Raw genomic sequence first — 267,371 nt, 5'->3', positions numbered from 1 at the left:
AAATGAGGTACAGAAAACCGTATGACTCCCAGGCTGATCTCACTGGGGGAAAACTGTATGAGTTTATTTGTTTAAGAACTAACAATCAATTGAAAAATATATTCTGGATGTGACACTTACAAGCCGAAATAGCTCTACCCAGCCCCTGAAAGACTGTAAGGGGCTTCATTAACTGACCATTCACGGGGCTTCGAGCTTCATTAACTGACCAATCACAGGAGGGGGCTTCATTAATCCACCATTCACGGCGCTCCAGGATTCATTATCTGACCAATGACGGAAGCTGGGGAAGATCCCGGCTTCTTTAACTGGCCAATGGCATGACTTGACGCAAGTTCACGGCAGCCATCTTGCTTTTAATTTACATGGGCGAGTGGACATTTAATGCAAATAAATTAATTATAGGTCCAGCAAGCAAATCGTGATGGTCTGTTTGTGCTCAATGGGTCACAATAACAATCCGATTTTAGGTGTTGTGTTTTGTATGATATTTTGGCCAGTAGTTTTATATCTATCTCAGCTTTTGCCTGATAGCACAAATGCTAACAATGGCGACCACAACGTTAGCAGCATTTGATGACAGGTTAGTGGTTACCATAGCAACGTACAGTGTGCGCAGACTTAACGTGAGTTGTTTACCACAGAAACACACGATGTAACATTATAAACTCATGTAACCTTGTGTGTCTAGATTGCCCGTTTTTTTATTTGACCAAGGCAGACCATGCTAACGGTGTTAGCGCGTTAGCATCACACAGTTTACAGGCTCAGTGTTGCATTACTAGAATACTTTCAAACATGACAATCCAAACGTTTTTAATGTGAGATGTTCTGGTGAGTTGGTGATCACAGAGGATTCTGTATTATATCAACCTGGGATTTTTATAATAGGCTATAAATTGTGTGCCATCTCTTACAGGCTGTCCATGCTAGACAAATAGCCTATAATAATCAAATCTAGAAGCTTGTAGATTGGCTATTTTCACATAGCAGATTTGGTCTATTAACACGTTATTTTTTTTGTTCCACCCTGCCTGTATAATAGTTCACCCAACACTGTGAGCTTGTAGATCGGTTATTTTCACATAGCTCTGATGTAGGCTATATTTATTTTGGGGACCACTTGGAACTGACTTAAGGACCCCTGGGGGTCCCCTGACCCCAATCAAATTTTCAATGACTCATAGCCATTAATGACAGGTGCATGGGACATTCACCTAGATAATGGCAAACTAGGCAACATTTTATAATGGGTAAAATGAGTTTGATGCTGTATATAGGCCAAATGCTACAACAGTTAGAAATGTATTGCTCCTATGCTCTGTAGAAGATAGGGCAGATCAATTTGGTTCCATTTGTATACTCTTACTTGTATTAATAATAACCTAACATGTTTCATATATTTTATATTGCACAGTATTTTTGCACACTTTGCATGTTTGTACAACAATGCACATTTACTTGTGTTAAACCTGAAAATGTTATTACATCGTTGTGATGAATTTTGTTCCAGGGCTTAGTTATGTATTGGTTAATAAGTAGTGATGCATGCTTTAAACTTGGGTTTTACAAAATGGGACTTAAAAAACGGAAGAAATTATCAAACATTATGTGCTGGAAGGGCTTGTCAGTTCCTTAAAGCAGGAAGCAAGGTGTTTATGCAAAGACAGCAGATACCGCTATAACTATTATGTGAGCATGCTGATTAATATCAACGTTCAGTAAACGCATACTTGACTCCCTGCAGTGAAAAATAATTTGGTTGACTGTAGCAGTTACTCGAAATCACTCTGAATCCAATGCTAAAGGTTTGCCATTCACTGCTGTCATAAGTCTACTCAATACCGTTTTGTTTAAAGCGGGGCTTGAACCGGTGACACTGGGACCCCGAGCTTGGATCCGTACTTCCCCTTCCTAGAAGCTAGTTTTAACATTTCAGTGCTTTTTGAAAATATTCTGATACATTATCGTTTGCAGCAGGATTGTACATGAAGCTGAGTTTAGAATTGCACCCTTTCCCTTTCTTTTTTCTCTCCTTTTCTCTCCTTTTCTCTTCTTTCTTCTCTTTTTCTTCTCCCCCCTTCTTCCCCCTCCATTTTTCTTCTTCCCCCCCTCTTACAGTCTAATGTTCCCCAGCTTTAGCTCAGTTGGTAGAGCATTAGACTGAAGATCTGAAGGTCCCTGGTTCAATCCCGGCTTTCAGGAGTTGAAATGAGGTACAGAAAACCCTATGACTCTTAGGCTGATCTCCCTGGGTGAAAAACTTTATGAGTTTTTTTGTTTAAGAAGTAACAAGTAACAGTCAATGTAAAAAATAAATGCTGGATTTGACACTTGCAAGCCGAAATAGCTCAGTTGGGAGAGCGTTAGACTGAAGATCTAAAAGTCCAGAAGGACAACTTTAAAAACATCCTTGATGTAAGAGTGAGCTAAATATTGTATAAATGTCCGTACTAGTAGGCCTACTTGTGTGCAACAAGCAAGTAGGCACTCGATAGGGTGCAGTTCTAGTTTATTTTGCCATAACACCCACATTTTACTGTGTGGAAACACCGGGGGGGAAATACCCCCCCCGGCCCCACTGTACTGCATCCCAGTAGACCCAGGGTAACAGAGTATTGGCTTCAGTGCTTGGTTACAGCTTGGTCCCCCAGGCTGGCCTTGAACCTGCTTTGGCCATGTACCTCGGTACACAGTCGCATTGGTAGCCACGCTAGAACTCGATCACCTAGAGCACCTCCACCAATTACCCTTGTTTCTTTAGGGCTTTTATGTCGAAAGTGTGCATTGTTTTTTAACCTAAAGAACCTCTATATTCTGAAAGGTGGGTTAAATCAGACATTCTCAACTGCATCAAGTTCGAACCTGCTGAAGATTTAAAGGTCGGTCCCTGTTTCAATCCTGGATTTAGACAGTGTGAATTGTCTGGAGCCAGTGGCTCAGTGTGTTAGAATGCTGCCACATGATCGGGAGATGGTGGGTTCAAAGCCCACTCAGGTACAAAAAAATAAAGTGGCCAATCCCACCCCATTCTTTACTGACACTTTGCATTCCACACTAACATCAACTAGCACAGAAAAGCTGTGTTGTAGTAACCAGCAGTTAGCTCAGTGTGATGAGTAGCTGTGCTTGTGATCCACAGGTCCAGGGTTCGAATCCCACATTAGTCAAGTGGATCTGTGACACTTTGCTATATTTCTAAAACTATGACATGAAATATATGAAATATAGTGCTTTCTGAGTAGTTTCTGAGTTATTTAGTTAGCCTCGATTCTCATCATTTTGGACCATGCTGGAAGTTTTTACTTTGAAATGTTTTGTAGTTTATAGCCGATCGTTTTCTGAATTTTTTGAAAAATTGCGAAATTGCGGAAATTGCGGAAAAAATAATGGGTTATAGCCCATGTTTTTTGAAATTTTGAAAAAAAAAGTTAGCCTCGTTTCTCATCATTTTGGACCATGGGCTATAGCCCATATCGTACGGCATACTATAGCACGCCGTTTTTCATCATTTCGGAGGATTTGAAAAAAATGAAAAAATAAAAAAACGATGGGTTATAGCCCATGTTTTTTGAAATTTTGAAAAAAAAAGTTAGCCTCGTTTCTCATCATTTTGGACCATGGGCTATAGCCCATATCGTACGGCATACTATAGCACGCCATTTTTCATCATTTTGGAGGATTTGAAAAAAATGAAAAAATAAAAAAACGATGGGTAATAGCCCATGTTTTTTGAAATTTTGAAAAAAAAAACTTATCCTCGTTTCTCATCATTTTGGACCATGGGCTATAGCCCATATCGTTCTAGTCAGGGTTCTAGTCTCATGAAGAACATTTTCACTGTCCATCTAAATTCTAAAAGGCTGGTTAAATGAGACATGGGCTATAACCCATCGTTTTTTTCATATTTTCATAATTTTCAAATCCTCAAAAACGATGAAAAGCGGCGTGCTATAGTATGCCGTACGATATGGGCTATAGCCCATGGTCCAAAATGATGAGAAATAAGGATAACTCAAATTGTCGTAGTGTTTAAGATGTTGGCTTTCCACGTGGGAGACCAGGGTTCGATTCCCGGCTGTTACACTATCATACAAAAGAAGACCTCAACAGCGCTAAGAAAGATCTGATTAATATGATGCTGTGTTATTTAAACTTTACTAACTGAAGGCTAACGAACAAAAGATCACTTCAAAATTACCAGGAGACTTTGCCTGAGAGTGTCTGACTGATGGTGCAGTGGTCTAATCATCAGGGTTTCAGTACAGACATTCCATGTTCAAGGCCTGTTCCTCCTACAGCTCAATGCTGCAGTAATTTGAACTTTTCAAGGCTAGAATAAAAAATAAAAACTCAAAAGCACCCGGAGACATCTGCTGAATGCCCAAAGGTGCCGTGGCGTAATGGTGTGGAGCGCTTGGCCCAATGCCTCTGCTACAGTCAGTTGGCCGGTTCAAGTCCCATGTCATGACATCAAGGTGCTGGAGGACCATCGGGAGTTCCTCCTACAGCTCAATGCTGCAGTAATTTGAACTTTTCAAGGCTAGAATAAAAAATAAAAACTCAAAAGCACCCGGAGACATCTGCTGAATGCCCAAAGGTGCCGTGGCGTAATGGTGTGGAGCGCTTGGCCCGATGCCTCTGCTATAGTCAGTTGGCAGGTTCAAGTCCCATGTCATGACATCAAGGTGCTGGAGGACCATCGGGAGTTCCTCCTACAGCTCAATGCTGCAGTAATTTGAACTTTTCAAGGCTAGAATAAAAAATAAAAACTCAAAAGCACCCGGAGACATCTGCTGAATGCCCAAAGGTGCCGTGGCGTAATGGTGTGGAGCGCTTGGCCCGATGCCTCTGCTACAGTCAGTTGGCCGGTTCAAGTCCCATGTCATGACATCAAGGTGCTGGAGGACCATCGGGAGTTCCTCCTACAGCTCAATGCTGCAGTAATTTGAACTTTTCAAGGCTAGAATAAAAAATAAAAACTCAAAAGCACCCGGAGACATCTGCTGAATGCCCAAAGAGTGCCGTGGCGTAATGGTGTGGAGCGCTTGGCCCGTTGCCTCTGCTACAGTCAGTTGGCCGGTTCAAGTCCCATGTCATGACATCAAGGTGCTGGAGGACCATCGGGAGACGGTGCTCTCTCCCCCTGTTTCCTGAGATGTAACGGTTGGGGCTTATATCTGAAAGAACCCTGTCCAGCTAATCTTTTACCATGAAAATGTCCAATTTAACATACTCTTACCACCTCTCAGTGTGCCATTTTCCAACTGGCCTGGAAGCCAGACATAAAAGAGGGACTTTCCAACCAAGTTTTGGGCCACCTCAATTTCCCAAATTTGCAATTTCCGCAATTTGCAATTTCCGCAATTTCCTCAATTTCCGCAATTTGCAATTTCCGCAATTTCCAATTTCCCAAATTTGCAATTTCCGCAATTTTCAATTTCCGCAATTTGCAGTTTTTCATTGTGAAATTCATATAGTCACAGAATATTCTGTCAGATGATGGGCCAAAATGCATTGCTATTTCTTTTTAAAAGTTTGACCTAATTCTTATCTGTAAACTTTAGGTGGACAGGGTTCTTTCAAACAACCCCCAAATGCTACTTTTCAGGAAACAGGGGGAGAGAGCACCGTCTCCCGATGGTCCTCCAGCACCTTGATGTCATGACATGGGACTTGAACCAGCCAACTGACTGTAGCAGAGGCAACGGGCCAAGCGCTCCACATCATTACGCCACGGCACTCTTTGGGCATTCAGCAGATGTCTCCGGGTGCTTTTGAGTTTTTTATTTTTATTCTAGCCTTGAAAAGTTCAAATTACTGCAGCATTGAGCTGTAGGAGGAACTCCCGATGGTCCTCCAGCACCTTGATGTCATGACATGGGACTTGAACCGGCCAACTGACTGTAGCAGAGGCATCGGGGCAAGCGCTCCACACCATTACGCCACGGCACCTTTGGGCATTCAGCAGATGTCTCCGGGTGCTTTTGAGTTTTTATTTTTTATTCTAGCCTTGAAAAGTTCAAATTACTGCAGCATTGAGCTGTAGGAGGAACTCCCGATGGTCCTCCAGCACCTTGATGTCATGACATGGGACTTGAACCTGCCAACTGACTGTAGCAGAGGCATCGGGCCAAGCGCTCCACACCATTACGCCACGGCACCTTTGGGCATTCAGCAGATGTCTCCGGGTGCTTTTGAGTTTTTTTTTATTCTAGCCTTGAAAAGTTCAAATTACTGCAGCATTGAGCTGTAGGAGGAACTCCCGATGGTCCTCCAGCACCTTGATGTCATGACATGGGACTTGAACCGGCCAACTGACTGTAGCAGAGGCATCGGGGCAAGCGCTCCACACCATTACGCCACGGCACCTTTGGGCATTCAGCAGATGTCTCCGGGTGCTTTTGAGTTTTTATTTTTTATTCTAGCCTTGAAAAGTTCAAATTACTGCAGCATTGAGCTGTAGGAGGAACAGGCCTTGAACATGGAATGTCTGTACTGAAACCCTGATGATTAGACCACTGCACCATCAGTCAGACACTCTCAGGCAAAGTCTCCTGGTAATTTTGAAGTGATCTTTTGTTCGTTAGCCTTCAGTTAGTAAAGTTTAAATAACACAGCATCATATTAATCAGATCTTTCTTAGCGCTATTGAGGTCTTCTTTTGTATGATAGTGTAACAGCCGGGAATCGAACCCTGGTCTCCCACGTGGAAAGCCAACATCTTAACCACTACGACAATTTGAGTTATCCTCATTTCTCATCATTTTGGACCATGGGCTATAGCCCATATCGTACGGCATACTATAGCACGCCGCTTTTCATCGTTTTTGAGGATTTGAAAATAATGAAAATATGAAAAAAACGATGGGTTATAGCCCATGTCTCATTTAACCAGCCTTTTAGAATTTAGATGGACAGTGAAAATGTTCTTCATGAGACTAGAACCCTGACTAGAACGATATGGGCTATAGCCCATGGTCCAAAATGATGAGAAACGAGGATAAGTTTTTTTTTTTCAAAGTTTCAAAAAACATGGGCTATAACCCATCGTTTTTTTATTTTTTCATTTTTTTCAAATCCTCCGAAATGATGAAAAACGGCGTGCTATAGTATGCCGTACGATATGGGCAATAGCCCATGGTCCAAAATGATGAGAAACGAGGCTAACTTTTTTTTTCAAAATTTCAAAAAACATGGGCTATAACCCATTATTTTTTCCGCAATTTCCGCAATTTCGCAATTTTTCTAAAAAATTCAAAATTCCGCAATTTCCTATATATATATATATTTCATATATTTCATGTCATAGTTTTAGAAATATAGCAAAGTGTCACAGAGCCACTTGACTAATGTGGGATTCGAACCCTGGACCTGTGGATCACAAGTACAGCTACTCATCACACTGAGCTAGCGCGCAGGGTCCGGCCCATTCCTCTCTGTTATGTCATATGACGAGCATTTAACTTTTAATATCACAATTATTGTAGCTAATCTTTAACTGAATCTGGAAGTATTCCTTTATTAAATGATTCTTCATAGTCTGGAATTGTAACTGATCAATTTTCTTTTGTGACTTTCGCCTTTATTTTATATGGAGGGACAGTCAGTGGTGTAAACTTTATTTATATAGCACATTTCATACATAAAATGCAACTCTGTCACATTCTGTCTCTCCCTCAGTCTCCACACTGGCCTCCCATATCCCATTCCAGCACACCCAGTTCCATTTACACACCTGTCAACTACCTAATCAGCCCAGCAGTGAACACTTCTCCAATCAACCTGCTCACTATAAAACTGGACTCAGTACAAACACTCATTGTCAGTTCATAACCTGTGTCACAGATGTCCTGCCTGTTCATGTGTTGACTTTGATGTCATTCTGATTCATGCCTGATTCCTACCTGCATTCCCCTGTGTAAGATATCTCGTAATTCTTTATTAAATACTTTATTATTATACTCTAGTTTGTTGTGACTTTGCTCCTGGGTTCAACTCTGTCTGCATCCTTGACAACTAAAGTACTTCACATATTAAACTTTATTTATATAGCACATGTCATACATAAAATGCATAAAGTACTTCACATGAAAAAAAAAAAAAAAAAAAACAAGCAGCGGAATGCCAGAAACAAAAAGTAGGTCAATCTACAATTAGCAAATAAAAATAGCAATACAAAACTAAAACATTAAAAATGGTAAGGAAATTTGTATTGGATAATACATTTTAAATTGATATTATTTGATATTCAACTTTATTGACATTTATAATTAAATTGGTGTCTTTACACTGTATAATCCATTGTTGTTTGTTTCTGTTGCTTAACTCTGTTGCTTTAACTACATATAAGTGTCTATTTGTTTGTCTCTAAATGTTTTGATGAATTGAACAATGCCCTTTGTTCAATTCATGCCATACTATAGCACGCTGTTTTTCATCATTTTTGAGGATTTGAAGAAAATTCAAAATTTCAAAAAACATGGGTTATAGCCCATCGTTTTTTGAATTTTTCAAAAAAATGTTATCCTAATTTTTCATCATTTTTGAACATGGGCTATAGCCCCTACCGTACGGCATACTATAGCACGCCGTTTTTCATCATTTTTGAGGATTTGAAGAAAATTCAAAATTTCAAAAAACATGGGTTATAGCCCATAGTTTTTTGAATTTTTGAAAAAAATGTTATCCTTATTTTTCATCATTTTTGAACATGGGCTATAGCCCCTACCGTACGGCATACTATAGCACGCCGTTTTTCATCATTTTTGAGGATTTGAAGAAAATTCCAAATTTCAAAAAACATGGGTTATAGCCCATCGTTTTTTGAATTTTTGAAAAAAATGTTATCCTCATTTTTCATCATTTTTGAACATGGGCTATAGCCCCTACCGTACGGCATACTATAGCACGCCGTTTTTCATCATTTTTGAGGATTTGAAGAAAATTCAAAATTTCAAAAAACATGGGTTATAGCCCATTGTTTTTTGAATTTTTGAAAAAAACGTTATCCTCATTTTTCATCATTTTTGAACATGGGCTATAGCCCCTACCGTACGGCATACTATAGCACGCCGTTTTTCATCATTTTTGAGGATTTGAAGAAAATTCAAAATTTCAAAAAACATGGGTTATAGCCCATCGTTTTTTGAATTTTTGAAAAAAATGTTATCCTCATTTTTGAACATGGGCTATAGCCCCTACCGTACGGCATACTATAGCACGCCGTTTTTCATCATTTTTGAGGATTTGAAGAAAATTCAAAATTTCAAAAAACATGGGTTATAGCCCATCGTTTTTTGTATTTTTGAAAAAAATGTTTTCTCATTTTTCATCATTTTTGAACATGGGCTATAGCCCCTACCGTACGGCATACTATAGCACGCCGTTTTTCATCATTTTTGAGGATTTGAAGAAAATTCAAAATTTCAAAAAACATGGGTTATAGCCCATCGTTTTTTGAATTTTTGAAAAAAATGTTATCCTCATTTTTCATCATTTTTGAACATGGGCTATAGCCCTTACCGTACAGCATACTATAGCACGCCGTTTTTCATCATTTTTGAGGATTTGAAGAAAATTCAAAATTTCAAAAAACATGGGTTATAGCCCATCGTTTTTTTAATTTTTGAAAAAAATGTTATCCTCATTTTTCATCATTTTTGAACATGGGCTATAGCCCCTACCGTACGGCATACTATAGCACGCCGTTTTTCATCATTTTTGAGGATTTGAAGAAAATTCAAAATTTCAAAAAACATGGGTTATAGCCCATTGTTTTTTGAATTTTTGAAAAAAATGTTATCCTCATTTTTCATCATTTTTGAACATGGGCTATAGCCCCTACCGTACGGCATACTATAGCACGCCGTTTTTCATCATTTTTGAGGATTTGAAGAAAATTCAAAATTTCAAAAAACATGGGTTATAGCCCATCGTCTTTTGAATTTTTGAAAAAAATGTTATCCTCATTTTTCATCATTTTTGAACATGGGCTATAGCCCCTACCGTACGGCATACTATAGCACGCCGTTTTTCATCATTTTTGAGGATTTGAAGAAAATTCAAAATTTCAAAAAACATGGGTTATAGCCCATCGTTTTTTGAATTTTTGAAAAAAATGTTATCCTCATTTTTCATCATTTTTGAACATGGGCTATAGCCCCTACCGTACGGCATACTATAGCACGCCGTTTTTCATCATTTTTGAGGATTTGAAGAAAATTCAAAATTTCAAAAAACATGGGTTATAGCCCATCGTTTTTTGAATTTTTGAAAAAAATGTTATCCTCATTTTTCATCATTTTTGAACATGGGCTATAGCCCTTACCGTACGGCATACTATAGCACGCCGTTTTTCATCATTGTTGAGGATTTGAAGAAAATTCAAAATTTCAAAAAACATGGGTTATAGCTCATCGTTTTTTTAATTTTTGAAAAAAATGTTATCCTCATTTTTCATCATTTTTGAACATGGGCTATAGCCCCTACCGTACGGCATACTATAGCACGCCGTTTTTCATCATTTTTGAGGATTTGAAGAAAATTCAAAATTTAAAAAAACATGGGTTATAGCCCATCGTTTTTTGAATTTTTGAAAAAAATGTTATCCTCATTTTTCATCATTTTTGAACATGGGCTATAGCCCCTACCGTACGGCATACTATAGCACACCGTTTTTCATCATTTTTGAGGATTTGAAGAAAATTCAAAATTTCAAAAAACATGGGTTATAGCCCATTGTTTTTTGAATTTTTGAAAAAAATGTTATCCTCATTTTTCATCATTTTTGAACATGGGCTATAGCCCCTACCGTACGGCATACTATAGCACGCCGTTTTTCATCATTTTTGAGGATTTGAAGAAAATTCAAAATTTCAAAAAACATGGGTTATAACCCATCGTTTTTTGATTTTTTGAAAAAAATGTTATCCTCATTTTTCATCATTTTTGAACATGGGCTATAGCCCCTACCGTACGGCATACTATAGCACGCCGTTTTTCATCATTTTTGAGGATTTGAAGAAAATTCAAAATTTCAAAAAACATGGGTTATAGCCCATCGTTTTTTGAATTTTTGAAAAAAATGTTATCCTCATTTTTCATCATTTTTGAACATGGGCTATAGCCCTTACCGTACGGCATACTATAGCACGCCGTTTTTCATCATTGTTGAGGATTTGAAGAAAATTCAAAATTTCAAAAAACATGGGTTATAGCCCATCGTTTTTTTAATTTTTGAAAAAAATGTTATCCTCATTTTTCATCATTTTTGAACATGGGCTATAGCCCCTACCGTACGGCATACTATAGCACGCCGTTTTTCATCATTTTTGAGGATTTGAAGAAAATTCAAAATTTCAAAAAACATGGGTTATAGCCCATCGTTTTTTGAATTTTTGAAAAAAATGTTATCCTCATTTTTCATCATTTTTGAACATGGGCTATAGCCCCTACCGTACGGCATACTATAGCACGCCGTTTTTCATCATTTTTGAGGATTTGAAGAAAATTCAAAATTTCAAAAAACATGGGTTATAGCCCATCGTTTTTTGATTTTTTGAAAAAAATGTTATCCTCATTTTTCATCATTTTTGAACATGGGCTATAGCCCCTACCGTACGGCATACTATAGCACGCCGTTTTTCATCATTTTTGAGGATTTGAAGAAAATTCAAAATTTCAAAAAACATGGGTTATAGCCCATCGTTTTTTTAATTTTTGAAAAAAATGTTATCCTCATTTTTCATCATTTTTGAACATGGGCTATAGCCCCTACCGTACGGCATACTATAGCACGCCGTTTTTCATCATTTTTGAGGATTTGAAGAAAATTCAAAATTTCAAAAAACATGGGTTATAGCCCATCGTTTTTTTAATTTTTGAAAAAAATGTTATCCTCATTTTTCATCATTTTTGAACATGGGCTATAGCCCCTACCGTACGGCATACTATAGCACGCCGTTTTTCATCATTTTTGAGGATTTGAAGAAAATTCAAAATTTCAAAAAACATGGGTTATAGCCCATCGTTTTTTGAATTTTTGAAAAAAATGTTATCCTCATTTTTCATCATTTTTGAACATGGGCTATAGCTCCTACCGTACGGCATACTATAGCACGCCGTTTTTCATCATTTTTGAGGATTTGAAGAAAATTCAAAATTTCAAAAAACATGGGTTATAGCCCATCGTTTTTTGAATTTAAAAAAAAAATGTTATCCTAATTTTTCATCATTTTTGAACATGGGCTATAGCCCCTACCGTACGGCATACTATAGCACGCCGTTTTTCATCATTTTTGAGGATTTGAAGAAAATTCAAAATTTCAAAAAACATGGGTTATAGCCCATCGTTTTTTGAATTTTTGAAAAAAATGTTATCCTCATTTTTCATCATTTTTGAACATGGGCTATAGCCCCTACCGTACGGCATACTATAGCACGCCGTTTTTCATCATTTTTGAGGATTTGAAGAAAATTCAAAATTTCAAAAAACATGGGTTATAGCCCATCGTTTTTTGAATTTTTGAAAAAAATGTTATCCTCATTTTTCATCATTTTTGAACATGGGCTATAGCCCCTACCGTACGGCATACTATAGCACGCCGTTTTTCATCATTTTTGAGGATTTGAAGAAAATTCAAAATTTCAAAAAACATGGGTTATAGCCCATCGTTTTTTGAATTTTTGAAAAAAATGTTATCCTCATTTTTCATCATTTTTGAACATGGGCTATAGCTCATTTTTCATCATTTTTGAACATGGGCTATAGCCCCTACCGTACGGCATACTATAGCACGCCGTTTTTCATCATTTTTGAGGATTTGAAGAAAATTCAAAATTTCAAAAAACATGGGTTATAGCCCATCGTTTTTTGAATTTAAAAAAAAAATGTTATCCTAATTTTTCATCATTTTTGAACATGGGCTATAGCCCCTACCGTACGGCATACTATAGCACGCCGTTTTTCATCATTTTTGAGGATTTGAAGAAAATTCAAAATTTCAAAAAACATGGGTTATAGCCCATCGTTTTTTGAATTTTTGAAAAAAATGTTATCCTCATTTTTCATCATTTTTGAACATGGGCTATAGCCCCTACCGTACGGCATACTATAGCACGCCGTTTTTCATCATTTTTGAGGATTTGAAGAAAATTCAAAATTTCAAAAAACATGGGCTATAGCCCCTACCGTACGGCATATTATAGCACGCCGTTTTTCATCATTTTTGAGGATTTGAAGAAAATTCAAAATTTCAAAAAACATGGGTTATAGCCCATCGTTTTTTGAATTTTTGAAAAAAAAATTATCCTCATTTTTCATCATTTTTGAACATGGGCTATAGCTCCTACCGTACGGCATACTATAGCACGCCGTTTTTCATCATTTTTGAGGATTTGAAGAAAATTCAAAATTTCAAAAAACATGGGTTATAGCCCATCGTTTTTTGAATTTTTGAAAAAAATGTTATCCTCATTTTTCATCATTTTTGAACATGGGCTATAGCCCCTACCGTACGGCATACTATAGCACGCCGTTTTTCATCATTTTTGAGGATTTGAAGAAAATTCAAAATTTCAAAAAACATGGGTTATAGCCCATCGTTTTTTGATTTTTTGAAAAAAATGTTATCCTCATTTTTCATCATTTTTGAACATGGGCTATAGCCCCTACCGTACGGCATACTATAGTACGCCGTTTTTCATCATTTTTGAGGATTTGAAGAAAATTCAAAATTTCAAAAAACATGGGTTATAGCCCATCGTTTTTTGAATTTTTGAAAAAAAAATTATCCTCATTTTTCATCATTTTTGAACATGGGCTATAGCCCCTACCGTACGGCATACTATAGCACGCCGTTTTTCATCATTTTTGAGGATTTGAAGAAAATTCAAAATTTCAAAAAACATAGGTTATAGCCCATCGTTTTTTGAATTTTTGAAAAAAATGTTATCCTTATTTTTCATCATTTTTGAACATGGGCTATAGCCCCTAGCGTACGGCATACTATAGCACGCCGATTTTCATCATTTTTGAGGATTTGAAGAAAATTCAAAATTTCAAAAAACATGGGTTATAGCCCATCGTTTTTTGAATTTTTGAAAAAAATGTTATCCTCATTTTTCATCATTTTTGAACATGGGCTATAGCCCCTACCGTACGGCATACTATAGCACGCCGTTTTTCATCTTTTTTGAGGATTTGAAGAAAATTCAAAATTTCAAAAAACATGGGTTATAGCCCATCGTTTTTTGAATTTTTGAAAAAAAATTATCCTCATTTTTCATCATTTTTGAACATGGGCTATAGCCCCTACCGTACGGCATACTATAGCACGCCGTTTTTCATCATTTTTGAGGATTTGAAGAAAATTCAAAATTTCAAAAAACATGGGTTATAGCCCATCGTTTTTTGAATTTTTGAAAAAAATGTTATCCTAATTTTTCATCATTTTTGAACATGGGCTATAGCCTCTACCGTACGGCATACTATAGCACGCCGTTTTTTATCATTTTTGAGGATTTGAAGAAAATTCAAAATTTCAAAAAACATGGGTTATAGCCCATCGTTTTTTGAATTTTTGAAAAAAATGTTATCCTCATTTTTCATCATTTTTGAACATGGGCTATAGCCCCTACCGTACGGCATACTATAGCACGCCGTTTTTCATCATTTTTGAGGATTTGAAGAAAATTTCAAGAAAATTTCAAAAAACATGGGTTATAGCCCATCGTTTTTTGAATTTTTGAAAAAAATGTTATCCTCATTTTTCATCATTTTTGAACATGGGCTATAGCCCCTACCGTACGGCATACTATAGCACGCCGTTTTTCATCATTTTTGAGGATTTGAAGAAAATTCAAAATTTCAAAAAACATGGGTTATAGCCCATCGTTTTTTGAATTTTTGAAAAAAATGTTATCCTCATTTTTCATCATTTTTGAACATGGGCTATAGCCCCTACCGTACGGCATACTATAGCACGCCGTTTTTCATCATTTTTGAGGATTTGAAGAAAATTCAAAATTTCAAAAAACATGGGTTATAGCCCATCGTTTTTTTAATTTTTGAAAAAAATGTTATCCTCATTTTTCATCATTTTTGAACATGGGCTATAGCCCCTACCGTACGGCATACTATAGCACGCCGTTTTTCATCTTTTTTGAGGATTTGAAGAAAATTCAAAATTTCAAAAAACATGGGTTATAGCCCATCGTTTTTTGAATTTTTGAAAAAAAATTATCCTCATTTTTCATCATTTTTGAACATGGGCTATAGCCCCTACCGTACGGCATACTATAGCACGCCGTTTTTCATCATTTTTGAGGATTTGAAGAAAATTCAAAATTTCAAAAAACATGGGTTATAGCCCATCGTTTTTTGAATTTTTGAAAAAAATGTTATCCTAATTTTTCATCATTTTTGAACATGGGCTATAGCCCCTACCGTACGGCATACTATAGCACGCCGTTTTTCATCATTTTTGAGGATTTGAAGAAAATTCAAAATTTCAAAAAACATGGGTTATAGCCCATCGTTTTTTGAATTTTTGAAAAAAATGTTATCCTCATTTTTCATCATTTTTGAACATGGGCTATAGCCCCTACCGTACGGCATACTATAGCACGCCGTTTTTCATCATTTTTGAGGATTTGAAGAAAATTCAAAATTTCAAAAAACATGGGTTATAGCCCATCGTTTTTTGAATTTTTGAAAAAAATGTTATCCTCATTTTTCATCATTTTTGAACATGGGCTATAGCCCCTACCGTACGGCATACTATAGCACGCCGTTTTTCATCATTTTTGAGGATTTGAAGAAAATTCAAAATTTCAAAAAACATGGGTTATAGCCCATCGTTTTTTGAATTTTTGAAAAAAATGTTATCCTCATTTTTCATCATTTTTGAACATGGGCTATAGCCCCTACCGTACGGCATACTATAGCACGCCGTTTTTCATCATTTTTGAGGATTTGAAGAAAATTCAAAATTTCAAAAAACATGGGTTATAGCCCATCGTTTTTTGAATTTTTGAAAAAAATGTTATCATTTTTCATCATTTTTGAACATGGGCTATAGCCCCTACCGTACGGCATACTATAGCACGCCGTTTTTCATCATTTTTGAGGATTTGAAGAAAATTCAAAATTTCAAAAAACATGGGTTATAGCCCATCGTTTTTTGAATTTTTGAAAAAAATGTTATCCTCATTTTTCATCATTTTTGAACATGGGCTATAGCTCCTACCGTACGGCATACTATAGCACGCCGTTTTTCATCATTTTTGAGGATTTGAAGAAAATTCTAAATTTCAAAAAACATGGGTTATAGCCCATCGTTTTTTGAATTTTTGAAAAAAATGTTATCCTCATTTTTCATCATTTTTGAACATGGGCTATAGCCCCTACCGTACGGCATACTATAGCACGCCGTTTTTCATCTTTTTTGAGGATTTGAAGAAAATTCAAAATTTCAAAAAACATGGGTTATAGCCCATCGTTTTTTGAATTTTTGAAAAAATGTTATCCTCATTTTTCATCATTTTTGAACATGGGCTATAGCCCCTACCGTACGGCATACTATAGCACGCCGTTTTTCATCATTTTTGAGGATTTGAAGAAAATTCAAAATTTCAAAAAACATGGGTTATAGCCCATCGTTTTTTGAATTTTTGAAAAAAATGTTATCCTCATTTTTCATCATTTTTGAACATGGGCTATAGCCCCTACCGTACGGCATACTATAGCACGCCGTTTTTCATCATTTTTGAGGATTTGAAGAAAATTCAAAATTTCAAAAAACATGGGTTATAGCCCATCGTTTTTTTAATTTTTGAAAAAAATGTTATCCTCATTTTTCATCATTTTTGAACATGGGCTATAGCCCCTACCGTACGGCATACTATAGCACGCCGTTTTTCATCATTTTTGAGGATTTGAAGAAAATTCAAAATTTCAAAAAACATGGGTTATAGCCCATCGTTTTTTGAATTTTTGAAAAAAATGTTATCCTCATTTTTCATCATTTTTGAACATGGGCTATAGCCCCTACCGTACGGCATACTATAGCACGCCGTTTTTCATCATTTTTGAGGATTTGAAGAAAATTCAAAATTTCAAAAAACATGGGTTATAGCCCATCGTTTTTTGAATTTTTGAAAAAAATGTTATCCTCATTTTTCATCATTTTTTAACATGGGCTATAGCCCCTACCGTACGGCATACTATAGCACGCCGTTTTTCATCATTTTTGAGGATTTGAAGAAAATTCAAAATTTCAAAAAACATGGGTTATAGCCCATCGTTTTTTGAATTTTTGAAAAAAATGTTATCCTCATTTTTCATCATTTTTGAACATGGGCTATAGCCCCTACCGTACGGCATACTATAGCACGCCGTTTTTCATCATTTTTGAGGATTTGAAGAAAATTCTAAATTTCAAAAAACATGGGTTATAGCCCATCGTTTTTTGAATTTTTGAAAAAAATGTTATCCTCATTTTTCATCATTTTTGAACATGGGCTATAGCCCCTACCGTACGGCATACTATAGCACGCCGTTTTTCATCTTTTTTGAGGATTTGAAGAAAATTCAAAATTTCAAAAAACATGGGTTATAGCCCATCGTTTTTTGAATTTTTGAAAAAATGTTATCCTCATTTTTCATCATTTTTGAACATGGGCTATAGCCCCTACCGTACGGCATACTATAGCACGCCGTTTTTCATCATTTTTGAGGATTTGAAGAAAATTCAAAATTTCAAAAAACATGGGTTATAGCCCATCGTTTTTTGAATTTTTGAAAAAAATGTTATCCTCATTTTTCATCATTTTTGAACATGGGCTATAGCCCCTACCGTACGGCATACTATAGCACGCCGTTTTTCATCATTTTTGAGGATTTGAAGAAAATTCAAAATTTCAAAAAACATGGGTTATAGCCCATCGTTTTTTTAATTTTTGAAAAAAATGTTATCCTCATTTTTCATCATTTTTGAACATGGGCTATAGCCCCTACCGTACGGCATACTATAGCACGCCGTTTTTCATCATTTTTGAGGATTTGAAGAAAATTCAAAATTTCAAAAAACATGGGTTATAGCCCATCGTTTTTTGAATTTTTGAAAAAAATGTTATCCTCATTTTTCATCATTTTTGAACATGGGCTATAGCCCCTACCGTACGGCATACTATAGCACGCCGTTTTTCATCATTTTTGAGGATTTGAAGAAAATTCAAAATTTCAAAAAACATGGGTTATAGCCCATCGTTTTTTGAATTTTTGAAAAAAATGTTATCCTCATTTTTCATCATTTTTTAACATGGGCTATAGCCCCTACCGTACGGCATACTATAGCACGCCGTTTTTCATCATTTTTGAGGATTTGAAGAAAATTCAAAATTTCAAAAAACATGGGTTATAGCCCATCGTTTTTTGAATTTTTGAAAAAAATGTTATCCTCATTTTTCATCATTTTTGAACATGGGCTATAGCCCCTACCGTACGGCATACTATAGCACGCCGTTTTTCATCATTTTTGAGGATTTGAAGAAAATTCAAAATTTCAAAAAACATGGGTTATTGCCCATCGTTTTTTTAATTTTTGAAAAAAATGTTATCCTCATTTTTCATCATTTTTGAACATGGGCTATAGCCCCTACCGTACGGCATACCATAGCACGCCGTTTTTCATCATTTTTGAGGATTTGAAGAAAATTCAAAATTTCAAAAAACATGGGTTATAGCCCATCGTTTTTTGAATTTTTGAAAAAAATGTTATCCTCATTTTTCATCATTTTTGAACATGGGCTATAGCCCCTACCGTACGGCATACCATAGCACGCCGTTTTTCATCATTTTTGAGGATTTGAAGAAAATTCAAAATTTCAAAAAACATGGGTTATAGCCCATCGTTTTTTGAATTTTTGAAAAAAATGTTATCCTCATTTTTCATCATTTTTGAACATGGGCTATAGCCCCTACCGTACGGCATACTATAGCACGCCGTTTTTCATCATTTTTGAGGATTTGAAGAAAATTCAAAATTTCAAAAAACATGGGTTATAGCCCATCGTTTTTTGAATTTTTGAAAAAAATGTTATCCTCATTTTTCATCATTTTTGAACATGGGCTATAGCTCCTACCGTACGGCATACTATAGCACGCCGTTTTTCATCATTTTTGAGGATTTGAAGAAAATTCTAAATTTCAAAAAACATGGGTTATAGCCCATCGTTTTTTGAATTTTTGAAAAAAATGTTATCCTCATTTTTCATCATTTTTGAACATGGGCTATAGCCCCTACCGTACGGCATACTATAGCACGCCGTTTTTCATCTTTTTTGAGGATTTGAAGAAAATTCAAAATTTCAAAAAACATGGGTTATAGCCCATCGTTTTTTGAATTTTTGAAAAAATGTTATCCTCATTTTTCATCATTTTTGAACATGGGCTATAGCCCCTACCGTACGGCATACTATAGCACGCCGTTTTTCATCATTTTTGAGGATTTGAAGAAAATTCAAAATTTCAAAAAACATGGGTTATAGCCCATCGTTTTTTGAATTTTTGAAAAAAATGTTATCCTCATTTTTCATCATTTTTGAACATGGGCTATAGCCCCTACCGTACGGCATACTATAGCACGCCGTTTTTCATCATTTTTGAGGATTTGAAGAAAATTCAAAATTTCAAAAAACATGGGTTATAGTCCATCGTTTTTTGATTTTTTGAAAAAAATGTTATCCTCATTTTTCATCATTTTTGAACATGGGCTATAGCCCCTACCGTACGGCATACTATAGCACGCCGTTTTTCATCATTTTTGAGGATTTGAAGAAAATTCAAAATTTTAAAAAACATGGGTTATAGCCCATCGTTTTTTGAATTTTTGAAAAAAATGTTATCCTCATTTTTCATCATTTTTGAACATGGGCTATAGCCCCTACCGTACGGCATTTGTAAGTGTAAGGCTTAATTGGGTCGTCCACTCACAGTTAACAGTCTTTGTATTGAGTTTGTGCTTGAAATGTAGGCCTACTGTAATTCTGCAAACTGTTAATAAATATTTCAATCAATCAATCAATCAAAATTGACATTTCAACTATTGATCAGACGCTGTGCATTGACGACACCTAGTGGTCATTCATTTTAATTGCATGCATGCAGAGAAATCACAACATTGTGAGACGCACTGGGTCGTTGCCATGTTTTGCCACGGAAACCAGCGACCTGCCTTGTGTAAGTAAGTAAGTACATTTTATTTATAAAGCACCTTTCTTAACAATGTTACAAAGTGCTGTACAGTGACACAATAAAATCAATCATAATTAAAACAGGACAGTACAACAAGCAAATAAGAACAACATAATCAAGTCAAATAAAATCAGAAAAATGTTCCCGAAATAAAAACGTTTTCAGTGGACGAAGCCAGGCTTGATACGAGCAGACGTGGCAACGCGATCGAAACACAGGGGCAATCTCCCGTTGGCCGAGAGGTTGGAACTCACGGGCCAATGGGAGCCTGTGTCGTGTAATTTCTCCCTTTACACTGACTATAATTCTATCTATTTGAGACAGAAACGGCTAAGCAATACGGCAGGCTGTAGGCTGTAGTAAAAAGCACCGGACGAATGAAGGCAGGCAGAGAGTGTTCTGAAGTGTAGTGTAGAGTCGATCATTTTATTGCAACCGAGACCAAGACAGAGAGCTTCGCCATTGTCCCTGAGCCTGGAGCTCAGGGACTCCCTCGTACTGAACCGCTGCCGCGGCCAGTTTAAGACTCCCTAAACCTTGCATTTTACAGGACATATATACAGTGTTTTTGCATAGACACAGATATACGGAGGTGGAGACTGAAACTTTACATACCGGTATTCATCAACATATTGCCACTTGGTAAGCAAAGGTCTCTCCTGGATACAATAGAATGCTAAGTTCCCTATCACACCTGGCCAGGCCAAGCTACTTGACTAAGGCCCACGACACCTTGACTTTAAATATCAAAGACAGGCCTCTGCAGACACAGTGACTGCAGATAGTGACAGTTGACTTATTTAGCATGCCCTTAGCACAGTGACCAAATGTATAAGTCGGACATTTTAACATGGCTTATATATGAATATCATGAAATATAGATACCACACCTGCATGCTTTTGGGCGGCCAATAAGGGCAGGGGTAAAACAGAGAATTGTTCCGGATCCTTAACATCAACTAGCACAGAAAAGCTGTGTTGTAGTAACCAGCAGTTAGCTCAGTGTGATGAGTGTCTGTGTTTGTGATCCACAGGTCCAGGGTTCAAATCCCACATTATTCATGTGTCTCTGTGATGCTTTGCTTTGCACACTGACTTTCAGAAGGACAACTTTAAAGCAGCACAGAAATTCCCAATGATTGTGTGCCTCAGTGGACCAACGGATAAGTCAAATGATATCCGTAGTATACCTAGTAGAAGTGTGCCGGTTCGAACCCCGACATACTCAAATCTTTACTGACACTTTGCATTCCACACTAACATCAACTAGCACAGAAAAGCTGTGTTGTAGTAACCAGCAGTTAGCTCAGTGTGATGAGTGGCTGTACTTAGTTGTGATCCACAGGTCCACGGTTCAAATCCCACATTATTCATGTGTCTCTGTGATGCTTTGCTTTGCACACTGACTTTCTTGAATAAAAAATAAAAACTCAAAAGCACCAGGAGACATCTGCTGAATGCCCCAAGGTGCCTTGGCTCAATGGTGTGGAGCGCTTGACCCAGTTGCCAGCTTCAGACAGTTGGCCGGTTCAAGTCCCATGTCATGACATCAAGGTGCTGGGAAGGACCATCGGGAGACGGTGCTCTCTCCCCCTGTTTCCTGAAAAGTAACGGTTGGGGGTTATGCCGTACGATATAGGCTATAGCCCACCGTCCAAAATGATGAGAAACGAGGATAATTTTTTTTTTCAAAATTTCAAAAAACATGGAAATTGCGGAAATTGCAAAATTGCGGAAATTGTAATTGCGGAAGTTGCGGAAATGGTAATTGCGGAAATTGCGAAATTGCGGAAATGGAAATTGCGGAAATTGCGGAAATGGAAATTGCGGAAATTGTGGAAATTGCGGAATTGCGGAAATTGCGGGAATTGCGGAAATTGCGGAAATGGAAATTGCGGAAATTGCGGAAATGGAAATTGTGGAAATTGCGGAAATGGAAATTGTGGAAATGGAAATTGCGGAAATGGAAATTGTGGAAATGGAAATTGCGGAAATTGCGGAATAAATGAAAAAAACCGATAGGTTATAGCCCATGTTTTTTGAAAATTTGAAAAAAATCATTTTGGACCGTGGGCTATAGCCTATATCGTACGGCATAACCCCCAACCGTTACTTTTCAGGAAACAGGGGGAGAGAGCACCGTCTCCCGATGGTCCTTCCCAGCACCTTGATGTCATGACATGGGACTTGAACCGGCCAACTGTCTGAAGCTGGCAACTGGGTCAAGCGCTCCACACCATTGAGCCAAGGCACCTTGGGGCATTCAGCAGATGTCTCCTGGTGCTTTTGAGTTTTTATTTTTTATTCAAGAAAGTCAGTGTGCAAAGCAAAGCATCACAGAGACACATGAATAATGTGGGATTTGAACCGTGGACCTGTGGATCACAACTAAGTACAGCCACTCATCACACTGAGCTAACTGCTGGTTACTACAACACAGCTTTTCTGTGCTAGTTGATGTTAGTGTGGAATGCTAAGTGTCAGTAAAGATTTGAGTATGTCAGGGTTCGAACCGGCACACTTCTACTAGGTATACTACGGATATCATTTGACTTATCCGTTGGTCCACTGAGGCACACAATCATTGGGAATTTCTGTGCTGCTTTAAAGTTGTCCTTCTGAAAGTCAGTGTGCAAAGCAAAGCATCACAGAGACACATGAATAATGTGGGATTTGAACCCTGGACCTGTGGATCACAAACACAGACACTCATCACACTGAGCTAACTGCTGGTTACTACAACACAGCTTTTCTGTGCTAGTTGATGTTAAGGATCCGGAACAATTCTCTGTTTTACCCCTGCCCTTATTGGCCGCCCAAAAGCATGCAGGTGTGGTATCTATATTTCATGATATTCATATATAAGCCATGTTAAAATGTCCGACTTATACATTTGGTCACTGTGCTAAGGGCATGCTAAATAAGTCAACTGTCACTATCTGCAGTCACTGTGTCTGCAGAGGCCTGTCTTTGATATTTAAAGTCAAGGTGTCGTGGGCCTTAGTCAAGTAGCTTGGCCTGGCCAGGTGTGATAGGGAACTTAGCATTCTATTGTATCCAGGAGAGACCTTTGCTTACCAAGTGGCAATATGTTGATGAATACCGGTATGTAAAGTTTCAGTCTCCACCTCCGTATATCTGTGTCTATGCAAAAACACTGTATATATGTCCTGTAAAATGCAAGGTTTAGGGAGTCTTAAACTGGCCGTGGCAGCGGTTCAGTACGAGGGAGTCCCTGAGCTCCAGGCTCAGGGACAATGGCGAAGCTCTCTGTCTTGGTCTCGGTTGCAATAAAATGATCGACTCTACACTACACTTCAGAACACTCTCTGCCTGCCTTCATTCGTCCGGTGCTTTTGACTACAGCCTACAGCCTGCCATATTGCTTAGCCGTTTCTGTCTCAAATAGATAGAATTATAGTCAGTGTAAAGGGAGAAATTACACGACACAGGCTCCCATTGGCCCGTGAGTTCCAACCTCTCGGCCAACGGGAGATTGCTCCTGTGTTTCGATCGCGTTGCCACGTCTGCTCGTATCAAGCCTGGCTTCGTCCACTGAAAACGTTTTTATTTCGGGAACATTTTTCTGATTTTATTTGACTTGATTATGTTGTTCTTATTTGCTTGTTGTACTGTCCTGTTTTAATTATGATTGATTTTATTGTGTCACTGTACAGCACTTTGTAACATTGTTAAGAAAGGTGCTTTATAAATAAAATGTACTTACTTACTTACACAAGGCAGGTCGCTGGTTTCCGTGGCAAAACATGGCAACGACCCAGTGCGTCTCACAATGTTGTGATTTCTCTGCATGCATGCAATTAAAATGAATGACCACTAGGTGTCGTCAATGCACAGCGTCTGATCAATAGTTGAAATGTCAATTTTGATTGATTGATTGATTGAAATATTTATTAACAGTTTGCAGAATTACAGTAGGCCTACATTTCAAGCACAAACTCAATACAAAGACTGTTAACTGTGAGTGGACGACCCAATTAAGCCTTACACTTACAAATGCCGTACGGTAGGGGCTATAGCCCATGTTCAAAAATGATGAAAAATGAGGATAACATTTTTTTCAAAACATCAAAAAACGATGGGCTATAACCCATGTTTTTTGAAATTTTGAATTTTCTTCAAATCCTCAAAAATGATGAAAAACGGCGTGCTATAGTATGCCGTACGGTAGGGGCTATAGCCCATGTTCAAAAATGATGAAAAATGAGGATAACATTTTTTTTTTAATTCAAAAAACGATGGGCTATAACCCATGTTTTTTGAAATTTTGAATTTTCTTCAAATCCTCAAAAATGATGAAAAACGGCGTGCTATAGTATGCCGTACGGTAGGGGCTATAGCCCATGTTCAAAAATGATGAAAAATGAGGATAACATTTTTTTCAAAAATTCAAAAACAATGGGCTATAACCCATGTTTTTTGAAATTTTGAAATTTCTTCAAATCCTCAAAAATGATGAAAAACGGCGTGCTATAGTATGCCGTACGGTAGGGGCTATAGCCCATGTTCAAAAATGATGAAAAATGAGGATAACATTTTTTTCAAAAATTCAAAAAACGATGGGCTATAACCCATGTTCTTTGAAATTTTGAATTTTCTTCAAATCCTCAAAAATGATGAAAAACGGCGTGCTATAGTATGCCGTACGGTAGGGGCTATAGCCCATGTTCAAAAATGATGAAAAATGAGGATAACATTTTTTTCAAAAATTCAAAAAACGATGGGCTATAACCCATGTTTTTTGAAATTTTGAATTTTCTTCAAATCCTCAAAAATGATGAAAAACGGCGTGCTATAGTATGCCGTACGGTAGGGGCTATAGCCCATGTTCAAAAATGATGAAAAATGAGGATAACATTTTTTTCAAAAATTCAAAAAACGATGGGCTATAACCCATGTTCTTTGAAATTTTGAATTTTCTTCAAATCCTCAAAAATGATGAAAAACGGCGTGCTATAGTATGCCGTACGGTAGGGGCTATAGCCCATGTTCAAAAATGATGAAAAATGAGGATAACATTTTTTTCAAAAATTCAAAAAACGATGGGCTATAACCCATGTTTTTTGAAATTTTGAATTTTCTTCAAATCCTCAAAAATGATGAAAAACGGCGTGCTATAGTATGCCGTACGGTAGGGGCTATAGCCCATGTTCAAAAATGATGAAAAATGAGGATAACATTTTTTTCAAAAATTCAAAAAACGATGGGCTATAACCCATGTTTTTTGAAATTTTGAATTTTCTTCAAATCCTCAAAAATGATGAAAATCGGCGTGCTATAGTATGCCGTACGCTAGGGGCTATAGCCCATGTTCAAAAATGATGAAAAATGAGGATAACATTTTTTTCAAAAATTCAAAAAACGTTGGGCTATAACCTATGTTTTTTGAAAATTTGAATTTTCTTCAAATCCTCAAAAATGATGAAAAACGGCGTGCTATAGTATGCCGTACGGTAGGGGCTATAGCCCATGTTCAAAAATGATGAAAAATGAGGATAACATTTTTTTCAAAAATTCAAAAAACGATGGGCTATAACCCATGTTTTTTGAAATTTTGAATTTTCTTCAAATCCTCAAAAATGATGAAAAACGGCGTACTATAGTATGCCGTACGGTAGGGGCTATAGCCCATGTTCAAAAATGATGAAAAATGAGGATAACATTTTTTTCAAAAAATCAAAAAACGATGGGCTATAACCCATGTTTTTTGAAATTTTGAATTTTCTTCAAATCCTCAAAAATGATGAAAAACGGCGTGCTATAGTATGCCGTACGGTAGGGGCTATAGCCCATGTTCAAAAATGATGAAAAATGAGGATAACATTTTTTTCAAAAATTCAAAAAACGATGGGCTATAACCCATGTTTTTTGAAATTTTGAATTTTCTTCAAATCCTCAAAAATGATGAAAAACGGCGTGCTATAGTATGCCGTACGGTAGGGGCTATAGCCCATGTTCAAAAATGATGAAAAATGAGGATAACATTTTTTTCAAAAATTCAAAAACAATGGGCTATAACCCATGTTTTTTGAAATTTTGAATTTTCTTCAAATCCTCAAAAATGATGAAAAACGGCGTGCTATAGTATGCCGTACGGTAGGGGCTATAGCCCATGTTCAAAAATGATGAAAAATGAGGATAACATTTTTTTCAAAAATTCAAAAAACAATGGGCTATAACCCATGTTTTTTGAAATTTTGAATTTTCTTCAAATCCTCAAAAATGATGAAAAACGGCGTGCTATAGTATGCCGTACGGTAGGGGCTATACCCCATGTTCAAAAATGATGAAAAATGAGGATAACATTTTTTTTTTAATTCAAAAAACGATGGGCTATAACCCATGTTTTTTGAAATTTTGAAATTTCTTCAAATCCTCAAAAATGATGAAAAACGGCGTGCTATAGTATGCCGTACGGTAGGGGCTATAGCCCATGTTCAAAAATGATGAAAAATGAGGATAACATTTTTTTCAAAAATTCAAAAACAATGGGCTAAAACCCATGTTTTTTGAAATTTTGAAATTTCTTCAAATCCTCAAAAATGATGAAAATCGGCGTGCTATAGTATGCCGTACGCTAGGGGCTATAGCCCATGTTCAAAAATGATGAAAAATGAGGATAACATTTTTTTCAAAAATTCAAAAAACGATGGGCTATAACCTATGTTTTTTGAAATTTTGAATTTTCTTCAAATCCTCAAAAATGATGAAAAACGGCGTGCTATAGTATGCCGTACGGTAGGGGCTATAGCCCATGTTCAAAAATGATGAAAAATGAGGATAACATTTTTTTCAAAAATTCAAAAAACGATGGGCTATAACCCATGTTTTTTGAAATTTTGAATTTTCTTCAAATCCTCAAAAATGATGAAAAACGGCGTACTATAGTATGCCGTACGGTAGGGGCTATAGCCCATGTTCAAAAATGATGAAAAATGAGGATAACATTTTTTTCAAAAAATCAAAAAACGATGGGCTATAACCCATGTTTTTTGAAATTTTGAATTTTCTTCAAATCCTCAAAAATGATGAAAAACGGCGTGCTATAGTATGCCGTACGGTAGGGGCTATAGCCCATGTTCAAAAATGATGAAAAATGAGGATAACATTTTTTTCAAAAATTCAAAAAACGATGGGCTATAACCCATGTTTTTTGAAATTTTGAATTTTCTTCAAATCCTCAAAAATGATGAAAAACGGCGTGCTATAGTATGCCGTACGGTAGGGGCTATAGCCCATGTTCAAAAATGATGAAAAATGAGGATAACATTTTTTTCAAAAATTCAAAAACAATGGGCTATAACCCATGTTTTTTGAAATTTTGAATTTTCTTCAAATCCTCAAAAATGATGAAAAACGGCGTGCTATAGTATGCCGTACGGTAGGGGCTATAGCCCATGTTCAAAAATGATGAAAAATGAGGATAACATTTTTTTCAAAAATTCAAAAAACAATGGGCTATAACCCATGTTTTTTGAAATTTTGAATTTTCTTCAAATCCTCAAAAATGATGAAAAACGGCGTGCTATAGTATGCCGTACGGTAGGGGCTATACCCCATGTTCAAAAATGATGAAAAATGAGGATAACATTTTTTTTTTAATTCAAAAAACGATGGGCTATAACCCATGTTTTTTGAAATTTTGAATTTTCTTCAAATCCTCAAAAATGATGAAAAACGGCGTGCTATAGTATGCCGTACGGTAGGGGCTATAGCCCATGTTCAAAAATGATGAAAAATGAGGATAACATTTTTTTCAAAAATTCAAAAACAATGGGCTATAACCCATGTTTTTTGAAATTTTGAAATTTCTTCAAATCCTCAAAAATGATGAAAAACGGCGTGCTATAGTATGCCGTACGGTAGGGGCTATAGCCCATGTTCAAAAATGATGAAAAATGAGGATAACATTTTTTTCAAAAATTCAAAAAACGATGGGCTATAACCCATGTTTTTTGAAATTTTGAATTTTCTTCAAATCCTCAAAAATGATGAAAAACGGCGTGCTATAGTATGCCGTACGGTAGGGGCTATAGCCCATGTTCAAAAATGATGAAAAATGAGGATAACATTTTTTTCAAAAATTCAAAAAACGATGGGCTATAACCCATGTTTTTTGAAATTTTGAATTTTCTTCAAATCCTCAAAAATGATGAAAAACGGCGTGCTATAGTCTGCCGTACGGTAGGGGCTATAGCCCATGTTCAAAAATGATGAAAAATGAGGATAACATTTTTTTCAAAAATTCAAAAAACGATGGGCTATAACCCATGTTTTTTGAAATTTTGAATTTTCTTCAAATCCTCAAAAATGATGAAAAACGGCGTGCTATAGTATGCCGTACGGTAGGGGCTATAGCCCATGTTCAAAAATGATGAAAAATGAGGATAACATTTTTTTCAAAAATTCAAAAAACGATGGGCTATAACCCATGTTTTTTGAAATTTTGAATTTTCTTCAAATCCTCAAAAATGATGAAAAACGGCGTGCTATAGTCTGCCGTACGGTAGGGGCTATAGCCCATGTTCAAAAATGATGAAAAATGAGGATAACATTTTTTTCAAAAATTCAAAAAACGATGGGCTATAACCCATGTTTTTTGAAATTTTGAATTTTCTTCAAATCCTCAAAAATGATGAAAAACGGCGTGCTATAGTATGCCGTACGATAGGGGCTATAGCCCATGTTCAAAAATGATGAAAAATGAGGATAACATTTTTTTCAAAAATTCAAAAAACAATGGGCTATAACCCATGTTTTTTGAAATTTTGAATTTTCTTCAAATCCTCAAAAATGATGAAAAACGGCGTGCTATAGTCTGCCGTACGGTAGGGGCTATAGCCCATGTTCAAAAATGATGAAAAATGAGGATAACATTTTTTTCAAAAATTCAAAAACAATGGGCTATAACCCATGTTTTTTGAAATTTTGAATTTTCTTCAAATCCTCAAAAATGATGAAAAACGGCGTGCTATAGTATGCCGTACGATAGGGGCTATAGCCCATGTTCAAAAATGATGAAAAATGAGGATAACATTTTTTTCAAAAATTCAAAAAACAATGGGCTATAACCCATGTTTTTTGAAATTTTGAATTTTCTTCAAATCCTCAAAAATGATGAAAAACGGCGTGCTATAGTATGCCGTACGGTAGGGGCTATAGCCCATGTTCAAAAATGATGAAAAATGAGGATAACATTTTTTTCAAAAATTCAAAAAACGATGGGCTATAACCCATGTTTTTTGAAATTTTGAATTTTCTTCAAATCCTCAAAAATGATGAAAAACGGCGTGCTATAGTATGCCGTACGGTAGGGGCTATAGCCCATGTTCAAAAATGATGAAAAATGAGGATAACATTTTTTTCAAAAATTAAAAAAACGATGGGCTATAACCTATGTTTTTTGAAATTTTGAATTTTCTTCAAATCCTCAAAAATGATGAAAAACGGCGTGCTATAGTATGCCGTACGGTAGGGGCTATAGCCCATGTTCAAAAATGATGAAAAATGAGGATAACATTTTTTTCAAAAATTCAAAAAACAATGGGCTATAACCCATGTTTTTTGAAATTTTGAATTTTCTTCAAATCCTCAAAAATGATGAAAAACGGCGTGCTATAGTATGCCGTACGGTAGGGGCTATAGCCCATGTTCAAAAATGATGAAAAATGAGGATAACATTTTTTTCAAAAATTCAAAAAACGATGGGCTATAACCCATGTTTTTTGAAATTTTGAATTTTCTTCAAATCCTCAAAAATGATGAAAAACGGCGTGCTATAGTATGCCGTACGGTAGGGGCTATAGCCCATGTTCAAAAATGATGAAAAATGAGGATAACATTTTTTTCAAAAATTAAAAAAACGATGGGCTATAACCCATGTTTTTTGAAATTTTGAATTTTCTTCAAATCCTCAAAAATGATGAAAAACGGCGTGCTATAGTATGCCGTACGGTAGGGGCTATAGCCCATGTTCAAAAATGATGAAAAATGAGGATAACATTTTTTTCAAAAATTCAAAAAACGATGGGCTATAAGCCATGTTTTTTGAAATTTTGAATTTTCTTCAAATCCTCAAAACTGATGAAAAACGGCGTGCTATAGTATGCCGTACGGTAGGGGCTATAGCCCATGTTCAAAAATGATGAAAAATGAGGATAACATTTTTTTCAAAAATTCAAAAAACGATGGGCTATAACCCATGTTTTTTGAAATTTTGAATTTTCTTCAAATCCTCAAAAATGATGAAAAACGGCGTGCTATAGTATGCCGTACGGTAGGGGCTATAGCCCATGTTCAAAAATGATGAAAAATGAGGATAACATTTTTTTCAAAAATTCAAAAAACGATGGGCTATAACCCATGTTTTTTGAAATTTTGAATTTTCTTCAAATCCTCAAAAATGATGAAAAACGGCGTGCTATAGTATGCCGTACGGTAGGGGCTATAGCCCATGTTCAAAAATGATGAAAAATGAGGATAACATTTTTTTCAAAAATTAAAAAAACGATGGGCTATAACCCATGTTTTTTGAAATTTTGAATTTTCTTCAAATCCTCAAAAATGATGAAAAACGGCGTGCTATAGTATGCCGTACGGTAGGGGCTATAGCCCATGTTCAAAAATGATGAAAAATGAGGATAACATTTTTTTCAAAAATTCAAAAAACGATGGGCTATAAGCCATGTTTTTTGAAATTTTGAATTTTCTTCAAATCCTCAAAACTGATGAAAAACGGCGTGCTATAGTATGCCGTACGGTAGGGGCTATAGCCCATGTTCAAAAATGATGAAAAATGAGGATAACATTTTTTTCAAAAATTCAAAAAACGATGGGCTATAACCCATGTTTTTTGAAATTTTGAATTTTCTTCAAATCCTCAAAAATGATGAAAAACGGCGTGCTATAGTATGCCGTACGGTAGGGGCTATAGCCCATGTTCAAAAATGATGAAAAATGAGGATAACATTTTTTTCAAAAATTCAAAAAACGATGGGCTATAACCCATGTTTTTTGAAATTTTGAATTTTCTTCAAATCCTCAAAAATGATGAAAAACGGCGTGCTATAGTATGCCGTACGGTAGGGGCTATAGCCCATGTTCAAAAATGATGAAAAATGAGGATAACATTTTTTTCAAAAATTCAAAAAACGATGGGCTATAACCCATGTTTTTTGAAATTTTGAATTTTCTTCAAATCCTCAAAAATGATGAAAAACGGCGTGCTATAGTATGCCGTACGGTAGGGGCTATAGCCCATGTTCAAAAATGATGAAAAATGAGGATAACATTTTTTTCAAAAATTCAAAAAACGATGGGCTATAACCCATGTTTTTTGAAATTTTGAATTTTCTTCAAATCCTCAAAAATGATGAAAAACGGCGTGCTATAGTATGCCGTACGGTAGGGGCTATAGCCCATGTTAAAAAATGATGAAAAATGAGGATAACATTTTTTTCAAAAATTCAAAAAACGATGGGCTATAACCCATGTTTTTTGAAATTTTGAATTTTCTTCAAATCCTCAAAAATGATGAAAAACGGCGTGCTATAGTATGCCGTACGGTAGGGGCTATAGCCCATGTTCAAAAATGATGAAAAATGAGGATAACATTTTTTTCAAAAATTAAAAAAACGATGGGCTATAACCCATGTTTTTTGAAATTTTGAATTTTCTTCAAATCCTCAAAAATGATGAAAAACGGCGTGCTATAGTATGCCGTACGGTAGGGGCTATAGCCCATGTTCAAAAATGATGAAAAATGAGGATAACATTTTTTTCAAAAATTCAAAAAACGATGGGCTATAACCCATGTTTTTTGAAATTTTGAATTTTCTTCAAATCCTCAAAAATGATGAAAAACGGCGTGCTATAGTATGCCGTACGGTAGGGGCTATAGCCCATGTTCAAAAATGATGAAAAATGAGGATAACATTTTTTTCAAAAATTCAAAAAACGATGGGCTATAACCCATGTTTTTTGAAATTTTGAATTTTCTTCAAATCCTCAAAAATGATGAAAAACGGCGTGCTATAGTATGCCGTACGGTAGGGGCTATAGCCCATGTTCAAAAATGATGAAAAATGAGGATAACATTTTTTTCAAAAATTCAAAAAACGATGGGCTATAACCCATGTTTTTTGAAATTTTGAATTTTCTTCAAATCCTCAAAAATGATGAAAAACGGCGTGCTATAGTATGCCGTATGGTAGGGGCTATAGCCCATGTTCAAAAATGATGAAAAATGAGGATAACATTTTTTTCAAAAATTCAAAAAACGATGGGCTATAACCCATGTTTTTTGAAATTTTGAATTTTCTTCAAATCCTCAAAAATGATGAAAAACGGCGTGCTATAGTATGCCGTACGGTAGGGGCTATAGCCCATGTTCAAAAATGATGAAAAATGAGGATAACATTTTTTTCAAAAATTCAAAAAACGATGGGCTATAACCCATGTTTTTTGAAATTTTGAATTTTCTTCAAATCCTCAAAAATGATGAAAAACAGCGTGCTATAGTATGCCGTACGGTAGGGGCTATAGCCCATGTTCAAAAATGATGAAAAATGAGGATAACATTTTTTTCAAAAATTAAAAAAACGATGGGCTATAACCCATGTTTTTTGAAATTTTGAATTTTCTTCAAATCCTCAAAAATGATGAAAAACGGCGTGCTATAGTATGCCGTACGGTAGGGGCTATAGCCCATGTTCAAAAATGATGAAAAATGAGGATAACATTTTTTTCAAAAATTCAAAAAACGATGGGCTATAACCCATGTTTTTTGAAATTTTGAATTTTCTTCAAATCCTCAAAAATGATGAAAAACGGCGTGCTATAGTATGCCGTACGGTAGGGGCTATAGCCCATGTTCAAAAATGATGAAAAATGAGGTTAACATTTTTTTCAAAAATTAAAAAAACGATGGGCTATAACCCATGTTTTTTGAAATTTTGAATTTTCTTCAAATCCTCAAAAATGATGAAAAACGGCGTGCTATAGTATGCCGTACGCTAGGGGCTATAGCCCATGTTCAAAAATGATGAAAAATGAGGATAACATTTTTTTCAAAAATTAAAAAAACGATGGGCTATAACCCATGTTTTTTGAAATTTTGAATTTTCTTCAAATCCTCAAAAATGATGAAAAACGGCGTGCTATAGTATGCCGTACGCTAGGGGCTATAGCCCATGTTCAAAAATGATGAAAAATGAGGATAACATTTTTTTCAAAAATTCAAAAAACGATGGGCTATAACCCATGTTTTTTGAAATTTTGAATTTTCTTCAAATCCTCAAAAATGATGAAAAACGGCGTGCTATAGTATGCCGTACGGTAGGGGCTATAGCCCATGTTCAAAAATGATGAAAAATGAGGATAACATTTTTTTCAAAAATTCAAAAACAATGGGCTATAACCCATGTTTTTTGAAATTTTGAATTTTCTTCAAATCCTCAAAAATGATGAAAAACGGCGTGCTATAGTATGCCGTACGGTAGGGGCTATAGCCCATGTTCAAAAATGATGAAAAATGAGGATAACATTTTTTTCAAAAATTCAAAAAACGATGGGCTATAACCCATGTTTTTTGAAATTTTGAATTTTCTTCAAATCCTCAAAAATGATGAAAAACGGCGTGCTATAGTATGCCGTACGGTAGGGGCTATAGCCCATGTTCAAAAATGATGAAAAATGAGGATAACATTTTTTTCAAAAATTCAAAAAACGATGGGCTATAACCCATGTTTTTTGAAATTTTGAATTTTCTTCAAATCCTCAAAAATGATGAAAAACGGCGTGCTATAGTATGCCGTACGGTAGGGGCTATAGCCCATGTTAAAAAATGATGAAAAATGAGGATAACATTTTTTTCAAAAATTCAAAAAACGATGGGCTATAACCCATGTTTTTTGAAATTTTGAATTTTCTTCAAATCCTCAAAAATGATGAAAAACGGCGTGCTATAGTATGCCGTACGGTAGGGGCTATAGCCCATGTTCAAAAATGATGAAAAATGAGGATAACATTTTTTTCAAAAATTCAAAAAACGATGGGCTATAACCCATGTTTTTTGAAATTTTGAATTTTCTTCAAATCCTCAAAAATGATGAAAAACGGCATACTATAGTATGCCGTACGGTAGGGGCTATAGCCCATGTTCAAAAATGATGAAAAATGAGGATAACATTTTTTTCAAAAAATCAAAAAACGATGGGCTATAACCCATGTTTTTTGAAATTTTGAATTTTCTTCAAATCCTCAAAAATGATGAAAAACGGCGTGCTATAGTATGCCGTACGGTAGAGGCTATAGCCCATGTTCAAAAATGATGAAAAATGAGGATAACATTTTTTTCAAAAATTCAAAAAACGATGGGCTATAACCCATGTTTTTTGAAATTTTGAATTTTCTTCAAATCCTCAAAAATGATGAAAAACGGCGTGCTATAGTATGCCGTACGGTAGGGGCTATAGCCCATGTTCAAAAATGATGAAAAATGAGGATAACATTTTTTTCAAAAATTCAAAAACAATGGGCTATAACCCATGTTTTTTGAAATTTTGAATTTTCTTCAAATCCTCAAAAATGATGAAAAACGGCGTGCTATAGTATGCCGTACGATAGGGGCTATAGCCCATGTTCAAAAATGATGAAAAATGAGGATAACATTTTTTTCAAAAATTCAAAAAACGATGGGCTATAACCCATGTTTTTTGAAATTTTGAATTTTCTTCAAATCCTCAAAAATAATGAAAAACGGCGTGCTATAGTATGCCGTATGGTAGGGGCTATAGCCCATGTTCAAAAATGATGAAAAATGAGGATAACATTTTTTTCAAAAATTCAAAAAACGATGGGCTATAACCCATGTTTTTTGAAATTTTGAATTTTCTTCAAATCCTCAAAAATGATGAAAAACGGCGTGCTATAGTATGCCGTATGGTAGGGGCTATAGCCCATGTTCAAAAATGATGAAAAATGAGGATAACATTTTTTTCAAAAATTCAAAAAACGATGGGCTATAACCCATGTTTTTTGAAATTTTGAATTTTCTTCAAATCCTCAAAAATGATGAAAAACAGCGTGCTATAGTATGCCGTACGGTAGGGGCTATAGCCCATGTTCAAAAATGATGAAAAATGAGGATAACATTTTTTTCAAAAATTAAAAAAACGATGGGCTATAACCCATGTTTTTGAAATTTTGAATTTTCTTCAAATCCTCAAAAATGATGAAAAACGGCGTGCTATAGTATGCCGTACGGTAGGGGCTATAGCCCATGTTCAAAAATGATGAAAAATGAGGATAACATTTTTTTCAAAAATTCAAAAAACGATGGGCTATAACCCATGTTTTTTGAAATTTTGAATTTTCTTCAAATCCTCAAAAATGATGAAAAACGGCGTGCTATAGTATGCCGTACGGTAGGGGCTATAGCCCATGTTCAAAAATGATGAAAAATGAGGTTAACATTTTTTTCAAAAATTAAAAAAACGATGGGCTATAACCCATGTTTTTTGAAATTTTGAATTTTCTTCAAATCCTCAAAAATGATGAAAAACGGCGTGCTATAGTATGCCGTACGCTAGGGGCTATAGCCCATGTTCAAAAATGATGAAAAATGAGGATAACATTTTTTTCAAAAATTCAAAAAACGATGGGCTATAACCCATGTTTTTTGAAATTTTGAATTTTCTTCAAATCCTCAAAAATGATGAAAAACGGCGTGCTATAGTATGCCGTACGGTAGGGGCTATAGCCCATGTTAAAAAATGATGAAAAATGAGGATAACATTTTTTTCAAAAATTCAAAAAACGATGGGCTATAACCCATGTTTTTTGAAATTTTGAATTTTCTTCAAATCCTCAAAAATGATGAAAAACGGCGTGCTATAGTATGCCGTACGGTAGGGGCTATAGCCCATGTTCAAAAATGATGAAAAATGAGGATAACATTTTTTTCAAAAATTCAAAAAACGATGGGCTATAACCCATGTTTTTTGAAATTTTGAATTTTCTTCAAATCCTCAAAAATGATGAAAAACGGCGTGCTATAGTATGCCGTACGGTAGGGGCTATAGCCCATGTTCAAAAATGATGAAAAATGAGGATAACATTTTTTTCAAAAATTCAAAAAACGATGGGCTATAACCCATGTTTTTTTAAATTTTGAATTTTCTTCAAATCCTCAAAAATGATGAAAAACGGCGTGCTATTTTGCCGTACGGTAGGGGCTATAGCCCATGTTCAAAAATGATGAAAAATGAGGATAACATTTTTTTCAAAAATTCAAAAAACGATGGGCTATAACCCATGTTTTTTGAAATTTTGAATTTTCTTCAAATCCTCAAAAATGATGAAAAACGGCATACTATAGTATGCCGTACGGTAGGGGCTATAGCCCATGTTCAAAAATGATGAAAAATGAGGATAACATTTTTTTCAAAAAATCAAAAAACGATGGGCTATAACCCATGTTTTTTGAAATTTTGAATTTTCTTCAAATCCTCAAAAATGATGAAAAACGGCGTGCTATAGTATGCCGTACGGTAGGGGCTATAGCCCATGTTCAAAAATGATGAAAAATGAGGATAACATTTTTTTCAAAAATTCAAAAAACGATGGGCTATAACCCATGTTTTTTGAAATTTTGAATTTTCTTCAAATCCTCAAAAATGATGAAAAACGGCGTGCTATAGTATGCCGTACGGTAGGGGCTATAGCCCATGTTCAAAAATGATGAAAAATGAGGATAACATTTTTTTCAAAAATTCAAAAACAATGGGCTATAACCCATGTTTTTTGAAATTTTGAATTTTCTTCAAATCCTCAAAAATGATGAAAAACGGCGTGCTATAGTATGCCGTACGATAGGGGCTATAGCCCATGTTCAAAAATGATGAAAAATGAGGATAACATTTTTTTCAAAAATTAAAAAAACGATGGGCTATAACCCATGTTTTTTTAAATTTTGAATTTTCTTCAAATCCTCAAAAATGATGAAAAACGGCGTGCTATAGTATGCCGTACGGTAGGGGCTATAGCCCATGTTCAAAAATGATGAAAAATGAGGTTAACATTTTTTTCAAAAATTAAAAAAACGATGGGCTATAACCCATGTTTTTTGAAATTTTGAATTTTCTTCAAATCCTCAAAAATGATGAAAAACAGCGTGCTATAGTATGCCGTACGCTAGGGGCTATAGCCCATGTTCAAAAATGATGAAAAATGAGGATAACATTTTTTTCAAAAATTAAAAAAACGATGGGCTATAACCCATGTTTTTTGAAATTTTGAATTTTCTTCAAATCCTCAAAAATGATGAAAAACGGCGTGCTATAGTATGCCGTACGCTAGGGGCTATAGCCCATGTTCAAAAATGATGAAAAATGAGGATAACATTTTTTTCAAAAATTCAAAAAACGATGGGCTATAACCCATGTTTTTTGAAATTTTGAATTTTCTTCAAATCCTCAAAAATGATGAAAAACGGCGTGCTATAGTATGCCGTACGGTAGGGGCTATAGCCCATGTTCAAAAATGATGAAAAATGAGGATAACATTTTTTTCAAAAATTCAAAAACAATGGGCTATAACCCATGTTTTTTGAAATTTTGAATTTTCTTCAAATCCTCAAAAATGATGAAAAACGGCGTGCTATAGTATGCCGTACGGTAGGGGCTATAGCCCATGTTCAAAAATGATGAAAAATGAGGATAACATTTTTTTCAAAAATTCAAAAAACGATGGGCTATAACCCATGTTTTTTGAAATTTTGAATTTTCTTCAAATCCTCAAAAATGATGAAAAACGGCGTGCTATAGTATGCCGTACGGTAGGGGCTATAGCCCATGTTCAAAAATGATGAAAAATGAGGATAACATTTTTTTCAAAAATTCAAAAAACGATGGGCTATAACCCATGTTTTTTGAAATTTTGAATTTTCTTCAAATCCTCAAAAATGATGAAAAACGGCGTGCTATAGTATGCCGTACGGTAGGGGCTATAGCCCATGTTAAAAAATGATGAAAAATGAGGATAACATTTTTTTCAAAAATTCAAAAAACGATGGGCTATAACCAGAGTTGGGTGTAACGAGTAACGGAAAATATCGTTACTGTAACGACACTACTTTGGTCGGTAGCGAGTAATATAACGACACTACTCCTCCAAAATTGATAATCACACTACAGTTACTGGTCGCTTTAGCGCTGCCGTTACTCGCTACTTGCATCATGTGGCTGCTTTCAGCAGTGTTGCTTTAGAGAATAATGCACACAACGGAGATGAGTTGAACATGAACACTAATGGTGCGCTGGCAACGCAGTAGGCTACGCAGTACGGACTAGAACATGTCAAACCGGTGTCAGATCATCAGCAGCACAGCATTTTTCGTTACTGTCGTGGACTCGTAGGGTGGCCAGACGTCCGGTTTTAGACCCACCTTTCCTCCTCCCAACTCAACCTCTGGCCGGACACATCATTGTCCGTTTTTTTGTGATATAGCCTACAGTGCTTGTGTCATAACTGTCATTTAAGTCGTCTCTGTATTAAAATCTCCGTAGCACTTTTCCGCTGCACAGAAAGCTCCCAGTCTCCCCACTGTCACAGAGACAGAGCAGGCGTTGGGGTGTTGCCATGTCCGCTTATTACAAGCGACTTTGGGCTTGTTTTATGATAGCCCAGTCAGGCTTCTTTTGGGCTGTTTTCATAGACATGGCTGCTTGTTTCTCTTCTAAAACCTGGCAACACTGCCAATGGGAGGGTCTGTTTGTTTGTTGTAGAACGTGTGCTCTCACAATCACTAGTTAGTTAATGTAGAGATAAATAAACCAAATATGCCGAAATGAAAAACTACATTTAATGAGCAATGTAGCAGGGGACTCCACATCATAAAGAAAGGGATCCTAAAGCACTGTGAACATAATTATAGTCTACTGATTTATCTCAGTCTCATTATTTTATTTGAATATATATTGTTGGGAAAGTTAATATTTGCCTAGTGGTTTGCCAGTGGTTTTCAACCATTTTCATATCAAGGTCCAGTATGTATTCTGCATTTTAGCCATGGACCACCATTTGATGAGATTTGGCCTCACAGACCCCAAACTAAATATTATATTGTTGTGTGGCAGTTCAGTGCAAATTATTTGACAATGCATCTCAGGCGATTTTATGGAGTAACGCAAAAGTAAAAACGATGGGCTATAACCCATGTTTTTTGAAATTTTGAATTTTCTTCAAATCCTCAAAAATGATGAAAAACGGCGTGCTATAGTATGCCGTACGCTAGGGGCTATAGCCCATGTTCAAAAATGATGAAAAATGAGGATAACATTTTTTTCAAAAATTCAAAAAACGATGGGCTATAACCCATGTTTTTTGAAATTTTGAATTTTCTTCAAATCCTCAAAAATGATGAAAAACGGCGTGCTATAATATGCCGTACGGTAGGGGCTATAGCCCATGTTCAAAAATGATGAAAAATGAGGATAACATTTTTTTCAAAAATTCAAAAAACGATGGGCTATAACCCATGTTTTTTTAAATTTTGAATTTTCTTCAAATCCTCAAAAATGATGAAAAACGGCGTGCTATTTTGCCGTACGGTAGGGGCTATAGCCCATGTTCAAAAATGATGAAAAATGAGGATAACATTTTTTTCAAAAATTCAAAAAACGATGGGCTATAACCCATGTTTTTTGAAATTTTGAATTTTCTTCAAATCCTCAAAAATGATGAAAAACGGCATACTATAGTATGCCGTACGGTAGGGGCTATAGCCCATGTTCAAAAATGATGAAAAATGAGGATAACATTTTTTTCAAAAAATCAAAAAACGATGGGCTATAACCCATGTTTTTTGAAATTTTGAAATTTCTTCAAATCCTCAAAAATGATGAAAAACGGCGTGCTATAGTATGCCGTACGGTAGGGGCTATAGCCCATGTTCAAAAATGATGAAAAATGAGGATAACATTTTTTTCAAAAATTCAAAAACAATGGGCTATAACCCATGTTTTTTGAAATTTTGAATTTTCTTCAAATCCTCAAAAATGATGAAAAACGGCGTGCTATAGTATGCCGTACGGTAGGGGCTATAGCCCATGTTCAAAAATGATGAAAAATGAGGTTAACATTTTTTTCAAAAATTAAAAAAACGATGGGCTATAACCCATGTTTTTTGAAATTTTGAATTTTCTTCAAATCCTCAAAAATGATGAAAAACGGCGTGCTATAGTATGCCGTACGCTAGGGGCTATAGCCCATGTTCAAAAATGATGAAAAATGAGGATAACATTTTTTTCAAAAATTCAAAAAACGATGGGCTATAACCCATGTTTTTTGAAATTTTGAATTTTCTTCAAATCCTCAAAAATGATGAAAAACGGCGTGCTATAGTATGCCGTACGGTAGGGGCTATAGCCCATGTTAAAAAATGATGAAAAATGAGGATAACATTTTTTTCAAAAATTCAAAAAACGATGGGCTATAACCCATGTTTTTTGAAATTTTGAATTTTCTTCAAATCCTCAAAAATGATGAAAAACGGCGTGCTATAGTATGCCGTACGGTAGGGGCTATAGCCCATGTTCAAAAATGATGAAAAATGAGGTTAACATTTTTTTCAAAAATTAAAAAAACGATGGGCTATAACCCATGTTTTTTGAAATTTTGAATTTTCTTCAAATCCTCAAAAATGATGAAAAACGGCGTGCTATAGTATGCCGTACGCTAGGGGCTATAGCCCATGTTCAAAAATGATGAAAAATGAGGATAACATTTTTTTCAAAAATTCAAAAAACGATGGGCTATAACCCATGTTTTTTGAAATTTTGAATTTTCTTCAAATCCTCAAAAATGATGAAAAACGGCGTGCTATAGTATGCCGTACGGTAGGGGCTATAGCCCATGTTAAAAAATGATGAAAAATGAGGATAACATTTTTTTCAAAAATTCAAAAAACGATGGGCTATAACCCATGTTTTTTGAAATTTTGAATTTTCTTCAAATCCTCAAAAATGATGAAAAACGGCGTGCTATAGTATGCCGTACGGTAGGGGCTATAGCCCATGTTCAAAAATGATGAAAAATGAGGATAACATTTTTTTCAAAAATTCAAAAACAATGGGCTATAACCCATGTTTTTTGAAATTTTGAATTTTCTTCAAATCCTCAAAAATGATGAAAAACGGCGTGCTATAGTATGCCGTACGATAGGGGCTATAGCCCATGTTCAAAAATGATGAAAAATGAGGATAACATTTTTTTCAAAAATTCAAAAAACGATGGGCTATAACCCATGTTTTTTGAAATTTTGAATTTTCTTCAAATCCTCAAAAATGATGAAAAACGGCGTGCTATAGTATGCCGTATGGTAGGGGCTATAGCCCATGTTCAAAAATGATGAAAAATGAGGATAACATTTTTTTCAAAAATTCAAAAAACGATGGGCTATAACCCATGTTTTTTGAAATTTTGAATTTTCTTCAAATCCTCAAAAATGATGAAAAACGGCGTGCTATAGTATGCCGTATGGTAGGGGCTATAGCCCATGTTCAAAAATGATGAAAAATGAGGATAACATTTTTTTCAAAAATTCAAAAAACGATGGGCTATAACCCATGTTTTTTGAAATTTTGAATTTTCTTCAAATCCTCAAAAATGATGAAAAACAGCGTGCTATAGTATGCCGTACGGTAGGGGCTATAGCCCATGTTCAAAAATGATGAAAAATGAGGATAACATTTTTTTCAAAAATTAAAAAAACGATGGGCTATAACCCATGTTTTTGAAATTTTGAATTTTCTTCAAATCCTCAAAAATGATGAAAAACGGCGTGCTATAGTATGCCGTACGGTAGGGGCTATAGCCCATGTTCAAAAATGATGAAAAATGAGGATAACATTTTTTTCAAAAATTCAAAAAACGATGGGCTATAACCCATGTTTTTTGAAATTTTGAATTTTCTTCAAATCCTCAAAAATGATGAAAAACGGCGTGCTATAGTATGCCGTACGGTAGGGGCTATAGCCCATGTTCAAAAATGATGAAAAATGAGGTTAACATTTTTTTCAAAAATTAAAAAAACGATGGGCTATAACCCATGTTTTTTGAAATTTTGAATTTTCTTCAAATCCTCAAAAATGATGAAAAACGGCGTGCTATAGTATGCCGTACGCTAGGGGCTATAGCCCATGTTCAAAAATGATGAAAAATGAGGATAACATTTTTTTCAAAAATTCAAAAAACGATGGGCTATAACCCATGTTTTTTGAAATTTTGAATTTTCTTCAAATCCTCAAAAATGATGAAAAACGGCGTGCTATAGTATGCCGTACGGTAGGGGCTATAGCCCATGTTAAAAAATGATGAAAAATGAGGATAACATTTTTTTCAAAAATTCAAAAAACGATGGGCTATAACCCATGTTTTTTGAAATTTTGAATTTTCTTCAAATCCTCAAAAATGATGAAAAACGGCGTGCTATAGTATGCCGTACGGTAGGGGCTATAGCCCATGTTCAAAAATGATGAAAAATGAGGATAACATTTTTTTCAAAAATTCAAAAAACGATGGGCTATAACCCATGTTTTTTGAAATTTTGAATTTTCTTCAAATCCTCAAAAATGATGAAAAACGGCGTGCTATAGTATGCCGTACGGTAGGGGCTATAGCCCATGTTCAAAAATGATGAAAAATGAGGATAACATTTTTTTCAAAAATTCAAAAAACGATGGGCTATAACCCATGTTTTTTTAAATTTTGAATTTTCTTCAAATCCTCAAAAATGATGAAAAACGGCGTGCTATTTTGCCGTACGGTAGGGGCTATAGCCCATGTTCAAAAATGATGAAAAATGAGGATAACATTTTTTTCAAAAATTCAAAAAACGATGGGCTATAACCCATGTTTTTTGAAATTTTGAATTTTCTTCAAATCCTCAAAAATGATGAAAAACGGCATACTATAGTATGCCGTACGGTAGGGGCTATAGCCCATGTTCAAAAATGATGAAAAATGAGGATAACATTTTTTTCAAAAAATCAAAAAACGATGGGCTATAACCCATGTTTTTTGAAATTTTGAATTTTCTTCAAATCCTCAAAAATGATGAAAAACGGCGTGCTATAGTATGCCGTACGGTAGGGGCTATAGCCCATGTTCAAAAATGATGAAAAATGAGGATAACATTTTTTTCAAAAATTCAAAAAACGATGGGCTATAACCCATGTTTTTTGAAATTTTGAATTTTCTTCAAATCCTCAAAAATGATGAAAAACGGCGTGCTATAGTATGCCGTACGGTAGGGGCTATAGCCCATGTTCAAAAATGATGAAAAATGAGGATAACATTTTTTTCAAAAATTCAAAAACAATGGGCTATAACCCATGTTTTTTGAAATTTTGAATTTTCTTCAAATCCTCAAAAATGATGAAAAACGGCGTGCTATAGTATGCCGTACGATAGGGGCTATAGCCCATGTTCAAAAATGATGAAAAATGAGGATAACATTTTTTTCAAAAATTAAAAAAACGATGGGCTATAACCCATGTTTTTTTAAATTTTGAATTTTCTTCAAATCCTCAAAAATGATGAAAAACGGCGTGCTATAGTATGCCGTACGGTAGGGGCTATAGCCCATGTTCAAAAATGATGAAAAATGAGGTTAACATTTTTTTCAAAAATTAAAAAAACGATGGGCTATAACCCATGTTTTTTGAAATTTTGAATTTTCTTCAAATCCTCAAAAATGATGAAAAACAGCGTGCTATAGTATGCCGTACGCTAGGGGCTATAGCCCATGTTCAAAAATGATGAAAAATGAGGATAACATTTTTTTCAAAAATTAAAAAAACGATGGGCTATAACCCATGTTTTTTGAAATTTTGAATTTTCTTCAAATCCTCAAAAATGATGAAAAACGGCGTGCTATAGTATGCCGTACGCTAGGGGCTATAGCCCATGTTCAAAAATGATGAAAAATGAGGATAACATTTTTTTCAAAAATTCAAAAAACGATGGGCTATAACCCATGTTTTTTGAAATTTTGAATTTTCTTCAAATCCTCAAAAATGATGAAAAACGGCGTGCTATAGTATGCCGTACGGTAGGGGCTATAGCCCATGTTAAAAAATGATGAAAAATGAGGATAACATTTTTTTCAAAAATTCAAAAAACGATGGGCTATAACCCATGTTTTTTGAAATTTTGAATTTTCTTCAAATCCTCAAAAATGATGAAAAACGGCGTGCTATAGTATGCCGTACGGTAGGGGCTATAGCCCATGTTCAAAAATGATGAAAAATGAGGATAACATTTTTTTCAAAAATTCAAAAACAATGGGCTATAACCCATGTTTTTTGAAATTTTGAATTTTCTTCAAATCCTCAAAAATGATGAAAAACGGCGTGCTATAGTATGCCGTACGATAGGGGCTATAGCCCATGTTCAAAAATGATGAAAAATGAGGATAACATTTTTTTCAAAAATTCAAAAAACGATGGGCTATAACCCATGTTTTTTGAAATTTTGAATTTTCTTCAAATCCTCAAAAATGATGAAAAACGGCGTGCTATAGTATGCCGTATGGTAGGGGCTATAGCCCATGTTCAAAAATGATGAAAAATGAGGATAACATTTTTTTCAAAAATTCAAAAAACGATGGGCTATAACCCATGTTTTTTGAAATTTTGAATTTTCTTCAAATCCTCAAAAATGATGAAAAACGGCGTGCTATAGTATGCCGTATGGTAGGGGCTATAGCCCATGTTCAAAAATGATGAAAAATGAGGATAACATTTTTTTCAAAAATTCAAAAAACGATGGGCTATAACCCATGTTTTTTGAAATTTTGAATTTTCTTCAAATCCTCAAAAATGATGAAAAACAGCGTGCTATAGTATGCCGTACGGTAGGGGCTATAGCCCATGTTCAAAAATGATGAAAAATGAGGATAACATTTTTTTCAAAAATTAAAAAAACGATGGGCTATAACCCATGTTTTTGAAATTTTGAATTTTCTTCAAATCCTCAAAAATGATGAAAAACGGCGTGCTATAGTATGCCGTACGGTAGGGGCTATAGCCCATGTTCAAAAATGATGAAAAATGAGGATAACATTTTTTTCAAAAATTCAAAAAACGATGGGCTATAACCCATGTTTTTTGAAATTTTGAATTTTCTTCAAATCCTCAAAAATGATGAAAAACGGCGTGCTATAGTATGCCGTACGGTAGGGGCTATAGCCCATGTTCAAAAATGATGAAAAATGAGGTTAACATTTTTTTCAAAAATTAAAAAAACGATGGGCTATAACCCATGTTTTTTGAAATTTTGAATTTTCTTCAAATCCTCAAAAATGATGAAAAACGGCGTGCTATAGTATGCCGTACGCTAGGGGCTATAGCCCATGTTCAAAAATGATGAAAAATGAGGATAACATTTTTTTCAAAAATTCAAAAAACGATGGGCTATAACCCATGTTTTTTGAAATTTTGAATTTTCTTCAAATCCTCAAAAATGATGAAAAACGGCGTGCTATAGTATGCCGTACGGTAGGGGCTATAGCCCATGTTAAAAAATGATGAAAAATGAGGATAACATTTTTTTCAAAAATTCAAAAAACGATGGGCTATAACCCATGTTTTTTGAAATTTTGAATTTTCTTCAAATCCTCAAAAATGATGAAAAACGGCGTGCTATAGTATGCCGTACGGTAGGGGCTATAGCCCATGTTCAAAAATGATGAAAAATGAGGATAACATTTTTTTCAAAAATTCAAAAAACGATGGGCTATAACCCATGTTTTTTGAAATTTTGAATTTTCTTCAAATCCTCAAAAATGATGAAAAACGGCGTGCTATAGTATGCCGTACGGTAGGGGCTATAGCCCATGTTCAAAAATGATGAAAAATGAGGATAACATTTTTTTCAAAAATTCAAAAAACGATGGGCTATAACCCATGTTTTTTTAAATTTTGAATTTTCTTCAAATCCTCAAAAATGATGAAAAACGGCGTGCTATTTTGCCGTACGGTAGGGGCTATAGCCCATGTTCAAAAATGATGAAAAATGAGGATAACATTTTTTTCAAAAATTCAAAAAACGATGGGCTATAACCCATGTTTTTTGAAATTTTGAATTTTCTTCAAATCCTCAAAAATGATGAAAAACGGCATACTATAGTATGCCGTACGGTAGGGGCTATAGCCCATGTTCAAAAATGATGAAAAATGAGGATAACATTTTTTTCAAAAAATCAAAAAACGATGGGCTATAACCCATGTTTTTTGAAATTTTGAATTTTCTTCAAATCCTCAAAAATGATGAAAAACGGCGTGCTATAGTATGCCGTACGGTAGGGGCTATAGCCCATGTTCAAAAATGATGAAAAATGAGGATAACATTTTTTTCAAAAATTCAAAAAACGATGGGCTATAACCCATGTTTTTTGAAATTTTGAATTTTCTTCAAATCCTCAAAAATGATGAAAAACGGCGTGCTATAGTATGCCGTACGGTAGGGGCTATAGCCCATGTTCAAAAATGATGAAAAATGAGGATAACATTTTTTTCAAAAATTCAAAAACAATGGGCTATAACCCATGTTTTTTGAAATTTTGAATTTTCTTCAAATCCTCAAAAATGATGAAAAACGGCGTGCTATAGTATGCCGTACGATAGGGGCTATAGCCCATGTTCAAAAATGATGAAAAATGAGGATAACATTTTTTTCAAAAATTAAAAAAACGATGGGCTATAACCCATGTTTTTTTAAATTTTGAATTTTCTTCAAATCCTCAAAAATGATGAAAAACGGCGTGCTATAGTATGCCGTACGGTAGGGGCTATAGCCCATGTTCAAAAATGATGAAAAATGAGGTTAACATTTTTTTCAAAAATTAAAAAAACGATGGGCTATAACCCATGTTTTTTGAAATTTTGAATTTTCTTCAAATCCTCAAAAATGATGAAAAACAGCGTGCTATAGTATGCCGTACGCTAGGGGCTATAGCCCATGTTCAAAAATGATGAAAAATGAGGATAACATTTTTTTCAAAAATTAAAAAAACGATGGGCTATAACCCATGTTTTTTGAAATTTTGAATTTTCTTCAAATCCTCAAAAATGATGAAAAACGGCGTGCTATAGTATGCCGTACGCTAGGGGCTATAGCCCATGTTCAAAAATGATGAAAAATGAGGATAACATTTTTTTCAAAAATTCAAAAAACGATGGGCTATAACCCATGTTTTTTGAAATTTTGAATTTTCTTCAAATCCTCAAAAATGATGAAAAACGGCGTGCTATAGTATGCCGTACGGTAGGGGCTATAGCCCATGTTCAAAAATGATGAAAAATGAGGATAACATTTTTTTCAAAAATTCAAAAACAATGGGCTATAACCCATGTTTTTTGAAATTTTGAATTTTCTTCAAATCCTCAAAAATGATGAAAAACGGCGTGCTATAGTATGCCGTACGGTAGGGGCTATAGCCCATGTTCAAAAATGATGAAAAATGAGGATAACATTTTTTTCAAAAATTCAAAAAACGATGGGCTATAACCCATGTTTTTTGAAATTTTGAATTTTCTTCAAATCCTCAAAAATGATGAAAAACGGCGTGCTATAGTATGCCGTACGGTAGGGGCTATAGCCCATGTTCAAAAATGATGAAAAATGAGGATAACATTTTTTTCAAAAATTCAAAAAACGATGGGCTATAACCCATGTTTTTTGAAATTTTGAATTTTCTTCAAATCCTCAAAAATGATGAAAAACGGCGTGCTATAGTATGCCGTACGGTAGGGGCTATAGCCCATGTTAAAAAATGATGAAAAATGAGGATAACATTTTTTTCAAAAATTCAAAAAACGATGGGCTATAACCAGAGTTGGGTGTAACGAGTAACGGAAAATATCGTTACTGTAACGACACTACTTTGGTCGGTAGCGAGTAATATAACGACACTACTCCTCCAAAATTGATAATCACACTACAGTTACTGGTCGCTTTAGCGCTGCCGTTACTCGCTACTTGCATCATGTGGCTGCTTTCAGCAGTGTTGCTTTAGAGAATAATGCACACAACGGAGATGAGTTGAACATGAACACTAATGGTGCGCTGGCAACGCAGTAGGCTACGCAGTACGGACTAGAACATGTCAAACCGGTGTCAGATCATCAGCAGCACAGCATTTTTCGTTACTGTCGTGGACTCGTAGGGTGGCCAGACGTCCGGTTTTAGACCCACCTTTCCTCCTCCCAACTCAACCTCTGGCCGGACACATCATTGTCCGTTTTTTTGTGATATAGCCTACAGTGCTTGTGTCATAACTGTCATTTAAGTCGTCTCTGTATTAAAATCTCCGTAGCACTTTTCCGCTGCACAGAAAGCTCCCAGTCTCCCCACTGTCACAGAGACAGAGCAGGCGTTGGGGTGTTGCCATGTCCGCTTATTACAAGCGACTTTGGGCTTGTTTTATGATAGCCCAGTCAGGCTTCTTTTGGGCTGTTTTCATAGACATGGCTGCTTGTTTCTCTTCTAAAACCTGGCAACACTGCCAATGGGAGGGTCTGTTTGTTTGTTGTAGAACGTGTGCTCTCACAATCACTAGTTAGTTAATGTAGAGATAAATAAACCAAATATGCCGAAATGAAAAACTACATTTAATGAGCAATGTAGCAGGGGACTCCACATCATAAAGAAAGGGATCCTAAAGCACTGTGAACATAATTATAGTCTACTGATTTATCTCAGTCTCATTATTTTATTTGAATATATATTGTTGGGAAAGTTAATATTTGCCTAGTGGTTTGCCAGTGGTTTTCAACCATTTTCATATCAAGGTCCAGTATGTATTCTGCATTTTAGCCATGGACCACCATTTGATGAGATTTGGCCTCACAGACCCCAAACTAAATATTATATTGTTGTGTGGCAGTTCAGTGCAAATTATTTGACAATGCATCTCAGGCGATTTTATGGAGTAACGCAAAAGTAATATAACGAGTAATGTAACTAGTTACTTTCTCCAGGGAGTAATAAAGTAATGTAAGGCATTACTTTTTTCAAAAGTAATATGTAATATGTAGTGCCTTACTTTTATGAGTAACGGACCCCAACTCTGGCTATAACCCATGTTTTTTGAAATTTTGAATTTTCTTCAAATCCTCAAAAATGATGAAAAACGGCGTGCTATAGTATGCCGTACGGTAGGGGCTATAGCCCATGTTCAAAAATGATGAAAAATGAGGATAACATTTTTTTCAAAAATTCAAAAAACGATGGGCTATAACCCATGTTTTTTGAAATTTTGAATTTTCTTCAAATCCTCAAAAATGATGAAAAACGGCGTGCTATAGTATGCCGTACGGTAGGGGCTATAGCCCATGTTCAAAAATGATGAAAAATGAGGATAACATTTTTTTCAAAAATTCAAAAAACGATGGGCTATAACCCATGTTTTTTTAAATTTTGAATTTTCTTCAAATCCTCAAAAATGATGAAAAATGGCGTGCTATTTTGCCGTACGGTAGGGGCTATAGCCCATGTTCAAAAATGATGAAAAATGAGGATAACATTTTTTTCAAAAATTCAAAAAACGATGGGCTATAACCCATGTTTTTTGAAATTTTGAATTTTCTTCAAATCCTCAAAAATGATGAAAAACGGCATACTATAGTATGCCGTACGGTAGGGGCTATAGCCCATGTTCAAAAATGATGAAAAATGAGGATAACATTTTTTTCAAAAATTAAAAAAACGATGGGCTATAACCCATGTTTTTTGAAATTTTGAATTTTCTTCAAATCCTCAAAAATGATGAAAAACGGCGTGCTATAGTATGCCGTACGGTAGGGGCTATAGCCCATGTTCAAAAATGATGAAAAATGAGGATAACATTTTTTTCAAAAATTCAAAAAACGATGGGCTATAACCCATGTTTTTTTAAATTTTGAATTTTCTTCAAATCCTCAAAAATGATGAAAAACGGCGTGCTATTTTGCCGTACGGTAGGGGCTATAGCCCATGTTCAAAAATTATGAAAAATGAGGATAACATTTTTTTCAAAAATTCAAAAAACGATGGGCTATAACCCATGTTTTTTGAAATTTTGAATTTTCTTCAAATCCTCAAAAATGATGAAAAACGGCATACTATAGTATGCCGTACGGTAGGGGCTATAGCCCATGTTCAAAAATGATGAAAAATGAGGATAACATTTTTTTCAAAAAATCAAAAAACGATGGGCTATAACCCATGTTTTTTGAAATTTTGAATTTTCTTCAAATCCTCAAAAATGATGAAAAACGGCGTGCTATAGTATGCCGTACGGTAGGGGCTATAGCCCATGTTCAAAAATGATGAAAAATGAGGATAACATTTTTTTCAAAAATTCAAAAACAATGGGCTATAACCCATGTTTTTTGAAATTTTGAATTTTCTTCAAATCCTCAAAAATGATGAAAAACGGCGTGCTATAGTATGCCGTACGTTGGGGCTATAGCCCATGTTCAAAAATGATGAAAAATGAGGATAACATTTTTTTCAAAAATTCAAAAAACGATGGGCTATAACCCATGTTTTTTGAAATTTTGAATTTTCTTCAAATCCTCAAAAATGATGAAAAACGGCGTGCTATAGTATGCCGTATGGTAGGGGCTATAGCCCATGTTCAAAAATGATGAAAAATGAGGATAACATTTTTTTCAAAAATTCAAAAAACGATGGGCTATAACCCATGTTTTTTGAAATTTTGAATTTTCTTCAAATCCTCAAAAATGATGAAAAACGGCGTGCTATAGTATGCCGTACGGTAGGGGCTATAGCCCATGTTCAAAAATGATGAAAAATGAGGATAACATTTTTTTCAAAAATTCAAAAAACGATGGGCTATAACCCATGTTTTTTGAAATTTTGAATTTTCTTCAAATCCTCAAAAATGATGAAAAACAGCGTGCTATAGTATGCCGTACGGTAGGGGCTATAGCCCATGTTCAAAAATGATGAAAAATGAGGATAACATTTTTTTCAAAAATAAAAAAAACGATGGGCTATAACCCATGTTTTTTGAAATTTTGAATTTTCTTCAAATCCTCAAAAATGATGAAAAACGGCGTGCTATAGTATGCCGTACGGTAGGGGCTATAGCCCATGTTCAAAAATGATGAAAAATGAGGATAACATTTTTTTCAAAAATTCAAAAAACGATGGGCTATAACCCATGTTTTTTGAAATTTTGAATTTTCTTCAAATCCTCAAAAATGATGAAAAACGGCGTGCTATAGTATGCCGTACGGTAGGGGCTATAGCCCATGTTCAAAAATGATGAAAAATGAGGTTAACAATTTTTTTCAAAAATTAAAAAAACGATGGGCTATAACCCATGTTTTTTGAAATTTTGAATTTTCTTCAAATCCTCAAAAATGATGAAAAACGGCGTGCTATAGTATGCCGTACGCTAGGGGCTATAGCCCATGTTCAAAAATGATGAAAAATGAGGATAACATTTTTTTCAAAAATTCAAAAAACGATGGGCTATAACCCATGTTTTTTGAAATTTTGAATTTTCTTCAAATCCTCAAAAATGATGAAAAACGGCGTGCTATAGTATGCCGTACGGTAGGGGCTATAGCCCATGTTCAAAAATGATGAAAAATGAGGATAACATTTTTTTCAAAAATTCAAAAAACGATGGGCTATAACCCATGTTTTTTTAAATTTTGAATTTTCTTCAAATCCTCAAAAATGATGAAAAACGGCGTGCTATTTTGCCGTACGGTAGGGGCTATAGCCCATGTTCAAAAATGATGAAAAATGAGGATAACATTTTTTTCAAAAATTCAAAAAACGATGGGCTATAACCCATGTTTTTTGAAATTTTGAATTTTCTTCAAATCCTCAAAAATGATGAAAAACGGCATACTATAGTATGCCGTACGGTAGGGGCTATAGCCCATGTTCAAAAATGATGAAAAATGAGGATAACATTTTTTTCAAAAAATCAAAAAACGATGGGCTATAACCCATGTTTTTTGAAATTTTGAAATTTCTTCAAATCCTCAAAAATGATGAAAAACGGCGTGCTATAGTATGCCGTACGGTAGGGGCTATAGCCCATGTTCAAAAATGATGAAAAATGAGGATAACATTTTTTTCAAAAATTCAAAAACAATGGGCTATAACCCATGTTTTTTGAAATTTTGAATTTTCTTCAAATCCTCAAAAATGATGAAAAACGGCGTGCTATAGTATGCCGTACGGTAGGGGCTATAGCCCATGTTCAAAAATGATGAAAAATGAGGATAACATTTTTTTCAAAAATTCAAAAAACGATGGGCTATAACCCATGTTTTTTGAAATTTTGAATTTTCTTCAAATCCTCAAAAATGATGAAAAACGGCGTGCTATAGTATGCCGTACGGTAGGGGCTATAGCCCATGTTCAAAAATGATGAAAAATGAGGATAACATTTTTTTCAAAAATTCAAAAAACGATGGGCTATAACCCATGTTTTTTGAAATTTTGAATTTTCTTCAAATCCTCAAAAATGATGAAAAACGGCGTGCTATAGTATGCCGTACGGTAGGGGCTATAGCCCATGTTCAAAAATGATGAAAAATGAGGATAACATTTTTTTCAAAAATTCAAAAAACGATGGGCTATAACCCATGTTTTTTGAAATTTTGAATTTTCTTCAAATCCTCAAAAATGATGAAAAACGGCGTGCTATAGTATGCCGTACGGTAGGGGCTATAGCCCATGTTCAAAAATGATGAAAAATGAGGATAACATTTTTTTCAAAAATTCAAAAAACGATGGGCTATAACCCATGTTTTTTAAAATTTTGAATTTTCTTCAAATCCTCAAAAATGATGAAAAACGGCGTGCTATAGTATGCCGTACGGTAGGGGCTATAGCCCATGTTCAAAAATGATGAAAAATGAGGATAACATTTTTTTCAAAAATTAAAAAAACGATGGGCTATAACCCATGTTTTTTGAAATTTTGAATTTTCTTCAAATCCTCAAAAATGATGAAAAACGGCGTGCTATAGTATGCCGTACGGTAGGGGCTATAGCCCATGTTCAAAAATGATGAAAAATGAGGATAACATTTTTTTCAAAAATTCAAAAAACGATGGGCTATAACCCATGTTTTTTGAAATTTTGAATTTTCTTCAAATCCTCAAAAATGATGAAAAACGGCGTGCTATAGTATGCCGTACGGTAGGGGCTATAGCCCATGTTCAAAAATGATGAAAAATGAGGATAACATTTTTTTTCAAAAATTCAAAAAACGATGGGCTATAACCCATGTTTTTTGAAATTTTGAATTTTCTTCAAATCCTCAAAAATGATGAAAAACGGCGTGCTATAGTATGCCGTACGGTAGGGGCTATAGCCCATGTTCAAAAATGATGAAAAATGAGGATAACATTTTTTTCAAAAATTCAAAAAACGATGGGCTATAACCCATGTTTTTTGAAATTTAGAATTTTCTTCAAATCCTCAAAAATGATGAAAAACGGCGTGCTATAGTATGCCGTACGGTAGGGGCTATAGCCCATGTTCAAAAATGATGAAAAATGAGGATAACATTTTTTTCAAAAATTCAAAAAACGATGGGCTATAACCCATGTTTTTTGAAATTTTGAATTTTCTTCAAATCCTCAAAAATGATGAAAAACGGCGTGCTATTTTGCCGTACGGTAGGGGCTATAGCCCATGTTCAAAAATGATGAAAAATAAGGATAACATTTTTTTCAAAAATTCAAAAAACGATGGGCTATAACCCATGTTTTTTGAAATTTTGAATTTTCTTCAAATCCTCAAAAATGATGAAAAACGGCGTGCTATAGTATGCCGTACGGTAGGGGCTATAGCCCATGTTCAAAAATGATGAAAAATGAGGATAACATTTTTTTCATAAATTCAAAAAACAATGGGCTATAACCCATGTTTTTTGAAATTTTGAATTTTCTTCAAATCCTCAAAAATGATGAAAAACGGCGTGCTATAGTATGCCGTACGGTAGGGGCTATAGCCCATGTTCAAAAATGATGAAAAATGAGGATAACATTTTTTTCAAAAATTCAAAAAACGATGGGCTATAACCCATGTTTTTTGAAATTTTGAATTTTCTTCAAATCCTCAAAAATGATGAAAAACGGCGTGCTATAGTATGCCGTACGGTAGGGGCTATAGCCCATGTTCAAAAATGATGAAAAATGAGGATAACATTTTTTTCAAAAATTCAAAAAACGATGGGCTATAACCCATGTTTTTTGAAATTTTGAATTTTCTTCAAATCCTCAAAAATGATGAAAAACGGCGTGCTATAGTATGCCGTACGGTAGGGGCTATAGCCCATGTTCAAAAATGATGAAAAATGAGGATAACATTTTTTTCAAAAATTCAAAAAACGATGGGCTATAACCCATGTTTTTTGAAATTTTGAATTTTCTTCAAATCCTCAAAAATGATGAAAAACGGCGTGCTATAGTATGCCGTACGGTAGGGGCTATAGCCCATGTTCAAAAATGATGAAAAATGAGGATAACATTTTTTTCAAAAATTCAAAAAACGATGGGCTATAACCCATGTTTTTTGAAATTTTGAATTTTCTTCAAATCCTCAAAAATGATGAAAAACGGCGTGCTATAGTATGCCGTACGGTAGGGGCTATAGCCCATGTTCAAAAATGATGAAAAATGAGGATAACATTTTTTTCAAAAATTCAAAAAACGATGGGCTATAACCCATGTTTTTTGAAATTTTGAATTTTCTTCAAATCCTCAAAAATGATGAAAAACGGCGTGCTATAGTATGCCGTACGGTAGGGGCTATAGCCCATGTTCAAAAATGATGAAAAATGAGGATAACATTTTTTTTCAAAAATTCAAAAAACGATGGGCTATAACCCATGTTTTTTGAAATTTTGAATTTTCTTCAAATCCTCAAAAATGATGAAAAACGGCGTGCTATTTTGCCGTACGGTAGGGGCTATAGCCCATGTTCAAAAATGATGAAAAATAAGGATAACATTTTTTTCAAAAATTCAAAAAACGATGGGCTATAACCCATGTTTTTTGAAATTTTGAATTTTCTTCAAATCCTCAAAAATGATGAAAAACGGCGTGCTATAGTATGCCGTACGGTAGGGGCTATAGCCCATGTTCAAAAATGATGAAAAATGAGGATAACATTTTTTTCATAAATTCAAAAAACAATGGGCTATAACCCATGTTTTTTGAAATTTTGAATTTTCTTCAAATCCTCAAAAATGATGAAAAACGGCGTGCTATAGTATGCCGTACGGTAGGGGCTATAGCCCATGTTCAAAAATGATGAAAAATGAGGATAACATTTTTTTCAAAAATTCAAAAAACGATGGGCTATAACCCATGTTTTTTGAAATTTTGAATTTTCTTCAAATCCTCAAAAATGATGAAAAACGGCGTGCTATAGTATGCCGTACGGTAGGGGCTATAGCCCATGTTCAAAAATGATGAAAAATGAGGATAACATTTTTTTCAAAAATTCAAAAAACGATGGGCTATAACCCATGTTTTTTGAAATTTTGAATTTTCTTCAAATCCTCAAAAATGATGAAAAACGGCGTGCTATAGTATGCCGTACGGTAGGGGCTATAGCCCATGTTCAAAAATGATGAAAAATGAGGATAACATTTTTTTCAAAAATTCAAAAAACGATGGGCTATAACCCATGTTTTTTTAAATTTTGAATTTTCTTCAAATCCTCAAAAATTATGAAAAACGGCGTGCTATTTTGCCGTACGGTAGGGGCTATAGCCCATGTTCAAAAATGATGAAAAATGAGGATAACATTTTTTTCAAAAATTCAAAAAACGATGGGCTATAACCCATGTTTTTTGAAATTTTGAATTTTCTTCAAATCCTCAAAAATGATGAAAAACGGCGTGCTATAGTATGCCGTACGGTAGGGGCTATAGCCCATGTTCAAAAATGATGAAAAATGAGGATAACATTTTTTTCAAAAATTCAAAAAACGATGGGCTATAACCCATGTTTTTTGAAATTTTGAATTTTCTTCAAATCCTCAAAAATGATGAAAAACGGCGTGCTATAGTATGCCGTATGGTAGGGGCTATAGCCCATGTTCAAAAATGATGAAAAATGAGGATAACATTTTTTTCAAAAATTCAAAAAACGATGGGCTATAACCCATGTTTTTTGAAATTTTGAATTTTCTTCAAATCCTCAAAAATGATGAAAAACGGCGTGCTATAGTATGCCGTACGGTAGGGGCTATAGCCCATGTTCAAAAATGATGAAAAATGAGGATAACATTTTTTTCAAAAATTCAAAAAACGATGGGCTATAACCCATGTTTTTTGAAATTTTGAATTTTCTTCAAATCCTCAAAAATGATGAAAAACGGCGTGCTATAGTATGCCGTACGGTAGGGGCTATAGCCCATGTTCAAAAATGATGAAAAATGAGGATAACATTTTTTTCAAAAATTCAAAAAACGATGGGCTATAACCCATGTTTTTTAAAATTTTGAATTTTCTTCAAATCCTCAAAAATGATGAAAAACGGCGTGCTATAGTATGCCGTACGGTAGGGGCTATAGCCCATGTTCAAAAATGATGAAAAATGAGGATAACATTTTTTTCAAAAATTAAAAAAACGATGGGCTATAACCCATGTTTTTTGAAATTTTGAATTTTCTTCAAATCCTCAAAAATGATGAAAAACGGCGTGCTATAGTATGCCGTACGGTAGGGGCTATAGCCCATGTTCAAAAATGATGAAAAATGAGGATAACATTTTTTTCAAAAATTCAAAAAACGATGGGCTATAACCCATGTTTTTTGAAATTTTGAATTTTCTTCAAATCCTCAAAAATGATGAAAAACGGCGTGCTATAGTATGCCGTACGGTAGGGGCTATAGCCCATGTTCAAAAATGATGAAAAATGAGGATAACATTTTTTTCAAAAATTCAAAAAACGATGGGCTATAACCCATGTTTTTTTAAATTTTGAATTTTCTTCAAATCCTCAAAAATGATGAAAAACGGCGTGCTATTTTGCCGTACGGTAGGGGCTATAGCCCATGTTAAAAAATGATGAAAAATGAGGATAACATTTTTTTCAAAAATTCAAAAAACGATGGGCTATAACCCATGTTTTTTGAAATTTTGAATTTTCTTCAAATCCTCAAAAATGATGAAAAACGGCGTGCTATAGTATGCCGTACGGTAGGGGCTATAGCCCATGTTCAAAAATGATGAAAAATGAGGATAACATTTTTTTCAAAAATTCAAAAAACGATGGGCTATAACCCATGTTTTTTGAAATTTTGAATTTTCTTCAAATCCTCAAAAATGATGAAAAACGGCGTGCTATAGTATGCCGTACGGTAGGGGCTATAGCCCATGTTCAAAAATGATGAAAAATGAGGATAACATTTTTTTCAAAAATTCAAAAAACGATGGGCTATAACCCATGTTTTTTGAAATTTTGAATTTTCTTCAAATCCTCAAAAATGATGAAAAACAGCGTGCTATAGTATGCCGTACGGTAGGGGCTATAGCCCATGTTCAAAAATGATGAAAAATGAGGATAACATTTTTTTCAAAAATTCAAAAAACGATGGGCTATAACCCATGTTTTTTTAAATTTTGAATTTTCTTCAAATCCTCAAAAATGATGAAAAACGGCGTGCTATTTTGCCGTACGGTAGGGGCTATAGCCCATGTTCAAAAATGATGAAAAATGAGGATAACATTTTTTTCAAAAATTCAAAAAACGATGGGCTATAACCCATGTTTTTTGAAATTTTGAATTTTCTTCAAATCCTCAAAAATGATGAAAAACGGCGTGCTATAGTATGCCGTACGGTAGGGGCTATAGCCCATGTTCAAAAATGATGAAAAATGAGGATAACATTTTTTTCAAAAATTCAAAAAACGATGGGCTATAACCCATGTTTTTTTAAATTTTGAATTTTCTTCAAATCCTCAAAAATGATGAAAAACGGCGTGCTATTTTGCCGTACGGTAGGGGCTATAGCCCATGTTCAAAAATGATGAAAAATGAGGATAACATTTTTTTCAAAAATTCAAAAAACGATGGGCTATAACCCATGTTTTTTGAAATTTTGAATTTTCTTCAAATCCTCAAAAATGATGAAAAACGGCGTGCTATAGTATGCCGTACGGTAGGGGCTATAGCCCATGTTCAAAAATGATGAAAAATGAGGATAACATTTTTTTCAAAAATTCAAAAAACGATGGGCTATAACCCATGTTTTTTGAAATTTTGAATTTTCTTCAAATCCTCAAAAATGATGAAAAACGGCGTGCTATAGTATGCCGTACGGTAGGGGCTATAGCCCATGTTCAAAAATGATGAAAAATGAGGATAACATTTTTTTCAAAAATTCAAAAAACGATGGGCTATAACCCATGTTTTTTGAAATTTTGAATTTTCTTCAAATCCTCAAAAATGATGAAAAACGGCGTGCTATAGTATGCCGTACGGTAGGGGCTATAGCCCATGTTCAAAAATGATGAAAAATGAGGATAACATTTTTTTCAAAAATTCAAAAAACGATGGGCTATAACCCATGTTTTTTGAAATTTTGAATTTTCTTCAAATCCTCAAAAATGATGAAAAACGGCGTGCTATAGTATGCCGTATGGTAGGGGCTATAGCCCATGTTCAAAAATGATGAAAAATGAGGATAACATTTTTTTCAAAAATTCAAAAAACGATGGGCTATAACCCATGTTTTTTGAAATTTTGAATTTTCTTCAAATCCTCAAAAATGATGAAAAACGGCGTGCTATAGTATGCCGTACGGTAGGGGCTATAGCCCATGTTCAAAAATGATGAAAAATGAGGATAACATTTTTTTCAAAAATTCAAAAAACGATGGGCTATAACCCATGTTTTTTGAAATTTTGAATTTTCTTCAAATCCTCAAAAATGATGAAAAACGGCGTGCTATAGTATGCCGTACGGTAGGGGCTATAGCCCATGTTCAAAAATGATGAAAAATGAGGATAACATTTTTTTCAAAAATTCAAAAAACGATGGGCTATAACCCATGTTTTTTAAAATTTTGAATTTTCTTCAAATCCTCAAAAATGATGAAAAACGGCGTGCTATAGTATGCCGTACGGTAGGGGCTATAGCCCATGTTCAAAAATGATGAAAAATGAGGATAACATTTTTTTCAAAAATTAAAAAAACGATGGGCTATAACCCATGTTTTTTGAAATTTTGAATTTTCTTCAAATCCTCAAAAATGATGAAAAACGGCGTGCTATAGTATGCCGTACGGTAGGGGCTATAGCCCATGTTCAAAAATGATGAAAAATGAGGATAACATTTTTTTCAAAAATTCAAAAAACGATGGGCTATAACCCATGTTTTTTGAAATTTTGAATTTTCTTCAAATCCTCAAAAATGATGAAAAACGGCGTGCTATAGTATGCCGTACGGTAGGGGCTATAGCCCATGTTCAAAAATGATGAAAAATGAGGATAACATTTTTTTCAAAAATTCAAAAAACGATGGGCTATAACCCATGTTTTTTTAAATTTTGAATTTTCTTCAAATCCTCAAAAATGATGAAAAACGGCGTGCTATTTTGCCGTACGGTAGGGGCTATAGCCCATGTTCAAAAATGATGAAAAATGAGGATAACATTTTTTTCAAAAATTCAAAAAACGATGGGCTATAACCCATGTTTTTTGAAATTTTGAATTTTCTTCAAATCCTCAAAAATGATGAAAAACGGCGTGCTATAGTATGCCGTACGGTAGGGGCTATAGCCCATGTTCAAAAATGATGAAAAATGAGGATAACATTTTTTTCAAAAATTCAAAAAACGATGGGCTATAACCCATGTTTTTTGAAATTTTGAATTTTCTTCAAATCCTCAAAAATGATGAAAAACGGCGTGCTATAGTATGCCGTACGGTAGGGGCTATAGCCCATGTTCAAAAATGATGAAAAATGAGGATAACATTTTTTTCAAAAATTCAAAAAACGATGGGCTATAACCCATGTTTTTTGAAATTTTGAATTTTCTTCAAATCCTCAAAAATGATGAAAAACAGCGTGCTATAGTATGCCGTACGGTAGGGGCTATAGCCCATGTTCAAAAATGATGAAAAATGAGGATAACATTTTTTTCAAAAATTCAAAAAACGATGGGCTATAACCCATGTTTTTTTAAATTTTGAATTTTCTTCAAATCCTCAAAAATGATGAAAAACGGCGTGCTATTTTGCCGTACGGTAGGGGCTATAGCCCATGTTAAAAAATGATGAAAAATGAGGATAACATTTTTTTCAAAAATTCAAAAAACGATGGGCTATAACCCATGTTTTTTGAAATTTTGAATTTTCTTCAAATCCTCAAAAATGATGAAAAACGGCGTGCTATAGTATGCCGTACGGTAGGGGCTATAGCCCATGTTCAAAAATGATGAAAAATGAGGATAACATTTTTTTCAAAAATTCAAAAAACGATGGGCTATAACCCATGTTTTTTTAAATTTTGAATTTTCTTCAAATCCTCAAAAATGATGAAAAACGGCGTGCTATTTTGCCGTACGGTAGGGGCTATAGCCCATGTTCAAAAATGATGAAAAATGAGGATAACATTTTTTTCAAAAATTCAAAAAACGATGGGCTATAACCCATGTTTTTTTAAATTTTGAATTTTCTTCAAATCCTCAAAAATGATGAAAAACGGCGTGCTATAGTATGCCGTACGGTAGGGGCTATAGCCCATGTTCAAAAATGATGAAAAATGAGGATAACATTTTTTTCAAAAATTCAAAAAACGATGGGCTATAACCCATGTTTTTTGAAATTTTGAATTTTCTTCAAATCCTCAAAAATGATGAAAAACAGCGTGCTATAGTATGCCGTACGGTAGGGGCTATAGCCCATGTTCAAAAATGATGAAAAATGAGGATAACATTTTTTTCAAAAATTCAAAAAACGATGGGCTATAACCCATGTTTTTTTAAATTTTGAATTTTCTTCAAATCCTCAAAAATGATGAAAAACGGCGTGCTATTTTGCCGTACGGTAGGGGCTATAGCCCATGTTCAAAAATGATGAAAAATGAGGATAACATTTTTTTCAAAAATTCAAAAAACGATGGGCTATAACCCATGTTTTTTTAAATTTTGAATTTTCTTCAAATCCTCAAAAATGATGAAAAACGGCGTGCTATTTTGCCGTACGGTAGGGGCTATAGCCCATGTTCAAAAATGATGAAAAATGAGGATAACATTTTTTTCAAAAATTCAAAAAACGATGGGCTATAACCCATGTTTTTTGAAATTTTGAATTTTCTTCAAATCCTCAAAAATGATGAAAAACGGCGTGCTATAGTATGCCGTACGGTAGGGGCTATAGCCCATGTTCAAAAATGATGAAAAATGAGGATAACATTTTTTTCAAATATTCAAAAAACGATGGGCTATAACCCATGTTTTTTGAAATTTTGAATTTTCTTCAAATCCTCAAAAATGATGAAAAACGGCGTGCTATAGTATGCCGTACGGTAGGGGCTATAGCCCATGTTCAAAAATGATGAAAAATGAGGATAACATTTTTTTCAAAAATTCAAAAAACGATGGGCTATAACCCATGTTTTTTTAAATTTTGAATTTTCTTCAAATCCTCAAAAATGATGAAAAACAGCGTGCTATAGTATGCCGTACGGTAGGGGCTATAGCCCATGTTCAAAAATGATGAAAAATGAGGATAACATTTTTTTCAAAAATTCAAAAAACGATGGGCTATAACCCATGTTTTTTTAAATTTTGAATTTTCTTCAAATCCTCAAAAATGATGAAAAACGGCGTGCTATTTTGCCGTACGGTAGGGGCTATAGCCCATGTTCAAAAATGATGAAAAATGAGGATAACATTTTTTTCAAAAATTCAAAAAACGATGGGCTATAACCCATGTTTTTTGAAATTTTGAATTTTCTTCAAATCCTCAAAAATGATGAAAAACGGCGTGCTATAGTATGCCGTACGGTAGGGGCTATAGCCCATGTTCAAAAATGATGAAAAATGAGGATAACATTTTTTTCAAAAATTCAAAAAACGATGGGCTATAACCCATGTTTTTTGAAATTTTGAATTTTCTTCAAATCCTCAAAAATGATGAAAAACGGCGTGCTATAGTATGCCGTACGGTAGGGGCTATAGCCCATGTTCAAAAATGATGAAAAATGAGGATAACATTTTTTTCAAAAATTCAAAAAACGATGGGCTATAACCCATGTTTTTTGAAATTTTGAATTTTCTTCAAATCCTCAAAAATGATGAAAAACGGCGTGCTATAGTATGCCGTACGGTAGGGGCTATAGCCCATGTTCAAAAATGATGAAAAATGAGGATAACATTTTTTTCAAAAATTCAAAAAACGATGGGCTATAACCCATGTTTTTTGAAATTTTGAATTTTCTTCAAATCCTCAAAAATGATGAAAAACAGCGTGCTATAGTATGGCATGAATTGAACAAAGGGCATTGTTCAATTCATCAAAACATTTAGAGACAAACAAATAGACACTTATATGTAGTTAAAGCAACAGAGTTAAGCAACAGAAACAAACAACAATGGATTATACAGTGTAAAGACACCAATTTAATTATAAATGTCAATAAAGTTGAATATCAAATAATATCAATTTAAAATGTATTATCCAATACAAATTTCCTTACCATTTTTTATGTTTTAGTTTTGTATTGCTATTTTTATTTGCTAATTGTAGATTGACCTACTTTTTGTTTCTGGCATTCCGCTGCTTGTTATTTTTTATTTTATTTTCATGTGAAGTACTTTATGCATTTTATGTATGACATGTGCTATATAAATAAAGTTTAATATGTGAAGTACTTTAGTTGTCAAGGATGCAGACAGAGTTGAACCCAGGAGCAAAGTCACAACAAACTAGAGTATAATAATAAAGTATTTAATAAAGAATTACGAGATATCTTACACAGGGGAATGCAGGTAGGAATCAGGCATGAATCAGAATGACATCAAAGTCAACACATGAACAGGCAGGACATCTGTGACACAGGTTATGAACTGACAATGAGTGTTTGTACTGAGTCCAGTTTTATAGTGAGCAGGTTGATTGGAGAAGTGTTCACTGCTGGGCTGATTAGGTAGTTGACAGGTGTGTAAATGGAACTGGGTGTGCTGGAATGGGATATGGGAGGCCAGTGTGGAGACTGAGGGAGAGACAGAATGTGACAGAGTTGCATTTTATGTATGAAATGTGCTATATAAATAAAGTTTACACCACTGACTGTCCCTCCATATAAAATAAAGGCGAAAGTCACAAAAGAAAATTGATCAGTTACAATTCCAGACTATGAAGAATCATTTAATAAAGGAATACTTCCAGATTCAGTTAGATTAGCTACAATAATTGTGATATTAAAAGTTAAATGCTCGTCATATGACATAACAGAGAGGGATGGGCCGGACCCTGCGCGCAAGGGGACAATTTACAATTTTACAATTTAGGCATTTAGCAGACGCTCTTAATCCAGAGCGACTTACATTAAGCAAGAACAAAAGCATGGGAATACATCCAGTGGCGGCTCTAGGTGATGTTGGTTGGAGGGGCTGCCTAAGAAATCTTATGCTACGGGGCCAATATACGATAGTATATGCTGATTGATTGATTGATTTATTAACAGTTTGCAGAATTACAGTACAACTCAATACAAAAACATGCTATCCATTGTTCACCCTATACTACAGCATGTTCACAGAATACTGGTCTCTACTCTACAGCAACAACAGCATCAGCATCACATTCCACAACAACCCAGTACCCATGCAGTGCTACTCAGAAAATCTATTACACTATGCTACCCAACTAGTTCAACCTGCAGCAATAGCATCATATTCCAGATATCAAAGTACAGCAATGACACTACTACAGGCCTATACTTTGTTACAGCAAATGCTCCACAACAACAGAAGTGCATCATGCCCACAACAAACACTCCACTGAACATGTATTTGTATGTACAGATAGCTGCTCAGCCTACTGTCATTAATAATAACAGTACACATGCACGCACGCACGCACGCACAAGCACGCGTTGCGCGCCCGCGCGTCGGTGCCGTTTCGAAACAAGCAACTTGCAAGGCACACACATGCACGCTCGTGTGCACGCACACGGCTCCGAAACAACACTAACACAGCCTCTCTCTCTCTCTCTCTTCCCAACTCAATGAGTGCTCGAGTCACTTTCAATGTGATTAAACCAGCGATTATGTTTCTTTAACTTTCTTAACTTTGTGAGATGAATGAAGCAGACCACTCTACCTTTCTGTAGGTCCTTAACTTCATTTTCCCCTCCACGGACACGGGACAAAACGGATTATAAAGTAAATAATACAGGCAGGCAGTCAGACAGCTACTCATAGACAGGCAGACAGACAGCTACTCATGGAGAATTGGACAGGCAGGCAGACAGCTACTCATGGGCAATTGGACAGGCAGGAAGGCAGACAGCTACTCCTAGACAGACAGACAGCTACTCATGGACAATTGGACAGGCAGGAAGGCAGACAGCTACTCATAGACAGGCAGACAGACAGCTACTCATGGACAATTAGGCAGGCAGGCAGACAGCTACTCATAGACAGGCAGACAGACAGCTACTCATGGACAATTAGGCAGGCAGGCAGGCAGACAGACAGCTACTCATAGACAGGCAGGCAGACAGCTACTCATAGACAGGCAGACAGTAAGACAGCTACTCATTGACAGACAGACAAATAACTACTCATGGACAGACAGACAGACAGACAGGCAGGCAGGCAGGCAGGCAAAGAGCTACTCATGTTATGTTATTATGTTATTATAACAGCTACTAATGTTATGTGCAATAATTTGTGCAGTTATGGAAACAGCTCTTTGTGTTTATGCAAGAAAATGTAACACATTTATTTATTTACATATTGTGTGCATGCACATTGTACTTTGATACATTTTGCGAAAATAAAGCAATTGAAAGAGAGAAGTTATCAAGTATCATTAATGTCGTAATTTTATCTACTGGCCCCTGGCCCCTTGCCATTTTTGTAATGTGGCCCACAGGTAAATCTATTTGAGTATCCCTGCAAGTATAGCGCGCCGTTTTTCATCATTTTTGAGGATTTGAAAAAAATGACGAAATGACAAAAACGATGGGTTATAGCCCATGTTTTTTGAAATTTTGGAAAAAAAAGTTAGCCTCGTTTCTCATCATTTTGGAACGTGGGCTATAGCCCATATCGTACGGCATACTATAGCGCGCAGTTTTTCATCATTTTTGAAGATTTGAAAAAAATGGGGGAAAAAATCCGCAATTTCCGGAATTTCCATTTTCGCAATTTCCGCAATTTCCATTTCCGCATTTCCGCAATTTCCGCAATTGCCGCAATTTCCATTTCCACCATTTCCGCAATTACAATTTCCGCAATTTCCGCAATTTCCATTTCCGCAATTTCCGCAATTTCCATTTCCATTTCCAACTATTAATGGCAGCTGGGTTTCATCATTCAAATAAAATAGAATTCTGTCCGTTTAGCTATAAAATTATGTCAGGGAATAGGGATACACAATATATGTCTTTCATTTGCATTGCATCTCCCCCCCCCCCCCCCCCCAAGCTTTTATTTCCGTTCGAGTAATAGTACAACTCTAATAGTATTACTTATAATAATGTAATTAAAGATAACTTCATTCAGATTTTTTTATTTTTTTCTTCTTTTTTTTAGATTTTCATTGGTGGGCCAGTCATAATGGTCCCGCGGGCCTGATGTGGCCCGCGGGCCTGAGGTTGAGTATCACTGGCCTACTCCAACAAGGAATGTCAATATTATGTAGTTGCACACAGACAAACATTTGGTAAAATGTGCTGAGCCTATAGAAATTGCCATGTGCGAAGAACTACTCTCAACCAACCAATAGGTGGTGCAATGGCACAAATATTCCTACTGAGGTTCTGATCGATGCAGTATGCCCTCTAGTGGAAGAGCTGTAGCATTACGAGTGACTAGAAGAAGATAAGAAAAATGCATAGTAAGAACTAATAAGCAACAAAAACTGTAGAGCAAAAATATCCCCCTTACTCTAATCTAGTAGATTACATCATTTATATTGAATAGTAAGTAAGTATTGAGTAGAAAGTATTTAACAATATATTATAGACCCAAGAACAAGACCTGCATATACCATAAGTCATATATTTGTTTATTTTGTGTTCTCAACATCGTCACAGTTGAAGTTTTACAATAACTGGGGTCTTACCGAGTCACTACTCACTGTACAAACAGAATGCACATAGAAAGTATGAGGCCACTCTTGTTCTTTCCCTTTTTTAAATGTGTCTTGCACGCCTGACAGAATATCTTGCAGCAATGATGTGTGCATGTATTGTAAATGTATTCATCTGTGTGCATATAGATGCACTGTGGGTGCTGTGTGTGCGCAGGTGTGTGTGTGTGTGTGTGTGTGTGTGTGTGTGTGTGTGTGTGTGTGTGTGTGCGTGCGTGTGTGTGAGAGAGAGATAGAGAGAGAGGGAGGGAGAGATAGAGATGTTTCTAGTGGATGCAGAATGGCAAAAAAAAGAAAGAAAAAAGTTTCTAACAGTCTGTTTTTGAGATCTATATAGCAAATGACAGTTTCAAGCGATATGTTCATGAACAACCTCTCTGGTCAGGTGTGATGAGTACATCCTGGATATCAGAATAGAGTAGAGATAATATACACATTATATACAACAGCGTTTTTTCCTCTTTGCCAACTTGGTCCCTTTACAACTTCATAATATTTAGATAAACCCCCTCGTTTACAAGTTCTTCAGTTTTTTGCACATCAAACTCCCCCTAGTATTTACACAATGAAAGCCCTCGGCAATCTCACCAGAACTAAGTGCAATGGGTTTTTCCAATGTTTGCTCTCTTTTTTTTCTTCTTTCTTTTTTTTTTGCAAATGTGGATGAAAACGCATGCCAAGCTCCAATAACTATCAGCATCAACATAGAACAGCAAGAGCAAGTCAACATCGGGGAATTCCAAATGAATAAGAAACCAAAAAAGAAAAAGAAAAGAAAAAAATAAACGTATACACTGTAAAATTCATTGTGTTCATTGTAAAAAAAAAAACAGATGTGAACCAAATGGACCCTTACATGGACCCTTAAGGGATTGTGACTCCAATAGTATACAAATGGGTGCAATTTGCTTTGATTTGTACACTCTTGGGAGTTAAATTAAGATGGAGGATTTGACTGTGCAGATGTCAAAACGTTTATCTATAGTCTTTTTTTTCCTTCTCCATTCGGCTCACAGTGAATTTGGATACACGATGCATCAGAATCATGCAGTGCATTGTGGGGGTTATCTCCTCACATTAAGGATGACCGTGGACATTAGAAGCACTACAACACACACCAACATAAGAGATGTCTGTTCTTTTGTTTCTGTTTTTTTTACATCATCCGAGATATCAGATCAGAGTCATAGAAGAAATATATAAATCAATAGAAAGACACATTCAACTGACCATTAATGTCCCACATATAAAGATATGTTTTTAACCTCTGAATTTCTGCTTGTGGGTGTCATAACAGTGAGTATTCACCATTGTTTGAAATATGTGAGTATATACGCTTGACTTATGGTAATGACTTTTCTTCAAGAATGTTAAAATACATTTACAACCTGAATATTGGGACAAACAGTTGACTCTCACTATAATAGACTCTTATTTGTAGAATGTATAAAGTTATTCTTTACATACCATACACACAGTTCCTTTTGCTCTGTTTTGCTTTTCGATGTATTATAACGGCATTTCCTGAAAAAAATGAAAGTGTTCTTTCACGTGTGCTTATCCAGCAAAATATTTCTTTTCAGCCCAAAGGGAAGCATATTCCTTTTATTAAAATATATACACACATTCCTCTTTCCACTGGGATCTCTAGTATTTATATATTCTTGAAATGAAAAAAGATATTTTTTTATTTTTATTTTCACCTGAATCTCTTCCTGGACAACATGATGACAGACTCTCAGTCCAAAGTCTGTTTTCTTTTTTCTTTTTAACATGATTGCACTTAAACTCGCTATGGTAACACTGATTTGTTATACAATGTGCAGAGAGTAGCCTCACATCAATAACATTACATGCAAAAAATCACTTATAAGACATTCCACTGAACTCCAAGACCATACCTCTCAGAGACTTATGAGGACAGTCACAATTAATTTACTCTGAAAAAGACTGACAAGGGGTCCGAAGCTAAATAAATAAATAACACAACGTGAAAACAAACAGACTTGTCTGGAGGGATCGACACCTTTGCTTGTTCTGAATGTACAAAATCAGGACAAAGATATTGCACGTGTAAAAAACTAAACTAAACTAAATTTAAATCCAAAAAAATACTTCACTACATAAGAGCTGATTTTATTCACTCGCCAAATTTGCCTGGTGAATAAAACAATACGTATTTTATCAAGGCAAAAAAAGGAAAATATGGAACTGTTTATTTGTTTTTGTTTTAAGAGTCAGGAAAGCAGCTGTTGCATATTTAACCACTTTAGCCCTATACTATACTAGCAATAATATCCGATCTATAAGCTCAAAAGTTGTGAGCTTGTACATGTAGATCTGCTATTTTCGCTATAAATTGGACATTTTGGAGGGAAAAACCGTCACCAATATTGACATGCCTACAATAGGAACGCCAGGTGGAACATGGCTAAAGACAAGAGACGATGCAACATGTTCTGCAGGGGTCCGTCTGTAATATGAGTACACTCAAACTGTCTGAAAGGTCCGAAGGTGCCGTTCGAACAAAAAAAATATATCCCACCTTTCACTACAAAGCTTCACTAGTTTATATAGCTCTACGCAGCCACAGTATGAGTGGTAAACTGAGATTAAAGGGACCAAACGACCCAGCATATCAACAGGAACCATCTGCTCCGAGCGGACCAGGAAACGCTACAGCTGCCATCCAGAGGCTCTCAAATTGAAAAGGCAAAAAAATACGATTCCATAATCGATTATATTATAGGCCAGACTGACTGGGAGTTCTCTCCTTTTCAGAATTACTGTACGTGTTCTGTTACCATAAGAGCCAGTATAATACTGATAAAATTCATTTCATTGATAATAATAATTGATGTAAGTATAATCTTACAATTTACCTTTACGCACAATATACTGTACATGAAGTCTTGACTAAATAGATTATGCATTAGTAATTGGCACATTTATTTATGAGAGCTAAGAGACAACACATATATGCTGTCGTCTACATTAAATACAGCACTAGAACTACTACGACTGAGACGGTTTACTCAGTTGTTTACCTGTCCGTTGATCAAGGTAGTGTGAAATGATTATATCTATAGCTTTTTCACTACGTATGAGTTCTACAGGAGGCAACAACAAGTAGCGGTTCTTAAATGATAATAGCATCTGCAAACCCAAGAAAGCAGTGTTGAAAGTTAGCTTCTTCAGAAAGACCGTGTACAATATAATATGCCATCGTTGTTTTAGAGAAAGCATTCCCACCGTATTTATCCGTACGAACCTTTAACCAAGGATGCCTTTCTCCTCTTGATTATCTGAAGGGAAGACAGCGCTATCGGAAGGAATGGAGCAATGGCGTGTAGTGGCTTGTTGAGAAAACCAGCGTTCGCATCATCCATCACAGCTGGGTAGCGAGGTGGGAGTTTTATGGAAAATATAAGGCATTTTCCTACACACAACACCCCTGATGAGCTAGCAAAGGCCCATTAGCGGAGGATTTGAGTCCGGTTTCCATCCTGCATATTATTTGGGGAGTTGTAGGGTTACTAGGTGACTGCCTGTGATCCGTCTCCTCCACAGCAGCAGTTAAACACAGTGGACAGGCCGTATGCAGACTTATGCCAGTCAGTCCCTTTGGTGTAAGCAGTTGTCTTCCTTCATCGAGTTCTCTCACTACTTTTTCCTGTGTCTCACTACTTTTTCCCTCCCCCTCTCTTGCGAGGGGAAAACATCACACCACGGTGCTGATGCCACTGTGTTTGGGTTTGGGTCCGCCGGGCGCCGAACCCGGCTGCTGACTGTGGTGGTGAGGGCCGTGCTGGGAGTGCGATGCGTGGTGAGAATGCTGGCTGTGGTGGCTGTGCTGCGGGAGAGGAGGAAGCGCGTGTTGTTGCGCGGTGTGCGTGTAGGCCGGGTGCTGGTGGAACTGCGCGTGTGGCGGGGGGTGGTAGTGGTGGTGGTGGTGGTAGGGCGGGGGGTTCTGTTGGACCTGGCAGTACTGGGAGTGGTGGAGCTGGGCCTGTGGCGTGTGAGTGCTCTGCTGCACCACCTGGGCCGTGTGGTGGAGGTTGGACGGGTGGGGCTTGTGGGATATAAGGGTGGGGTGCTGCTGCGGCGGGGCGGGGTGCTGAGGAATGGGAGGATGGCTCTGAGACGGAGGCTTCCCTCGCTTGCTGCCAAAGAGTGACCCGAGGATGCTCCCGGTCGAGGCTGAGTTGGGGATGGATGAATGGCTGCGGGGTGCGCCCTCACGCGGAGTGGTGGCTCTCCGGCGCGTGTGAGGACTGCTAATGATGGACCCCTGCAGGACAATGGGAGGTACAACAACGTGCCGGTCAGATGTTATGCAAATTCTCCTGCAGCGTTGCTACACTATGGGTGCCTTGCACCTGCCTGAAGGATTCATAGGCATACTTAAGATAAACAATAAGTAGCAAAAAATGTTATTGGGCATGCAAATGACAAACAAAAAATGAGAGAACATGAATGTTTCACCTTTGACAACACTTCATGCCTCTATTGATGGCCAAACATCACAAAAAGGTTTACAGTAAGAGCTTCAGGACTCAAATATATCTAATGACTAATTTATACTTTGACATACGATGGTGCCCTGCGCCTAAAATAGCTATTATTTTCGATGCAGGACACCACCGTACAACTATGCATAAATCAGGCTCATTAAATCCAGACTTAAAAATATATATAATAAGCTAACATAATGACAAAGACGTGAGCAAGAAAATGCCATTTCTCTCTTCACTTGCAGTCGAAACACGTTGGGAACCTGCCAGGAGTCACACATGCACAATGTTAAAACCGATGGAGGCTTAGAAGCCACATGCAGAGGGTGTATAACAGGCAGACTTTCCATCCACACTGGGATAGCATTCAGATAGACAGCAGTAGGCAGTAGGAGGGACAGAGCTCTGGTTGATGCCGTTCCCTTTGGTCTGTGGCTCCAGTTCTACACAAGCCAGAACAATTCTTCGTCTAAAAATAAAATAAGCGATTCCCAACCTGTGGGGCCCGGGGCCGACTGGCGGGCCATCAGGATATTGCAAGTGGGCCCCCAAATAATTTGATAATGATTGATATATTTTTTTATTAATTTGTTTCATTTTAAATCGTGGTATTTCTTTTCTTTAAAAACCTTGAAAAATGTGTTACCGTGATACAGAGAAATAGGAACTTAAGGGTATATTTGTTAGTTCCATTGATCCAAGCCGGAACACAATCGAACAATTGATTGATCATTAAAAATAAACACGCTCTGAAAATACAGATGTGTTTATTTACAGATGTGTGGTCAAGATGGCCCACCCATCTGACCCCTTAACGAGGGCGGTCTCGTTGAGTCATATGGGTGGGCCGGCGAGAGCTTTTTCGACGCTTTCAAGTCGGCTCTGATCCAGAAGAGGTTGGGAACCGCTGTTCTTTTAAGGCCATCCCTTTGTCACATGCTTGCCACTTCGTCTACGACTGAAGAGAAACCGTGGTAGAAAATATAGGGTTTGATCCAGACTCCAACCCAGCACATGGACACATGGAATGAATAAAAAGGTGAATGAATGAAATCCACATCTTAATAAAAACCTGTAAAAGGGCTCTAGTCTACACAGTATATGTTCCTGCCTGGAGACTGGACCTTTTGATAAGAAAGGAAACAGACCTGCAGGCCCTGGGGCTGCAGACAGATTCTAACTAGCACCCCTATAGCCTAGGGGAGGAAGGAACCGAAAGAAAAGTCTGGCTGCTCGACGTGAGTGAATGAAAAGACAGGAAATGATAAGAAAGACAGACAGCCAGGGGGAGGACAGAGGGACTGAAGGAGGGGGAGGGGGGGGGGTGTATGAGGTTAGTAGAGTCATGCTTGTTTCATATTGGCCACATAACTTGACCAAAACAGGAGAACTCCATACAGGGGCAGGATCAGAGGCAGGCAAGCCCAACGCATGCACACTAACCGAGGCAGGCCGGCATTAAAGGCATCCCAGGAATAAAAATAAAAATAAAAATAAATAAATGATCCAAAAACAAAAACAACAACGAATGAACTGTCTATGAAGCAAAGAGGGTGCAAGACCAAAACAATCAAAATAAATGGTGTTTTTCTTTTTTTTTTCTTTTTTTTTTTTTTTACAGTGCACATCATCACATAGAGAGTAGCTTGGATACCAGCTGCTTCCAACTTACTTCCATATTGCTGTCTAGTGATCCTGCACTGCTGCGACGCCCCCGTTTGCCTGCCCGAGACATGCAATACCACAGATTAGAGATGGACAAGTACTCCTGGATCAACTACAGAGGCTCAGGATAGCCATCCGGTCCCATAGGGGAGCAGTGCAGGAGGTTGTAACTGTGCGTATATAACGTAACAAATGTGGGTAGAGAGGGAAATCAATGGGGTGGGGTGGGGTGGGGGGGGGGTTCTGGGAGCATGTGGGGAAACAGGTGGTGAGTATTGTGTCTATCTTTAGGTTGTAGTCCTCTTTCTCCGTTTTAATTCAGTGTTTAACTCGGATTCATTCAATATTTATCTTAAAACATCATTCTGTGTAATTTACCTCTAAACTATAGGCCGAGAGCTCAAATCCAGATGTACCTAAAGTCAACATGACTCCCTGACGGCCGGCCGTGCATGGTCCCTGAGAGACAAGGTGCACTTTTCACCTGACGATGACCTATAGAGTGTCTCGGTGAGTTTATACCCCACACAGTTTGTCCTGATACAATGTGACAACTGGATCTAAAATGTTGTCACAAGATGAGGATTGTCATTAAGGAGGCTTGAGTCCAGCAGTAGTGAGTCACAGAGGAGAAGAGAGACATCAAAAGCAATACAATGGCATGTGGGATGTACGGGCAAACACACGCTCAGCCAATGATACATGACTGATTATTATCACACATAACCAGGACAAAAACCCTGATGTGTATGGAAATAACAATAAGTACGCATGAAATGGAATATGGAAAGAAAGGAGAAATTAAATAATAACATTGGTTACACAACAATGATCCCACTATCATGCCACAATATCCTGCATAGAGAAAGTACTCAACAACAAAAACTAAACAAAACAAAAGATAAAACACATGTGAGAGAAAAGTGTAAGGATCATCACTTCTATTAAGTCATCACCGACTGCACAAGCAATACCGTTTTGTAAATTAAGTGACGGAGGATATGATCTTTACTGCGTCACAGAGAGTGAGACAAGGACCCCTGACGGGATCTCCTTTTGGTATCAAGTTAATCAACCAATAACATAACATTACACAGTAATGAATGAAATGTATGTCGCTTCAGAGACAAGAGGCGCTACTGTATGTGGGGACACCGATATTCATGAATGGAAATGATTGTTAGCACTGAGGCCGAAGGTAAACGTTTTTTTTTAGAACGCCACAGATCACAATTGCATTCTTTGGATTAGTTTCACAAACGTGAGACAAGATGACTGAATGGCCAGGGATTTCTGAATCGGTAACAAATACAGATCAAGCAAAGGGTGGCTTCTCGGGAGGAATGTTTTCAACACAATTTAGGGCAAACATCATGTTTACAACAGGTAAACATCATGTGACATGAAAAACAATATATAAATGGAATCGTTCATAAACAAACCGGTTTCAAATAATGAGGGGGTGACAACTGACAACTGCCCATCAATTTTATTAATCAATAAAAGAATAAATGCATAGAAATTGCCTAATCCTGTATTTCTGAACACTTAAAGTTGTGTTCAGTTGTCAAGTCCATTGTAAAATGCTAGGGCTTGAAGTCACTCTAAACATACTATAGTCTACAGTTAAAGCTACAATCCGGGACTTATTTATTGAATAAACCGGTATATCTATAGTCTTTACATTTCGACCCTGGGGTCAGGTAGTACAGTATTTGAAGCAGCTTGGACTCCTCATGCATAGAAGGAAGCATGAAGTCAGTCTGTTGCTCTCCCCAGGTTGGCAGAGGAAGTGTAGAGCCCAGGATTACATTAGATAATTGACAAAATAATAAAAAATAATAAAAATAAAGTTATTTGAAGCACACGGTGGCTTGGACACTAGGAACTCCTGCCATCTTTGTTGTAGCTCAGACATTGTTGATACGTGCAATTACCTGCGGTTTAATGGTTAAAATCCACACATACGGTTAACGGTACTGCTGAACAACATCTAGCCATTCCTAAACAATGTCCCCTCGCGGCGCAAAGCACACGGCACACAGTAGCATCCTCAGTGTTAGTTTAACTCAAGAAGCGTGTATACAAAATAAACTGACCCAAAACGGACTCTTTGAGGGTCTGTAACTCAGAGAGGGTTACAAATAGAATCAAAGGGTCCATTTAAGGGTCCATTAAGTTCCATTCGTAAACAAAGTTCTAAATGAAACACTGCATGACTGGTTGGTTAAAAAAGCGAGCGGTGGGTACCTGCGTCGGAGAGGTCCCGCAGGGAGCTGCTCAGGGCACTCCTCTTGAGGCCCTCCCCCATGGTGTAGGTGTCGTCCAGGCTCTGGCGGTTCATGCCGCCGTTGCCGCCCTCCTTCTTCAGACCGGAGCTCTGGGACATGCTGGGTCGAACCACCCCCTTTTGCTTCTCCAGCTCCGCTGTAAGGGGGGGGAGGGGGGGGTGGGGGGTGACGTCATTACCCCACAGTACTCCCTTATGTAACGATGACTCATCAATGCCCGGTTCGGTTGTAGCTGCAGAACACTGTCTGCCAGTCCCTGTTTTGTTTCTTTATCTTTCTTTTTTTGCTTGGGTGGGGGGGTGAGGGGTTCAAAGCCAGGACATCCTGTCAGGCATCAAAGCCTACCTGTATGTGGTACACACTTTGGTAAATGGTGCATTTATATAATGCTTTCATCCAAAGCGCTTTAAATCAACTGTGCATTACATTCACACACACACATTCATACACCGATGGCGGAGGAAACCATGCAAGGCACCAACCTGCGTATATGTGTTTCACGTGTTTATGTATATATGTGTTTAATCAACTGTATATTCTAATGCTGACCAACTGAAGTGACAGTGATATCTGACAGAACAAATGATCCATCTCTTTGCTATTGTGCTTGCATATTGTAATACCCTGTTTTTGTGTTTTGTGTTTGTTTGTTTTGTTTTGTTTTGTGTTTTGGTTTTCTCCTTTTTGTGTGTATTGTATTGATTGTAGTTAGGACCCTCGAGATAAACGAGATACCGTATCTCAATGGGGTATTCCTAAATAAAGAATTTCAAACCTGCTCATCGGGAGCAATTACGGGTTCGGAGTCTTGCTCAAGGACACGTTGACACTAACCTTGGAGGAGCCTGTGATCGAACTGGGAACCTTGCGGTTCCATTCCTGACGCTCTACTGGCCACTCTAGCCCTGAGCTATACTGCCATTGCCCTGAGCTAGTGCCACTTGGCCATTGGTGCCTCCTGCCAGTCATTTTTAGAATAGATTTGAAGGTTTTGTTGTTCAACTTTTTAAGCTCTTCGTGGTCTGACACCTCTCTGACCATGCCTGTGGCTCTCTCGCATGTCATGCTGATGATCTATTGATGCCCAAGCATGGATGGAGGGACGCTGGATCTAACATTATGAATTATACTGGGAAATATCAATAATGAAAATCAACAATAATGTGAAAAATAGATTTACTTCCTTCAGCCTCCTGGCAGCAGCATGGATCTGATTGGACTAGTAGTTTGCGAGATTAACGCACGCACACGCACACGCACGTGCACGCTCACACACACACACACACACACACACACACACACACACACACACACACACACACACTATTCTAGATGGCTCCACGGAACCACGCTAGCCACACGAACGCACGCACACACACTATTCAAGATGGCTCGTCCACTAGGTGCAATGCCGTAAAAAAACCCAAACAACATTCTGTTCAGTTTTGACATGACTGAAGAGCCTGTCTGTCTGTCTGTCTGTCTGTCTGTCTGTCTGTCTGTCTGTCTGCAGGGTAAAATGTGGACCCATAAAGGGTTCCATGATGTGTGTACACGCTGTGGGTTTTACAGTGTGTTCGTGCTCACTAACTGCCGTCCCTCTGGGAGGCGTCCTGTGGACTGTGTAAACACTCTGCCACATAAACAGAGCCTGGCCTGGTTCTACTTTACTCTACTTCACACTGCTCCAGGCAGACAGGGGAGACAGGGGAGACAGGGGGAGGGTGGGGGGGGTCCACTCACACTCTATCCTGTATTTCTCCATTTCCTGGACCTCGGCGATGGACTCCCGTAGGTCATCGGTGAACTTCTTGCGGTCCTGGGGGTTGGGCGCGTTAAAGTTGATGAGGACTTTGATGTCTGCACCTGGTATGGCTGATGTAAGCCTGATTCCATTTGGGTAATCTGCACCGGCGGTGGGTAACAGAGAGAGAGAGAGACAGATTAACACATGGATCACATTGATCACGACAAACGTTAAGACACGTCGTGAGAGTCTGTCAGAAGTATTTGGAGTGTAAACAACAGTCACGGTGCATCAGTTTGACTTTCTCATGGCTGTTAAGATGTGTGACGGAGCTAAATCTGAAGCACTGCACAGTTTTTGTGTAAACACACACACACACACACACACACACACACACACAGGAGCACAACGGAACGAGTGAGGAGAAGAGACTTACACTGGTTATCAAACAGAATGACCTGCATCCCGTACAGGGAGAAGCTCTGCCTGAAGCTGTAGGTCACAGAGTTCTTCTTTTTCTGGAAGATCTTGGTTACCTTGATTTTCAGGAAGTCGGTAAGAAAAGACGATCGCATGTGAGAGAGTGACAATGAATGTCAATATCAACACTACACCACTTGAGTAGGAGAGGAGGAGGAGAGGAGGCGAGAGCGGAGAGGAGAGAGAGAGAGAAGGGCAGAGGAGAGGAAAGGAAAGGAGAACACACCACTAGGAGGTCATTGAACAGGAAGATCTCCCGCTGATGCAGTCCCAGTTTCTGGAGCTTGTTGGGGTCTGGTACTTCAAACAGCCGGCAGTAACACACCAGCCTGCGATGGGGCAGTGACAACACCTAGAGGCACGCAGAAACACATGCACACATACATACCAACACCTCAGTCTGCTGTGCAATAATAAGAAACACGCGGCATCCAATGTTTTAAAGCTGCAATCAATCTGGAATTGATTTGAATGAATAAAAATGTTATTTGAACAACCAATCTGTTTGATAGGAGTGTGTCAATATAATATAACTATGACATTTGCAGTGTTTGAGGGTACTACTCTTCCATTGAGACATTTTAGACCCAAGCAGTGCTGCTGCCTGAAGCTCATAAGCACAATGTCTCCCTTTGGGCAAACAAATTCCCTCTCGGAAGAGGGAATCTTCGAGTCCTGGCTAGTGGGTAAGGTACGACATGAAACCCATGGATTGCATCCTTGACCACATAAACCTGCAGCATCTGGAATTGTGGGTAAGCAAACCTTCGCAGAAGAGAAAATAGCCAATCAACAAGATCACAACGCGAGCAAGCTTGTCGATCTGCTAAAGCTTTCCCAACAATAACAGAAAACAGAAACTACACTAGCATAGAGCCCTGAGGGACTCTGCTCAACCATACGTGGTTTAACCAGCAGTGGGTCCATATGGAGACAAAGGATAATATTTGTGTCTCCATAGGAAACCACTGCTGGTCATCAAATTATTGGCTTATAGGAATGCGAGAAAAACAAAAACAAAAAAATATCCATGAATTCAAGTCTCCATGGGGTGAGTAATCGATAGAGAGAAAAAAAAGAGTAATTTTGGCGGTGAACTATCCCTTTAAGGAAGTGTGTTGCATTCTCCATGATGTCCACAGTGGGGAGATCATGTTACAATTACCGTACAATACTAATTCATACTGTCACATTAAAAACGTTTCATTAATGTCCTCTCCGTAGCTATAAAAGTCAGATTGTCGATGCCAAATAGATCATTCACAGTACTTAAACCGTGTTCACATGTGTCATTGTTCGCATAATGAACGAGTTCTAGTGGAAGACGATGTTTTATACATGTGGAGATGTATTCTGTGTGTTCTGGGCTGGCTCTTCATGACTAACAGCCTGTGTTCTGTTCTGTTCTGTTCTGTTGTGTTGTGTTGTGCATGTGACAGACGGCCATCTGCACTGCAGCCTCCTGGCGCTGGAAGGAACACGCCCCAGTGCAGCTCAATGCCACTCAGGAATTTATACGTTGGTGCTGACTCTCTGTCTGCACGTCCAAGTAAAAAGCGCCGTTACTTTATACCCACAAGAGCAGTGGTTCCAAAACCGTTTTGGACCCACGCCCCCCAAAAAATGGTCTAATATTTGTCTGCAGAATGTAAAAAAGTGTCAGGAACCCCCAGAAGCAAAAGATTTGAGTTAAGAATATTAACTTAGATTTGCACAAATTTAAGTTAAAGTGGTTAAAATGATTGTGACGCTATATATTAACAAATTCCTGGCACCCCGCCAAGGACCCCTGGGAGTCCTTGTCGGCATAAGTGACAGCATTGCGCGGTGGACTATAAATCAGTCCTTGCTTGCCTAAGTAATCAAACACTTACGAGAATGTACAGTACACCTACTTACTGTACGAACAGTACCGTACCTACATGTGTACTGTACATAACAGTACCTAAAGTGGAAACTGGATGACTCCAGTGTAAATCAAGTGTGAGCTGTAATTTAGTCTACTTACGCATCCTAGTCCATGATGTAATGATCCAATCTGGGGGAAAAAACAGAAGAAGAGTGGGTTATATATATTTACAGCTGCACACTCAATGCACAATGTCCTCTAATCTATAAGAGTTCTGAAGAATTATGTCAAAACAACACTGACGTTTAAAAATAAATCCCCTGACTTATGGCATAGAACCTAGAACAGTCTAGAAACACCAGATTTAGCAAAGATGCTAATTCTCATCGGCAGTCCCCACACTCCCCACACAAAGCACAATAACAAAACAGGCAGCAACAGTATTTTCAGTGACACCGATTACACTACGAGACAATGCATAAAAACATACATACAAGAAAAAAGTATACTATAAACTATATAAAAAAAAGTGACAAGAAGGGACAAACTAAGAAAATCATCTTGGTTAATTGGAAATCTGAAAAATCACCTTCACAGAGACACTGGCTGAATGAGCTTTCATCATACTGTAGCCTACCCCTGAAAAGATACTGTACAATGTAAGAAGAAGGCCTGCTACTTTTTAAAAGATATGGGGCAGGTTCTTTGAGGTTCTACCTTCAATATCTCCTCTGTGATTTAGTTTTTTTTTATATTGTTATTTTCATGGATTTATCCGAGTTGATGTTGTCAAGAGGTGTTGTGTATATACAGAGTAATGAGAGCTGTGCAGTTTTCCTTTCTGGGGTTGGGGTGGGTGGGGGGGGTTTGTTTTTTACAGTTTTTTGTCTTTTCCTTTTTGAGTTTGTCTTTGTTTAAAAAAATAAAAAAATCATGATTCTGTAATTCATTGTTGTAAATGATTATTATTATGCATTATCAATAAAAAAATCAAAAAAAAAAAAAAAAGAAGGGACAAACTAGCAACTATCCAGAAACAAAAACAAAAACACTGAAGGAGACTCACTGGTTTCTTTCCGACGATGAGCTTCTCCACCTTCTGCACCTGGGAGACGTGGTCCTCGTTGGTCTTCAGCTCGCGCTTACGGATCCTCTCGTAGATGCCGATCAGAGTCTCCCTGGGGATGTCCTCGCCGTCGTCCACACCTTGACAACACAGGGGAGAGTAGCGTGTGCTATGAGCTTGTATAACTGCTATTTCTTCTTGGGTAAAACGATTTTTACCTAATTTAGCCATATTTTAAATACCCCTTGGGCTCCTTGTTCATTAAGGGAAAAAAACCTTCCACAATGAACTGCTGTCACCTTACAGTGGTAAACAAAAACAATACTTTTGGAACTGACAAAAGTATTTTAAGGATTATTTCACCAAAGTAATTCAATCAAATCAATCAATCGGTAGTAAGACAATAGATTTATTATTATAAAACATAGCTGCAGTGTGATGAGTCTCGGACAATAATGGAACAGAACCATCTGTTACTGTAAGTCATGCTCTATCTATAAACAAGAATGACATGTACAAGACTTGAGTTGTGACACACAAGTTACAACCAAGAAGCTCTGTCACCACCACAGACAACACCCTGGTGTCACTGTGGCTTTGCATAACCTCCATGTGAAACATGAATAACATCATGAGGTCCTGAACTCGAAACCACCCCCCACCCCCCAGTTAAGACAAAACCAGGGGGCTTCAGGCCAAGGACCCCTTAGCCGAGAGAGGTGAAGCAGATACACCCACTACATATTGTATGAAATTGTGTTGCAGATTAAACCTTTTCATAGATTTTATCTACAGCTTCAGAGACTTGTTTGACAGCATTATCATTGTGTGTAGCGTTGTGGTACGGATTCATGTTACTGTGTATTTTCAGATGTAGTTAGCCAATTAAACCATCAATACTTAGAACACTTGTACTTGGTCTGCTCTTTTTCCATTCCACCCTACACCAAACCTCTTTGCTGAAAATAGCCGAGCTACAGTACAAGGGCGTTTGTGGGCTTGTAGATCTACTATTCAGAATAGGGATGGTAAGATTTAAGTGGTTAATGTAAACAAAGATTTGGTGTAGTAACTCTGAGGACCCCCCGTTGAAGACCCATGGACTAAACATTGCAAAATAACAACAAATTGTGAGGTGTATAAATGAGGCTTTAGCTCTCGTTACCTCGCAGGTTCTTCACAAAGTCCTCCAGCTTCATCTTCCTCTCGGGCTTGACGTTGGGGCTGTACATGTCCGTGTTGAGGAGGATGATGGCGAAGGCCAGGATGAAGATGGTGTCAGGGTTCCGGAACTGTCGCACCACCGTGGGATTACAGATGCAGTAGCGCTGACTAAAAGATATGATACAAACAGAAAACAATGTTATGTGTCTCATTATGAATCATGTTCATGCTGGCAAAAATGTGGTATTAGCTACTTAAACCCTATATTCTTAGTTGACTGGGGAGTCATCCAACGAGTAATTGCTCAAGACCACTGCCCTAAACATGTAGTTTTGTCGTTAGCAGCAAGGGGCCAGTGAGGCACTCCAACGTTGAAGCGCTGGGCCCTAGTGGTAAGAGGAAGGACTGCAGGCGGACCCGTGGATTCATGACATCACCTCTACTGTACAAGCTCACATCACATCTACACTGCGGCTGTGCGCTTGTAAATCCGCTATTTTTGGACTGTGTGTGAATAGGGCTTAAGTGGTTAAGATCATACAAGTGCAGTGGATATTTCTGCTCTGTCATGGTTTTCATCATAGCGTGAGAACCGGCTACATTTACTCAAGCTACAGTAATGCAACCACTGGCTGCCTCCAAGTATCAATAAATCATTCAGATCCTCCAGTAGTAAACACAGCCACAGTCACTTACTAACCAAGGTATTATATTGAACACACACTAAACTAAATACTAACATTTTAATCAAAGTTTACAACAAGTATGTAAACAATGTATAACAGAAATGTAAGAAAAAAGTCTTTAGCTTTAGTCTATTGATAAAAATCTGTCAATACAGCAAGCATGAAGAAGCATTGGTTCCTACGGTATGTTCATTGAGACATGACTGTTGAGTCAATGTAGTGTTAGGTTATTTTAATATATTGCACTTCCCCGTTTAAAAAAAACGAAATTGTTTAAACTAAATTTAATATTGAAAAATAATGAAAACTAAACTAAAAGCTAAACTTGAAACTAACAAACCAGCTGTGGAATCAAACTGAAACTGAACTGATAACCAAACCACAAATAAAAATGGACCCCATGAGTTACCAATACATTGCTGGGGTCCCCCTGGAAACCCCTGTAACCCCCTCAAGGAAATATCGGAACAGATGGAAAAAAGAATCTTGGATACTGTAAACACATTGATAGAATATCAAAACAGATACACAACAGCCATTAATGTGTACACTCCAATTGCAAAAAGGGGCAAAGTGCATTTGGCTCCCGCAACCGTAGCCTCGTTTTAAGGAGACCCATTGTTTACACACAGATGTTATAGGAATCAGGGACACTTACTTCACTTCATTAACAATGCATGTTTGTTTCAGGAACTCTGCAACCAATAACGAAGGCCATAGGTTAGGCCGGGTATTGATGGGTTTGCGAATCGTATTCCAATGTGTTTTTGTAGAATGTGTACTGTGCAGCCTCATTATCATACTAGCAATTAGCACATCTGAAGTGTCAGTCTCTTGTGTCTCGGCACCACCAGTGACGTAGAGTCTGTGGGGGCCGGGGGGGCCAGGGCCCCCATGAGGATTATACAAACTATTCGTCCCTGCTCGGCAACCACCTATCAATCAATGTGAGCTCCAACCCAGATATTCAGACTTTTTCATTTCAAGGACCCAAGTTTACTCTGCATCAGGGCAGTGGTTCTCAAACTTTTCAGGCCGTGATTCTTCAAAATAATCATATTTGAACTTGGGACCCAATTTTTTTGCCTCTTTCTTAGATATTTTTTGACAATGTTTGACCATTTTTTTGTAGTATAGTTTGTTGATTACTTTTGATGGAGTAGTGGTCTTATTTTTGCAAGGTATTAAAAGGTCTTAACAATTAAATTGTCACTTCACTGGGGGCGTCATCTGGGGACATTACACTTTACAGTCACATTTGGGGACCACCCTGGGGGTCCCGACTCACAGTTTGAGAAATACTGCATTAGGGCCATGGACCCCAAGAATGACCATAAACCCCATAATGGACCCATGAGTTACCAATACATTGCTGGGGTCCCCCTGGAACCTCCTCAAGGACCCCTGGGAGGTCCCCAGACCAGACCCCACCTAAAGAACCCCTGCTCTGACCTGTAGGCTTCGATGAGCCGCTCCACCTTCTGGGCCTCTCCCTGAACACGGATATGGTTCTGGAACTTTCTGAGAGCTTCGTCCAACTCCATTCCCTGGAAGTCCATCTCATCCACCACACAGCTGCAGAGTGCACGCACGCGCACACACACACACACACACACACACACACACACACACACACACACACACACACACACACACACACACACACACACACACACACACACACACACACACACACACACACACACAGGAGGAGATCAAGAGATTAGATAGGGAATAAGTACACAAACACTGGGACCAACAGACAAACAACAGTGCATGGTTTGATCTCTCAGCTTCCTCCTCTGAACCAATTATTTGATCTTGTACAAAAACACAAGAACGACCCATTTGAAAAAGATCAATCCTAGCTGTACGAGATTGTATTTGAGATTACATTGGTGGTGCATGTGAGGTTAACTAGGGACTTCCCGCCATCTTCATACATCCCAGTTACAATTTGCTCTAGGCATCTCAGCAGGGAGTTAAATGTTCCTTTATATTAAGTCTGCTATTCCTCCTTGTCACCTGCAGCATCTTATGAGTTGACTTTGAGGGAGATTCCGCTCTGTGAGTGTGACTCACTCTGCATCTCTAGTTCTATTATTAAATTCTCCTCAATATGACAGTAGGCCACGTTGTCCCGAGGGCACAACATCCGCCCCTAGCAGCCCCGTGGCACAACATCCGCTCGCAGTGCTACCAGACAGCATCACTCTGTCCCTGTCATTTCCCCCACATCTAAATCCATTCAAATATGCCGTATATGATTTTAAGAATTATTTTCCTTCCTGTTTTTTCTTTTTATTGCTTTATTAGACTGGAGAGTGTAGAGACAAAGTCTGACTTGAACCCGGGTCATCATTGCAACTCGCAGGAAGCATGTGGTAAGTGCACTTAACTGGCAGCCCTATTCTGTGCATATTATGGTCAAAAATAAATCAATAGCCAATGTGGAAGCTTACAAGCTTGTAGACCGGCAATTTCCAGTATATATATTATTTTTAAGATTTGTTTTTGGCTTTTCTGCCTTTATTGATAGATACAAGATCGAGGAGAGAGGGAGAGAGAGAGACACTAAGGCCAGCGGGCGCCCCAATTTCCAGTATATATTGGACGATGAAGTATATTGAGCTTTAAGTGGTTCAAATCAAAGACCATACTCACTCCAAGACATCTCTGTTGAACTGCTTCTGTCGGTTGCCGAGGAACTCTCCGATCATCTGTCTACTCAAACCTTTCCTCTGTAGGAGGAAGTGAGCCACGCCCACGGGTGTGTCGGGAACAAACCCTCGCTCCGTCAGGTACTGGACGCCTTTCTCTGGCTTCCTGAGAAAGAAAAACAAAAAAACACAAGCATGATAATCGTTCCTGTCCAAAACTGCGATTTTCAGGAAATGGACAGAAAAACAGAAACCTGTGTTCCATTGGATTCAATGTAGCTATAGTCACAAGCTCTTGTTATTAATACTTTTCAATCGCAGATTAAATATTTACAAAAACCCACTGATAGACTTAACCACTTTAACTTTCACCTTCAAAAACTTTTGGGGAAAAAGCTGATCTACAAGCTCACAATGTGTTGTCTTTCTTTTGCACGACACTCTTGTAAGACATAGTAAGACATTCATTTATGAAAAAAATACCATAAAAAGTACAAGGTGTGCTTATCTTCTTTCACTCTAGATGCACTAGAAGGTCTTTCACACACAATTCAAGTGCAAATTTTAACCAAATAGCATCCTTCATTCATGTAAAATAAAAATGCTTACTGTCTTGTATAACACTGATGTTGTCTGCGTGGTTCTCTGAATGATGTGGAGTGATCTTTGTAAGACGGGATATTTTTCAATGACTTGAAACATGTGAGTACAATTTGTCTGATCCTGAGCAAGACGCTAAACCCAAGACTGCTCTCTGTGCTGTAATGCATAGACGTTGCTGTGTCCAATTGCTGTATTCACACTGGCAGATACAAAAGATACAAAGCTACAGGAATATTCGTATCTTTGTAGCTGAAGTTGAAACAGCTCTACTTTTCTGTCTCTTTGTATCTATTTCACTTATATGCAAATTGCAAAATGCAATTGCACAGTGGCAAATACCCCAACAATAACTAAAGGGTCTAAATTCATTCATTTATTCATTCATTCATTCATTTGTTCGTTCATTCATCTTTTCAGTATTAGCACCCTGATTAAGAACATAAATAAACCACAATGAGGCAGTTTAAACCCAGGCGTCCTTGAGAGTTACAGACTTTTGAGTTAAATTTAATTAACCACTTAATTATCGCCGGGAAGACCTTCGCAGAACATAGCAAATCAACAAGCTAAAGCTTTCCCCACAACAACAGAAAACAGAAAATCCAATAGTACAGATCCCTGAGGGACTCCGGTCCACCATAATAGGTTTTAAGAGGTTATGTTACATTTAAATGAAGTTAATGTAACATGCGTATCAAACTGAGGGTCATTCACACTCAAATCCCCACCGAAGCTCCAGCCTTAAGAGCTCTGAGCACCTACTTGTTGAAGAGGTTCAGGCCGATGCGGTAGTGCCTCTTGCGGATGACGTCGTTGCTGAAGACGGGCGAGTCCCAGCTGTTGCGCGTCTCCTTGTGGTACGTCTGCTTGCTGAGCGTCTGCTCGCGCAGGCTGTCCCGCGACGACGACTCGGAGCTGCAGTTGATGGTGTCGTTGGAGTTGGACGTGCTGTTGACGCTGTCGTTGTCGCCGTCCGAGTAGTCCGACTCCGACTTGCTCTGCCGGTTGGCCGAGCCGTTGATGGCCAGGTGGCTCTCCAGCTGCCGATGGCGGTGGCGCATGGGCGCCTCGTCGTCGCCGCCGCCGCCCCGGGAGGAGGGCGGCGCCGCCCGCAGCGGCGGGCCGTGGGAGATGTGCTTGGGGCTGGCCTGCGACGACGTCACGATGTGGGTGTGAGGCTCGTAGAGCGCCGGCCGCTTGACCGAGCCGCGCTCGGAGCGGTCGCTGAGCTCCGCCGAGCTGTCGCTGGGCGGCTCGATGGTCAGCAGCGGGAGGTGGTCCATGCGGAGGCGCTGCTCCTGGCACTCCAGGGACGGCGTGCTGCGGCAGCTGGTGTCCGTGTCGCGGCCGTCGTCCTTGCCGTCCATGTTGGGCCAGTACTCCTGGGAGGAGTTGGCCGAGCGCAGCCGAATGTCCGACTCCGTGCTGGAGGGCTGGTCCGCCAGCCTCGACAGGGCGATGGCGGGCGCCATGTCCTCCTCGTCGATGAACAGGGTGACGTCGCTGTAGGACGCCAGCATCTCGTCGTGCATGCGCCCGGCCGCCCCGCGGTGGGGCTTGGCCTGGTAGGGAAGCTCCCGCTCCATGTCGTGGCCCCTGAGGGCCTCGGGGTCGGGGCCCTCGTCGCCCTGGAGGCTGCGACAGTTCAGAGCGTCGTCGATGGACTCGGCCAGAGACTTGACCTGTCTGGAGAACGCATCCTCCAGCTCCGTGATGGCGTCCGTCAGGTCCCCCTGGGGGGAAGGTCGTCACAATCAGGACATTTTAGTTACTCATATTTAGTTGTAAATTAAAATAACTATATAAATAATTGTGATTAATGATTTAATTGCATTTGGTGTTAAACAATGGAACACAAAATAAAATGCATTTTAGGCTTTGTAAACAAAAAATGTACAGAGCAGATGTGGCAAATAACTTAACGATACAAATAAATGACTGACTTGACTGTTAATGCACTATGGCTGAAACATCTGTACTTATTTGAATAATTTCAATAGCCGATCTACAAGCTTTTTCAACAGATTAATTTATACCGAAACACTTATGATGATTATGGGAAAAAAACGACCTAGGTGATTATGTAATAATGGTGACAGGCCTGCACAGTAATCACAGTATGAAGGTTTTGTATAATATGTAGGTATACGAGTATTAATGGACTATTGGTGGATTGTGGGATATGGTATATATGGTAGTACTATGCATAGTTTATTATGCATAATAATGGATTTATAATATAGTGTATTATATCATATATGGATCCATGTTTAATATGGATCTACAGTTTATACCGACACGCTTATCGATGGTTGTAGGCTTTTGTGTTTTAGATTTATGTACTTGAATCTGAAACTTGTTTACCGTTGATTTATGTGGATTGCAGCTGCTTTTTGTCAACCATAATGAACAATGTACAAAGGATAGGCATATAAGCTTTTAGCTTCAGCCCGAGTCCATTTCCGATCCCCTTAAACTATGTTACAGTTTAATTATGTTACTGAATGTATATGTTATGGATACTGTTGAAGATGACTAAGACACTGTTTCCCAAACAGTGGGTCGGATCCCACATGTGGGTCGACATATGGAGACATATGGAGACACAGACATATAAAGGTAGATGCCTCTTCCGACACTGAGACATCAAATGTCTCTTTTGGGTCTCGAGCCAAAGCGTTTGGGAACCACTGGTCTAGCGGTGTACCTGCGGTGCCATGTTGGCCTGCGGGTGGCCATCCAGGTCCCCGCAGTCGGACTGGACCAGGGCCAGCGGGGTGCCGTCCTCCGTCATGGACACCTGCCTCCCCTCGAAGTAGGAGCTGTGGACCTTCTCTGGGCCCTCGAAGGACAGCTGCATCCTCATGTTGGACAGCACGATGCGTCGGGACATGCGGTTCTCGGACATGGAGCTCCGCAGCCGCTCAAAGTTCTTGTTCATCTGGTACTGGCGGAAGGCCGTCTGGATGGTGCGCGCCGCATGCCGGGTTATGAAGCGTCCGCCATATTTACGCTCCAGCATTTCCACCTGAGGAACGACATTAATTGGCCCGTTAAAAAAGAGAAAGCACCTGTGTCGTTTTTAGATTTTACATACGTTTTTCAGTTAACTCGCAGCACGTCAAATCGTCAATTCATTTGAGAAATGTTGAATCATTTTGAAATATGTGACACAAATCTCCTCTTCTGAGGGGTCCCTCCTGGCACAAAACATTTTCAGATGGGGGTCCTTGGCACAAAAAGGGTCCATCAGCACAAAATAATGTCAAAGCATCTGTTTGTTTAATATGAACAGACTGAATGAATGATGGAAGGTCGTTAGAGAGTGAGTGTCTTCTGTACACAGTAAAATCCCCAACTATTATATATCGTGTCTCCAAATTGTACAGAATTCAGCCGCTAACATATTCTCAGAATCGGGACCATATCACACCCATCTGTCTCCACTGGTTTCATAATATATTTATTAAGATTTTACTGATGTCTTTTAAAGCTCTGCAGGGACATTTCAGATATGCTTGCCTGGTGCCCTCACCTCATGACCCGGAGAGATCAGGCTTTTGCTGCCCGAGGTCTCCTAAGGCTTTGCAAGGCCCTGTCTGAGGATCTAAGGCAGCTAAGGCTAGCAAAAATCAGTGTCACGTTTCACTTCTGAAAACCAGTCATTGTCTTACGTGTGTTCTTGCGTCCTATATCTATTTAATTAGATTTTTTTATTTCTCTGTTTTATTTAGTCACTGATTTGACTCTGTTTTAACTCTTTATGGTCATCTTGTTGCTCTTTTAACCCCATTCTGACCTGAGATCAGATTCTAAAAATGTCTTCTACATCCTGACAGTTTTCAGAAAAAGCTATGTTTCTATGTCGTTCTTCGATTTTTCAAAAATAGCAGACCTACAAGCTCGTAGCTTGTACATAATGCTAACACCAAAAGGGCTTCCCGACCCAAAATGGGTTAACTTGTAAAGCACTTTAAATACATGTAAAGCATGCAAGTACATGTAAAGCACTTTGTAGCCCTGTTTGTAAAAGTGCTTTATAAAAACATGTCATTATCAGTGTTGTCGTGTTGTGTACGACAGCGCACCTGTTTGTCCTGGAGGTCGGCGGAGAGCTCGTAGCTCTCCGAGAGCGAACGGGACCTCTTGATGGCCTCTTCCTCGGCCTGCTTGCGGAGAATGGACTGCGAGTGCTGCAGCTTGGCCCGACGGGGCCTCTGGGGCGGCCCGGGCTGGATCCCGTGGCCGTACAGCGGCCCGGCGTCGAAGCGGTCGGGGCTGATGGCCGAGCCGTGAGTCACCGGGCCGCGGCCGTAGCTGGCTCCGCCATCCAGGGAAGGGCCACTCTCATTGGGCCGTCCATCCCCCTCCACACTGCACAGACACACAGACAAGGAAAATTAGGCTTATCTTTTATCACCTACACAGAAGATGAGCGACGGGGAAGCTAATGCTGGCAAAGTACAAAGTGATTCAGACATCATTCATCGGGGGAATGTTCCGCTGTCTGTGATCCTTCTTATTAGATTGTGCACTCGGTGCCAAAGGTTGTTAACCCCCGAGAGTCTGCAAATGGTAAAGACTCTCAAAGTTACAAAAAAGATTTGACTGTCACATGAGCTGATGATGAGTGTGTAATACTATGACTCAAGACAGGCACAGTGAACGCCCGTAACACATGCACGCTATGTGGAAACGGTTACCTGGAAACGGCACCATTTGTGCAATTATTACAAAGAAACATCCGCATTATGTGATTCTGAACATGCAAATAGACCTGAAACAGAGCTACGTAGCCGAATGCAAGTCATGCACTTTGAGTTTACCAATGCAACTTTTTCATTGAATTGCTGATTCCACTGCTTCTCAATACATGGCTGACATTTCAGTCAACACTGAATGAATGTTGATTAAAGGAGCTAAGAGTGTCTCCAATAATTACAATTAGAAGAATGTCTGCAAGCGTGTCATGTCATAAATTATACATTCTACTCCGCTGACATCAGACATGTCTATAAATTGAACGAATACCGTAGGTTTGAAAGATTTGACTTGATCTCAGACACTGTCAACAGAGCTATAAGTAATCATTAAACAAACTGAAAGGCTATAGTACTCACTCAATCGTACATTCAGTCGTACTGAACGGTCGTTGCTTTGCGCGCAACGACCACCTCCTGTTTTCTAAAAAATGCCAGCTTTTCCTCCATATCTTGTCTACCATTCTGTCAAGTCCAGAGGGCACCGAGGTGCTTTCTCCTAGGGAACCAAAGTCTATACGCCACTTCAAAGGGGCCAATCAGCAATAACCAAACACAACAGTTACATCATATTTGAAGAAGGGAAGCACGTGGGTGTTACAAAGTCCAGTTTACTGCAGAACGCCAGTAAACACAGCCGGAAACAAGCTCTTAGAAGTATCCCGAAAATGGCTCAATCCATTCTCTTGAGGCGTGAGGCTGCATGTCTGTCATTCATAGTGCAGTGCTTTCACTTTTCACTGCCGCTGGGGTGAAAAGAATTATGCTGTGTTTGAATAGTGAGCTGACACACCCAATCCACTGTACACAAACCACTTCCTTAATTGCAGAGTCTGAAATCAACATTCAACAGACAACGTACTGTACTGTACTGTACTGTACTGTACTGTACTGTACTGTACACACACACTGTACTGTACTGTACTGTACTGTACTGTACTGTACTGTACTGTACTGTACTGTACTGTACTGGAAGCCTGAGTGTTCATTTAACTCTGGATAGAGCTGTTAGGGAGAGCCCATTTTTTAAACACTCTCCGAGTTAAACTAGCACTCGGCTGCAGCTAGTAATGAGTGCAAAGTGGACATGCAACCTGAAGGGAGATACGGGAGATACAGTATTGTGAACTGTATTTATAATATTGTTGCTTCGGGTTCGGGTTCAACCTAAACTGAGTTGGACTGGACTTGACTAGACAAGGACTTTTGAAATGCACAACGGCACCTTATTATACTGTGCCTGTGTACATTTTGAAGGATTGCACAGTATGTGCGTATTACGTATGTACAGTACAGTGCTAATAACTCTCAGATGAATTGCACATCATGTTTCTGTTGAGAAACTGCGGTCTGACTGAGCACACACACACACACACACACACACACACACACACACACACACACACACACACACACACACACACACACACACACACACACACACACACACACACACACACACACACACACACACACACACACACACGTGCGCCACTGACTATACAAACTAAGACTGCACACACAAACAAATGGAGCAGCAGTGGCTCAGGAGGAAAGGTGAAAAACGTTCCCGGTTCGATCCCCGGCTCCCCCTTTGTTAGTGTCCTTTAGCAAGAAACTGAACCCCTGACTGCTGCTGATGAACAGGTTGGTGCCTTGCAATGGCATTAGTGTGAAAGATTTGTGTGAGGGAATTGGGGAATGTAATGCACCTTGTAAAGTGCTTTGGAAAAAGGTATTACATAAGTGCACCATTTAACATACACAGACATAAATAAATGATATGCAAACATATGTGTTTTAGAAGTAGGAGCTATTATATGCACAGGAACGATTCTACAGTATGATTAATGTACAATTACAATTTACAATCCAGGTATTTAGCAGACGCTCTTTATCCAGAGCGACTTACAAGTCCAAAATCTAAATATGCAGAGAAAGCATGAGCCAGTCAATAAACAACAAGGTAATAGTCACAGAATGCAGAGACAACAATGTACAAACAGTATGACTAAAGTACATAGTCAGCCGTTTCTGTTTCTTTTTCTTAATACCATCTTTTGTTGCTGCAACATTGAGGAACCACAACTAAATAATGAAACTTTTTTATGTACTCGCATGCAAGCGATGCGAGATGTAACTCGTCAGGTGAAAACCTTGTGTATTCAAAACAATCTACAACCTCACAAGGCATCACATCGCGATGCGTTGTGTGCTTGTAGATGCTTGTAAAGAAAAGTTAAATATGGAGATTCTTCCCAATAACAATATTCTACAATTGTGCGTGTGACACTACAGTACATCTGAGAAGAGGGATTGTGGATTCAGAACACTGTTGTTTCAGAATAGATGCTGAGCGGAGTAAGTATGCACACACTGCAGATACACACACTGTTGTCTCAACATGGCACTAATCAGAGTAACAGCTAAATAGTTCCATGTACACACACTGCTGACACAAACACTTGAGAATCCAACACAGTATGTAAACACCTGAGTCTAACACTGCCTAAGCACCAGCACACTAAATGATAGCTACAGCAAGGGTAAAGGAACAGTAATCTAGCCCTACCAGCAGTGGTAGAGCTACTTAGGTAACTAAGTACTGTACTTAAGTACAATTTTTGGGTATTACATATTTTTTTCTTTTTTTATATACTTCCCCCCCCCCCCCTCCCATGTGGGGTCCTTGTTCATGTCAACATATACATTTGTAATACATAGATATAGACACCCATCATTTCCCTTCCGTCCACCCACTATACCCACCCACTCTTCCCCAATTAGTCTAGTAGCCAGCCCATAGAGCCCCATTGTTGAACCCGGACATGTTGAGTACACCAACGTTTTATGTTATAAATGTTTAGTATGGGTCTCCAGCATGTAGAAACTGCCGGATGCTACCTTGCATATGTTGAGCAATTTTTGTAATCAGCATAATCTGTGACCATACCATTAACAACCTATAGAAGGCAAAGTATTCCAAATTTCATCATGCTTTATGTAGCATGTGACGTGTCAAACTAGGGGGTTTTCATGATGCTGAATCCATTTCAAGTATGGAAAATCATTGGGCTAAAAACGGCCATGCCCATTTGACATCATCACATTTGTGATGACGGCAATGGCCGTGTATATATATATATGTGTGTGTATATATATATTCTTTTTTAGGGGGGTGCCCACTCTTCCTGTATCCGTAGAGAACCCTGCATGGGAGACTCCAGTCTGCATGGGAGACTCCAGTCAACTAAGTGCATACAGTAGGGTTTAAGTTCAAGTGGATCACAAATCACATTAAGTCAACCCCAACCCCCCACTGTGGCGGAGCTGAGACTGTTAGGTTTAGCTAAGGTTACAAGAACACAGAATACCTTGACAGTAAATGAATGAACGCTACCTGACTCCGTCTGCTCTGAGAGCTGGACGCATGGAGACAGTATGTGTTTTGTTAATATACAGACAGACAGGCAGAGAGCTATACTAGGGCAACACACAGAGACCACTGGTCACGAACGATAATCCAATAAGTCAAGGATCTGAATAAATAGTAAATAAATAACAGCATTTTATAGCAACTTACGCCATTATACTTCCTCGCACGGAAAATAGCAAGAATAGCTGATCTACAAGCTCACAACACATGTTTTACACTTGCTTTGCTATACATAGCAAAGCAGATCACAGCAAATACAACCCTAACCATACTGTATATATATCGGCTTTGTCGGGTGGAAACCTCATTATGTCCTAAACCGTTACTTTGCAGGATTCAACTTATAAAAATGGCAGATCTACAAGATCAAAACGCGCCGCGAACAGATCTGCTACCCTTGAAACTTTTGTGTTACTGTAGTGTGATCAAGTGGGCCAGTAGAGCGTTCATTTACAAAAACAATAACTCAGGAAATATGGAGATATACAGCCCGAAACAGCGATATACATCCTGTGTTCCCTTCATGGTGGTGATGAATCTCTCCCAACCGCCTGACAATGGACGCAAACTGTGACACACTGAAGCTGCACTAGAACCAAGTCACAGCAGCTGGAAACAGATGTCGTCGTTTGCATTGCAGGCAGGGTAGCCTCGATATACCCAGGCTTTCCAGGCTTTCATTTCGTCTGCGCGAAAAATGAAAGCCTGGATTTACGCATGGGTCTGCACTGGCCTAAAAGTGGGAGTCAACCCTTCCGCGTAGGCGTCGCTCCAAATGATGTGACGTCAGGGCTCTGAGCGGTGTGTGCACCCCTCAAAATAACACCGTGAGGAAATCATTACCAGTGGAACTTCAAACGAGGCTATGCGAGGAAAATGAGGAGAATGGCTGAATAACCCACCACACCGTCTAAGAAAAAAACCAACGTGTGCCGACTCTGTGGAAATAACTTTGACAATCCGTTAGAATGGTATACTCCAGCAACCAGTGGTTGCCAGAAAGGTCTAGCGTTAGCTCCGGCTACAGGCAGGGTGACCTTTATTACAGCTTCATCACTGAACAATTCATCTCTCATCAAGACCAGTGCCCTAAATGTGTAGTTGTTGTTGTTGTTGTTGTTGTTAGTAGGAATAAACACAGAAGCACCCGGGAGGAAGTGGACTAAGAAAAGGGGAGGAGTCAAACCGAGATCCTGTTTCTACACAAAAAAGGAGATGGCACCCCCCCCCAGAGGAAATACAAGATTGGTTAAAGCTTCAATATACTGTAGGTCTTATTGTAATTAATACATTTTTATTGTAATCAATCTGTATGGTATATTATAATACAATATAATAACGTAGTACATCTGCAGTGGTTGGAGGAGGTCTCTCTACTCTTCCATTGAGACATTTAGACCCTGGTGCTGGGCAGGACACCTGCTGGTCGACAATGTTAATAAAGTTATTTGAAGCAGGCGGCGCACCGGAATCGGACATAAAATACTGGCACTAAATGTTATACTTTGGACATTGTTGCTATCACGTCTCTCTATCGGCAGAGGAAGACCAAGGACAACTTACAGATTGTATCTTTATAATAACCAAGATGAACAGACACCTAAGGCGAATTCGCAGACAAAGTATGACAAAACTATACTGGAATAAGCACTTGGTTAGCAATTGAGTTTTCTGTCAGAAAACTGGATTACAAACTGCTTTTTATAGCCGCTACAGCTACAGGGAGATCCTCTGGGGGATGCGTCCCCCCCCCCCTTTCCCCCTCATCACCTACAAAAACACTGGGGACAGGAAGTGACCTCATTTTCCTCATGGGGGCAGCTGCAGGCAGCCAACATACATTGTGTTCTTTGTCGTGGTTTTCTCTCAGCCAACAGATATGTGTATATAGTTGCTATGTGCTTTTGTAAAGGAATGGCCTGCTTCATCATACACAAGTGTCACACACTCAGGTAGTGAAATATAGTACGACATGTTGGAAGCTTTTCACTATTTTAAAAATGTTATTTTGGATTCGCAAGGTTTCCACCCGACAGCAACGCTACAGTATGTATATAAAAGACGTGTATGGAGCGGAGCACGCAGTCAAATAGCGCAATTATTATTGTGTATTCCTTATGTATTATTAATTTACAAGTCCTTGTTGTCCTGTGTGCTGCTGCTGCTGCTGCATTTCTTTCACGTTTGAGGGACAATGATGCAGGAGAACAAAATGGAGCGGCAGATGTTCAGTGTTTTTGAGGATTCAGCACAATTATGCTTTTATTCAAATAAGTTGAGCCCATTGTTGGACAGAGGAGAGAGAGAGAGAGAGAGAGAGAGAGAGAGATACTGTCCTTCTCTGAGGTCATCCTGTGGCTGCCAGGTCAGCTGATCGTGTTGGCGGGAAAAGGGGGAAGAAACGTGACTTTTATAAAGCAGCAGATGCTTGAAGATACAATGGAGGAAAATTATTATTAACTATGATTATGTGAGAATCGTCCACACATCGTCCACACATTAACGGTTAACCCATTAAGACCTGATGCCGATTCAACAAAATGTTTTCTGTTACCTTTATCTGTGTTTCTCTCTTTTGCCACAATACACCATCGTACAACAACAACATGTAAAATAGGACACCACCCTCAGCGACCTGTTTACATCCATCAAATATATATGGGCAGAAAAGTGATGAAATATTAACTGTTTATCTGGAGTCATTTCCTACCATTAGTAATTCCCACAATCCTTCTGTAAACACAGTAATGTAAACAATAACAAAGGGAGGCCACATGCTTATCAGCCAATGGTGGACAACGTTCTCAGCCACAGTACTTGAGTCATACAGTATACTTCTGTTCAAAGACAACTCAACGACATATACAGTATATACAGTCTACTCCTGGTCAAAGACTACTCAACTATACAGTCTACTCCTGGTCAAAAACTACTCAACTATACAGTCTACTCCTGGTCAAAGACTACTCAACTATACAGTCTACTCCTGGTCAAAGACTACTCAACTATACAGTCTACTCCTGGTCAAAAACTACTCAACTATACAGTCTACTCCTGGTCAAAGACTACTCAACTATACAGTCTACTCCTGGTCAAAGACTACTCAACTATACAGTCTACTCCTGGTCAAAGACTACTCAACTATACAGTCTACTCCTGGTCAAAGACTACTCAACTATACAGTCTACTCCTGGTCAAAGACTACTCAACTATACAGTCTACTCCTGGTCAAAGACTACTCAACTGCATATATACAGTCTACTCCTGGTCAAAGACTACTCAACTGCATATACAGTCTACTCCTGGTCAAAGACTACTCAACTATACAGTCTACTCCTGGTCAAAGACTACTCAACTACATATATACAGTCTACTCCTGGTCAAAGACTACTCAACTGCATATATACAGTCTACTCCTGGTCAAAGACTACTCAACTGCATATATACAGTCTACTCCTGGTCAAAGACTACTCAACTGCATATATACAGTCTACTCCTGGTCAAAGACTACTCAACTACAAGTGAAAGTTGCTCAGTCAAATTTGTACTTTTGCAAATTTAGACATTTTCAAAAAGAACATTCAAACAGTGAAAATAGCCGATCTCACATGGAAAACAAGTCCCCAGGACCTTTTTTTGGGTCATCCTTTTGGCCTAAATGTCTGACTGTATACCTCGTGTTGTTTGCATCTCTGACTACTAAAGTATTCAATCAGTCAATCAATCAATCAATCAAAAACAACGCATCGCAGCTTCTAGATCTGCCATTTCCACCATTTATTAAAGAGAGCTTAAGGGGTTAATTCATGATGTTCTTTTGTATGTTTGGGTCCCCGGGGCCCCTTCCTAGTTTGTTTTTGAAAAGTAGCGAGTCATACGTTTCCGAAACAACAAACACTCAAGTGATGTACAGATTGAGCACAGATACTCAAATCTGGTTGTCCTCTACCCCTCCTCCTCCTCCGTCTTTATCCAAGCGGGAGCCCTGCTCTGCTGTACTTCTGATCCATGAATGGATAAGAACCAGCTCAAGCTGGCAGTGATTTTCAGCCATACGTTCTAGGGGGGTGGGCTGGTTTTTGGGGGTCCTCCTCCTCCCCTCCTCCTATAGCCCCCTTCTTCTCAACACATCCAGAAGAAGGTCCAGAGCGCGGGGGCCCCCTTCTAGCCCGGGCCTCAACCCCATTCCATCAGCTGGACCTGGGGGAGAAACATTCCTCCATCCCGGAAAAGAGGAGTCACATCTACAGCAGTTCTGGGAATAGAGGGGCTGCTAATGAAGTGCAGGCCAGAGCCAGGCAGAGAGAGAGAGAGAGAGGCAGAGAACTAGCTATAGCCTAAGTACCTCCCAAGTAAACGCACAGAGAACTAGCTAGCCTAAGTACCTCCCAAGTAAACGCACAGAGAACTAGCTAGCCTAAGTACCTCCCAAGTAAACGCACAGAAGAGAAGTTTTACGGCCGTGAGTCTCAGTCGCTTGGACCCACAGTTTGATATGCGGTAGTCCACGGGCACGGACCCCCATTTATTTTCATCTCTGGGACACCAATCTACAGTACAGGTACACTGTAGTTTATTTAACTCTGAGAGTGTACAAATTAAATCAAACAGACCCCTTACGGGTCCATTTGTACACTCTCAGAGTTACAGACCCATATAGGCCCCCTTGGGGGTCCACAGAACCGACGCTTGAGAAACTGCGGTCTTACTGCACACACACACACACACACACACACACACATGCTTTTCTCATCAACTATATAAAAGGACCGCTCAACTTCAAGAATTGTGCTTTGAGTTGTGCGTCATCTTTTTTTTTCTTTGCCCCCCTTTCAAAGGAAACAGAAAGAAAGCAGAACAGAATCATTCATTCATTGGGTGAACTCTGGAAGCCAGTCGCAGCGAGCAGCGCGGTAAACATTTCTAACCGCGTCTTTCAGCAATGAACTGACCTTATCAATCAAACTGCCATGGGGCTGTACCCCCACTTCTCACCCCCAACATGAGCCCACCACGGCACAGCACAGCACCCACACACACACACATGTGCCCCCCCTCATCATGGCAGATGTTTACTGTGTCCTCTGAGAGCGCTCGTAAATACAGAGGCAAGGCGCAGGTCCACAACACAACGACACGCGTGAAGGAATGTCTCCCCGGGGTCAAAGTGGAGGAGAAGACCACACAGTGACGAGACGACCAAGTACGAGTGACCACTAGAAGCACATAAACCTTGATTAATTGAATACATAAGACTACAATGGAAACAAGCCCTCAGGGCTTATTATGTTATCCTTTTAGCATGTGTGTAAATACAGTATAACTGACTGTACAGCTGTGTACCTTTTGCAAACTGTTAATAATGCATTCAATCAATCAAACCCCTAGTGGCCCTATATTTCTGGGCTTCTTAATAGGCAAACGGGGGGGGGGGGGGGGGGGGACGCCGCATTATTAGCTTGTTGTAAGATCGGCTATGTTTGGTGAAGACATTCTGGTCTAGAGCAGGGGTCTTCAACAGGGAGAAGGGGGGGGGGGGATCTTTGTGTGAACTTGTGAAGGGAACTTCTATTGTTTCGTTTCCATTACATGAACTAATACCCTAGCATCCCTATTCTGATGGGAGAATTAGCGGGAGGCGTTGGTTGTGAGCTTGTAGATCGAAACTAAATCCGAAACCAAATTTTATTCAATATGTAGTGGGGGGGGGGGGGGGTGAAGACCCCTGGTGTAGAGGGAAAAGGGTATGGGGACCGAGTATAATGATAAAGTATAAGTGAAAAAAACACATATAACACATATAAACATGCACAATGCACAACGTTGACTAAGGCGGTTTGCATCGTGATCCATACTAATGTGATGTTTTTTTATTATTGAAAGCACAGGACCAGGTTGAACTTTACACAGTGACTCAGCTTGCATGCTGCGCCTGGCCAGTTGGCTGCAGAATTCTTTCCAGCAGACAGTTGACTGTATATATAATCCACAGGATCCTAGACAAGTTGTGACTCCAAACTCCTGAAACGTCTGGTTGGTTGTAAACGTTTTAAACTCAATTTATACTCCATCTGCATCCGGATGCGTCACTTCACTTGCAGACAAGGAAATGATCTTCAAGCTAAGAGCTAAGTGTAATGTGCTCTCTCTCATCCTTTGCAATAGTTAGAGTGGTTACTAACCAACCGAAAGCAAGTACACTACACAGTGCATCCATCTATTCTACACCTTTAACCCATTCTGACCGGGCACCCATTTTGGGGTTAGCATCATGTTATGCTTTACCTATTGAAAAATAGCAGATCTACAAGCTCATAGCGCGCCACCGAGTGGCGCGCTACGAGCTTGTAGGTCTGCTATTTTTTGAAAAATCGAAGAACGACTTGACATTTTTAGAATCTGATCTCAGGTCAGAATGGGTTCATCAGACCAGTGTGTGTCCAGTGGAAACCTCGCATGAATCTGATCTCAGGTCAGAATGGGTTAAAGACAGCCATACTGTGATAGTGTTTACACCGCAAGACTTTAACACCAACTTTAACAAACTAAACATCATTCGTCTTGCAGACAGTTGAATAACTTCCATCTGTTGAGTAAAAAACCTCAAACTTCTGTTAGGGATTGCTACAGTACGCTACAAATGACAGAGTACGCATATGAGGAGGTGTAATTGCTTTGAGTTTGGATTGAAAGCTCCAGTCGGTCACGGCTTACTTGACACTAATTAGTTGCAGAGGAATTTGACTTGATCAATGAACGAGCTTCACGGCACATTGCATGTTACATTAAAACAAGTCATTACATTGCCATACGCCATCAACGAAACCAAACACCTGAGAAATATCACTAATTATGCTTCTGGTCCGTTTCAGTCACCCTCCCCACACGGCGGCAACAAGCCAAACAGAATTGACTGACTGTCATGTTCTCCCCGGTTGTTAATAATTTAATCACACAGCAGATAATTCCGCACCTGCCCTTGGAAGGCCATTAGGAAGCCTTAGCCCACCACCAGCAGCACCGTCACAGCCGCTAAGCAGCACAGAGCCACAGACACAACACGCCACAGCCGCTAAGCAGCACAGAGCCACAGACACAACACGTCACAGCCGCTAAGCAGCACAGAGCCACAGACACAACACGCCACAGCCGCTAAGCAGCACAGAGCCACAGACACAACACGCCGCACAGCCGCTAAGCAGCACAGAGCCACAGACACAACACGCCACAGGAATGCCCTTCAACGCAGAGAGGTGGGGCGGCGGGGTCAATCCAACTCACAGATGGTGTCTGTAGAGCGGAGTGAGTCGTACAGTATACTCGAGACAGACGGAATCCCGTTTTTCTTATACTTTTGCCGTGCGACGGTGTCACGTGCCCCGAAAATAGCTGATCTGCAAGCTCACAATGCGTCGCGTCCGCAACGCACTGTGAGCTTGTAGATCTGCTATTTCCGTGTAGCGGTACAGTGAGAAGTACAGTGACCCACTAGGGGAGACATGATCTGTTTTCCATAGAAGGTGAGTCAACTTTTGAAAGAAAAAAGGCAAGACTGCACGGTTTTCAATTCCCCCGGACTCTCTCGGACAATTACTTTGCACCATTAAGTCTTATTTACATTTAAAGTGGGATGCCGACAGGCTCCAAAAAAGAAGCGTCTCTATACAATTTATGAAACACTTGTTTTGTGATCTTCAAAATCCCCAGTGTCACCTTCATCCAATGACCAAAGTCAAGTCACGCACATGAACACAGACACACACGAACGGCACACACACACACGCACACACACACACACACACACGCACGCACGCGCACACACAGTGCACTATACTCTTACCATCCATCCAGCTCCAGTTCGAGCAGAGACTGGGTCTTCTCAGAGTTACACTGCAAACACCACATGCTGGCCAGCAGTGAGTGAGTCAAGTCAGTCAGTCGGCTGGTCAGTCAGTCAGTCAGTCAGTCAGACTGCATGGGACATTACATTACAAACACTACCAGTCAGTCCTCCCCCATGAACGCCTGCCTGTAGGCTCCTTCAGCAGCAGAGAGGCACAGCGGAGTCTCCCGGCAGCAGCAGCGCACTGTCCGTGTCCGTAGCTCTCTGGGTGTTCGCTGCTGCTGTGCTGCTGCGCTTCCAGCAGACGTTCCCATGGCTCTAGCCTTGAGGCAAGCAAAGCAGCTCCCAGTGGACTGGAGAGGGACTCGCACACTCCAGTCACTGCTGCATTAAAGTGGAGCTCTATAGAGTGTTTGACAGACAAATGGAGGTCTCCCTTTTTTCCTCTCTCTCTCTCTCTCTCTCTCTCTCTCTCTCGTCGGCACGCCCCGGCTGGTAGGAGTGTGAGGGAGGGGTGGCAGGGTGGAAGAGTCTGGGGCTCTTGCCTTGCCAGGTTGCTAGCTAGCAGTATGGAAAAGGGGCGGGGTGCAGAGAGGGGAAGGGGGTGTGGTGGCTCTCTGTAGTGTGTGTGTGTGTGTGTGTGTGTGTGTGTGTGTGTGTGTGTGTGTGTGAGAGAGAGTGCATGCGTGCATGCGTGCGTGCGTGCGTGCGTGCGTGCGTGCATGTGTGTCTGGGGTGCCTTCTGCATGGCGCTGATTGCAGGAGCAGGGAATACAAATGACTCTAGACAGAGGAGGAGGAAATGGAAATCTTTTTTCTTTTCCTTTTTCAGTCATGATATCAGAGAATGGGGGGGGGGGGTGGCGGTGGTGGGGGGGTGGCGGGACTGGAGGGATAGAGGAAGACAGTGAGTGAGAGATGAAAGGGGCCACATGCCCCCCTCCAGAGTTTTGCCCCCCCCCCTGCGGAGCAGAGTTTTAGAGGTTGAGAGAGGAAAGCAGGGAGGTTAACCAGTAGGAGAGAAGAAGAGAGAGAAGATGGACAAGTTGAAAAAGACGAGGGGGGCGGGGGGGGGGGACAGGGACAGACAGAGGAGGTTCCTGGGAGTGTATGAAACAGCCGGAACATAGCAGGGCCACGGCGAAAAGGAGAGCAGGGATGTCAGTGGCAGACAGAGGGAGGGGAGGAGGCTGGCGGAGAGAGAGAGAGAGAATGGGGTTGGGTGTGAGTGATCATCTCTGCTGCTGCTATAGTACCTTTATGCAAGTCTCCCACCTGCACCCGGGAGTAAGCGGGTAGAGAGAGAGAGAGAGAGAGAGAGAGAGAGAGAGAGAGAGAGAGAGAGATGGCAAATGTGATGCTAGCAGCTACAGAAGCATCTCTATTAATAGCTCCTTTCAGGAGGTGTAGAGAGGTCTACATGCTGAGAGGAGGCCTTTCAAACTCTCCTGCAACCTTCGCTTTATTCCACCACAAGACGTTATCTCGTTCGTTATTATTGCCCGTCAACTGTGGTGGAAGAAGTAATGCCACAATATCACAACGACTCACTCTGTAGACATCTTTGAAGCACAGCTCTAGACCTACTACTACACTCTCTAAATTCCTTGTTATTCGTGTCTTCACTGTATACCATTACTGCTATTATTTTAATGTTTTATGCCTTGCTTTTCATATATTCTTTTCTCCATTGCTCTGTAAAGCACTGAGCTGCATTTCATGTCATGAAAGGTGCTAAGCTATACAAATACATTTTTATTATTAAAATTAAAGTAATGCAAAGTAACATGCATTACTTGCACCTTGTGTTTACCTCGCTCTGGATTAAGAGTGTCAACTAAATGCCTTCTCTACAGTAAAAGTACTCCAAACTGCACAGTACTTGAGTAAACTTACTTAGTTATCACCCCCCCTGGTACTGTTACACAGCAACGGCCTCTCATCTGTGGGGTTCCACCGGTTGTTGACATGACCGGTCCAGAGGCTAATCGCTCCTTTGAGAGATGCAGAGATGAGGGGGGAGTGTGTCTGGAGGAGGCTAACTGCCCCCTCGTCAGAGGTATTTTCTGTCTAATGACACCAGGGCACAGGAAACAAGAGGAGAGAATAGTTCCCAGATGGATGTCGTCTTTCTTTTTTAACAGGGACACCAATCACTGACGCACACGTCTCTCAGAAGGGAGGCGCTGATGTTGTCCTAATTACTAGGCATGGACCCTAAAATGATTGCTTCCTCTGGCCATTTTTCTTTTTTTCCTCTTCTCGTCTGGGACTTCAAACGACAGATTTGAGAATGAGGAGCGAGCGAGTGGAAGAAAAAAAATCACTTTAAAGGAGGAAACAAATCGTCTCTATGGGGAAACATCATATATTTACAAAACTGTTACTTTTCAGGTATCCAAAGCAAGCAGATCTACAAGCTCAAAACGTGTCACTTCGCACAACGTTTGGAGCGCGTGGATCTGCTACTTTTGTGTGATGCTGTAGACTGATCAAGTAGGGTGTTAATTTACCAAAAACATGGAGATAAGAGGTTTCTGCCCACCCAGGTGTGTTTAAAAGCAGGTGCGTATAGGCAAAAAACAGTGGACAAAATCAAAAATAAAAGACATACCCACATACTGCCACTTACCCGCTCAAGGGAAGGTATTTAATGTAGGAGCAACGTTTCACAGGCATGTCCATTGTAGTTATTCATTTGTCATATAAGCTCCTGTTAATATTTTTTATTGGCTTCATATTTACGAAACTCACAAGACAAGACTTAATCACTTTCATTTTCCCAAATGTTAATCACGATAAATGATAATAACGATTGTCGTGCCATCCCTATATGCATGACCCGACACTGAAATGCTCTTAGTTGAGCAGACGTCTGTACTGAAACTGACCTACTGGGCTATTTCAGTGTAGTAGAGACCTTGGCTCTATAGCGGCTCCAGTGACTGCAGCTGTTGATGCATTGTGGACAGAGAGAGGCCACAGACACTCCAATCAACTGACAGCCTTCACCTGTCACGCCGCTACTGAAATCCATTTATTCTCAGACTGGCGGTAAACAAAACACTCCAAAGAAACACGGAGCAAAAGAAAACATCTAACACACTTCTAGCAAATTGACATTTAGCCCCGTCTGTAGAAAGCCTGAGAGGACAACAGTCACATACACACACACACACACACGCGCGTGCAACACACATACACACACGCGCGCGCGTAAATGAGTTCAGTATTATTAAATTATCCTTGAGGCGGTGTTTGTTTTGCTGCTGGACAGGGAACGTCTAAATAGAGACTCGGCATGTTTGTGGGAATGAGATATGAAGTAATAAGTATCACAAGTTCCTCATATTCCTCCGGCCCCAGCCAGGCCTGTCCACGGTGGCGCTCCAAACATCCAAAATATGATTGACTAATTATATGAATACCAGGTTAAGCTAGGCAGCAGCCGGATACATTTTCCTTTGCACAAAATTTCATCAACTGCCGTCTCTCTGTCTCTCTCTCTATCTCTGTCTCTCTCTCTCTCTCTCTCTCTCTCTCTCTCTCTCTCTCATTATCTCTATCTTGGGATCTATCTTTATTTTATTCAACCTTTATTTAAGCTCTTTCAACTTGCCATGCCTATTTTGGCCACACTCTTCTGTTCATAACAGACATGTTTCTAAAACATAGAACATACTGTAGCTGATAGAAGCTCACCAGCTATTCATCATTCAACTACGTATAGGACTTACAGTAAGTGGTTAGCTCAAAGGGCCACTCTTACTATTTTCAACATGATCAATATAATATATTGATCACTAAAAATCTGTCAAAACACTGAACATTCTGTCATGTCTCTTCAACGCTGCTAACTTCACCCTCATCACTGGGGTAGAATCTGAGTGTGGAAAAACTACCACCTACTTCCAGGTGTTTTTATCAGATACCCTCGGTGACTGTAAGCCTGTGTCATTGCCCTTTGTTCTCCGTGTTTACAGCAGGACAGTCTAAGACCAACTGGTTGATGCCAAGTGGGAACATCTGGTCTGAAGCATGAAGCCAATGGGCTCTGTGTGTAACTCAAGGCCCCAGTGAGGCTCTCCAACGTTGAAGCACTCGGCCCTAGCGGTAAGAGGAGGGACTGCAGGCGGACCCGTGGAGTTATGACGAGGAAACTTGCAGTGCAGTGCAGCTGGGCTTTAACGTTGAGCAAATCGAAAAAATGCGGAAGTAGACCGTTCTTCCGGGTGCTTCAAAACGCCACTGAGCAACTTCCACTGATATGAATAGCGGGGGGGAATATGAATATATGAGAGTAGAATAGGATAAAAACAAGTTTCTGTTTTGTACAGCATTACTTTTTTATGTTTTGTTTTAAAGTAACCGGACGTTACATCATCACTCCAATATGGCGGAGGCACTGGGCGCTGGTTCTTACTATACTTAATGGGAGTGTCGTCTCTTTATATAGAATCTCTTTGCCTATACCAACCTTCTGGAAAAGGCGGAGCAATGCATCACACCGGCCTCCACCCTCTCAATCCAAATATGTTCACTTCTGGCTGGCTGCAAAGGTCCATGATGGCAGCGTACTACAGGTCAATGTGCCAGACTAAAAGTTTCAAAACGGGAATCCACACAAACCAGTGGCTCCGTCTGTTCTCTTTTACAAGTGCGGCCAAGTGGAAGTGTACCATGGGAACAGTATGAAGACTGAGAAAAGACCAAACAGACAAAGGGATATTTTCTCTGTCAATGTGGATATCATCACAAAGATCACTTGTTTCCCATGAACCTATAATAACCATTAATTGTATGAAATGCACATCAAAAGCGTTCATAGTGTACCTTTGTCTCTCACTCTCATTCTCTCTCTCTCTCTCTCTCTCTCTGGGTTAGGACCAGTCCTGCAGTGCACAGCTCTGTGGAATGATGTCATATCTGGGAATTCCAAGCAGAGAGGCCCCACTCTGGTGCTCATAAACGCAGTTCTCTCTCTCTCTCTCTCTCTCTGACTTCGACTCAGTACATATGGTCTTTCTATGTTTTCAGCTCCTACCTCCAACATTCTCCATGACCTTTTCCCCACCCAGAAACATTAAAGCTGGGTCAAGGCCAAAGAGACATCCATGGGTGGCTTCAAACACGATGCCTTTATCAGGTGCATTTCCAGATCCACTATATCGTATGGGACACTGTCCAATTGTGTTAGTTTAACCACTTGAACTCTATAGACCCCATTTTGGGGGGGGAAACATTTGTCGAAAATAGCTAATCTACAAGCTCATAGCTAGTCGATTGGCTATTTTCAGCAAACATATTAAAACACTTGAACCTAATTTGCATTCCTATTCTGGGGTTGTGTTTCTACTGACAGGCTCATGATGTGTAGATTGGCTATTTTTGGGGAAGAGATTTGGTACAGAGTAAAAAAAAGCAATTAAAGTCCATTTGACTAAGAATAGAGGGTATAAGTGGTTAGAGTAGAGCGGGAGAAAAGGAGGGGTCCCTACTTAGACCCCTGAGGGATTCCAGTCAACTCAGTCAGTACAGTAGAGTATAGGTGGTTCACTCAGAGAGTGTACACATGGAACCAAATGGACCCTTCTGGAGCCACTGATGATTTATTTTCTATTTTTTTAATGTTTTTACCACATAGCAGTAATATTATCAGACTGTTTAAATGTCCTGGGACTCTCTTAGGGCAGACAAAAAAAAAATGAAAGCAGGGATGAGGAACAGAGAGAAAAAGGAATTGGGAGGAACGTGAGCGAGGGTTTCTTCTCTCCTTCCCAGAGCACTTTAGTGTTTGTGTATATATCGTCGCTGTCGACCAGAAACCACTTATCTCCAAATTCTAACTTTTGTTGTGTTTTCTCCTAAATAAATGCCCTATACTTGGTTATACTACAGTGTCACACAACGGCACCACGAGTAGCAGATCTGCAAGCTCGAAATGCGGCGTGACGCGTGTGAGCACGTTAGATCTGCTACTTTCACCGTTTTTACGTTTTATTTTCAATCCTGAAAAGTCACAGTTTTGGACATATGAGGTTTCTTCTACCCAACAGAGAGAGAGAGGCGATACTGCGCGTCCGTGTCTACATGATGTCATGCATCATTTCTCATCATCTTGTGCGACATGTCGCTGGACGCAGCCGAAGCAGCCGCTGAGTGCTGCTGCAAAAAAAGAAATGGACAAATGGAAAAATAAAAACCAAAACTCGGACCTCTCTAGCCCCGGCCGGGTCTGGAAGCAATTAGAATGGAGGGGGTGATGTCATCGTTTGATACTATACGGCGATATTCTGAAAGAGATGTGGAGGGTTGTGTGTGTGTGTGTGGGGGGGGGGAACGACAGCTTGGCTCACACTTTGGAGAAGTTGGAGAGAGAGAGAGAGAGAGAGCGCACGGCCGCACGCACACATGCGCACACACACTCACGTAAGCACACACACACACTCACGCAAAAAATACTATACTTGTGAGGACAATATACTATAGTACACCATCAGAAATCGCCGTAAATCGCTGCTGTGATGCGTTGTGAGGCTATTTTCGGGTTGTGCGATACCAGTGTGCATATGAATGGCCATAATTCCCAACACCAATCTGGGAACATATTCTGTAAAAAGAATCCTCTGTCTTTGCCTCTGTTTTTGCCTGTGTAAAACAGGAACTCGGGTTAGGCTCTTCCCCTTTCTTAGTCCGCTTCCTGCCGGGTGCTTCTGTGTTTATTCCTACTATACTACAACAACAACACTATCTATACATGTTTAAGGCATGCAGTTGGTGCTGACAGATTATGCCTGAGAGATTACCAACAGCTTAATCTAACCTCTGTCTGAATGCCTAATCCTTAAACCCCAACTCTATAGTTCTTCACCCTTTTATTATCATAAAACAACTAGTGAGGACCACGGGAAATTGTCCTCACAATGTACATCTATAGATTATAGAAGTATATATACTTGTGGGGGACATATTGGCCCTCACAAGTACAGTAATACAAGTACACACGCGAGCACGCGCACACACACACACACACACACACACACACACACACACACACACACACACACACACACACACACACACATTTTCCCCGTTAAATGTTTGGGAGTAAAGGATTCCTGTTGATAATAAGAAGTTGGCAGTAAGATGTATAAATAGTGACAGTAATGAAAGGATATGCTGTGTCTGCTCTACACATCCCGGGCTCTCTTGGCTCTCTGGCAGCGCCGCTGCAGCAGATGTGTTGCCTCTGGGATCCTCGGGGAGCGATGATCAAAGCTCATCATGTCTGAAGAGCTGCTCTTAAAACCGGTCCCATTCATCACGCGCTAAAGCACTCGCTTTCTCACTCTCGGAGGAGGGACGTTTTCACGTCAAGGACCACCAAATTGATATGTATTATTTAGCCCGGGCCATTGACCTGCGCCGATTTGAACAGATTTATTTTTTTACCACACCATACGAGAAGATTTGTATTCATAAAGAATTCTATACGTTATTTCAAATTCTCACACCTGTTTTCAAATAGCCGAAGTATAAAACAAGATACTGTATACAATCGGAATCACAATCTACTAACTTAAACCCAGGATAGGACATAAAAGCATGTGGTTCTGGGTTAAAGGGGTTACACAGATTTTGATGCAATATATTAAAGGGATTGTGACATTTAAAGTTACTTATTTTATTTTTATTTGGGTTTTCTGAGCTCAAGTGCACCCAAAAACCTTGAACTTTTAACATTCAGTAGATGTTCTGTGGTCTGTGCTCTGATTTTCCTGTGGGCTGTGAGGTAAGAGTCCACAAATCCCATATGACATAAGGATTTGCCAGCAGATATCACTGTTGAGGGATTGTTCCTGTGTTCGTTGCAGCTCAAAAGGCTTCAGAACACACAGAGAAAACCCCAAACCACAGAAAATCCACTGAATGTTCAAAGTTCAGGTTATGTAATTGAGGTCACCCTGTGGACACCCTCCTGTAAGCCCATCAAGGAACCCCAGACGGTCCCTGGACCCCACTTTGAGCACCACTCAAACCTATGGGACTCATGACCAAAGCTCATGACTCCTGGGGGTCTTTATGTGTGTAATATGTGGTTTTAGATATTGTAGATTTTACCAGTGAGCCCAGTGCCTCTGATGTCAAGGACACTAGGCTCACTTACTTCCTGGACTACAATTCCCATAATGCTTTGGTGCACTGCTCCTCCTTGTGGATAGGGGGAGGGCTGTTTTACTGAGACAACAATGTAGTCCAGGAAACAAGTGTGGCCCAGAGACACTGGGCTCACTGCTAAAATCTACAATATCTAAAACCACATATTACACACATAAAACCCCCAGGAAAGTGTTGTAATTCTTCTAAACGTCATATAACATATCTTTTTTTAATATCTTTAAGAGCTAAAAACACGTCCGTCCGTCCCTCCGTCCGTCCGTCCGTCCGTCCGTCCGTCCGTCCATCCATACATCACAGCAGTAATGCCTGGGCTCATACTATTGGATCATTCTCATTCAGATAGACAGGACTATAAATGTGTCCATGATGAGGTCAAAAAAGTAGAAATTGTTCACAAAAAACACACACTTCAAAGATGGAGATCTGCCTTCAGTAGTTTGACTTGTACAACGGACAGCGATGGAAACACAGCACTGTTTTTAGCATAAATCCCAGGTTTAGTTTTTTTCTTCCCATTATATACAATGTTTCCCATTCAGTTCAGTCCATTTACCATGCAGAGCCCATATTTCAGCGGTAGCTTTTCATGAAGGCTCCTCCCCCCCGCCTGTACAGAAGCACAATGATGTCCTGCTAAAAATAGAGCCATGTGAGGTGACACACTCTGGTAAACACACCGCCAGCCCAGCCAGGGAGACGGATAATACTGTCTGCTACGCACAGGACACGTCTTCACAGGCCCCAACGAACCAACGGGCAGTACGAAACGACTGCGTCAGCCTCAGGAATCCGCAACACCGATTTAATCTCCGGTTGTCTAAAAAAAATAAGCCGTGCAAAAGGGTTTTTCCCCCCAATGACATTGAGAAATGTGGAGGTCAGTCATTGAAGAAAAGAAGAACAAAGGACAAAACCGTGAAAAATATGAATGCTGAGAAGAACTGCAGGCTCCACATGTACGGTATATGGTGGTGTCTCTAGCAGAACGGCTCTGTGCATGGCTCTCTGAAACGTGACAGAAGCCACATGGGGTATAAATACGCACCATGGTCACAAGAGTATGACACTGCAGCCACACAGACAACATTAAGATCTATTACAATATGAATATGCTTCCCATTTGTACACTCTCAGAGTGAAGTAAAACACTGAGGAGTGTATAGTGTAGATTTAATAAAGAATCGTATCAAATGGGGGTGGAGGGTCCGTGGATTAACGTCTATCAAATTGAAATTCAAAAGGTAGAGAATAACTGCTCTATTACATTACACTAGAAGGTCTGAGAGGTCATTTTGACCGTTTTTGTATTATTTTGAAGTTAATTATCTTTGCCCATGAAGCTTTCAGAAGGTTCCCCTTCCATGAGCATCATCATCCATCACCATTCTATCATCTCAGAAAATCTTGACATCTGAAAAAAATTCTAAATGTGAATTTAAGGAAGCACATGCAAATGTAGCTGATTTTATTTCAGACCTTCTAGTGTTAATTAAGGGAACAGAGCAATGCGCCCCAGTGTGCTTTCAGACCGACAGTGCCACCCACTGGTCTTAAGAGACACTGCACGCTCCCTAGCCACACTAGCTTGCTGAGAATGGACTGTGATGTCATCGTGGAGGAGGAGAAGGTCAGACATGGCTGTCATGGCCGGTGGGGTGGGGGGAGTGTATTCAAAGGCTCAGCCATAGAAAAGACAGTTGACCTGCTTTCGCTTGACGAGTCACGCCACGTTCTATTTTGAGGAAGAGGCAGAGACACACCTGTCACAAGCCACAGTGGATAAGTCCAGTGGTCTCACTTCACTCAGGGGTCTGGAGGGGGACAGGGGGGGGGGGGGGGCAGGAGGTTGGACTGTAACAAAGTAGGCTATACATTTTGTAGCTGTCGGGCAGAAACCTCTTATTACCATATTTCAACTTTCTTTTCATAAATTAATGTGACCCTTGATAACACTACAGCGTGGCACAAAAGCATCAAAAGTAGCAGATGTACAAGCTCGAAAAGTGGCACGGAGTGACGCGATTTTAATTTGTTGATCTGTCTAATGGGTGTCTATAAATGTGTGGCATGGCAGGAACAAGTTTGGACATACCCCATGCTGTTGCTGCTCTGCCTTGTGCTCGCTCTGTAACACAGAATGATCCTAAGCAGGAACACATGCTTGCCTCTGTTCAAACAGTCAATGATTACAATGCATTCATTCCCGACGCTGGACCAGCTGCCCACTCCTGCATGGGTCTAACTCTAATGGCCCCACAGTGACTGGGCTATCCATCATCTGAATGATACCATCTTCACTACAGTATGTGTTTGTTTAGCTCACTGATAGAAACTACTGTGCGTGCGTGCGTGCACACGCGTGCACACACACACACACACACACACACACACACACACACACACACACACACACACACACACACACACACACACACACACACACACACACACACACACACACACACACACACACACACACACACACACACACACACACACGCGCGCACACACACACGCACACACACACACACACACACACACACACACACCAAGCTCTTACTTTTGTGCAATGCTCTTGTATGATGAAGTAGGAGAACATCAAAAATGTGATAGTGAGAGATAAATAGAGAGTACTTGTGGAAATGCAATCAAATCAGAGCCGTGAGCTAAATTATGCCATTGAACTGGGCAAATTGACTGGAAGGTTTAGTTACGACAACAAGGGATTGTTGTTTCAATTGGATTTACCACGCCAGTGATTAGATACCAAATTAATGAGCATTTGTTGCTGTGTTGTTTGATCTTTGAACAGATTGAATTAGTGCAGCTCGGCCTCTTCCCAAAAAGCATCAGCGTTTGGAAGTAATCAATCCTAAATTAGTTTGTTGTTGCTGTAGACGGAAACAGCGAGGTTCTCACAAATTATGGAAGAAGTGGCACAATATAAAATAGCACTATATTGTGTGGCTGTAATATGACTTCTCCTTATATTTACAGTTAATAGAGGGCTTGCACAATTGCACATGCATAAAGTCAGTGGCAAATCGAGTGGCAAAGTGAGTTTAACATAGGGCTGTCGAGGCCAGAAAGTAAGTTTTGCCACACAGTAGGCAAAACATCGGGTATGATGATGATGTCACGCGCATACCTTCTATAGTTAGTTTGCGATATAAGTACAGTATTAGTATGTTTATGTATAACTTGGGGATATGAGATGTCATTATGTATATCGTTGCTGTCAGGCAGGAAACCGATTATCTTCACATTTTTACTCTTTGTGTTTTTTCATAAATGAATGCCCTTGAGGGTTGAGGGTTGTTTTTATGAAAAACAACAGAAGTAACACTACTCTGCAGAATATATTATGCAAATTGTCACCTTTTTCAACAACATATTGTTGTAGAGGGAAACAATAAATCCATGCCTCTCCATCTTCCCTAGATCCAGACCCATATGCGTTCCATCAAAAACTCTCTAATCGTGTTTTTCCTTCAGCTCTGGACTAACTAATTACAGTCAGTGCCTCAGTTCCTACTGAGGCTGTGCTCCTGCTGCCCTTCCCTTCCCTTCCCTGGCAGTGCCAACTGTATAGCCTCCAGCATGGCATCCCTGAGCCCCGGCGGGCACAGACACTGGGGCTATTGAGTGGCGAGGAGTACCTCCCAGCCCGGCCGTGTGCTCTCTGGCGCAGCGCGCTGTTTATGTTGGCAGGACGCATAAAGGCTGCCTTTCTGGTGTGACTGTGTTCCATCACACTGAACACTTTCCATCTTTGATTACGAGAACACACGCACGAGCATGCACGCGCACACACACACGCACACACGCACACACGCTAGCGTTGGTGGTGGAAGGAGTACTCCCATTTTGTTCTTTTCACTTTAAGTAAAAGTAGCAACAGCACTCTTATCTCCATACTTTTTACTGGTAATCCAGTCTGGCAGTGTGCAGCGGGTTTACTGTCAGCCTACTGTCTATCCCTCCATAAAAAAATATAAAATAATGTACCATTGAGACGTTCAGTGTTCTGTAACGAATTCCTAATATTTATTACATTTCTGTGGCATAATTGAAACCAACTGACAAGCCACGTTTCATTATAATGGCCCTTTCATTTGGCTGCCAATAGTGGTATACACAAAACATAATGCATTTCTTGTAAGAAGTAGAAGTCACACGTGAGTGGAATAGCTACACAACATACCGTATTAGGAACATACTATAACTGCTTTATTCACCAAGTACAGTAACGACACAATTGATTTCCTGATTTTGGCTTTTCTTTTCTGCCGTAACAGCAACCATTTCTGACCAATAAAGACTCTAGTCTGTAGATAAAACTGCTGTGTCAGATTCTCAAACGTTTGTCAAAGGAAATCCTGCCTCTTTATCCCAAAACTCAGCACATCTAAGCGGAAAACAACAGGCCGGTCCAGGGCAAAGCTCTGCCTCCAAAATTAATGTGACTCACAAAAACTGACTGAGGATCAGTTTACTGGTAATGAGAACACGGTACCGTTATGCTTCTCCTAAAAGCAATGGAAGCTAGATCATTAGTATTTAAATATTAATTGAAAGCCATGGTCGAGAGCATCTTAACAATGATGGGGGAAATTAAAAAACAATTTATTCATGACTGTGTAGCCTCATGATACTGTAGTCATATGCCAAGACTTTGGTTTGCTGTCGACAATGAACATGTAAAGCGTGTAAAGTACACGGCCCCCAGTACCTCCGCTCCATTTTAAAGCAACATTCCTCTCAGAAAACCTCAATGCCTGACAGAGTATCAATCAAGGAACAGTCCCAAGTGTTGAGAGGAAGTCATAATTTTCACTTCGACATTCTTTTTCCTCTGAGAAAACATGCCAAAGGCTATACGTTTTCTGCAGGTCACCCGAGCGCAGAGAGAATGTATTCACGTCGACACATTCCAGCGGAACGAGATATCACTGAGTGTGCAAATTCCATTCATATTTCATTCGCAGCAAGACCTGCAAGGAGTTCCAGTCAGCATATCTTATATATATAACCCATTCTGACCGGGCACCCATTTTGGTGTTGGCATCATGTTATGCTTTAGCTATTGAAAAATAGCAGATCTACAAGCTCATATCGCGCCACCGAGTGGCGCGATACGAGCTTGTAGGTCTGCTATTTTTGAAAAATTCGAAGAACGACTGACATTTTTAGAATCTGATCTCAGGTCAGAATGGGTTAATCAGACCAGTTGTGTGTCCAGTGGAAACCTGGTATGAATCTGATCTCAGGTCAGAATGGGATAAACATAAAAACCCATCGGAGGAGGCGAGGCATGGCATGCCGCTGTCGCTTCCGCACTGATAGAAACGTTTTAAGTAAATCAAGGAGATCTAAAATTCACGACCGGAGCCCCTCGAGAAGGCAGGATATATACACCCCAAATGGATTACACAGCATCATGTTTATTGTCTCAATTCTCTCAATGACTTTCATAAAGCTCCGCTTGAAACAGCGCCCAGGGGCATTTACAAGAAAAAGAGGGGAGCTTTTTATGGTGGTGTATAGAGATCAATTCACATTTCATTTCTTATGACAAACTACCTGACAGAGGCTAACGTCGTTTGCGGTCCATTTAAATCACACGCAACCCGAGGAGGCCCCTGCAGTCTCTCTTGGATCTATTCCAGGACGGACGCATTGGAACTCAATGAGGAAGGCGATGTCTTGAGGGAGACGACTAGGGAAGAAAGAGCTATAAGCTCATCACGCGTCAATATCAACACAAAGCTCCCCCTATATTATACCTAATTAGGGGACTCTCAGAAAAAGGAAGAATGCCATATTACTGAGAAATGGTTTCCCAACAAATGGGAGAGTGGAGCTTGTCTGCTACCGTGGCCACGTCCTCTGAGGTTTTCGACAAAGCTTGCCTCTATATTGATTGGATATATACTATATAGGCCGTGTCTCTGCGGGCTGCAGGACTCATTGATCTGAAGCCCCCTTGAATGACTTATTATCCTCCCCAGCCCAAATCTCCTAGGTACAGGAAAACACATTTCAATAGCACCCCTCGATCACAGGCTAATAGGCTATAGTGTAGCACCATCAGTCTGTTGATCACAATTTATGTACATAATGACTGAACACATGAACCCATGATTCTGTGTGAAATATCCAGTATACAGTTTCCAACTGATCAGATCAGGGGACAGTTTTAGAAATCAATTTAATGTGGGTGCAAGTGTGCAACAGTTAAGTTAAGATACGATAAAAAAAAAGATAATCAATTTGAATACAAAATAATCGATTGGGGGGAGGGGTAAAATGTTTTTATATAGTGAATTGTCGATCTAGAAATCTCACTGTGTGACATTGTTTTATGAAAAGTATAAAATAGGGCTTAGCTGGTAAATCATACTGTACAGTACATACTAGTAATAAAACATCATAGAATTTTTATGGTCTCGATTCGTTGACATAAACTAAAATAAAATCACATCCGTACTGTACATCATCATACATCATCTCATTCCATCCAATCAGAATTTGCGTCCTCACCTTCGTCTTCAACACAAACACGCAAAGCTGGCCATTCATTATCAATGGCATTCGATGTTTGTTTACACACACCCTCAAAGCTGGACATCAAAAATGACCAAATAACATGGCTCCCTCCATTATTGAATTAATCACAAAAGTAAGAGAACAATCAACAGTTATTTACGGCACTAAAGTAGACACTTTCCTTTTTGCTTTTAGCGTGACATCAATTCTGCACCACGTTCCATTCTACAAGGAGGGCTCTGAATGGCAGGGTCTGGGATTAGTGTGTGGAAATACCAGCGTAGTGAGGAGGATTCTCCACCTCATACTCCCTAAGCTGTCAAATCACCAGGGAACGTGCAGGGCCAGGGTGAGGTAAAGACACTAGATTTTTTGTGTCTTTTTTCACTGAACGATGGCCGGCCTCTCTCTGTCATTGTAAGCCACTAAATGTCACAGCCCCGGGTGTCAGTCAAGTTTTTCTAAAAGTGGGGTTCATGGGACCCACATGTCCTTGAGGGGGTCCCCAGCAAAAAGACTGTTTCACACCACCTATTATTATTAAGCTATTCCAAAAAATATAGCGGCCATGTGTTGTTAGCTTGTATACATTACATTTTGAAACATTTGGAATAGTGGAGAAAGAAACAACTGAAAATGTTCTAACACCGTAAATCTTCTCTTAGGAATTGGAGGTTCCGAGCTGAGGGTCGAATGCATAAAATAACACAGAGTTGAGTCAACACTTGACTGGTGTTGAGAAACGCTAGTCAATAGAATGAGGTTGTATCTGCGTATCTGCAAAGAAGGATTCTGCACACCCAGAGAGTAATCTGTGACCGACATAGATCAACAAGGGTCATCCGAGAATGTTTTCTCTGTTGGTGGAGTCGGTTTCCTAATACTGTATCTACAGTATCACACTGTGAGATTATACAAATGTACTTAGCCCGGGGACCCTCTAGTTCTTAGCAAAAAATATAGTTTTTTCTTATCTTAGATTTTAACCACTCTTGATGCGCTGGGTGGACAGGTCTGGGCTGTGTGGGGACTGAGAGATGCCCTTTTTTGTGGAAAGTGGATATTTGGAACTATGGGAAAGGGCGGTCCGAAACGGTTCCACATCTGGTGAGGGCGCACTGTTTTTTTAACTGGTCATGTAAACAGGAAGACTGACTGTGAACGGTGGCCCACAGGTGATTGTACATTACACACCCCCATTGCTTGTGACACAGGGAGGGAATGTGTTACACAAATATATATGGAGAGCCCTGACCCACAAGAACTACACAAATATATATGGAGAGCCCTGACCCACAAGAACTACACAAATATATATGGAGAGCCCTGACCCACAAGAACTACACAAATATATATGGAGAGCCCTGACCCACAAGAACTACACAAATATATATGGAGAGCCCTGACCCACAAGAACTACACAAATATATATGGAGAGCCCTGACCCACAAGAACTACACAAATATATATGGAGAGCCCTGACCCACAAGAACTTCAACACCGACAATTTAGGCATTACATTTGTCAGACGCTCTTATCCAGAGTGACTTACAAATACAGCATTGGGATGAGAAGAGTAAGCATGAATGAACTATAGTCAATAAACAACAAGGTAAAGTAGTCACATAAGTAAGAGTGCAAAGAGCTGTCTGTAGTGCCTCGATGAAACTTAAATACCATGGCAAAGATCAAACCTAACATCCGTCTAAACAACATATTTATTTCTTAAATAACATTCATATCATTTGTGGTGAAGGAAAAACAAAACACGAGGAAAACGTGACCAAGATGCACTATATTCATATCTGCAAGTACACTCTAGCATCAAACAAGGGACATTATATACGCATCAAGCATGAAGGTATATGATCCCTTCTTGATGCTAGTCACGACTAGCATATTGCCGCTGCTGTATATTCAAAATCATTACTTTTAATGAGATGGGGGGGGGGAATTACCTGTGTTCCAATACATCCAATGTAGTTAGTCACAAGCTCTTCCTGATGATACAAGAAACTGTCATATTACATGCTTTCATTTATGAAAAAATAAATATGGAGATACTATGTTTCTGCCCGACAGTGACGACAATATGAGTTTCTGAGGAGGCTAAAAGATGGCCCTCTGTAAGTATGGCTGCTTCACTGTAACAACTACCTACTATCAACAACTGCACAAATATTGATCTGTGCAGCATGAGGGTCGAAGCGTTTTCAGCAGACACTCTGGCCTGGGGGGTTGTGGTTCTCAAATCATTATATGTCAAGGACCCCCAAATTGATATTTGGCCATAGTCTACTCCCATCTGAAAAGGTTTTGTGCCAGGGACCACAAGGATTTTGTATTAAAAAAAATCCCAAACACAAGCTCAGAGTACGAAGTAACACGCTGTGAGCTTGTACATCTGCTATTTTATAAAATAATATGGATAAATGGTTGAAATGATTGTAATGCTGTATTAACAAATTTAGCTGGGGACCCCCTGGAAACCCATTGAGGACCACTGATCTAAGAAGCATGGGGGGGAAGGTCTTGCTCTCCCCGTGTCCCGTGTGAACGGCGAAGATCGAGAAGGATAACAGAATGCTGAACGGCATATCCAGAAAATGTTTCAACAACAACATCTCTGTCTTCATTTAATTTCACGACAAACACGCAGAGGAATTCCAGTGTTTAATGAGAAGCAACTGGGATTCAGAGGTTAATGAAACTAAACAGGGGGGTTGTGTTGTTCAGCTCAGCGACGTTTTAGCACATACAACACAACAACAACAAAACTATTTACATCGATGATATGCAAAGGTATGGCAGCAGAAGAAAGGGAAAAGCGATGGGAAAGTGCGAGGGCCAGAGAGAAAAAGCGTGCAACGGGGAGGAGATTCAAATCAAAGGCAGACACATTAGGCGAACACAAAGCGCTGCGTGTGCATGCATTAGAGCACTGCGTCTCAACGTCGGCTCCAAACAAAACAACCTTCATTCAGTTCCATTTGTCCAATCTTCGAGTCAAATAAGCACTTTGCTGAGGATTTACTGCTTAGATCAGGGGGTTCCAGAGTATAATTTAGTTCAGTTTGAACCGCGAGCTATTTCATTTCAAGAACCGCAGTTTGATATGTTTTACGCCAGACCCCCATTTGATATACCTTTTATATATTATCTGGAACCCCCAATCTACCCCAATCTCAACATGAATCTGCGTATAAATGTAACTCTCACAGTTACACCTCAGTGGCATACAGAACAGTACAGCTCTGTACCGTGTACCTCTCTCATACAGATAGAGTACAGTACAGCTCTGTGCCGTGTGTCCTCCTACATGGCAGATGAGGTCCAGCGAGACCCTTTACTCTCTCTGTGAGTCTAATGGACTCTAACCAGAGTCTTAGCCAAGCCATCCATCCTGTAAACAGCAGGACTAATGAGAGGCAGAGCAGAAAACAACAGGCAGAGAGAGAGAGAGAGAGAGAGAGAGGGGGGGGGGGGTCTGTTTTGCGGGATCCTAGCACCCCCCCCCCCCACCCCCCCCCCCCCTTCAAGACAATTTGGGCGAAATCGATGAGTGAACATTAGAGAGAGAGAGAGAGATATGCTGTGCAGAGCAGAGGCATAATGGAGAAACACGGACAGGTTGGCTACAAGCTTGTCGAACTACCATTTTGAACAACCAAAAACATACATACAGGCACAGCATTGGTTCTCAAACCTTTTCATATCAAGGACCCCCATTTGCAGACCACGGCCATCTTGCCATCAGAGTTTGGAAGCACTCGTTTTCAGTAAAGCAGCGTCCTGCTGCCTCCTGCATTATGTGCAAATTCAAAACAGGTGGTACACGCAGGGCAGTTGAGTGATACCTAACGAGCACTTCCAAACTGCAGCACTTAGAAAAAGAATCACCTGCAAGGACACAAAGTAGCTCGTAACATGTCTGCAGTGGATTTTTATGAAACAAACACTTTGAGGATAGAAAGAGAATAATTCAAGCTTTCCCTACAGCTGCGATGTTGGCGAGTTTGACGTTGTTTAATACAATTAGGTAGGACTTTTCTGTTTGGAAGTTGCACCTAGTTAGCACCTTGCCATTAACTTAGTGTATGGTAAGATGGCCGCGGTCTGCATATGGAGAATAGTATACGTATACTTAGTTGACCCAGCTCAGCTAGTAGGTTGGCCAAAATTGGCCATTTTCTGTGTGGTGTGGAGAGAACGTACTCCACAGTCCACACCACATCTCTTCACTGAAAATGGCCAATCTGCGAGATCTATGGTGTACACTTAATGTACGGCATATACCTCCATATGTACCCAAACCCCCCCAAAAATCATAGCTTTATTTGTAGGCTGATCATGCCTTAATACTGTATGTACACATCATAGCTTTATATCACCTTACATCTCCAAAACTGTTGTTTTTCAGGATTCAAATCCAAAAGTATCAATGTTTCGACCTGGTCGGTGTGCTACTTTTGATGCTTTCATATGACACTGTCGTATGATCAAGTAGGACCGTTCATTTACGAAGAAACACAAAAGTTTTGAATATGGGGGAAATGAGTTGGTTTCTGTCCGACAGCAACGACATGCAGCCATCATACTGTAAGTACAGTACAGTGCACATTGATCATAGTTGTATGAGCCTTGTTATGAAGCCAAGTTATCATACTGTACGTGTATACATCTAGATGGTACAGCAGTTTGATGCAAAGTGAAGAAAGTGAGTCATAAATCCCCCCCTGTCAGCATGATTATGACATCAGACTACAGAGCAGTGGAGCTGGCACCTCACTGTACCAGGCCCACTGCTGACGCACACACACACACACACACACGCACACACTTTCAATGTTTTTCCCTCAATCACGTGCACACACGCACGCATGCACTCACAATACTCGTTTGTGCGCATGACAAGCGACACGCACACGTCGCTCGCACACACCTATACACGAGCGCGACAATGACATACACCAGGTGTCTCCACCACAGTTACAGGAAAAGAGACACACACACACACACACACACACACAGCCACAGGTCAATCCGGCAGCAAGAAAACATGATCCCACCTACCTCTATATGCTCATATATTATGCAGCGTCTGTGCGGTGCAGCAGTACAGGCTGACTGGCTAGAGGAGGAGTGGGTTCAGACTGGGGTAAACAAGCAGGCTGACCGGCTAGAGGAGGTAGGAGTGGGTTCAGACTGGGGTAAACAAGCAGGCAGGCAGGCAGGCAGCGGTATGTCTCCTGTACAGCATGGAGTCCCAGGAAGCACCATCTGACACATTTATTCTATACTCATCAGCACATTCCACCAAACGTCAATGAAAAGGGGAGGCACCCTGCACACCGCTCGCCCTCCCCCTGCGCGCTCGTGCACGCAGGCAGGCACGCACGCGCACGCACACACACACACACACACACACACACACTCAGCTGTTCTCTCTGCATATGCCCTCAAAGCCTCACTCTCTCTCCAATTCTTTCATTAGGCAGATCGCAGACACTCACTCTCTCTCTTCTTCCATCAGCTGTCCCCCCTCTCTCTCTCTCTCTCTCTCTCTCCCTCTCCCTCCCTCTCTCTCCCCCCTCTCTCTCTCTCTCTCCCTCTCTCATGTATTCAGCTGTTTGGACTGATCCGTGGGTCCAGCAGGGCTGTATGGCCGCTTGCAGCATGCAGCTCTGCAAGGTCACCGCCGCCTGTTTCTGTGCTTCTCCTTTAGGACGGAAATCTGAGCCCTCAGTCCATCAACAACCAGAGCACAGCACAGCACAGCACAGCACAGCACAGCACCGGCTTAATAATAATACATGGTATAAAAGGCAGCCGTTCGCCAGCTGTGGGACGATAATATCGTCCCACTTGCAATATTATTATGCAATATTATTGCAAGTGGGCCACCACCTAACTGGCAAAATACTATGGAATTATAATGATAGTATAAGATTAATGATACCGCGATGAACAGGAACTTAACACATTAAAACCAGAAAGATCCGTGAGAACTACTGATTTAGAGGGTATTTGTGGAATCAGCCACAGGTCTTGAGGGGTTAAAGTATATATATACCACATTGATCCAAGCTGGAACACAATCGATAGATTGACGATTCATTCAAATAAACATGAAAATGCACCTCATCAAGTGCCCTGGATCTGATCCAGAGAAGGATGGGAGCCACATGTATAAGGAACCAATTAATGCTCAGGCTTGGCACACAGCAAAAATGCAAGAACGCCCTAAAACACACGCCACTGGGATTCCTAAATGTAACCTCAGTAAACTATGTGCCTTAACCTAACCTTATTCCTAAAAGTAACCTTAGTAAAACTATGCCTAAACCTTACCTTATTCCTAATCCTAATCTTAACTATATATCTACCATCTATGTCTGCATGTGTGGAGGAGCAGTTTGAGGACAGACCTGGTGTGACCGTGGCATCTGAAACGGAAGGAGTTGCAACATCGTGATAGAATGATTTCCAGGAAACCCCAACCTTTCTGTCCTTCGTCCGGTCACATGAACCCCCTCCCTTCTTTCCTCTGGTGACATAACCCCCCCCCCCCCCCCCCCCTTACTGTGTTTATTGTGGTGACATGACCCAAGCAGTAGGTCACTCTAACCAAACCTTTTAGTTCTATAAACTAAAAATTTGACTTCCCTCCTGGAGCCAAAATAGTAATCTACAGCTGATCTACAAAATGGCGTCGCGACCTACATACTCTATGGGAAGTAAACTGGCGTGTCCTTATGGATTGATTGTGCTCTTTCTGTGTTTTTGTCATTTGCAGTACCATTTGTGTTTCATTTGCGTTTAACCTGATGCCCTCATTTCCTCTCTCCCTCTAGTCTCCAGAGGCCTCGCCTTTTGCCAGGACACAACAAAAAAGAACGTGTTCTTAATTTGCCTCGCCTTGTTTGAATGAAGGCTAAAAATAACTAAATAACTAAAAACATCTCTCCGCTGGGAGGAGACAAAAGACATAAAAGTTAGCTTTCAATGAAAACATAGAGCTTTTATTAGGAAAAAACAACAACTAATTGCTGGTCATAAAATCTGATTCTAAACACCGGTTCAGAATAACACAGCTGGGCGTAAGTGGTTAATCAGACTAATCATCAATCAATCAATTATCAATTTCTCATGATGATTTGTTCATATTATTGATTATTGATTATTTGATTAACCTACATGTCTCTGTCGGGGGGAAACCTCATACTGTATGTCTAAAACTCTTAATTGTCACGATTCAAATTCAAAAATAGCAAAAGTATCAGATTATTATTATTTTGATTCCAACTTTTTTGGGGGAGAGACCACGGTACCGCCATACCTTTGGTAAACAGTGATGTATTATTGAGATAACAAAAAACCCATACCGCCCCGCCCCCAGCCCTATGTGACGCACACACACACACACGCACGCACGCACGGACGCGAGCACACGCAAGCACACACACACACACACTTTCCCTCGATCATTTCTCATCCCAACACCAGTGACCTTCCAGAGGCTCACACAGTAGAATTCAGGCAGCATGTGCTTGAAATCCTTCATGGTTCTATTATATGTTATCCCTCTGTCCTTGACTGGAACAACCCAGAATGTGTGTGTTACAGAGGCCAGAGAGCGGATTCTCACGCACGCACGCACACACGCACACACACACACACACACACACACACACACACACACACACACACACACACACACACACACGTGACTGGAGGTACTAGGAGTTCTACATAATCACTCGTATGGACACTAATAAACACAGCAAGGGCAACAACAACATGCATGCAGCAAGAGAGAGATAAACTAATCTAGAGGGTGTTTTCTCTCCCTCCACCGACAGATGGCGCTATCCTACAACGGTCGACATTGCACTGAGAGACCTTTGAAGAGGTGAAAACTGATCAATGAATGTGTTTTTTTTCCCTGTCATGCCACAGCAGCGACTAGGGAGGAGTGTGTGTAAGAGTGAGACAGACGACTACTCATATCTAGAAATGGAGAAGAGGACAGATTAGAAGTAATGATGATAACACTGTACTGATAGTGATAGGCCGTCTGAATTCCCAACGACTATGGATACCGTCTGTATCTGTAATGATAATGCATTGATACTGTATTTCATCGCATGGTCTTATCTTCCATATTTGAACTTTTTGTGTTATTTGTAAATTAACGCCCTACTGTAGGCCTACTTGATCACACTACGGCATCCCACTAAAGCATCAACATTGGCTGATCTACAAGCTCAAAGCGACAAGCTTCAAGCTTGTAGATCTGCTAGTTTTGCTACTTTTGAATTTGAATCCTGAAAAGTACTGTCCTACTGTCTACTGTATTTACATGACAATACTTTATGCGGCAGCTTTTCACATCTTTTATCACTAATTGGTATATTGTTGCTATCCATAGCCGCATCTCCCTTTTTTCTTCCGTATATGCCCTGTTTATTTCTGACGCCTGTCTTTGGCTCCTGCATCTCCCCCCGTAGGATCAATAAAAGGGACTATATCTAATCGTTTGTGTTATTTATAGCCGACAATATAGCTGATCTACCAGCTCCCGAGGGAGAGCTTGTAGATCGGCTATTTCCAGCGAGCGCCGCCGTCACACTGCCAAGTATAGACCAGCCTTTAGATGTGTGAAAAGATGGACGCGGGCCGGAGTTAATTTGTACCCGTCTCCAGGGAGCTAATTTGCAGTGGATAGATAGACTGCCAGCAGGAAGCAGGAGATGTTCTGGTACAAGCACAGCACTCCAGACGAGAACAGACAGAGTCTGATATTCCGAGTGTCATTCACCTAAATGCACCTGTCAATGGCAGACGTGATGGGGACTGGCTATACTGAAGGGAGAGAAAACACCACATCATGTGGTGTGTAGGAGGGAAAAAAGCCCTTGACGGTTGTCACCACCAACCAACACAGCACACATTCACATCCCAACCCACTCCAATGCTCAAATAATCAGGTCCGGATGCGATACAAGAAAAATAACTCGACAGTGCACTTCACCACTGCACGCCGGAATGTCTTCTGCAAAACGACTTTCAGCCTAAAGGGAGGATGAGGAGGCAGGGGATCAATAGCTGTCAACTGTGATCTACACTAAATGAGCGAGCCATGCTGAGATTGTTGAACGATTGTCATTGAGAAAATAAATTCCTCTGTGGCTACTGGCTATTATGGTACTGGTGCTCAACGCATTGTTCTGGGGACCAAATGAACCCCATTTTACGGGGCTGTAACTCTAGGAGCGTACACATGGAACCATATGGACCGTTCCAGGTCTGTAACTCTGAGATCGGTTGAATACTTTATTAACAGTATGCAAAAAGTACAGATGTACAATTATGTAATAATGCTAAAAAGGATAACACTAAAAAGAGGTCTGTTTCTGTTGTGGTCCTGTGTATTCAATTCATCAAGACATAATAAAAGTATACAGAAAAAGAGAGTATACAAAAGAAACCAAAAGGACCCATAAGCACGCTTCTCAAGAGTTACATTATGATTTTTAAGTGTCGATTGTGGTCCCCCGAGATTAAAGGAATGGCATGCATATCAAACAGGGAGGTCTCCAATGCATATCAAAACAGGGAGGTCTCCAATGCGTATCAAAACAGGGAGGTCTCCAATGCATACCGAAACAGGGAGGTCTCCAATGCGTATCAAAACAGGGAGGTCCATGAAATTAAAAAAGTGTTGAGAATCTCTGGGCTCTACGGGACCCTGGCCAGTGGTCACTACACTACACTGCACGTAGATGCTGGTCGTCACGGCAACAGCTGAAAACTACAGTACATGGCTGGCAATGTTAAGACAGTGTGGCCATCGTAGACAGACTGTGTGTGTGTGTGTGTGTGTGTGTGTGTGTGTGTGTGTGTGTGTGTGTGTGTGTGTGCAAACATCCTTATGCACACAGCCCACAGCAGTCAGCACGCGCAGGACAAACATTTAACCCTAATGACTGTTTACCACGCTGTGTTCCCAGCCTCCCCGTGACAGCACGCTAATCTCACCGATAGAGCGGGGACAGGTGTTAATTTGAGCATGCGTTTGTGTGCATGGTGGTCCACACAACTACGCAGCTGCCTTATCTCTTCCCACCACTCTAGGCCTATTATACGTCTGTCAAGGTTATGACATTTTAGTTGATATAAACTGGTGTGTATTGTTGCTGTTGGGCAGAAACCTCATATCTCCATATTTTAAGTAGTTGTTAAACTTTTTAAACTTTAACGACAGCAAGACTGAAGTCATGGTGTTTGGGCTCCAGCAACAATGTGTTTCCTCCCGGTGATTTAGGCCCCCTTGAGCCTTTCTTAAAGCCAACTGCCACCAAGGCGTTAAAATCCACTCTGATCTAAAGATGGACAAACAGGTTAATGAAACGGTCAGAAAGAGCTTCTTCCAGTTTAGGAGGTTGGCAAAGATTAAATCTTGTCTTTCCCGCTCTGTGTTCGAAACTGTTATCCATGCCTTTATGACATCCCTCCCTCGACTACTGTAATGCCCCGTATATTGGAGTCAACCAGGTCTCCATCTCTCACCTACAGTTAGTCCAGAATACCGCCGCACGGTTGCTTACAGGTACACGTAAGCGAGACCATATTAGTCCTCTACTAGCCTCCCTCCACTGGCTTCCTGTGCGACACAGGATTGATTTCAAAGTCTTGCTTTTTGTTTTTGAATGTTTAAATGGTTTGGCAGCCATTTATCTCTCTGAATTGCTGAAACCTTATGTTCCCACAAGGACCCTCAGGTCCTCTGACCAGCTCCTCCAGGTGGTGCCTAAAACCAGGCTGAAGCTCAGAGGGAACCGGGCTTTTGCAGTGGCAGCTCCCAAGCTCTGGAATGAGCTGCCTGCATCTGCACATAAGACAAGCCCCCAACCTTCAGGTGTTGAAATCACGCCTCAAGACGTATGTTTATTCTTTGGCATTTCCAAGCATAGTATGAGCTGTTTTTGATGTTGAAGTTGTGAAGCACAACTTTGTTCTTTTTTAAATTTAAATGTGCTATATAAATAAAGATGGTATGGTATGGTTGTGTTTTTTTCGTAAATAACGTCCTACTTGATCATACTAGTGGGTCACACAAAAGCGTCAAAAGTAGCAGATTTGCAAGCTCTTGAGCTTATAGATCTGCTTCTTTTGCTGCTTTTGAATTTGAATCCTGAAAAGTAGCATTTCCACCCGACAGAAACGCCCATAACGGAGGTGGAGTTGGCGAAAGGGCCTTTCTGTGTGAGTTTGCATGTTCTCCCCGTGTCCCCTAAGGTAGGTACCCTCACAAAAAACATGCAATAATCCTTATTTTTTAAGCAGTATAATGGTCAAAAGTAATCAATGTGGGGATACCCTGTACATACTTATGCTGTATGTTGATTAGTTGTACATTAAGCAAGTCACCCCCCCCCAATAAAAATAAAAATAATTTGGGGGTACCGACCCACAGGTTGAGAACCTACTGCTTTAAGTATTCTATTACAAGAGTTCAGTCCAATCTATCTAATCTAAGTGGATCCATTCTAAAAAGAAAAACACAGGCATACACAAGCATCGTTACAATGCCGATACGGTACACATGCTTCCAGGTCCACTGGCTTTAATCAACGTGGTTATGACATCAGGAGAGGACATAAATGTGTTAGTAATAATGCCAGAATGAGATCAGTGTATACGGGAAATCTCGTAGCCAATGCATTTGTAATGGCTGCTCTTTTACCCTGAGCACTCTTTTATCTATAGCAGTGGTTTATCTTAAGTCTGGAATCACATGTTTCTGGACTCCAAGGACCCATTCTATTTTACCCAGTAAATGCAGGTCATTATCATTATGCCCCGTCTGTCTGTCTGTCTGTCTGTCTGTCTGTCTGTCTCTCCCTCCGTCTCTATCTCTCTATCCCTCCAACCTTTAGGATTTACACGGACAGTCGGACACCCATTTGATACATAATCTCTCTTCTGCTCCAATACGAGGACAATATGATCCCTTTTCCACCGGTTTTAGTCCATGAGCCAGGCCTCCAACATTGGAACGTTGATTATGAATTGAGTGTGCAAAACCATACCTACAGTATATTAAATTGTTATCATATATTCATTGACTTATATTGATCCTATAAACAATTTAATATAGGTATGGTTTTGCCCACTCAATTAATAATGAACGTTCCAATATTGTTGGTCTGGCTCACGGACTAAAAAGTGGTTCTGAACTGAAGCGGTTCCGTACCGGTGGAAAAGGGGCCTAAGAGGAGGACCCCCTTGAACATTATACGATGCACCTCGAGGGGGCTTATTATCCCCCAATTGAAAACATTTCTGGTACAAAGTTATGGAATTCTCAAAGCAAGGGTTTGAAGAGTTGTACAACAATGTTTCAGTTTTAAAAAATGAGGAAAAAAGGAAAAAAGGAAAAGAATTACATGAATGTATTCATGTAAAACCATACAAAAATTGATGAAATGAAATAAAACAAAAATAAACATAATCAGTGTTAACCTAAGTGTGTACACTCTCAGAGTTTTACAGGCCTGTACGCACGCGTGAGTACAGCTATTGAATCTAGATCCATTATGTTCCAATGTTCAAAGCCAAAAACACAATTCAATCGTTAAATCACAATTATTTGTATGACAATTAATCATCAACTTAAGTTTTGAATCGTGACAGCCCTACACACACACACACACACACACACACACACACACACACACACACACACACACACACACACACACACAGTTTGTTGGCTGTCTCATTCTGCCTCTCTGTCACTTCCCCCTGTCCTTCACGGATCAAAAGGCTACCTCGTGTGAAAATTGATTGTCCCCCGTTGTGTCGTGAGGATGACAGATTTACAGTCATCATCAGTGCAGGGCTCTCTCTCTCTCTCTCTCTCTCTCTCTCTGTGAGGCTCGGCCCCTGTGCGGTGTGCACAACGGCCACACGTGCACGCCTGCCTGGGGCGGCAATCTCTTCCAACACACAACCGAACCGAGGATGATGCAAGGAAAAGACAGAGCTGGTTCCCATTATCCCAGTCACAGAGAGGCAGCACGGCATGGGGTCTTTGTTCAAAGAGATGAATGGGACATATGGATCCATAGATGACATGAAACCCTGCAGTGCTGATTCTATAAATCAGAAACAGACTGACCGCCACAGCCTCTGTTATTCCGCGCCGGCGTTGTGCTCAGTATAAATAGCAGATCTACAAGCTCACAATGCGTCACGAATGTGACGCGTTGTGAGCTTGTAGATCTGCTATTTACGGCATGCGCAACACCGGCGTGCAACAAAGTATACATCAGGCTGGATTCTGCAAAGGGACACTATATGCAGTTTCCATAATGCATGTAGTGCATGCATGCCTGTGTCTCCGTGTGCACAATGCACATGTATTCTGTATGCGTCCGACGTCAACGCATCGGCGAGCGTTGCACATGACGTGTGTGGGGGGGGGGCGTGGTGCGCGTGTACTGTGTACGCCTTGACATGCACGTGAACATAGCGTGGAATATCTACGTGGAATATCTACCGAGAACTGCACTGCAGCAGCATGAGCTCATTGCTTCTCTCACCTCTCTCTCTCTCTGATCCCCCCACCACTCCCCTCCTCTCTCATTATTACATAAGTTAATGCAGCTCACGCACGCACTCACACACACACACACACACACACACACACACACACACACACACACACACACACACACACACACACACACACACACACACACAAACATGCGCACGCACACACACATTATTCGCCAGGCAAGGCGCTGTGAGGAGATGCAAAGGAATATGTCATCAAAAGTGTATTAACGCGAGCGGGCCAAAGGGTAACAGTGAAGAGACAGGGAGCTATGGCAGACCCCACCCCACTCTCCTCCCATCACAAAGCTAATAAGAGACGGAGTGAACACAAAAAAAGAGAGAGCTGGAGTCAATTATGTGAACATGGACATTTCTCTGGGATGTTGTAGCACCACTGCACACGCTCACATGCCGGGCAGAAACCCTGTATCTCCATGATTCGCAAATGAACGCCCTATACTTGATCACACTACAGTGTCACGCAAAAGCATCAAAGGTACAGTATCAGATCCGCATTCTGCCGATCTGCTGCTTTTGCCGGTATTGAATTTGAATCGTGAAAAGTAACAGTTTTGGACATATGAGGTTTCCACCTGACAGAGATGATATTATATTTCGTCTCCTCAGATACCATCGCTACCCAGAAGAGAGAGAGAGAGAGAGAGAGAGAAAGAGAGAGAGAGAGAGAGAGAGAGAGAGAGAGAAAAGGCGCTGTTGTACTTTTTGAGCTTGGACATTTAGAAGCAGAGTAAACAAACGGTGCTTCCTAGGGTGATTAGCACTTCAAAGCCAATCAGCTGAACATGCAGAGGCCGGGCGTTGTTGCAGCATGACTGTGTATGTGCACTGCACTGCACTGCACTGCACTGCACTGCACTGCACTGCACTGCACTGCACTGCACTCGACTCAACTCAACTAGGTGTGTAGCTGTGTACCCCCACAGCACTGCAAAAGTGCACAGCGTTGCACTGCACTGCACTTCAGTGAACTTCATCTCAAACCGTTGGGGCTATATGCTACATAACTCCATTTGTTACTGTCTAGAAGAACAGAGGTCTTCAACAGGGGGTCCGGGACCCCTGGGGGGGGCAGCATTCCTTTTCGGGTTTATGATCCGGTCGCAGGAGTGGATGATATCTCATGGTTGTCATCATATTACGGTAAGAAAACGAGTTGTCCTGAACTCTCCTTTAACCACAGGCCTAAAGGGGAATTGCACCATGGCTGGGGGAGATTTAAGCAATATTACACGAGCGTGTGGTTTACGGTCATTAATGCACGCCTGTGATGCTGCAGGAACTTTTCTGAAAGGCAGCGCAGAATGGAAAACCACACCCGCGAGTGTAATATTGCAATTATATAACAGTTACCCTTAAAAATATGATATTCGCTTAAAAAACCCCACAAATGTCCCAAGAAACTCACTAGCCTATAGCAACCCAGTCGGTTGGGAGAACAGAGCAGCTGATTTCTATGTTTTGATTAGGCGTTCCATTATGCTCGTTTGAAGCATGGCTAGATGGCTGTTTCAACCAATCAGATTGCTTCCTCGAAACGACCCGTTGTAAAAATGAATTTGTCTTCAGGCAGAGGCTATGAGCCACTCTGCTATATTTATATATGCATGCATGCATACATGCAGTATGTATGTAGGCCTACTCTATAACACTTGCTATGCATCCCAGCATCCCATGTCTATAATGCATTATAAACATACTCATAAGGCATTATAATCTGCTCATTATAACACCGTATAGTGATAGTTATTTATAAGAACTAATAAATAATCACAATGATATATATAACAACAATCATGACACATTAGGCAGGCATTTTATAATGATTGTATTTGTCAAGTATAATAATTAATTGTGCGTGTGCGTGTGCGTGTGCGTGTGCGTGCGTACAGTATGTATGTATGTCAGGTAGTGTACAAAACCCCCATGCCCTGGGAGAAACCAGCCCTTTACATTATTCAGGAGGATGAGGACTCTGTCTTCAACTTGAATGAACACCACTATAGTACTGCATAGACACCACTAGTAAAACTAGCAGATGTGCGAGCTGGAAGCGCAGCGGAGCATTCCAGGCCTGTAGACCTGCTACTTTTGAATTTGACTTTTTTGGACATACATACGGTATACGTATGAGGTTTACACCCGACAGAGACAATATACACTATACTGTAAAACAGACAGACAGACAGACAGCATGCTTCCATGGAAACTATAGCCAACGGCTGTACAGTATAGAATATAATGTAAATGTGAACCCATTCATTCCCCACTGCAACCCGAGTGCAAATAGTATACATCACACACAGCAGCATGGTTCTGGTTCTGAACAGACTATATGAACAGCTATACTGTACGTTTGGGCCTGGCACCATTCTCGCAGAGCAGTTACTATAGTCTGTATGGTTGAGTCCCTCAGGGCTCTATAGTCTATACTAGTGTATTTTCTATTTTCATGTTGTTGTCCGAGCTTGTCGATCTGCTGTTTTCAGCGAAGGCTTTCCCCACAATGTGGATTAAAGTTAAGCATTCTCAACCTGGCCTCCCCATGTTGGCCATGTCATTTAATAAATGTCAAAACTGTAAAAAAAAATACTAAAAAAACAATCACACTTGTTTGAAGTGAGGAATGTATTCATATGACGTCTTATGTTGTTATTTACTGCCCAAAACAAACAAAAAAATCCCATGGACTTGGCTGCCATATGACGTAATGTTCAAAAGCCCCTAAAAAAACAAATAATTTCAATAATTATAAATATTTCTTCTTTCTAAAATAACGAAAATAGCTACAATCTACAATCTCACAATGCGTAGAGAATCACATTGTATTGTGAGATTGTCTATCGGGCTATTTACTGTATATGTGATATGGCTATGGGGGACTTTTATCAATGGTTCAACACTGAAATGTCAACAGGAACACTCGGATGAACTGTAAACTATTCAACATGGATGCTTAGTGTGCAAGTTCCAACTGTAGATTTCCATTCCACCTCCAGCTCTTGAGAACAACCATAATGGCCTCTTATACCATATCCATCATACTGACACCGCTGACCAGCCGAACCACAGGTCTGTGTCACGGACACGTTGCTGAATAAGCTTTTCCACTTCCCACAGCACTCTGCTTTTTTTATTTTATTCTACTCGCCACAGTGGAACTACTGCACACCCACCTGGCACTGGATTCTGCCCTTCCATTACAAACAGCTCCTCATCCCCCTCCACCCACAAGCCCAGTCTACACATAGAGAGAGAGCCAGCGTATATATACCGGCCAAGGGGTCTCAGCCTTGGCATTCCCCCAGATGCATGTTAACAACCTTACCTGGATGATGGATTCAGACCAGTCCAGCGTAACCTCGCGACCGTGCCTGTATATGCGTCTCACACACATCCAGCAACCGTTCCCGTCACGTCACGTGCTGCTGGTTAGCGGCACTGTGTCATCGAATGCTTTACGCAGCCGCGGATAATAACCGCAGTGGTTACAAAGTACGGGAAGTCTTTAACATTCCGGTGCATTCGAGATGTACATGTAATCCTCCTGCAGGACATGTCAGGCTTGAACCCTGATCCACGGAGGACCGATCCAACAGGCACCACATGACAAGCTCAGGTTAAATAAGTAATGTTCTCTCTCTCTCTCCTGTGTTCTAGGGCACGCCCTGACACACTAACCAGGTACATATCAGATGTCCCGCTGGTTTCTACAGTGTCACTATGCCAGTAAGCATCTTAGTGTGATATACCGTACATGCTTCCTGATATCCTTAAAAAGGTACAACAACTAGAACTCTAGCGTTCCTATCCTGGGGATGGCATAAGGTTTTTTGGGGGTGAAAATAGCACATCTACAACACGACACGCCGTGAGCTTATAGAACCACACTGTAGAAAAAGTCAGCTCAACAAGTGATTATTATTATAGCTTTAAGACTTTTTCAGGCTTACTTTCACGATATTCTGATGAAAATATCGGACTGCATTGGAAATAACTTGAAACAAATGAACTGAAACTTAATAATAAAACAGTTCATATATTTGAGATGATTATTCTCTTTCATGATTGCGAAATTATAACTGTAACTGCCATGACTTCCGGTAGACAGCTGAGTGAGATGGCAGCATAAATCGCAGCTCCCGTGTATTACTGTATGTAAGGTTAACCCCCGAATAATACAAGTATACAACAAATTCAAAGACGCGATAAACGAGATATGAGCGAGAAAATGCAGTCGGAAAAGTCAACAGAACGTGACGATAAGAAGTTGGAAGGAGAGCAGCATGGCGAGGGCAAGATTTTATCGCCATAGAAATGACAGAACTAAAGAAAGAGATTATGGACAATTTTTCAAAATTCAAAGACGAGTTTAAAAGAGACATGCGACAGGAGTTCACAAACTTCAAAGAAGAAATAAATACTAAACTCGAAGCGATCAACAAGCGGAAGTACAAGAACAACAGAAAGGTGAGAGGATTTGGGAGTCTTATTTTAGTTTTTATTGTATGTTTTGTTTTGCAAAGTTGTGATTGACGTATTTGCAGTGCTCAGTGTGAGGGGGGAGGGGAAAGAAAACACAAGATGCAATGTAACGATTAAAGGGTGGCGTCATTAAATATGAATGGGTTAAATAGTCCAATTAAAAGATTTGTAATGATGTATTCACCGAAGATGGGAGAAATGGACTGAGTATAGAAATCAACAGGTCGACACTGATGACAATAATAATGGACATCCATGAATGGGCTGGAATAGGTTGCTTGTTAAAGTACCTTCACAAAAAAAGACGTGTCTATACTACTGGGCCAGGGGTGCACGGCTACACTACAGAGATAACACATACACTCACACGCGTACCTGCATTGAATTCCACCGCAAGGCTAAATTGTATATTAATTCTAATGACACACGTAACACCGGCACAGGTACAACGGAACAGATAAAGCTCAGATAATCCCGTCGGTCTATAAGCTGGTATATGTACTTGGGACTTTTCTTAACATAACAATGATAAGGGTTATCTTTAGGAGCGCAGGCAGTATTTCAGGGAAACATACAAATGGATGATTGAACACTAAGGACTTTGCTGTGTATGTGCTTCTATAAGTAAGACACATTTGTGTGATAATAAGGCTTAAAACCTGATAGAGAAATCACTACTGCTGCACATCATTCTGCATGAATTCATCCCCCAAGCAATGTATGCATGATGTCTGAGAGAGAAGAAAAGGAGAAAAGCAGTTATTCTTCTGAAGGACCTTGAAAACTTTCTGACTGTCCTGCCTTTTTATAAGTGTAGCATGCCAATGATAATATGTCTCCATTGGTTTTGGATAGGAAAGCGAAACAGGCTTTTGGGTAAAATGCACAGGAATGTCATTTGATCAGTCAAAAGAGAGAGCGAGAGAGAGAGATCAAAATATCTCGTCCACATTTCATTTTAGACCTTCTGTTTGGGGCCGGTCTGAAAACAACCAGCACTTAGAGAGTCCAGTCCAACCAACCATCCAACCACCCATAAGTATCTCCTGTACGTACCTTATAGTTCGACTGGATATGCAGTACTTCCACATCACATTCCACACAGCAGTGACATCACTGGAGACATGAGACATGCCCGGGAAAAAAAATAACTGAGCATGGCACGGGGGAGGACGTTTTCAAAATGTCCCAAAACACACACACACACACACACACACACACACACACACACACACACACACGTACACATGAATACACACACAGAAACTGTGGCAACTCCCCTCCTTAAACTGGCAGCTGAAGTACAGTCTGTACTCACTCCTCGCTTGACCACAAAATTATATCCCACATCCTTGACTTTCCATAGAGGAACCCACAGAGAAATGCGTTCTTTTGCCTTGCTGCTAAAGTTATTTGGTCTGTTCCCTTTTAAAGAGCGTCTCGGAGCTGGGATGTTGTTGGACCCTGCGGAAAAGTTGCTGGTGTAGCAAAGCGAAGCCGCCCCGATGATGACCAAGTAAGGTAAAAAGGCCCAGTACGTAACGTAGCGTATAGCCCAGAACAAAAATCAAAGCCACCTTCTTTAACAAAGGGCTCTCCACCCACAAGCCCTTTTCTCCTCCACAGAGACAGACAGACACCCCTTCTCTGTTCTATTGCTGCAGAAAGCGCTCTTTCCCTCATCTGGCAAAGATGTGCTCTCCAATGGTGATGGGCTGGGCCTGCCTGTTTAGGTCTCCTCAATGTGTGTCTGCTTATGTGAGTCAGAGAGAGAGAGAGAGAGAGAGAGAGAGAGAGAGAGAGAGAACGTGAGTCGTTGAGTAAGAAACGAGTCCCAAGGATTTTTTTGTGTTATACTTTTAGCCCAAATGTCTTACTGTACCTCTCTGCCATTTACATTTCTGACTAATAAAGTATTCAACCAATCAATCAAAAGAGTAAACATGAAGACACACACACACACACAGACAGACAAAACATAGACAGAAAGATAGAGAGCACAGCGCGCGCGTGCGCACACACACACACACACACACACACACACACACACACACACACACACACACACACACACACACACACACACACACACACACACACACACACACACACACACACACACACACACACACACACACACACACACACACACACACACACACACACACACGCCTGTATAAGCCCACCTGGGCTCTAGTCCAAGAACTACACTGGTCTCAGTGGGAAGAGGGAGGGGAGGGGGGGGGGGTGAACCCCGGTTCAGCAGCTGGGAGCGGGAGGTAGAGGCTGTTTTGAGTTAGTCCATCAGCCTTCATGCTTTAACAACACACACACACACACACACACACCCCCTCAGTGCTGACCGTGTAACCAGTGTAAGGAGTTACACCCAATATTCCAGTGGTGGTGGATGGAAGTATACTCAGATGTTTTACTCAAGTAAAAGTAACAACATCACAATGCAGTCTATATGTAGAACTAATGTGTTACGAGTAAAAGGCCCTTACATTTGTCAAGTTCCTTAAAAAATAGCTGTTCTTCTTCAAGCTCACAACGAGCTTGAAGACGGAGATGGAGTAAATGTACTTATTGACTTTCCACCGCGGCCTCACTGCTGGAACACTATCTGACCCATGTAACCAGTTTAATGAGTTACACCCAATGACTGCTATATTCCGGTGACTCTGTGGAATTAAACAAACATAATGACCTCTTTTGGGGTGCGGAGGAGACTTGGCCCTTTCAGTTTCTATTTTTATTTTTTTAAGTTTTTACAAGATGGAAAAAGAAATAAACAGTCGTGAAACTTGCGATAAATAATTCCGGCAGGCCGTGTTGTCGTACGACGCAGATAATGAATGTCAGACAGAGAAAGGAGTGGAAAAGAATCATGACGTGAGGCTGAAACGTACTGCTATAAGACATGTTTTATGTGTCTGAACATCAGACAAAACGCACATTGCAATGTTGATGTTGATGACACATTGAAACTGAAACTATGAAGATGGAGATCCAATTCCTATATAATTATGTCCCCTATAGCTCTGGTCCATAGAATTGGGAGTTCTCCTGAACGCGATGTGGCGGTATACACGTGTATTTTCCTCATTTGAAAAATAAAATAAACAACATACTGTTTGCTGTATACTCAGAAACAAAAGACCGGTTTACAGGGTTTTCTGGCCAAAAAGGTGGATTTGACACAAAAGGTGTCGCTCTGAGAGTATATTTCCACCACAAATAGAGAAAGGCTTTCAACACGTACCGTATATAAACCCGGCTTTGTTTCTGTGAGTAGTAGCGAAACATATCGTCTATTTTTACTGAACTGGAGACAAGAACAGTGTACAGTGACTCACAACGCTATGGACCAGAGCCATACTGTACTGTCCCCATACAGGGAAAATGTATCATAGGGTCATAGGACGGAGATAATGAATGTCAGACAGAAAAAGGAGTGGAAAAGAATCACAACGCATGGGAACGGCACTGAAACATCCTGTTAGAAGACATGTTTTATGTGACAAGAAGTTCATTGTAACACTAGAGGTGTTTGGTGAAGAGGCTGCACCTCATAGTGGGGAAGCCCCAGAAATAGAAACTAATAGGGCAGATTGTTTGGGGGGGCCATTGTGCTCCCTGCATCTGTAATGCATTATTAATGCATTAAGGACATGAACTCACCTTCAGAATGCTAATTCAAAATGTCAGATATATGTGTGTGTGTGCGTGTGTGTGCGTGTGCGTGTGCGTGTGCGTGTGTGCGCGTGTGTGTGTGTGTGTGTGTGTGTGTGTGTGTGCGCGTGTGCGTGCGTGTGTGTGTGTGTGTGAGCCACAAGCAAAGCGGACATTGTGGGGTCTGTTTTCCTGGCGTCACAACAGAGACAGTTGTTTTGATAAAGATCTTTGTTAGAGGGACGTTTAGGAAAATTGGTTGGGGTTGGTTATAGGATTAGGATTAGAATTGTATAGTTTGGTTTCAGGGGTTAGGATTGGAGTTATGCACCATACAGTACCAGTGCCCTGCACCAAAAATAGCCGAATCTTCAAGATCAAGCTATTTTCAGCTCCAGGGTTTTGGTTACAAATGACAAACTTGTATAAAATGGCGTTCATAAAATCACCATCCTAAAATGCTGATGTCCTCACAAGTATAGTAATACAAATGTATGTGTGTGTGTGTGTGTGTGTGTGTGTGTGTGTGTGTGTGTGTGTGTGTGTGTGTGTGTGTGTGTCAGAGAGGATACATTAGCATAGCGTCTCTGTCAGGTGGAAACCTCATAATGTCCAAAAGTGAAGTGTTACTTTTCAGGATTCAAATAAAAAAACCAGCTAAAGTATCAGCTAAACCATCAGCTAAAACCAGCTAAAGTATCTAAACTCATGCCGCGTTTCGAACTTGCAGATCTGCTACTTTTGCTACATTCGTGTGACGCTGTTGTATGATTAGGGAACTCATTTACAAAAATCACACCCGTGTGAAGTGAGGGGCGCTAATATATTAAAGTCTAAATCATGTTGATTAGGTGTAACAAACGGTGCCAACACAAGCGCCATTAGCAATAAAGAGACAATTTGACGTAATGAGGGACAATACGACGTAAATTTCCCTTCATTGTCAATGGCGTTTTTTAAAACAAACATTGAACTAAAAACAAGAGTTTATTTTCTGCCCGACAGCAACAACATATATAGACGTGACAGGAGGCTGTGCACCTCTGCGTCTCACGTCCCTGTTCGGTCTCTTCCTGTTTCTCTTCTTTTTTTATTTCTCAGAAAGAAAGACTCCTTCAACATGTGTCTGTGAGTCAGTGGCAAAGCGTGACAAAACCCAGACATAAATAGCTGTTGAGTGCGACTGCAAAAGACTGTAGGGATTACCATGAGGCCGCAACACTCATGAGGACATTATTGATCGCTGTCCCCTCTATTTCAAAGCACATAATATGTTACAAATCAGAGATGTGGGCATGGTTGTTGGATGCGGCCAGCGGCAACTTCTTAAAAGCCCTTTATCGTCGAGGACAATCGATTCTTCTGCTTTGGCTTTTCTCCTTTAAACAGATAATGTGATTTTTTGGCCCGAAAAATCCCAGCTCGGCTGAGGAGCTTGAATTGTGCGCAATGGAATTTGAAGGGACAGATGTGTGTTTGTGTGTTTGTGTGCGTGTGTGTGTGTGTGTTTGTGTGTGTGTGTGTGTGTGTGTGTGTGTGTGTGTGTGTGTGCGTGTGTGTGTGTGTGTGTGTCGTGACACACAGTAAAAAGATATGAGTGGATTTTTATAGGCCAGAAGAGGGATGGGGGGATGGTGTCTATCAGAGAGAGAGAGAGAGAGACAGAGAGAGACTGGGGGGTTGACTTAGGTGAACATACAGGACTTTCCTACTGTCACATATTGAAGGGAACTCCCTAGAGCATTGGTTCTCACGGTGGGGTCCTTGGGGGGGGGGGGGGGTATCAAAAATAGCAGATCTACAAGCTCACAGTGTGTCGTGGATTTGTGCAAAGAGCTACTGCCCTAGACTAATTCTCAACCTTTTTTTTTACATTTCAAGGAGTCCAGTTTGATTGGGTTACAGACCCTTATTTGACACACACACAATATTTGAGGGGCGCTAGCCGATCCTATGCCCATCTTTGTGTCTGTGTGTTTGTACCACTGAAATGATTTGATTGGCTGAGCACGGAATGTGATGTATAATGATGCATGCCGATAAGAGTGCCCCTCACTTCACAGTACCATATTTGAGTTGCACTAGCCTACGTCCAGCTTTGAGGGTGTGTGTGTATGTAAACACAAACATTGTCCTAACACAAACATTGAATGCTATATCGATAATGAATAGCCAGTTTTGAGTGTTTGTCCCAGCGCAAATATGAAATGTCATTGACAACAAATGGCCATTTTGGAGTGTTTGTGTAAACACGAACATTGCGTAAACGCAAACGTTGAAGACGAAGGTGAGGACGCAAATTCTGATTGGCCCCAGATGATGTATGATGATGTATGATGATAAGAGCGCCCCTCACTTCACACGGGTGTGATTTTTTAAATATCTTGGAACCCAATCTAGGTGTTAGTGGATAGACTCCCACGCTCTGGCTGATACCGACAATAAGCCTCTCCGACCTACTTACTTACTTAACTCTGAGAAAGTTATAAATGGAGGGTTTGGTTCCTTTCTATCACTCTCAGTGTTACAGACCTGTAAAGGGCTCTTACTTCCTAATAAGTGACAACATTTAGCTTGATTGTGGGCGGGGAGCGTCCACAGAAAATGAACACACAATCTAGCAGACATTAAACGACAACACAACACAATGATGTTACAGCGGCAATAATCAATAGGCGATAAATCAACAGCTGGTGTCATGTCGAGGTCAGGGATGGACGGACCCCGCAAACAAGACCCCGCAACAAGCACTCGCTCGTAAATGAGTGATTCATTTTCCCCCACACAGCGATGGGAGCCGTGGAACTGGTCTCTGAATAAACCATGCACTACAGATTATGCAGTGGGTGAAAGGTGAAGAGGATGCTGTCCCATGTGGGTAAAGAGCTGAATGAATTCAGGCACAGAGCACGCCAATCTCTCATCTATTCAGCGGTGCCACTGCCAACTCTAAGCAGGCAACACAACAAACATAAACAGGCTCCGTCCAAAGTGCCCCGTTACTTTTAACAAAGAGCGACACACAAATAACATCATTAACCTGCTTCTTCCAGTGGGATAATGATCCCTGGAGTAATGCCTCTCACGCTTAGCGTGTCAACAACACTGTGCCCCAGCCCAGCGAAACTGCAGGCGCAAACAAAACGTTGTTTGTGTACAAAGCTCTAGCTTCTGATTAACACATTCTTGAGACTTAATGCGAACTGATTCGGCCTGATGTTGAGTGCTCTGACACAGTATAGGAAAGAAAAGACGATGGAATTCAGAGCTCTTATTAAATGGCAGAAGATGCGTGTGCATTTTAAGTAGAAGCAAGCTTCACCGTACCTCTTATAAAAGTTGTTGTGAGGATGCAGACAGAGCACGTGCCAGTAATCCATACAGAAGGCTTTGAACTTCCACATTCTCGACTCCGGTGGGCGATCCCTTTCGTATACACGCACAGACGGCAATCAATAGGAGGGCAAAGTATCGAATTCAGAGCTGGAAGGCTTCATGGTGAGAGAGGTATGAGGTTCCTGCTGGGGTATACGTGCAATCCACCATGACCCCAGAAACACTAGTATCCTCCCGGATCGGCCAGGCTCCTCTGGAACACCAGGCTTCTCTTGCCTCAGCTCTCTGAGTGGGTCAGCACCGCGCTGCTCCCACTTGGATTGCTGGACCTGGGAGGTTCTATCTGTCCCGCCCCAGGGCAAATCACATCACTCCTGGAACCAGTCGAGAGAAGCGGGCCCCCGTCCAGAGCTATCCAGAGCAGTATACCGATTAGAGCTATCCAGATGCATCCATATACCGGTCGCGAGACCCGCCGGGACCGAACCGATGTGGTGCGGCAACAGTCGTCGGGATCCAACCTCCACAAAAATAAAGCCCCTGTGACGTGGATCTGGCTGTTTGCAGCTCGGCTGCATGCAGCTCCTAGAGCATATTCAGGTCAGTCCGTCTGTCCTCTGCGGTGCCTGTCCCTCCACCGAGGACGACCAGTCTGGGATCCCAACAGACACCAGCAGCAGCTAACAGTACAGTACCGGCTGCAGCTCAGAACCGCTGCTCCAAAAAAAGAAAACACAGGTAGTGGTGGAATGTAGGTATAGGGGACAGACAGACAGACAGACACAATGCACATCAGTGTCTCAACACAGAGCATCAATGGCCTCCTTCCTTCTTTCCTTCCTCTCCTCCTTCCACCCCCCCCCCCCACCCTCCTTCCCTCTGTCACAAGAGAAAAACTTTCCAATGAGGCAGGAGACCGCAGCTCCCGGTCCTCCCTCTCTTCCTCTGGATTCTGAAGCTTCTAGCTTCTATCTGTCCCTTTCATATGACTCTATCCTTCCTTCTCTCTCTCTCTTTCTCTCTCTCTCTCTCTCTCTCTCCCCCTTCCTCTCCCTCTCTCCCCCCTTCCTCTCTCTCTCTCTCTCTCTCTCTCTCTCTTGTACCACTGCTGCGTGCCTGCCTGCCTGCCTGCCATCCACACAGGACCTCCCAGAAATGTGCCGATTCCAGGTTGCTGGGCAACACTACTACGGTGCTACAGAAGCTTCAAATGGAAGCCTCGCAAGAGGAGAAGGTGATTGGCCCCCGGCCGATTGTGGGGAGGGGAGAGAGCGAGAGAGAGAGAGACTGACTGCAGTGTTGTATGACCACATGCGTTTACACACACGCATGTGTTTAGGATAAACACGGCGTGTTGTGTAAATGTCTCGTCAAATAATGATGACTCGAGGGGAAAATGTGGCGTATATCTGAGCTGTCAAGACGGTCAAGGTCAAGAGAACGTTCGGGAATAATAAACTTTAGTGTTACATCACAGGTTTACAGGTGTGAAGACGTGGGTGAAATCTGTTGTTGTGGGAAGCTCCATCGTTTGCCTTGTTTTCAGGAAGAGAAAATAAGAGAAGCGAGTGTGTGTGTGTGCCTGGGGGGGTTAAAGAAAGACGTATAATAATTTATAAATGTTTTACCCCATTAGTTCTACCAGTAGAGTCGTTAATTAACCCATAAAGACCTGAGGTTGATTTTACAAATGTCTTGTAAATCCTAACAGCACATATGTGGTGCTCAAACTTTTTCATGTCAAGGACCCCCAAAATTATATGAATTTGGCCTCTGGCCCCCCATCTCAAAATACTTAGTTCCAGGGACGCCCAGAAGTAAAGATTTTAGTTCAAAATGTTTGATTTAAAAACTAATATTATATCCAAAGATTTGCACACATTTTCAAAATGGCACATCTACAAGCTGCAAGTGTTTCTTGTACCGGTATATCTAAAATCTGAAATCTAAAATGACACGGGTGCTTTCCCGGTTTTAACGGGTTAATTCCTCCCACTGCTTTGCCGCTGCTATTGTACTCTATACTGGCTCACCTGTCAGTGAGGAGCCCCCAGCGGGAGGACGTAACGCCTCCGTCGTACTCCTCCTGAAGAAGGAACAAAGACTGAACCTTCCCCGCCAAGCTTCCCTCCCCCTGAACACCGAGTGTGTTCGTATAGAAGGTGGGCAGGCCAGTGAGGCCACATGTACTGAACACTGAGTGTGTTCGTATAGATAGAAAGTGGGCAGGCCAGTGAGGCCACATGTACTGAACACTGACTTTGTTCGTATAGATATAAAGTGGGCAGGCCAGTGAGGCCACATGTACTGAACACAGAGTGTGTTCGTATAGATAGAAAGTGGGCAGGCCAGTGAGGCCACATGTACTGAACACATAGTGTGTTCGTATAGATAGAAAGTGGGCAGGCCAGTGAGGCCACATGTACTGAACACTGACTTTGTTCGTATAGATAGAAAGTGGGCAGGCCAGTGAGGCCACATGTACTGCAGTGGATTCTAACCCCTAGACGCTGCCGTGATGGGCAGCAGGTACTTTACCTCATCAGGCTCTGCAACACCCGAGCACCCTGGCCTAGTAATTTATACTTGCTTGCCGTCAAGATGTTTTTGTTAACGACAAGTTGCAATAATGAGCCATTCATATCAAGCAACATAAGTGCAACTCGTTGTTGAAGGGCAGAAACCTCAAAAAAAATCTTAAATTAATGCCCTACTTGATGTTACTACAGTGTCACACAAAAGTATCAAAAGTGTGTTGAGCTTTTAGATCTGCTACTAATTTTGAATTTGAATCCTGAAAAGTAACTGGTTTTGGTCATATCTGCCCTGTGCACCATTTGTTCATGAAGCCTTAAAAGCCAAACAGAAATGTAATTTTTATTCGTAGCGTTCCAACGGTCAACGACAGAAACACAGTTTTTCGCAGTTAATCGTAATTAAGCGACAGTAAAATCGTCAGATAAAATGTAATTATCGTGACAGCCCTATAAACACATGTGCCGTCTTCATTCCATTCGGCGTGATTCCCAAACAGATTGAAACGCTACAGCAGGAAATGGTATAGGAAAGATGAAAGTGAATCTATATTCATGAGATGAGATTTAATGGCTAGATCAAACAGGTGCATATCAAACACATATCAAGGTGACGAGTTCACCTGTCACTTGTCAGGGTTTGGCTCCGCAAGCAACCGAGAAATAAACGGCTCATATTTGCGATGCCTCCGCCGGGGACATGCAGCAATATATATAGGTTGTCATAATGTGTCCATCTGTATACTGTATGTATGCCTGTCACAATTATTACATGATGGTATAATCTAATAGCTGTTATTTTAGATAATCGCAGATATATATTTTTTAATCGTTTCCATGTTGAAAAATGTTTATACATTTTCACATACAAAAAACTAATATGTAAGTAATTTCTTTCTCAGAGCAATTGTTGATTTTTGATACGTTGAATGGAAATGCACATCTCTCTCTCTCTCTCTCTCTCTCTCTCTCTCTCTCGGTTAAACTCTCACTGTCATATATTATAGTTCATTTTGACTGTAAATATGTACTAGACAGTATATAAACAGTATAAATATAAGATATTTGATTAGACTGTACCAAACTCACTCACAATTTTAAACGACACACAACGAAGGTTGAATATGAATTTAAATCCCTGTTCTGCTTTTGCTCCGCGTAATTTTTCTCCATTCCAAGGACATCAGGGCTTACCTGAGTGTGTTTAATGGGTTCTATCTAAAGCCTGACTTAAGCCCCGTCGGTAGAGCGTGACCAATAAAATGAACCGGAAAAAAAAGCTTCAAGGAATATTTCACGTCAAACTATTTAATGTGGTGCTGCGTCATTCATACAGGGTTGATGCATTCATTCGCAGTGGAAGAAAAAACAATCGACCTTGTTTCGAAAAATAATTACCTTGCTTTATCGTGCACGTTATTTTCACGGTCTGTGTGGATGTCCTCGTTACCCAGACATCAGTTTAAATCAAATCATTGGCATGACATAAATGCTCCGTGTGTTAAGAACCTGTACGCCAGGGCAGGGTTCGCAGAGGTACTATAAGCCTGGGCGGCTGCCAAATCTATGTGTGTGATAGGATTTTTTTTCTTCTTTTTTTTTTTTACATTAACCACTTTAACCGCAGAATCCAGATTCTGAGGGGAATTGAAACCAAAAATAGCAGATCTACAAGGTCACAACGCCTCATGGCGCAATGTGCTGGGAGCTTGTTGTAGATCAGCTATATTTGGCAAGGAGAGTGAAAGATCAAGTTTTGACGGTTTAGGTTAAACCGTCTGAAAAACATGAGTTCAACACAATTGTATACAGCATGTATAAAATTCTAAGGGGAATTTGGGATGAAAAACATTGAAGGCCGCTGTACTGTATACAGCACAAACAAATCAGAGTACTAGCTATATGCGTGTGACTTCATCATCATACCCGGAAGTTATGCGGGAACGCCTACTGAGTGGCAACAAACTACTTTCTATGGCCTCGACAGCCCATACATCCAAACAGAAAAGTCCTATTTGATTGCATTAAACAAAGTATGAATTCACTTTGTCAGTCACTTTGCCACTCGATCTGCCATTCACTATATGCATGCGCATACAGTACCCTCTATTTCACAATGTAGAAGAAATACTCCAGTAAAAGTCCTGTATCTAAAATGTTCAGTACTGCACTTGAGTAAATGTACATATAACTGTAGGTACTCCCCCCACTGCCAGACTGTGTTTATCCCCTATACAGTATAGTATATGTTTATGTGGCAATGTTCCGACTCAGCAGCACCACGGAGAGGGACATGAAAACATGCAACAGGCTATACAATACAGTATGTACAGTATCAGTGCTGTCAGGCAGAAACCTCTTCTCTCCATAGTCTAACCCAGGAGTTCTCAACCTGTCAGTGTGTGGTCTTTGAGTCGCCCAACAATTTTGTCCGTTTCCTACATACAAAAAATAGAGTAAAAAAATAAAAAACTATTACCATACATTTAATACAAGTTGAAGCACAAATTGTGCTTAGAGACCCAGAAGGTCTCTATACTCTCGCACCGTGCAGTTACAGCCAGCGTTGCCAGATTGTGTGAGATATAATTAAGAAGCGAGTAGGCCACATAAGCACCCTAAATCTATATCTATAAGTAAGTAAGTCATATCCATATATATATACAGTATATAGGCTATTTTAAAAATCGCGGATCAACAAGCTCAGATGCAATGCTTTGTGAGCTTGTAGCTTGTATTTTTATTTGGAACACAAATCTGGTACGGGGCTCCCTGACACAAAACATTTTCATAAGAGGATTAGGGATAAATGCATATTAATTTGCGGGTCCATGACATGAATATGGAAGCAAGCCCAAAAACTGCAACCCAATTTCTGTTTGTCTTTTAGGCTTCGCGAACAGAAACAGAAACCAAACGGGCAGATCGGACAAACAACTCGAATGTACAAAGAAATGACTGACATACTAATTTGTATGCGGTCAAAAATGTTGTTAAACAGCAGAAATGTCAGCTCTACAATTACAGAGGCTGTACGGAAACATTTTGAACATGTAAATGGTTATGGCGATCAGGCGATTATGTAGTAATTGTGACAAGCCTATACCAAAATCTCATTTACGTAAACGTCATCATACAACAAGCTAACGCAATTCAAGTATCACTTAAAACCCCATAGCATCCGTATTGTGGGTGAACACTTTCGTAAAAAAATAGCACGTCGCTCGCTAATTTCAGTGAAAGCCTTAAAGACACCAGTATAGAGCCCTGAGGGGCTCCGGTCACCCATATGGGGTTTAAGCGTAGAGAAATACAAGGATAGAAGCCGAACCGGAGCGTTAGCCCCGCCCCCCCGCGCTACTCATTTCAATAGAAGTTGCTCAGTGGCGTTTTGAAGCACCCGAAAGAACAATCTACCTCCACATTTGACCACCAAATGTTGGTGGCCGAGTGCTTCAGCGTTGGAGAGCCTCACTGGGGGCGTGGCTTCAAGTGGTTAAGCAACAGGGATGCTCCACATGCTGGGTGCAGCTTTCCTTCTGATGGGGCGGATGCTCTAGGACACAAACACTGCTCTGTGTGTGTGTGTGTGTGTGTGTGTGTGTGTGTGTGTGTGTGTGTGTGTGTGTGTGTGTGTGTGTGTGTGTGTGTGTCTCAGTGCCACCCGGCCCCAGCAGCCATGAGAAATGGAAGCAGAGGGGCCTCTCATCAATATTCAACATCCATCAGGGTGCAAACACACAACAAACAAAACAACAGCACACAAAAAAGACACGCAACACAAATATACAAGAGAAAAAAAGTACACAAATATGACATGCACGCACGCACGCGCTCACACACGCACACGCACACACACACACACACACACACACACACACACACACACACACACACTTTTAAAGTCAAGTCATCAACCTCTTTAGGCTGGCCATTTCCACCATGTTGTACCCATTTTAAACACTAATCCTATAGGTGCGCCGGATATAGCATCTACAACTGCGTGCACCACAACTGGTGTGTCATATAGGCTACAAATAAAGTAGAACAAACTAGAAAGGTATAAATTAAAAGCAACTCAGTCTCAATCTTAATCCAAACCCTAAAAGGAATCTTTTTCTAACGTCTTAACCATAAAAACAACCATTTCTCAAATTCTACTATATCGTCTGTCGGCTGGAAATCACAGCATGTCCAAAACTGTTACTTTTCGGGATTCAAATTCTAAAATAGCGGATCCACAAGATCAAAAACTCATCACATCGTGCCGCATTTCAAACTTGTGGATACTTTAGTGTGATGTTGTGGTATTGATCAAGTGGGACATTAATTTATAAACAAACATTAAAAGTTAAATGGAGATAAGATTCGATCAGAGATTTCTGTCCGACAGCAACGATATTGTGGTAGCAGCATTTAGCCTCGCGCACGCACACACACACACACACACACACACACACACACACACACACACACACACACACACACACACACACACACACACACACACACACACACACACACACACACACACACACACACACACACACACACAGCTAACTTGGCCTACCCTTCATGAACTTTGTCACACAATGTGAGTTTCCTTCGCTTCCCAGGACGGCCTCAACACGACGACACAAAAGCCACACTGGTCTATTGTAAGGAAACCATTGTGAGAGGCGGGGAGCCGGGGACAGTAGAGGAATTAATTAATGGACATCAGCCGCCTGTCACAGAGCCGGGTCTGGGCCGACTTAAACAGACCGTAGAGCACACACTGATGAGGCCTTTGTCTCAACGCTCTTTATCTTAAATTTGCCTGCATGAAAAATGGCTTCCGCCGAACTCTAATTTAACACTTGTCAGCGCTCAACAAGTGTGCTTCTGTCTCTAATGTTTCACCGCTGAACTTACAATGAGGAAACGAAGGAAACCGCAGTGAGGAACTAAGAAATGAGCTGACAGCAGGAGTTAGTATTCAAATGAACATTAAACAAACCCCCCGAAAACTTCCACGGCTCTAAATGTCGATAATGAATGTGTTGAAAACTTCAGCTCTTCAGCAACAGCCTCTCGAGACAAGACTGTGGGCTCACACAAGTTTTCAAATGCTTCTTCTGCCTAAACAGTCTACTGGTGCAATAGAAGCGCTGAAAATTGCAGTCGCAGTAAATAAATCCTAGTGTAAATCAATTTTTGCAAACGGAAATAAATAACAGATGACAGCTTCCGATCGCAGCTTCCATGAAGCATAGTGACTCAACCGGTTTCCAGTTCGAACCCGGGCTCCCCCAGACTTATGTCGAAGTGTCCTTGAGCAAGACTTTGGTGTATGAATGTGTGTGAATGGGTGAATGTAATGCACGATCTATGTAAAGCGCACTATATGAATGCAAATGTGCATTTATAAACTTGTTTTTGGTACCGCCACGGTCTAATCATATCTGGTGCGTTATCCTATAACTGTTAAACAGAAAAACTGTGCGATATAAAAAAAAACATAAAAACAGTGCAACATGAAAAAAAAAACAGTGTTTCATGTTGGAATTGGCAATTAGTAAATGAAGTATCTTTTCTGGTTATCCATTGTTTCATGCGTGCTGCTCATGGCATCGGCCATGCCAAACGGAGGAGCAGCGATTGAATTCCCTCTAATTGAGGTGAATTTGGCCGAGGGTACAGAAAGTAGTGTGTGTGTGGGTTTGTGTGAGAAGAAACACTGCGTGAACATGGAGAGGACGGGGAGGAGGCGGGGGGGGAAAAGCAATTATTTAAGTAATAGCGCACATGAAGCACAGATGGCTCTGATACATACATTATAGGCTGTGTGTTTCCACTGGATAAAGAGCTTGGTACTGTATGATTGCCTGTGGATATTACTTAATGAGTCAAACATGATGTTAAGTGTTATTTGTATTATATGCCATTAAAGATAATGCTACCCTCAGACGATACACTTGAGACAACAAGTGTATATATAACACAAAATGCACCAAAAAGCTGTCACTATAGAGAGAAACACATACAATAATAGCTCCTTTGCCTTGGGTGAACTGCATTCAGTGTCAGATCAGAAATATCCACTTGATTGTCATACGCTGTATTATATGTGGGTGTACCACGGTGCTGCTTGCATTTCTGTCTAATAAAGTATTCAATCAATCAAATTGCTTTATTTAGAAACCGAGATATGGAGATGGACATACAAAGCAGGTCTCCCGTTGCAACTGAACCGGGGACTTACTACTATGATTACAGTGGTTGTTGAGGCACTGTACCTCTGACCAGCAACCGGCCACGCCTCTTGACCGTCAGTCTCGATGGGGTTCCAGCATGCTGCAGGAAACACAGGTCCCACTGCATGACTGTATAAGTTAAGGTCAAATGACCAGTGGTGACAACGAGACGGCTGCGTTAATGTGTGCCCGTGTGTTCCAGGAGGCCTGTTGGGAGTACTGAGACATGGGGGGGAACATCCCCATTACCCTGAATCAATACCAATCTGCAATGTCCTGCAAATGGACCGCCTCTCTAAAAGGGCACACAATGATATCAGCCGAGCCATCAATCAGAATTGACCAGCTCATACAGAGAGGCCCGGTGACAAGCTCGCATGGTCTCTCAGTTCATGCTACGCGAATCGTCCGCCCTCTGATGAAGCGCACATTTTCTGCAGGAAAAAAAAAAGAGGCTGCAAGCCTTGTAGGCTGTACCCCAAAAGTTGAATTTACGACCTGACAAAAGGTTGTGCTAGAAAGATTCCCTGGTCAGCATTGCGAGGAAGGGGCTGGGAGTGCCGGTGTCTAGGATAGCTGGTGGTGGTACTGTACAGAGGCTAACATTTTGTGTAGCATTATACCAGTAAACCATTGGTTCTCAAACATTTCATGTCAAGAACCACCACTTCGATAAGTATTTGACCGCAGATTCCCCTCTGAAAGGTCTTCATGCCAAAGACCCACATTTCTTGCATACGTTTTTTTAAGAAGCTTGTATAGATTAGCTATTTTCATATCGTCATGCTGTATTAAATCATGTTACTGGTGGTGGGGACCCACTGTAACCCCCTAGGAAAGGACCCATTGGCGGTCCCCAGACCTCATTTTGAGAACCACTGCCCTATACAACGTCAAGAAGAGGCGCTGCAGTGTACAGTATGGCATGACACCGAGCAGGGGTGGGAGAGAATCACAGCACTGCAACGGGCGATATACAGGAGAATGACGAGTTAATGTACAGTCTGGTCACAGCCATGTTTGGATATATACAGGGTAAAAAAAGAGAATTTTATCTCTAGGCACGACGCATTTAGACTCACGCTGTATCTGGTTGCTATCGGGTACATATACATATCTACAAGCTCAAAACGGTAACACACCGCTTCTCCTTTCCGTTTCGAGCTTGCAGATCTGCTACTTTTGATGCTTTTGTGTAGTATGATCAAGTAGAAATAAATGGGATCAGAGGTTTCTGCTCGACAGCAACGATATACAATCTCTAATGATGACTTTCATGTTAAGAGGATTTCATCAGCAATACAGGAGAAAGCAGGGGAAAAGCAGATGACAGCCTGTGTGTGTGTGTGTGTGTGTGTGTGTGTGTGTGTGTGTGTGTGTGTGTGTGTGTGTGTGTGTGTGTGTGTGTGTGTGTGTGTGTGTGTGTGTGTGTTTATGTGAGAGAATATCTTAGAATAGTGCACCCCCTGGTGGCAGAGTGGAGACACTCCCATGGTTTCAAAGCACAGACAGAGAGAGAGAGAGAGAGAGAGAGAGAGAGAGAGAGAGAGAGAGAGAGAAGAGAGAGAGATAGAGAGACAGAGAGAGGCACGATAAGAATACTGATGCATTCACAAGCCATCAAACCAAAATCATATACATTTTGCCTTTCCATATCTGTATTAGGGGAGCACCCAAGTCAAATTGAATGGATAAAGAACATAATGTATTATGCTGCATCCCTCATGGACAGGGTAAATCCTTGATAAAAAAAACAATGTCTCACATCTATTCAGTTCCTTCACTATATCTGCATTGCTAAATTGAGACTACTGTGCATGAATACAAAATTCAATAAACGACTGTTACAGTATTGTTTTATAAAAGCAAAGGCTCAAATGTCTGCATATTTGTCTCACTAACACATAGCATGCCAGGCAGGGTCGCCCACTGGCCTAGCGGTCCAGGCGCATGCCACATACAGTAGGCCCTGGCATGACAGCGACGTGTCGTGTGTTCAAGTCCCGTTCATGACGACCTTTGCTGCGTGTCTCTCCCATTCTCTCCCATTCTCTCTTTCCTGTGCATCTTCACTTCAACTATCAATAAAGGCAGAAAAGCCTAAAATGAATCTTTACAATGCCAGGCAATTCAAATCCTGGACAATAATGTCCTGGACAAGAAAAAAAAGGGCGTCATAAGAACACTGAACCAAGAATCATACTATGACTGGAAAACGCTCACGCACAGGCACAGCACCAGTAAGACACATATCTCACAAACATGGCGGTTTACACTGAAGGGCAGATGTGTATCAAAATATAATAGCATACCCTGAAAACGCTGTGGAGAGATAATATTACATGAAGCAGTAGCTCAGATCACAGTACAGATGTTCAGCCCTCTGCCTACAGGCAGCTGTGCAGAAGATAGGTGGAGAAGCAGAGAGACGGGGTACAGAACTGATATAGAGAGAGAGTGATAGTAATCTGAGAGAGAGAGAGAGAGAGAGAGAGAGAGAGAGAGAGAGAGAGAGAGAGAGAGAGAGAGAGAGAGAGACACACACACAGGCAGATATGCTGCTATTTGTGTCAAAACCTCTGCACCAAACTACCCCTGTAGCCTGAAATTCTTCATCAGCCTTTTAATTGTATACAACATTAGTCCGTTTTGACAGTTTTTGGCATTGCAAATGTATGTTTTCTCATGCTAATAAAGCTCCTTTGTGACAGACAGACAGACAGACAGACGGACGAGATCTGAATTCATCTGTGGTGGATGGACGTGGATTCCACACTTCTGTCTGCTATCTTGAAGGCATTTCATATCCTGAGGGCCGGGAGAGTGATGGACAGCACAGAGCGTTCCCGGTCGAAGTGGGCAACACTTAAAGACGCATGTCCACCAGGCACTGCATGCCCAACTACAGTAACACGGCAGGCTGGATTTAATTAAAGATCACACACTACAGTACCACAGGAATGGGCATTAATTATGTCCTCTCTATTTTCGACGTTTATGTTTCTTTTTCAGGGTATGGTATGTTATGTAGTTATGTACAGTATGACAGTATGTGTACTGGCTGGGTCTTGTCAGCACACCATGCCATGCGTAGCACGATGAGTCACCTTCGTAAATCCCTGATAGGATTAGCTTGTTTTCTATCATAATCCTATACGGCAGTCACAGAAATTCCAGTCATGAAAGTGAAGCCAACGTACATGCAGTGCATGACTCAGCGAGTGGGCTCCCTCTGTATAGGACAGAGCCATGAAGCAAGCGCTGCAAAAGTTGAAACGCACCTCGCTTCTTGTGAAGCAGACAGCTGAGAATCACAGGTATATAAATACTGTTTATTTATTTATGCATTTATTTATTTAGCCTGTACTCGAGAACACACATGCCTCACACTGCTACCTTGAAAAGCTTGTTATTATGTAACAGTGTTTCTCAGACATAAACACATATCCTCCTCATAATAACTGTACCTTTATAGCCAAAGGAAGGAACAAAATGTTCCGGAGTAGACGCGTTCCTTTTGTGTGGCGCCCGCAACTCCACAACTGCGCCCTGCTCAGCCATTTTAGTCCGCACACGCTGCCGTTGGCAACGGCCGGGGCCTTATTATGGGCTGATTTGAGCCAAGGATGCATAAACACTAGCTTCTCTGCCCAGCCTGGAGGAAGAGTGCAACTCACTACAGCTCCCAGTGGTCTTGGTAATCCAGCTGCTAGCTCTTCCAGTGCAACCCCTGGCCAGGTTGCGCTGCCTGGAAGAGAGCCAGCGGCGTGCCAGGCAGCGAGTGCCAGCTGCCGAGGCCGCGGTGTGCCAGCACACCGACCTCGCTGCCAGATGAGCTCAGCTTTATAGTCCGTTGTTTTTGTGCTGTTGCACTTGGTGATGCCGTGACACATGCTACCGTTGTTGGAGTCAAGCTACGATAAGCTGGCCTACACAATGCCTGTACCAACACCAATGTCCATCTTGTCTAATCTGTAACGCAATGGTTCTCAATGTGGGGCGGTCCGGGATCCCCCAGGGGTTGATTGAATGTTAAGGGCCGATTCATACTCCTATTTTACCGCTGTTTCGGCGCTGTAGTACCGAAATGATTTTGGCTCGTCAGACATTTTCAGAGCCGACTTTAGGACGGTACCCGCCCCCCCGAACCTCAAATGATGTCACATTGTAGGCTCTACAGTGCCGAACCGACTTTAATTCGGCTCTAAAATAGGAGTATAAATCGGCACTAAGGATTCTGCATTGAATTCATGAATCAGGACAAATGTAACCATTCATGAAGCATTTTGTACAGTCTCAATTAAATTAACACTGAGGATTTTATAACATAATATTGGGGTCAAGAGATTAAAAAAATAAAAATAAAAGGTTTGAGAAACACTGCTTTAGAGCCGAGGTTACCTAGTCCGCTCTACTCTGTGCTGTTCTGCTCAGTCCTGCTAATCAGAAACACGAGAAAGAAGAGTACAGTAGAACTCAAGGGTTTGTGTGAATATTCTGCCACAGGCAGGCATGCTACAGTATAGGAGCAGCATCAAATAATGATCAGTAACGCCACATGGCACTAGCCTAATGAACACACACACGAGTGCTAGCGCGTGTATTCCTGCCTACTGTATGGCGTAGCCCTTCCGTCCTATGCCAGGGCGTAGTGCACCGTAGCTGCAAGCACAGAGAAAGAGCGTCCAGATTGCTGTGAAGACGTACAGGCCTGTGTGTGTCCACTGGTTCTCAACATGGGGTGTTGGGGATACCTACTGGGCCACTGAGGGTGTCCAAGGGGATCCCCAGCTAAATTAGCTAGTAATATATAGGATCACAATTGGTTTAACCACTTTAACCCTGTTCATACTTCAAAAATAGCTGATCTATGAGCCCGAAGAAACTTTTGAATCATTTTGACACAAATCCCATCCGGGGGTCACTGGCACAAACTATTTTATAGTGGGATCTACAGCCTTGCCATGAACATGTTTGAGAACCACTTCGGTAGCTTACATTACAGCATAAGATTTCAGCTTCAGCCAATATGAGGCTATAGCGACTTGTAACATTTCAGCTACAGTACACTTCCCCTTCCCTTCCCAATCCACTGAAGCAATGTGAAATGACAGCATGCTCTGTGGCTGCCCATGCCCCGGCAGGGCCATGTATGCTAACCTGGCAACGCCATGTTATGCTAGAATGTAGTCAGTGTCTCTTATGCAATAGCAGCACGTATCCCACAGTTCCTGGCTAGCAGCCTGTGTGTGGGGCTAACGTATGCCGGCCTATAATACAGTACTAAGCTGGGCAGTATAAGACTTTGAATCAATATCACGATCAAACTTTTGCCTTTGATTGTGATTAAAACATAAAACATAATTGTTAATCTGCCAGGTTATTTATTTATTCATTAATTCTCCGTCCACAGGCAGTGTTCTTCAGTGAAGACCCTTATTTTGAAGGCCCACAGGACCCAAGACGTGAACCGTATGTAAACAAATGCTGTGTGGAGTGATGGACAATCGTCTTTTCTTTCACCCGGAAAATACATTTTAGTTATAGGATGTTGAATATGGCTTGTTTTGACCAAAAACGCAATCTGAGAAAAGTCTGGGAAAAATCTGTTTACATTGAGGCGGATGGAGACAGAGTTTTCACTTTGGACTTTGGTTTTATCCGTCGCCTAGCAACCTGGAACCATTCATACATTGGCAAAGAACGCGACCTATCGTAAACCACTGAAAAGACCATTGAACATCTATAACCGTCTTTGGCAGTTGGATTTGATAGGATGTCTATAGACGTTCTGTGTCAACTCATTCTCTGCTAAAGGCGACATTGGACGACTTTTATTACCGGAAGTTCACCAAATCAGCTGGTGGCTCTTCAGAATAAGGGCTTACGGCTGAAAAGCGTGGCGTGTGAGAGGTAAATTAGACATTAAATATGGCGGGGAAAGAGTGGAAATAGAAGATGTAAAAGCTCACAACATCTCGCACTGCAATGCGTATTATGCGCCGTGAGCTGCTTCTGTGAGAAGCTGCACTTCATACAGCGTTAATCCAACACAAAAAGCCTCATTCATAGTAGTTGTGTGCCTGTGTCATGATCAGTGTGTAGCAGATCTACAAGCATATGTGTCACATTCGTGAGCTTGCATATCTGCTATTTACGGCAGGCAACACCAGTGTACAACCAAGTAAAAATCAGGCTTCATGTGGTCGATTTGTTGATAGATAATTAAAAAAAAATATATATATATATATATTCTATTAGGTTAATTGCTCAGCCCTGCTAGTATGCAATCAGTGTTGACTTATGCAGTAACATAATTTGGCTAGCGGCCTGTGCGAGGGGCTAACGTATGCCGGCCTGTGTAATACAGTAGCCCAGCTCTCCTCTCTCTGTTATGTGTGCGTCTGCTTTGCACACCCAGCACTCTGTGTGCCGTGGAGCGATAGCTGCTCAGACTGCAAGTGCAGGAATTCACTGCCTATACCAGAGGCTCACGGCCGGCTGTACGAGTGACGCACTCTGTTTTTCATCAGCATTGGCGTCACTCAGAATGGGAGGGTTGTGGGGGGGGGGGGGGGGGGGGGAGTTGGCAGGGGCTTTGCGTTGAGAAACGGACAGCTAATAACAGGGAGCGGGCATCCTGGCTTCAATGGCTGCCAGCCGTGCATGCCTGCCTGCCGAGCTTGCAGGGTATTATCTCAATGGCTGGTTGAAATAAATAAATAAATAAATCCCATTGAGATGATTGGGTTTATTATTATTTGTTTTTTCACAGTTAATTTGAGATTTGCTAAATGTTCCAGAACACACAAAATAAATAAATAATACAAGTACGTATTAATCTGAAAATAGATTCCTGGTACAGACAGAATTTTAATTAATTGCCATCGCAAAACCATCACCCTCAAGAGGCTCAATTAATTACCACGTAATAACCATAACAGTTACAGTAAAGGAAGTAAGACATGAACATCAACTCATACACATCTTTCCTGATCTGGATACGATGGATTAAGCACTACTCAATACGTAGAGATGTACCAATACCAATTTCTCCTTACAGATACCCATAACTTATCGATACCCATAACTTATCGATGCATACCGATAATACCAAATAATGAATAATAATCTAGGATAGTGGTTCTCAAAGTGTAGGATATATAGGACCCTCAGGGTTCCTTGAGGGGGTTCTAAATGGACCACTCTGAGAGTGTACAAATGGAACCAAATGGAGCCTTAAGGTTCAGAGTTATGGGGGTCCTTGAAATTAAAACTGATCTAGGAATGAATTAAAAAATATCCATTGTGCAGCTCCAAGTTAGTAAAATAATAATGACAATTTTACAGTATAAGAAAACATAAATTGCACGGTATCGGAATGGCATAGAAAGGCATATTCTGCGATACCATCATTTTTGGCAGTAACAACAGCTTCGACCGATACTGGCATCGTTATCGGAACAGTAAGCAGGACAACAGGGCTGGGCAGCATTACTGGTGCAAAGTATCTACAGAACCTACAACAACATGGGAGGGAGAAACACAAAAGTCAACACCTCTTGGGAGGTTCTCAAACGTTTTCATTTCAAGGAGCCCCCCCCCCCCCCCCATAACTCTTGAGAGTGTACGAATGGAAACTCTCAGAGTTCCAGACCTGTAAAGGTCCAATTGGAACCCCTTCAAGGAACCCTGGGCATCCACTTTGACAATGACAAACCACCGGATTAAGCTAATGACTGCTGTGCCATTATACTACACCGCAATTTGTACACGTTCACATGATACAATACAATTAAAACCGATGACGTTTGCACTGAAATGTCAATACTGTGCTCTGTGGTGTTTGGAGCTCATCTCTCTCTGGTGTGCAGTGTAGTCCTGCTGTACCTCTCTCTGCACCAGTAAGCTGCAAGACAGCCAATTACCTAAACGGCCTGTCAAATGGTCTAATAATATATTACAGTTAGAGTGACACCCCTGGATCAATTACTCTTTAGAAAGAAAGCAGTTGCCTTTCTCATCGGCCTTAGCCAAGCTCACAATGCAAAAGCCTGCTCTTGTCTTTAACTTACAACTAAACGGTGCACACATTTTTGTCCAGCCCCGGGCTCGCCTCTGCAGCACTCCCGGGCGGTGTTTTCAAGTGTAGCGCGCTCGGAGGCCGACAACAAGCATTCGGATTAGGGACTAGGAACGGATATATTTCCATCTCTTCTCTTCCCAGGGCTGTGGGGCAGCAGCAGTAGCAGCATTAGGATTCCGGAGGGGAGATCGGGCCTGCCAGGCGTGATGAAATGACATTTACAACGGGAACAGACTCCGTCCAGCTCCGACTGCTCATTAAAGGTGTATTGGCAAGATGCCCCGGGCCCTCAGCCTGCTTGAAGAGCGAGCGAAGCTGACACATTAGTGTCAATCTGCTCGCCGGTACATCGTCTCCCGCCTGCCGAAGTGAGCGGCAGCTCCACTTCCAGTTCCTACCATGCTGCACCGCTGAGCCCTGACCCATGACCTCTGACACAATGGCCTGCAGGTCACCAAGAGTGGCTGGCATGTCATGTGACTGTCCCTTCCGGCCCCCTCTCTACTATTGCAGGCTGGGGTGGGGTCTGTTGTGAAATGTGTTCGGGCCGCCACGCAGATGGACAGTGAGAACTGCTGACAGATGGCGATGCTCCTCTAGCTCGTTATGCTGACGACAGCGACAGGGTTCTTTGCCATGCTAATATTACAGTGAGAAATGACTGGTTACTGCATGTATGCTGTGGATAAAGGATGCAAATGTAGAGCTCTTATACGCCTGACTTGTACGTCACTGTACAACAGTGTCAGGGGCCTAAAATAGCCAATTGGTGAGCTTGTAGATCGTCTATTTTTGGCATGGGACACCATCGCAGACCGAGTATAGACATACATCAACCAAACTGCCAAGCAATTTCCACCAGACATCGTTCATATAAACAAACACGGTTCTGGGAAATGTAAACATCCACCGGTGGTTTGTATGGACTCAGAGGGTCCATATCATTAGTGTGCATTGTTTTTGTCCATAAACAAGGAGCATAACAACGTCTCGGAGGAACGGCCTAAGCCTCGTTAAACTAGAATGCTTATTCAGCTAAATGCATTTAAGTGTTGTGAGCTAACCCAGAGTAGTGTGTGCCCAGAAAAGTGCCTTTGATTCATGAGATATACAGTGTGTGTGTATATATATATATATATATATATATATATATATATATATATATATATATATATATGTATATATATATACTGTACTGTCCTAATGTGATAAAGACCCTAGTTGTATGTCATGTGATCTCACTATATATACAGTACATTGTGGTGCAGACGCTGGCAGCGATCCAAGAAGCAAGGACCAAAACACACCTCTCCCATCTCTCAGATAAACAGGAGAAGAAACACTTTTTTCCTTAAATCCATAATGGTCTATTACCATCGACATCAAAGACACACTGTACAGGACTCCAAACAACACCTCAAAAATAGCACAAAATAGCACCCCCACACACACACACACACACACACGTCTCACACACACACACACACACACACACACACACACACACAGCGAGGAGGAACACGTGCCGAACTAGAGCTGTCACAGCATCAACCCCAAAATTATTTGTTTTTTGTCTGCCATCAGCGTTTCCAAGAAAAACACAACGTTACCTCACATGACACGGTTTGCAGTCGTTAACAGAGGGGCTAACATTTTGTCTTTTTAAAAAATATATATCACAAAACAGAATTATAAATTGGTCTCAGTCCTTTGTTTTGGGGCCGCACCACAACATTCATACAGAGCAGAGGATGCTGGCAGCCAGTCAGTCCCCTCAGGACTCGGGTTGTTTACTTAGAAAAACAGGCTGAGCCAGACAACAGGAGAGGGCAGAGCAAGGTCTGCAACTCTGCATACCATCGGTGAGTCAGCAAACACACCGCAAGGAACGGACGGCCAACGGACGCTGCCCTTGTGACTGATCAGTTGTCTACCCACGCCGCCGCCACCTCTCATCAATGCGCGCTCTGGGCAGATCCGCCAAAGCTCATCCACCCTTCATTCATCCATTGATTCATTCATTCATCCGCGCTGCTGCTACTCACATATCGTAGAGCCGGTAACCCATGGCAGAGCCCGGTCTCTCGGAAGAAGAGGGGGCGCCGGGGTCCCGCGGGGTCCTCCGGGGGTCCGTGCTGCTCACCACGGCGCGCCACACGCTTGGCTTGTCCATCCTTGGCTGGGAGGGAACGCTGGTCAATGGGAGCTCGACGAGTGGGACGGCGTGGCGTGTGCGCACAACAGCTCACTCACATTCACTCTCGCCCCTTCCAGTCACAAACACACTCACACACAGGCAGGCGGGCGGGCGGCGAGAGCAGTGTGCATGATGTAACAAGAAGCATCCAAGACGCAGGCAGGGGTGCATGTGTGTGTGTGTGTGTGTGTGTGTGTGTTCAAGAGCTAAGGAGCTGCAAGGGATGCCTGTTTACTGGTTGGAGAACAGCCTTTCTTTTTAACAAAACAAGCCTGCAGGGTGCTGCTGTTTATTCCTTTGGACCACGGGAGGCTGGGCTGCACGCTGCCATCTCAAACAGAGGGCAGTGCCCGCTGGAGGGCCATGCTGTTCCTATAATAAACACAATAACACACACCCATCAGCAACCTGCCGTACCGTTATTACCACCTCTCGTTCTCTACCCTCTCATCTGCTTTCAGTAGTACCGTCCACAGCAGGACCACATGATTGGCTCCTCGGTATCCATGGAAACAGGAGGATGTGTTAGAGGTAGGGCTCATTGTCATGCACCCCCCCCCCCCCCCCCATTTCTCTCTCCCTCTCTGTCTTACACACCCTTTCCTCCTGTCTCCCCTTCTCTCTATGTCACACGTCCTCTCTCTCTCTCTCTCTCTCTCTCTCTCTCATCCACTATTCTCTACCGCTTTCCCTTCATACTCCCTCCTGTCCTCGCTCTCTAGTGGAATCAATGCGTTTCTCTGTGCCCGTCTTCAAAACTGATGAGGCTTTCAGCCTAATGAGGGGCTTGTGCAAATAGTTGGTCAGGTAGCAGGCTCTTAATTAGCAAGATGGAGCAACGTCTGGACATATCCCACCACCGCCACGCCGCCGAGCGGAATTAAGCCCGGGGCCGGATAATGAAAGCCAATTAAAAAGAGTAGAGTCGCAATGACTGCGAAGAGAGAGACGACAAAACAAACATTGTCCAAAAGGCGTTCACAAAAACCGACAAGCTAAATGTTCGTTACGCATTATTATAACATACTGTACATAACACTTAATGACAGGGGCAGTGAAGTCGGTGAGATAAAAAAAAACGGCGTGCCTTGCACAGCCATTGCGTCATGTTGTGGAAAGTGCTGAAGAAAAGTTTGAAAAACAAGATTTCAACGTTTATTTTTTATTTAAAATGTTTGTTTTTCTGAACATAGTATAGGGGTGAGACAAGTAATCAACAAATTATCTGAGAATGTTTCTAATAAGTAATAATTATTTCACGGCCCACCCACATCTGACCAATTAATATGAGGTCAGATGGGTGGGCTGTGTGCGTTGTTTTAATGATCGATCAATCAATTGATTGTTTTCCGCCTTGGATCAATGGAACCGATGCATACTTATTACTTATATTAATTATTACTACGTATAGTTTTTATTTATTGGTATCACTAGGATTTTCTTTTTTTGCATAATGTTTTTAATAATTTAATATTATGTGAAAAGTATGTAAAAGTCTGTGTGTAATTATATGGGGGACCACTTGCAATACTCTCACAGGCCACCAGTAGGCCCTGGACCACAGGTTGATAATCAGTGGTTTAACGGAGCAGCTTGATGAATGGAGGCATTAGAAACAGCAGGATGGAGTCAGACTAGTACTTTGCTTTGTGATCAATAAGTCATAACCCATACAATACCACGGCACACTACAGTACTTTGTATAAATTAAAAAGCCTTTAAGAAGAACGAGTTCAGCACCTATACATTATGAGGTTCAACTCATACTTCTGCAGCATTTCTTCTTTTGGATTACAACTTATCGATCGCAACACAATGTATCATTCTAAACCTTTCTTTCTCTCTTGGTCTTATTCCCATCTTTGCTCCGGGGAGCTCCATAATAGTATAAAAGGAAAGTTATGTTTTTGTCTGCTGGGTAAAAAAACATTAGGTAACTTCAAGACGTCTCGGTTCATAAGTGTGACGAATGGGTTATCAACAGAGTCGTTCGTTACAGCCCTACAGGGAAACTCCCCAAAAGGTGACAAATGACAGACTTGAGGCATCATCGTGAAAGCAGATGGTTGCATATTAGTGTCAGTGTGTAGTCTTCCTGTTATCACAATTCACTGGAGAGCTGAAGAAGAGCTTCCATAAGGAGACGGATGCCACTGTTGTTGACATCCATCACCTGGTAACCACATCCCAGCCAGGCAGGAGGTGACCATAGTGATAAGCTCTCAAAACAGGGCCAGAGAAAAGACAGAACATATGTAAATGGTAAATGGTAAATGGTGCATTTATATAGCGCCTTTATCCAAGGCGCTTTACATAGATTGTGCATTACATTCACCCATTCATACACCGATGGCAGCGGAAACCATGCAAGGCACCAACTAGCACATCGGGAGCAATTAGGGGTTCAGTGTCTTGCTCAAGGACACTTCGGCAGTAACTCTGGGGGAGCCCGGGTTCGAACTGGCAACCTTGCGGTTCCCATCCAGGCACTCTACCCCTGAGCCACCGCGGCCCCTATGTAGAACCATAGTTAATTCTCACAACTCAGAACCATAGTCAACACTCACAACTCAGAACCACAGTCAACACTCACAACTCAGAACCATAGTCAACACTCACAACTCAGAACCATAGTCAACACTCACAACTCAGAACCACAGTCAACACTCACAACTCAGAACCATAGTCAACACTCACAACTCAGAACCATAGTCAACACTCACAACTCAGAACCATAGTCAACACTCACAACTCAGAACCACAGTCAACACTCACAACTCAGAACCACAGTCAACACTCACAACCATAGTCAACACTCACAACTCAGAACCATAGTCAACACTCACAACTCAGAACCATAGTCAACACTCACAACTCAGAACCATAGTCAACACTCACAACTCAGAACCACAGTCAACACTCACAACTCAGAAAAATGCAACAGACGCGGGCTCTTGAAACTCCAAGTCTAAGGGGAGTTTGCCCTTATTTTTGGACAAGTGGACAGTCCACCCACCACATATTGAGCCATATCCCCCTAGAGCTGTCAAAACGTAGCGTGAACTGTTGATGAATTGCATTCATTCACTTTTTTCATCGCGTCATAAATTCTACTCTAGACATATATACGTGAATTGAGCCTACCATAGTGCTGCAACCAGCCCCAAAAACACATCAGCAACCCCCACCTCCCCATGCCATCTTCACTCCACTTGCAGCAGACAGGGAGAGTCTCCAGGGGAGGATGTGTTTCATCCACAGCAGACTCTGTGGTACAGACAAAGTGAAAGCCAAGGTGACTTGCTTTGTTTGTATTTCGCTGAACCGGACGATGCCGGTATATGTGGCTACGTCATTCGGTTGCAATATAGCAGTGTTGTTTCTGGCAGCAAATTTAGATTTTAGTTTTAGTCGTAGTCTCTTGAATAGTTTTCATTTAGTTTCAGTCACAATTTTAGTCACCTGGAATGTTTTAGTGTTAGTCTAGTTTTAGTCGACTATATACACGTAGAGTATCATAAGATTGTAGTCGACTAAAGCTACAGTTGATTTAGGGCTGTATTTTGCGTGTCTTAAGTACCAGGTCTTATTCCCTAACTTGAGTAAACTAAAGACCTGGAGGCGTGAGCAATGCCATTTGGCTATTCTGAGTGGCCAAAGAGCATTGATCACGCCTCCAGGTCTTTAGTTTACTCAAGTTAGGTAATAAGACCTGGTACTTAAGACACGCAAAATACAACACTTAGTCGACTAAAATGTATTTTGGTGGGCGTTGATGCCATCATAATCGTTTCACTTGCTGAAAATAGCAGATCTACAAGCTCACAACACGCAGCTATTAGATATGCTTGTTGCCATTAGATATGCTTGTTGAAGGCTGATTGAAGGCCAATTTTATGAATGCTCTTCCTAACCATTTTTTTACAAAATCATGTTGATAATAATGCATACTGACAAATTTTTAAGAAAAAATAAACATATAGGGCGCTGGTCCTTTTATTAAATCCCCACCCACATTAAATTAAATTGTCTGTTAAGTTCTGTTAATGTGTCGATCCCGATTTCAACCACTTTATTCCCGGGCATTTCATTTCATTTATACAAGCTCATCACCGCGTGTCATTCCAGGCCGTGCCGCGAAAGACCTTGAAAAGCGGTGACACGGTAAAGCACATGTTGAGAGCAGAGCAGCAGAGTGCACTGTGGGAGGGGTCTGGGTGGGCTCATAATCACAGTGTTAGCAGTCAGGTCACATGCTAAAGACAGAGAGAGGCCGGAGACATTGACAAATATGTTCACATTCTATACGGATGCGGTTTTCAGCATGAGTGCACACACATTGCATACTGAATACAAAAAAACTCATTGATAAACTCTCTCTCACACACACACACACACACACACACACACACACACACACACACTGTGTGTGCTCAATTTTGGTTTCGGAGCAATTTTGGTGCAAAAATGATTGACTGGTGCTTACACACATCTTGAGTGTTTACGTAACTCAGAGATGGTATTAAAATGGGAACCACAAGGACCTCTAAAGGGTGCACAATGACATCGTCGCTGTCGGGTGGAAACCCTGTATGTGCAAAACTGTTTCAATTTGTTTTTAACCCATTCTGACCTGAGATCAGATTCATACGAGGTTTCCACTGGACACACACTGGTCTGATCAACCCATTCTGACCTGAGATCAGATTCTAAAAATGTCAGTCGTTCTTCGATTTTTTTAAACATAGCAGACCTACAAGCTCGTAGCGCGCCACTCGGTGGCGCGCTATGAGCTTGTAGATCTGCTATTTTTCAATAGCTAAAGCATAACATGATGCTAACACCAAAATGGGTGCCCGGTCAGAATGGGTTAAAGGTTTATATTGTTTATCGGAAATTCTGTCACTTATGGGGCCTGCCTCTCTTGCATTTGCATCCTGTTTCTTTGTTTTCCAACAATGTATATATTGATTTTCCTTTTTCCACACAAATGAAAATACAATACAGAATACAGATACAAATGAAAAACAACAATGAACAGCACTACTCCTCTTCAGCTTCTTCCATTAAATGTGACAAATTATTGTTCTTAATATATCGTATAAAACGACCCCACACCTCCTGAAACATTTCTTGTTTGTCCTTTAAAAATGTATGTAAATCTTTTCCAAAGGTAAACATAAAGACAATTCCCTGAACCACTGTGTAATACTTGGTTTGTCTGGCCTCTTCCAGGTCAATGCTCTCTTAGCTCGTAAAAGTATTTTTAAACGCATCGCGAGGCACTGTGAGCTTAATTCTTATGTAGATTGGCTATTATTTCCAGTACTTTTGTGCAACACTCTTGTATGATAAAGTAGGGCATTGATTTACAACAAAATATGAAGAATGACCCAAGGTTTCTGCCCGACAGCAACAAAGCATGTATATCTTTTAACATGGTCCTGTCCATACGTTAGCATGAGGTTATGCTGTGGCCTTCGGTTTCATGAACACACACACAGTCCCCCAGGTCCTCATCAGACAACCTCTCTCCACACACTCCTCTCCTCTGTCACCATATGTCCCCTCTTAGCCCAGCTGGCCTTGACGTGTGACACTGACCGGACGGTGCAGGGTCTGCACAACTAGTGTCCATTTGAACTCTGGGGAGAGTGTGAAAATGTGGTGCATCTGGGTCCATTTTGGACACGTTAAGGGTCCATTTTGGGGCCCCGTTTTAACGAGGATACTGAGCATTTTCATTCTGAGAAGAGGACCAGCCATGCGCACACACACAGGTTTTTATTACTCATCAACATTTTAAGACGCAATTTAATAAATGGCATTTTCTAACAATTTCTTAACCATAATATAAACCTAAAGCCAAAAAATAGAAGATCCACATAACAAGCTCACAGCGTGTTGCGCCGTGACATGCTGTGAGCTTATGTTCAGCTATTCTTTGATCCAAGAGTTTCAATCGTAAATCTAAAACAAAAGGCCTTTTAAAACCATAAAACAATGAGTTTTTCTTGTGAGGACTGAGAAAATGTGCCTCACAACGTCTATTCCTCAAATTCCACTATACTTTATATTTGGTCCTCACAGGTATAGTAACACACACACACACACACAGTCAACGAGTTGGATCTGGAGGAGCAGCACGACGACCAGAACCAGCAGCCTGGGGACACTCAAACATTTACAGTAGCCAATTATTCTACCAAATTAAGTCGTGAAGGCAGTGATCCTCGGCCGCTTTCAAAGGATCCCCAGTTTAAAACGTTGCTGTTTGTTTCCACCCCGACAGAGACGACAAAGAGGTCACAGACCCAACAGACGCATTGTAGCCGATCTACAATGAGTCGTAAGATTGTAAATCGGCTATTTGTGTGCGATACCAGTAAGTAAGACCTCCTGTAGCGTGAGGCAGCTTGATGTAGTACACCCCCTGGACATGACGCTAGTATATCACAGGGACACAACACAACCCTTGATGCCGAGTGCCAAGCAGGGAGGCATGGGTCCCATTTTCCAGCATCTTTGGTATGACCCGGCCGGGGATCGAACCCCGACCTCCCAGTTTCAAGGCGGACACTCTAACCACAAGGCCACTGAGCTGTGTGACACCACTGCACAAGTATACATCGAGCATAACTCCAACCTCAACCCCTAAACTCATCCTCATCAACGCCAATACCTTTTTCCTAATTGAAAGCTTATAATAATCTATTTAACCATAAGAACAACCATTCTCTTGTGCAGATCATGAAAATGGTACTCACTATGTCCATTTCTCAAATTCTATGTGTGTGGATAATTGGCCCTGACAAGTAGTCACGTGCGCGCGCGCACACACACACACACACACACACACACACACACACACACACACACACATCATTATAAGTTTATCAAACAACGTGAAGATTCACAGCAAAGGCATCCTCCTGTAAAAATGGACACACACACACACACACACACACACACACACACCTTTCCACAGGCTAGAGCCTCTCAGAAATTGCATTTATTCTCCTCAAACAACAATTCCCATCCAAACTTTTCTCGGGGTGTGATTGCATGCTCTGCGAGCGGGCACCCATATAAGTGCATGGCTTTGTGTGTTCCCTCCATACACACAACACTGTATCTACAGTATCTGACTGGAGGAAGCCTTATTGTTATGTCCTCGGCTGAGTTGCACTGCAGGGGTCCTGTATGTCTATCACCAATGGATTTGAAAGAGAGAGAGAGAGAGAGAGAGAGAGAGAGAGAGAGAGAGAGAGAGAGAGAGAGAGAGAGAGGGGACACAAACAGACAGACAGACAGACAGACAGACAGACGATGAGTTAGAAACGGCAAGAGACATACAGACAGAGAGAATGAGGGAGAGAAAGATTGAGAAACAGCGAGAGAGAGAGAGAGCGAGAGAGATAGAGAGAGAGAGAGAGAGAGAGGGAGGGAGATATCACAACAGCACTAAGATTGGTGAACCACCAGATGGCAGTGCATCACCTCTTCCTCATTATTAACATCATGTGCCATTTGGAATAATAATCAATACTACTATTGATTATTATAATGACCTATAGGAGGAAACTACACCAGCTTGGAGGAGCATTCACATTATGTCACTGGAATACCATGGCAAACACAGCTAATAATATTGTTACTGACAGCTAAACACCATATGGCTGTTGTCGGGCAGACACTTCTTATCTCCATATTTTAACTTTGAATGTTTTCGTACATTAATACATGTTGTACAGTACTTGATCATACTTTACAACAGTGTCACACAAAACCATCAAAAGTAGCAGAACCACAAGCTTTTGAGCTTGTAGATCTGCTACCTTTGAATTACAATCCTGAAAAGTGACAGTTTTGGACATAGTGGGCTGGCTGTATTTTGCGTGTCTTAAGTACCAGGTCTTATTACTTAACTTAAGACCTGGAGGCGTGATCAATGCCGTTTGGCTATTCTGAGTGGCCAAAGTTAAGTAATAAGACCTGGTACTTATAGACACGCAAAATACAGCCCAGTATGTCCCCTCCTTAACACCTAGAGTGGTGAATTATTTTACCCCCAGTTTTCTCTCAATTAAGTCATTATGCTAATAATCCTCCCCATTCTGTGTTGCCACTGCTGTTGAACCCGGCTGGCTCACCTGCCAGTGAGCTGCTAATTTTGCCATTTTTTTATTTGAATCCTGAAAAGTAACACTTTTGGACATATGATGTTTCCTCCCGACAGAGACGATTAATAGTACAGTACAGCCGTGGTGATTATTCATATGGACGGCATGATACCATTTCTAATGGTATAAGAAGTGCTCAGAGTGTGTGCTGCTCGGTCAGCACAATTGTATAAGGTAATTCTTCCAAAACAGGATAACGATGGATTACACAAATACATTCAGGTTACAGTGAATCAATCACCAGCAGGGAGTTTTCTTTAAAAAAAACAACACACTCTCTGGCTCTAAATAAATAAATAAGTGACGCTTTTGTTCCACAAACATTTTTCTAAACCACTCCAATTAGTGTCAACAGATGGAAAAACGGAGTTCCCCTGGGCAGTGAACTTTGACCTTTCTCCGGGAAGTGAGAGCTGTAGCATTTAGTTTTCTCTCCCTCATAATAGGTACAGGCTTAATTAGTTTATAATTATTATTTATTTATTATTACTATTATTGGTCCGACAGTCATTAGACCGACAACCTACCTCAAAACCTAACCTAACCATAACTGCAAGCACGGGAGCAGCGCATGTTCGAGCGCTAGTCCGACCGTTGTTCCCGCATGTCGGACTAATGCTCTGTCGGAATGACCATGGGATCCCCCTCATAATACTACAGCAACACACACTTCACCTTCGGATCCCCCTCATAATACTATACAGCGACACACACTTCACCATGGGATCCCCCTCATAATACTACAGCGACACACACTTCACCTTCGGATCCCCCTCATAATACTACAGCGACACACACTTCACCATGGGATCCCCCTCATAATACTACAGCGACACACACTTCACCTTCGGATCCCCCTCATAATACTACAGCGACACACACTTCACCATGGGATCCCCCTCATAATACTACAGCAACACACACTTCACCATCTGATCCCCCTCATAATACTACAGCAACACACACTTCACCTTCGGATCCCCCTCATAATACTACAGCAACACACACTTCACCATCTGATCCCCCTCATAATACTACAGTGACACACACTTCACCTTGGGATCCCCCTCATAATACTACAGTGACACACACTTCACCTTCGGATCCCCCTCATAATACTACAGTGACACACACTTCACCTTGGGATCCCCCTCATAATACTACAGTGACACACACTTCACCTTCGGATCCCCCTCATAATACTACAGCGACACACACTTCACCTTCGGATCCCCCTCATAATACTACAGCAACACACACTTCACCATCTGATCCCCCTCATAATACTACAGTGACACACACTTCACCTTCGGATCCCCCTCATAATACTACAGTGACACACACTTCACCATGGGATCCCCCTCATAATACTATACAGCGACACACACTTCACCTTCGGATCCCCCTCATAATACTACAGCGACACACACTTCACCTTCGGATCCCCCTCATAATACTACAGCGACACACACTTCACCATCTGATCCCCCTCATAATACTACAGCAACACACACTTCACCTTCGGATCCCCCTCATAATACTACAGCAACACACACTTCCAAAATTACCATGGGATCCCCCTCATAATACTACAGCGACACACACTTCCAACATTCTCAGTGTTTACAGTATGTGTCCGTTTGTGCAAAGAGAATGCAAGACAATGCGAATGGACCATTACATGTTCATTTGGTTAAAATGTGTACACTGTCCAAAGTTAAAGCTTGTAATCGGTATGTTTTGTTCAAATAAGTGTAATAAATATAGCTTTACATTCTGACGATTATGGGAGCACAACTGCAACTATACGGAATCCCATATCCTGCATATTAGGGATCACGACCGCACTACAGATCCCAGAGCCCAAGCCTACAGCCTGGGGCGGAAATGCTAATAAACTGCTTACATTTGAGACCTCCCTCCCCATTCCCTGCATACAGTTTGCCAATGGTCAATGTTGTCCATGTGCAAGTTCAGATCTATTGACAGAGTTTTGTACAGTACAGTGTTCATTCTCTTCAGCTCTTATAGTAAACAGAAAATTCATTTTCAGGTTGGAATACCAATGTTGTCTAATCACACACTCAATAGCAATTATTATTACCATCAGAATGGCGCTATTTAACTAATTTGAACAAAAACATTTAACACAGAGGGTATTACTTTAGTGTTTTCACACACACACACACACACACACGCACACGCACACGCACACGCACGCACCCCGTTGCTGTTGCGTTAGCCGTCTGGCAGAGGGCACAGTGCTGTGTAATTCATCCTGGGTTCCTTCCCAGCCTCACTGCCTCAGGGCGTCAGTGAGCTGTTCTCATATGCAGCAGCAGCAGCAGAGCAGAGGCAGCAGTGTGAAGAACACACTCCTGTCCTGTGAAGCCTAAAGAGCAGAGCTGAAGGAGGACGACATCCTCCAGACAGTCACGATGATGACCCTCAGCTCTTATGATACAGAGAAGCGGGGGATTGTCAAAGAAGACCGGCGTCTACAACATGGCAGTAACATATGCAGCACATTGTCAAGAAGACCTGCGTCTACAACTTGGCAGTACATCTGCAGCACATTGTCAAGAAGACCGGCGTCTACAACATGGCAGTACATCTGCAGCACATGCACACGCTGAGAGCTCCTATTCCAGAACTCGTCTGTTGGGTGGATGTCCAAAACTGTTATTTTTAATAATAAAATTATTATGTTTTGCTTTTGTGTGACGCTGTAGTTAGTATGATTATAAATAGCGATGGAGCTCGTACATTTTTATTGATAACGAGCACCTTATCGATCAGGCTTATGGAGCCGGGTTCTTATCGAGCCCACTATCGAGCATTTTCTATTATTTTGTGGAAAGACGGTAGACACCAATACAGTACATTCTGAACAGAACCAGTATGTTTTTTTTTAGGGCCTTCGAATACAGTACTTTTCTAACTGACAGAAGGCAATTGACCTTTTTACCGATAAAAACTGTTAACTGGTTAAATGTTAACTGGTTAAAACTGTTAAATGTGTGCAGTCACTTTAAAAGTGTAATTTTGTTTACCTGGTTGGCAGGTATCAATGCACTTTTAGAGCAACATGGATGATTACATTTATTTCTTGATCGCCTCTTGTCTTTGATTGTTTTATCATGACATCATACAGTAGGCCGCTATGCTCGATAACAGCCTTGATAAGGCCAAAGCTTATTGATAACGGATACTCAATAAGCTCAACACTCAATAAGATTCTTTCGGGTATCGGTTATCGAGCTCCATCCCTAATGATCAAGGGAGGCATTCATTTACAAAAGGTTACAGTAGAATATATATAATAGTTTTCTGCCGGACAGCAACGAACTATGCCATTAGTATGATCTATGAAGTATGAACTATGAAGTATGAACTATGCCATTAGTATGCACAATCACACATACGTGGCAATCCTGTGCTTCTACAGACTGCCGGTCGTGCCTGTTCATACCACTTCATAATGTCACGTGCAAAAAGCTGAATGCATGAAATCGAATCCTTCAGTTGTATGAGAGACAGCGCCGCTCACTAACCCGCGGCCCTTCACCCTAAAACAAATAGATACACACGCACGCACGCACGCACGCACACACACACACACACACACACACACACACACACACACACACACACACACACACACACACACACACACACACACACACACACACACACACACACACACACACACACACACACACACACACACACACACACACACACACACACACACACACACACAGCTGGTAATACCTCCTCACACGTAGATGCTCAAATCCCTCTTCCTCTGTAGTATACAGCTTAAAAAGTATCTGCGAACCAGCCATAATTCTCTCCACCACACAGTCTTATTTCCGCCGCTCAAACACTCCCCGCCACACCCCCTCCCCTCCCATCTCCTCCCCTCCCCTCCCATCTCCTCCCCTCCCCTCCCCTCATCACCACCTCCGTCGGTGTGATGCACAGCTATGGGATTACAAAACGCCTGCTATCAGACCAGGAGGGAGATATATCTGCCCGTCTCTTTTCTGCCTGACATTACGTCGGCGGCGGTTGGAACTGATGAAACGATATGCTACTGTACTGTACGAGTAAGGAGCGCTCCGCAATATCCCACTAATCTCTCCCTATATCGAATTCAGCTGGGGGTAAAAAGTGGGGAATGGCAATGCGCTGAAAACGGAGCATCAACTAGAATACAAGGGTGTCACGCTACAATAGTTTTTTTCCCCTCTCTCTCGGGGTACGTGGTAGTTGTAGTAATTGTAGTTCCACCACCCCCCCCCCCGCTTGAAGCCTTGGGGAGAATCACACATATGATCTAATCTTATAACGTAACACCTGCGTTTTGCTTCCTGCTCAAGGCCTGTGGTTCATGCTGTTTTACACTTGTACAGCTCTGCCTAAAAGGTCAAAAGCTGACCTGAGATCAGATTCTAAAAATGTCTTCTACATCCTGATGTTTTCTGAAAAAGCTATGTTTCTATGTTGCTATGTGGGGGTCCTTGACATGACACAGTTTGAGAACCACTGAGCTAGACATTCTAATTGTAGGGATGTGTGTTTGTGTGTGTGTTATTGTATACGTCAATTAACCGATAACCGATAGCTAACTGCTCCCCAAACTGCTATGGTCCAATCACAGCTAAGCATAACATGGGTTAGACAAACCAACCAAAGTGTGTATGTGTGTGTGTGTGTGTGTGTGTGTGTGTGTGTGTGTGTGTGTGTGTGTGTGTGTGTGTGTGTGTGTGTGTGTGTGTGTGTGTGTGTGTGTGTGTGTACGCGTGCATGCAGCAGGGTGTCTAGTGGGCCCCGTCGTTGCGGCCATGCTCACACTGAAGATGTCATGCTGGGAACGGAGGGAACATGCAAGCAGAAGACCCACTGTGATTAAGGCTGTGCTCCGTCCTGCACTGGGCCTTCAGCATGCACTGGGCCCTGTACAAACCATGCACTGGTCCCTGTACAAACCATGCACTGGGCCCTGTACAAACCATGCACTGGTCCCTGTACAAACCATGCACTGGTCCCTGTACAAACCATGCACTGGTCCCTGTACAAACCATGCACTGGGCCCTGTACAAACCATGCACTGGTCCCTGTACAAACCATGCACTGGTCCCTGTACAAACCATGCACTGGGCCCTGTACAAACCATGCACTGGTCCCTGTACAAACCATGCACTGGTCCCTGTACAAACCATGCACTGGGCCCTGTACAAACCATGCACTGGTCCCTGTACAAACCATGCACTGGGCCCTGTACAAACCATGCACTGGGCCCTGTACAAACCATGCACTGGTCCCTGTACAAACCATGCACTGGTCCCTGTACAAACCATGCACTGGGCCCTGTACAAACCATGCACTGGTCCCTGTACAAACCATGCACTGGTCCCTGTACAAACCATGCACTGGTCCCTGTACAAACCATGCACTGGGCCCTGTACAAACCATGCACTGGGCCCTGTACAAACCATGCACTGGACCTTCAGCATGCACTGGGCCCTGTACAAACCATGCTCAAACAAAATGTGCGATATGCATTACAACACATTATTGGTTCACTGCCCACCACCGCAGAGACTAGGGCTGTGATTCTGAAAGTGGGACTCTAAGGGGGGGTCGGCAGCAAAAAGATAATAATATAGCATCAAAACATTATCCATATACAGTTGTTTGAAATAGCATGTCTATATATGCTACTTAAAAGAAAATACATATGAATTTGTGGGACCTTGACATGAAATAGTTAGAACCACTGGACTTCAATTCGTCCGTGCTGTGGTCTGGCTTGGACGCGTTGTGTCCCTGTTCAGGAAGTCAGGTAGTAAGGGTGACCTCTGTCGCTGCTCCATCAACTATCAACTCCTGCACGGCTGGTCAGGGCAACCATTTAGTAGGGAACAGAACTGAGAGGAATAGAGTTTTCCTCTGCGGGCATTACGTTCCCTGATGAAACTCATTGTCATGTGAATCGGATGAGACACACGCTCGCCTACGCCCTCCTATATTTCACGTCAAGCCTTCTTCAGCGTGTATATGCATGACACCAAAATGCGTGTCTGTCCATGCTGTATGAAGTACCAGAAGGACTACAGAGTGCTGGCTATTTCTTTCTTACTAGGTTTCTGAATTGTCCACAGCCCTCCTTTGAGACACGGAACGAGTAGACAGAAACGTGGTGCTATCTTACGTATAATGAACATTAGTGAGAACCAATATGAAGATAGATTGAAAATGGGTGAAGCGCTTCAATACTTTAAGACAAATGAACCAGCTCATTTGTCTTAAAGGGCCACTTCGCCCATTTCGAGCTGACACACAGGTCTGCACTGACCACCGTACTGACTCACAGTGTACAGAAAGTCATAGTCAGCACTCACCTTATCTAAAGCAAACAAGCATTTAGGCACAAATCGAACAAGTTGCGCTACTGACAGACCTTTGAACACTGCAAACTGTAGAAATAGAAATACGAAGCCTATCTTTTCGATACAGATGCAGGACACTCATCATGTACATTGATTTGTACGTAATTGTACGCGTTAAAACATCCAATTCGTCACTCAGGCAGTTTGTTGGCCGTGAAATGCAGGAACATTGTCAGCCTAGTAGACAGAAAGAGGCCACATTGAAATGCAGAGCGTTAATGTAAACCCTCAAAGTGTAAACATGGGGCCCATGGGCATGTTTGCCGGTCTTTTTCTTTTTTAGACTTTCAGAGTTAAAGCACCTACCGGTATATATATTATAGACTTTACTGTGCGACAATCCTCAGCAACGTTTATCCCTTTAAAACTGTGTGCAAAGGTAACCAAATGGCTTACCGGTCCATTTGGTTACATTTGGCACAAGGTTAAAAGGTTAAATGAACACCGAGGATTTTACAGTGTTCTGTGCTGCGTATTGAGTGTTCTTGTACCATATTGAAGCACTTCCAAACTCTATTGCAGATTACTCTCGCTGGAAAAAACACACGCCTGTCAGGAATGAGGTCAACGGTTGTTCTAACAACCGTTTTGCAATTGTGGGACTTCAAATTAACTTCCAGGCGAGCAGATCCTTTGATGTGTTTTGATGTTGGAAGCGTGACACGTGCGGCACATATGAAACACAGACAATGCCCACACACGACTCTATCAAAACTGTGTATCTGTTAAAAAGCTCTGTGAATCATGTTGAAATGCAACCAAAGCACAGCCTACATCTTAAAACACCGCCAGTCACACATGATCACAAACACAAAGATAGGCATGTGCATATACACGCACACACAATTAACCAGAGAGACTTACAATAAGCAAGGTATACAGGTACTGTACAGTACATCAAACTCAGATAGACAGTGTAAGTGCCTCAGTAAACTAGGAACAGTAAACCAAGACCCACAGTAGTAGCATCAGTCTAAACAATACATCAAAATAATTAGCAGCTGTACAGTACACTGAAACTAGGATGCCAGGTGCGCGCGCACACACACACACACACGCACACGCACACACACACACACACACACACACACACACAATCCTCTCTCTTCCCATTTCTCACAGTATTGGACAGAATATAAATAACAGAACTAACGGCAGTGAAAAGTACAGCACAAAACCCTCACATCCTCTCATGTACAGGCTAATTCATAATTCATCGTATGACAGGTCCCCTGCTGAAAATCAGCTATTCTCTGTGAGCAACACTGTCATATTATGACAAAGTATAAATAAAGCTTTACTCTAGAAACAAGACAGGGTCTAATAAGGGCATAGCTTCCATGTGGATCTGTCATATTGATACCGTGGTGAGGTACGTTTGTTTTAAAAAGTTGTTAAAAAACGTATAAATCAGAAACCATATGGCCCTATTCAGTAACTGTGATAGTACACATGCAGCCAGAAATAGACCCTAGACATGTCTGATTTGGTTCAATTTGTAAAAAGTTGTCAAAAACGGTATTTATTTATTTATTAACTTTCAAACACTAACAAATGAAATAGCATTTAATACCGTTTAGAAAAGCTGTCAAAAACACATTCATATGGATGGTTATTGTATTAAAATAATAGCAGTGAAAGATGATATGAAAAATGTATTTTGTTTAATTGAAAAAAGTTCCATAGTATGACTTAAAATCATTGTTTGGTTGTGACTTACCATCTGGTGGACTGCACAATGGTTTTTATAATAACAGTAGTAAATAATAACAGGAAATGCATCCAACTGTGTGTTTGTTCATTGTTCTGTGGTGACTTCCCATCTGGTGGAATCCACTTTTTTACAGAAAGACTAGTAACTAAAAAACGACCAATAAACAGAACATTCATCCAACTGTCTGTGTTTTATATTGATTGGAAAACACTTTAACTGCTGCATTTATAAATAACAACAGTAACCTCTCCCCACGCTTCACTGAAGAACTGTATACAAGCACACAATAAATGTTTACTATGTCCTTTAACAAGCCGGTCCAAATGACCTTAAATATTATCAAGGGCCCGCCTATACTATCGCCTATATGCCTACTATCACCCCTGTGGTAGTAAGTCATTTGGATGGGATTTATCTCCCCAAAATCAGGTTTTTGCAACAAACTGTAAAATGTTTCGCATTTGTGAGCCCCCTATGGATGAAAATTGAATTGTTGGTTCTGTGTTGATGCCATCACCCTCGACGTGTGATTCCAATTTGGGTTCATGATTTGTGGATTTTTTTTGTAAAATAGGTCCCTTCCACTAACTTCGGAAGCCGATTCGTGTACAGATTTTTTGGGATTTGGACATTTAAAATGGCGGACGATCTATCCCGACGCAAATGGGTGTGGCCTATATGGGGAGTTGACCCAGAATAAATTTAGATTTTACGATCTACGGTTCAAGAGGTATAAGGAGAATCTTAAAATGGGCTGTTATTGTTATAGCGCCACCATGTGGCCGACTGATGTAATTCTTATGAACTTCACCTCAAAGTTTTGTAATTCTCTGAGAAAAATATACTTGAATGTGAGTTTTCACATTTTCCCACTCGAGCCAATGGGAAAAATAAATTCACTAATAAATTAATATCAATGAAACTATACAACATATCTCATATAATATGAAGCCAGCCATATTTGACATATGGCTAAAGTGCGTACCGCCACAACCGTGGGTAAGTAAGTAGCGTGCCAAACTTTGGGGTCACTGTAGAAAAGATTATAGTAATAAAGTGTGACAATTACTATAGCCCTGTCAGGGCAACCACACTAATAATATTTTGTTTGTCATAGACTATGCAATGATGAGTCCTGGGTTATGTTATTGTCCAAGGTCAAGTCTCTGTTTTATCATCATGTGACAAGACAGAATTACTTTCCATTAACTTTCCATTAACGAGAGAGCCAGAAAGGAGGGGGGGGGGGGGGGGGGGGGGGGTATCAGCCTATGGACCTAGAGCCTATAAACAGTTTATTTGCCAGCATGCGGTTATATGTGGAAGGTAATGTCCTACATGTAATGTTGGTTTTAAAAGTGCACTGGTTTTAACCACTTAAACCCTCGATTCCTAGTAAAACAGACCTGAGTTACAACTGTGAGCTTGAAATGCATTGTTTTCCCTGCGACTTGGGGGCTTGTTGGGAGCTTGTAGATCTGCTATTTTTGGCAAACGTTCCCCCCGGAATAGAGATGCTGCGGTTCAAGTGGTTCAGCTGACAGTAATCAAGCATTTTTTGTTTATCATAACGTGCGTTTTGGAGTTTTGGAGTCCACTCCACACACACACACACACACACACACAATCTCTGTACTCTTCATAATAGCATGCACTGAGGCCCATCCTAAATAGCCCGCACTGGGGCCCGCCGAACTACGTTATGCCACAGAACGGAACCGCTTCAATTAAAGCTGTAATTCGTGTGAGAGACCAGGTGAGTCAGTGGGATACAACAGCAGTGACATCACAGATGTTTGTGGGGAGGAATTAAATGGCATGACAACTAAATTGGGAAGGAGGACCATAGAGTTCTAATGGATAGAGGGAGGACCATAGAGTTCTAATGGATAGAGGGAGGACCATAGAGTTCTAATGGATAGAGGGAGGACCATAGAGTTCTAATGGATAGAGGGAGGACCATAGAGTTCTAATGGATAGAGGGAGGACCATAGAGTTCTAATGGATAGAGGGAGGACCGAAGGAGGACCATAGAGTTCTAATGGATAGAGGGAGGACCGAAGGAGGACCATAGAGTTATAATGGATAGAGGGAGGACGATAGAGTTCTAAAGGATAGAGGGAGGACCGAAGGAGGACCATAGAGTTATAATGGATAGAGGGAGGACCATAGAGTTATAATGGATAGAGGGAGGACCATAGAGTTATAATGGATAGAGGGAGGACCGAAGGAGGACCATAGAGTTCTAATGGATAGAGGGAGGACCGAAGGAGGACCATAGAGTTATAATGGATAGAGGGAGGACCATAGAGTTCTAAAGGATAGAGGGAGGACCATAGAGTTATAATGGATAGAGGGAGGACCATAGAGTTATAATGGATAGAGAGAGGACCATAGAGTTCTAATGGATAGAGGGAGGACCATAGAGTTCTAATGGATAGAGGGAGGACCATAGAGTTCTAATGGATAGAGGGAGGACCATAGAGTTCTAATGGATAGAGGGAGGACCGAAGGAGGACCATAGAGTTCTAATGGATAGAGGGAGGACCGAAGGAGGACCATAGAGTTATAATGGATAGAGGGAGGACCATAGAGTTCTAAAGGATAGAGGGAGGACCGAAGGAGGACCATAGAGTTATAATGGATAGAGGGAGGACCATAGAGTTATAATGGATAGAGGGAGGACCATAGAGTTATAATGGATAGAGGGAGGACCGAAGGAGGACCATAGAGTTCTAATGGATAGAGGGAGGACCGAAGGAGGACCATAGAGTTATAATGGATAGAGGGAGGACCATAGAGTTCTAAAGGATAGAGGGAGGACCATAGAGTTATAATGGATAGAGGGAGGACCATAGAGTTATAATGGATAGAGAGAGGACCATAGAGTTCTAATGGATAGAGGGAGGACCATAGAGTTCTAATGGATAGAGGGAGGACCATAGAGTTCTAATGGATAGAGGGAGGACCATAGAGTTCTAATGGATAGAGGGAGGACCATAGAGTTCTAATGGATAGAGGGAGGACCATAGAGTTCTAATGGATAGAGGGAGGACCATAGAGTTCTAATGGATAGAGGGAGGACCATAGAGTTCTAATGGATAGAGGGAGGACCATAGAGTTCTAATGGATAGAGGGAGGACCATAGAGTTCTAATGGATAGAGGGAGGACCATAGAGTTATAATGGATAGAGGGAGGACCATAGAGTTATAATGGATAGAGGGAGGACCATAGAGTTCTAATGGATAGAGGGAGGACCATAGAGTTCTAATGGATAGAGGGAGGACCATAGAGTTCTAATGGATAGAGGGAGGACCATAGAGTTATAATGGATAGAGGGAGGACCATAGAGTTATAATGGATAGAGGGAGGACCATAGAGTTCTAATGGATAGAGGGAGGACCATAGAGTTATAATGGATAGAGGGAGGACCATAGAGTTCTAATGGATAGAGGGAGGACCGAAGGAGGACCATAGAGTTCTAATGGATAGAGGGAGGACCATAGAGTTATAATGGATAGAGGGAGGACCATAGAGTTATAATGGATAGAGGGAGGACCATAGAGTTATAATGGATAGAGGGAGGACCGAAGGAGGACCATAGAGTTCTAATGGATAGAGGGAGGACCATAGAGTTATAATGGATAGAGGGAGGACCGAAGGAGGACCATAGAGTTATAATGGATAGAGGGAGGACCATAGAGTTATAATGGATAGAGGGAGGACCGAAGGAAGACCATAGAGTTATAATGGATAGAGGGAGGACCATAGAGTTATAATGGATAGAGGGAGGACCATAGAGTTATAATGGATAGAGGGAGGACCATAGAGTTCTAATGGATAGAGGGAGGACCATAGAGTTCTAATGGATAGAGGGAGGACCATAGAGTTATAATGGATAGAGGGAGGACCATAGAGTTCTAATGGATAGAGGGAGGACCATAGAGTTATAATGGATAGAGGGAGGACCATAGAGTTCTAATGGATAGAGGGAGGACCATAGAGTTATAATGGATAGAGGGAGGACCGAAGCGACAGCCTGCCCCCCCCCTGCTATTCATTTCAATAGAAGTTGCTCAGTGGCATTTTGACATTTTGAAGCACCCGAAAGACTGCCGGAAGTACCATTATAACTCAATGGCTCGAGCGAGCGTAAGTTAAGCTCCGGACCTGAAACTTTAGGTCCGGGCTGATGCACGTTAACGCACATGCATGACGTCACTGAACATCCGTCCACCTCCATGAACGGGCTGCAGTTCCACTTTTCACCAGTAGGTAGTGGCAGCTTCAACGTTGGATAGCCTTACTGGGGGCTTGGGAAGGACAAGGGGTAAAAAAAACCGAATACAAAACAATTGATTGTGTTTCCGCAGGTTAGATCAAAGGAACTAACGTATATAGTATACTTTAAAGTTCCTATTTGTGTTTTGCCAATTATTTCAGGGCACAATTATTTGTAATACCCTCGTCGCCCACTGGCCCACCTCGTGTACTGTAGATCTGCTATTTTGAAAAGATTTGAAAAACTTCTGCATAACGACTACTTTCTACTTTTGGTATAATTTAAGAACATTTTTATGCCAATACTTTTGTACTTTTACTTAAGTACAATATGTGAGTACTTTTTCCACCACTGGTTACGGAATGCACGTTCACCTCTCGAGAGTGGTGCGTGCGTGCGTGCGTGCGTGCGCGCGTGCATGCATGCGTGTTGCATGCAGCCTTTAGGCAAACATGAAGTGAAGCAGTATAGGCAGCATAATGGCTGTGATTGTGCTGGAAGAAGGAAGGCCATTCCCTGGTAATCAATACAGGCTCTGACTGCAGCACTGGTGTTATTACTAAAAGAGCCTGGAGATAACTATAGGGAGGGATTTTAAAGAGAGAGAGAGAGAAAAACCATTGGCCATAATGAAGATCATAAAGAGGCTGAATTATTAATACAGTGCAATGGAGTGGACTGACGCAGATCTGTTTCCTGTACTCGGATATCATCAAATCAAGAAACCGGAGGAAGAGGAGGAGGCATTGCGGGGAAGCAGCACAAACCCAGGGACCAAACCGACCAACGCCAGACAAGGATTCTCTCAGGCCAGGTTTCAGTGGTATTAGTGCCATCATGGGAGCAGCAGAGAGAGATTTACACTTCACCATGACCCCCCCTCCCTCCCTCACCCCTGACCCCGTGCACCCCCCTGTCCAAACATCCACTCATCAACAGCTGCTGTGATTCGCTGTGATTCACTCATCGGTGCAGACGGAGGAGAGAGAGAGGGAGGGGGGTGGGGCTGACTATAGAGGGTCTGCAGGTGGAGGAGGAGAGGGGAGGGGAGAGAGATAGAGAGACAGAGAGAGAGACAGTGAGAGAGAGAGAGACTAGCTGGGGGAGAATAAGTCTAGAGCCGTGAAGAGACAATAAAAAAGAAGGGAGACTTGGGTGTTTGAACTCAATCAGGCAGCCTTGAGCCTGGTGGTGCAGAGAGGTCGTAACTCTGCTATTGCACTGCTCCAGGACTCTGCCTCGGGAAATACTGCAACTATACGGCATCTACAGGTTGATAGTGTAAATATACTGCAACTACAGGTTAATACTGTAAATGTACTGCAACTACAGGTTAATAGTGGGTTGTCCCGATTGGATCAGGTGATCAGAAATCGGGCGCCGATCACGTCGTTTTCAAATGATCGGAATCGGATCGGGAGCCAAATAACGTGACCGGGACATCCCTAGTTAATACTACAAGTATAGTATACAGATATACGGTTGTCCAGAGCCACAGATCCAACCACTGTGCCCATATTATGGTCATGAAACATACATACATACATAATGTATTGGTCGGACCGGACAGTACTAGTAAGTGTGAGGGCCGCGTACCGGCAGTGGCCCCAAATCCAGTACTGTAAATACACAGCACATAATGGGTTGATATACCGTAAACAAGATCAAAGACTAGTACTAGTAGTGCACAATCCAACCTCTTGAAAGCAGTGAACTGAGATCAAAGATTTTAAAAAAAGTCGACATAACATATATTTACAGTTTAATACCGTAATCCTCAGGGTAGAAGCTCAATACTTGCTCCTTCCGACATAGGGAAAAAAAAACTTTTGGACGAGCTTCTGAACTGTCAGCATATCTGGGGATGCACCAGCATCCGGAAAACCTACCCCTTACGGGTAGAGATGGAAAACCTACCCCTTACGGGTAGAGATGGACGACCCTGAACATTTTGGCAGATATCCAATTATTTCCATCCTTGCTCTCCCTCCGTGCATGACTGAAGCTGAACAGTGATTGAAAATGTTAAAATTGTTGTCACTTTCTGAATCTTTTCCATTCCGTGTTTTCCATTCCGAGCTAATTGAACACAATAGTGTTTTTACACCGATACAATGTGGCTGGCACATAATTAATGAATGCATCATCTTACTGCAGGTGTGACCTATTGGGAATCATTTGTCTAATATAATTAGCCACCTTGTCAAACCCGGAGAGTCGGTAGACTGAGCGTTTACCGCACAACTCAAATGAAGTGCATCTTTTCAGGATTCAAATTAAAAAGCAGCAAAAGTTGCAGATCTACAAGCTCAAATCGAGCTCAGAGATGTAGTACTTTTGATGCGTTCGTGTGACGCTGTCAAGTATGCTGCTAAATGCACGAAGAAAAAAAAGACAAAAAGTTAGAATAATCGAGATAAGAGGTTTCTGCCAGACACCAACAATATGATTGTGCATGCTGTCTTACGGCTCCATAGGGCTCAGGGTTCACACATTCAACACTCAGGAAACAGTACATCCAGTCAGTCAGTGAGTGCAGTGCAGTGCAGTGCAGTGCAGTGCAGTGCAGTGCAGTGCAGTGCAGTGCAGTGCAGTGCATCCAGTCAGTCAGTCAGTCAGTGCAGTACATCCAGTCAGTCAGTCAGTGCAGTACATCCAGTCAGTCAGTCAGTCAGTGCAGTGCATCCAGTCAGTCAGTCAGTCAGTGCAGGGCAAGTCTTCACAGACTCCTTTCGTACTCCTTTCCCAGTTGGCCCACAGACAGCCAGCTGCGCACACGCCTCCTCCTCCGCATCACTTCGCTCCATTCCTCCTCCGCCAGTAAATCGCATCAAGGCAAATTACCCCATGTCACCATATAAGCCACCATCCTGCCTTCCCATTGGCCTGCCATCGCTGCCCCACTTTTCTCGCTCGCTTCGCCACAAGACGCAGTTTTGCACGCACACACACACACACACACACACACACACACACACACGCTACTCACAGCCCCCCCCCCCCCCCCCCAGAAGGAACAGAGCACATTTCACACTAAATGACATGTTTAACAGCGGAACTTCGTCATACAAGAGTGTATGGAAAATAGCAGGCTTTAATTTTTTAGTTTTTAATTTTACCTTTTTTTTTAGGAATGGTTTCATACAACATTTCTGCCCAACAGCAATGATGACTCACTAATCACTTCTGTCTTCAGTGCTGACAGACACTAACAAGAGATATGTCACGAAAAGGGAACAGTTCTTTTTGATGTCCCCCCCAAGATTCCGAAAAACTGCTGCATGGACAGAGAACGGGATTGGCAGGAGATATGACCAGATGATGGCTGGAAGGTGGGAGATAACTGTGTGTAAGATAAATGCATGATTACAACACATGAAGGAGGCAAAAAGAAAGGGAGGAGGGGAGAAGGAAGAGAGACAGAAAGACAGAAAGACAGAGAGCGAGCCAGAGAGACAGACAGATGCAAAGCAGAGAAGTGTGGAGTATGCATGAGACAGACATGGGCGAGGATAGTGAAAGAGAAGAGAAAGAGTGAAAAGAGACAACAAACCTAAATCCCTACAGTGGACTACAGAGTGGGAGAGATAGTGAGGGGATTTATACACATGTCACTCACACGCAATCAAATCCACTGTTGATTTAAAATGGACAAACTTGGCTGACTGTCAAGCTAAATTCCATTGTTCTGATACAATATCGTTATTGTTCTGATTAGGTTTGGGATCCTTTAGGATTTTAACCATTCCGGTTCCTTAACGATTCTCTCTTAACGGTACGATTCCTTAACGGTTCCCTTTAATGATCCCTATATGTAAAAAAGAAAAAAAAAATCTATATAATTTTGACCTTCATTAAATGTTTTAATAAAAAACAACTTCAATCAAACATTTCATACGTATTGCACACATTATTGCAGTGGTTTTCAAAGTGAGGTCCAGGGACGCTCTAGTTTACTCAGGAGGGGGGCAGGGGGGTTCCAAATGGACCCTTACAGGTCTATAACTCTGAGAGTGTACAAATAGAACCAAATGGACTCTTACACCGGGGCTCCACCGGGCGCATCAGCGTCGCGTCTCCGTCACCATCAGGGAATGTTCCCTTTTTAATCAATGAAGGGTGGCTCCACTGCCTCCACTGCGTTGCGTTGCGTGACTGCATTAAAATTGCCCCGGTTCGTTTTTTGACGCACGTGACGGAGACGCAACGTGCCCGGTGGAGCCTCGCCGTTATGGTGGTAGTTTAAATCATAACATTTGAGAACTACTGGTATTGTAATTGTATAGCAGACATGAAGTCCACACCAGCTCTGATAGTGTGATAACCCGGTTCCTTCTAAATGTGATGGAGCACCTGTCAGGCACCTGTCAGTGGCACCTGTCAGCGGGGAGTGTTGGGCAGGAGGAGTAGGAAGGAGCCTCCGCATACTCCCGGTGGGGGCTCCTCACTGGCAGCTGAATCAGCAGGATCCAACTCAGTTGGGTGTTGTATCCTGTGTGTGTGCGCGTGTGTGTGCGTGCGTGCGTGCGTACGTGCGTGTGTGTGTTTGTGCGTGCGTGTGTGTGGGGAATTGATTGGCACAGCGCCTCAAAAGGGGAGAAAAGTCTTCAAACTGCGAAGCGATGATGATGAGGCACTTCGACGTGGTGAAGATTTCTTTTAAGACGGAGCGTGTGTGAAAATGAGTGGGACAGATGGGGATTTTATGGGACACAGTATAACATTCACTGTTAATTTAATTAGGGTGGCCGCAGCTGAGTGGGTAGTGGCTTGAGAGGCCATCTGGGAATCAGAAGGTCAGCGCTGTGCTGTATAAATACTAATACACAAATACCACCAAATCATTAACACTAGGGATTTTACTGTACTTTAGGGGTGCTAAGCGATCTATAAGCGATCTATAAGCGTTGTGAGCTTGTCACGGCTGTGACACCGTTTAAGTGCGGTATCAAATAGGGCTTAAGTGGTTAATCAATTTTGTTGATACAGTAAATCTGTATCTGTCGGGGTGGAGACCTCATGTCCAAAGCTGATACTTTTCAGGATTAAAAAAAGTTCCGAGCTTGTATAATCTGCAACTTTGGATACTCTGGTGCAGGGGTTTTCAAACAGGGACCACCACCCTGACCAAGAATCAACCTGGGGACCACTGTTGTGTTCGTTGGCATGGGATATGGGCTAAGATTACTAGTGCTAGTTCGTAAAACACTTGCTAGCTACTGTATGCAATGCATCCCATGTCTATACATACCACTGTTTCTCAACGGATAGTCCACGGACTACTAGTGGTCCATGGCATAATAGGCATGCAGGTGGTCCCTGGGGAAATGTTTTAAAATATAGATAAAATACCTTTGTTAAATGTATTAAATTATGTTATAAAAAGATTGAAAATCTAAATCATGACCGTTAAGGTCTCGATTTCAGTCATTTCACGATACGTGCAACAAATTATATCAAATTCAGACAATTATAAGAAATGAATTGATTATCCGATTAATCGAAAAAGGCGATATACGGTAGAATGATCGCCAAGAAAATAATGGAGAGTAAGTAGACTATACTTGGTCACAGTGACTGTTGAAGAAGTCAGCAGAAAAACAGTGAGCCGAGCATTCATTCATCTTCATCACGTTGATGAGTGTCTTCCTCCCTCTGTGGAGTCCAGGACCCTCTCTAAATTCAAGGACCACCCAGAGCGCTGCCAGACTTAACCCATTCTGACCTGAGATCAGATTCATACGAGGTTTCCACTGGACACACACTGGTTCTGATTAACCCATTCTGACCTGAGATCAGATTCTAAAAATGTCAGTCGTTCTTCGATTTTTCAAAAAATAGCAGACCTACAAGCTCGTAGCACGCCACTCGGTGGCGCGCTATGAGCTTGTAGATCTGCTATTTTTTCAATAGCTAAAGCATGACATGATGCTAACACAAAAATGGGTTCCCGTTCAGAATGGGTTAATGAGCTCTTGTGCGGGGAGTAAATCTGATATACAAGCAGCCACGCACGCGTGCGCACACAGACACACACACACACACACACACACACCCCTACCTGCCGGCGCTGACTCATCTGTCACCAGTAGCGTCTTGTTAAGGCTTTCAAATAATTCTCAGAGGAAATAGATATTCTTTGAATGATTCTCAACCATTTTTCATTTCAAGGACTCCCAGTTACTATAGTTTGAAATGGATCACATCAGAGGACGCCCATTTGATACAATTCTCCTCTCAGGGACCACGGTCTACCTTGTGAGCTGTGAGTTCCTCCGTTTTCATTTAACTATGAGAGAATACAAATGGAATGATCCAACAAGCAACCGCCACCCCAAATAACAGGTCATAACAGCCTTGTGTAGTAAACCGACCTGGTTGGGATCTGTACTCAGAAGAGCACCCTTTATTTGTAGTTATATCTGCAATTGACACACACACACACACACACACACACACACACACACACACACACACACACACACACACACACACACACACACACACACACACACACACACACACACACACACACACACACACACACACACACACACACACACACACACACACACACACACACACACACACACACACACACACACACACACACACACACACACACACACACTATCCGCAATGTTGCAAGGAGTTGCACTGGTGCGATTGACCTGAAAACTGTTTTGTTGCAAGGAGTTGCGACTAGTTGCATTGGTGCGGTTTGGGCTTTAAAGGGGAACAAGGTATGTTTGCCCTGGCTGTTGTCCTCACCTGTTGTAGAAGGCATATTTTACAATCAAAGGGCAAAGCTGATTTTATTAGGGGGGGGGTGAGTGCATTCCTGCACAGTGACATACTCTGTGTTAACTCTGAATGTAAAGGTTACACCTTAGGCTATGCAAAAGGTTGCAGGCAGCTTATCAAAGGTAACATGGAACATGTCATTTACATTACATTGCAGTCATGTGTCTACTACACATACTGTAGCAGAGAAAAAAGAAAATCCCTCAAATGGAAAGTCTGCATTGAATGATGTTACATTATTTACCTACTTGTAAGTCAGTCGGACACTTCCGTTGAGATAAACCCTTTATTGCAACGGTATTGCATCGGATGTAGCTCTGCTGCTGTGATACTGTATAGATTAATCATGGGCGCAGTTTGAACTTGACCCTCAGGGGGGGGGGGGGGGACAAATCAGGAAGGAATCGCTTCCTGATTTTTATTTTATTATTTTTTACAATGCCCTAACCCCTAAAAATGAGTTATTTATTTAGGTAGTGCAGCAGCAGCAGTCACACACACACACACACACACACACACACACACACACACACACACACACACACACACACACACACACACACACACACACACACACACACACACACACACACACACACACACACACACACACACACACACACACACACACACACACACAGTTATTACACAAACCTGAAAATAACATCTGACCGCTTTATGGGGCATAATAACTTAAAGATCCACAGATATTAAACATGACATATAGTGAAGGCCTAAACGGTACAGTATACTACAGCAGGAGGTTGGGGGAAGTGGATGGAGTTATCAGTTTTATCCTGCAGTAGAGGTGCCGGTGAGCTCAGCTGAGCGTGTAGAGTAGCAGAGAGTGAGGAGGCATTCTGCTTCAAAGGACCACCTACGTAGATGGAACCATTAGGATTTAGGGTGTATACGTGCTACTGTAGATGGGACTATCTGCCTGTCTGGACTATCGTGACGCTTGATGTTTTTAAACTCTCATAGAATTACTTTAACTCTTCAAGCCTAGATCAGACCATATAGTATCCTTGACGAGACTAACCCGTTTTAAGGCAAAATCACCAAGAACAGCCGATCTACAAGCTCACAATGCGCCACGGATGCGTTGCGTTCTGAGATTGTAGCTCAGCTATTTCTGTCATGAGTGACACTGTCGTACGCTGAGAGAAGCATGGCAGCGATCCGACTACAATAACTATACCTTAAGCACCTGCAAAAACCGCAGAGTAAGGCACAGGGTATAAAATACTTATAATTGCTTAATTGCGATCAATCGTGCGATTAAATAGATAAATCATGAGATTAATCACAATTAAAATATTTAATCGTTGGGACAGCACTAATTCTTTTCTATAACAGTTACTTGTCAACTCAAATGTCATGATCGTGAGAGCCAATATTGACTGCCCTTTTCCTCCCAGACAATTACTACACATGTACGAGCCAGCCAAAGCCAAAACAAAGCTAGCCGAAGCAAATCTTGGGAGACGCTATAGTAATATCCCGTCACCACCTCTCTCAACTTACACACCCACCAGCCTACAATATGTGATGAACAAAGTCAAGGACACTGACACTGTGACACATAATGTCGCTCAGGTCGCTTTGCACTTTGCAGAGGCAGTGCAGCCTCTGGAGCTCATAATTATATTTACATTAGATGCTGATAAGCAGAAGTACTCGCATGTTTTACTTAGAACACAGACGTTGAAAATTGTCAAACCATCACTAACGGTGGGTATATTTTACCCGATATAATACATTCCATAAAAAAATATTTCTCATCAAATTGATATTAGAGCGCAACAATGCATGGTGAATTGAGGTACTCTTCTCCTGGTCGCGTCACGTCAAGTTTCGAGCTTGTGGATCTGTTATGTGTTTGTGTGAAGCTGTACTACAGTATGATCAACTATAGGGCATTCATTTACAAAAAATAGAATAATAAAAACACAAAAAGTTAAAATAATAGTATTTCTGCCCGACAGCGACAATAGCACAGTTTTATTTAATCTTGACATGAGTGGAGAATAAACTAGGCATGTCGTGCCTGGTTCAAATCCCAGGTAGGGTAGTTACGGATTGAAGCTTTTTAAATGACTCTACGCTGTGTGCGGCTGGTCTGGTCCTAACAGTGCATCACAGACAACATTTCTCTTCTCGGTGCAGACTGCAGCCTGCAGGCTCCTTTAGGGGCAGCCCATCCGTTGGTCTGCTCCTTGTCTGATAATTAGGCTATAACTCTGAACTGCTTTGGGTGGTGCACAGTGAGCACCATTAATATCGGCAAGACGGTAGACCCATGAGCATGCAGATTTGTACTGTACCGCCGACATCAATTACGCTGCTTTCTGTTCAACTTCATTCTACATAATGCCTTCTAAAGCAGTTCTTCTCAAACTCTTTGGTGCCTTAAGGACAAGCACATTGATATGTATATGCTGTGGACCCCGCATTCTGAAACTGTTTGGTGCCTTAAGGACAACCACATTGATATGTACTGTATATGCTGCGGACCCCGCAGTCTGAAACTGTTTGGTGCCTTAAGGACAACCACATTGATATGTATCTATGCTGTGGACCCCGTAGTCTGAAACTGTTTGGTGCCACTGACCTCAAGAAGAGAAGGTTCCTGTACCGTTAAAAAAAAAAAAGCTAAATTATTCAATTTCAAGATTTTCAAAAATGCAAGATAGTAAATGTACAATTGCATACATGCTATTTGTGAATAGCCAACACTACAATCTAAATTGACACAGATTCCTGGTTTTAACGGGTTAAAGATCTACCCTTAGCAGCAGAATCACTATGACTATAGTGATACAACAATCAGATCCGTTATAAAGCACATGACACTGTAACAAAGTTACAAAGTATGTTTTTAAGCATCCATTTTGGGTACAATAGTACAAATGTATAAATTAATAACACTGGGGAGTTTTACTGTGTACATAACAATGGGAACAGTCACGGAAACACAGCCAAATCAGACACACTCTCTCTTCTCTTGTAGAGCAATAAAGTCGCTAAGGCGTGTTTTCGGCTTGCATTTTATTGCTCTGTAAAAGTGAGAGAGGATGACGATAATGTATAAGCCCAGGTGGAGGAGCAGCACGCCCGAGAGAGTTTGACAGAGCGAGACAGAGATGCACAGACAATGGAAGGAGAGAGAGAGAGAGAGAGAGAGAGAGAGAGAGAGAGTAAGCGGGTAAAGTAACAGATAAAAAGATAGATGAACTGCAGTAACAGTTACTCCCTTCGGGTGTGTTTGTGCTGCTGGCATATTATATCTAGCAGCTGCTCAGTGCTCTGTGTACCGGTCTGCGAGTTGATTGGACGTCCTCGCAGACACATCAAACTCAAATTGCACTTACACGTCGCTGTCGGGGAATATTTCAACTTTTTCTTTTTTTTCCCCTGTAAATGCCCCATGAAAGTAAAAGTGGCTAAGTTTGTATATGTTTCGGGCCGCTATGTTGCCCTCACACCTACAGTATACGCCGTGCTGCCGATACAACCAATATGTCTGAGTCAGAGTGTCGGGGCTTTGCCAGAGTACCCGTCTGTCTTAGTGTCTGTGTCCCTTTTGTGCCCATATATGGAGATCTCTGTATCCGTCAGTCCATGTCCTTTTTATGTATGGAGATCCCAGATGTCTTCAGTATAGGATCATTATATTGGCATATACTGTATAGTGCCCATATATGGAGCTGTCTGATTTGTTTACAGCTGTTGCCATGACTACCCATTGAGGTTTAGGCGACACTGTTAGACAAACAGTTTGGGACATACATGGTTTCCACCAGACACAGCAACGCAGTGAAGCACCTTGACATTCGTTCAGCTTTGATCACAGCAGCACTGTCTGCTCCACTATCGAGTGTCTCACCTGGAGGCTCTGATCTGGAATTGATATGTCAGGAGCATAGCGTTGCTGTCGCGTCAGCAAACCCTGTATGTCCAAAACACTGTTCCGTTTTTTATTATCATTTGAAAAACTATTTTAAAATAGTGGAAAATAGCCAATCTACCAGCTCACAAGCGAGCTTCTAGATATTTTACACTTATTTTGTGTGACACTTACATGTATGATGAATTAGGGTGTTAATTTACTGTACGAAAAAACGTAAAAAGTTGAAACGAGGAGATATGAGGATTCTGCTTTACAGCTAACGATAAACCAGGCTTACGTGCGTGACCTCCGGCAAAAACAACCGGCCTTTCAACTTCCAAAGCACCTCGTTAACCCGTTTCTTCCCGGTCTGCTGCAATTATTGAAAGTTCTAAAGAATGACATCACCCGCCATGATACTTTTAGACACACTGACCGGATTAAAGTGGTTTGAACCAAAGACATCACCACAAAACCAACATTTTATTTGCCCTATTACTAGGGCACTTAAGCAAGGTTATAATAGTTTGGGATTTTTCATTATAGGTTAGTTTTTTATTTGCAAGTCCTTTTCCAAATAGCAATAGTGAAGCACTGATAAAACTGTTGCGCCTTTTCTTCCAAATAGCAATAGACAATCTTTTGTTATATGCTACACTTTAAGTATAAATTAAAAAATAATTGTGTACTTCAGGACGGCCAGTCAGTCATTTTCTATGGGGGACCATCATATTCGGTTAAGACATTTAACTCCGAGAGGCAGGAAGCGAATATTCGCAATGTAACAGGTGCGACTCACTAATTATCATGCTAGTTGTGTGGGCTCCCCCAAGCCCACCGGCTTCCCCGCTCCTCTGGCCGCGACCACGCGACAGACTGTATCAAATATGAATGACTGACTATGTAAACGATACAGAGACACCTCCCCAACAATATGAATGACTGACTATGTAAACGATACAGAGACACCTCCCTGACAATATGAATGACTGACTATGTAAACGATACAGAGACACCTCCCCAACAATATGAATGACTGACTATGTAAACGATACAGAGACACCTCCCTAACAATATGAATGACTGACTATGTAAACGATACAGAGACACCTCCCTGACAATATGAATGACTGACTATGTAAACGATACAGAGACACCTCCCCAACAATATGAATGACTGACTATGTAAACGATACAGAGACACCTCCCTAACAATATGAATGACTGACTATGTAAACGATACAGAGACACCTCCCCAACAATATGAATGACTGACTATGTAAACGATACAGAGACACCTCCCCAACAATATCGCAGAGACAGTTTGTTTATTTTTGGACCACAATTATTTCATGAGACGATTCTAAGATGACCTCATGTTATTCTCCATAGAGAAAAACTTCTGTGAACCAGGGGATGAGAGAGTGACATCAGGTCTTCGGCACTCTATAATAAATACTAATAGTTTAATGCTTTACAAACAGATCAACCAGCATTGCCACTTCAGCATTGCCTGCCATGCAGCAGATTCACTTTCTTCTCTCTCCGCTCGCGCTGTCATCGTAATCGCGTAACAGGTCCCGCGAATGTTTGATCATCAGCAGAGTTTTAATTTCCGTTATTTTTTTTATTGCACCCGAACCGGAGTGTTATGAGTGCGTAGAGCACACAGTTGTAATCAATTTATATTAAAATACAGTAGGCGTCAAAAGGCGATCTCGGCACAGAGGATATTTGGACCAGGAGGCGTCAAAATACCTATACCTTAGAGCTGTTGTGTTAAAAAATCATTAACATGGTGAAGTACAACTTGATGACATCATCAAGATGTACTTCACCATGTTAATGATTTTTTTTCAGACCTCCAGTTCTAGGCAACACAGAATGGGGGGACCTTTTTATTATTTCCAGCTCTAAGGTATATTAATGACATAGTAAAATGTTAAAAATGTGTGGTATTCCCCTTTAACAGTTATGGAGAGACAAGGTTTCTGCCCAACAGCAGCTAAACAGCTTAGTCAGCACCGCAGCACTGGTCGTACAGACAGACAGACAGGCGGACATAATCATCCTTAGGGTCCCTTCACTAGCAGGGCTGAAAAACCGAATCGACTAATTGTTAACGATACATTATTTATGACAGCAAGAGCAACCCCAAAGGACAGCAATAAGTCAGAAACGTTATATATGAGCACGTTCACGGTTACACATTGCACTGTAATGCTGTCAATGGGCTTACACAAATCATCTCTGGAACAAATGTCATGACACAGCATACTGGAAGACATGACACAGCAACTCACAAATGGCATATTAATATGCTCTTTCCTCCCTCCCGCTCTAATATGCCCCCCCCACACACACACACACACACACACACACACACACACACACACACACACACACACACCACTGGGTGCTAGCCTCACACAACAACAGTGGCGTGTCAGAGGAGAATTATTACCCATACGATGTGGATAGTTGCACTCTCCTCTGATATTATGTGGAGGAGAAACCAAACAGAAGCTCCAGTAAAGTCTCATAAAAATCAGTGTTTGTCTCCCCGTCTAACTCATCCACCATCCATTCCAAGGAACATGATGAAAATGCAGAGTATGCCGGTCTATAATCGAAAGAGACAGCAAAGCCAATTCACCACTGTGTGTGTGTGTGTGTGTGTGTGTGTGTGGCATTCATTTTGCTGCCCAACAGCAACAAAATCCTAATTCATACTGAACTAAGCTGAAGAACCAGTATAGAGGGTGTGTGTGTGTGTGTGTGTGTGTGTGTGTGTGTGTGTGTGTGTGTGTGTGTGTGTGTGTGTGTGTGTGTGTGTGTGTGTGTGCGTGCATGTGTGTGCACATATTCTCGGGGCAATGCATTCAAAATTTGTTCCATACAATCAGAAGCCTTCTTCTAAGCAGCACAATGCAGACTTTGCCAAAAGCAACATACTATAATGAGGATAAGGGCAAAATGCAAACTTAACAATGTCCATTATTTTAAGTGTTCTTTTTATACAAAATAATTTGCAATTCAAATAAGCACAGTAAAAGATTTTGGAGAGAGCAAAAAAACAAAACAACCGAGAGGCAATTTTTTTTTTTTTGCAGTCGACTGAAAATAAGCACGTAATTGTCTCAACTTTGTCAGATTTGTCGGGGGTATGCCGAAAGTACTGTGTTGTCGGCTGATTGGTAATTAGGGTTGATTATTATGATAATGCATCCGAGATGACTGAGCATAAACAACAACACCCCGCGGTCGCAGAGCAGCACCGGAAAACAATATTAGCCCTCAATCAATCCCCCCGTGGCTTCCAGTGGAACCATCCATCCAGCCCATTAGCTCCTATGTGTGCTGGAGAATCCATTCCTCACATGGGGGGAGAGACCACTGAGCGCCATTCCGCTTCCGACTGAAATGTTACCCAGACAAACCTTACTATGGAAACATCCAAGGCAAGCACGGCTATTTCTTTTAACCACATGAACCGAATTCTGAGGTGAAACACACAGTGGAAATAGCTGATCTCTACAAACTCACATGGGTGAGGTTGCACTGTATGTAGAGCAACAGTTTTCAGAAGATTTGGAGTAGAAAATCTAGTATTGAGCCCTGAGCAGTCAACTGAATATAGAGTGCAGAAGTCCTGCCGTCACTCCCGAGTCCCTCTACCCTAGGGTAGGGTCACAGATTTAATTTTTACCATAGAAATTCCGCATAGATAAATCTTAAGATTGTGTCATATAAGAAATGTGTTCCAAAAATAAACAAATCACCCCAGTGACAGGTATATGTGACTCTGTGTTTTTCATGATTTGTTACATCGGTGTTTAGAGAAAAAGTTGATGCTTCATATCCATAATGAGTAAAGTGTTTATTTTTGGAACACACTTCTTATAATTATGACACAATGCGGAATTTCTATGGGGAAAATAATCTGTGAGCCAGGGGCACAGCGCCCTCTAGCAGCAGTAATGTCAGACTTCGATGCACTAAAAAGGCTTAAGATTTAAGTGGTTAATTGTGGTACAGTATGTTCCCAGTTTGAAGCTGATTTTTGTGGTGAAGATAATATGCTTATAGCCGGATTTGTATTTAGTAGTAAAAAAAAGTGTCCCGCATCGTACAACAGTAGAGTAGCCTACAGCTCCAGCACAATGGAGGAATGGCAGCTTCATCTCATCAGGGCGACAGGCAGCACTGCGTTCCGTAACTTTTTCTTAACAGTTTTAATGCCGTGATTAAACAATCGTTTTCCCAGATCTCTCTGCCATGCTTTCACTGACCTTTGAAGAGCCACTGCGCCGACCGCCGAGTTGCTTGTCATGAAAATCCACTTTTAAAAACGGTGTAATCGCTTGTCGTAAGTGTTCAACAGACGATGACAGGCGTGATGCCGGTCATCGTAACGCGTCACATATCCCACTCTGTCCCGTGGAAAGCCTGTGTTACTTAAAACGTATTAAAAACGCAGATTAAACAGTGAAAACATAACTCGGGTAACTCACGAACGGGAGGGAATTAAGTGTTCTACAGTCAATTAACTTGTGTAACTCTTGTTCGGGAGTCAAAGTGGTAACTACCTGAGTCTGAGAGATTGTGCCAAAATTCCTGCTGTGCTGAGCAAGGACAGAAAAGGTGTTTATTATTAATACGCAGCAGTGTTGTTTTTGGCAGCATTTTAGTTTTAGTCACTACTCTTGAATAGCTTTCATTTAGTTTCAGTCACATCACTGAGCACCAGCAAAACAACAACAAGTCACAAATGAACTCCTGGGCAATAAAACCTCAGAGCGATACGACGAAAGCCTCAGACACACACACATAACTCCTGGGATTCGAACCTGGGTCCCCTGCATGGAATTCCAACATCTTAACCACTAGCCTAATGGGCCTTGGCCAGGAGAGATATTAGGCTTTCTGTCACCAGGCACTGGCAGAGGCTCTGAGCCACTACTGCTACTGTACATGTGTGCGAGTGCGTGTAAAATGGTGAGAACGTCTTACTGTACCCAGAGGAGGCGGACTTCCACTTGCGGCAGGGAAAGCCTCTCCTGCAGGCCGCGGCAGACACCAGGCTCCCAGGGTTCTCCGGAGGGGTGACTTCGATTGGCAGAGATGCATGTCTCCTGAAAAACAGGAAATCACAATCAGTCACAGGTTTAGTGTTTGTCCGAGAGGATAGAGATAGAGTGAGAAAAGGGGGGGAAAAAAAGATACTGTAGAAACAACATCAATGAAACAAATAAAGATATATACAGGTAATGTAATGGCAGGTATACATGATGTTTAGAACTGAATAGCCAACGCTAAAATCTGAGTTTCCCAGAGACTGAGACTACAACATCTAACTATAAATGCGCCACATGTCTCTCTGTGTGTGTGTGTGTGTGTGTGTGTGTGTGTGTGTGTGTGTGTGTGTGTGTGTGTGTGTGCGGTTGTAATGCACGTAACTTGAGAACCGTTTGCCCCACCGACTCGACACAAACGTTCCACACCACCACAGGGTGCAGTGCCCGGCCTTGAGTCGGTGGCTTACACCATTTGTCCAGAAATACCACAAAAGGCTCTGGTCAGGCTCTGCCAGTGGACCTAATGAGCCAAAGTCCCCTCACCTGTGCAATTCCCAGCCTCTGCTTCAGCCAAATGATTGCCATGGCAACCCCACACCTGCCATTTGTGTCATGGGTGGCAGAATGATAAACCCAAAATGCAGAGTCACAGGAAACAGTGTTGAATTCAAGGTATTTAATAAATGAAATAGGCAAAAGTCTTACACTGAAGTTGATACTCAGCAGGAATCCAGGCAATAATCTCACACATGAGTAGAATGCAGGAACACAGGACAAAAACTCACACTTGAGTAGAAACGCAGTAAACAGGAATAAATCTCATCCTTGAGTAGACATAGGAAACAGGAATATATCTCACTCAGTAGTCAGGAACCAAACAGAAAATGACATGGTAGTCAAACAGGAACATGCACCGACGACATCAAACTATGAACTGACAACAGTGTCTTGCAATGAGCCCAGTTATCTAGTGAGCAGGTAAATTGTCCAAGTGTTCACAGGTGGGCTGACGAGGGAGTTGGAGACAGGTGAGTGCAGGGACTGAGTGAGTGGAAGGGAAAAATGGGAGTGGCCAGGGCTGACATGGTCTGAGGAGGGACAGATCCTAACAATTTGATTACGGTACTTAACCAGTCCACCTCTCAGTTTCACAGGCAGACAGACAGATACACAGATCTCCATGTGGGACACAGACAGACAGTTAGAATGGGTGCTATGACAACGGGTATTGCATACTACAGAGATCTCCATATACAGTATGGGCACAAAAGGGACACAGACAGATACAGTAGCTAAAACGGGTGGTATGACAACGGACCGTACTATTATTAGTACGGGCACGTACAGGTCTAGTGGAACCAAATGCACACATAAGCTTCCATTGGGACCCATCGTGGTCTCTGGCATCAAACAGTGAGAAGTTGAGAACCATGTGAAAATAGCAGCTCATCACATCGACAGCTATTCTCTCCATTCATCATTACTAAACTAAATATATCAGTGGTTTCTTGTATTTCTTCAGTTTGTTTAGTAACTGTCTGTAATATAATCACTGATTATAATACACTACTCGTTTATGGGGAAAGTAATAATATTACAGTAATATATTACTTAATTTTTATGGGACAGACTCACTTCATTAAACTCTTTCATGACAGGGACCTTACCATGTTAAATTCATATTTTATAGCAGAGGCCTAGAGAAAATGAATGTACTTTATTATTCTTCTGAGTCATAACCAAAGGCTTATTTTCAAAGTCCAATGTTTAAACTCATTACATTCACTTTTCAGTGTGCCAACTGAGGAATATCAAATCACATCATACTGTACGCCCATGAACCGCAAATATTTCATAGCTGTTCCCGTAGTGATGTATTCTTTAACGAGACAAGTATATCAAAGGTCAGTGTGTAATACAGTATGCTGTTTAATTTATAAGTGATTTAACACGTTTTAATTTCATTACTTTTCATTACTACTTCAGCAGAGCTCTTATTAATCATACAGATTCCACACTTTTCAACGTTATAATACTGCACCACAACAATACACACTGCAATATACGTTAATAATTAATTAATGAACAAAGCTCATTACAGCATGCCGGCTACAAGATGAAGTCTAGCATCTTCAGTTAAACATGTACTCAATCCATGCAATAGATTTTGGAGCGGTGCCTAACTGCTCCATTACGTAGCAATGTGTGTCTGTCCCTGGGTCTGTATGTATGTCCGAGCACGAAAAGTTGCAACACGGTACTATTTCTCGACCGTTTCGGACGCGGGAAGGCTCGCCGGGACCGGGCCGCCCCCCCTGGGCGCGTTCCTGGGGGGGGGATGTTCCTTGCAAATAACATGATGATGGGGTCTGGGTCATCACTACTGGCCCTACATTTAGGATGGACACTTATTTTAGTTCATACTAACAAAGCAGTTAAATTGTTAATAAAATAGTGCGTTAACATAGCACCTTTATCCACAGTTATTTACAATTTGCATTGCATTCACACATTCGCCCACACATTCACACTTACATTCACACACCGATGGCGGACCAACCTGCTCATTTTCTTTTTTTTCTGGTAAATTTTTCTTTTAGTAAAAAATATATACAACCCCTTTGCCCTGCTTAGTATTGCTACAATATGCACTTATGTACAGTACAACAATGGAAATAAACATTCTTATTGAGTTTTCATCCACGTGATGCTATTACAGTATATGGCTGGATAGTGGCATTGTGCTCTTTTTGTGTGATATCATAAAATAAAACTAATTAATCCGGGAGCAGTTAGGGAATCAGTATCTTGCTCAAGGACACATCGACACCAACACAGGGGGAGCCGGGAGTCGAACCGGGGACCGCCTGATTTCCAAGTGGCCTCCTACCTCCTCCTGAGACACTGCTGCAGCACAGAAACTGTTTCATCGTAGCAAAACTTTTTTATTTTCGCCTACGACATGCCCAAAAATTGGATGCCGGGGTTAAATATGTTATACATACAGTATATGTACATTACTTACTTAAAGTAAAAACACTGCACTATGTAACTTTCCTGTTTTACCACAGATTTGAACACGGTTTCCTGCACAGTTAGTTGCTGCGAGAGTGAGGTCTAACCAACTCGGGATTCCTGGATCGCTGCCCTCCACAATTTCCTATCCAACATCAGGTTCTTGAGCTCTGCAGTGTTGTCAGCCAAGCTTTCGCGCCGCAGAACATCTACATAGGTGGTACGCGTCTTTCCCCTCCTGGCTTTGCCCTGGGTTGGCTCCCATAGGGTCAATTTACTTGCCTCTAGTTCTGGGTGCCTGACGCAGCCTCATCATTCTCTCTCTGACTTTGTCCGTGACCTGTGGTAGGTCTAGGTCCCCATTTCTGATGCGGTCCGTCCATGTGACACCTAGTGCCATTCGTAGCATTCTTGTGTAGACTCCATCCAGGGCTTTTTTCCTGTTGTACTGTGAGGGTCCATGTCTCGGCCCCATACAGCAGTATTGACTCCACAGTAGCTATGACAGCCGCCTCTAAGGTCTTCTCCCATGTCTGATTTCCACACTGTCCTCATCCAGTGCAAGGCTTTCCAGGCATGTGTTTTCCGAACCTTCAGATCCAGTTCAGTTGAGGCCGTCCAGGCCCCGAGGTACTTGAAGTCCTCGACTCGCTCGAGCAGTCTGCACAGTGGCAATGGTTTTGTCCTCGGTGTTGACTGTCATTACCTTTGTTTTCTTGGCATTGAGCTTGAGGCCGATCTCCCTGCACTCCTTTTCTACTGCCAGTAGTAGCTCCCTTCCTTTCTCAACTGTATCCGAGATTAGGGCGATGTCGCCTGCATAGTCGAGGTCAGCGACCATGATGGGGTGTACTCGCCTTGACTTCCTCGGGATCCTGCACAAGTGCTGACATTTTTACCATTGAGATAATAGAGTCCGCTTGCTCGGGGATACATTCAATCTTGACATTCAGATCCTGCATGTGTTTAGGTGTGAGACATGACCTTTGACACAATCCAAATGTCAATAGAAGAGTACAAAGATATTACTGCCGCATGATTTGGGATCACACCCCAAGGCGCTGCCAGAACGTCTCCAATTGGCTGGCTGACACTAAAGATTTACGTTAATAATACACAATAACTGCTGTTGCTGAATTAGTCAATGACATACTATTGTACAGTAAGATACAGCACATACTGTATGAATGTACATTACATACAGTAAGCGCTAAGCACGCTTCCATTGCCAAGTTGAAAAGGAGAATAGATATTTTTTGTACCAGCGCATAGCAGGCAGGCAGACAGAAACGGTAAAGGCTCAGGTCACCTCCCTGGGGGACTCCTCATCTCTCTGCTGTGCTCTCTGCTCAGCGTAAAACTGTCCTCAGAGGAACAGCAAAGCTGGGAGGCCTCATAAATCTCTGCCTGTCATCTTGTGAAAGAACACCTTTTTCAAAGTGAACACCACTTTTCAAGAAAGCAAAAAGGAGCAGTGACATGAAGCAGTTAGTTCTCACATGTTTTCATGTCAAGGACCCTCGGACCCCATCTGAAATTGTTCGCGAGACATGGCAAATGCATTTCCGAGGGTCCCCAGCCAAAAAATCAAATCATGTCGGAGAAAATCTAATCATGTCGGATAAGGTTTGGAATATGCCCTTAATTATATCGTTTTGTGGGTTGTGTGCATGGTGTTTAGCCGCTACGCCCTTCTGTTGTGACTGACTGACAGTTTGACTGCGTTATTGTTGTCCTCGTCTAGTCTTCTTAGTCTTGTCCTGTTTTTCTCTTTCCTTCCTCTTTATTCGGACTGTGCTCCGGTCAGTGTAATAACAGGAGGGGGGGGGGGCACTACAAATAGACTACAAATTGAATCCATCCTGGAAACCTTAACCACATTAACCCTGGAGTCACTATTTTGGGTTTTCCGCTGTTTGCCGTTTGACAAAGTATACAGTATAGGCCGTAAATGATTAATGTACAGTTTTGTAAGTGGTTTACTATAATAGTTCTCAAAGCTGTGTCCACGGACACCCAGGGGTCCTTGAAAGGGTTCCAGGGGGTCCCCCAGCAAACTATGTTAATACTGTATAGTATACTTTGCCTATTCAAAACTAGCCGCTCTACAAGCTTATGTCAGGTTTAATACAAATAAATATATTGAACAAAATAGGACAAATTTCATTTATCATTTAACACAAGTCTATACACAAGTCACAACACAAGTCACACCACAAGTCTATACGCATCTCGAGAACCGTTCGACTTCCATTTTGCCACCCACATCGCAGACGACTAGAGGGAGTGCAGCACTCAGTGTGGCCGGCGTTGAGTCGGTCGGAAATGCGCTTGTCCATTCCAGAACCACCAGAAAAGGCTCTGTCCGTGGCCCTCTTCAGACATTGTCCACAGACGTTAACCACTGCACGAGCACTTTTTCAGGACCGCCGATCCTCCTCTCCATACATGGGCACAAAAGGTACACAGACAGGCCAAGGGGAGGGGAAATAATCACTTCTCCCTTAGATAGGTGATCCCCCCCCCCTTTTTTTTCTCCTTCCACTCCGTACATATAGTTTCCAGCAACGTCTCGTCATAGAGAGCTCCCCTCTCTCTGATCTCCGCCCCCTTGCCCCGTTCTGGGGGAAGCTGAACCATACAGTAGCTGAACGCTGTAGATGTAAACGTACTCACTTGCCTACTAAAGATTAAATGGAAAACGAATGGAAAGACGAGGCTTGCGCTCGACATACGGCATACAATTTCCACAAAATCGGGGACATTATGGACAGATGATTTTGACAGCCCACTTTCACGGCTACAACTGATTCAGCATTGCAGCAGTAGCCTACCTACCGGTACCTTATTGTACTATTAATTGCTTTGCTTCTCTAGCGAAACATCTGCAGAAATCTTTCATGCCCTATGTTTATTTTACATCTGCGGCGGGTGCTCAAAGTGTTGATTAATCTGAAATTAATAAATTAATCAAGAACCTATAGGCTTTCCACCAAAAGTCTGCTGCCTCGCTGGCCAAAGTTTGCATGCTATTCACTTGATGGAGATGCAATAAAATCACAATATATACACCCAATTAAAATAGAAACCTCAGATTATATAAAACTGAATTAAAAAAATCGCTTCAGATTAAATGACGAGTACAATAAAGTCCTTCTGTTATGGCACAAGTATGAACTGAGCAAATCTGCACCATTCAAAGTCAATAAAGTATAGTATGTAATAGCATGGAAAAGTCACTGTTTACAAGTTTACAAGCTAGCAAAGTGATTGATCTGTGTCTGTCTGTCTGTCTATATAGCCCTCACTTGCTCCACAACAGGGCTACGGGTCCCAAATTACTTAATGTTAACGCTCTCCACCCACATTCTGCTGGGCGGGCCTTATAGTGTTTTAGATTTTGTTGTTATCTTTCATGTCATGAATTGTTTATGAATGTTTATGAATTGAATACGTCACCCGAATGGAAACAAAACGGACTTTTTTTGGGTGCTATTTTTTAGATAAAGTGTTTGACTGTACTCTGTTGCTGTTTACATTTCTGTCTAATAAAGTATTCAATCAATTCAATCAATCAGACAGACAGACAGGTACTCTGACAACGGATATAATGGTTCCCTATCGTTCCCTATTTGCATCGTTCCCGAGTAGGCCATTATGTTCAAAACGGTTACTTCTCAGGGCATCCCCCCTCCTCTCTCTCTCATTAGCAGGCAACAGTGCAGCACGTGCAGCACTCTCTCTCTTTCTGTTTCTGGCACAACAGCGCCCCTACTGGTACTAATAGTCATACTGATGCTCATTAACGTGACATACATAGGCGGACACATGGGTGAACCAACACAGACATTGCTGTTCCTTGGAGTGGTTGCACCACTCAAAAACGGCATCTAAAGTAGCAGACCCACACGCTCAAAACGTGTGTTTCGCACCGAGTTTCGAGCCTGCAGATCTGCTACTTTAGATGCTTTTGTGTGACACTGTAGTATGATCAAGTAGGGCATTACATTTGCGAAAATACACAAACAGTTTGGAGAGTATGGAGATAAGAGGTTTCTGCCCCACAGTGACAATATAATAGAAAGGTCTATTCTCCCTGATTGCAGCGGCATCTCATTAGACACTCCTCTCCGTCTCTCGGTCTCTGTTGACTACAGAGGTTTTAGAACATCATTGTCGCTCCGTCTCTCCTCAGCACTCTTCAGGTTGTGTCATCAAACACATCGTCATCGTCTGATGAAACATTTGGTTCTACCACATCGTGGCCCGATGACAAATAACCGCGGATGCCATTCAGAACTCGTCGATGACTCTGTGCCACTGAAGAATGCTCCGACCAGAACCATTTATTTTATATTATAATTTAATTAACATTTGGCCACTAGCCAGGGTTTACAGGATGGATTCAATTAAGGACATAATTCCAAGCGGTGTATTCCACGTGATTAGATTTTGTCTTCAATTCGTTTTTGACAGATAATTTGCTGTTTAAATGAAAGATCCCCATATACTTTACCTTAACCGGCTCTTATATCTTAACCCCAAACGATGGCAAGAGGCCCTTATTAATAGCAATGGGTAATGGGATCATGGCTGCTGCCATTTGCTGCTGTTTCGACATAATGAATAATTAATTTAAAAATGCTAATGTCGCTCTCTGCTGCGCTGCTGCCCGAGCTGGGAGCTGTGAACCATGAATTAAGTGTGAATTCTCTTCCAGTCTTCCATTAGTTAGTCCGACTCACTTCATAAACATGCAGTGCAGTACAACAATGTAGAAGTAACGGGGTCATCCCTAATTGTTCCCCACTTACCTAAGAGTTAAGGCTTAGGTTTAGGGTTAGGTAAGAGGGCATCATAAAAACCGCTCCCGAAAAACTCCCGAAAAGTTTTCAACTTTGTCAATATCATTTGAAAATACCAGATCCACAAGCTCGGAATTCTCTACATGTCGTTAGGCCTTTTTAAAACCTGCCATATCAATTTTCTGCTTTGTTTCAGGGGCTGCACACTTGACACAAGAAGCTATCACAAGTTTGTCATCATATTCACTCGGAGAGGGAGAGTTATCAGAACAGCGTTTGTGTGGGAAAAAAAGAAATGAAATCCAGTTTGGTTGGTGATGTCGGCAACCGGGGCCCACAGGGAACACTCAAGGACAAACACACCGAGTCGGCTCCCCTCCGGCTATCACAGCTGAACATCACTCTCCATAGCAACGGGAGATGGACAGAGTAGGAGAGAGTGGAAGCGACAGGCTCACAGCACCGTCCCAGCGGAGGTGCGCAGGGGCGGGGTGAGAGACAGGGTCTCAGATTGGCCCTGAAACACGGCGCTGTGAAACTCTCCTCCCTGCGGACAGACGCGATGAGCCCGAGCACGCTGACAAACCCCCCCGACACGGCGCTGACAGCCCCCTGACGCCGCACGTCACACAGACCATGCAAGGTGTCAAGTGCAGTGAGCACAGCGCAGCACTGCGCTTAAAACCCTTGTCACTGCTACCAAAATAGTGTTTTCTTTTTAGATTAACCCATTAAAACTCCTTCTAAATCTGTAGTTCTCAAACCATTTTGTGCCAAGGACACCCAAATGATTATTTGGGGGTGTACCGCCCATCAATTGTTTTTGAAAAACCACTGTTCTGAATCCTATGACTTTTCTGAAAAACGTATATACATGTATATGATAATCCCATAGGGCGGCAGTGGCTCAGGGGTAGAGTGGCTGGATGGTAACTGCAAGGTTGCCAGTTCGAACTCGGGCTCCCCCAGAGTTGGTGTCGAAGTGTCCTTGAGCAAGACACTGATCCCCTAGTGTATCAATGTGTGTGTGATTGGGTGAATGTAATGCACATTGCACAATCTATGTAAAGCACAATCTATATAAATGCACCATTTACCAATATCCAATATATGGTTCCATCACGCCTCATGACATCACGCCTCGTGACATCACGTCTCCATATATGGCCTTCTCCATATCTGAAGAGCACGACACTGACCTCATCAAACCCTGGATAGCCATACATGGAGAAGACTGGATCATCAACTAGATCCGCATATATGGAGCCGGCCAGCAAGTATACATCTGACCTCAAACCTCAAACCCTTCGATCTCTATATATGGAGTTCTGACATTCCATATGTTGATCCCACCCCACCCGTCCTTCCTCTTCGATGTCTCCCTTTTGACTGATACCTGTCCATTCAACAGGCCAGAAAATGAAGGCCCGGCCCTACCTGGGCTCTCATCAAACCCTCTACACTCAAGACACTGCCCCCCTTAGATCTCCATATGGAGTTGACCTGTTCTGAGTCGACATTCCATAATGTTGATCTGACCTCATCAAACCCTGTACACTCAAGACACGCTCCAAATATGGCCAATACATAATTAATTCCATACGGTATGTTGATCTGACCCCCCCATGCCAAAGCGCCAGCCCAGCAGTCTGCCGTCAAGCAGGCGGATGCGTGCACGTTCCCACCCTCAGGGCGTCTTACTGGTTATATAGTATAGCTAAAATAAAAAAATACACAGATGCTTTCCCGGTTTTAATGGTTTAACCATGAAAGTTTCTTCTTGCGGTCTGCAAATCTGGTATCTGAAAACCAAAAATCTGGTCTTCAGATAAGCACTCACTGAATATTGGGAACATAAATAAATGAGTTTGACAATAGACAGTGCAGAGTGCAGTGTAAAAGTGGTGTTTAATTTTAAGTTATCACTTAAAAAGTAACAAAGATACAAATTATAACTATCTTTATTAATTAAAACAATGGTATCTGTAGAACAAGGATTGGAGTTAAAATCTTTGAGGTGCATGCACATAGCATTCTCACATAATTGTATCCCTCTGTGTATCTCTCTCTCTTACTCTCTTTCATGCTCAAAATGAGTGTAGTGCCTGTGGAGACACCAAACCCCACACTTAACATTTCAAGCCATAGCCCGCATTATACAGGGAATAACCAACCACAGAAAACTTTTAATTAGTTCAGAATTAGATGCACTGGAGATGTGGTATATATGTGCAGCATCTCGTGAGCGCAGTGCACAATCATTGTGCATTTTAGAAGGCCTATAACGACCTAGCACACCTACTGTACCTACAGTACAGCCTCAAACCCAAGACCTGCTAGTACAGTATAACACCCTGGTCAAGCCGCTTCTACTGTATGGGGCTGAGTACTGGCGAATAACCAAGTCCGACATGAGCAAACTAAGTCAGCTCTTTCCACAATGGCTGCCTGAGGGAGATCTGTTGAATATTCTGGCTTAATAAAATAACCAACAAGGAACTCTACATGGAGACTGTCTGCCGAGATGTGATCAGAAATCAAAGGCCGCCGCCTAAGATGGCTTGGACATTTCAAATGCAAGTGTAACAACATAACGATTGATATGTATGGTTTAATGTTTTAATATATCGTCTCTGTCATGTGGAAACCTCATATATTGCTTCGTGCTGCATTTCGAGCTTGTGGATCTGCTACTTTTGATGTTTTTGCCGTTTTGCGTGATCAAATTCACTTATGAAAACACCTACACCATTTAAGATGAGAGGTTTCTGCCCGACAGCAACTAAATTAAAGTCACACTGTGTAATTTTTCCAATTGAACAAGTTCTTTTTGATTAATGATTACTGCAAAAAGGTGCAATATGTTTTACTTTGGACAGAAATGTGGTCCACCAGTACCGGCTCCTGTCCGTCTATCCATGTGAATGTCACATGACAGATGGTGTTTACATGGTGTGTGGTCACACATCAAAGACAAGCTTAAACACCTGGTACGCACGCATACAGCCACATACTGTACTGTACCAGGTGTATTACTGTCACTGTCGAGCAGAAACCAAAGAAATTACTGACACTTTATTTAATAGTTTCAAATAATGTTGAAATAGTGGAAATAGCTGATCCACAAGCTTGCTAGATTGTACATTTGTAAGCTTGTAGATTTGCTATTTATTTCTACTTATTTGCATGAACATTGTATGGGACATAAATGATTATGATGATTATGCAAAATAATTTAGATTTTTCTCAAATAATTGTGATTAGACGATTATGTAATAATTTGGTGACAGGCCTATTGCCACAGTCCTATGGCGAAGAACAAACCAGGGCTTAAAATAGTTTCGTCTCGTCGCAAATCTTTGATCTGAATCGGGCCTGGACAGTCCGCTAAGGCCCGATTCAGTCTAATGACTCATCAGCTCAGCTGCAATGACGTTTTAACAACGCACACGTTTCAGTCCTAAGTGTTTCTGAGACACATTATCATGTTTTTATTGTATTGGAGCTTCTGAGCGTACGTTTTTCACAAAAGTGAATCTGTAGTCTGAAGTACTGTAGTAAGAACAATTAAGACACGTGATGCCTTTAAAGCTCCTCTGAATTTAATTTATAATCGCAAGAACCAGATCAGCTAATAGAGGGTACGCGCGTGACATCATCATCAAACCCGGAAGTTACGCAGGAACGCCTACCGAGTGGCAAAAAACTACTTTCTGGCCTTGACAGGCCATACATCCAAACATTAAAGTCTTATCGGATTGTATTAAACAATGTTAAACTCACTTTGCCACTCGATTTGCCATTGACTTTATGCATGCGCATACCCTTTATTGATAGCACAGCACGCTATAACAATAAGAAAATCCATGTACAGTACATTACATATTATGTAAACTCATGTGCACAAAATCCAAACTAAAATGCATACAGATATAAATCAATGACAACCATCTGTACAGTATCTATTTACAAAAGCAGTCCATCATTGAAGCCCAGAAGAAACGAAGCATCCAATAGGTCTTTATTTAGCCCATTTTGGTGTTATTATGGTACCCATTATGTTATGCTTTAGCTATTGAAAAATAGCAGATCTACAAGCTCATAGCGCACCACCGAGTGGCACGCTACAAGCTTGTAAGTCTGCTATTTTAGACAAATCGAAGAACGACTGACATAGAAACAGCTTTTTCAGAGAACTGTCAGGATGTAGAAGACATTTTTAGAATCTGATCTCAGGTCAAAATGGGTTAGAGAAGTGTCTCCTTATCTCCTTCCCTCAGTCCTAACAGCCTCCTCAACACCCATGAAGCGTAGCCTCCCAACTCCATGAGCAGGAGAATTAAGGAGTGTGCATACAGGACCTGTCATCCTCATTTCCGATGCTCTCTCATGCTCACTGAAGAATTCTCTTTTCCCTTTTAGTCTTGCCCAAAAAGTAAAAACGTTGGACCCAGGACAATTTCCATCTGAAATAAGAGCTTAAAAATGTGCTTGCATAACAGATGTGTCTTTACCAATCTGTCCCTGAAATGACTTTATCGCTTAGAAGCGATAATGGAAGGTTCCAATTACTAGATGGCATATGCCAATGTGTCTTGACAATACTTATTGTAGTGTACTGTAGTGTAGCTGGCCCGGACGGTTATAGCTCAACAGTCTGGGCACCTACTGTAGGTTGCTGAGCCAGCCTGATGGCGTGCCGCGGGTTCAACTCCCGATCCCAACGGCCTTTGCCGCGTGTCTTCCCCCCATCTCTCTCCCATTTCCTGTCAGTCTACTTTAGTTTCAACCTATCAATAAAGGCAAAAACGGCCAACAGAAATATCGTAAAAAATAAAAAGAAGTAAAAAGTATAGAAGTGTAGCTCAGTCGGTAGAGCACTCTCCTTTCGACCGCAAGGTCATGGGTTCGATCCCGGGCACCAACCCAGTGCATGAGTAGCACAGCTTGACGCCATGTGGTAGTTGTTGCTCTCCACCTCGGCAATACATCTCCCAGGGGTCTAGCACGTTGAAACGGGGATAGACTCCTGCACCATAGCTGATACCGACAATAAGCCTATCTGACTTACTTACTTAGTACGTAGGAGTTAAGACAACAGACTTGTTGTTTAAGAAGAAGAGGATTAGGTGCTAGAAAAGCCATATATCTTTTTCACCAACCCTCACTGACAAACATGCATTTTAAATTCTTTGGTCATAATTTCCTTTCTCATAAACGGACACACACGTCATTATCATGTCACTCAAAATCTTCCTCTGAGCTACAAATGTATTTTTTGCTTAACCGACTATAAAGGCATGCTTCCTTTTCAGGCTATTTCAAGTCTGTTTACTCTCACATCCTTAAAAAAAAAAAGACACCATTGAAACTGTCCTGGTTCGAACTTGTGTATGTGTGTACTGTATGTGGGTTGGACAAAAAGGGAATTGAGAATCCATCATTGAGCAGAAGAGGAGCATTAGAGAAAAAGATGAAAGGTCTCCTCTCCTGTAGCCAGACACTTTGATGTTTCTGGTCATGAGATGCTGGGAAGTAGACTTCTCTAACCCATTAAGACCTGGGGCCCATTCTACCAATGCCTTCTAAAGCAGTAGTTCTCAAACTATTTCATAATTCAAAATTAATCAACTTTTTTCATAGAAAAGTCAACACAAAAATCTAAAAACAGTTTTAATTGGCTAAGCAGAGGCCTATTGGATACTGATCTGTAGACAGAGTATATGCAAGGGGCTTCAATGATGGATTGTTCTTGCATGGATGGCTTTTCATGAATACAGATGGTTATTATCATATATGTAAATGTATACAGTTGGGGTTTCCGTGGACATTCTGCACATACGGGTCACGGGTGCAGGTGGTACAGTGTACTCTCGTCGGTACAAATGGGTGACAAATTTGATACAAACAAAGGGATGAGACCAAGGCAAGGCATGCTACATTTTTTAACTTTATTCTTTCTACAATGTATAGAAACAAGAGACACAGAGTCAACTCCCAGATTGAAAGGTATAACAATGTACAGGTTGAAACGGGTCTAAAAGGGATAATTCAGTTGTGCAAAACAAAAACAGCACGCTTGATCTAATTCCAGTTTGAACTGAACGGGACTGTTTTTACAGCGACTTCCACACATAGCAAATTGACCTCCACAGTCGGAACACGGCCAAGCTTTGTTCTTTTCACTCTTTGTCGTTGCTATAATACTGGGTCTGGTTTTATAATCCCACTCTCTCTCTCTCTCCCTCTCCCGTTCACCATCTCCCTGCGGAGAATTACAGGGAAATAAAGGCTCCACATCCATCCAGCCAGCCTCCAGCCAGCCAGGACAGAATACCGGCTGCACTGAGCTTCCATTGCTGCAGCTCTATATGAACAATCCCCTCACAAAGTCACACCAGACCACAGAAAAAGCACAGCGGTATAACCTATTAAGAGCTGCTGAGGCCCATTCTACAAATGCCTTCTAAAGCAGTAGTTCTCACACACTTTCCAAAACTTCACAAAAAAAATCCAAAATAGAAGATGTACAAGCTTGCCGCGTGGACGAAGTAAAACGCTGTGAGCTTGTACATCTGCTATTTTTGAACAGCATATTATGCTAAAATGACACGAGTGCTTTCCCGGTTTTAATGGGATAAACTGGAGCAGTAAATTGTGCGCTGGCTGCTCAGAAGCGGCCATGACCACACTGTAAATTGTCGCGATGAAATTTTCAATCAGACTCCTCTCCCCGGCCCTCAAAAAAAACACAACGCAGGTAAAGCTCCAACTTCCAGCCATTACCACGTACTGTACAAGAGCTCCCGTAAAAACCTTTACAGCCGGTCTAGTCTCACGTACAGTCAGATGATCAGGAGATCTCCGTCAACTGATAAGTCTGTGTCGACATCTAAATTCAATAAATGGGCTAACTCCATGGATGGAAACTATTTGGACATTTTAAAACATAACAGCTTCACAAGGATTTAGATGCATTCCTTCATGTGGGACGGCGTCTGGAATGGTTTTCAAAGCTGCTGGCGTAGGTTTGTTACTGCTGGGTTTTCTCTCTGATTTCAAGCCCATTTGAATTTAGATTTCCTCAGATGTACGGTATCAGTACAGGCAGAGATCTGTGATCGTCTCTTGGCTATGTAAGACTAGCTACAGTACACCCTAAAGAATGACACCACACAGAAACCCAGTTACCAAAGCTACACAGCAGACCAGTCCTTGAAATGCCAGCCAATGGATCAAACACGAAAGAATGAATCAAAAGTTCATTGTGGACACAGAGACTGGAAATACACCAACATTTCGGACAGACTAGACTGCCTTCTTCAGGTTCCATCACACAGAAACAAACATAGATATAATCGTAGCCAGTGACGTACTGTATGCAGGAATTACATTTTAGGCAGGCGAAAACTTTGCAGACCACCCGTGGGGGGTCCGCGGGGGGGCAAAAAACAACTGAAAAACGTTAATGAAGTATAATCAATGTATGTTTTGTTATTCTAAAAAGAAAACAGAGTAGGCCTATGCAGCATTACAGACGTGATGTCCTGCACAAATTAGTGACTCATTTCAACATTGCATTGGAAGTAATGCCACTTTGCTTAAATAGAGTGGGAACAAAGCGTTGTACTAACTTCATTTGCGTCCCACTTTTCAAATGCATTTAGTGGTTGAACAATCAGAAACACTAACCAGGTTTTCAAAGAGATTGTTCCTGCCAGGAGAGTACAGGTGATGGTCCACGCAGCCCCCCCCCCCCCCCCCCCCCCCCGCGGAACGGGCGAAGAGCCAATCCGCTGCCCACTAATAGTTCTGCCTTAGTGTTTTTCATTTTTCCCCAGGGTGTTTTTCCAAATGGAGTTAGGGAGGCAGCTGTCTGCCTTGCCTCTATGATAAATACACCTCTGATCGTATAAGCATAGCATTCTTCACCCCCCCGACGGTCATCCTCGATATCGGTATGATACAGCACTGTTTTGTGTCCGAGGCAAATCAATGGGCAAGTCAAAATCTCAATGCACACCTGCTTGTTTTCACTATTTATTTATTTAATTTTTTTGTATATTGCAAAAATAATGTGTGGTTGTCACAAAAAAACCAAGACACTCTTGTACTTGTCTCATGGCACAGCAGCGTAACTTTACACCCCGTCATAATGTATCTGTTCCTCTGTGCCAACCTGTGTGCCAGTCTGGGCAGGTGAACTTTACACCCTGTCATAATGTATCTGTTCCTCTGTGCCAACCTGTGTGCCAGTCTGGGCAGGTGAACTTTACACACTGTCATAATGTATCTGTTCCTCTGTGCCAACCTGTGTGCCAGTCTGGGCAGGTGAACTTTACACACCGTCATAATGTGTCTGTTCCTCTGTGCCAACCTGTGTGCCAGTCTGGGCAGGTGAACTTTACACACCGTCATAATGTGTCTGTTCCTCTGTGCCAACCTGTGTGCCAGTCTGGGCAGGTGAACTTTACACACCGTCATAATGTGTCTGTTCCTCTGTGCCAACCTGTGTGCCAGTCTGGGCAGGTGAACGATCAACGATGCTGTGCAGAACCCAGTCCACTCTGCCAGACCAAGGTGCTTCTCACCCATTGAGATGCATGTTAACCCATTTAGGCCTGACCTCGAAATGAAAAAAGAATCTTCTAAATCCTCCAGTTTTCTGAAATAAACATTTTCACGATTTTTCAAAAATAGCAGACCTACAAGCTTGTAGATTTGCTATTTTTCAATTGCTAAATTATAACATAATGTTTAAAACACCAAAAGGGGTTCCCGCCCCAAAATGGGTTTATGGCGGGATTTCTCCATATAAATAATCGATCACTTAGCAAGAGCTTCAAAATGAATTTTCTAAATCTAGTCAACAAGGCCTGCAGTAGGCATGTACTGGAAAAAATGTGCATGACATTATTTCAATAAACTAGAAATAATATGAGGAAATGTTAGAGGGATAAACGGTATACAACTCAATCAACTTTAACGTCCGTCAGGAGTTTTCTCATTAGCCATGATGATGACAGGCCCCCTTTCTCCGTGTGCACACACACACACACTTGCATGGAAGGACGCATGCACAGGTGCCCCGGCTGGCCAGGGGGAGGTAGTTTAGACTCTAAACTTTAGAGACCAGGATTACTGCATGTTTTTCTGAGGGTACCCCCTACCCTAGGGGACACGGGGAGAACATGCAAACTCCACACAGAAAGGCCCTATCAACTTTAACGTCCGTCAGGAGTTTTCGTGTCATTCATGGTAAGACTATGGTGATTAGTATTATTGCCATCACCTGGGTGGGTGAGTTAACTTGTGTAACTTTTCCCCATAGTTAAGCTGTGTACTGTATGTGCCTGTTCAACAACACAGCCATGCATGAAATCTTACTGATAGCTCTGAGCTGAGGTGACGGAAGCTTGCCCAGCTTTGCTTTGAAACGGTTGCTAAACTATTTGAATTGAATCTATTTTTAGGGTGGGGTTTAGGGAAGGGTCCTTTGGAGAACATATTATCACATCATATCAAATTATTGTTGCTGCTGAATTTGAATCCTGAAAAGTAACTGATTTGGACATACACAAGGTTCCCCCCGGCAGGGACGACATACTATGACATAATCAAAGAGGTTGACCCGGGTTCTAATCACGTCGGAATGAAGCCATCCATTGTGATTAGCCACATGCAGGCCAATTAACCACCATGTTGTTATTCCTCTCTCATTAGCCATGGAGTGTGTGTGTGTATGGATCCAATCCCCCTGATGATGACAGGCCCCCTTTCTCCGTGTGTGTGCTGTGCACACACACACTTGCACGCAAGGACACATGCACAGTCGCACACACAGTGAAATGCTGACTTGCACACACAGAGCATTCAGCGTTCATGTAGGCCTACACACACTGGCACACGCACGCACGCACGCACGCACGCACACACGCACGCACACACCAAATAGTTATTTATAGTATACTACGCTAAGATCAGTGGCTTTTCCATTATTAATGATATGGAGAACCATCTAACTATGTAACACACTAAATATTAAAGAGCCCGGGCCTCACTTGCAGCATGTGTGTGACACATTAGCAGTGAGAACGTGTAGGTGACTGTGAGCCTAGAGAGAGTGGAAGTGTTGCATCAGAGCCTGTGCTGCTACAACAAAGGCGCTTTACGCTCCTCTGCTGTTCAGAAACCTCGTACAGGGACATCGCTGTGTGTGGATGCCCCGCCGCTCGCCTCAAATTGGGCTGCTCACTTTGTAAAGAGATGCTACTGAATATGCATGGTGCATGGGATGCTTATTAACAGACCTGAGTGTCCGCCTGTGTGTCTGCCTGGGGAGAGAGCGGCCAGCATCAATGTACTGGCAAATAAGGGCTCTCTGTGGTCAGTGGGAGGGGGTCGTAAGACCAGTGACTCTCAAGCTTTAAAACAGGCTCTTTATATCTCACTGGACATGTGTACCCTAGCTATGCCCCAGACAGGCCACTGAGGTCTGCTGACCAGCAGTCCTGACTCCTGACAACCTGGTGGTTGCCAAAACTAGATTAACAAGCAGGGATGGCCTTTCCTCGTTTGCTGCTGCTACCCATAGGATTTGGAACAACCTAGAAGTGCTCAGTCTATCAAGCTTTACTCAAGACTCACTTCTTTTCATTATTCTAATCACATTTGAGTGTATGTTTTTCATTGCTTATGTTTTATTTATTTATGTATGCCTTGTGACTATGTGGTTGCACATGCAAATCTATTTTGTATGCTGGTGCTCTGCATTTTTATGTACAGCACTTTGGTCAATTAAGATTGTTTTAAAAAGTGTAACACACACACACACACACACACACACACACACACACACACACAAACCACGGAAGGAACACGTTATTCCGACCAGTTCCTTTCCCCTCCATCAGGCTGGCTAGTTTAGAGACCAGGATTACTGCATGTTTTTGTGAGGGTACCTATCCTAGGGGACACGGGGAAAACATGCATACTCCACACAGAAAGGCCCTTTCGCCTAATTTTCCTCATGCACAATCCACCATTTCTCAAATTCTACTATACTTGTGGGGACATTTGGCACAAGACAAACACACAATACACGCACACACGCACACACAATCACTGTGATGAGACAAATCCGAGATCTAAGACATGGACTGGCGCACACCTCCGGGCTACAGGCCTCGTCTTACCACACAACTACTGGGACAGTTGGATCAGAACAGAGGCAGCCTGGGGATGCAGGACACCCGGGAACAACACAACAATATCCACCATCACACACACACACCATTGTCTCTACCTTAGTCTAGACTCGACAAGCTCTGTCGAGTCTAGGCCATGGTAGAGAGAATGATGGAGCATCCATACGGACAGATTGTATACGCATCCTATCTCTACTACAGTATCACTTAATTTCTTTCCGTTTATTCTATCGATTCATCGAATAATCGAGAAGCGTGGTATTATACTGTTTCAACAAATAGATTAACAACTTAAATGCATTGTCGCTCAATAGTGTCATGCAAATAATCTGTGGAAATCGCAGATCTAAAGTTTTTGAAACTTTTTTGCCTATGATTTTAATGAAATAGGGATTGATTATAAGAAAATGATCAATGATTTTATTAAATTATCGATTATCTATTATATATATATTTTTGAATCGATTACATCGATTAATTCGGTTAAGCTATCTAAGCCCCATTAGATAGCACTTCATGTAGACATTTATACAGACTTACAGCATGTTACGTAGACAGCACTAGAATTGCATTTTTATGTAGTCATAGCACTTTATAGAATATATTATATAGATATTCCACTGTTACGTTCTTAGCTTACACATGTTTCATGATAACTACCTTTTATGTATGTGATTGTGATGTATTGCCATGCTTTTTGTTCTTGCTTATTGTAAATCGCTCTGGATTAAGAGCTAAGTGTAAATTAACCCATTCTGACCGGGCACCCATTTTGGTGTTAGCATCATGTTATGCTTTACCTATTGAAAAATAGCAGATCTACAAGCTCATATCGCGCCACCGAGTGGCGCGATACGAGCTTGTAGGTCTGCTATTTTTGAAAAATTCGAAGAACGACTGACATTTTTAGAATCTGATCTCAGGTCAGAATGGGTTCATCAGACCAGTGTGTGTCCAGTGGGAAACCTCGTATGAATCTGATCTCAGGTCAGAATGGGTTAAGTATTGCACCCCTACCATTGAGACCATGTTAGAGAATAATGGAGTTTTACATGCACACGGATTGTCAATCTGCTACTTTTGAATCTGAATCCTGAAAAGTAACAGTTTTGGACACCTGACAGACTTATATAATAATGATCACCTTGAGAAGGAGGACACAGACAGAGATGTTTTTGTGGGAAAAACTGCCTGAGAAAACAGGCCACATTATTTTTTTTTAAGTGGAATGTTTGATATGGTATGTTGCTAGGCAACAGCTGCAACTATACAGATGACTTATGTTCTGGACTAAAACCCAGCACAGAATATCATATACAGTAAGTCCTATATCGTGTTCACATGGAAATGCTATGGGTCGGCACAGTACTCAATTTATTGCCTGGTATACATCAATCAAATAAAAGGCCAGCGTACCTCAACTGAGACATAATTAAAACTGTTATCATCCTGACTACCTGAGAATATGAGATAATCATGAGATCAACCATCATGCTGCATTAATTCTGGCAGATCAAAGAAAAGACAAAGCTAGTGCTACACAGCGCACTTTAGTTGAAACCAGCTTTGTAGCTTTTTTGAGGGGTGCCAGCCCCTCTAGCTTTGAGGGTGTGTGTGTAAACACAAACATTGAATGCCATTGATAATGAATGGCCTAGTTTTGAGCATTTGTCCCAACACAGACATTTATGCCATTGACAATGAAGGACAGTATGACCAAGTAGCGTGTTCATTTACGAAAAAAAACAGAAAGTTTAAATATGGAGATAAGAGGTTTCTGCCCGACAGCGATGATTATGTACTCTTATGGGGAATGTTAAACGGGAGAAGGAGGCGCTGTAGGTCTTTACGGTGGAGCCTCCTCACTGGCAGCTGAGCCAGTACAGTACCACGGAAGTGGCAAACTAATTAATTATTGGCATAATGACTAAATAATTCAGAGGGGAAAAAGGGGAAACGATAATTGAATGTAACCTTTTGTTTAAACAGCATACACGTTTTGACATCACTTACTTTTGTCACGTTGTATTTCGGTTTTTAAATCTCTCCACGTCTTAATTCCGTCAGCAGAGACATTCCTCATAAATCTCTGGCTGCCCACAAAGACCCATTAGCAAACTGACTGAACAGTGGCACATGAGTCACGACCTTGACTTTCAAGCCACACACACAAACTCATCACCAACTCCCAGAAGCAACAGTAGACGCCACAGTAGTCTGACCTGCCGCCCTCATCAGGATCGCAGGTCTGGTCACATTTACTAAACCAGTGGTTCCCAAACTGGGGGGCGAGACACCCAGGGTGGTCCCCAAACTATTTTGTGGTCCCGGATGATTAGCTTAAAACTCTTTCAGCGCCACCTGGTGGTCAGCAGTTTTGGCTTTCGTTGCCAATTAGCCCATTATAAAAAGAAGATAAAAGAAAGAAAATGTAATTATATTATGCATGTAATGCATGTGCATGTCATCGCCTGCACACCAGATTAGAGGAATTTTCAAAATATGGATAAAAAAAAAAAAAAATGCATAATTGGATTCAACTCGTCTTAACGTCTCTGGCACTTAAACTGTTGTGCAACGTTGTGTTCAACTTCTCACTCAACAGTAAACAAATCAACATACAAAAGTGTATACAGGGTATCTCTGCACATTTCTAAAGTTGAAGTTTAATGACTTTTAATACCAAGTGTGAGACGCTGTGAGCTTGTTGCTATTTTCACGATGCTTATCTGTGTAACCGAGTCAAACAAAATCCAATGCCTACAATTCCAAGTGCGTGTCAGGGTCGGGGGTCCCCAGTTAAAATATGGATATTTTTGGGGGCTCGCGCCCTGAAAGGTTTGGGAACCCTTGAAGACAACGTCCAAGCAAAAAAACTAATATTTCGAAGTACAGTCATCCGAAAATCATATTTTCTTTTTTGTTCGGTTAATGTTTCTGAAGCTTACCCGTGAAAATCCTGGTAGCTTCTTGCACTCCTTGCATTATCTACGAAGCATTGATAGTCTGTTGCTTAGACTAGCATTCAGTGACACAGGCGCAGGGAGTTTGCATGGCTGTTTGAGACAGTGATACAAAACAAGGTCCCATCAACAAGGAAGGGAACGACTTGTTATGTTTCAATGTGGTGCAACATGTCATTAGTTAGATCGATTGACCTATACATCTATCTATCTATCTAATATGTATATATGCGGTATATAAACAGAAATGTGATGTCCAAGTGGTTTGTAATGAGCACATAATATATATAAAATTCATGTATACATATAAATTAACATGTATTAAAAAAAAGGATAATAATAATGTTGTACATACCTCACCATTCTGGAGCTGTCACATTCAGACCTGGAAGACAAAAGGAGGACAAAATGTGTTAATGAGGTTTTGTAGTAAATGATGGATTATGCATGCGAGCACTAAACAAAATGTCATTCAGTAATCCAGCAGGCTGACTGAGGCGGAGGCTCTAAAGCAATGTTAATTGAGCCTCATAAAATGGACCAGTGGGCCAGTCTGCAGCTACAGTAAAGCAGTCGTCATGTACAGTATACACTGTACAGTACTACTGCAGGCCCATGTGCTGCAGCATGACGCATTATAGGGCTGGGACAATTATTACATAATCCTCCAATCGGTAAATTATTTCAGATAATCGCAATTATTCAAAATAATTGTTCCCATGCATGCAAATGCATTTTTGAAATGTTTTCAAATGGCAGATCTACAAGCTCACGACTCGTGAGCTTGTAGATCTGATATTTCCACTATATCTTTTGAAAGTACTCTGCAGGGAGTTCGAACTATACTTCCCTCTGGTAGACGGTACAAAGTACCAAAAGATAATCCCAAATGCCATTAAGGCACAAAATGATACCATGTATTTGCCACTGTTGTCTTGCATTTCTTTGCCATGAAAAATAATGGTGTAAGTGTTGTTGCTGTTGTTGTTGTAGCCGTTTGTTTTTTACTGTTGTGAGACCGAAGACAAATTTCCACACGTGGACAATAAATTAAACTAACTAACGTATACAATTATGAAATATACATTTCTTTGTATATACTGTGTATATAGGTTATTTGTCACATCTGCCCTGTGCAACGTAAAATTTATTCATATGTTCCAACGACAAAAAAGCAATTAAACCGTTAATCGCAATTATTTGTGTGACAATGAATCATACAACGTGACAGCCCTAATGACGTATTGTTCATTTGGTGTCCATTAACCCATTCTGGACAGAAACCCCTTTTGGTGTTTGAAGCATTATGTTATACTTTAGCTATTGAAAAATAGCAGATCTACAAGGATTTAGAATCTCAGGTCTAAATGGGTTAAGCTACAAAATCCTTGAACCACATGAACCATTGATTTGAACTAGATCTACAAGCTCGCAATGTGTTGCTTTGGGAGGCTTGTAGATCTGCCGGTTTCAGTGAAGTATAGTATAATAGACTCCTGGTGGACTTCGGTCTAGTACGCATATACAGTAGGCTTTGAGAGATTAAGGACTAGGCTTGTTTATTTATTCCTTTAACGTTCTTTTTTCAGGCTTTTCTTGCCTTTATTGATAGTCCACAGTGTAGTGAGCGAGCGAGAGAGAGAGAGAGAGAGAGAGTGTCGGTGAGTGACATGCAGTAACAGTCTTCTGTTAGGGATTTCTGAAGTTATCATTTAGAGAACTCTTATTTACAGTATGTGCGCTTCTGCAGCGTAGCCAATTTGTAATAAGCTTAATTGTATCTAGTGACCTGTAGCTTCGACCTGTGAGTGTGACCCAGGCAACAACATGTACTACCATGTGTTCTTGTCAGTACAGATAGTGTCAGAGCAGATGGTAGATAGGTTCATGAATAGAAAACAATGTGCTGTTACATGGGGCTCCAGATAGCAGATAGTCTCTGTCGGGCAGAAACCTCCTTACTCCATATTACCTACTTGATCATACTACAGCGTCACACAAACAGCGTCAAAGGTAGCAGATCCACAAGCTCTTAACTTGTAGATCTGCTGCTTTTGCCGTTTTTGACATGAGGTTTCCATCCAACAGACGATATAGCAGGGATGGGTTTTGGTCAGAGTTCTAGGACAGGCAGGAATCACTTGAGGGTCATTTTGTACCAGTGTCTGAAGTCTGTCTTCATTGTTGCAACAATTAAAGATGGAGTGCCGTGATTGTTTTCAACCCTAAAACATGGTCATCGGGTATTATTAAAACTAGAATTTCGGCCCCCTTCGGGGGCCTCATCCCAGTGTCGTTGCAGCGCAATATGGGAAGAAAGAAACACTTCATGTTTCAGCTGTGTTTTTAAACTCAGTAGTGTGCCCTGCACACAGCGCACACTTGCAATTGCAGCTGGAGGGCGACGCGACACACACACACGCCAACACACACACACAGAGCGATGTGTGGATAAATCACTGAGATTTGGGAAATGTGTTCTGAATGGGCCTGAATATATGTGTGTAGGCTGCAACAATGATTTCATAAAGTGTAGTTTAGTTTGAACAGGCAACTAATGTAGTTTTTTGATTGATTGAAATCTTTATTAACAGTTTGCAGAATTACAGTACATTTCAAGCACAAACTCAATACAAAGACTGTTAACTGTGAGTGGACGACCCAATTAAGCCTTACACTTGTTTACAACAGGGTCCACATTGTTCAATTCATCAAAACATTTAGAGACAAACAAATAGACACTTCTATGTAGTTAAGAACAGAACAGGAATTCATCATATAGGAAGCGAAAAGGGAAAAAAATATATATACAGTGAGGGGAACAGGGGGATAAAAGAAAACGAAAGACAGAGTGTAGGGCGCCTGCACACAACACCATGCGTTGATGCCATGTGTGCATATGTGCAGGCACCCAACACCACGTCCATACAAAAACATAGTACAATCCATAGTACAAAGACAGAGTGTAGGGCGCCTGCACACAACACCATGCGTTTATGCCATGTGTGCATATGTGCAGGCACCCAACACCACGTCCATACAAAAACATAGTACAATCCAGATAAAAATTCAGCTTTTACAGAGGCCAGTTTCGAATTGCAGCCATCCGTAGGTGTCCTTTGAGAGCAGTTTTGAAGGAGCCAAGGGATTCACATGTCTTAATGACTGTTGGTAGGGCGTTCCACATTGTGGTCGCATAGGAGCGAAAAGAATTTAGCCCCTTGTTAGTGGCGAATCTGGGTTGTACATGGTTTGTTGCACTCCCTCTGGTGTTGTGGGTGTGGACTTTGTTTACATTAAGGAAGTATAGTGATAGATTAATTGAATGGGCCTGAATAGATAGATAGATAGATTTCTTTATTTTTGTGTCATGCACCAAAGGCGCCCAGCCCACATGGGCTTACAGGACACACCATATCATTGCATTCAATATTGCATTGTGTACAATAAACAGATATGTTTTGTTGATATTCCCTTTTTTTTTTACACAAACAAAAGATTCCACATACTTCACTTGTACATACATACATACATACTTCATTCACACATATATAAATACTTCATTCGCACGTGAAATTCGCACATACATACTTCACGTGCACATACACACACTTCATTCACGTGTGTGTGTGTGTGTGTGTGTGTGTGTGTGTGTGTGTGTGTGTGTGTGCATGCGTGTGTGTGAGAGAGTATGAATGTATATGCACAAAAGTATGTATATAACAGGAAGGCAATTCCTGGAACAGGAAGCTGGCAATATGGTAAATTTTTACCCCTAAAGTGATGCCTGCATGTAACCTGTTAATTAATACTATGGTTTATTAATAATAATAATAATAATAGTAATTATTATTATTGCTAATTGCTATATAGACGTGGTACCTTTTTACCCCTAATGTGATGCCTGGAATCAGCTGCACTATCATGTGACAAAAGCCTTTGAGCCTTACCGACAGGCTCGGGGAGAATAAAAATACCTCAGGACGTTTGTTATGGCACTGGTGTTGTGTTTATGCTACTTTAGTTTGCAAACTCTGGCTTTGTCTTAAGAATTACTACACTTACAATCTGAATCAGTGTTTGAGCTTCTGACAACAATGTCATGGTTTGATAACTGAGCCAATTATATAAAGACGGATATTCTTCATCATCGTCACAGCAGCATTTCTTTTTCAATGGCAATAATAAAGTTACAAATATTTAACGGCTTTAGCCAACGGCTTGAGTGTAGTCATTTAGAAGTGCATGTATGTGCAAGTGAAGTACCAATATATATGTATGTGCAAGAGAAGTATACATGTATGTGCGAGTTGACTATGCATTTATGGCCTAAACGGCTTCCCATAGCGCACACTCGCAATTGCAGCTGGAGGGCGACGCGACGCGACGCGACACACAGACACACACACACACACACACACACACACACAGACACACACACACACACACACACACAGAGCGATGTGTGGATAAATCACTGAGATTTGGGAAATGTGTTCAGAAGTACAACGATTAAGCACGCACAGGCAAATGTCAGAAGCATCTGAAGCACAGAAAGAACAAACGATGCACGGGCGTGCAAATGATTAAGCACGCACAGAAGCACGCATGCAGGCAAATGTTTGGAGAAGCTGAGAAGCACACGCATGCAACATGCTGTGATGACCTGTTTTGGTTTCTTTTGCGTGACTGGCTCGCAAACGTTTGGCGTGTGGCGTGTATTGAGAAAGTGCGGAGCGTTTTCGTCGTGGCATGATGTATTCCAGTCCAGTTGTTGGCGGTGGCAAGCATGAGTCTTGTTTGTTCACTTTGTTGTTGTTTGTAGAGTGGGCGAGTCCGTTTAGTAGTACAGTGGGTCGGTCACACACAGCACAGAGGAGCAGTGAAAGGGGGAGGAGGCTCTGTGCTGGTGGAGAGTTTGGCAAACATGACGATTTTGACGTCACAGAAAGTTGTCCCATGGGATCGTGTGGTGATGTAAAACAATATTTATAGAGTAATTAAGACATTTCTTTCAATTAAATGTAGCCTATATGTATTCTGGGAGTGTGCCGAATTTATTTTGCATATAGAGATGTGTGGTAAAAGTGTGGTTCGGTCGGAGAAAGCTGTTGGATAAACGGCCACTGTGCTTATGTACCCCTGTCTATTAGGGTAGCAGGATATAAGGAGGAAGATTCTTTTCAAAAAAGTGTACAATTACAGCATTTGTTAAAATGTTGTTTTTATGTGGACATGCCAACCAGTTCATTAAGTATGCCTGGTTTGCCTGGTGGGTGATCCACCTAAACTGAAGCCGCACCCACAGCTGTTTTAAATGTTACATTAACATACTGGGTATGATTCCAGCCCTAGAATGGCTTTGATATTATTACATACTGTACTGTACATTTCATGTATTCCATATTAAACACATGCCCTCCAGGCTATCAGGCTCATCACGGCGGAATCAAAAGTCGTATAGTGTACAATTTAAGGACCTTTATGACCTATATTTAATACCAAATTGGCCAAATTAGCAAATATTATGTAAGAAAGAGGCAAACATAGCCGATCGCAGTATAGTTTGGCTATTTTCAAACTAAATATAATGCCTAGCCTACAATTCTAAAAGTGCTTGTCAAGGTGGGAGTAGGGATAGGAGATTGTCGTCCATGTTGAAGCTCGTGGAAAAGTGGAGTTATATTTACCAAACACAATTTATTTATTAATAGCTGACCCCAAGTCACAACATTTACAGTACAACGGGAGCGACACGACTTTAAATGCCGCCGCAATGAGTCTGCTACCTGGGAGGGCATGATGGGTGGCAATCAATAGGTATTAATCCAGATCTCGTACGACAAATAATTACATCCACTGTAAACCTTCAGGATGTGACAATAAAGTTGAGTTGAGTAGGAGATGTATATTGTAGATAGAGATAGTGGATTGCTCTTCAGCTGCTTTGTTTAAGTTGTAAACCGCCTTACGCCCCCAGTTGGAACCATTAGCCTAATGGATGGCTGCCTCCATGCATGGCTATCATGGATTTACAGTCACTCTGCCATGTGATTCCTGAGGAGGTCTTCAACACGGGCTGCAGTAAATTCCACCCCAAGACCAAAAAGAAGCCCACTTTGCAGTATTCTTTGGACCATAAAACTCAGGGGCCACAAAAGACACTGAATGGTTAGGCTACATCACACATGATTTATAGTCCATGTTCGTCACTTCGTTTCATTCTTGTGGTGAGAGGACACAGTACACATGGGGAGAAAAAGAAAAGAGTAATAGTAGTGAATACAAAACCATTACTGTAACTAGGGTTGGGATCCGGAAACCAAAGGAACCGGATCCCAGAGGGTCCCTTGACCTCACTTTGAGAACCACTACAATATAACATACTATTGTATGATTGAATGTGAATGATTTTTGTCCAAAGTAGGACATAGGAATTGTAACAGTGAACCGTTAAGGAATCGGACCATTAAAGGGTGGGAGCAGGAACATTTCCTTTAAAGAAAATAATGATGCATATCTATCAAAGACCCCCTAAGAAAACGATTTAGAAAAAATAAGACTTAAGCAAAGTTGCAGTTATAAGCATAACACCTTCCAAAGTATAGTAGCCACTAGATGGTGCAATTTCACAATTTCGATGACGTCAAGCTGTGAACACAGCTCAGCTTTGCACCTTTGCTATATGGACAATGTTTAGGTCACAGGTCATTGATTGATTGAATGAAAATATTATTCACAGAATGGTATTGGGTACAGTTAGAAGGTACAGGTCAATACAAAAACGAGAAAAAGCACTAAGACTTGGTTTACATCAGGGTCCTCCATTTTCAAACGATGACAGCTCAGCCTCAGTCAATATATTCTGGGTGAGACGGTGTTATTAGGCCCTATGCCTGTGCATTTCCATTTATGCACAGCTCTGCGGGGGTCCGCGATAGTTCCCGTGGCCGTGGCGGGTCCCCACGGAGGACCGTGGCTCAAACTCAAATGTGTTACCCAATCACGGCATGCTCATGTCACGCCACGGCATATGCCACTGCAACACCAGGTCATCTCACTAGTTACACCCAGAGGACACCACTGAGCACTGGGCTGGCTGATCTGCCGCGGGCCGCTGGCTGAAACAGCCTGGAGCAACTCGCTGTGATAGACACGCCCCCCAAGCCAGTACATTCAAGCTCTGTTTCCCTATCGATACGAAACAGATGGCGGGCGGATGATTTACAAAAAATAGCGAGTGTATAGCAGACATGTCGTTGGTGATGTTACTCAATAAAGTTATTTCATTTACTTTATCATAAGGGTAAAATAGTGAAATCCCCAAAGCCTTTTTCAATGCGTTTCTATGGGATGACACAGTGTTTTGGATCGTCCCTCTCCGACACGGTGGGAGGGATTTCTCAGAGTACTGGCCACTAGCCAACAACTACTTCACAAAGCACTGAAGAGCTGTATAGTTGCATTGGCTAATGTTTCCAGAACTTTGTCATAATTAAACTGAGACAAAGTAGATGCCAACGTGATACTCTGCCTTTAATTAAGGCACCAGGATCGTTAGGATACCCAACTCCAACTGTAACTTCAAACATTTTAATAATAATAATTGGCCTGAGGTGATAATGATCATTAAGAAGTTCGCTTCTTGAGGGAAATTTCGACCACTGCGCTTTTTTCCAACATTCTAATGCTTACATTTTTAGAGCAGCCACACCCCTCTAGCCCCGAGCAGGGTAAATGGTAAATGGTGCATTTATATAGCGTCTTTATCCATAGATTGTGCATTACATTCACACATTCACAGACACATTCATACTTGACTCTTGCTCAAGGACACTTTGACACCAACTCTGGGGGAGCCCAGGTTCGTACCCGCAACCTTGCGATTACCATCCAGCCACTCTACTACCCCTGAGCCACCGCCGCCCCAGGGCAAAAGCACACCCCGAATACTAGCTCTGGTACATAGTGTTAGGACTTATGTTGTAGCGCCTTTATCCTCCTCCTCACATCACACTGCCTGCTTTCGGGCGCTTCTCATCCGTCCTTCTCGTTCTTTTAGTTTACGTTCCAGGATATTATGTTTCCACCTCATGCTCTTCTCTCAAGTTCTGTCAACTTGCTTTTAAAGGAAGTCGACAGATCAGCTCAACAGCTGCTCCAGTCCTATAGATACACTGTGTCAGCAAGAAATAATGAAAAAAAGGGGGGGGGGGGGGGGGGGGGAAAGAGCACAAACATACTTGAAACGCCACCATAAACAAAATCCTGCTGTGGATGTTTGAGAGGTTCTTTCATCCTCCGTCACCGATAGCTCTTTCATAAAGCAGAAAGCTGGCAGCGTCTCCTGTAAAACGGGGTCTGGCAGCTGGCATGTGGTGCTGGCATGTGCCAGTGCAGAGCCAGGCTCCACCGTTGGACGCAGAAAATCATTACCAGTCCCCACGGCAGTCCTCCATAACAGAACTCAAGAAAGTAGGGCTGAAACTATTTTCAACACTGATTATTCTATCAATTACTTTTTGATTGATCGAATAATCACGAAGATTTGTGCAGATTTGTGTTTTTACTGCACCGATCTCCGTCAAACTTTGTATACGCACTCCCTAGAGGGGAAGGAAAAACTTTTGCCCTGCATTTACGTATAAGCTTATAAGCTTTTAAGCACCAACTTATGTAACAAAATATATTACTCCTTCAGATTTGATCCATATTTCACCTAAATCTGAAAAGTGAAATATCCCTTTAAGCCTCACTTATACTTGGTACATGCATGTTGCCGTCGTCATGCATCCAAAATAGCCGATCTACAAGCTCAGAATGCGTCGCAGTGTGGCACATTCTGAGCTTGTAGATCGGCTATTGTCGACACACAACTAAGTACAAATCAGCTTTCCGTATGCTGCACTGGTAGCATGAGATCCACTCACTCACAGCACGGCAGCACTACGCCAATGGCAATTACTAAGGTTATTGATCGCCGTACCAATGGCTCTCTGAGAGAACAGGGCTGACCACGCCATAATCCACACATCTATTGTTGACGCAGAAAATGCCAATAACTGAAGCCGCCACCCATCCGATCTATGTGCAGACCAAACGACGCCCTGGAGCTAAAGAGGTCTGAGACCGCAGTCAGGACCCTGGACAGCTCCTCAACACAACTACACAACATCAACACGACCACGAGCACGACGTCAGCTGACAGTGACAAACAGCAGTCAGAACCCTGGACCACTCTCCTGTGTTACAGAGACCCTTAGTGCCCAATAACGCTCACTGTCGTGAACACTTGAGTGGCTCTGGGAAGTCCTTGTGCAGTGGTAATTAGTAAATGCCTGTGGGGAATGTGTGGAGTGTCCCAAGAGTGCAACATGACTGTGAAACGTGGACCGACTTGGTAATCGAATGGCAGGTGTGGGGAATTCGACAGGTTTACGGAATTTGCCAAATAAAGCTCGGGCGGGGGTTGCCATGGCAATCAATTGGCTTATTTGGGCCATGACAAGAGCTTTTTTGGCAGTTACATCTATCCGCCCGACCTCGATGCGGGGCATGGTGACGCGTGCACCAAGTTCGAGGTCGGTTGGTCGAACGGTTCTCGAGATAACTGGATTACGGACTGGATTACAGAGTGTGATTCCTTGCAGTTATTGTAAAATACTGTCCAGTGCACAGAGCATTTTGAGCTGAGGAGTGCTTTAGATATCATGTCCATAGCGCTCTGTTTGAACCTGTCCACCATCGACCATATTCACATGGCGGCCATCTTGCCATTAAGCTAATGAAATGCCACCCCGTTGCCACCCTGCTTTTTCAATGCCAACATGGCCGCCATGGGAATATTCTGCTCAAACGTCCTGTAGTCTGCGTTATTAGCACATGGGAGAACGGTATTTTGCTCCCATGTATGCCTAGTGTGTATTATGGAAGTAACAACACTGATTCTGAACATAAACATGGACTTCTCATCCTTGCCTTAACGATTCAACGTCGGGCGGTACACACAATCACGAGCATCAAATGACCGACGCTCCTTTTCAAAAGTTGAACTGTTGCCAGCGTGAAGTGCGCAGGCCGGGTGCCACACCCAAAAGAACAGCAGGTGTCGGGAGCACTGAGGCACGATGGTTGGCGCTGGGAAGAGGAGCACACCAGCACGTCTTTAACATATAGGAATATAATGGAAGACGGCCATCGCCAACTCAAAAGGCGTTCTCTGTGGACACTAACCATTGTCCTATTTATAAACCCTGGCCTCCTCAGGAGGAGAGCAGTCTACGGAAAGACATTGAACGCTCTATACGCAAGAATGACACGTAACACAGAGTGGCTTATCATAGACCATCGGTATTCATGTGGAACTCAATCACTCTAAAATGCAACACCATCGCCCTTCACGTGCTGTGCCAAGGGTGCTGGAGTCGTCAGATGACAATTATTCTACACTTGAGCCAGTGATTGTTCATCTTGCAAATGCATGCAGACTGACTTTTCACTGTCATCTTCTCCCCCGTTACCAGACTCACGGTGACTTTACTACAGCTGCTGCTTCTTTCACACTGCTCCTCGCTGTGAAACTGGCTCCACAACATTATACAATAAATGTAAGACGTGTAAATTTAAGTAAATGGTTCATTTATATAGCGCCTTTATTCAAAGCGCTTTACAATGTGCATCACATTGCCCCATTTGTCTAACACACACACACACACACACACACCCAGACGGCGGGGGAAACCATGAAAGGTGCCAACCTGCTCATCGGGAGCATTTAGGGGTTCGGTGTCTTGCTCAAGGAAACTTCGACACCAACTCTGAGCCACCGCCGCACCCACACAAAGAGAAGTTGAGGGGTAGAGAGGCGCGCGGCCGGCTAGAGCTGGATTGTGGTCAGCTTTCTGTTCACACTACGCATCTGCACATGTCAGAGACGACGGCGCGAACGGCGATGATCCGAGCGAGAACACCAGCGTCACTTGCTCAGTCGCTCCCCGTCTAAAATGGCCTTTATCCAGAGTGAACGCAGAAAAGTGCAAGATCAAAATATCATTGTTAATACTTCTTTCTCTGCTATTTCTGTTAGCCAGTTAGTAAAAGACTAGTTACGTGGATGACACACAGACATACATATACATACAGATATACATCTCCCAGTAGGAAAATGGAATGGAATGTAGAACTAGTGTTGCCATCAGGTTCAGGTGCATTCCACAAGCAGGTTGTTAATAATGCATGAAATGCCAGGTCCCACCGGAGGTATCTGTGTACAGGAACAGGCACGGTGGTTCCCTCCGTGGAGCACCTGCACTTCAACCCAGCTGTTTCCTGGAAACTAATCTCACTCTCCTCTCTGCACTGTCATCCAGTCTCTCTCTCTCTCACTGTGTGTGTGTGTGTGTGTGTGTGTGTGTGTGTGTGTGTGTGTGTGTGTGTGTGTGTGTGTGTGTGTGTTACGGATCTAAGAGCAGGCACCAGGAGGTGCCAGTTGGAAGAGAGATTAAAATGAATCATCGTCATTATAAATTAAATATAAATCATCTAATATCTAATAATTTGAGTAATTGTGTATTCAAATTTTGAGGACTGAATCGTCATCATTGCATCTTTCAGCATGCTTTTCCCAAAGTGTCAATGTAATCAGATGTTTTGTCTGATGACGCAGAGGAGAGAACACGCCCCCAGTTCACTTCCTGGTTGCCCACCAAGGAAGCTCTGAGAAGGAAGGGAAGTGGTCACGTGACTGGGCTGCGCCATGACACTTTCATGGGAGCCAAACTCACACCGGAAGTGCAATGAATACATGGCAGTGAACACGGTGTGAGTTTTAAATTATTCAATTTCTAAATCGAATAAAAACAAGAATCCTAAAGGATTGCTGGTATTCCTTTCTACAGTCATATATGAAGCGTGTCTTGAGTTTACAGGGTTTGATGAGGTCAGATCAACATATGGAATTGAATGTCATAACAGGTCAGCTCCATATATGGAGTGTACATTCATCTTCACTACGATCGCACACCTGATCGTGGTACCATTACTTTAAAGATGTGCCGTGGTTTTTGTACTTTTTCTGTTTTGTATACGTGTCTATGAATCTGTTAAATCTGTCCACCACGGGACAACCAAGTCAGCCTAGAATCTGTTCATCTGCCCACCACGGGACACGAAGGCACAGACATTCCAAGAACAGTACAGAGTGTATCAAAAAGCTGTTTAAATCTGGGAAATATCTACACGGTTACGCTTATCCCTAGCGTAATGGCTCCTGTGAGCCACTTGAAACTGAATAAGACACACACGAGCACAAGAAGAACTGGACCTAGATAGTGCATCATTTCAACATTCCTCGTTCAACTCAATCCAAGTCCTCCCCCTCTCTAGAAGAGATAAGAGCGCTGTAAATCGATGAGATATTGTTTTATTTGTTGTTGCCGTTTTACAATGGGGGCACAGCCAGGTGCTTTGTAAACCCTGCTGCACTGAGTATACCCAATGTGGGTTTTATTTGCTGTTGCATTCAACGGCTTTATTGCGACTGTAGGTCGCAGTTTACTATGAAAACCTATGATTTCCCGTCAGTGTCACGCCTCCATATATGGTCACGCCCGTCTCCATATACATATACGTATGAAGAGCACGACACTGACCTCATCAAACCCTGGATAGCCATACATGGAGAAGACTGGATCATCACCTAGATCTGCATATATGGAGCCGGCCAGCAACTCTACATCTGACCTCAAACGCTTAGATCTCCATATATGGAGCTGACCTGTTCTGACATTCCATATGTTGATGATCTACCCCACCCGTCCTTCCGCTTCTATGTCTCCCTTTTGACTGATACCTGTCCATTCAAACTCTAGACGGGCCTGCCCCAAAGCTATTAGTAGAGTTCTCTACAGGCCCGGAAATGAAGGCCCGGCCCTACCTGGGCCCTCATCAAACCGTGTATACTCGAGACACTGCCCCCGCTGCCACCCTTAGATCTCCATATATGGAGCTGACCTGTTCTGACATTCCATATGTTGATCTGACCTCATCAAACCCTGTACACATTATTTGTCGATTATATTCTGAAGTAATTTTCACAATACAAAATGCCTAATAAACCGTATTAACCATCAGCGTTCGATACGGACCTAGCAGATGACGTCCCATAGCGGGCGGATGCATGCATCCCCTCAGGGCGTCTTACTGGTGTGGTATACTAGAGAGGTTCCCGTGGAGCCTCTATGGTGGTGCCCGTTGGGCACCCCTTGTACTGCTGTGTCGAATTTGAGTTACGTGGATTACACACAGACATACATATACATACAGATATGCAGAGACTTGGCGCATAGATTATGTTATGACTTATATGTCACGTGTTATGCGTCATGTCATCATGGTATGTGTCGTCATGTCACGTGTTTCCTGTGACCTCTGCCGCTGCCGCTGCAGGTCAACAAGCAGACAGTATGGGAGAGGAGAGTCGACTTCCTGTCGGGAAGCAGGAAGCAGGGTGAAGAACACGGCACACCCTGCCAGGCTGCCACAGGGTCACACCCGCTGACGGCGCTGAGGCAGAGTTTTTCCTGACGCCTGCCCGTTCTGCAACGGTCAGTGCAACCCGAGCCTACTGCAGAACTTAGTGCTGCTGCTGGCCTCATAGTGTCTCTCTGCACTGCTCTCAATCTACAACTGGACTTCATGTTACTGACCGACAGCGTCATCTAGGCCAGTGGTTCTCAGACTGTTTCATTTCATTTCAAGCACGCCCCCAGTTCGATCAGTCACCAGAGGCAGCACAGCAGGTAAACATGCAGAGTAAAAACTGTAAAATCCAAGTCCTCAGTGTATTTAATTTTAAGAGACTAGTGTACAAATGGAACCAAACAACTGTATCTGGGGACGCACACTGGCACCCTGTCAAGGACACATCAGTGTCAACACAACGATACAAATCTCACAAAGTCCATTAGATTGTTTGAGCGTTTAATGTCTCTCGGCTTAGAAAACATTCCCCCCTCCATGAGAACTTGCTTCTTGTGTCAAGGCCGGCCTGCTCCACACAGACTAGTAATTACAATTGTACACTCATTGTTTGTTTTTGCACTGTACAATATTTAGTGGGGTTAAGGGCAAGCCTAGAAGTCTCCCAGCACTTCAGTGCATTAACAGACTCATTATGCCTACCAGAGGAAAGGCTGAGTGCTGAGATAGAAATAAATAAATGCATGGGACTATGTCCTTTCTCTGTGGATGTGGGGGGGGAAATTATTTGCGTAATTACTGCTTGTCTAAGGTGCGTGACTGCTGATTAGTTTTCCCAAGTGTGTGTGTGTGTGTGTGTGTGTGTGTGTGTGTGTGTGTGTGTGTGTGTGTGTGTGTGTGTGTGTGTGTGTGTGTCTAATGCAAAACTACGGTAGAATGTGTAGAAAAGTTAACAACATTGCCATATTCCTTGGAAATCATGGTGTGACAGCTTTCTAGGCATTACTTTTAGCACTTATGTGCATCTGTTAATCCAAGTTATCCAACTAAGTGAAAATCGATCATTTGATAAAATAATCTATTAATAATCGATCCCCTATAGCTTCGACGACCTTACAGGCGTATGCAAAGGCTCAACTTATGTCATTTAGATTTTGCACTTTATGTAGACAGCACTGAAATTGTAAATTGCTAGCATATGTAATACTGTAGATGAAGAACTTAAAAAAGGAAAAGAAAAATAACAGTGAAAATCTACTGTACAACACATTACAGTGTGACGTGTTGTGAGCTTGTAGATCTGCTATTTTCATCGTTTTTTTGCAGGACACTGTTGTGTGACAAAGTATGAAACGGGGCTTAAGTGATTCATCAATTGATTGATACAGAAACAAGCGTATACTGAAAAAGCCATTTATAGAAAATAATCAATAGTTCTGCATCCTTCCCTACTGAGTATTTATACGGTTATGTCCATCTACCTTTCAATCTATAATTCAGACTTGAGGCATTGATTGGATGGTTTGTGCTAAATTATTTTTAAGTTACTCCGCAAAAATCATCAGCGTTATTTATCCATTTGTAACTCTAAAGCCCACTCCACACCAATGATTTGCCATCCATCTCCTTGCAACATGCAACTATTTCAACCATTATCCCCAATAGCAATTACATGGAGTTGCATTGGTGCGGTTGACTTTAAGGCTGTTTTGTTGAAGGTAGAGGTTTAAATGTAACCAAATTGACCCGTAAGGCTCAGTTAAATTGCCCCGGAATTTTAGGGTAGAGGACGGCGAGTAAAGAAAAACAGAATAAAGATCCTAAATAATGATGCTGAACCAAGATTAGTCATGAACCGCAAAGTGAGCTCAAAAAGCAACTTAACAGCTTGTGGATTTATTTTGGCAGCACCATTCACAGTGAGCAACGATGGCAATTGGCCAGCAAATGTTTCAAGCCTTAGTGAGCAAAACAAAATCCCTCACAACAGTAATGAAAAAGAATGAATCGGAACCAAAAATTTACAAAACTTTTAATGGAAAAAGCGAGCTGCGCTTTTTTCCAATTCTGTGCCTCTTGCTTCCATTCACAGCCGTGTCACCAAATGATCAATGGCTCAAACCCCTGTTCAGCTATACAGCTCACTCACGCTGACAGCTTATCTTAAGCAACAGCATTAAGCGTTATAAAGCTGCCCATTCTCTTTGGTCTATTTCATATTAAGTTCCATCTCTATCATGAACAAAACCCACTAGGGCTGGGCAATTAACCCATATATCAACAAATTGACAGGAAACAATTCTAAATCCATGCGTCTTCTTAACCACTTAACCCTGTATTATACTTCATTGTAAAAAAAGTAATAATAATCGTACAATAAAAAGAAAAATCGTTCATTAATCATAATCGAGGCAAAAGTCTGAAATAAGTAGTTATAGCACCCACCCAAGTTGAAGTATGCAAGTACGCAACAAGTTGAAGTATGCAAGTATGCAACAAGTTGAAGTATGCAAGTACGCAACAAGTTGAAGTATGCAAGTACGCAACAAGTTGAAGTATGCAAGTACGCAACAAGTTGAAGTATGCAACAAGTTGAAGTATGCAAGTACGCAACAAGTTGAAGTATGCAAGTATGCAACAAGTTGAAGTATGCAAGTATGCAACAAGTTGAAGTATGCAAGTACGCAACAAGTTGAAGTACTGTATGCAACATAAGAGGACGATTTGGGGTCTGTTCCTGTCCTGATATACGCGGACGAAGGCCTACAGACGAAATGCATCCGTTTTGTGTCCTGTGACTGCTGCTGCTGCTGCAAATGAAAAATCAGACACGTCTGAACTGAATGGTGCTGTACTGTACTCGTGCTTAGTACTGTACTCTTAATACTGTACTGTACTGTAAACCCTCCTCCCTGGCCTGTGTGTGTGTGTGTGTGTGTGTGTGTGTGTGTGTGTGTGTGTGTGTGTGTGTGTGAGAGGCTGCGCAACAGTGACGCTATTTCCGTACTCGGACGGACAGACAGACACGAAGACCGACACAGGGACACACATAGCTGTCTATAGGAGTGGCTAGCACCACTCAAAAATCACACCATAATGTGAAGTGAGCCTTTAGAGTCAAGCACAGTTGTTGACTTGAGCATGAGGGTTGAAATGACCCCTCCTTTCTGGAACTCAACCCCAATCAGCATCAGCTGCAGGGGTCAACAGGTCGTACTCGGACAGACCCACAGACAGAGACACACACACACACACACACACACACACACACACACACACACACTCTCTCTCTTGGGAGGTCTTGGCACTGCAAAATAAAACTGAAGTGACGCTCAACTTGTGATTGCCGTTCATGTTACTATAGGAATATGCACCCGACAGCTAGAGGTCAAAGACAGGACATCCTTTTTAATTGCCAAGCCTTTGAAGTGACTGTTCCTACCTTTCAACCTGGTGCTCCAATTTTGGAAAAAAATAATAAATAAATCACACCCGTGTGAAGTCATCATACATCATCTCATTCTGGCCAATCACAATTTGCCACTTTTGTCTTCAATGTTTGTGTTTACACATGCTTGGGTTTACACACTTTTGTCTTCAATGATTGTGTTTACATAAACCCTCAAAGCTGGAACATAGGAGGGGCTAGCGCTCCTCAAAAATCCCAATCTTAAAATGTATTAGCACAAAACAACAGATCATAGGACCACATTGGGAAAGTCCCCAGGACTTTTTGTATTATCAATTCAGCTCAAATGTCTGACCTCGTGCTGTTTACATTTCTATCTAATAAAGTATTCAATCAATCCACAAGATCACCAACGCGCCGTGATGTGACGCGCTGTCAGTGAGCTTGTAGATTGGCCATCTTCGATACACTCGTCGAGGGACGGGAGTATATATTGGGCTTAAGTGGTTACAGACCATTGCATAAATGAAGGACATTCATCTTGCTCCAGCCGCCTGCTTGCGACATCCCCATATTACTGAAACCCAAATTATCTGTATTAATCAGCAACTAATTACAGGGAGGAATGCGTCTGTCTGTCTGGCTAAGAAGATCTAATGAGCAGAGCTGCACTCCTCGATGCATTGCTCCTATGGTTCTGATGAGGGCTGTCTAATTATCCAGCTCTGGGGGGAGCTTCTGGGCCAAGATCTTGCCGGCTGTCCACCCCGGTATACCGGCTCGTGGGAGTTGCACCCCCACTCTCTGTCTGAGTCAGAAACCGTGGCGGAAAGAAGACATCAGATTTTAACTCACTCATTAAAGGAGAATTCCATACTAAAAGGTTTTCTTACATTTCTTTGTAGTTGTTACGTCCCCACCAAAGAGGTCCAGGTGTTATTTTGTGCAAAAGCTCCTTATTGGCTATTTCCCCTACCATAAGCCCTAAATGAATTGCATTGAATTGAATGGGGCTATGGGGTGTTGTGCTAATTCGCTTATTTCAATCGCTCAATTTATTTTGAAATGGAAATAAAAAATAACACCCCATAGCCCCATTCAGTTTTTGCACACAAAAAACACCTGGACCTCTTTGGTTGGGACTACAAAGAAAGGTAAGAAAGGTAAAAAAAGCCTTCTAGCATGGAATTCTTCTTTAAGACCTGAGGCAGATTCTACAGGCGTCTTCTAAATCAGTGGTTCTCAAACTTTTCCGTGCGACAAGGAACCCCAAAATGATATATGTATTAGGCCGTGGACACACGGAATTGTGTACAAACAATAACTCCTCCCAAAAAGTTTGACCAACATAACATTGGTCGATTATTTCTCCCCTTTACCAATTGGAATTGTATTTTATATATGTTTGCGACCGTAAGTTGCATTTACTATGAAAACCTGCATACAGTATATGGAGGCGAGGGTTGACTATGGTCAATAGTCATTGCAATAGAGGGTATGTGCGGGACATCATCATCATACCCAGAAGTTATGTGGGAATGCCTACTGAGTGTCACAAAACTACTTCCTTGCCTTCATAGCCCTATTTGATTGCATTAAATGACTTTAAACAACATTAAATTCACTTTGTCACTCGATTTGCCATTCACTTTATGCATGTGCATCTATAGTCAAATCTAGTTTATTCCACCTCAGCTCCATTTCCAAAATCAAACCTGTCCCGTCTCCAACTGGTACAAAATGTCGCGGCCAGACTCCTGACCGGCACCAGGAGGAGAGATCACATAACCCCTGTCCTGGCCTCTCTCCACTGGCTGCTGGTCCGGTACAGAATACATTTCAAAACCCTCCTTTTTGTATACAAAGCCCTAAACGGGCTGGCCCCCTCCTACAACACCGACCTCCTATCCTGTCCCCCCTCCATCAGGACCCCTCAGGTCAGCAGAGAGGGGTCTCTTAAACAACAACAAAAAAGAGGCTTAGGGGCGACCGCTCCTTTGCTGTCACAGCCCCTACACTGTGGAACAACATTCTCCTCCCCCGTTAGGTCTGATCCCTCCGTTGAGTCTTTTAAATCACAACTTAAAACGGTTTTATATTCACAAGCTTTTGAATCCCCCTCTTGAGCCTGCAACTTTCTATTTTATATTAATTTGCTTTAATTGCCTGTTGTTTTATTATTGACTGTCTTATATGTCTGCACTGTATTTTACTGTATTGTATTGGGCAAATGGTATTCACCGTGAATTGGTATTCACCCTTGCTTTGAGTTGTTTAGTGGATTAGATGATTGCACAGTAATTACTGTGGTTTCTCCCAATACACCCATTGTTACAGATCTTAACTCCTTCACTTTCACGTGAAAAGTCATGGAAGGCTCGAGAACCGTTGTCTGACTTCTAGGGATGGGTCTGATTAATCGATAATAGGACCCAAAATCAATTTTTAAATTAATAATCGATAATCGTTTTGTTTTGTTATTGAAAATATTATCTGTTGGAAAGGCAATATTTATTGTCATCCAAACAGGACAAGGCTATAGGCCTACCAAAGTGTGCCTGGGATGTGTCTGTGTAGCTGCATGACTTGAGAGGAGTGTGAGTGACTGAGTGTGAGACAGTAACCTGAGTGTAATCAGTAATCTGAGACAATTTCCGCAATTGAAGCTTTCATTAATTTTGTAGGGTTAAAAAAAATCCCTCCTCCCCCAATCGATTAATCGATAATATTGAATTATACTAATCGATTTTCATTTGACACATTTACACATCCCTACTGATTGATATATTGATATCGTTAGATCAACTCTAACGCAATCTGCGTTAGAGTTGCGCAACCTGTCATAACGCCTTTGAAGTTGGTATTGCATTACACCGGTGGCACGCGAGACACGCTCTGAAAAACAGCCCCCTCCAAATAAACTGTTTTAAAACTGTTTTTAGAGCATTGGCTGTGGACCGTGGATTAGGAGGCCGCAGCAGCCTGCAGTTTGGGGTCTATGGGTGACTGACGCCGCTGGACCATGACTTTTATCCCAGGATGATCCGAAGCTTCTCCGGTAAGAATGATCTTTTTATTGCTTTTTATTGCTCTGTGCCTGTGCCTTGAGCACCTTGACCACAATCTTCTGCTCCTCAATCAAGAAGGCACGCTTGATCCTGTCGCGCACAGAGTTTGCGCACATGGATCCTCCGTAGGCCCTGCTGACGTGCTTCTCGGTCTTGCTCAGCCTCGTCAGGACCTGAGGTCTTACAGCCGGGATTCCAGGCAGTCTTCCTGGGCAGATGCCACATCCTGACTTGGGAGCCTTGCCCGCCTTCTTAGTGTACAGGTACACAATGCGGTTACCAGGCGTGCGGGACACCCTGGTCTTGTTCGATGCTGTGTTGTAGGACAACCTACGACGGTATGTCAGGCGCTTATCCATCTTGAAACTGTTGTCACCGTAACCGGAAGAGCCTTTTTATGCAAGATGATAATGAGCTGACATCATGTTATGACGTCATTTTTTAACTGGTTCATTCTGGAGCTTTGTGTGTCTTAAAACTTTAAATGCAAATATCTCTGAATGAATCCCAGAAACCAAAAGAACCACGTTTGGCTGACTTGCAACACATCCTGGTTGAGGAATGGGATGTCATCCCACAGATGACATTCCATTGGTGACCAGCATGAGGAGGTGCCGAGCTGTTGTGTCTGCGTATGGAGCTGTGTATGGATCTTCCACACGCTACTGAGTTCCCTAACAAATTAATCAAATGTTAAATTGGCCTATGTGTTGTTTTTTCCTTATTACTGCTGGGAGAGTGCAATCATCCATTCCACTAAGCAACTCAAAGCAAGTGTGAATACAATACCTCCACGAAGCTGTACCTCATTGTAAAGGTGACTAATAATCAACGATGAAAACGATAGAAAATACAATACCAATTGGCACCAGATGCCATCTGCAGCTATTTTTGAATAGCCAACGCTAAAATACTTTCCGGTTTTAATTGGTTGTAAGTCAGTAGCAGTAACACAGTGTAGAAATACTCTGTTACAACACATATGCACACTTTTCCCGGGCTGTGTGTGCTCCAGTTCCTGTCGATTTGATCCAATGAAAGCCAATGAAACTGGTCAGATGACCAATGAAATCAACAGGAACTGGAGCACACACAGCCCAGGAAAAGTGTGGATAGAACCTATATTCATGCATTCATTCATGCATCCGTTACATTCCACCACTACACTGCCAGTTGTGGGATTGCCCCGTTCTCAGAGAAAGCCCCTCTGCCTGCCTGCCTCATCCATCCACTGATCATATCTCACCACCTACTCATATCTGACTGTGTCACAGACAGTAGTCAATACGGTATTTGGGGGCGAGCGGAGAAGAGCGGGCCGGAATGGAGCAGAGAGGAGGAACAAGTGGACCTTTAACCCATTCTGACCCGAGATCAGATTCATACGAGGTTTTCACTGGACACACACTGGTCTGATGAACCCATTCTGACCCGAGATCAGATTCTAAAAATGTCAGTCACTCTTCGATTTTTCAAAAATAGCAGACCTACAAGCTCGTAGCGCGCCACTCGGTGGCGCGCTATGAGCTTGTAGATCTGCTATTTTTCAATAGCTAAAGCATAACATGATGCTAACACCAAAACGGGTTCCCGGTCAGAATGGGTTAAGGGGTTGATAAATTGACTCTGTCACTCATCGGTACGCTTGTCAACTTATTGATGGGGACAGATGATACTGTAAGTTACTTCATCTCTGTCTTGGCTCCTCCATGCAGCCCTGTGTGCATGCCAAGTACACTACAAACCAGACTAAGAGACTGAAAGTCCCATTAGTTAAATTAGAGATTATTATTATTAGCGGCAGAATATAATTGTTGATGTCGGGCAGAAACCTCTTATCTCCATATTCTAACATTAGGTTTTCAATGTAATGGGTCCCGGGACCCAGGGGTGGTCTTTTAGATGGGTCCCCCTGGACATAATTATGAGTCCCACTTCAACGACGTTACGACTCATATTTTGTCATTTTTACAAATTGCAGGATTTAACTCCCATTTCATCTCATATGGTTATGGTGTGGTTATATTCATGCAGAAAGAAAAAAACACAATTCTAAATCTGACAATTCCAAAGAGTTATGCAAACAGCAGTGCAAAGTATGCAAACATAAAGTAAATGAAATAGCACCAAAATAAATAAAGTAAAATAAAATAAGTAAATGAAATACTAGTGAGCTAAATAAAGTGTACGGTGCATTTCTACAAGCTCGGAAAAACACTTTTTGGCGTGCGGGGGTCCCCACAGAGGGCTGCATGGGTTAACACACAAAATCTAATTCTGACAGGGATTAATAGTATTGATCATTGATAGCATGAAGGTGCACAGCAATTTTCCTTTTGCCGTTTTCGTGACAGTACAGTACTGCATGGTTTCTCTGGCTTTAAATCCAAAAACACCTGTCCAAACAACAAAAAGCAAGTATACAGAAATTCAATTTCCATGTCATTCCACTGCATTCCTTTACATATTGCTTGGATTTGGAGAATCCATCAGTCTGTCGTAAAGGTCAAAGTAAAGAGCAATCCAATGCATGCAGAGGTAGAGCTGGACCGATATATCAGTCTGGCTGACTAACGGCTATTATTTGACTTTTAAACGTCCGTATTAGTAAATATTCAACCTGATTCCCGAATTCCAAATACAGTTTCAACTAGGGATGCCAGAAAGTGACCATCAGCCATAAATATCAGATACAACTTTTAAGATTTTATATTATGCATGCTTTGATGGTTACAGTTTTATAATCAGTTTTGACGAGTAAACCTTTGTGGAGATCTTCTCAGTTCTCATTGTATGCTAGTTACTGCCATTCAGGATGGAAAATGAAATCCATTTGGATTTGGGGAGAAGTAGTTTCATAAGGGGCTGGTATGAAGTACTTGATATAAACAGAAAACGTTCAGTTCACTCTACAACTGCCTTCATTTCATCTGATTGTCTGTCTGGCAGGCACTTAACAAGCGATCGTTAACTGTGTCTGTTAGAGAGAGGGGCAGAGAAGAGTGCCTTTGCTCAACTTGATTTATACTTATATTCTCCACTCTGATGAAGGTACATGTTCGATATATCATGCAGCCTTACTTATTAGCCTATATTTTGGCTAATAATTCGATTTTCGATTATGAAATAATAATAAGGCGAAGTTCCAGATATTTGGCCATGCCCCATCTCGTCTGGACTGAGAGGGCTTTCAGACTGAATAATGGAGTGAAACGTAATGAGAATTCACGCTGAGTGTCAGGCTAAGGCGTACTTGGACACAGACATCAGGGAAAGGGGGTAGTGAGGCCAACAATGTTAGAGAACCACTAGGTTAGGGACTCTCCAAAATGGGGATTGGCAATGGACCCAACACCCTGGCATGGGTCAGGCTCTAGGACCCAGCACCCTGGCATGGGTCAGGCTCTAGTGCAGACTGCGTAGAGCAGTGGTTCTCAACCAGTGGTCCGGGGACCACCAGTGGCTCTTGAGGGGGTTCCAGGTGGTCCCCAGCTAAATGACGGAAGAGTTGGTAACCAAATGGACCCTACGGATCTTTAACTCTTGAGAGTGTAAAATGAAACCAAATGGACCCTCTAGGGGCCCATTTGGTTTCATTTTACATTCTGAAGTTAAATTATTGTTAAACATTACCTAAGAAGAATGACCTAAGAAGTCTACACAATTAAGAGTAGTATAATTAGGTAGAAGATTGTTATTTTGATCAACATTGCCTGTTATCTCTCCTATGTTACCACATGAATACAGCATGGAATTGTGGACAAAGAAAATCCCGTCCAATATTCCAAGTCTTGGCTTGGGTCTGAGAGGCTAAATCTCATCAAATGGTGAGCTGAAATGCTGAATAAATAATGGGCGTTGATATGAAAAGGGTTGAAAACCACTGGTTGGCTGACAGTGTGGGAATGGAGAGGTAATTATAACGCACAGCTTGAGACATGTACTGTAATGTAACACTATTGATCCTTCTAAATGTTCTATGCATGCTGATGTACAGGTCAGGTAGGCGGTAAAGGAACTGTATGGATATTACTCATACGTATATTACACATTGTGTGATGGGGAGGGATGGAGAAGGTAACCAGTTAGTACAGTATGTACAGTACAGTACAGTACAATGTACATAAAAACAAATCACCATATCCCTTTTGGGACTGATTAACTAAATGTTGTATGTAAGTCAAGTCAATAATCTAGTTTATTTACAGTATTAATAGAAATCAGCTCTATGATAAAAAGAGGTTACAGTTACACACTTGTAAGACAATGGCTCTCAACCTCTCAAGTGAAAATAGCCTGGCGTTGCAAGGCGTTGTGAGCTTGTAGATCGGCTATTTTCACATTTTTTGCATAAAGAATATGGCATTTTTGTTGTAGTAATATAATTTAGTTGATTACTTTTGATGCAGTAATGGAGTTTTTTCTTTTCTTCAACATTTTTTAAGGTATTAAAAAGGTCTTCAAAGTCCTTAACCCATTTTGGGTGGGAACCCTTTTTGGTGGTAGCATTATGCTATGCTTTAGCTATTGAAAAATAGCAGATCTACAAGCTCATAGCGCGCCACTCGGTGGCGCGCTATGAGCTTGTAGATCTGCTATTTTTGAAAAATCGACTGACATAGAAACATAGCTTTTTCAGAAAACTGTCAGGATGTAGAAGACATTTTTAGAATCTGATCTCAGGTCAGAATAGGTTCAATTGTCACTTCACTGTTATCTGGGAGTGCTCATGGGGGCACCGACCCACAGGTTGAGGAACAACTGTAAAGGGAGAGGACGTCCTGTCCAGAGTGGCCCATTGAAGGAGTTAGTAGACACTCTCTTATCTTGCAGACATTACTTCAGCTTTTTTTCTTGTTCTCGTTATCTCTGAGCACACGTCCTTCCGGCCAAATCAACTGTAAGTGCCGATTCATACTCCTATTTTAGAGCCGAATAAAAGTCGGTTCGGCTCTGTGACGTCATTTGAGGTTCGGGGGGGCGGGTACCGTCCTAAAGCCATCTCTTCGGTGCTACAGAAAATGTCTGACGAGCCGAAAACATTTCGGCACTACAGCGCCGAAACAGCGGTAAAATAGGAGTATGAATCGGCCCCAAGTTGGTTTTGGCAATAAAAGTTTGAATATTATGTGAATATTCTCTATTTGTGTGTGCTTCTGTGCTAGATTAATTTGTTTTGTCGAGAAAGCAACACCGGAGTATCAATTAAGCTTTACGTTACAACAAACCTAATCACTTGATTGATTGGAATTTACAAGGAAACATCTGTGAATAAACTGGCATACAAAAAGATAGAAGTCTCTGTATTACCCAAACGCAAAGGTCGTCAGGCTCGGGAATCGACCCTGCGACAGTCAGGCATTAGAGCTCATCTGTGGCACCGTACGCACCTTAACCACAAGGCCATCGGCACACCTGGCTTCATATTTTTAAGGCAAAAATACATATATACACATTTCACAGCCGCTGCTACAACTTTATAGGGCAGTGGTTCCCAAACTGGAGGCCCCGAAATAATTGTGGGGCGTCCCCAGCCCGATTTACATTTACAGTGTGACACAAAAGCATCAAAAGTAGCAGATCTACAAGATCTGGCCATAAATCAATGACATTTTGTCCAAACATCACTGACCTAAGTGGATATGATTAATTAAACTGATAAATCATGTCCCCCCCCCCCAAAAAAAGTATTTTGTAATCAATATAATTGTTTGCTGCACAATACCTAGGAGGAGGAACAAGAACTGAAGAAAATTATTAATTTGTCACTGCTACTCACACGGGTACCGTAAGCCATAGAATGCCAGAGTGGAAAGGTTCGCAAGACTGTACACACCACAGCCACACACCAACAATGATACTACTAGAACATATGAGAAATAAATTAAAAACAGGGGGAAGGGAGCAAGCCGTGTGTAGCAGTCTGCTACACGCTTGCTCCGTCTTTCAAAAAGACAATTCTCAGGCAGGATGCAACATTGGTTAGTTCTAGAAATGCTTTGGTTTCCATTATGGGAATACGAGCTGCTTGTTTTGTGTTAGTATGCCTACATGCGTCACTATAATGACGGGGATGATGTCTAATAGCCACAGAAATGCAAGACGACAGCTCATCAAATTGAACCACATTTTTATACGGTATGCCAGGGGAAGAAAAGCCCTGATCTTTGCTTAAAACATGGGAGACCACCGAGCCTGTAAACCACTTCAACAGTGTAGTAGTACCCCGCAGGAAACAGAGAAAACCAAGGCAGCTTTAAGTCACGTTTCTAAACGTCTGGTCCGGGGACCACCAGGGCTCCAAAGGCATGCAACTCTTAAGAGTGTATACTGTAAATGGAACCAAATTGATCCCTAAGGGTCCATTTGGTTCCATTTTGTACACTCTTAGAGTTACAGTTAGGGTAAGTGATTTTCTTTGTTTAAAATAAATAAATAGCTCTAAATTCTGATAGTACTCATTGCATTAGAGTGTTGGTTCAGTCGGGATACCAATTTTATCGAATCAGGAAAGAGAATTCATATGCAGATTAAACAAGTGAAATTGGAAGTGATGACACTTATGAGCAGACAAAATTCAAACTGGAAACTACCTGAAAAGGTATTTTCTGTTTATTAAAGAGGTGGAGATATAGGGGGGGACCACTGTAATAATATTAATAATAACAGATGGTGAGGGGAAGAGGAGGAAGAGGATGTACAATAGGAGGACTTCATCAGCCTTTGGCGGCTACCCAGAAGACGAGTCCTACAACTACACCAACCACAGCCAGTACTATCACCAATATGCAGATCTTCGTATGGGAACTTTGCCGGTAGCTTGCAGCCTGGGCCAGTTGCTTATTAGCGGATTTCTCCATAGTTTCAGCAGTCTCCACATTAGCTTCTATACTGTCAATAACGTCTCCCTGATCGTGGACGATCATGGCCAGGTCTTTGAAGATGTCGCCGACATCCCCGATGTCACACTCCAGTTGTCTAAAAGCTTCCAAGGAGCAAAACTCTCTCTCCTGGATCAGCATCAGGTCCTCTTCTGTGATGGACCTGATGATAATGATTACTATCAGATTATAGATATTAACCATCTGACAAAACTCTTTTTGTTTTTTTAAACCAAAAAATATCACTTACCCTACCTTTAAATAAGCACTGATGATTTTACAGTGTATATTGGGGTCCCAGAAGGCGGTCCGTGGCCTTAATGTATAACTGGGGGTCCTTGAAATGCCAGAATGTTGAGAATCACTAGTGCTTTTAAGTGAAGTCGAGGTGTCGTGTCTGTCTCTCTGATGATGATACAGAATGTTGAACCATGTCCTTCCCCTTCTCTGCACTTCCTGTCCAACGTCCTTCTTCCTGTCTGCCAGCTGCCCTGTCTAAACACATCACAAACCCCACACTTTAACCCATTTTGGGCGGGAACCCCTTTTGGTGTTTTAGCTATTGAAAAATAGCAGATCTACAAGCTCATAGCGCGCCACCGAGTTTGTAGGTCTGCTATTTTTGAAAAATCATGAAAATATTTATTTCAGAAAACTGGAGGAAGATTTTTTTTTTTATTTGAGGTCAGGCCTAAATGGGTTAAAAAACTATTCTGGGGTCGTTTAAACGTCTACCTGGGCACCAGACAGTATTATTTTTAAGCTTGCTTTGATTTAGGGCTGGGTTAATTAACCGGAAATATATCTAAATTGATTTAGATCCCATAACCAAATTAACCCATTAAAACCGGTAAAGCATCCATGTCATTTTATGTTTGCGTTGGCTATTAAAAAACAGCAGGCTATACAAGCTTGCAACGCGGCATGAAGTGACGAACGATCTTGTACATCAGCTATTTATTTTTATTTTTATAAAAAAATCGTGAAAGTGTTTGAAAATGTTGGAATAATTTACCGATTTAGAAGGAATTCGTAGTGTCTTAATGGTTAATCTTGCTCATGTAGGGTAATCGGATAGAGAAGCAGGTATTATTTTCCCCCAAATATACTTTTATTATACTTGGTTGTATACAGTGGTGGCATATAAAAAGAGAAAATCTGATTTGAAGCCAGCCCTAGTTTAAAAATAATTTGCAGATCATTTTCATGCACCCCACAGTTTAGTTTTTAAAAGTTGTTTATCATATTCATATGATCAAACACCCCCCCTACTGCATAAGCACATTCAACTTCAAACTCCTTAGAGCCATTGAAAACAGAATGTCCCTGCTTCTGGTGACTGACAGGCTATATTGTCCTTCAAATTAATGTGAAGAGACCTTCATTTTCTATTCATTTTTATTTTTTACTTTTATGTATGTATTTGATGTAAAAAATATTTTGAAATGAAATGAATGAATTATGGAATAACGAAGGTCTCTCTAATTAGGACAATATCAGTGTTTTCAATACAGTAAGTCTAACGTAGACTTTGAATTTGAATGGACTTTTACAGGAGAGGGGGGTGTGTTTGGTCAAATGGGGTGGTGAACTGCACATACACAAAGGAGTAGATATGAAAATGACTGGGGGTCACGGTGGCACAGTCGGTACTAGGTAGTGCTGTTGCCTCACAGCTAGAAGGTCCTGGGTTCAATTCCCGCTGGGCACGCTGGGGACGTGTTCCCTCCTCTGCATCATCAGTGCCCATACCCGAGGCGGGGTTTGTGAAAGGGCCTTTCTGTGTGGAGTTTGCATGTTCTCCCCGTGTCCCCAGTAATCTTGGACTCTAAACTATCTCCCCCTGGCTGGCCAGCACATGGAGGTTACCAGTTCGATCCTCAACTCAGGTGTATCAAAATGTCCTTGAGCAAGACACTGAACCCCAATGTTTTGTGCCAGGAAACCCCAGGCTGCCAGAAAATTTATAATAATAAATAAATAAAAGTAAATAATATCAGCTCTCTATTTTTGAGAACCACTGTTCTAAATCCTAAGAGTTTTCTGAAAAATGTAGCTACATATATAGCTCAAACCTAAAATGACACGGAAGCTTTCCCGGTTGTAATGGTTAAAAAGGAATGGAGCCAGTCCGACACGGACCGTATAGGAAGTTGTCTGACATGTTGCCGATGATAAGAGGCGTGCGACCGACCACAGGTTCCTCGTGTGTTTAGCCGTTGACTCAGCCTCTATCTGGCCATGCAGCCAACATCCACACAGAACACGTTCACACTTGGCAGAAGAGACGGCAGTGGCAGCCGTTCAGAAAGCTCTCTGCTGCAGGTACCACAGTACAAATTGCCTTCGATTCAGCTGCTGCGTCAGCTCGGTTCCCACACAGCTGAGAGGCGGGTAACTACCGAGGAAATTAAAAACAAGAGGGCGAGCACTCTTTAGCCTCGCTGCCCCACGCTGCTTTTGTTGCCATTGAACGTTGACTAAGTACTACGGCCGGGCGATGTGACTTCAAATCAATATCCTGGTTCTTTCAAACTTTTGCCTTGATTACGATTGTTGAACAATTATTATAAATAGTGAAAATATTAGCTATTTTCACAATATGCCACCATTGTTCAACAAAGTATAATACAGGGTTAAGTGGTTAACCAGACCTAGATTTAGTAAATTATTTAAAATATATACATACTGTATATCTAAAAAGCACCTGCTGGTTTCGATATTTTTGGTTATTGCCGTTAAAAGTACGTCAGTAAAATCAACAACAGACTGGACGTTTTAGCTACCTCTTATACGAGAAAGGAAGAGAAACAGATACTAGATTCCACTAGCAGAAGTGTACTGTACCTTCACTTCACTTTTCATACAACAGTTACAGTAAATTGGGTGGAGGTGGAGTGTATATTGTTTGTGTTTGTATTAGCAAAAAATCGCACCTGTGTGAACTGAGTGGTGCAACTCCTCTCTCTCTCTCTCTCTCTCTCATTAGCAGGCAACAGTGCAGCACTATATCTCTCTCTGTTTCTGGCACAACAGCGCCCCTACTGGTACTAATAGTCATATACTGGTGCTCATAACGTCACATAGATGGGTGAACACAGACACACGGACATTGCTGTTCCTTGGAGTGGTTGCACCACTCAAAAATAAACTGTTGACTGATGTGGCTCTCAAACTTTTTCATGTCAAGGACCCCCAAATTAATTAATGTATTTTGTCTCAGGTCTCCCTATCTGAAAATATTTTGTGCCAGGGGTTAAAAATGGATTCTAAAAATATTCCAAATGTTTCACATTATTGATTGATTATGATAAGATGTTTTGAAAATAGAAAATCTATTTTAGCTCACAACAGATCTGCTATTTTCAAATAGACAGCGTATATTGGGTTCAAGTCGTTACAATTATGTTGACGCTATATCTAATTTTGCTCCTTAGAGGGCCCCGAGGGACCCCTGGGTGTCGAGCTTCACAGACTGAACAGTGTGGTATTAAGTGCTGCTTCCAATTCTATTAGAGGTGCACAATATATTGTTTCGGCATCAACATCACAATGTACGCATGTGCAGTGCAACAATGACTCTGAAAGGGATAGCTAAGGCAAATTGGATCAGTCAGAACACTTAGAAAAATGAGAAATAGCACGGCTCGCATTAGTCACACCTAATCTGGAGGGGGGGGGGGGGACTGTGTACAGTCCACGTGAGAGTAAATAATGATTTAATGACTTCTTGGTAAAGGTAACTGGTCATTCTGCTTTCATACAAGTGTCATGTTTCATTTGTTTAAGTTCCTTCTCTCTTATCTTGTGTGTGCACTCGCTGTGCACATACTGTAGTGGCAGACAGAGCATTCTGTTCTGCTGAGCCAAGGTCAAGAATCAAGATTATAATTATTTCACGAATAACAACATGGTTCTAGTATATGCTGGTGAAAGTCGTTTGTAATGAAAATATACTGGCAGCCTGTTTATAAACGAAATTGTGTACAGTATGGAGAGACACTGAGACAAGCTTTTTTGAGGTGTATAGATGTAGGGTTGTAACTATCATTTATATAGTCTTACCCATTAGTCTAATTGGTATTAATCATAATCGAGATGTTCGATAAGCTTTCATTTTATATCACACATACACACATGTCGGCCAATCTCAGCCCAAATTGATTATATTATTTAAATCACCTACAAATTCTTCTTTTTTCATAATCGATGCAGCCATATAGATAAACGTGCTCTCCAATGCATGCAACCATTAGGCTCAAACCTGCCCCGAGAGTGATTTGTGTATTCATCTTTATCGATTCACGTCACCAGGGTCCATGACATTAACCGTGGGGGGGATTACCAGGACAAAAGGAGGCAGAATGCATAATAATAATAATAAAGGCTCAGCTTTCACATCCACTTGAATCCATTCCTTGCAGACGGGTCCATCTGAGGCAGATTACCATCTTAAGCTCAATGGTCTTTGAAATAGTTGCCTGGAATTATGTCGCACATATCCCCCACTACGCCATTACAAAACAGTGTTAACAAAATGTCACAGGGAATTAATATCACGAGGAGCCTTCATTTTCTGAAATCTACTGAAGTAGCAAAAACATTTAGTGTAAAGAGACAAAAGGAGGGTCAGGCCCTAGTATAGAGCCTTGGGGGACACCGGTCAGTGTGTCAGTAGTACAGTATAAAGTGTTTGTTGTTATTAAACCACTTGAACCCCAGTATCCATATTCTGGGGGGAATATTAGCCAAAAATAACAGATCTACAAGCTCATAACCCGTCACACTGCGTTGTACAGTAAGCCTGTAGATCGTCTATTTTTGATGAAGAGATGTGTTATTTCTGGTCCGTTTCTCTGAGCCGTAGTGTGAGCCGGTCTAGAACCATGGCCTATTAGCCTACTGCCCAACTTGTATCTGGTTATATCCGGTTGGGTGGGTGTCACAATGTTGTTATTGTTCACCCAACAACATGGATGCCGAATTTAGTACCCTAGTCTCACCCTCTCGCTTGGAATGCACATTCACATTTACACTTCTACAGTAATCTTTCACTTTAAAGATGAGCTAACTTGCATGCACAGCATCACAGGTTTATGGATAGGCCCTAAAATTACAACACTTCTGGCAGAGGGAATAGTTTTGGAGGAGTCCAGGAAGCTCTCGTTTCCACCCGCCGGATGATGCAAAGTTATATCTGCTCAAAACTAGATCAGAAAACTGTAATCGCACTCTTAAGTAGCACTGTCGACACGCACGCACGCATGCAATCACGCACACACGCACGCACGCATTCATCCACAGTTTTCCACACACGCACCTTGCTGTGGCCTTCAACAGTTACCAGTATCAGATGGAGTAAAGAATGCTCATTAAAGCCATCATTAGTCGTTCTCACGGGGCAACTGCTGCCTTTCTTCAAAGGGCATCAGCCAAACTTAACACCGCCATCACAAGGCTGACGGCGGGACCCGCAGGGTCAGCGGAGCTTGACGTGCGTCAGGACCACAGCTGTGTGCATATGCGCGGGGCGGAGACGGCTGCAATGTTTGCAGAAGTACACTTCATAAAAATTATGAAGGCGGGCGGGTCGTTTGGTAAATCTGTGCGCAAGTTGCAAATTGTCTTCGGCCACTGCCTGAGATTTATCGTGGGTTCTGAATGCAAATCATGTCCCCGTGTGTAGACATTAATCTAGGCCGGGGGATTTCATTAAGGGATTTCTTTTCCTCTTCTCTCGCCTCTGCTGGAGAGAGAGAGAGAGAGAGAGGGATTTGGTGCGGTCATAAATTTCTCTGGGCACACTGATTGTTCAGCAGATCGGCGGGTGAAAGAGGGGATGCCGCCAGCCAGCCACAGGAAACAGATTTCTCCATCATGCTATTATTTCCTGCTGCGGGTTCCAAAAACACATGCTAAGGCCGTTACTGCAGGCCGGCCGCCACTATTTATGGAGCTGTCAATCTCCTGGCTGCGGGCTCCGTCCATCCCACAGACTTAAGAGAGGGTTTTGCTAAGCAGAAAATTACAGTCGGGGAAGCCAACGGACGCTGCAAGAAAACATTTTGTTTTTTTGGAGAGACTATCTACTGTATCTATGTAAAATGTACATAATCGTTGCTGTCGGGCACTACTTGATCATACTACAGCCGCAGCGTCACACAAAAGCATAAAAAGTAGCGGATTATGCAAGCTCGAAACGCGGCGCGAAACGCTTGCACTTGTTGAGCTTGTAGATCTGCTACTTTTGACATCCTGACAATCCTGAAGAGTAACAGTGAGGTTTCCACCAGACACTGACAGAGATCATAATTAAATAACTTAGATAATAATGTAGAGACTGTCACATATACAGTAGGGATGCTGCGATCCGATATTCAGATCGGATATCGGCCCGATATCAGTCAAAAACGTGGATCGGAGCGAAAATCCATTCCAGGAGTCCGCTCCAGCACTTCCATCCAGCAGATCCAGCATGTAGCAGCATGTAGAGGACGCGTGATCAGTGTTTGCTATAGTCGCAGGCAGATAGCCAGCAGGCAGCACGCAGCAGCAATACACAGCATAGAGAGACTTAAATATGTGCTATATCAGATCGGTATCGAATCGGTATTGATGCTGCCATATCGGTATCTGATCGGAAGCGAAAGATCTAGATCACAGCATCCCTGTCACACTCTAATAATTCCTAAAGCTGAGCAATATATCAAAATTATATTAATTTCAGACTGTGATTTCGTATGATCGTGATATGATACACTGTCACTGACAAGTGCTGTCTTTGCCAAATTTACCATTTAAATAATATTCGAGGATATTCAGAAAATAGTGAAAATGGACAATCTACTGTACAAGCTCACAATGTACCACATCATTAGGACATCCCCGACATCTCAATTTGAATGACTGTTTGCTCAAGAAAGACGCCTAACTATTTCTTCATCCATAAAACAGAGCGGCACAGTGTGATGTATTAGCCTCAGTCAACATCAAACCACATTATGAAACTGAAGCCAGATCAGCATAATTCCCTTCCAGTTTTACAGGATTTAATCAGATTTCCTGGAGATAGGAGTGGAACAAAGGCCTCCAAACTGCAGCACAATAAGACATAATAACAGATTAGGGCAGATTGTCGGATCAGTGTTTCCAACAGGACTAAACACCCTCATTCTGTAGCATTCATTTTCCATCAACAATGTGAACTTGCAGAGAGAAAAACACAAGCCGGCAGCTGAGCACGGCACACACACTTCATGAAACTCTCTGAACACTATTCCATTAACGGTTACTATGAAACTCTCTGAACACTATTCCATTAACGATTACAGAGAAAGGTAGAGTTCATTATATGGCCCACTCCTCGCTAAATGGATGATGATGGCCCTCTCTAAACCATATCATTCATTTGGGCCCGTTGTTCAAACCGTGTGAACGTGGCGAACTGGTTCTGAACCAACGACTGGAGTCTTTGTTTTGACTTATATGAGCTCCATTACACCGTTAATGGAAGCAGTACTGGGGTTCACTGTGATTTGTTACGTTGCCCATCCATATTTTATTAGCCACAACAACACTTTTCCATGTTTGTTTATACTCACTACTGGGCTTCATACTGAATTTAGATATATGCTTGACAAGTTCACTCTGGGACCCCAGTCTCAGTTTATCCCTAACTAACACTAGCAATAACTCACCTGAAAGAAAACTATAAAACTACAAAACTATAATTTTCCATTTCCCATGGCTTGTTGTGACCGCAACAATGAACACCCAGTGGCCCTGGGTACTGTGCGTAGTACAGTAAATGCTGCATCTAATTACTTTGATGCAGGGCTGTACAGTAAAGTCAAGTACATTTCTCCTAATAATTTGTTCAGCTGTGGATCTAACTTTAGATAGCGTTTCACTAACCTACATATTCACAAGCTTAAACCAGACGTGTGCAGAAAATTAAGAGACTTTAGTATCCCTCCACTTCAGTCGCCACATCAGCATTGCAAACATTTTTTACAATCAGTTGGCTATATGGGCCCCTAGGACAGGACCTGAATGATAAATCTGGGTTGGGTGATGCATCCTCTTAGATAAGGAAGAAAAATGCTTGCAAATCAAGTCTCATGCAACAACAATATAAAGACCCTGGCTGAATAGTGAATAGCATGCCCCCTTTCTTATTAAAAAATAGACACATTTTCATTGAGAATTGAGACAGTTACTGTAGTGTTTAGGTGGAAATTCACTGTGAATTACCGGTACACATAATTCAAATCCAGGTAGTAGGGAAGTCAGTTAATAACTTCCTACTGTACCATGTAAATAAGAAACACTTTGGTCTCATGCGTTTGTATAAATTGCATTATCTTTCACTTAACTCCAAAGTAGGCTTGAAAGGATATAGTCACAGCAATGCATGCACGTACACGCATACACACACGCACACACACATTAGTGGGCTCTGCTCTCACTGTGGAAACTGCACAGAGTCAGCACAAACACTTTGAGACTAGAGAGCTGACAAGGCACACCGTTCAGGAGATACAATGACAAGGAGCTGATTCTCTGTCTGATTTTATTCCTTTGTCTTTGAGTGCTACATACATACTGAACACTTTCTCTTCAGTGGAACATTGAACAATGGAAGCAGATGGCAGTGTGTTTACTAAAAGGAGACCTGTAGGAGCTCAGAATATTTGATATATAACCAGATGTTAACCATATGCTTAATGTCCATTCACAACGATAGTAGGGCTGGCCTGGGCGATGGACAAAACATCAAAATACTTATTTTTTTTTACCAAATACGTAGATATCAAAATCGAATTGCGAAGATTCAACAAGCTCACGCACCTGTGAGCTTGTAGAGAGTTATTTTATCTTTGCATTTTCACTGTTTGTTTTGGTAGGCAGAGATGTTTTTGGGCTACCAAAACAACCAGTGACAAGTGACAACACCAAAATACAATACTGTGAGAGGGCAATATGTTTCTGCAGGTAAACACCACCTCACTACTCAGTGGCTGATGAAGGATGCTATAGATATAGAGGGGAAAAATTGGTAAAAAAAAAAAGAAAAAGGGTTTTTTGTTATGTAAACCCTGGGCAAAGTTAGATACTAACTGTGCCTTCATATTACGATATTAAAAATCAGGTCTTATATCACGATATTGATGTAATATTGAAATATTGCCCAGGCCTGTTCATTCTGCTGACCAGATCCTGTAAGTGGGGGCAGGGGGGTGATCTAATTGGAAGGGTTTATAGATCCAACATGTACAGGGTTGATTTCCAATAGCAGTACCTTGTGACAATGCTGCCCGTGGGAATGTGCTGCTGCATGCGGAACGCACAGAGAAAGCCGTTGACTTGGGGGAGAAAAGAAACTACACGTATATTATTTGTTGTGATGCCGCCTGTCTCTCTGTTGGTTGTTGGCTGCACTTTGAGAGAGATACTGTAGCAGGACAGACATCCACTTTGCACTTTGTAGACAACCTGGAGGAGATAACAGGGCTGCAGGAAACCGTTTGCCCATCACGGAGAATTAGATTTCTATACGTATCGTCTCTGCAAAGTGCCTGGCTCAGACCATCTCCAAAGGCATAAGGCGGAAGCCACAGGACATTACAAATACAGCTTCAGAGTGAAAGGTCTCGGATATAATTTAACCACTTAAACCTTCTATTCTTAGAATAATGGACTTGATTTCCGCCTGTAATTGTTCCCCCCCAGAATATGAATGTTGGGGTTAACAACAAAGAACAAACACTATGGCCGGAGTCCCACAAGGCTCTATACTATGACCTCTCCTTTTGCCCACAATGCGTCAGGTTGTGAGCTTGTCGATCTTCTATTTTCAGCAAGCGTTTCCCTCAGAATAGCGATGTTTTAGGAACAATCCAAGGCAATGTCACTTTCAATAAGTGATGAATGCAAATGAGGGAACACTTCTGTTCTGTTACCTGCACTTTAAACTAAAGAGACCGAGAGAGGGTAATGACCGAGAGAGGGTAATGACCGAAATGATGTTTGAGTTCAAACAGAAACTGATCTGTAAAACAAAACAGCAGAAATAAACCCATTCAGAGTGCTTGTGAAGAAGACACCTGTGGCAAATGATGGACGTGGACGTGCACCGCATTCTTCCACGCACTCTTTTTGAACACCTCGAGGCTTGAACTCGTCTCACTCTGGATCACAAGTAGTCCCGGTGTGAGTTTCAAGTGTTAAATCTCATTTTCCCCTGTGTCAAGATTTCCCTTGCACCGGCGCCCACAAAACAGCGTTGGTATTATTGCATTTCAAAATGGTCACCTCCCCCCCATACTAGCGCACTCACATGATATTTAAAATTCTGTGCCTGCCATAAAATCCACTTTACATTAATAAACCACTGTCATATTTGATCAAGTTCACACAGCTCCAGTAACACTCTCTCGCCAAGCGAGGTTGAGAAATGATGTAAAGAGTAAAGACCGTCTCTGATGGGAGATCATCCTGATATTATGTTAGGAGATGAAAACACAGGCCATCATTCAGAATCATTCCACTGTCAGTGGCTGTCCGCCCATTCCCGAGGTGAGGATTTACACAGGAAGCGTGCTAAAGGTCAGCACGAGACTGTAATCTCAGGGTCCACGGTTTATCCAACAGCAAAGACAAACTACTGTCCATGAGTCATCAGCTGGAATGATTTGCTGCCACCCGGCTTAGCACTGTAACACCCACCCACACACCCTGGCTGGTATATTACACACAGGTCACATGCGGTCAGGGGAGACCACACACACACACACACAGTCTCACTCACACACACACACACACGACGACATTTTCATGAATGCCATGTTTTCCATTTGTAACCATAACCCATGCCCTGACCCTACAGTCAGTACAGTGTCGTCATCATGTACCGAAAATATCTGATCTAGCGCAACTTGTTGTGAGCTGTGAGTATATCAGGCTCATAACTCTAACCCCAACCCCTAAAGCTAACCTCTAAATGCCAAATCCTAACCCCAACCTGAATCTCTCTCTATAAAAAAAAGAAGAAAGGGGCGCCCGCTGGCCAAGTGGTCCAGGTGCATGCCACATATAGGCTTTGGCCTGACAGTGCATGCGTTGCGTGTTCGAGTCCCGTTCATGACGACCTTTGCTCCATGTCTCTCCCCTTCTCTTTCTCCCTCTTTCCTGTCTATCTTCACTTGATACTATCAATAAAGGCAGAAACGCCAAAAACTAATCTTTAAAAAAGGTACGGGCACACACACACACAAAATCAAAGGTTAAGCCTCTGTTGAGGTATGAGTGAGATAGTGCTAAAGGAGAGTGGATTGGAAACCCAGCATCAGGGCCCAGAGGGTACGGTATCCGGCTATAATGTGGGTGGGACTATCGTAGCCTTGCTGTGACCCCTGATATGATGCTCAATTTGCCCTGTCCCGTCTGGGGCTAAGCCAGTTGCCTGCAGATAGGACCAGCAATAAAAGGCATTACATTTTGAAACGTACGGAAGAAATGGCATAATTGATCTGTCCGGACTCCACTCCCCAAGATTTATGTGCCAACCGGGCATAACAAACCCCACAAGTCTTCTGGCTGCTGAGGCCAGCATTGGCATGACTATTGACTCCTCAAACCTTCAGTCTGTACAAGTTTAACAACAGCTGCACACTAAAAGACTAAAGAGGACCTGACAATCGCTCCCTCCCAGCTCTCTGGGAACTAATGAAAAACAGAGTTTGTGATGATGACAATGCAGAAAAATCACTGTGATCACAGACATTCTCCACCTCATTACATGTTGGTACAGCCTGGCTATTGGGGTGTGGAAATGAATTGTCTGTAGTCTGTGCTGTAGCCTGTAGCCTTGCATACTTTAATAAACTACAAACAAACAACTGGACAGGGCTCAAATGAAAGATATAAATAATATACATTTTTAAATAATGTACTCGAAAACGTATTAATAAGCAACTGTGGTCACCATTTGCATGCATTTGTGCCAGTGTGTGACTGCACTGAAAACAGGTGCTCAAGTAAAATTCACAGCAGTGGTTTCCACTTCCAAAAATCTGGTTTTAAAAGCGTTCAGCCAGGGCTGGCTGTTTAATAAAAACACTGACAATTCAATGTGCAGAGAAGAGAGCAGCCAGTCGAGGAATAGATCAGCATGAAAGCCAAAGGCATAGGAGGAATAACATCGAAAACTACATTATAGAACATAGACTGTTTTAGGTACAAATGCATGTGGTGATGAACTTTCTATAGCTATACGTACAGTAGCACACTGATTTGGTAGGCTTACTTAACTAGGCTATAATATCCAGTTACATTTCCACCCCAATAAGTTGAGACAAACATGTGAGGGCAAATAATACAGAGGCTGTTCATTTCTTACTTTTCTTGGTTGACATTCTCCCTGATCGCGCCCAGCGGCGTGGCCGCGGGCTTGGGGCTGCTGTTGCCCTGCTGCAGCAGCCTGCATGTGGCCAGGTGCCGCTGGTACTGCTCCTTCAGGCAGCCGTTCTCCGAGCACAGCGAGGACACTTGCTGCTCCAGCTCCTCGATCCGGCACCTCTGGCGCTCCAGTAACTCCTGCTGCGTCTCGATGATGTTGTTGAGCTCCTTCAGGTACTCCGCGGCCCTGCTCGGGTTCTCCGTCGGGCTTTCCATCATCTCCTCCTCCCCGGGACTGAGCTCCTCTCCCCGGCGGCGGAAACCATGCACCACCACCACCAGACCAGGGTTGCTGGAGCTTTTTTTCCCCCTGGTTCTTCTCGTTTTAGATGGCAGAACACAGAAGGTGTGTATTCCTCCTCCTAAACCAACCCAAGCCCCGGAATTGATCGCCTATACGCGTCAAACGCGTGACAATCAATTCATAACGGTATGCCGTTTGCGCCTCGCCATTGTTGGGTCAAGAAGATCGGTGAAGTATTCCCCGACCTCCCGGTGTTGTGTTGGTGTCCAACAGAACAGTAGTTCCCCCGAGTCCCGACACACACACACACACACTGACACACACATACACAGCGCACAACTAAACCGCTCCAATTCAGACGGTTACTCTCTGAACTGCATGATAAATGTCATCCTGCTCGCGGCCGGAGTGCCAGTCAACACGTCCTGGAATGTGTGTGTATGATGTGTTATGAAGTGCATTATGTCCACCGCAGCTCTCTGCTCTCTCTCCATGCGGCTCCCATGACTTTTTGGTAAACAGACAGCTGGAGCTGGCTGTCAAGTGGGCGGGGCTTTCAAGTTTTATGAATCTGCAGGGCGCATTGCCTGGTGGCAACACACGTGCATGATGATAATAATAATAATGATGATTATAGAATTTAATCTTGGGCTTGAGCTGCGCTGCCTGCGCACACAGTATTTTTGTTTACCTTCACCAGCTGCGCTGCGCTCTGATCCTATGCCATGATGGAGAATGAAAGCAGATTTATCCATTTTATCTCAGTTCAAGGAAACGCCAGCACCGCCCCCTATTCCTCTCTCATACACATAGCCCTGGTCCAAGGCTTACAACGCACATAGCCTATATTCTAGCATGCATGTTCTTAAACTATATTTCAAATTAGAATATTCGATTGATAGTTGATAGATCACTTGATTTGTTGACAGAATGCATAGACATGACCAGTGGTGGAACTCTCATTTTTTACTAGCCCTGAAACATGACTGCCATGATGATTATCATGAATCATGGCTAATTTTTTACTTGAGTAAAATCAAATATTGCAATGCAGAACTACTCCGTTACAAGTAAAAGTACGGTAATCAAAAATGTATGTACTTGATACAAAAGTATTGGTATAAATGTCTACCAAAAGTAGAAAGTGCTCAGTATGCAGAATATTATGTCCCATAACACAAGTTAAAAATTAAACAAATCTGTTGAAAATTGCAGATCTACTAGCTCACAATGCGTCGAAGACTCAAAGTATGTTTTGTAATAATCAAAATCTACAAAGTAACTAGCAACTAAAGTTTTTAAATAAATGTATACGTAAAAGAACAAATTTTGGACCTGAAATGTAGTGGAGTAAAAGTATTAGAAATTGGAAATACTCAAGTAAAGTCCAAATACCTCAAAAGTGTACTTAAGTAGCCTACAGTAGCTTAGGCCTAAGTTCAGTCAGACATTTATTGAGCATAATTGAGCATATAAGCATAGATTGGCGTCAGGGCTCTGTCCTTATTCATTCCCTGTACATTTGTAACATTAACATTTTAGTTAAGTTATAAGCCGAACGAATGATGATGTGGCCCTCAGGCCGCCAGTTGATATTAACCTGCGGGCTGCATTAGGTGAAGGTGGGGGCCACATGTGGCCACTACTGGCCAGTATAGCCAAAAAAAAATCTTCTCCCTGTGACGTGGCCCCCTCAGTGGTTGTGGCCCTAAGCGACCGCTTGGTTCGCTTATGCCTAGAACCGGCCCTGCGAATGAATAAGACCCCATGCAAGGGGATCTAGAAACAGAGCCTACAGGTGGATGCTGGGAAGGCGGTAGGATTTGCAAAAACCTCATGAGCAGCAGGTTAGCAGCGAGCGAGGCAGGGAGAGGGAGACAGCAGCAGTGGTACCATGAGCAGCAGGTTAGCAGCGAGCGAGGCAGGGAGAGGGAGACAGCAGCAGTGGTACACGTCCGCACAGCAGGAGAGAAGCCAGAAATGAGCAGGTAGGCAGATACGTTTAAATAGCCGCTCTGATCAGGTAAAGAGTGCATGAGACTATAGTCACCTGATCAGGAAGGCACGCTCACGAGTTGTCTGCCTGAACTATACGCAGGCTTCACATCATGTACTTACTTACTTTCCACCACTGGACATGACCACATGTAGGCTATATTGGTAAATAATAATCTGAATGTCTGTAAAATAAGCATAACGGGGTGCATACTTAGTTTAGACTAGTTGGTTAGACATGGGTTAAGGTTAGGTTGCTGCCCCGTGAGAAGTTAGGGTTAGGGTGAGGGTTTGAGATAGGTTGTAGACTGTTGTAGGACTAATGACTGGTCTAACCAATGACTAGTCTAAACCAAGTACTGTCTAAACTAAGTACTAAGCAACTAGACAAGTTAACACCATGGGTATACAGTCTACTAGTAAAATATCAGTCAAAGAACAAGATTTTTGGGCAGAATTTCGTCTTGTCAGAAGTGCTCAAGACTCTGCTTGCACCTCTTGCACCTCTTGGTTTTCCGACATCAGACCTCCCAAAACAAACTGATTTGACTACTTCTCGGCCTAAAGCCCATGATTCCAACACACTTTGCTAGTCTGGGATGACTCAGGGTAGAAGTCAGGTTTAAGCAAATAAAAATATGATTGGTATTTAAGATAGTCAAAGCTCAATGCCCTCATACCTGACTAACTACTACTCCAAAGTGAGTGACACACACAATATGCTAGGAAGCAACAATGATCTGGTAGTACTACCGAAATATAGAACCAACATGGGAACATTCTCATTGTACTACTCTGCCAGTCTGCCACCAACATGTGGAATATGCCTGGCACCCTCCATTGAAATATGTAAATCACTGGTTTCTTTCAAAACAGGCCTGATAAATCATCTATCAGGAGACCCCAAGGGGAGATAAATGCAATTTCCAATAGAAATGCCCCCGTTTTCCCATTTTCTCCTTTGCACATCATAGGATAGTGTTTTATATTTGTTGATGACCTGTACATTGTTGTGTTATTTTATGTTATTAATTATGTTGGTGAATTAAATACAATTAAACAATGAAAACAAGTCCCCAGGACTTTTGTGTTATCCCTTTAGCCACAAATCCGCAATGTCTGACATTTCAATCAATCAACTGTTGTTTAGTATTGCTAGTGTGTAGTACAGGTGTGTCCAGGACAGGTAAAGTATTTACAACACCTGCAGGAAGTTTTGATGATGAATGAATGGTCTCTCTGAACCAGTGCCAGACAGTGACAGTTGGCCCGTGGCACAGTGGCAGTGTTTCCATTTGACACAAGAGGAGACTTATCAATAATCATTCAGCAGCACATTAGTATGAGTGACACAAGGTCGTTCTTTCACACAGGGCTGCTGGGCTGGGAGAGAGCAAACTACAGCAAAGACAACACTGCTCAGACGAGATGGAATTACGGAGAGGGAGCGAGAGAGTGCAGCCGAATGTCCATGAATGAATACAGTATTACGGAACTACTGGTATGATGTTTTCACGTTCAAATTCAATTATCCCACATCAACGAATCAACGATTCAGACACCAGCTTGCTCATGTTTATTAGCATCTAGCAAGGCCGGCCTTTTCCTTCTGTGTTGCATAGTGGAGGAGGTGGTGTTGGAAGTATAAGCGAGGGGAAAAAACAGGCTCTTGTAGGTATAAAACATCTCCCTCTTCAGGATCCCCCAGCTCAGGATGTGTGGCATGTGTATTGATGGCTAAATTAAGCCGATTCATGCTTCAGAGAATAGCAGATACAGTAGGCCGATAAGCTCATGATGTGTCACAGATGAGACGCGCCGTGAGCTTATCCGATCTGCTATATTCTCGGCCCGTGATACTGTCGTACGACGAAGCATAAATTACGTATCATTTGATGCTGAGGATGCTGAAGGTGTGTGTTCAGTCCCAGTGGCTGTGTTCATTCCCGTTTGCAGGCATCAAAGCCATGGGGAAAAGACAACACTCAAATATGCGTCGCACGCACATGCACATCATGCACTCAAAACCAGTCAAGAACAACACCAACACTCTTCACATCCAAGAACACATTAATAACAGGTTGTAAGACACGTCGCTTTGTCGTGGAGGCAGGCGCCGGGGCGAACAACGCAGGTGGAACAAGTGACAGCGGGAGGCATTTTAAGAACACAAAGTGCAGATGTAGCGCATTAGGTTTTCACTGCAGCTCCCTAATCCCCCCCTGGCACAATGCCAAGGAGGCCTGCAAGTCAAGAGCCCCGCTTTACGCTTCACTCACCAACACATGCTGCCACCCAGATGAGGGAAGCCTACAGCATGGCGTGAACTGTCAGCCTTACACGTGTGTGAGAGATAGAGTGTGTGTGTGTGTGTGTGTGTGTGTGTGTGTGTGTGTGTGTGTGTGTGTTAGGGCTGTCACGATGACATTTTACGTGACGATTAATTGTTGCCCAAATAATTACAATTAACGATTGAATTGTGTTCTGTCGTTGAACACTGGAGCACATGAATACAAATGGCATTTCTGTTTGGTTTTTAGGCTTCGTAAATAAAAGGTGCACAGGGAAGATCTGACAAATAGCTTACATCATTTTCTAACTTTTCTATCTATAAATGCACCAAGTCTCTGTACGTACGTCTGTAATCCACGTAACCGTTCAGCCCACCGACAAATTTGACACACACGTTCCACACTACCACAGGGAGTGCAACGCCCGGTGTCGAGTCGGTCGGACCCACGGTTATCCAGAACCGCCACAAAAGGCCTCTGGACAGGGCCCCTGCCCAGGCTCCATATATGGAGCTGGCCTGTACTGACTGAATGTCTGTAATACACATAACTCGAGAACCATTCGCCCCATCAACTTCAAATATTCGACACACATGCTCCACACCCCCACAGGGAGTGCAGTGGCCACTGCCCGGTGTTGAGTCGGTTAGACCCACGGTTGTACAGAACCGTCATAAAAGGCCTGCCCTGCAGGCTCCATATATGGAGCTGGCCTGTTCTGACAACACAACATTCCATATTTGGGAATGCCTGACACAGAACTCCATAGGAATAAACACAGGGAGACAGATACAGAAGGGACACAGACAGATGGGTAGAACAGGTACTCTGACACGGGTACAACGGATATTGCATGTCCCATCGTTACCGACTCGGTGCTTGCTCTACAGCCGGGTACCGGTCTAGTACTATAAATCATGACGATGAATCAACTTAAATACTGGAAATTGTACTGTACATCTGCTATTTCCATTGGATTGGGCGATTATGTAATAATTGTGACAGGCTGTGTGCATGTATGTGCATGCGTTCCACCACCCACATATGAAGCATTTGGAAACACATTGTCATTATTATGGTCTTGGACTTGGATGACATTACGAGTCCATTACGAGTGCCAGTGATGGTGTGGTGCCACTCATGCCACCAGGTACCAACCGCCAGCTGGAGAGATTTACAGCGTGAAGCCACTCATAAATCTGTACTGAGCCAAAGCCCATTGTGAGGCTCTGTGCTCTTAGTTCAGCCCCACAAAACATTTGCCAGCTGTGATGGAACAAGGGACCCGATCATTTAACCAGCAGAGTGGAAAAGTTTCTACTGAGAATGCCAAGCCCGTCTGCCAGCCAGCTATAGCGCTGTCTCTGCTGAGCCCCATCCGACGCAACCACCTATTCCTCACACAGACGCATTTGTGCAATGAATCTGAACTGGCACACAAAAGCAGAAAGAATACTGCAAGTTATAGAGGTCATTTGTTCTGCTTTACCGTGGGGGTTTGGCAAGGGAATTGTCTACAGAGATTCATATAGTACATATTCTACATAATGAAAGTGCATGAATGTGAAAAAGCTAATAAGTTGCTACATCCTCCTCAGTGGGGCGTTTTCTGCAACAAATCATCAAAACAGGGAAACATGCATTAGAGGCTTGAATGTGATTGTGTTTGTGTGGAAATACTCATCCCTACAAAACCCCCTTGGCTACTTACAGCACCGTATGTCTTACCTCAGGTACTTAACGCACTGGCCGGGTAGATATACGGTACTGTGTCAATATCTGGATAATTTGTTTGTTTTCATTGATCGCTTTTCCCTCTTCCTCTTGCCTCCACTTCTTCCCATTCTCTTATGGAAATAAAACACCAACTGTTTTACACCTGTAAACCTGTGATGTGACAATAAAGATGATTCTGATCCCCAGGAAGAAAAACAAAAGAGATTTATATCATCCCTGAAATCACAACTCAATGACTGTGGGCCTCCTGAAGATCTCATCCGGACATACCGGTATAGTTGTTGTGACGGTGACTCCAGCATCTCGTTTATTGTGCAGGAGAACAGCCTTACTATTCCTGTCAGGTCTCATGCACTGTCCAGTGCCATTGATCCCCTCCACTGTCAGTACAGTAAGCCATCTGGAACAGTAGTGGTCTCCTCTCACCCAGCATACAGCAAGATGGCTCTCAGCTAGACAGCCTGACAGGTGGGCTTTCTGTTATCTGTCAAACCTTGATGGGGAAAATAAATTGCATGTCATTCCGGCTTAGCACGGATGACTGCCCTAATGAGCAAAATATATATTGTGCAGTCCTTTGAAACCATGAATGTCGCTTCTATCCTGTGAGGAAAGCACATTTATATGTGGTCCTTTGATTATGAAATGTCATCACATTTTAACTGCATTAGACACTCAAACAAACCTTTGGCCCCATGTGTCCAAAAACGGCTAATAATCTATTTAGTTCAAACCATGAATGTGAACCACAATTATTTGTGCTCACAGTAATGAGAAGTAAAATGAGAGAATTTAGTTTTGAGAAAAAACATTTTGAATAAAATCTAATGACACAGTAGTTAATTTATCTCCATCAAAATATCATGGCCAGGAACTTAAAATTGTCAAACCACCTACTGTAGGTTACTCTCCTTTATTCCTTCTACAAAAAATATCCTTGCTGAAAAGTGAGTTTATACTGTAGCTTGCTACTATTACTATCGGTACTAGTTGGTCAAAGTATGAATGCATGCAAAGATGCCTATGCAAATATTGGCACTAGTAGTAGTGTGTTTGCCCCCGACCCCTGTGTTCTCAGTAATGGGTCAATATTCTAGAATTCATGTTGGGGACTTACTGTTCCTTTTCTGCTTGTTTTGGACCTGTCTCACAACCCGTCGGTCCTGCTTTTGAAGATCCTGACCACTCTGTCAATAAAGAAGCAAAAGAACAAACAGAGGAAGGAAGCAGACAAACATCCCCTTGTTGTGTCACAGAATCAGCTGGTAGCAGATGATCCCACACCATGGCCTCTTGTACAGTAGCTCCTGTGTTGGCACTGGTCTGTATTATATTATTTATGCTAGGTGTCATGTAGTACAGCGAGAACAACAGATAATCAAGCTCACGCTGTGAGCTTGTATAGGTTGCAGATTCTCGGCACACGACAATGCAACAAAGTGTAGGCTACAGTATATGAATGGCTTCACACAGCCGTCTCATTTATAGGCAGTGCAACAGATAAGGGACACATTTGGATATTTACATGTTAGTCCAGATCTTGGTAATATCAGTTGTTTTATTGGACATGGACATGACTTACAATGATAAAAGTTCTCCATAACTGCAAAGCCGCGTATGAATTATGATGGTGGAGGAAGTTCCTAGTTGTCCATTATTGACAGTACTCGTTATATTGACCTATAAATGTACATTGTAAATGTCTCACATTCAAAGCCAGCTATATTTGCAAGGCTCTGGAAGGATCTTTACTGCCAACTGTGAAATTAAATGTATATTGATGATGCAAGTATCCTTGTTTGTTTGCTTATGTAGAATCCATGACATCACAAAACCATTTACTGGATGCCGATTTAGCTGTTCAAACATCAATTTCCAAAACGTATATAGCACATTTAGCATTAGAACATGCCAAATGATATAGGTAGTTTTTCACATTAGCCAAATTGGAATTTCCAGCGCTTAGAATTATCTGTTGCTCCATATTTATGGCCAGCATCAGAGAAATAAACTACAAGTGAGACATAATGCCAAACAAGGGTTCATCTCTCAGTGGAATATTTCTCATACAGTATGTAGTGGTGTGTGTGTGTGTGTGTGTGTGTGTACGTGCCTGTGTGAACATTTACAGACTGCTGTAATTAGTCACGGATGAAAACCCACAGCCCTAATTAGCCAAACACAGTGCATGTTTCATAATATGAAAAACGCTCAGCTTAAGTGCCATGCAATAGAACGTGTAAGAACACATTTTGCATCATGTCACATATCCACTCTGGTGCCTGGTGGATGTAGGTGGTGTGATTGGGGGGCTTTAAAATCGTGCACTCTCCCTGCCGTTTCCTCATCCGCAAAAAGGCTGTCTGCTTGTCGGGACATGCACGGGGCCAGTGAAGGAGGCATACAAATGAGTGGCCAGGGAAGGCAGCTATAGCCAGCGACTGCAGCAGGGGCTACTGTCACGAGCAGGCAGAGGATGTTTGATCTGCAGTGTCAGACCTTTAACACGTCCCCAGAGACCCCCAGTGGATAACACCCGCCTCAGCCCCTCTCGCTCTTTTGTGCCGCGCCGCGGTAGAACCACCAGGGACAGCTGGACCCACCAGCCAGCTCCTGTAGCCTGGTCTGAACCGACCACAAAACACCAGAGGAAGCCATGGGGAAAAATACATCGAAATGGGTCGTTGCTTGGTACAAAATCCTGAATGTTAATTTAACTCAAGACTACAAATGGGTTAACATCCAATTATTCGTACACAAACCCAACAAGTAGGCCATGAACGGAGTAATACAAAAAACACTTGATATGATAGGGATAAACAAAACCAATAAATGGATTAGTAGAGTAAGTGTGAGTGCTGTGGTGGGCGAGAGGAGGCCATGTACCCGGCGTGGGAGTTCTCACTCGAAAATGTTCTACTGTATGTTGTTGCAGTGTGGAAAAGTTGAGGCAGTTTAGTTCACTGGACAGGTTCCAACCCTGTATATTTTGTTTCGTTTTGTGAGATGTGGCAGTACGTACAAGTGCAACTATTTTGAGAATGTCTGCATCAA

At 41.5% G+C, this 267,371-nt stretch overlaps 2 protein-coding genes across 8 annotated transcripts; both read right to left on the bottom strand.

Moving 5' to 3' along the window:
- Window positions 1-66,560: 66,560 nt before the first annotated feature.
- LOC308316020 (IQ motif and SEC7 domain-containing protein 1-like) lies at window positions 66,561-258,768 on the bottom strand. 7 transcript variants are annotated; one of them, XM_080764344.1, is made up of 18 exons: window positions 257,992-258,768; window positions 219,110-219,139; window positions 196,705-196,821; window positions 160,201-160,329; window positions 89,479-89,764; window positions 88,098-88,418; window positions 86,153-87,123; window positions 84,792-84,953; window positions 83,580-83,702; window positions 81,443-81,609; window positions 80,278-80,417; window positions 79,371-79,400; window positions 77,589-77,714; window positions 77,319-77,418; window positions 76,879-77,040; window positions 75,095-75,271; window positions 72,852-72,901; window positions 66,561-70,956 (listed from the first exon to the last, which is right to left on the bottom strand). In XM_080764344.1, the coding sequence occupies exons 1-18, from the start codon at window positions 258,267-258,269 to the stop codon at window positions 70,387-70,389; spliced, it is 3,939 nt and encodes a 1,312-aa protein (XP_080620470.1). In that variant the 5' UTR covers window positions 258,270-258,768; the 3' UTR covers window positions 66,561-70,386. The 7 variants fall into 7 exon arrangements, with proteins under 7 accessions (XP_080620470.1, XP_080620464.1, XP_080620466.1 ...); XM_080764338.1 differs by lacking the exon at window positions 160,201-160,329 and having other exon boundaries at window positions 257,992-258,766; XM_080764343.1 differs by lacking the exons at window positions 72,852-72,901; window positions 160,201-160,329 and having other exon boundaries at window positions 70,802-70,956.
- Window positions 238,716-239,076, bottom strand: LOC308316007 (large ribosomal subunit protein eL34-like; the record flags this gene model as incomplete). The annotated part of the gene is made up of 1 exon (XM_080764328.1): window positions 238,716-239,076. The coding sequence occupies exon 1, from the start codon at window positions 239,067-239,069 to the stop codon at window positions 238,716-238,718; it is 354 nt and encodes a 117-aa protein (XP_080620454.1). The 5' UTR covers window positions 239,070-239,076.
- Window positions 258,769-267,371: the final 8,603 nt, after the last annotated feature.

Source organism: Protomyctophum bolini (assembly GCF_963924005.1).
Source record: "Protomyctophum bolini genome assembly, chromosome: 5".
NCBI lineage: Eukaryota > Metazoa > Chordata > Actinopteri > Myctophiformes > Myctophidae > Protomyctophum > Protomyctophum bolini.
The sequence above is the reverse complement of the archived record's forward strand: the minus strand, read 5'-3'. Positions and strand labels throughout refer to the sequence as shown.

Coding starts and splice junctions, on each gene's coding strand:
- LOC308316020 (XM_080764344.1), bottom strand. CDS start 258,269: ATGATGGAAAGCCCGACGGAGAACCCGAGCAGGGCCGCGGAGTACCTG. Junction 219,140..257,991: donor GAGAATGTCAACCAAGAAAA/GTAAGAAATGAA, acceptor TTTGTCTTCCAG/GTCTGAATGTGACAGCTCCA. Junction 77,419..77,588: donor TGTTCAATGACCTCCTAGTG/GTGTGTTCTCCT, acceptor CTGAAAATCAAG/GTAACCAAGATCTTCCAGAA.